At 38.6% G+C, this 288358-nt stretch overlaps 2 protein-coding genes and 1 pseudogene across 5 annotated transcripts; 2 read left to right on the top strand and 1 right to left on the bottom strand.

Moving 5' to 3' along the window:
- Positions 1-92223: 92223 nt before the first annotated feature.
- GJA1 (gap junction protein alpha 1) lies at positions 92224-105205 on the bottom strand. Its single transcript, XM_070417586.1, has 2 exons — positions 104997-105205; positions 92224-95146 (listed from the first exon to the last, which is right to left on the bottom strand). Exon 2 carries the CDS (start codon positions 95128-95130, stop codon positions 93982-93984), a length of 1149 nt encoding a protein of 382 aa, XP_070273687.1. The 5' UTR covers positions 95131-95146; positions 104997-105205; the 3' UTR covers positions 92224-93981.
- An 8869-nt stretch (positions 105206-114074) lies between these two features.
- On the top strand, positions 114075-116451 carry LOC139013032 (cullin-1 pseudogene; annotated as a pseudogene).
- A 34508-nt stretch (positions 116452-150959) lies between these two features.
- Positions 150960-280833, top strand: TBC1D32 (TBC1 domain family member 32). 4 transcript variants are annotated; one of them, XM_070417583.1, is made up of 34 exons: positions 150960-151136; positions 155398-155559; positions 159557-159734; positions 160398-160466; positions 163433-163558; positions 166373-166451; positions 166596-166699; positions 166798-166859; positions 168019-168163; positions 170222-170281; positions 175802-175892; positions 179588-179728; positions 182629-182721; positions 185250-185392; positions 188494-188621; positions 189183-189384; positions 190092-190174; positions 193056-193194; positions 197547-197634; positions 201041-201159; positions 204490-204606; positions 214635-214723; positions 222982-223104; positions 225693-225801; positions 226835-226928; positions 235366-235491; positions 236418-236501; positions 245139-245208; positions 247072-247187; positions 247988-248142; positions 251866-252006; positions 257230-257418; positions 264501-264524; positions 279529-280833. In XM_070417583.1, exons 1-34 carry the CDS (start codon positions 150982-150984, stop codon positions 279616-279618), a joined length of 3894 nt encoding a protein of 1297 aa, XP_070273684.1. In that variant the 5' UTR covers positions 150960-150981; the 3' UTR covers positions 279619-280833. The 4 variants fall into 4 exon arrangements, with proteins under 4 accessions (XP_070273684.1, XP_070273682.1, XP_070273686.1 ...); XM_070417581.1 differs by lacking the exon at positions 279529-280833 and having other exon boundaries at positions 264501-266358; XM_070417584.1 differs by lacking the exon at positions 279529-280833 and having other exon boundaries at positions 151135-151187; positions 264501-266358.
- The last annotated feature ends 7525 nt before the right edge of the window (positions 280834-288358 follow it).

Raw genomic sequence — 288358 nt, 5'->3', positions numbered from 1 at the left:
TGCTGGATTATGTGGCAGCTTTATTTTTAATTTTTTGAGGAGTCTTTGTACTGTTTTCCATGTTGTCTCACTAATTTACATTCCCACCAACAGTGTACAATGGTTTCATTTTCTCCGCATCCTCACTAGCACTTGTTGTTTGTTGACTTTTTAATGATAGTCATTCTGACAGGTATGAGGTGATATCTCATTGTGATATCAATTTGCATTTTCCTGACAATTAAAAATATTGAGCAGCTTTTTTTTAAATACAGTTTTATTGATTTCAGAGAGGAAAGGAGAGGGAGAGAGAGAGACAGAGAGAGAGAAACATCAATGATGAGAGAGAACCATTGATCGGCTGCCTCCTGCACGCCTTCACTGGGGATTGAGCCTGAAACATGAGCATGTGCCCTGACCAGAAATCCAACCGTGACCTCCTGATTCAGAGGTTGATGCTCAACCAGTGAGCCACACTGGCTGGACTTGAGCAGATTTTTATATGTCTGTTGGCCACCTGTGTCCACTTTGGAGAAATGTCTTTTCAAGTTCTCTGTCCATTTTTTAAATTGGTGTTTTGCTTATTTGGTGTTAAGTTATATGAGTTCCTTATATAATTTGACTATTAACCCTTTATCAGATGTATCATTTGGGAATATATTGTCCACTGTACTGTAGCCCTTTAAAGGGCTATGAACCATTGTAATAGCTAAGACATCCCAACCCCTCAATTCTCAAGAACCAATTTTTGCCTCCTTGAGATCAATATCATCACCCTTGTGGAGAATGCATGGTTAAGGGTAAGGTTTCTCAACCTCAGTACTAATGACATTTTCATCCAGATAATTCTTTGCTATGGGGTGTTGTCTTGTACACGTTGAAATATTTAGCAGCATACCTTGTCTCTACTCAATAGATACAGTAGCAATTGACTATAAGCAAGCAAATTAAAAAATATATGAGTTTAAAATAGAGAAAATATTAAGAAGCAAAAATAAGCTAAGGGAAATGGACTTAAGATAAGGGACAAATATTGCAGGTAGAGAAAGTCTGGCACATAGATAGCAGGAGTCTCTAGATAGGCAAACCAAAGCAAGAAAATAAGAAGATAAATATAATAATTTAATAAAACTTTCCTGGGAAAAAAAAATAAAACACCTAGTTTAAAGAATATTTTTCATACCTAAGAATATCTATCTACCAAGAGTGAGATATAACCTAGCAAAATTAGTGGAGTTGAAAAACTTTTGGACATCGAGAAAAAGAAGCAAGTGATTAATGAAGGAAAGAACATTAGATGCTTATCAGACTTTTTAGCAGACTTTAATGCTAGGGGGGTGGAAATGGAGTACGTATCCCAAATACTCATGGGAAACAAATGTGAATTTAGTATTTTATATCCAATGAAACTGACTTCCAAGTATGAAGGACCCACACAAGCTACTGTCAACATGCAAGATCTCAGAGAGTAGTGTTTTCATGGCCTTTCCTGAGGAATCCATTGGAGAAAAAGTTTCAAGCAACCAAGTGTTCAGAGGGACATTGACACTTTAGGACTAAATAAGGGATAAAAGGGGACAAATAAACCTAGTAATGGCTTATGTATGCTAACAATGTAGGTGTACCACATATATTTTTTAAAAATATGGTAGGGGTAGGAGAATTCAAAAACAACAGGATGTGATAGAAATTCTAGCAAATCTCTGATTTGAATTTTCCCTGATTGCTATTTATTTAGGATGCCAAAAATATAGGAAAATGTTTCATTCTTTATGAAAATTAATAGAGATTCTCAGGCATGTGATATGTTGCTATTCCTTTACACATGAAGTTTCCCAAACATTCCAGCTCTGGTTCCTGGTCAAGCTAACATAAGAGGTCTGCATTAAAAATCATGGAATCGTTGATTTTGCCTGAAATTATTGAAGAGAATGTTTTTCATTAAAATGCGGGCTTCTAAAAAAGGCTTAAATTAAATTTTAATAAGCATCAAAGATTGTTTTATGTCAATACATAATTCAATAAAAGTTTTGAAGAACGTTTTCATGAAGCAGCCCTTTGTCCTGTTTGCAATATTGACAAAGAGCTGCTCAAATTGTTGGCATACTGAACATGTATTTCTTCGTTTTATTACGGCTGTTAATTTCCTTACTAATGCATTATAGTAGTCCCCAGTGTACATACAACAAATGAATTAGACTCTCTCCCAACACTGTTCCGTAATCTTCTCTGAGTCAGTCTGAGGAAAAACTGGCCCACGAGGATTTTGGTTGGTGTGTGCACTGAGACACGTTCACAGCTCTGAGGATTTTAGTTGGTGTGTGCACTGAGACACGTTCACAGCTCCGAGGATTTTTTAGTTGGTGTGTGCATTGAGACATGTTCACAGCTCCGTTGGAGTTACTCAGAGGGCATGATTCACAAATATTTAAATCTTATGGATCTTTAAATCTTGTTGAGCTTGTTTTTTGTCGAGCCCACATTTCCCCTCCCACGTAGGCAGTAAATTCGTAGGAGGTAGGGCTTTTGCCCAGTATGGCATTTGATTGAAATTCTGAGCCAACTGTGCATTGTTCTGACTTCCAACATCAATGATTTCAGCCAACCAACTTCCTATTCCTCACACCCCAATTTGACAGTCATCTACAGCTATTTTTTAAATATATTTTTATTGATTTCAGAGAGGAAGAAAGAGGGAGAGAGAGATTGAAACATCAATGATGAGAGAGAATCAGTAATCAGCTGCCTCTTGCATGCCCCACACTGGGGATGGAGCCCACAACCTGGGTGGGTATGTACCCTGACCGGGAATCAAACCCTGACCTGGTTCATAGGTGAATGCTCAACCACTGAACTTTGCCAGCCAGGCATCTACAGCTATTTTTAAATGACCTCAAGAAAGAATTTAAAATTTCTCTAGTATTGATCCATTTTAGAGGATCTCTGCCCCCTGCATAAGGGGATGGCCCCCCACAAGGGATTTGCTCTTCACCAGGCTGCTTCTTGTGCTAAGTATTTGAATAATTATATTACATGTAAGGATAGCGGGTTGCTAGTCTGAAGACTGCCTCCTACATATTTTTCTTGGGGTATGAAAAGTGCTATTCATTAAAGACAGAATTTATATTTGTGCAATATTCCTAAGACTATTGGAAATTTGTGTTGACAATTCACAAGTAGTTATTGAACCCACCCTAACTGGCTAGGAAATGAAGAAGGGAGATAAATGTGTTCAGAGTCATGACAGGCACATTTCTCATCACAACCTTATATGATCAAAATACAGGAAATGGAAATCTATATAAAAAGAAAACAGTAAGAAATGAACTAAACATTAAAAATGCAAGACATGTACATAATGAAAAGACTCCTCTTGAGAAAGCTGGAACTGGAACAGGTGATGCATTGTAACTAAGTTATAGAAATGCTCTTCCTTGAATAATGTAAAACAGAAGTATTTAATGTCAAATGATGCAAAAGCTTAGGAAAAAAGGGCACTTTCTTTTTAATCCATTTAAAGGAATATAAAAACAGGTCCTTACAGGTTAAATATATTTATAGAGGCAAGGTAAGATTTTAGCTCACATAGCAATTTAACTTACTCTTCTCTCTCTCAATGTTATAATTTTCAGTAGTTATAAGCCAAAAAAAGCTTTTCTATTTTTAGTGTTAGTGTTCCACATGAAAGTATTTTCTGTGTTTTGCAGAAGAATTTGGACCTGATATTACGATCACCTGCAAATTGACTTTTGAGAAACAGGGAAAATAAATCTCCAAGCTAAAGGAAAAGCATACCTATAATATGTTACTCCAGAATTCATGAGAGAGTGGCAGCATTTTTAGTGTTTACTACAAATGTTTCTTCTAACTGAGAATAAGAAGGTTTGTGTAAATTTTAAAAGATGACACCACGTTTCCAATTTTAGAAACTGTTACAAAATCAGATTTCATTTGAACATATTACTTGTGTTTGGGCATTTTGTGTGGGCCAGATTTTAAGGGAAAACATTACCTCCTCCATGACACGTCTGAATGGCCACTCCCAAGTAATTCCAGCTTCCCCAAACTGCAGACTTTCAGCCCCAGACAGCAACTGGATTTCATTCACTGATTTTATTCACAGTTATGACTGCTTAAAAAACTGACAGTCATAACGATAACTAACAGAGCTGTGTTTTGCCAGGTTTTTTTCTTCTTTTCTTTTTTCTTCTTTTTAAAATGTGGGGGTTGAGTTGTGGCTAAGAGAATAATTCAGAGCCAAGACATAAATTATAAGAGATTAGGAAGTCATAGAGGTAGAAGCGAGCCCTAGAAAAAAATGGGCTCAGGAAACAAGTTACAGCAGAAGAAGAAGGAGAGAGAGAGAGAGAGAGAGAGAGAGAGAGAGAGAGAGAGAGAGAAACGCCCTGGAGGTAGAAGGGGGTAGGGAAAGGTGGGACCATGCCCCATAAAGAGAGCGCCTTGCCAAGATTTTAAAAACAGGACTGCATAGTTCTTTTAAAGTGCACATTAGTGAAGAAAATCAGTACCTACCATTTAAAGGATCTCTCATGATGGTCTTTATAATGGGTATTCTAAGAAAAAGCTTCACAGAAGTTCCATTTGCTGGTTCAGTTTAAATGGAAATTAAATTTATCAGCATGAAAGTTTGAAACAAGGGCATCGAAAATGTCACAATTTAAAAATAAATATGAATTTAAAATAGATTCTATTTGTTGTTAGTGCAAATATATTTCATCTGTATCTCTACATATTGGACCTCAAATCTCTCCCCATCTTACCCACACTCCAATAATACAAGAGTTTTCTTTAAGAAATGGGATTTTCCTAAAGTATGCTGGGGAAGAGAGATGGAAAAAGGCAGAAAGGAGAGTTCCATGATTATATACATTTAGAAAACAGTAGGCTTGTTTAATGCAGTTTTTTTCTGAGTCTTGAATCTGTTAATATTTACAGTGAATCTCCGAGAGGGTAACGGAAAATGCAGCATGTCCCACATTTGTTTAGTCACAAATCCTAATTTGTGGGATTAGTAGTCCTTTAAATCCGGAAGCAATTTTTCAAATTGTTATTCAAAAATAAAGAATAAATCTTCTCAAATGCTACAGTCCCATTTCCTACTGAATGAAGCCTGGACTCCTTAGCCTGCCACGGTATTATAATATGTCCCAATCTATTTTTCATGAATCGTTGGCCAAATTGTCCTACTTTTTCTGTGCCGTTATTATCCTGAACCATTTAAAAGTCTCTTGTAGCTTCACATTTCTCTGCCCTTTATCACAGTGTCCCCTCCAGCCCCAAATGTTATTTTTGACACTTTTTGTTCAGATTTTAAAGTCTTACATTTGTTTTATTCCCTTTGTAATCCCTGCTACTCTCTCCACACTTCCCAGGACGCTCCTATAACACCTTATTCTCACCTCTCCTATAGACTTAAAAAAGGCTGTTACCATGGAGTTATATGTATGTCTCCTACTTCCTCTAAAGTGTGAAGGTCACCTGAGAGCAGACATATTTATATTTGTACTACCAACACCAAGTACAATGATGCCTGAAATATGGTAACATGGTACCATATTTAATATGGTACTTATTAAATCACTGCTAAGAAAACAGATTATCCTATATAATAAAACCCTAATATGCAAATTGATCAAACAGTGGAACGACCGGCAGAATGACCGGTCACTATGAAACGCACTGACCACCATGGGGCAGACACTCAATGCAGGAGCTGCCCCCAACCAGAGCTGCCTCCTGCATTGAGCGTCGGCCCCCCTAGAGGGAGGCAACCGGCAGCAGCGAACAGGGGGAGGGCTGGTCAGTGGGCGGCACCAAGCCACCAGCCAAGGTGGGTGCCAGCAGGGGCCCCCCAATCGCCTGCTTGCCAGTCACCCCACAGATGGCCCTAATCGCCAGCCAGGCCTAGGGACCCTACCCTATATATTGAGAACAGTCTCTTAGATTTAAAAATTAAACCTGGCAAGGCTACTCTAACACTGAAAAAACAGGATGATGCATCGATGACATGCATGAACTCTGGCTTGCACATTTTGTGGTCAGCCCTGATTCTGACATTTATAACTGTGTGACAAAACCAATTACTTAACTTCTCTCTGCTTCAGTTTTTCCACCTGTAAGATGAGGAAAATGGTACTACTGCTTCAGAAGGATCATGTTATGTACTACTTTTTATAATCAGGGCAAAAAAATGTAGCTGCCCATACCTTTCACCTGTATGAAATGTATGGTCACTGCTGCATGCAGCATCCCAGATTGCAAGATGGATGTCCGACTGCCAGTTTAGGCCCAACATCCCCCAAGGGGTTCCAGACTGCAAGAGGACGCAGACTGGACTGAGCACCCCCCTCACCGCCCATGCACGAATTTCGTGCACTGAGCCTTTAGTTTGTATATATAAAACCCTAATGTGCAAATAGACCAAACGGCAGAACAACCAGTTGCTATGACGTGTGCTGACCACCAGGGAGGCGCGCAGAACATGGCATGCATCCGCAGCAGGTGGCAGAGTGCAGAACATGGCGGGCATAGGCTGCAGTGAGATGGTGGAGCAGGTGAGCAGGGGCGCCAGACCATGGCAGGGCACTGGTCGCTGTCATCGGGGCGAGCCTCTGGTAGTTACTGAAATGTCTTTGCTCCTGCGTGCTGTGGTCCTATCCAGCACTCACACCTGCTGCTGGCACCTGCCCTGCTCACCCACTGCCGGCACTGAAGCCACTGCTTGCACCTGCTCCTGGCACCTGGTGCCAGCCCCGATCGCTTGGCACCATCAGCGGGTGCAAGTGGTAGCTGCTGGCCCTGATCGCCCCTCAGGGCTTCTCCACCTCCCCCTGCTCCTGAGGGATGATCGGGGCTGGCAGCCACCTCTCCCACCTGCTGCCAGTGATGGCCCGCTTGCATCCGCAGCCAACACCGGAGCCACTGCCGGCACCCGGCGCCAGTCCCGATCTCTCAGCACCATCAGCAGGTGCGAGTGGTGTCTGCCGGCCCCTATTGCCCCTGAGGGCTTCTCTAGTTCCCTTTGCTCCTGAGGGGTTATTGAGGCAGCAACTGCTGCTCACATCCGCTGACATAGCCGGCCCCACTTGCACCCGGGGCTGGTGCCAGCTCAAATTGCTCTGAGCCCTCAGTGGGGATGAGTGGAGCTGGTGCAGTCAGCACCTGGGAGTGGCAGTGGCAGGAGCGGGGATTCTGGCAGACAGGGGACTGGGGGCTGTGGCAGGAGGAGCCAGGCGAGGGCGCAGAGGATGGGCCGAGACCCACCCCTGTGCCCACCGCAGTCTTGCTGCCCACAGTTCCTTTCAAGGTGCACAAATTTGTGCACTGGGCCACTAGTTAATATATAAAAGGCTAATATGCTAGGTGTCCTTCCACTGGTCCAACCAGTCACTATGACGTGCACTGACCACCAGGGGGCAGGCATTCAACGCAGGAGCTGCCGAGCTGCGGTGACTTGGCAGTGGAGGTTTTTGGGTGACGTACCCCAAAACCAGAGAAGAGGGAGCCCGATTCCTCGCAGGGCCACAAGATTCCACCTTTGGCCTGGGTTATGTTGTTGCTGGGGCACTGTCGGCCCTGAATCTGGTTTACTGTGTACTTGCATTTGCGTTCCACACCCTGTACAACAGCAACTTTGCCAAGTGCCCTCTTGCACTCTGGGATCCCTCAGGGGATGTCAGAAAGCCAGTTTCAACCTGATCCCTGTAGGCCAGGCTGAGGGACCCCACCTGCCGGAGGGACCCTGCTCACTCCACAGACGCCAGGGAGGGAGCGCAGGAAGTTGGCTCCAGGGTGTGTCCAGCCCGACTCTCCTAGCCCCGCCCTGCCAGCAACCTTCTAATTAATTTCCTTTCAATGTGCACGAATCCATGCACTGGGGCACTAGTTATTAATAAGGACTCTAGTACTTTTGCACTCAGTAAAAATGAAGAGAAGAATTAAGCCCATTTTTTATGCAATTAAAGTCTAAATACACACTTCCTAATGATCAGATACTTTAGATTTGATAGTATAAATTCAGTCTGAAATGGATAGTAGTATGAATCCAGCTTTGAGTTGTAGTCATGCCCAAACACAAATTAAGATTCTTTAATTGCTAAAGTTATCATAACTACCATCAAAAACAAGTTTACATTATGGAAGAAAATATTTCCAATAAGGCTTTAACTTATAACACAAAAATTCATGGCTTCGTTAATTTTTTGAAACACATTATGGTTTGAAGAAGATTAAGTGGCATGATGTGATCCAGGTGAAGCAATCACGTTCATTCTTTTTAAAAAGTTAGACAAAGAACTTTCTAAAACAAGGTTGCCGTATACATCCAAGAGCACTGCAATTCTTTAATTGAGAAGTTACCTCATCTCCTGGCCACCCACCCACGATACCTCTGAGGATAGTGTAATAACATGCCAGGCTAATGAGGATATTCTACTAATGAGGACAAAGTAGGGAAACTTAGCCTGATAAAAATAACTAGTGCCGTCATGACTTAAACACAAATTTTGTTTGTGTTTGTTTCCCTTTGGACATAAATTAATCCTTATTTAATAGACCACAGATGTGTCAACTGCCTCTTTTCTCAAAATTTACTTTCTGTTTTGAATTGGTCAAGTCAGTGGAAAGTGCCACGATATTAAAATGCTTGGTGTTAAAATGATTTGATTTTATGTATCTGAATCTGCATAGAACTTGGTTTAGGGTCTTATTTATCCTGTGTTTATAAAGGACATTTTCAAAAGGTTATTTTGGTAGATGAAGTGATATAATTGTCTGCTAACTATGCCATACCCTGAGCTAGCCGAAGCGAAACCTCAAAGACTCAGATGTGAGCTGAGCTGAATCAAAACCTACTCTTTAGAAATGGTGGACAGAATGCAAAGTTTCACGTCTCCTGAAATCTCTTCTTCTCTGAATTCTAAGCTCTATTTATTTGAATTGCGTCAGAAATGGTTTTAGAAAAGTTGAGATTGTTTCAACAATATCCTTATTAAAACTGTCAGTGAGAGAGGGGAGAAATCAGTTGAAAGTTTAGCCAGGATGTGAGTAAACTCAGGATATCACATAACAGCAATGGGAAACAGTGGGCAAAGACAAGTTTTCTTCAAATAGAAAAGAAATATAGAACTTTAAAAACAGGGAACTATTGGGGGAAAAGAGCTGTGTAGTTCTTATATCTGTGAGCCTACACATATGATCATCATGGCACACATCCATTTTTTTTTATGTCAGTCAATCAACCTATTCAGCGGAATCTATCAATGATTTTCTTGCTTATGATATTACTAGAGGCCCAATGCATGAAGATTCGTGCAAGAATGGGCCTTCCTTCCCCTGGCTGCCAGCACCGCCTTCACTCTGGCCCGGAGCTGCCTTTCTGCCTTCCCATGCTGCCCAGAGGCCCAGAGCGGCTGGGGGCAGTGTAGAACACCTGTGTCATCACCATGGCCCCTGACCACTCAGCACCTGCATATGCAAATTGGCCAGCCATCTTTGTTGGGTTAATTTGCATACTCACTCCTGATTGGCTGGTGGGCATTGTGAAGGTATGGTCAATTTGCATCTTCCTTTCTTATTAGTGTAGATACCCATTACAGTGGGTATTACTCATTTATTAAAAATGACCACAGGGGAAAAAGGCCAGAGAACCTACCAAAAAAGTGAAATATTGCCAACAAGTAGAAACAGGTTTGCATATATATTTTATTCCATATATTTCATGCTTTTAAATTCCATGCCAGAGAAATTTACTGGGTATTTTTTTGATATATAACCAGAAAAAAACTAAACAAGATAAAATGACTAGATTGGAACAGTGGATTATTAACTGGGTGAATCATTGCCAGTTGCTTATTCTCTGGCTTTAAACACATTTTAGAAATAATGAGCATTCAATTGACATTGCTGGATTATACCTTACGTAATGATGAACATCATTATCTACTGTCAGTTTATTATGATAATGGCACTACTTACGTGGTTGCAATATGTGAAACAATAAATTTTTAAAATACATGCACATACACACATTTACCTGGGAAGTAATAATAATCACATTAAAAAAATAACTTCTAGCCCTAGCCAATTTGGCTCAGTGGATAGAGCATCGGCCTGCAAACTGAAAGGTCCCAGGTTCGATTCTGGTCAAGGGCACATGCCCAGGTTGTGGCCTTAATCCCCAGTAGGGGTCTTGTAGGAGGCAGCCGATCCATGATTCTCTCTCATCATGGATGTTTCTATCTCTCTCTCCCTCTTCCTTCCTCTCTGAGATCAATAAAAATATATTTTAAAAAAATAATAACTTCTACGCCCTGGCCATGTGGCTCAGTTGGTTGGACTGTTATCCCATACACCAGAAAGGTTGTGGTTCAATCCTCGGTCTGGGCACATCTGGGTGGCAACCAATCAATGTTTCTCTCTCACGTTGATGCTCCCTTTCTCTCCCTCCCCCACTTCCTTTCTTTTCTCTCTAAAGTTAATTTAAAAAAACATAGCCTCGATTTAGAATGAATAATAATAATAATAGGAAGAAGAAGGAGGAGGAGGAGGAGGAGGAGGAGGAGGAGGAGAAGAAGAAGAAGAAGAAGAAGAAGAAGAAGAAGAAGAAGAAGAAGAAGGGGAAGAAGAAAGGAGGAGGAGAAGGAGAAGGAGAAGAAGGAGAAGAAGGAGAAGAAGAAGAAGAAGAAGAAGAAGAAGAAGAAGAAGAAGAAGGAGAAGAAGAAGAAGAAGAAGGAGGAGGAGGAGGAGGAGGAGGAGGAGGAGGAGGAGAAGAAGAAGAAGAAGAAGAAGAAGAAGAAGAAGAAGAAGAAGAAGAAGAAGAAAGGAGGAGGAGAAGGAGAAGAAGGAGAAGAAGGAGAAGAAGAAGAAGAAGAAGAAGAAGAAGAAGAAGAAGAAGAAGAAGAAGAAGAAGGAAGAAGAAGAAGAAGAAGAAGGAGGAGGAGGAGGAGGAGGAGGAGGAGGAGGAGGAAGAAAAACTGCTGCTACTAAATAATATCTTCTCTCAAAGTCATGGCAGTTACACAAAGCACTTCCAGAGTCAGAATCTCCAGAAAAATAAAGCCAGTTATTTTCTTAATACAAATCCTCCTTCATTTAAGTGCCTTTCCTAAAGATGGGGCCAAAAGAAGATAAAAACTTCAGAATACATTATAATAGTCACTTTTCTAGGTCTCTTTTTTCCTACAAACTAATCATGCCAATCTTTGTCATACAACATATTAAAGGCCACGTTGAATTTACAGTCCAAAGATATAGTTTGTTTTTTTTTCTCAGATCTGCCACTAACAACTAAAAGTTTATTCATAAATAAGTAAAGACTTTGGACTACCTGATCTATAACATACCTTCTAATTTTAAAATTATGTGCTACAATTATCATCACATGTGTCTTCTTTGCAACTGACACCTCCTGGTATCTAATCTCACAGTGAATCCATGAATAAACAACACAGCCACAATTTAAAATAGGTCATTGCTGCTTTCAATTTGTACAAATACAACCGGTTTCTTATGATTTTTAGCAGCCATATCCCAAATGTCCACAATAGAGAGATAATTAAAATGTTTAATTGTTAAAACATACACAATATGACAATACACACAATAGTACAATATTCAAAAGGAACAAAAAGTTATGCAAAGAAAAGTATGTCTCTTTTTCACACTGTCACTCAGCTCCCCTCCCAAAGTACCAATCATTTTAACCAGTGTGTGTGTGTGTGTGTGTATGCATGTGTATTCTTTTTAAGATAATCTATGTGTTTACAGGTAAAGAGATACAGACAAATATTAGGAAGATGTATAAAGAGAAAAAGATGGCGGCCAGTGTAGCTCAGTGGTTGAGTGTAGACCTATAAATCAGAAAGTCACAATTGGATTCCTGGTCAGGGCACATGCCCAGGTTGCAGGCTTGATCCCCATTGTGGGGTGTGTAGGAGGCAGCCGATCACTGATTCTCTCTCATCATTGATGTTTCTCTCTCTCTCTCCCTCTCCCTTCCTCTCTGAAATCAATAAAAACAAAAAACAGGTAAAAGGGAATGTGGAAAACTTAACTGATGATGCTGTTGTAACAGAAGACAAAACAATAAAGACTGTTAACCTTGATTCTATGCAAGCCGAGCAAAAGCCTTAGGAGAAAGCTGCTTCGCCTTTGCAGTGTGCTGTAGTGGGCATGACACTGACCTCATTGTCAGACAGATTTGGATTTGGATTTAGCTATATGACCTTGGGCAAAATAATCAGTTCTCTGGGCCCATTTCCAACTTGAAGTGTGATAATAAATCGCAGCTCATAATTTAGTCCTGGGGGTTATATAAGATAGTGATTATCAGATTTGCATATAGAATTCTGTTGTTCACTGCTTTGAAGAACATAGACTTAAAACATCTTCTATGTCCCTTTTTAAGAAAATATAGATGAATAATACAACAGCAACAAAATAAAGTAGATAGAATAAAACTGCATGATGACATTCCCTTGCAGTCACACAAAATCCCATAGAAAAGGCACTTGGGAATCATCTCCCAGACTCCCAGAACTCACAGCCAAGAGGCCAGATATGCAGGCCCACTGCTGTCACTCCATCCATCAGTCTTGTACTTACCCGACTCTCACTTTCTCTGATTGATTTCTTTAACCTCACTTATTAGCAATCTGGTGGGGTTCTCCTATGTAAGAAAATTTTAAGATAAATTTTCTCCTATAAATAGAATAATTATCTCCTATCTATAATAATAAAAGCATAATATGCTAATTAGACCAGATGTCCTTCTGGACGTCCTTCCTTCCAGACGAAGCCATGGCAGATGGGTCCCGAGGCAGAGGCCCACAGCCACCGCGGCTGTGGTGGCAGCAGCAGAGCCCCTTACACGAATTTTGTGCATCGGGTCTCTAGTCTTCAATAAAAGATTAAATTGCCTTCAATCTACTCTATGTACCAAAGCTGATGCAGTTTAAATATATTTTAGAACCATGATGTTTTGAAACAAAACTTTCCAATGGCTAACTTTGAACTATCCAGAAGAATCAACTCTCTAGAATAATAGCATATCCCATTTACCAGATAACTACAGGCTTATGGAACACGTAAGGACACCCAACCGGGCTGTTTGTGGACATGTGTATCTAAGTTAGCCTTGAGTTAATCAATTTTTTGACCTAGAGGCACTCTGGGCTAGCTCAAGGGCCCACACCCTCATTCATCATCTACTCCAATAATCTTATCTCATTGAAATGTATTGCGTCATTCCCCTGATACTGATTTTTCATAGATATTTAATTGTCTCAACATAAAATCATCAAAGCAAAAAGAAATGGAAGTCCACTAAATAACAAAAACAATTTTGCTGTCACAGATAACAAGAATTTATCAAAAGTTCTCTTTTCTTTCTCACTTGTATCCCCAGAAGAAATGCACGAAGGGACCAGTCACAAGCCCAGGCCTTGGACTAGGTTGTGTACACTCTACCAGAAACCCTTGAACTAAGTACAAATGTGAGTGATACTGGCAGGGACATCAGTTAGATAACTGTTTTTCATAAATTCCACAGATGTGTGGTGGTCACAACACTAATGTAGATACAAGGACAAAGTATCATTTTTATGAAACTATTTGTGTTAAGTGTTATAAACAGATGCTATAAACAAGGTCATGATAAGCTGTGCTTAATCAGAGTTAAACATGTAGGTCTGGTTCAGGGTCAAGAAGCAAAAGCATTCTGCAAAACATAGTCTGTCATTTTTGTGAATCTGTTCATTGCTAGGAACACACCCTTGAACCACCCCTGATATGTACCTACTTAGAAATTCAAAGGAAACTTATGGAAACCTATAGAGAATTCTTAAGAGTTTGAGCCAAAACTGGTGACAGGGCTGTAAATAAGATCTCACAAAAGCTCTGGAGAATCAGTTTGCAGTTTCTTTTCTACATTCGAAATTAAGAAGGAAACATAAGGAAGATTATATGAAAGTGAGAATAGGGGCAATTGGATTATGAGCTCTCTCTCTTTTTAAAAAAAAAAATATTGTTTTACTGATTTCAGAGAGTAAGGGAGATGGAGCGAGAGAAAGAGAGAGAGAGAGAGAGAGAGGAACATCAATGATGAGAGAGAATCATTGGTTGGCTACATCCCTCCTGGGGATCGAGCCCACAACCCGGGCATGTGCCCTGACCAGGAATTGAACCATGACTTCCTGGCTGATAGGTCCACGCTCAACCACTGAACCACACCAGCCGGTGGATTATGTGTTCTCTTGAGGGTGGTTATGCCTCTGAGGGGTATTACTTCTGGTGTTTCAAAGGTGTGTTAATCTAGGTGCACAAGAACAATGGACAGGCCTGGTTTGAAAACCATGTATCCCCATACATTTCATTGTTCTTTCACTAAAGAACTTGTAGGCCTGGGACATGACTATCCACTGTGACCTGCCCAGTTAGGAATTTATGATTTATTACAACACTCCTTTTTCATCCACAAAACAAACTTTAAAATGTTGAATAATTATTCATACATAAGTGTGTCTCTATGGTGGTTAATAATTTTCAGAATAATTTATACGAGCACAGGGCCCTATAAAGGATTAATAACAAAGATAGCACTCATTAAAAGCTTCTGCTCATCACTACCCCTTGCTTCTTGTCTCCATCATATGCTTTCTCTGCTTTTCCTTTCCCTTCTGTTCTTTTATCTTCGACAGTTTCTACTGCCCTTCTTGGCTTTTAAGCCACAAATGTAATATTTTGTGAGCTTCAGCAGCTTGCCATAGTAAATATTACTTTTTCATGAATGAAGCATGTGGGAAGAAATTTTTATTTAAGCTTTCTACTTTTTGCATACATTTCATTGTTTTAGGGACTTGGGGGAAAATTCTTGCTCTCAAAGGTTTTTGTTGTACTTTCATTTGAGATCATAGCCATTCTGATATGATGAGTTTGAGTTTTAATTTTAGCAACTTAGCCAAATGGGTATATTTCCCAGAATTTCTTTCCCTGCATATTCTTGGTTAGCATGGTCCACAGGAAACATTTGCACAGGGAACCAGAAGAGAAAGACTGACCTTATTCCTTTACATCGGGAGGCCAGTGCAGGGCCTCGGGCACTGCTCTCTCTCAGGCACATCTGTGCTTGCCTGCTGGTTTGTAGGTTGGCAGAGGGCAGCAACCAAGCAGATAGCTCTGGGGCTCCTGCTGGATCTCTTGCCAGAGCTTCTCTGAATCTTAGACCGGGGGCATGTCGAAGGGCCCTAGCTTCTCCTGCAGAATGTCCCGTTGAGGGAAGCTGAAAGCTTGGAGGTAGTGACAGAATCAGTGGTGTAGCTTCTGTATCCTAACTCAGGGCTACATAAACTTCTCAGGCACATGTCAGGGACTTTGATCGCCTGCCATTTCGCACTGGTCTATTACACTGATGGTGCCATACTGACTAGATCGAGTAAACAGGACGTGGTGATACACCCAGATGCATGGGTGAGACAATTGTGTGTGCCAGCAGGTAAGAAATAAATCCTATGAAAATTCAGTAAAATTTCTGGGAATCAGTCATCTGGGTCATATCCCTTCCAAAATCAACTACAAGTTGCTCTCTCTGGCTCCTCCTACTACTAAGAAAAATACGTAGTGCCACTAGACCTCTTTGGATTGTAAAGGCACCATACACCTCATTTGAGAGTGCCACTACAGCCAATTTATAGAACGACTTGAAAAGCTCATCATTTTTAATGGTGCCGGAACAGAAGAAGGCTTTGCACCAGGCTGCCATGTAAGCCACAAGGCTATTTGGACTGTATAACCCTATGGATCTGAATGAAGGTGCTTAAAGGATTGATGGTGGACAGGGATGTGGAATGGGTTCTTTGACAGCCCCCTATAGGTGAATTACAGCACCAACCACCAGGATTTGGGGACAAAGCGATGCTTTTTTCAGTAGAAAACTACTACTACTTGTCCTTTGGAAAATCAAATTCCTACTAGCTACTGAACTTCAATAAAGTCTGAACCCTTGACACAGGCCAGCAAGTTTCTATGAGACCTGCGTGCTTATTATGGTTTTGTGTCTTACTAAGCCATAAACTTTGGCACGCAAAGCAGTACTCCATCATTATGTGAAAGTGGTATTAACAAGATCCGACTTGATCAGAACCTGAAAATACAAAGAATTGCATGAGTAAGTAGGACAGATGCTCATGACCCATATTCCTGCCAGATAGCCTCCTCCCTCTCACCTACACCTGTGAGCTTAAGGGGAATTTCTTGTGCATAGCTACTTGGAGCAGGAAATATTGGGGCCTGGGTGGCAAGTGGTTCTGCACAATGGGCTGGTTTTACCTGGAAGTGGACACCCACAGCATTATAGCTCCAATCTGAGGTACCTGGAAAGACAGTAGTGAAGAAAAATCAAGTGGGTTAAATACATCTTCTTGTTTACTTTACTTGAAAATTAAATATGAATCTACTGCCCTGTGGGCAGCAGCTAATAATCTGGCTGAATTGTCAGGTAACTGGAAAGAACACATTTGAAAAACTGGTAGTATGGAGGCGTTGGAAAGAGATATGTGTTTAGACCTCGCTGGGCATGCTCAGGATGTGAAGATACATATGTGCATGCTCACCAAAGAGAAACCTCAGTGGAGGAAGACCTTAATTACCAGTAGAAAAGATGATCCATTATGTGTACTACTATCCATCTCTTTCCCCAGCCATTTCTGGACTTGACCAATGAGTTCATCCAAAAGGACTCTGGCAGCAGGGATGGAAGTTATTCACGGGCTCAGCAACATGGATTTCCACTCACTAACTCTGATCTGACTACAGCCACGGCTGATGGCCAATTTGACAGCAGCAGAGACCAACACTGAGTCCCAATATGGTGCAGGGAACAAGGCACTGTGGCATCTCACACACATTACTGCTTATCTGCTGATTTGCATGGTTGGCAGGAGGCAACAGCTGGGCCCTCAACACTTCCAGCTCCTGCTGGATCTTCTGATTCAGCTTCTCTCACTTCTGGGTCAAGTGCATAATTAGTTTCCTAAAGTTTGGAGGCAGAGAGAGACTGACAAGAGTTCCAGTCCTTCCTTCAGGTTTCTGGCTTAGCTTCATAGGTTCCAGCTTTTTTTTTTTCCTCTCATTGTGTTCATCCACCCCTCCCAACTGTTTGCCATGGCAACTTCAGATGCAAGACCAGACACAGAAATAGCAGCTCCCCCAATTATTTTATGTGATCAAATCTCTACGATAATCTTTGTGTATTTATGTTTCCTAGTAGCCCTACTTCTCTGATTGATGCCCTTAAGTGTCAAGAGCCTGGTTGCCAGGTAATCAGGGTGTTTCCTTAAGAGCACAGAACTCTGAGAGGCTTTAGAAAAGATAGATGGAAATGGGAGACAAGTTCCTTGCTTTCAAAGATCTGACAAATTAATTTAAAGACAAGGTTTTTGTAATGATTCTTGATTTTAAACTAGGCATCTTGCCAAATAGCAATAATCTCCTGCAGTAATTTTAATCCAGTTTTCTCAGTTGAAGGAGGTGGGTTGGAACTGCGAGTGGCCCAACAATATGCCTTGGAAATTACTTTTTCAAGAACATCCACCATCGGAGACTGTATTGTCATTATGTGCTTTTTCCCTTTAAATATTGCATAGAAAAATAAAGTTAGCAATTTTAGGAAGCTAGGAATTTGATTTATAGTAATTGAGAGCGTGTTCATCTCATGATGTATTTGTTAGCCTATTCCAGAAATGGAACTCTTGAGAGTAATCAAAGGATGTTTGGAAATTAAACCTCAAGCTATGTTAAGGCTGATTAAGACAAGTTGGCAAAAATTAGGCAACAGTTCTACAGGAAGAAGACTATTTCTTCAGAAAAACATGTCTCTCCATGTCTACAATGACAGCTCCTATTTTCATGTGTGTTTGAAGAGCGCTTCCCACACTTTTTCATCATACATGACTCTACTGACTATTGTGCTGGTTATGTTTCATCCAGAGAAAACTGCGTCAAAGACCATTCATCGTATTTGATAGTTCTGCATGTCGTTTAGCTAATTATCATTTTTAATTCTTAAAATAAAAAAATCCAAATGAATTCGGTGTTCAGCTTCCTCATTGTGTGTATATATCTGCCAAACTTGAATATAATTAAAATTCAGCACGCATTACCTGTAGTATAATGTCAACCTGCACCAAAAAATTAAAGTAGATCAACATCCCAATTCAAATTTTCACCAAAAGCAAAGACTTAACGGTTTTAAATTATTGTAAAATCATCATAAAAATACCAACTACCCTAGTTTTAGTTCTTAAAAATAAAGGCAAAATTAATGCAGATTTACCTCCCATGTTTTTATTTTTCTTCATGTTGGAATAAAATGTTATACACCATAGGTTATATAGCTCTGGTTATTGCAATCTGTTTTCTCTGCTTTCAAGGCTTATTTGAATAACTTCAGATTATGCAAAGATGCTGTTTCCATGTGTGCTCAGCACAGTCATGGTTCCTGATACTTGTGCTGAAGGTTCTATATGCAAAAACCGTGGTACGGCTGGCAGTTCAGAGTGAGAAGTGAACTATGTGCTGTTCCAGAGCCCATTCTCCTCAGGAACGTGCCTTACCATCAGGCGGGTTGTTCTAACTACTATAACAGAATAGCATAGACTGAGTGGCTTATAAGGAAGAGAAATTTGTTTCTCACAGTTCTAGAGACTGGGAAGTCCAAGATCAAAGTGCCAACAGATTCAGTATCTGGTCAGCAGTACAGGAAGGGAGCTTTCTGGGGTTTCTTTTAGGTATAAAGACCCTAACCCCATTCAGAGGAATCCATCCTTCCCACCTAATCACCCTCACTGGCCCTAACTTCTAATACCATTACATTAGGCTTCAACAGGTGGATTTGGAGGGGACACAAATGGAGAGCACAGGTAGCAGGTGGGTTAAAAGAAGAAGAATGCATCTAGAGTTACAGTGTGGCTGAGGCCTAGGAAAGAGTAAAGAAACTACAATGCCATAGACTTCTATTTACCTCTTGTTTTTCCCAACTGAAGGTCATGATCATTTATCATAGTCCATCTTCACAATAACACACTCCCACTAAGTATGTAAACACTATGTGAACCCATTCCTAAGAAATACTCAGAAGAAAACACTTCTCAATCTCCCACATATCCAGTTACTTTCTGACTATTTATGAGAAGCTTTTCCCAAACCAGGAGTTGCACATATTTCCATAAACTTCTCTCTGTCCAACAAGTTCTTAAAAACTATAGACTCCCTAAATATTTTTTTAAATAGTTTTTTTATATTGATTTCAGAGATGAAGGGGGAGGGAAATACAGAAACATCAATGATGAGAGAGAATCATTGACCAGCTGCCTCCTGCCTGCTCCCCATTAGGGAGCGGCCCCCAAACCGGGACACGTGCCCTGCCAGGAATTGAACCGTGACCTCCTGGTTCATAGGTCGATGCTCAACCACTGAACCAGGCCAATCAGGCTAAAGTCTTAAATAAAGTGCTTCTGCCTGTGTTCAGTATTCATGTGTCATTATTAAAACTGTACAGTAAAGTTTATAAATTGTATGTACATCATCTTCTTTAGTAAATTCGAGGATCCTTTATTGTAGTCAGAATAGATTTATGTTTTCCCTGTTTCTAAATGCACAAACTAGCTACAAGTAAAGTCATAATTAAAACATAGCCAGATCTAATGCCTATTCCAATATTCCTCCTGATAGAAACCATGTTGGCCTTAACAGGAGAGATCTCTTAAACTGCCTTCCATCGGTGACATTCAAACTGAAGTGTTCATGGCACAGAACAGAGACCGACTGTGGTGTGAACCTGCAGCACCAGGGAATGATCACAACCTTTTCAAACTCAGGGCCTCTACGTGTTTCACAAACAATAAATTCATAAGCTTCTCTGAGACAGGAATTTCACTGTATTTCTATTATTTTGGAAAAAAAATAAGCCAAAGTTTAAAATAGTGTAGTAAGTTCCAGGAAATCAAATAGTAAAGAAATAAGACTATCCGAAACCTATATAATTTTATTAACCAATATATCCCCAATAAAAAGAAAAGAAAAAAGAAAGGAGCCCAATAGTTCTTTTTCACCCGGGACTAGATAAGGGTTAATCAAGATGCAGAACCCCCTCGGATGTATGTGAAAACTACCAGTTATTGGGGCCCAACACAGATCTAGGGAATCAATATAGGTGCCCTGGAATCTGCATTTTGACACACTGTTCAGGCTATTCTTATGTTCACTACTGTTTGAGAATCACTGGACTGACTAGGTTTTACTCCCATGAGACGAAAAAGCCACTACTAAAGAGATGCCAAAACTATGAGAGATTCAGAGATCTGTTCAGAAATACATTCTAGTAACTCTAAGGATATCGTGTGAACTACAGACACCTGAAATGAGGTCAGCCAGAAACAAAGTAGTTAGCTTAAGCCACTGAATTAGTTGTGTTCACATGGTACCATTTGCTTTGGTAGGATCTCTTATTCATCTATAAAATGCAAATGATACGTGAGGGCTCTTGAAATGTGAGGATTAACTCAGAGACAGGAATATATGTGTTGGTAAATGCAACAAGAGGGTAATAAAAGGAAAGATTATAGGGAAAGGCTCATGAATATCACTTCCCATCCCTGAGAATGTTGTTGCCTATACTTCAATTAATAGTGCTTATTCAAACAGAGAAATAAGAGCGCTGACTCTCAAAACTGGCAGCAGTGGGAATAACTCAGCATATTTGATGATAAATAGGTCACAGTGTCTACAGAACTCTTCACTTTGGTTGGGAATCCTGCAACGGGAGCTGCGGCAACCTGCCTGGTCCTGTAAGTCTCTGTCCCGATGATGAGATAATTAGCGAGAACGTCGCAACTTTGTGGGAACTACAGTTTCACCAGCTGATCTTAGCAGAGGGAAACATATATTATTACCTGCCTTTTAATAACAGCTGTGATTAACCATCATAAAATATATGACTAGTAATTTCAACAGCACATGAATCCCTGAAATTATTCCTTGCTGGGACTAAAAGGATTTTACAGTAAGAGCTCTTAATTCAAACTTGTAATTTGGGTTTCAACTATTCATTATAAAAATCAAGCCAAAGTGGAGAGAAGTTATCCAGGGTCTAAAACAGATCCCTCTTTCATGATCAAACTCTTTTTTTCTCTCTCTCTCTCTCAAGTGAAAAACCACGGGAGTCCCTACTCTTTCTTTTTTTTACTTTCTGTTTCCAGATCGAGGAAAACAAACACCTCTGCATTGCCCCTGACAGTCATTTCGGAAAGCAGCTGTGTTTTGTGAGATACATACTGAACAGACAGTAAGAACTTTTTGAAGTTGAAAAATGCCTTTTGAAAAGAGCGAAGTTATTTTACTTTTTTTTTTTTCTGTATGTCATTACATTGAATTGTGAGGAGTCAAATTACCCTTTTAGATAAGGACACATATGTAATGCCTTAATCAATTAAGAAAAAAAATTACCCTTTTAAAGTGTTTATGTTATCTGAACTCTAACAGAGAGTTCTTTTTATCCAACACTAGAGATCTAAGCTGAGAAATCCATTAGCATAGGACAAGCCCTCTGTTTTGCTGACCCCTCTAGAATTCTAGTTGCTGCATGAAAGGGAGATAACACTGGAGTTTGGCTTTGTATTTTTGTGGTTGTTGTTAATCCTCACCCTAGGATGTTTTTCCATTGATTATTTTTAGAGAGAGTGGAAGGGAGGGGGAAAGACAGAGAGAGAGAAACATCCAATGTGGGTTGCCTCTCGCACACACCTCAACCAGGGCTGGGGAGGGAGCCCTTGACCGGAATCGATCTCAGGACCCTTCAGTCTGCAGGCTGATGCTCTATCCACTGGGCCAAACCAGCTAAGGCTGGCTTTGGGTTTTGACTTCTAATCTGGTGAGTTGGCTTGCTACAAAGGAGCAGACATCCGTTATTCTAGCTGAACGTGTGATGAGAAGCACGTGCTGTTGGAATCTACAGTTAGAAAGATACTGGGCAATCGACTCCTCTGAAGCCAGTCACTCTACCTGCTCATCCTCCTCTGAATAAAGAGAAACACTATTAGGCTATCAATGCCTATCTTTGAGGGAGAGAAGATCTGAGATTCCATAACCTGTTATTTTCTATAGTGTTGTGAAATATATAGTAGTGAGCATGCATAGTGTAAACCTTATCCTTTTTTTTTCTTCTTATGTTATGGTAACATCATAAACAGTGCGAGAAAAAAGAAGTTGCAGTGGATATAAATGGAACCTGGCATAGATGCAGGTTTTTTAAAAAGCACATGAACTACCTGGATGATCTGATGAATCAAGAAACCCTGTTTGTTGGGTATTTCAAGCAAGGGCTTGAACCAAAAGAGCTCTGATACTAGGGACCTTTTTGACAACAGCCATGAATCACTGATAGAAAAGCATGAGAACAGTCGGCAAACTTAATTATATATCATTACCCAAGATAATGGCACCACTTGAGGTATGAATTAAACCTTCAGTGGTGAGACTTGCATCATTCCGGAATGTTAGTCAATCCAGTGATTTAAAAAATCCATACACAAAACATTCAAGATTCATTGTCCATTTGGGAGGAATAGCAGAGTTTCTTTGTACTCACTTTTCATGGCTTTGGGGGAAGGAACGGGTAATTCTTTTTTGAAGGGAGAAGAGAAGCTTTTTTAAGGAAGAAAAGGATATTTATAACGACGCAATAAAATGCATCACCAGCAATGGCTCAGAATCACACAATCATAGCCTGCAATGAGACCCCCTCCCCAGAGCCATTTAATCCAACCTTGTGACTACAGTCAAGACTTTCTCCAGGAATTTTTCTAAGGTAGGACCCAATTTTTCCCCAAATTGCTCACCTTCCCCACAGGATTTATGCTCAGAGCCACCTGTGCCAGAAAACCAGCTTAGCTCCAGGAAAGCTGGTACTGAACCTCTCTTACCTTTTTCCCCAGGAGAGTTTAATCGTGAGAGGGGAAATCTGGTGCTAATGACTTGCAAAGATATAGAAAATTTTAGAAGAATTGCTGATTGTGGAAGCATATCTGCAAGGCCCTGTGAAAGGCCATGTACTCAATCCTTCTTCTAAACGGAAATGAATCTGAAGCAGAGACCACAAACCAGACCTGGCCCCAGCAAACAGCTTTAATTTGGCCTACACTGTGTCCTTATTTTCATTTGGAATTTTTTTAAATCCAAATTTTAAATAATTCAGATTTCCAGGCTTTAGGTTCCAGGTTCCTGGGCCAGTATTCCTTCAGGGCCCCAAACCCAGGTGCTGAGTGGTGCCCATTCGTCTCCGTAAGATGGGGCAGGGGCTCTCCAGGGAGCCACTGTCTTAGGCCCAGCCCTGCTTAGAGCATTGGCATCCAGTCAGGCTCCCGTCATGTGTATGTCATTTGTCTGAGGACCAGTTTAAACCATCTTTGGTAGATTTTTCTTTTCTTTTAATCTTGATGTTTCTTGGAAAATGGGTTTACATTATCTCTTATAAATTCATTCTCACAATCCTTAAACATAGGAAGTTCTCACCTTAGGTTAACAAAACCTTGATCTATAGACGGTACATCCTATCTCTTGATGTGTGGAAAATGGCTACCCATTACCAAACTATTTCCTTTTTTATAAATCTAGAAAACTTTTATTGAGTCAATTTTCAGTAAGGACCCATCCTGTTTTGAGACCTGCTGCTTTCTCAACATAAACCAGGCTAATCCCTTGCTATTGGGAAAACAGCCAATGAAGAATAAAAAGAACTTAGTAATAGCAAGACCAACCCATGCTCCTATTCAACCACAGCCTCCCTAGTTTTCCCCATCCCTCCCAGGTCTGGTATAAGCAGAGGAACCATGTGGACAGAGTTATAACTTCATCATCACTGAGACTCATTGAATATCTCACAATAGCTCAAAGGAAACTGCTCTCCTCACTCTCAACTCACATGTTTCTGTCATTGAAGAAGATATGGAACCTGGAATGGTTAAGTCCTTCTGTCTAAATGAGATACATCTGGATTCAGTATAGAACTGTTTTATAATCATTTATATTATTTAAGGTTGTAATTGGCAGGGAGGAAGGGACAGGGAGGAAGGGACCAGCTGTCTTCTGGTCTCCTTAGTCATGAGAAACAAAGTGTACCTTTCTCTCCACCAGATGAAACAGTGTTGTTATTTCAGACTTTTCTCCCAGGACTATTTCTCAACTGTAATTATTCTTATCGTGCTTCTCCTATCACTCTCAGCTCTCACTCTCCAAACACTCGTTCTAATGATTAGCATAAACTTCTGCACCCATCAAAAAGATTTCTTCTCTGCTCCAATTATAGTCAAGAGAACTAATTGTTACTTTCTACAAGTTTTTATACACTTTAAAATTACAGTATTCATTCTACTAGTCCCTTCTCCAGAAAAAAATAATTGCAATTTATATAAGCCTTCCTGACCAAATAGATTTTCTCATATGAATGTACCTATAATTTTTTTAACTTTATATCTCATTCAAATTCTCCAAATCTCAGTTAAGTTGTTAGATCCAAAACTGAACTATAATAAATGTATAATAAAGACCTTACCTACACTGTATGGATGAAGACTTTATTCCCACAGAAGAATAAATAGAAATACTATTTATATTCCTGAACCATAATTTTTTTTTTGCCATCATACTATATTTTTATCTAATGCTTGGTTTGTTACACAACACACTATAGCTTTTAGATTTTTATAATATACTAGAGGCCCGGAGCATGAAATTCTTGCACTCAGGGGGGTCCCTCAGCCTGGCCTGCACCATCTCACAGTCTGGGAGCCCTCGGGGGATGTTTGACTGATGGCTTTAGGCCCACTCCCCTTAGTGCTACCGCTCCGCTGGCAATCTGACATCCTTAGCGCTGCCATGGAGGCAGGAGATGTTTCTACCACCGCAGCTGCGCTCGGCAGCCATGAGCCCTGCTTCTGTCTGAGCGGTGCTCCCTCTGTGGGAGTGCACTGACCACCAGGGGGCAGCTCCTGTGTTGAGCATCTGCCCCCTGGTGGTCAGTGCATGTCATAGCAACCGGTCATTCCACCATTCAGTTAATTTGCATATTAGTCTTTTATTATATAGGATAATTTCCCTCCTTTCACTTTGACAATATAATATTGATTAGGTCTCAACTGTGCATTTATCTTTTTTATCATCATTATTTTATTTATTTGTTTGTTTGTTTATTATGTTGTTGTTGTTACTACTCACCCAAGGATATTTTTCCATTGATCTTTTTAGAGAGAGTGGAAGAGAGAGGAAAGACAGAGAGAAACATGTGAGAGAAACACATCCACTGGTTGCCTCCTACTGTGTCCCAACCAGGGCCTGGGCCAGGGAGGAGCCTGCAACCAAGGCACGTGCCCTTGACCAGAATCAAACCTGGGACCCTTTGGTCTGCAAGCTGACACTCTATCCACTGAGCCAAACCAGCTAGAGCTATTTATGCATGTATAAGTTGTCAATTTGCTTTGTGTCTCCAACAACTCTCTTTATTAATATTGTGTGTAGCCCTAGCTGGTTTGGCTCAGTGGAAAGACTGTCAGACTGCGAATGAAGGGTCCCAGATTTGATTCCGGTCAAGGGCACATGCCTGGGTTGTGGGATCAATCCTCAGTGTGGGGCATGCAGGAGGAAGCCTATCAACAATTCTCTCTCATCATTAATATTTCTATCTTTCTCCCTCTCCCTTCCTCTCTGAAATCAATAAAAAAAATTATTTTTTAAAATTCTTGAGAATTGTTTTTATCCTGAGATACTATCTCTGTCTCACATGTATTTGTTTAAAAGAAGAGAAACACAAATGCATTAGGAAGAAAAACTGAAAGTGAAATTGAGAGTGATAGGGGCCAATGGAAGGAAAAGGACATTGTGGTGATAATGATGTTTATAATTCCACCAAGTTTTGGAAACCATTTCATGAGAAAAAACAAAAAGGAAAATGTATTTACAATTATATATGGGCAAACAACTATTCAAACAAAAACTGTTTGGAAAAAAAAGAAAGAAAGTCTGTTCGTAGACTAAAGCAATCTCTTGAACCAGGATTGTGCTCTCACCACGTGAAATAGTCCTGTACCCTTCTCAGCGTATTGATAACTGTGCCATGAAGAGTCCATTGCAACTATCCACTACTCTTCTTGTTCTATTTCTTTCATTAAGGAAACAATTTGTCCTGAAATGTTGTATGGTTGCAAACTCATATTATTTGCTGCTTATTACTTTGTTTTGAGTGATTGCAAATTAAGGAAATGTTGTACTACAGATTATCCTGCTTTGCTAAAATATAATTTTACAAAACAGGTATCTCAAAAGGTGATTCTTTACAAGAGCACTGAATGCATTATTCCTCCTCACATCATTCTTTGAAAATATTTAAATTTCGATTTTGGTTACAAAATGGAAGACTTATTACACTGTTCAGTAACAAGTGTCTAGGGGACTTGGCATTTTTATCTCTTTATTTTATCCCTGACGAAGGGGCTTCAGGGTTTCTAATAAATTCCGAAAGACTGACTCATTTTATGACAAACTTTCAGAGAGCACCACAAATTTGATTGGATGTCTAAAACTTACTTATAGTTATATGCTACTGTTCCTTTAAATGGGACCATTTACTTTTCTAGATGGAGACTGAGAAGCAAGCCTGAACTGCTCTCTTTCTTTCAAGATAGTGAATCAGGTGGAGACAATCTAAATCAGATGCACGTGTAAGTGTAAACTGTGCGAGGTGGAATTGGAAATAGGCTGCAGAAGAAGTTGCTCATAAAATGGCTCCTATATACCCAGGAGCATTAAATCAGCTTTATAACAAAGATATGTAAAGTGATCGCTCTTTTGTGCTGAGGTTCTGTTTTATTAATTTTCAGATTTATGTAGCCACTGTTGGGTATAAATGTCCAATGAAGCTAACAATAAAATAATAATGTTTGAATAAAGAACTAATTCTTAGTAGACACTTGGCAGTTCCCTGCGTCTCCCCAAATATGCGTTTATAAAATCTCCCATTCATAAGCATCAGGGTGTTAACTGCAAGCCATTAAAAATATTATAGGATTGGGATTGGCCAGCAAAGAGAGGACGTTGCAAAGATGAGATGCTGCTCTGGCTCCAAGGTGTTAGAAACACTTGCTAGTGATGAGATAAGCTTAGGCCGATTAGGTTTCAAGGAGCAACTTGATAAACTTTGATGTTGTTTTTTTTTTAAATTTAGTAATAGCACCTAGCCTCAGGAGTTTACTTCTCATCTAAATTTGATGATTATGACTCATGGGAAGGGGGAAAAGGCATTAAATCACCTTAGAATGAACAACAATTTAAAGGTACTTTAGATAGACTCCAGAAATGTTACTCGAGGTCTTGCCCACTATGAGCCTTGCTTTATAAAATATTCCTTCGTATCTGCCAAACCTTAGAATAACCCTTGTAGACACCATAAATATGGTGCAGATAAACAGTGGCAGCCTTACATAATGAGGCGCCCTTGCCAAATGGGAGCAGAAGAAGACAAGAAGCCTGCCTCCCACTAAGCAACATGTTCCAGGCCTCGGGAGCCTGAAACGCCATCCTTCACGGAGGAGCCAGGCTCCTGGCTGAAGCTCAGGCTCTCTCTGGGCTACTGGAGCGAGGAGCCCTGCAGCCCATCAGGGCAGAGGGGCGGCCATCTATCTTGTTTCCTGGCACTCGTAGCATCTATTAATAAGTGCTCACAGCGAGGGCAGGGATCCTGTGGTCACATCCATGCTTATCGCAGTGCATCGGATCAATTAGGTGCTTGATAAATGCCTGTGCAGTTGAATTACTTTTTAGTCTCCAGGTGAGATTATTAAGAAGTTATGTGTTCCATGAACAGGATAGACACTGCACAGTGCAAGTTACACAGAAATACACTTTCTCCGAGGAAGGCTCGGGCTGACGCAGTTGATATATAACCGCAAAAGACAAAGAACAAAGTACTTGGACCAAAAGTTAAGAGAAAAGTATTAATAGCAAATGTATTTTTGTGGGCTAACAGGAGCGTGTAAGTGCTTGAGTGGCGAGACAGCGTAATGAATTGCAGAGACCATCAGCTTCTGTTAAGCACTCTTCTTGAAGGAGGTGATGCCTCGATAGGACAAAGCACAGTTACTAATGATGCCTCTTCCCAGCTCCATTCTTCATGGGGTGTGGAACCTGGGCTATATTATGTAATCTCTCTAGGCCTCAATTTCGTCTAAAATTGAGATAATAATAATACTATCTATCTTGTAAGGTTGCTCTAGATATTGAGTTAATTTTGTTATGTGCCTAGAACAGTGCCTGGCACTCATATGACACACTATAGTGTTTGTTTAATAATTAAACAAAATAAATAAAGCCCTAAACCCAGGAACAAAACAGATTGCTATTAGGAGCAATCAAAACACATTGGTTCTCTCGTGGTTGGTATTTAGGTCTATGGTGTTGATCATTTTGATGAAAGTCTCCATTGGAATGATTTTCAGAGCTCTTCCATTTCTAGGCTTAACATTTTAGCCTCCATCTTTCTACATCAATGAAAAGGTGAAAAATTATACCCTCTTTCAATGCAGTGGGGTTTTTTTCTTTTCTTTTCCTTTTTTTAAGTTTCAGTGCAATGTTTCTGGCACAAATAAACCCCGTCTCCAGAAAATGGATAGCTCAATCCCTTATAATCCATTGTAAATGTGCCACTTCCGCTACATCTGGACATCAGTAACTCTGGGAAAAACCAGGAAATGCTGTGTCTCATGTTCCATCCTTTCCTTCCCCTCATCTCTGTCACTCTGGGAGCATCGTTTTTGTTTCCTTCTTGCACAGCCTCATTTTTCATTGTCACACAAATTCCTCCCCCACTCCTCATAGCAATGTGTATTTTAGGTGCCTTCAAGAAACACTAAAATAAATCTCTGATTTGGGGTTAATATTGGAAATATTCGTCAGCGAGTGCTTTCTGGCGTCCTTCAATGAACACAGGCTAACATTTCTTGAGACCAGTTATCGGTGGAAGCACGACTTCCATTCCCTGTGGGTTTGTTTCCCTCCCTTTCTCTCTTATAGCTTCACTATTCACCTACACAGAATAGTTGCAGCCACCAAGGGGCATAGTCTGTGGCCAAGGCAACAGCAGCTTTTTTGGTTTTTGCTTTTTTAAAATATTTTTATCGATTTCAGAGAGGAAGGGAGAAGGAGAGAGAGAGAAACATCAATGATGAGAGAGAATCATTGATTGGTTGCCTCCTGCACACTCCCTACAGGGGATCAAGCTCGCAATCCAGGCATGTGCTCTTGACCAGAATCGAACCCAGGACCCTTCAGTCTGCAGGCCAAGGCTCTATCCATTGAGCCAAACCAGCTGGGGCAATAGCAGCCTCTTTTAAAGTCAACAATGTTCACTGCTCACTGCCCTTCACAGATTAGACTTCCTCAGCAAGGCCTACTTCTGGGGGAGATCCTAGTCAGACTCTAGTAAGCGTCTCTAAATGCAAAGGTAGGAACACAAGCCTCAAAGCCTAACATTAGCTAACGAGGGAAAATAGTGAGAAACAACTCTTATAAGCAGAAATCGTTCTCAGATGTTTCGTAAATATTTTCTCACCTTCCTTTTATCGACTTCTCTAACTAATAACTAAAAGGGGGAGCTTAAGAAACCTCCTTGGAGAAGGCGTGCTGACATGGGGTGGGTAGTTTGGGAGAGAAGATCATGACAAGACAAGTCCGTTCCCTGTATTTCATAGCAGGACCATACTGGTTCGGGCCTGCCTCCTTCTGACATCCTCATGGTTGTTAATTTAGGAAAATATTACAGATTACAAGGGAACACTCCCCTTGCCTCTTACAGTAACCTCAGTCATCTTTCTTCTGGAGACCAGCAAATTAAAAAAAAAAATCATCGTTAGATATTGCAGCAAGGGAAATATTACCAGTGTCTGCGATTTACTTCATGGATAATTTTACTTTCTGCAGTCTAGGCAAATGACATTTACGTGAGATCTGGTCTATGTGGCTTTGAAAAAATACCTTATTCCGAAGGAAGCCAAGCAAAATGTTCAACTTTTTCAGACTCTGGAGGAAAATCTTCCTGTTGTTTCTGATGGAAATGTAATTTATTTCACATCCGTGTGTGAACAGTGGGGCTGCAGAGGAAGAGAGGCCAAAAGGTGTATTTGGCTCAGACCACGTGGCCTTGTGCCCTTTGTGTGTCTGTGGTGACAGAAATTTTCACAAAAATATCTCTGTGGCCAAACAGCTACAAACTGTCTAGTCTATTTAAAAAACAAAAAAAACAAACAACAACAAAAAAGAAAACCATGAATTTATAAAACAAAGTTTTTCTTAAACTAGAATGTGTATGGAGTTCCCAAGGCCGTTTTACTTCCACGTTGCTGAATTTCTGCTGTCTGGTGCGTTACCCAAACTGAACCAGCAACCCCTGCACTCCGAGACAGTTCCAGGCTTGCTTGCTTCCATGTGGCAGCCAGATTGCCAGCTCTCTTGATGACTCATCTGGACCGGTTTGCGAGATCCAGGGAGAGACGTGCCCCGTGAAGAAGGGCAGAGGACTCTCTCTTTAATCCCAGCTTTGTCCAAGCTCCTCTGGAGCCCAAGAGAGGCCATTAGAGTTCCACATCAGTTTCTTTATCAGCAAAATAAGAACAACCCTGGTGTTGTGGTGTTTAATTTTGTTTTCTTTTATGAAGTGCTTTGAAGATGAGAACAGTTGCATTTACTAGTATTTGCTTAGCGATTTAAATGAATGGGTCAGAAATATGACACATCCTGAGCTTCCTGGCACTTCCTGGGTTGTCTGTCTCCGCCTCTTCATTTGCTTACACATTCAAATTCATCCCACCTTCTCATTGCTGACTCTCTCCAGTGGAACTTACTTTTGCTGTTTTACCTCAAATTTTTATTATTGAAATAAAGAAGACAGACATTAGGAACTTTGTTCTAGTCATCTGCCACTAGGTAGATTTTCATTTCAATCCTTCAGGAAAGCTGATGGCATGCCTAATAAGTCCATCCAACTATTATAAATCAAATAAGAAAGCTTAGGAAAGAAGCAATTTTGAACATCAGAGAATCAAAAGAGCAAAGCAAACTTTTTAGGTATTATTTAGAAGAGTTATTAGAGTACAGCTAATCCTAGGTTGCTTCATCTTTTGTGAAAGATTGGGATGATATCATGCTAGCCAATGAAGTAAAGTATAAAAGTGCTCCCTCTTATTCCCAATAGTCACTTAAATTTTGTTTTAGATACAATCACATATCATATATATTGACAGATGTATGTGTTATATTTACTTCAAAATGTTTATTTTGAATGCGATGAACATATGAAATGAAAGTTGTATGTTTTATCTTCACATATTTTTATTAGGTTCAAAATATTTAGGACAAAACATTTTAGCAACAAAATGTGCTAAAAGAAAATATGTAAAAAAAAATATCACAAGCAGCATCAAAGACAAGTTTAAGAGATTCAAAAACAGAGTTCAAAGGAGGGGAGAAGAGTTTGATCTGTGCTAATCTCTTGGATTGAATCTTACAATCTTCTCAAAACATTGGTCAATGCCCTATTCTTTTTTAATGAATTAACATTCACAATTATATTTTCTTCATTTTCTTTTTGTAAACTATATTTTATTAAAATGTAAAGCCTAGCCCAGCCGGTGTGGCTCAATGGTTGAGTGTCAACCCATGCACCAAGAGGTCACTGGTTCGATTTCCGGTTAAGGCACATGCCTGGCTTTTGGGCTCGATTCCTAGTAGGGGCATGCAGGAGGCAGCCAATCAATAATGTTTCTCTCCTATCAATGTTTCTATCTATCCTTCTCCCTTCCTCTCTCTCTCTCTAAAAAATCAATTTAGAAAACATATTTAAAAAATTTAAAGCCTGAATATTCTTTCAGTTTTATAAGTGGATATCCCACTGTGCTAGTTAATTTTATGTGTCAGGTTGGCGAGGCTGTGGCATCCATGTTTGATCAAACATCAGTCTAGATGTTTCTTTAAAGGTTACATTTCAGATGTGATTAACATTTAACTCGATAGACTTAGAGTAAAGAAGATTATCTTCCAAATTATGGTGGGCCTCCTTCAATCAGTTGAGGCCTTAAGAGAAAAAGACTGAGGTTCCTCCCAAAAGAGGAAATAATGTCTTCCGACGACCTTTGGACTCATGCCAGTCACATCAACTCTTCCCTGGGTCCCACACTTGCCCTGCAGGCTTAGTAGCTCACACAATGGCATGAGCCAATTTCTTAAAATAAGTTTCTCTCTTTCTCTCTGTACATATACAGGTTGCTGGTTCTGTAATTCTTGAGAACTCTGACTAACACACCTATTTATTATTATTATCATTAATGTTATTATTATTTTAGCTTGAAAAATTTTTTTGGCCTTTACTTTGTTAATCTCCCTATACACCATCTTAGGTGATGCTGATGAGCTTCATCAGTAGTCAAGGAATGCAGACAGGAGAATGAAGGAATAGCAAAACAAAGAGTTGAGGAAATGAAGTAGAACTGTGCTCATGCCTGGCTGTGTTTACACAAGGGCATTCCATGCATCACCATCCAAAAAGGAAAGGAAAAAGTGAATTTGACATACTCAGGCAGTGAGGTCTGTGCAATTAAGTTGAGTTGAATGCTGAGAAGGAACCATTGGAATGATGTCTTTTTAAAATGTTGTTAGTCATCAACTTTATTAAAATTACAATATTATTCTGAATCACAAACATCATTTATTTCCTGATCAGCCAATGCCAAATGAACTTTGAGCCTCCTTGCAGGAAGGTTTATATACCAGCAGTCTCCCTAGCTGGCACCATAGCTTTGTCAGCTTGACATGGGCCAATTCCTGTTGCACTAACAATGCCTCTTTCTGGATAATTGATGTAAAAATTGTCTAAAAGTATCAGGAGGCCAGAGACTCACTGTTGATTTTAGTGAAAAACTGTCCCTACTTCACAAACATTCTTTTGCGGTTACGCTTTGAACAGCCACACTAAGAGACTTAATTGTACAGAAAGCCACACAGGACCAGCGATAAACTGGAGACTGGAGATCAAAGACCTAAAAGTTTATAGCTTTTAGCCCTGGTGGGCGTGGCTCAGTTGGGTGAGCATCATCCCATGCATCCAAAGGTCCCCAGTTGTGATTTCAATCCTTGGTTGAGGTAAAAGTTTACAACTTTTACAATTCCAAGAGTAGCCCAGGGAATATTGAGTGAACATTGTGTTTTGACATTGCAAACATTCCCTTCATTACCCAGCTTATTTGAACCTCCTACAGCAGATCAACTAAGGGTCAGCCAGTGCCATCTAAATTAAATACCAAAGTTTGTCTAAGCGAACAGCTTTACATGCATGCACACATTTGTGTAAACTTTGACAGGAAACCCAGTTCTCCTTTTTGGCATGAGAGAAGTCTGATACTTAGCTTGGGCTTGATGTAGAGTGCTGGAGAAAGGGCCAATGATCTCTTCCCAGGCATCTTCAATGTTCATTTTGAAAACACATTTGAACACATAGAAAAGAATCTTTAATTCATGCTACCAAATTTTCATGCAGAGTTGCCATATGTGAGTCTCCATGAATGTCAAAATGAAGGACTTGGCCCTCTGGAGAATCCAGAATGAAAACATAATAAAGCCTACATCATCCTAAGAGGAAAACATGAGATAGGTACCCGTATATCTGAATAAATACTACATATCAGACATTTTTCCATTATCTGTTTACTCACACAGTGTTTTGTTGAGTTGGTGTTATCTACATTTTATGGGTGACCAATTTGAAGCCCAGAGAAATTTGCCTCCTCCACACAGTTCACAAATTGACAGCTATTGCTCTTTTCTATAAATCCAAAAAGAAAAAGAGGATAAAATATTTCTTTTGCATCTTGGATTTATTAATACATTATTTATATATCATTGGTATATCACAGATTGGCTCACAATAAGCAAAACATGTTGACTTCAATTGAATATTTTTTCTGCCAGCAAAAATAAAATATAGTCTTACATATTATGAATAAAATTGAAATGAGCATGACAGTTTTTAGTTTGGATGAAATATAACATATTCTTTAAAGAGTGCACATTTGTTCCAAATGTTTTCTGAGAGCTGTTGTACTGTTAACTGATGCCTATGATGACAGAAGCAGCGTTTGGAGGAAATGATTTATTAGCACAATGTTGTCATATGTATGTATGAACATTTCATCCATCGGAATCTGACCCACTGTCAGCAGCATGAGAGTTTTGAGCTGTTTCTTCAGAAATGGAGATGTGGTTTCCTTTAACCAACAAAATGTTCACTCAGTTCCTTTGTGATCAATAGAAAATACTTCAAATATGCTTGGGTAGGATTTTCTCTAACCAACACCAAGAATTTGCCTCCTATTATAAACAGTATTTATAATGATAATAATGAAATGGTGATAGTAATAGCTATGTAGCAAGGATTATGAAGTTAGTTAAATGGTAGAAAGTTCTGGCATGACTCAACTTGTCATGCCAGAATCTAGGCTCTTGATGACCAGTACACTTCAGACTCATAAATTCATACTTTTAAAATTTAATATGCAAGTTTCTTAATTAAGAATCTTGCTATGTACCTATGTACAGAACAGGTAAGTCTGAAAACAGCACATATGTGAGCGAGGGTGACAATGTAACTTACCATATTCTATCAATTAAAATAAGAGACTTTTTTTCAGATGTTAATATCGCTGAAATCAAGATGTATTTTAACTTTGTGTCCTACTTTAACTGACAATAACTTTTTCTTTTATTGTGGTACAAAACATATTGGTGTGACTTACAATTTATGGCATCTTAGATTTTATTAAATATAGTATAGTAAAACCCAATTGTGCTTATTTCACAGATTATAAGACTAATATGTTTATCATATTTTATCACTTCTAAAAATTTTTATGACATATATGATAATGTATAGTCAAAAGCACATTAGTGTATATTACCAGGTGTATTCTAATATATAAATATATATCTCCACATAAAAATATCCTGTAATTTAATCAATGCTGACATTATTGTTACCCCTCTTACACAAATGAGGAAACTGGAAGTCAGAGAGGCTAAGTGTATGGCCTAAGGTTTTATAATTGCAGCAACCCCCTTATTTAAGACCCCCAGTAGTTGCCTGAAACTGCAGGTAGAACCAAACCCTATGTATACTATGTGGGAGGTTTTTAAATCTTTTTTATTTTTATTGATTTCAGAGATGAAGGGAGAGGAAGAGAGAGATAGACACATCAATGATGAAAGAGAATCATTGATTGGCTGCCTCCCGCATGTCCCCGACAGGGGATCGTGCCCACAACCCAGGCATGTGCCCTTGACTGGAATTCAATCGGGGATCCTTCAGTCTGCAAGCCAATACTCTATATCCATTGAGCCAAACCAGCCAGGGCTGTATACTATGTTTTTCCCTGTACATACATAACTATGATAAAGTTGAATTTATAAACTAGGCACAGTAAGATTAACAACAATAACTATAATGAAATAGAACAATTATAATAATATACTGTAATTAAAGTATGTGAATGCTTTTGGAGCTATTATTAAATAAGATAAGGGTTATTTGAACCCAGACTCTGTGATACCTTGACAGTGAATCTGATAACTGAGATGGTCTTGGAGGACAGTCTTGTGGGACTGAGCCTTTTACCTGTAGAACTGGATTCTGTCTCCAGATAGACGGTCCCAGAATGGGGTAGAATTCTTGGACACTGCTGGCATCTGAAAATTGCTTGTTGGTGTGGGAAAACCTACACACACAATGGAATTGGGTCCAGGAATCCTTTCAGTAAGAATCAAAGCAAATCTTTGACTCCAAACTCAGTGGTGCTTTTCACAAATGACCCATTGTGTGTTTATAATTTTGTAGACTATTTCAACCTTACAAATTCAGAAAAACTTTTTAAGAGAATTGACAGGGTCCATATATTAAACTCCAAGCTTCCCCAAGCCATTGTTATACTCTTAAAGAGAAGTACAATGGCCTTGGCCCAGTTAGAAGCGAGGCTGGGAATTGTTACCAGGAAGCAGGGAGATTTATAATTTCTGAAATATAAATCAAAGGTGAAGGATTTTGTATAAAGAAAGTATTTTAAAAGTCTTATTTTCATCTGTCTAGTTTACTGAAATTGGTCACTAATAATGCTGATTTTCTTCCTGTATTGGTTGATTGGGTCTGGCTGCTGTGATTAGAAAGTTAGGAAAAGAAGTTGTGGAAACTAATTGAGAGAAGCCTGGATTCTTACCTTGACTTCATGGCCAATTTAGTTTTGAACTTAAGAATCAAAATCACTTTCTTCATTTGTATTTATAAACATGAAAGAAATCATATTTGCCTGCTTTCACCCACCCTAACATTTTTGAGGGGAAATGAAATGACATATAGCAAAGACTTTTAGATACTCTGGATGTTACAAAAGTAAATCGATCCCCTAATTCTCTACAACTTTCCAGAAAGAACCTAGTAATATTTTCCAAATGCCATTCAATGTAAACACATTATTCCTTATTTGCCCCCAGAAAATACACACCCCAGATTGTCCGTGGTATTATTTCATCAATACTTTTTTTGCCTTGTGGGTTATCACTTCCCATCCACTAGAGCTTGCTCTTTTATGTTCTCAAAACCAAGCTCTGCTGGACAGTTTAGAAAGATGACATTGTGTCTGAGGTTTGTTACAGCTTGAAAACTAAGTCTCAATGAAATTATTTTAGTTTAACCAAGAGTCAAATTTATACTATATAATAAAAGTCTAATATGCAAATTGTCCCCTCGGCAGTCGTTCGACAGAGAGTTCGACCAGAGTTTGACCTCTCACTATGATGTGCACGGGCCACCAGGGGGTGGAGCAGAACATGGCAGGTGTTGGAAATGAGGTGCTGGCAGCGGGCAGCAATGGAAGTGCTGCCAGCCCCGATGGGCCCCAACAAGAGTGAGACCAAGGTGGGAAGGTGGAGCAGGTGAGTGGGTGGCACCAGGCCAAGGCAGGTGCGAGTGGGGCCCAATCGCCCCACCAATTGCCCCACCAATTGCCCTGCAGACAGCAGCCAGAGGCGGAGGCAGGGGGCGGGGCCGCCACCCAGCTCCCAGATGCTGAGGGAGCCAGGCGGGGGGGCCCCAGCTCCAATTGATCACCCCACAGGCAGGATGGTGGAGCAGGTGAGGGGGTGGCACCAGGCTAAGGCAGGGTGCTAGGAGGGGCTGTGGGGCTGCGAGGGTGGGGGCACAAGCTGGGGCCCGCCACAGGCCACCCCGAGGGACCCCACCCGTGCATGGATTCGTGCACTGGGCCTCTAGTATCAGAATAAAGAAGACAGAGCCCAGGCCACCATTCTGGCACATTTTCATAAACTTACACAGAGAAGTTGCATCAATAATACAAATAGTTGTATTTGATGTCATACCTAAAGTCATTCTTTTTCTTTATAACAATTTATTTGAGCTAAACTGATGACATGCCAGAGAGCAAGATCTCAAATGCTCCCCTAAAGCCATTATTTTATACAACAAAAGAAACATTATTTTAAGATGGCAAGGTATTGTTGTAGGTGGTGGGAATGACCCCATGTGTCTGACTGGTGGGGTCAGACCAAACCTGGGTTCAGTAACCTCGGTACTTGGGTTCTGGCTAGGAAAGAATTCAGAGCCAAGACCCAAACTGTAAGAGAACATTTATTTGGTAAACTACAGGAGTAGAAGAAGTAATTCCTAGAAGAAAGGGGTTTAGGAAACAAGTTATGGAGGTAAAGGAAGGGCCCTTGGAGCTTGGAAGTGAAGAAGCTAATGATAATGTGCCAGGGAGAGGGGGGAGGGGAAGGAAGAAAGGGAAAGGCAGTCCTGGAGGGAGAGGCACTGGGTCCTCCATCCTAAGGGTTTTAAGGGTGGAGACTTTAGGGGAGGTCCCAAGGGAAGATCTTAGAATATTCAGTAGCTTTCCAGGGGTGTCCTTTTAGGGCTGTGGTCTTCACTGATTGATTGGCCTGCACCAGAGCAGGTGGACATTATTCTGTGCAGCTGGTCCTGAGGTCAGCCATGGCTGGTTTTGTTGCTAATCTGGGCCTGGAGCTGAAATACAACTGAGGCCTAGATCTTATCTCTAGGGAGGAAAGGTCAGGGGGTGAAGAGTCACCCTGGGAGCTAGGCTCCACCCTACAATTGATTGCCCTTTGTTTGGCACCTGGGGCTTTCCAAGTTGATGATCTTCTGTACCTGGCCCATTGTCGTTGGTCTACTCACATCTGTCTTCAGCATCCTGGAAATGGGTGAAGTGACCTAAAAATTCAGGCTATGTATGTGTAACATACATTTACTACATATAGTTGTCAATAATATTACCATAGCTAATACCTTTAGCAAATTAGCCTTTTCATCATTCCCAAGTGAGCTTTTATTTGTTTTGGTTTGGTGGGATTAAGCATTCACACTTTTAACTGGAGCCTTGGTGCTCAGACAAGACACTCCAGTTTCAGGTTTTCCTAACTCATTTAACTGAGTCTGTCTAATTCAGCCATTTTACTCTCTGACCGTGGAGGACTGAATCTCATTTGTAGGTCCTTATTTCATTTTACTTATTTTCTGAATAATTAATTGACTACTTTTAGTACCATTTTAGATTTACAAAATTGGGCAGATAATTCAGAGTTACATACACCTACCCTCTACCCCTTCCCCAGGCACAGAGTTTTTGCCCTATTTTTTAAAAATTTATCTTTATTGTTGAAAATATTATAGATGTCCTCTCCACGCCCCCCCCCCCCCCCCAATCATTGACATTTGCTATAACTAATGAGCCAATAGTGATACATTATTATTGAAACAGGAATTTGGGGGGGAACATAGGCAGGCTTAGGGAATTTTCAGAATTGGGATCCATGGAAAAAAACACAGGGTTACAGACTGGGAGAAGATACATTTCCATAAGACAAGGAAGCCAGGTGCAGTGACATTTTCATAAGACAAGGGAACTGGAAGTAGCCAAAAAAGGTCTATATTTACAAATAAAGAAGAGGGTAAAAAGCCCAGAAGAAATGGAAGGACAAGGAGGGAGAAGGGCCTCAGGAATTACTATAGCAATCAATTCAAAAGGGAATATTGGCCAATCAGAGGGGATATCAGGACACAGGAACTGCAGCCTCTATAAACCATGGAAAAAGGAAGTCGGTGGGACCCTTTCCCCCTCCACATGTGGGAGTCCATTTTGTGGGACTTTTTCCCTCTCCCCACATGGGAGTCTGTACTTGTTCTTCAATAAATCTCCACCTTTGCTTTACTACCTTCTGTCCGTGGAGTCATTCTTCAACTCCGGTGGACAAAGAATCTGGGTTCCAGTCCAAAAATTCTGTTTCATTATTAACTAAAACCTATAGTTATTTATTATTATTATTATTATAGTTTATCAATTATGTTCAGTTTGTTGAACTTTTTTTTTCTTCTCCTTATTTACTCTATTATGGTAAATGCTGAGAATAAAATGATAATAAAGACAGCCCTCTGTCCCTTAGAGGCTAGCAGGGGAGATAGACATTATTTAAATAAAAGTATAACTAGCATACCTGGTAGCACAGCTAGCGTTGCTCAGTGGTTGAGCATTGACCTACAAACCAGGAGGTTATAGTTCAATTCTCGGTCAGGGCACATGCCCGGGTTTACGGGCTTGATCCCCAGTGCAGGGCATGCTAGAGAAAGCTGATCAATGATTCTCTCTCATCATTGATGTTTCTATCTCTCTCCCTCTCCCTTCCTCTCTGAAATCAATAAAAAAAATTTTTTTTTAAATGTATAACTAGTATTTATTGAGGGCCAGGCCCAGTCCTAAGCACTCAATGCCAACTCATTTTGTCCTCACACTATCCTTATTTCACAGGTGCTTTGGTTATCCTGGTATGTTTTTTAATTAAGAAACCAAGGCACAGTCCTGGCCGGGTGGCTCCATTGGTTGTAGTGTCATCCCGTACACAAAAAAAACCAAGGCACAGAAAGGTTAAGCAACTTGAGCAAGGTCACACACAACTAGAAAGGAGCTGAGTCATAATTCGAACCCAGATCTCTAGAAGACATGCTCTCAATCATTTCCCAATGCTGTGGAGTAATAATTCTACAGATGAGATATATCAGCATGTATGAGAGCATAAACAACAGTCATTGAGCTTTTTTAACTCATGTTATAATGATTTGATTTGTAGCAACATGATAAGAAATCACTATTATAGCAAAGTATGTGGACCATCAAAAAACATCTAAAAGTGCCCTAGCTGGTTTGGCTCAGTGGCTAGAGCATTGGCTTGCTGACTGTGCTGACTGAAGGGTCCCAGGTTCCATTCCAGTTAAGGGCATATGCCCGGGTTGCGGGCTCGATCTCCAGTTGGAAAACTGATATTTGAATTGGTCAATTTTATTTCTACTTTGGGTTTTGTTTGAAGCCCTCAGGGATTTCAGTTGCTATTGGACTGTCACTTTTTACCTCCACCTAAAGGAGTTGATATTCAGAAAACAGCCAGCCCTGAATGTATACTCAGGACTCAAGACCCAGTGAAAGGTTCTCAGATTCAAAATATGGACCTGACCATTTGCTATGCAACACATGTAATGGGGGATGCCTACAACCATATCTGCTGCCTGTAGTCATCTTCCCTGGAGAGACTGCTGTCATTCCTCTACGCAGTGTGTAGCTGAAGTAATCATTTCATTTGGTGCTAGTTAAGCCACAAAGAATCTTTCTTTATCAAACTCACTATTGCAAAGATAAGTACAATGGATGACCTTTTCTATGCTATCTCCAAAGTAGATAAAAATTCCTTCACTGTGTAAGCTTTCATGCTATGCCACTAAATTTTTTTTATTGTTGACTCTATTACAGATGTCTCCCATTTCCCTGGACCTCTGCCTCCCTCCACCCTGCCCCTGCCCCCAACTAGGCTTTCACTACATCATTGTCTGTGTCCATGGGCTATACATGTATGCATATATATTCTTTGGTTGATTTTTGCCCGTCCTCCCCAACCTCCCTGTTTTCCCCAAGAAAAATGATAAAGCCTCTTGATTTAAGCCATTCAAATATTGGCTAGACAAAACAATTTATAGCACATTGTGAGAAAGGAGCAAGATGTTTTAACTGTTTATGTCTCTACTTTCTCTAACCTGCAAAGCTAAGAAAATCATTTGGGGGTAAGTCATGGAACAGTCTTCACCCTGACTAATTCTAGAATAAGGGTGGGGTGTAATCTTAGATGAATCAGCCCATAAAAATACTTTCCACACTGGCTAATTTGCATATGTATTTCCTCACTACAGTAATAACTCAAAAGAAAACTTGTAAGCATATCAAAACAGGGCAACTGTCACAGAGTCGCACTGCTATGGTATCAATAAAATGCTCCTTTACTAGACCTTTTAAAGCAGTGGTTCTCAACCTTCCTAATGCCGCAACCCTTTAATACAGTTCCTCATGTTGTGGTGACCCCCAATTATAAAATTATTTTCGTTGCTACTTCATAACTGTAATTTTGCTACTGTTATGAATCGTAATGTAAATATCTGATATGCAGGATGTATTTTCATTGTTAGAAATTGAACATAATTAAAGCATAGTGATTAATCACAAAAACAATATGTAGTTATATATGTGTTTTCCGATGGTCTTAGGCGACCCCTGTGAAAGGGTCGTTCGACCCCCAAAGGGGTCGTGACCCACAGGTTGAGAACCGCTGTTTTAAAGCAAATCTTTAGAACATCTTTCCCCCTTTCCTTCCTCATTCTTTACAGATGCTCTTTTGGAAAAACTAACTTCAGTCTGTCTCCTGGTGTCTCCTTTACTATTCACACAGCACACTTCACTTCTGACACTTCTGGTCACCAAGTGTGTGGAGGGTTTTCCCCACACCAAGCCATTCTCTGAGACACCTTCTGGGTGTCCCACAATTTAATTCAGTTCAGACACTATTGCTGACATAAGAATGTCCAGCCCTGTAGAGAATTTTTATAAGGCATTAGTTGAGTCAAACAGAGATTATGCCTAGAAGCAAGATCTCAACTGACAGAAAAAAAAATGCTTTGGAGAATAATAATAGTTTGCAGTTGCTTTTATGCATTGGAGATTAAGGAGGGAACGTAAGGCGGATTACATGAAGGTGGGAGATAGCAAGGCAGAAATGAGATTACAGAATAGTTATGATTATGTGCTCTCTTGAGGGTGGTCATGTATTAGGAGGGCTCAGACAGGGGGCATTTCCGAGGTGTGTTATCCTAGGTCAGTGGTCAGCAAACTCATTAGTCAACAGAGCCAAATATCAACAGTACAACGATTGAAATTTCTTTTGAGAGCCAAATTTTTTAAACTTAAACTATATAGGTAGGTACATTGTTATTAACTTAATTAGGGTACTCCTAAGCTGGCCTTTGCTAAAAACATCCTCAATCTGATTGAGGTACATTCACTGAGATCGACCCCTTCCAACTCTCCCATCCACACTCATCTTGTACACTTGTTTCGTCTATCTCCTTTCGTTCATCCTCTCTATATGTCCAAACCATCTCAACATACCTTTCTCAATCCTCGACACTACATCTTCTTTCATTCCACAACGTTCCCTAAAATTAACTTAATAAACTTTACTTAAAGTTTTAAGTCAACTTCGCACTGTATGTGTGCACCCGCACATGGTATTTTGTGGAAGAGCCACACTCAAGGGGCCAAAGAGGCGCATGTGGCTCGCGAGCTGCGGTTTGCCGACCACTGTCCTAGATGTACACAAACAATGGACAGGCTTGCTTAAGGCAAAGATAAGCCTTTTACTAAAAATGTTATAAGCTTGGAACGTGACTAGCCACCATGACCTGCCCTGTTTGAAATTTCTTTTTCTTTTTTTAAGATATTTGTATTAATTTCAGAGAGGAAGGGAGAGGAAGAGATAGAAAAATCAATGATGAGAGAGAAGAGAGAATCTTTGATCTGATGCCTCCTACAGGCCCCCTACTGGGGATCCAGCCCGAAACCCAGGCATGTGCCCTTGACTGGAATCGAACCCAGGACTCTTCAGTTCACAGGCTGAAGCTCTATCCACTGAGTCAAACCAGCTAAGGCTAGAAATTTATTTTCCACAGAATCTCTGTTTCATCCACATTACCTATCTTGAAATTATATCATATCCTGCAGGTTAAGTGCTCAATCCTACAAGACGTCCCCCACAACACACACACACACACACACACACACACACACACACACACTCTTGACATACCAGTCAAGCCTATATTATCACCTGTGCCTCTGACCAACTAGCTACAGATCAAAAGTTCTAAGGGACCCCCTCTTCTGGTTGGATTACCTCCCTTGAACTGCTCACAGGACTCAGGGAAACATTTATGTTTTCCAGTTTATTAAAGGATATGCTAAACGATACCTAAGAACAGCCAGATTAAGAGATACATAGGGCGAGGTCTGGGAGACCCCAAGACCAATAGCTTCTGTCCCTGTGGAGCTGGGATGTATTACCCTCCCAGTGTGGATGCGTTAGCCAACCCGGAAGCTCTCCAAACCCTGTACTTCTGGGATTTTATGGAGACTTCTGCATGTAGGCACGATAAATTATTAACTCTGTTTTGCCCCTCTCCCTTCTCTGGAGAATGGGGGAGTGGGACTGAAAATTCCAAGCTTCTAATCATGACTTGGTCTTTCCGGTGACCAGCCCCCATCTAGGAGCCATCCAGGGGCCCACCCAGAGTCACCTCAATAGAACAAAAGATGCTCCTAGTGCTCTTATCACCAAGGGAATTACAAGGGTTTCAGGAGCCCCTGTCAGGAATGGGGAGGAGAGGGCAAAGGTAAATACGTTTTTTGTGGGTGTTTTGATCCCATAGATTCCTGTTGTTACTGAGCAAATGTTTAGAAATTGTCAACTCTAAACAAATAGCGTTTTTGTCTATCACTTAGTTGGTGTCAGGTACCAAGCAGATCCTTTCTCTTTAACCTCACAAAGAAAAACAAACAAACACATCTTACTGTATAGAAAAGGAAGTCAATGCTTAGAACAGCAAAACACTTTGTCCAGTAAATGATATGAACAGTATTTGAACTCAGATCTCCTAACATTCCATCCTATCTGTCCTAAGATTTCTGCTCTCCCTCAGATGCCTCAGTAACTTGGTATTAATTGGTCTAGAAAAGTAAGAGGATCAAAACTGTAGAAAAACAAGCAAAAAAGAATTTCTGTGGAAATCAGGGAATTTCAAATAGAAACATCTGTCCCAGGATCACTTCAGGCCAGCAACCTCTGGTCTCACTTCTTCCTTTTCTTTGCTCTCATTGTCACCTGCACTGTTCCTTCGAGTTCCTCTATCTCTAATCACAACTATGGAGGGAAACCATACTGCTGATCACCACCTTGGGTCCAGTAGGAACAGCTGCCTTCAAAGACGAGCATAATACAGATGATGTATCATAGAATTGTACACTAAAAACCTATATGTCTTATTAATCAATGTCACTCCAATGAATTTAACAATAGAATATTAAAAAGACGAGCACAAATTCCTTTTTTATTTAAAAGTGTAATTGTTGATCACTGTGGGAAAATTAAAACAAGATTTGAGCATTGGGAGTTTACAAAGTTTATAACCTCCTAGCAAGACTGACTCCTGGCTTTTATAGACTCACTTGAGGTGGAAATTGGTTTTATTGATAGTGGAGCTTCCTTAGCACTTCCCTGCCTTTAAGAAGGAACGCCCTGTAGATATTTTCCCTATGGAATGAATGAAAAAATTTAAGATAGAAAATGTAATCAAAGCAAATCTGCAGACATATTCTAATTCCAGATAAAAAAAAAATTATCTTTAAGAACCTTCAATTAGTTATGTTTGGAAGGCCTATGTCCTGCCCAATGATGATTGTCTATGGTTATCTCCTCACAATTCAATAAAGAAGAAGAAAACTGAACATCACAGACTATAGGAAGTAAATTCACTTCTATTCAATAAGCAGAAAACATTCCTTGCATGCAGAGAAATAAATTTTCTTTTCATCCACTTAAAAAAAAAGTTCAGCCTGGCTCAGTGGTTGAAAGTCAACCTACAAATCAGGAGGTCACGGTTAGATTCCCGGTCAGGGCACATGCCTGGGTTGCAGCTTCAATCCCCAGTAGGGGAGGCATGCACGAGGCAGCTGATCAATGATGCTCTCTCATCATTATGTTTCTATCTATCTCTCCTTCTCCCTTCCTCTCTGAAATCAATAAAAAATATATATATTTTTTTAAAGTTCAATTTTTCTTTAGGAAGCTAACTCTTATTGAGCTAACAGGTTCACTTCTGAACACAAATAGGAAAAAAAATACAAAGAATACTCCAAAATAAAATATGTAAACCTTTTTGCCGAAAGCAATAAAGGCTAGTTTAGTGGGTTTATGTTTACAAATTATGACTAGTTTAACTAGCAAAAAATTCAAGACCACATTGTTGTCTCTATAATTATCTTCATAAAAGGTCAACCACAGATTATGTCCTGACTTTTGCTGGTAGTGATTTTTGGTCACTACATGAAAAGACACCCAGTAAATCTATGAGAACTCTATGGAGCAATAAATAACTAGAGTTCATTTCTATGGCTTATCCCTCAGAGGTCTCCCACATAGCTCATTTAATTATACTGTTGCCCTTCATCTTTATCAAGTTTCAAAGTCCTCTAGTATATAATAAAAGAAAATGCTAAAGAGAGTGTAGAAGTGTAGGGTATGTGGCAATGCAAAACTGTGTAATGTATCCCTTAAAAGCTGAAGTAAATAATGCTTGACACAGTAGGTGAAGAATTCATTTAAAAGGTATAAACTGGTCCTCAATGTTGTCAACTATGAAAATTGAGGGTTGGACCGATGATCAATAATGTATTCTGTGCTATAACCCCTTCATTTGATGGTGATTTGATTCGATTCTTTGATTTAAAGCTGGGTGTGAATAAAAGACTGTGGAGGAGATTCCTGGAGCACTCTGCTAAGCTGATCAAGAAGACTGCACCCCTGGACTCCACAGGACTCCTTAATGTATAGAAACAAACCCAAATAGGCAGCCCTAATGGGTAGACAAAGAAACAGGCCTCAAACGAAAGGACAGGAGAAATCTCCAGAATGAGAGCTAAATGAAATGGAGTCAAGCAGTTGATCACCAATGTGCCAGTCAACACTGCGGCTCTGATCATTAGTGTGACTCAGAGCCTCCCAGACCACTTCAGGAAAGTGTTCCTCTCTCCAGAGTTGGCTGCTGAGGTATGTCACCCCTCCTGGCAGGCACACCTCTTCAAGGCCTCTGCAATTCAATTAGACCCCACTCCTGAGATACATTCAAAAATAATCACTTTTATATATGAAGTCAACTTTATTGTTCTGTCCTTTCAGACTAGCTTGTAAGGTCAATTTTCTCTTTAAGACATTTCTACTTCAGTTCATTCCTGTTTTTATCTCTCACCTGTATAAACCCCCCTTTACAAGAGAAGCCAAGAATATTTAATATTGTTTATAAACCACTTGATCTTAACTTTTATGATTATTTTTCAAATACTATTACGCATCTTAGAATTACTTCTTCTTATAACTTCCATTATTTTGCTACCAATACAAGTTTATATTAAAAGGCAGTTAACTTGGGCAGGTAATCCCAGCAAACAAATGTATCATTCTTGTGTTATTAATCAACACACATTAAACCAAAAGGAATTATCTCATAGTATCAAGGAATATACTGTATATGATAGTATCATTTTTCAATATACTTAACTCCCAATTGCAAACTATTGACGGTTAGTAATTTTATAGTTCTGATCCAGTCCATTGTCTTATCTGTTTCTGTGGCCCAATGCTTCCTCTCTGGACTTGAACTAATGAGAAGTTGCTCTTCACCTTCCATCCTAGAGCAGGACCACTGAATCATTCTAGCCACCTTCTTCCTCTCCTTACCGTTTGCTCTGATTCTAAAAGTCTTATGCCTCGGAATATTTCTTTATGCCTTCTTTACCTTTTTCACTTTTGTTAATGTGGTAATGACTATGTGTCATTTCAAAAAACATTCTTTTTTTTTTTTTTTTGCTTACATGGTTGTTCTTTTCCTCGTGTGGAAGTGTGCATAGTGAGCTGGGCCAACTGTATTGTTCACTGTTTCCACGTGCCTGCTCCAAGATCAAGTCACTGGAAAACAGCTGCTCTAGAATGGGAAGGGCTATCCCTGAGAGCGTAAGGTCAAATGCTGCCCAGCCCTAGCCGCGTTGGCTCAGTGGATAGGGCATCAGCCGTGGACCGCAGGGTCCCAGGTTCGGCCTGTGAACCGACGGGTCCTGGGTTTGGTTCCCATCAAGGACACATACCTTGGCTACAAGCTCCTCCCAGGCCGTGCCCTGGTTGGGGCACATGCAGGAGGAGGCAACCAATCGATGTGTTTCTCTCACATTGATATTGATCTCTGTCTTTCCTTCTCTCTTCCACTCTCTCTAAAAATCAATGGAAAAATATCCTCAGGTGAGGATTTAAAAAAAAAAAAAAGCTGCCCATTCTTGCAAACTACCATAACATTTAAAATACATTTTTATTGATTTCAGAGAGGAAGGGAGAGGGAGAGAGAGAGAGAGATAGAAGCATCAATGATGAAAGAGAATCATTGATCGGCTGCCTCCTGCACGCCCCCTACTGGGGATCCAGCCTGCAACTGGGCATGTGCCCTTGACTGAAATCGAACCCAGGACCCTTCAGTTCACAGTCCGACCCTCTATCCACTGAGCCAAACCAGCTAGGGCTACCATAACATTTAAAGGATAATTATTTAGATGGGTCCAGTCCTGTTGTCTTTGAAATGAATGTGGTTTGATAGTTCAGTCAACATTTTTTTAAAGGAACATTTATACAATGGGCTACTCAGGAATAATTGAAATGATATTTATTTCAAAATTTTAATGCTATTGGAACATCTTTATGCTATAATGTTAAACAAAAAATAAAAGACATATTAAGTGAGGCAGGATAGTAAGAAGTAGGTCAATTCCTTGGCTGGCAAGTGGAATGGGGAAACTGAGACACATAGCTGAACAAAATGGCCCAACAATTTACAACCAGATACAGAAGGTCACCAGGGTGCTAGCAATGGTCAAAACCAGTGCCAGGCCCGGCCGGCATGGCTCAGTGGTTGAGCATCGACCTATGAACCAGGAGGTCAATGGTTCGATTCCCAGGCAGGGCACATGCCTGGGTTTTGGCTCAATTCCCAGTGTGAGCTGTGCAGGAGGCAGCCAGTCGAAGGTTCTCTTTCATCATTGACATTTCTCTCTCTCTCCCTCTCCCTTCCTCTCTGAAATCAATAAACATATATTTCAAAATAAAACAAAACAAAACAAAACAAAAAAACAACAGTGCCGGACCTTGGCTCCAGGTTTTCCCTGGCTTTTTACTGATCATTCAGGTCAGACCCTCCCTGACCTTTCTTCCCCAGAGATAACATGGAGGCCTCAGTTGTATTTCAGCTCCAGGCCCAGAAAAGCAGCAAAACCAGAGGGACATCGCCAGGACCAGCTGCAATAACTAATGACCGCTGCCTGGCGCTGACCAATCAGTGGAGAGCAGGACCCTGAAAGGGCACACCTGGAAAAGCTGATGAATATTCTATTGAGACCCTCCCCTGAGATTTCTCCTAAACCCCCAGCCCTTAAAAACCCTCAAAGCAAAGGTCCCAGTGCACATGCTCCTTCCTGGGAGCACGCCCTCACCTTTCTCTTCCCCTCCCCTTCCCTCACAGGAGTGCATCTCCTAACTTGCAACCAGGAGAGCAATGGGCAGCAGCAGAAGCTCATCCCGAGCTAAACCCTGAACCTGTCTCCAAGGCCCCCTTCTCTCTGACTCTCCAGTGAGCTGACAGCAGCCCCGCCTTGGCTCACTTCTTTCCCATAACGTTTCAAGAAAGCTAAAGTGTCCCCCTTAGTCCTGTGGCTTCTTCTACCCTAAGCCCTTCCTTGTTTCCCTGTCCCCCACCTTTAATAAAAGTACTCTCAAAATCACCTGGACTGGTGGTGTGAACTCTTTCCTGCATGAAGTCAGCAACTCACACACTATAGGCTGGTCGGAGGCAGACCTACTTTGGGCCTGGACCCTTTCTGATAGCATTATGTATGATCTTAACTGGGTAAAGAAAAAAGTTCATTAAAAAAAAAAAAAAAGACAGGATACAAATCTGTCAAAATGTTATCCTCTTAGTATGGTGAACAGTTTCTTTTCCTGCTTCTTTAGACTTCCATGGATATTACCAGCCTTCTATAATGAGCATGTATTCTATGATTATGAGATAAAGACATTGTTAAAAAATTAGCTATAAATAATGAAAATTAATGTTCATCATAATACTACTTGGCCATATTTTAAATACTTATGTGTCATTCAATTTGCCTGTATCATCATGGATCTTTATAACGTATATTGCAAGGGAAGCATCATCTCCATTTTACAGAAGGTAAAACAGATCAGAGAGATTAAATAACATTTCCAAGGCATCACTGAAGAAACCAGCAAAACTAAGATTCAGATACAAGTTTGTCCCTTTTTAAAGGCTGTTCTGTTTCCATTATACTATTGAGGGCTGAAATAAGCCCTGTAGTTTCCACCTTCCCGATACCTTTTGAAGAAATACAGAGGAAGGAAAATAGGAATCAGTCAGTTTAAGGATGAAAGGGGTTAGCACGGGTCAGTTTGGAATGGATCCAAAGCCTCATGGGACAATATGCAATAAGAAACTTGATTCTGAAAAAAAAAAAAAAATCCTTTAGGATTTTCCTTAGGCAAACCATGATTAATTATTAGAATTACTTTTTTTTAACTATAAAGAAATGAACATGAACCTTACTAGTATTTTTAAAAACTCATTATTCTGCAAGAACTGATTTAGCCTATCACTACAGAGAGAACTATTTATTTCAAAAGAGTTTCCTCTGACAGTTCCAGGATCAAGTCATTTCTGGGAAAAGTCAAGTCTATTCCTTCAAATGAAGAAAATATACTTTGTCGGGGACTGAAGAGAGAAACTTATTTGTCATTGATTTGTAATGTTCTGAATAAATATCAGCCTCAAGTTATTACTCTTTCTAAAGTAGTCTGGTCTTTATCAGTGGTTTGAGGCTTCCCAGATATAAGGCTGTACTAGTTTTGCAAGTAACTGGTCTTTCTTCTACCCTGTTATTTTAGTATTACTAAGGCAGTGTGTGCATAATGATGTCTTTTTTAAATATCAACTTATATTTCTTTTATATTAATTAGGGTGTTTTGGGGTTTAAACTGGATGTATCCAAAGCAATCGAAAGAATAGTGGGTAAAAAAGAGAGAGTTGCCAAAAGTATTGAGCTTGTACATGAACAAGCATGAAATGAAAGCGAGCACAGAATTTAATGTATTTTCTTAAAGCTGACCAGATTTCAGTATATAGGACCACTGGGGGGAAAGCAGGAAAATTTGAGAGAAGCAATTTTTTTGTAGACCCAATCTCATCTGTAAGTGTTTTGTTTCTAGTCTTCAAAATAAGAGATTTATTTATTCAGAATACTTATTCAGTCATTCATTGACACATCTTACTGAACACCTATTATGTCCTAGCAAAGGCACAAAGCCCCATAGTCAAAAGGGTTCTGCACTTGTTTTTCATGTTCTGCTCTTGTTGTCTTGAAATTCTTAATAATTTTTGAACAAGGGATCTCATAGTTTGATTTTGCCCTAGGCCTTACAAATTTTGTGCTAGATACCGGGCTATAGCAGGAAACAACAAAGACATAGTTTGCTTCCTCACATCTTTCATAGAAGTAATAAAAGCATTATACAATTAACAAAACTTTATTAGCTGTATAATAGGAAAGTATAGAGAAATATTGTGAATATTGACAGTGTTTGGAAGAGCTATTATGTTGTTTAGAAAAGCAGTGAAACAAAATCCACTATCAAAATGATAATGGACATATACACTTTCTATTTTTTCCATTGCTTCAGTCTTGCTCTGATGAGAGTTGAAACCCAGTAATTTTGTGGTCTATCCCCTCAATTCTGCTGACCGTTATCTTGCAATAGTTAATATACTTAAGGGAAATCTAGGACGTCACAAGCCAGAACCACATTTGTGGCTTTTTCTGTCTTTGCCTTAGCAATTCTTATTCACAGTGCTTGATCTTGCGGTAAAATAAGGTTGTAATCTGGGGTTGCAGTTTTGGTAATGTTCAAAAGATGAGTCAAGAGAGAGTGCTATCATTAGTTCTTGTCATGTGAAGTTAAAAAGTGCCTTGTCCTGCCATAGTTCAGGAGAAACTCTGAGTATATCTGCATTCAGCTTTTTAAGCAATTAGCTATTTCATAGTATGTTGGATTTTTTCAGGTTGTTAAGGGAAAAAAGATACTCAACTTAACATAGGTCATGGCTGTTTGCTAGAGGAATAAACAAGAAAAGAAGCAAAGGAAATCTAAGGTTTTTTTTTAAATAAGATTTTTAGAAAGGGTTTTGTAAAATCTCTTGGCTTCCTGGTACCTTGGATTAGTACTGAAGACACAGTACCCCTTCCAGAGAATGCTGACCTAGTGATTCAACTCTTTTTTTCTTTCTAAAGCTGCTCGACTAGCCAGGCCTCTGTTGCTCAGTGGTTAGAGCATCACCTATGCATCAAAGGGTCTCAGGTTTGATTTCTGATCAGGGCACATACCCAGGTTTGGGGTTTGACCCTTCATCAGGGTGCATACATGAGGCAATCTATCCTATGTTTCTCCTTCACATTGATGTTTCGCTCTCTTTCCCTCTCTCCCTCTCCCTTCCTTTTTCTCTAAAATCAATAAAAACATGTTCTCACTCTAGCTGGTTTGGCTCAGTGGATAGAACATCAGCCTGCGGACTGAAGGATCCTGGGTTTGATTCCTGTCAAGGGAGTCCTACATGAGATATTTAACGCTTCACCATCAGTCCTTTATAGATATTCCCTGGCCTCTGACTTCTGTGCCCCTCCACACACACACACAGTTCCATCTGTGCGTGTGTTTTTTTTATTTGAATATTTTCTTTTTTCCATGACCATTTATCCCTCAAGCCTTCTTCCACCTCCACCCACTACCCACCCCGACCCCGCAATCACCACACTGTTGTCCATGTCTGAGTTCCCTTTTTTTACTCAGTCCCTCAGCTCACCCAACACACCCCACCCCCACCAGAGCTGTCGCCTGCTCTCTGTCTATGAGTCTGCTTTTCAATAGGCTTTCTTTCCATTGCACTAACACTGCCTTAGATGCTTAGCTTTCATTCCTCCCCATGATTCAGAAACCAGATGTAACCAGATGAAGTAGGAGGAAGAAATGTCTGTCTGACACGGTGACACATTTGGCTTTTCCAAACCAACTGTTGGGGCTTATCTCAGAAGGCCAGGTGCACCTGCAGTGTCAGCTTAGGGGTCATGGTAAGGACGCAGGATCGGGAGAGGGCGGAAGCCAGAGAAGCCATGAGAAACCTGCCATGATAAAGACAGGTTTCTGGCTCTCTGAATTGTTGGAGATAGTAAATCCACGGAGAATCCGAGACATTTTTTAAAAGGAGCCCAAACTTACCATCAATGGGGAATATCAGAAATTTGCTCTATGTCTTGAAAGACAGGTCTAAATGACACCACCTTAACTAGCCCCCAAAAAGTTGCAAGCCATTGAGCATGTAGGTACAAACAATGGATTTAATTTGAATCTTTGAACTTCTACAGTGACAAAATTACTTAGCCTCTCTGAGCTGTGTTTTCTTCACTTAAAAGATGTTTTGAACTAGAAATCAAACTTCCTTTCAGGCCAATGAGATGTCTTAATTCTAGTACAGGATTTACTTTCAAGCAAGATTCATTCAGGAAGTTTCTAGGAGCCAACTGTAATTCCCTGATTATCTTTGTGAACTTTTGTAGTTTCCGGTTGGAAATCCCAATTTCATTCTTAGAAATAGAGTCAGTAAGTGCCTCATATTCATTAGTGATACTAGGAAGAGCAAGTAAAGCATATACTGGAAGTTAGACGTCTGAACTCCACAAGGCTATCTGCTAAGACATGACCTAAACCATTGTATTTACATGTTCTCTTAAGCAGCCCTATCACCACTTCCTCTGCCTCCACCCCATTCTGTGAATCATTTCCAAGGGAATAGGCCAGCTCTGTGTTTAGCAATCAAACATCCTCAGTTCTGGAAGCAGACTTTTCACGAGAGAAGAGACAAAAAGGTAAAGTGGTTTGTCTCCATGCTTTTTATAAAGTCTGAAGAATGTAAATAAAGGAAGAACATTTTTAATTCAGTGGAAGGAAAATGAAATATCACTTACATATCTGAGCAAAAGTTAAGGATGTTATATAAGTGGATCCATACATAATAAGCTATAAAGCTATAAAATGAAGGCAATATCTGAACCGCTCAGGTTACCAGTTTCATTTTTTTCCCCTCAAAGCACATTGCTTACAAAAAGGAGATTTTATTTCTGAACTGTCCTGAACCTTAGTGCTCTGCTCTCCTCACCTCACCGGGTGTTTGTAACCTTCACTCTTGGTTCTCTCCGAGCCTGTTTTATTTCTTCCCAACAAGATCATCATCAAAGTTTGAAAGACAAACTTCCTGGCAAACAGCCTGAAGTTTTAGCCACACAGACAGCATTTCCACCCCAACCATAACTTGATCAGTTATATTAAAATATGGTGACAATTCTGTTTAAATAAAAGCTCCAGATTTGTCTCAAATGTCAACAAATCCAACATCAGTCAGGGCGATATCCTGTCATCAGGTTTTGTCTCTGTTAGATAAACCAAGACTCTTCAGCTTGTCCATGGAACAGTGGGTTTATTAAACAGCTGATGGGGAAGAAATGCAGCCTACGTGGAAGAACATATTCTTCATTCAGCCTGATCTTCCAGGCTTTGGAGATCACCAGCAATCACCCATGCATTTTCTCTACTGCCTACTCATTCCCTACTGTCTCATGCCATTAACTCTTCAATTCTCTCCAAAGTACCCATACACCCTTGCATGGGGGGGATAGCATTGAGCAGGCTTGGAAAGTTGGTCTTCTTTCTGATGTAGGGTTGTGATTAGGAGCAGGCAAAATGCCTGGCTTCTGCTGCACACACCCAGACACAGCTGGGACTTTGGGATGTCCTCGGTTGACAGTTTCCTGGGTGGAATTGAATATACTTCATAGCCATTGTTAGCTCATGGGGAGGGAGGCTGCTGATTGTGAATCAGAAATTTTCCACTTGAGCTGGGTATAATCTTAGCAAAAGCCAAATTCTAGAAATGAGTTGGAATATGAGGAGTATTTTCTACATTTACACAAATGTCATTGGAAATGACAACTTGTGTGTTAAATTGTAAGTATACAACAAGAATTTACATGTGGCTAGTAGAATTCACTTTAGCCCTACCCAGTTTGGCTCAGTGGTTGGAGCATCAATCCTCGGACTGAAGAGTCCTGAGTTCAATTCCTATGCTGCATGCCTGGCCCCAGTCGAGGTGCGTGTGGGAGGCAACCAATCCATGTGTCTCTCTCACATCATTGTTTGTCTCTTTCGGTTTCTCCCCTCCCTTTCCACTCTGTCTAAAAATCAATGGATAAACAATAAAGAATTTTTTTTTAAAAAAAAGAAATAGGCAAATAAAAAATAAATAAAAATAAATGGGAAAAATATCCTCAGGTAAGGATTAACAAAAAAAGAAAGAAATTCACTTTATTTTTAATGATCCATATATTTATGTTTTAAGCTAATGATCTATATGTTTATTTCCTTATTATTTAAAATTCAATAGGCCAAAAAGATAAAAGGTCTTTCTCTCTCACTTATACCTTATCCACCCAGTTCTCTAACTTCCCCTATTCCCTTCTCCCACCAACAACCAAAGCCATATTACTCTTGCCAGTCCTTTCCTAGGTCAGTAATGCAAGTCCACTCATTCATTATTTTCTTTCTTCTCATTGAATAAATGATGGTACCCTATATAAGCTATTCTGCCCCCTGCCCTTTTTTTTCACTTAACATAGCTGAGAAAAAAATTAAAAATCAGTTCATAGAGATCTTTAATTTTTTTTTATGGTTACATAGCATTTCATTGCAGGAAAATATTATAATGTATTTAATCAATTCTGTTTTAAACATTTAGATTATTTCCAATCTTTTGCTGCTTTGTTGAATCATATGAAATACTACAATTTATAACCTTGTATGTGTCATCATGTCACTAAAGTACAAGTATATCTATAGGATAAACAACTAGAAGTTGAATTGATAGGCCAAGGAATATATGTATTTGTAATTTTGAAAGATCTTGGTAATTTATACCATGACCAGCCTGGCCAACTATGTCTTTAAATTTATTGATTTCTGAAAATCTTATAAGAAAAAATATATATGTTAATATATATGAATATGAATATATATATATATATATATATATATATATATTAGATGCCCGATGCACAAAATTTGTGCAAGGGGCTCGGGCCTCACAGCCCTCGCAGCCCTCGCAGCCCCTCGCAGTCTTGGCTGGCCCTTGTAGCCCCTCGCAGCCCCGGCTTTGTCCAGAAGGTCATCCAGATGGTCATTCTGCTGTTCAGTCTAATTAGCATATTAGCTCTTTATTATATAGAATATATACATATTTTTTTCAGCATAATTTTATCTGTATTTATCTTATTATAACTGAATTTGAGCATCTTTTCTTATGTACCAGACACATTTTTATTTCTTTTTTTGTTTGTTTGTTCCTGGTATGACTATTTATAGAGTGTCCACATTTTAGAATAGCTTTGTGTTTCCTAAATGAGATTTCTTACAAAGGGTTCATCAAGATCTAGAGTGTTTAATTTAATTATGTAGCCACTACCTCAAGAGAACTTGACAATAAGATTTTCCTTTAAGTAGGTGAAGAAAGATTTAAGAAATGGTCATATTCTCTGTCATATTATGGTTTTTATCATACATGATGGAAATTAAGTTAACAAATTTCTAGAAGTCTACATTAATAATTTTTCTAATCATAAATTCTATAATAGTAAAATGTTTTTAAATTTATCTCCCCAATTTTATTTCTTCTACTAAATAATAATGCTCCATTTTCATTGCTATAGTATTTCTTTATTTGCTAGAAAGATTGCATACAATTATCCAATTTATCTGAAAACTACAAGGAATATATTTTCTGTTTCTGAGCAGTCTTTAGTCCCCAAGTTATATATAATACACTTAGAGGATACCCAGGAACTTTTTGGACCTGAAATAAAGTTATTGTTCAATGAGTTAGATAAAATAAAAGGAGATTTGCAAAGTTCTAAGGGGATCATTCTGCCATTGTTGAGTAGATTAGAGCAATTTTAACTTTTCTGGCAGTGAAGTTTCAGGCTTATTGAAAGAAAGTGTAGGAGGGTGTGGAGCTTGGGCGTATGGGTTAAAAGTAATTGGCAGAATGGGGCCAAAAAAGGGGAATGAGGAAAGGAATCTGGGTGGTTTTTTCCACTAAGCCATGTTCATGGTAGTTAATTTGTGTGGCAAAATCAATATTCCTATAAATGTCAACTTGCTGAATGGCACTGAGTGTGTTGTACTTTGCCATTCCTACTTTTACTTTTGTTCTAAAAGAAATCATCAGTGTGACTTGTTAATAAAGTCATTGGTAAAGTTAACTCAATTATAAGCAAATACTTTTTAAGGGCTCACCATGGCAGACTTCGCTCTAGGCTCTGGACATACAGCATCAAATAAGAGAGAGAAATCTCCAGCCCTCTAGAAATGTACTTTCTTGTGGGACCAGACAGATAATGAAAACAAAAGGTACAGAATATAAGAGAAATAAAGACAAAAAAACAGGACTTGTAGTTAATAATTGACTAAACAATGCAACCTATGTTTAGTCTTGTGTTCCTAAGGCTTATTGAACTTATTTTTGAAACAACCTATGTATCCCACATGAGTTAACTAATTATGATGTTAATAAAATAAATCACTCAATTGGAAACAGCTACAAAATACAGTCTACTAAATTTCTAATCCTCTGCGATATATTAACAATTTGCTGGAGTTCAAGTCTAACATATATTTCTAAGAATGTAATAAAATGCGTATGAAAATGTTTGACAAGAACCCTTCCTGGGACAAGAAAAAGATTAAATGATCTGGTGAAAAAAAAAATGCTTTTGCTAACTGGAACAGTGGTCCAAATTAGACCAATGGGGGAAGGAAATGTAAAATAGAAACCTCAAAAAAGAACAAAAATGAAATTTAAATAATTGTAAGATGAGAGCAGTAAAGGAGAAAAGGCTTAGAGAAACTTCCAAGGGCATGAATTTGGCAATGCTTTAATTGTAAAATATGATTAATGAATATGACAGAATTTGGAGAACTTAAAAGTACAAATTGTTTACAATCCTAGTGCAGGCATAACTGCTGGCTAAATCTGTAGCTGTTGAAGATTTCTCCACTGTTTTCTTACTTAATCTTCAGCCAAGTACCCATTTCCTTTGCTCTTAAAGCCAGATTAATGACATTTTAATTTTTACATGATCTCTTTTTGCTCCTACCTATCATTTTACAGCAGTTTTTTCTAGCCAACAAATTAAAATTAAAAGCAGTCCAGGGAAAAAGCGATAAACCAAGGAGGAACGTTCTGAATGTTACTTCAGATGCACAGAGCGTGCTAAGTGTCTAAAACACTTGCTCATCCGTACATCACTTATTTCTTCTCTTCCTCCCCACTAGAATACAAGCTACCTGAGGACACTGCCCTTGCCTACTTTCTTCAGCACCTCCTCCCCCAGTACCTTTCAGAGTACCGATCATACAGTAAGTGTTCCTGGAATATTGATTTTACAAACAAATCCAAAAACAAAATGTCATTTTAAAAATAGACAAAGTCTAACTTAAATTCCTTCTCTGCTACAGCTTAAAATTATTTTCTCATGTTTCACCTCTATTTGATAAAGAAACATTAGTTTACCATAATAAGAGAAATGATTCCTTAATATTTTGATGATGGACTTCAAAATGAATCGGTGCGTGTCTGGTGACATGCATGGAGGTAAGGCTATTAACTCAATCTGGAGATCCTTGATGACCAAATCTTTTTTGAGGATCTTATAGGTCACAATAGACAGATGTCCTGATTTATTTTGTTATATGTTTTAGTCACATGCACCTCCACGTGTTTTGAAAAGATTTCAGTCAACTTCATGGGTCCACCGATGTGTTGGTTGCTATTACTGCTATTAAATTCTCAAATTACCTTACCCACAGTTAGGCACATACAAGATCCCCAATACATCCATGAGATTAGACTACTTACTCAGCAGAATTTCTAACCTGATTAATGACACACAGAAAATAATGAACACAAGATCTTGGGTTTAGTTTTCTCCTAGGGTGCTTATACTGACTTTGCACTTCCCAAACCCCCTCACACGCGCATGTCAGTGTCACCTGTCTGTGGGGTCCTGTCCTACTTATGGCTTAATCCTGGCTAACGCCAGAAGCTGGGCTCACAGCTGGCGAGTACAGCAGAGGTGGTGGGAACCTCTGCAGCCACACTAAGGAGCAGCGAGCCCGAGCGGTAGGGAGCAGCAAGCAGGTGGGAGGTAAGGAGCGAGGAGGCATATTCATCCTTCTAAATGCCGCATTGGCTCTAAAGCTCTAAAACAGACATTACATTTTGTGAAGCACAAACTGAGGGAATGACTTGGCCATTTTGAGCTCACCAAGTTCCTCGTATCTACAATTTGAAGTTACATTGTTTGAGAAAACAGACCTTACATTCAGGAGCTTTAACCAGTCTCCCATTGTCTATGTTGCAGTTTTGCCTGGGCTCTTTACCTTCAGCAACTTACAAACAAATATTATATTTATTATGAAGATACATGGAAATCAATATGACCTTTAGCTACACAGACCAGCCCTTAGGTGACAATCTGCAAAAATGATAATGGGTTTAGGGCATTATAGAAAGTACTAATTCTAAAATAGACACGCATGTGGCCGTTACAAAAAAGAACCAGGGACTTTTCCAATCCAGTGCCTGTATTTTTAAGATGTAGACAGCCAGGGTATCAAAACAAACCATTCGTGTTATGTCTCCTGTGTCTATTCAGAATGAGAAGTTCAAGAAAATTTGCCAGGTATTTTAAATAAACATTGCTGTTTAATGTCCCTATGCCAGAACAAGCAAAATCTTAAGAGACTCTATTTCTGGTGGGTAGAAAATGCTTTTTATATCCAAAAAAGTAAACTCTCATACATAAATTATAAATTTTCTCACTAAAATACTTTTCTTTTGCCCGGTTGGCATGGCTCAGTGGTTGAGCATCAACCTATGAAACAAGAGATCATGGTTTGATTCCCGGTCAGGGCACATGCCCAGGTTGCAGGCTTGATCCCGGATGGGAGATGTGCAGGAGGCAGCCGACCGATGATTCTCTCTCATCATTGATGTTTCTATCCCTCTTCCCCTCCCTTCCTCTCTCTGAAATTAAAACAAAACAAAACAAAAAAAAACCTTTTCTTTAAAAATAGAAAAACCTCAAACAGTACGATATATGTGGCCTCTCCTCTTCTGGAATTTGAAGTCCGTAAGGGCAAGTTCTGCATCTATTTATTTCCATCGCCCCATACAACTGACAGCCTTGTGCCTCTTGAAAACCATACTCACTGACCGCTTAAATGAACGGATAGAATCTATTGATCTCAAGTCCCTTAAGAGTTTGCTAAATCCAAAAGCAGACCAAGGTTACATTTTGCTAAATAACTCCATATTACAGTCTTTAAAATTAAGCAAATTAATTAGCTGTTCAAGAGCAGCAAAACAATTTTTTAAAAAAGGACAAGTGACACATGTACACACACACACACACACACACACACACACACACACCCTGAAAGGAAACTTTTCCTTTTGATAAAAATGGAATGTTTCTATTTGGTTGCTAATTTCATAGCATTATTTTGCCTAAAAGGTACAATTTAAGGCTCCTTGGGGAATAATACAATATTTTGGTAGCTCTGTAGCTCTGTAGCTAAATGTGCAAAGCTGTACTTCGTTCCTAGTTAGTTTCTAGTCAGGAACAAACCATGAGACAAACTGGCAATTTTGTTCATCAGAGATGAACGCTGCCACTCCTGGCTGTTAAGCCAGAGGTCTCTTTTGAAATGGCCATTCTCCTTCAGGAGGAGAACACCTTCTAAAATTGAAATCAGCGTTTCCTAAGTGTGGCCCTCGTCATTACAGGCGCACTTAACAAAACAGGGCGATGCTTGGGCTCCTCCTCGGGCCTGGTGAATCAGAATCCTCTGAGGCTGTGCTCAGAAATCTGTGTGTTTGAAAAACTTCCCTCAGGAAAATTTGAGAACCACCTTCGACTGACCTGACCAAGTCCCCTCCTCCCACCAATTCCTCTGTTCCCTGGGGTCTGCACGCTCCAAGCTGCTGCAGAGGGTCTCAACGTTAACAACCTAAATGAAGTCTCAAATTACAGCAGAAAAGTTGGCTTTCCAGTGACTGCAGGCTGCTGTTGTTTCCACTGGAATGTGGGAATCCACGGAGCAAGTTAGTTCTATCTCCAGATACTTGAGTGAAATTCTTACGGAATAACTTTTCCCGAACACTGTCTCTGGAACCTGGTACAAGCCTTACCAACTTCTCCCTTATCACACCCTTCATACGGCCTACATTCTCAGCCTGTATGAGCCCCAAACCGAAGCTGCTGGGCACCCCTCCCCAGCCCCCATTCTGTTTTTCACTGGTACTCTGAGTCACCAAATCATCCTGACATCATGATACTATTTCTTGTCCACTAACCTCGTTGCTAATGTCCATTCCATTGGTGTTTTATTCATAGTTCCCTCCAGCTCCCGTTGTACCTTCACTGAAATATTTCATCCCTCATGACCTCTCACCTACTGGGAGCAGAGGCAGCTCATTTAGCACACCACACTTCTGCAAAGTCTACAGATCGTGTCAGCCTCACGGCTCTGTCTCTTGAGGTTCATGTTATCTAGCTCATGAATATTTTCCCCCTCAAATGCCTCTTGACAAATAAGTGTCTTCATTTATAACCATCCATTTATTTTTCCCTTTTTCAAATATATTTTTATTTATTCAGAGAGGAAGAGAGAGATAGAAACATCAATGATGAGAATCATTGATTGGCTGCCTCCTGCGTGCCCCCTATGGAGAATTGAGCCTGCAACCCCAGCATGTGCCCTGACCAGGAATTGAACCATGACCTCCTGGTTCATTGGTCAACACTCAACCACTGAGCAACACCAGCCGAGTGAATCATTCATTTATTAAATAAAGTTTATTGAATGTTTAATATGTGCCCAGTGCAGGGAATAAAACATATGTGAAAGAACAGTAAGGGAAACAGAGTGTAAGTCAATGATCATATTGTATTATAATTATCATATTATAATAATATATTACCTGATATTTGAAGAAATTATTGCATTCATATGTTCAACTGGCACAATAGAACTCCAAATCTTACTTCCAAATCAGTTGGCTCTTCTGACTTTTTTACAATGGTTGCCAAATTTTATGAAACATTTGAAGCGAAAGTTGCCGATATTTTCCCCTAAGCTACTTCTTCTGGCTCTCCTTTCCCTCATTATCATTAGCCATGCAGGTCACTCAATTAGAAACCATAATACATGGGTAGAAAACTCAAAATGGTTACAGAGGAGAAATAAAACCCATAAGTGAGTGATTAAGACAGCGGTAAACAACTGGGAATGGTGAAAACTGTGGCAAACTGAAAACCAAGACCTTAGTTATAGGAGATAGTCACTGGTCCATTCCTAACAATTATTATAGCTCAGGGATACTGGCCCAATGTTGCCACATCTTTCAATTTTTTTACAAGAACCTGGGAATCCAGATTTTTTAGGAGCAATTTCCTAATTTTTCTAACATTGTGCAGCCAGTTAAGGATCACTAAGGTATGCAAAAAGCAATGCATGAAAGGTTGTTTGTTAGGGAGCGATATAGACATAGCATGTTAGTTATTGAGTACAAAAAGGAAAAAACATTACAATGAGAAGTCTGGTGTAGACCACCTTGAGCATGCGATCAAACTTCACATCACGAATAACAATAATAAGACAAACTGACTTATGTGCCCCTGCTATGATTCAATGGAAAGTACTGCCCAGGCAGCATGGCTCAGTGGTTGAGCGTGGAGCTAAGAACCAGGAGGTCACGGTTTGATTCCTGGTCAGGGCACATGCCCGGGTTGTCAGCTAGATCCCCAGTAGGGGGCATGCAGGAGGCAGTCGATCAATGATTCTCTCTCATCGTTAATGTTTCTATCTCTCTTTCCCTCTCCCTTCCTCTCTGTAAAAATCAATAAAAAAATATATTGTTAAAAAAATGTCACAAAAGATTTTCTTCCCCTTATTAGTCTAGGATTCAAAACCCCAGTCACATTCAGTAGTCAAGGGCATGTACTTTGGTTGTAGGCTTGATCCCCAGTAGGGGGCATGCAGAAGGCAGCTGATCGATGTTTCTCATCAATGTTTCTAACTCTCTATCCCTTTCCCTTCCTCTCTGTAAAAATCAATAAAAAATGTATTTAAAAAAACCCAACCCAGTCCCAAGTCAACTTCCATAAGTTTCAACGCGCTCCTCTGAAAGCATGAGGGTACTCTTCCCGTGTTTCCACCTACATGTCTATTGTACTCTGGCCTCTGCTGCGTGTCTGTCTCCCCTTCAAATTGTATTTTCCTTGAGAGGAGAAACCCAGGCCGAGAATGACAGCTAGTGCTTGGGAAACCTAAATAAACATGTAATGAAACAACTGACTTTTAAAAATTGCTTTATTCAGCCTGTTTCTCTTTTAATACTTTCTCTGCAAAAGCTTAACTGTGCAGGAAAGGTACAAGATGGGTGCCCTGGGAAAGGGAACTAAGCATTCGAAGGAAGGTAACAGAAAACAAACTGACAAAGGGCTGTGGAGAATCGCTCGCTTCAAAAGCAGAATCGAGTCTCTGGGCCTGTCTCCGATGAGGAGAAAATAAATCCCAGAGCCAAGGCCTTCAAAGCAGGACAAGAAGAGTTTTGTTGCTGTGAGGTGTGAAAGGCTTAACTTCTCCGCTTCCAAGTGTCTGTACTCGCAAGACCTCCTTCTGTCCCTTGGGAAATTCTAAACACGTTGCCGTGGCCTTTTCAATGCAAGGGTCTGTTTCCTGTAACTCCGTGCCTCCTTTCAATTAAGATCAAATGGAATCTAACATTAGGACTCTTCCGTAAGTTAACGTTAATTATAACTTTCGTGGATGCGTTGCAGCTTGTTCTCAACTATCTGATTTTATGAACAGGCAGGGGCAAAGCTTCAAGGAGCCTGAGTATTCTGCCTCTATGATTGTCCTGTTTGCCTGGAATCACACATAGGAATTTTTTTCTTCCCAGAAAAACCTTTATGTATTTCTTATACTGAAAACATCAATCTTTCCTAAAAACTAAAAGATAAAATTGTCTTTTTTATTCATTCTTGCTGTCTTTTTTTTTTTTTAAAGGAAATGTTTATTGATTTTTTTAGAGAGAGAGAGAGAGGAAGGGAGAAGAGAGAAACATTGATGTGAAAGCAGAACATCGGTGGGCTGCCTCCTGCATGCCCCCTACTGGGGGTCGAGCCCACAACCCAGACATGTGCCCTGACCAGGAATCAAACCAGCTAACCTCTCAGAGCAGGTGACAATGCCCAACAAACTGAGCCACACTGGCCAGGGTCACTTTTGCTATATTCTTGAGGTAATTAACAAATTCTCAGATACTTTGTTCTTACATATTTAATGTGAAATTTGCTACCTCAGAAAATATATTCACATAATCTACTGTAGTGTGATAGGAGGACAGTCACCTCTGAACCAGTCTTCAGAATAATACATGATATCCTAAGTCAGTGATGGCGAACCTTTTGAGCTCGGCGTGTCAGCATTTTGAAAAACCCTAACTTAACTCTGGTGCCATGTCACATATAGAAATTTTTTGATATTTGCAACCATAGTAAAACAAAGATTTATATTTTTGATATTTATTTTATATATTTAAATGCCATTTAACAAAGAAAAATCAACCAAAAAATGAGTTCGCGTGTCACCTCTGACATGCGTGTCATAGGTTCACCATCACTGTCCTAAGTGAAGGTCACTGACAAACCTTCAAGGTGGGTACACATCACAAGAGTCAACATACCTACTGTTCCTTTAAACTAGAGTTTACAGAGTGGTGGGTGACATAGGTAGGTTTGCTAGTTAAAATACAGATAAGCAGATACGTTCAAATTTAACTGGAAGTCCTGTATTTTTATTTGCTATACCTGGCAAGTCTTCTTGTAGGCTGGGTATACTTAGTAAATGTACTGTTTTTTTATAATCCATATTTTTTTTAATAGAAAGGTCTGGCAGCATAGGGCTCACATGTTTTTATTACATGAGCTGGAACTCAATATACACTTCCCATTTTTTAAAATATATTTTTAATGCATTTTATTCTTAAATGCAGTCACCACCTGGCCCCTTCTTGATTCCTGGATTCTTGCAGGCATGAGTTTGCAAACTTGCTCTGATCCACTTGCTTTATTTACAAACAATGTAGTTGCATACACCCACCAGCTGTGTCGCCTGCACCTTGACCATGGCCAAATTGCACTTGAGAAGCAGGCAATTTTGTTATGATGGTGCACATGGGTACTGTCAATGTAGGAAATGTCCAAACCTGTGGAGAATTTTTATGAGTTTATTTGAGCTAAAACTGATGACAGTTACCGGGAAGCAAATCCCAAATGCTCCAGAGAACAGTAGTTTGCAATTTCTTTTATATATTTGAAATTATGAAGAGAATTTAAGGAAGATTGCATGAAGGTGGGAGAAAGCAACATGGGAATTAAAATACAAGATAGTTAAGGTCATGTGCTCTCTTGAGGGTGGTATTCTGGCATTCCAGCAGTGCATTAACCGAGATGCACAAGAACAATAGGCAAAGTTGGCTTAAAAACCTTTCACTAAAGAAGTTATAGGTCTGAGGTGTAACTACCCACTATGACCTACCCAGTTAGGAATGTATATTTATTATAGCACCCCCCCTTTTTTTGACCACAGTACTTACTGATTATACATTGTTGTATCCCATCATATATACCTCAAAAATACAAGTTTTTTTATGTAGTTTATTTCTCCAGCCCACCAGTTAGTTCAATCTCAGCTCTCAGCATTTTAGATGAGATGCCATGCCATAGTGGGAAAAGTAGTGGATTTTCAGTAAGAATGGGGAACATTTTAGTCCCTGGTTTAATACCCAAAATAATCATGTGACTTTGGGAGGTTATTTAGTTTCCCAACATCTCAGTTTTTCCATCTGAAAAATGTAGATGTTTGATAAAATGGCTATGGCTTTACATTTATTGTTGTTAAAAAATGACTCTATACAGTTAATTTATAGTCAAGGCTTTCTGAAACTCTACAATCAGAACATCAACTCCTGAGGCAAATAGTTTAGTAGCTTTCCTGTATTACTGTAAAGTTTTATGACATTGGAAAACATTTATCTGTTGTCAGACTTGCATAGCATCACTGCAGATTGCTAGGAGACAGTAAATGTTTTTACAAGCAAAAAGCCTTTGCTTTTTTCTACTGCTATCTATTGCAAAAAAAAAAAAAAAAAAAAAGGTTGCACAGCTACTGATTCCAACATCCTCCTTTAATTGACTCAGAGCTATAGATATGCCTTTTAAATATCTAAGTGGGAGAAAAGGGAAAAGCTGCTTATTTTCATTTGATCCCCTTAGCAGCTCAATGAAAGGAGGGAAAGGTCTGTGTAGACAAACCCGAAAACAATGTCCTTGAAGAACAATCCCAAACAGAGCTTTGGTTCATTTAGATCTACCAGACACAGTGGGTTTTAAAAAGCAGGGATGACAAACTGTCTTCCAGGCTGCAGAGACAAGACCACACCTGAATACTCCCACTCTCCCTGAAAGTATTAAGCACCTACCTCATTATTAAAACCTCCCTTTATGCAAACTAGCCAGATTGCCTCAACCTTAAATGTACACAATTAACACTTTCTCAGTAGATGCTCTTATCTTTCCTCACAGTTTTTTTTAATGTTTCTGTAATTAAAGATCATTACTTCTCAAAAAGGCCAACATCAATCCTTCTCTCATTCTCACAATTAACTTCCAAATTTAAATTATTCTGTTGTAAAACTATGAGCCAGACAAACGGTATCCTGGAGAGAGAATTGGTTAGCCATAGGCCCAGAAAAATTATTCTAAAGTTTATTAAAGTTCTATCTTTAAAAAAAAAAAAAATAATGGTTCTGATCAGTGTGCTCAGTAGTTATAGCATTGGCCCGTGTTACAGGTTCGATCCCCAGCTACGTACAGGGTTGGGAGGGGACAACTAATCCATGTGTCTTTCACATCAATGTTTCTCTCTCTCTCTCTCTCTCTCTCTCCTTCTCCCTCCCTTCCACTCTCTTTAAAAATCAATGGAAAAAATATCCTTGGGTAAGATTAACAACAACCCCAAAAATTATATTAAGCCATTGTTATAACTAGTAATTATATTGAATTAAAATGAACCAAAGTAGCCCAGCCAGTGTGGCTCAGTGGTTGAGCATTAACCTATGAACCAGGAGGTCACAGTTTGATTCCCAGTCAGGCCACATGCCTGGGTTTCGGGCTGGATCCCCAATAGGGGGTGTGCAGGAGGCAGCCCGTTAATGATTCTCTCTTATCATTGATGTTTCTATTCTCCCTTCCTCTCTGAAATCAATAAAAATATATTTATAAATAAAATGAAACAAAGTAAAGTAAAATGAGAGAGCACAATAAAAGATGTGATCAAAATTTACAGAAAAAAATCAAAATTTTTGTAATGACTCTATTCTGCCTATTATTTAGGTTTTTTTAAAAATGTAGCAGAAAACATAACATTTAATTGTTAGGCTCTGAATATAGATTATATGTGCAACATTATGTATTACCCATATCTCTAGAAGTTGCACAGAAAAAATTCAGTCATGTTCTTGTGGTAGGCAGAGATAGACATGAGCAGAGCAAGGTCAATGGGCTGGTACAGAAGGTCGCCGGGTAGAAAGTCCCAGGTGCCTAGCAAAGGGCAGTTGTATGATGGGACCTTGTCCACAGGGTGACCTTTCCTCCCCTAGTAAATGAGGTTTGGACCCCCTGACCTTTTCTCCCTAGAGATAACATCTAGGCCAGTGGTTCTCAACCTTCCTAATGCCGAGACCCTTTAATACAGTTCCTCATGTTGTGGTGACCCCCAATTTCATTGTTACAAATTGAACATAATTAAAGCATAGTGATTAATCACAAAAACAATATGTAATTATATATGTGTTTTCTGATGGTCTTAGGTGACCCCTGTGAAAGGGTCGTTCGATCCCCAAAGAGGTCACAACCCACAGGTTGAGAACTGCTGATCTAGGCCTTCAAGGGAGAACAGCCTCTCCTTCCTCCTCCCCCTTCCCCCTCCCTCACTCCCCAGGCGCATTACCTTTAGCCTCCTCACTCCCAAGCTCCAAGGGCCCTTCCTTTGCCTCCATAACTTGTTTCCTCAGCCCATTTCTTCTACGAATTACTTCTTCTACCTCTGTGATTTAGTAAATAAATCTTCTCTTATAGTTTGAGTCTTGGCTGTGAATTCTTTCCTAGCCAGAACCCAAGTACCAAGGTTGCTGCACTGGGGCCTGGTCTGACCCCACCTGTCTAACACCTCGTGCCCCTCCCACCGCTGCCAACAATACTATTTTGAAATTAATAAAAGAAAGGCATTAATACAGATATGTTACTGCAAATAGTATAACATTATCCCCCAGAGAGTAAGCATTCTAAATGTAACCTCAAACTACCTCATCTCTATTTAATGTGTTTGACCTCTCAACAATGAAGTATAGTAAGAAAGAAAGAAAAAAGATAATCTCAATAAAATAAAGATGCCATGTCAGTGTGCTGCCATTTCATGTTTAGTGTATAAACAAGTCAGTAGATGTTAACAATATATTACACTTATAACTGATAGTAGGCCCAGAAATGCCTTAGAAAGAGAACAAAATTACTAATTGATGAAGATTAGGAAAAAATGTTGGAGCAGTTTAGAGCAACCCAATTAAAAGGATATTTTAACAAGGGTGCTAGAAGTTCTATATACCATGTATGCTATGGCGGCATAGAGCCTCAGTATACAAAAGGCAGTACTAATGAAAATGGTTTTAAATGATGCTCAGAAAACCTTTCTGAGCCTCCCCCCTTCCCCTTTTTTAAAGAAAAAATTAAGAATAAGACTGTGGTTATTTTGTGGTTAAATATATACAATTACATATATAAAACAAACCTCATAGAACAGTGCTTAACACAGATGAAAAATTTTAAAATACTACCAGTAGCTATTCCAATTTTGGTTTGTGGGAGGACATAGCAGGAGCAAAAAGGCAGATGAGAAAATTCTTTTTCTATGAAAACCTCTTCTGTAAAAGCGCACAAAACATGTTCTACATTACTTGGAAATAACATTGTCTTTTGGACTATGTAACTAAAAGTTTGAATTCTGGCCCTTTAAAATTTTGATGGAGAAAATAAGAGATGTGGAACTACTAGTGTACATGAAGGTGGATGTACAAACACAGCGAGAAATATAAAATGGCTAAGTTTTTAGCTTTTAAGGGATTTTATAACCCTTCTTCATAGGACAATGACACATACACCCACACTATTTTTTAAAATATATTTTTATTAATTTCAGAGAGGAAAGGAAAGAAAGAAAAACATCAATGGTGAGAGAGAACCACTGATTGGCTGCCTCCTGCATGCCCCCTACTGGTAGTCAAGCCTGCAATCTGGGCATGTGCCCTGACAGGGAATGGAACTGTAACCTCCTGGTTCATAGGTCGACACTCAACCACAGAGCCATGCCAGCTGTGCCACCCACACTATTTTTTAATTGTTAAGTGTAAGAGTTAAAAAATTAAAAAAATACAAATATACTTAATAGTGGGGCTCATTCTTATAAGATTGATTAGACAATTTCTAACACATTTCAAGTCACATAATTACACACTTCAAATATGTGTAGAAAGTAAAATATATAGCTTCATCAACTGTTCTTTATTCCTATGAGAAAGCTAGGGGCCCAGCATGCAAAATCACGTGAGACCCAGGACCCAGAGTCCCGTGGCTCAGCGGGACCCAGAAAGAGTTCTGTGACTGCTGCCACCACTGCTGCCACCGCCGCGGGAGGAAGGACCCAGAAATGCACCTGCACCTCCAGTCAAGTCCTCCAGAGTCAAGTCCCCGCCCACCCGTGCACATGCAGCCTCCTGCTGATTGGTCATTAGGCATGATGGCGTGATGACCACAGGCTTTTTATATAATAGATGAAGGCTTTTATTCATTACTGAAAAAATACTTACCATTGGGTCCCACTTTGTTTTAAATAATGTGCAAGGCACTGAAAATGCAAAGATATACACAGTGTTTGTCCTCAACTCAATCCCTTAATTTATGGAGAGCAAAACTATCTTTACATGCCAAAGAGCAGCACAGAAATATCATATTCAACAACCAGGGTAACATTTTTCACTGGAGTGTTGGTAATCACTTGGAAGAAAAGACAAAAGGAAAAATATTTAGAAGTTAAATTAAAACTAGAGAGAAAAAATAGGAAAGGAAAAAGTATATAAATTCGATCTAAGTGGTATGTTGAGAGTTGATAATATAAAAAGAAGAGTGGTATTGACAGTAATGTTTATTTAAGGTTAATATGTTTAAAAAGAATAATTTTAATCTCAATTTTCTTACTTTGGAAAATCAGTGATGAGAAATACAAGATGCAATGTTCAAAAAAGTCAAGCGATTACAATTAGACCAAAGGATGTGTACTGAAAAGATATGTTTAGGCTTCATTCTCACCCTGTAATTCATGTTGAGTGGTGGAATAGAATGAGATCATCTTGGTGATTCACAATGGTTCATTGGGGGGAAGAACTGGCATAGTGCCCTTATGAGTAATAAATGCTAAGTGTATGACTATAATTAACAGTAATATAGTAAGAAAATTTTAAAGTTTAAAACTAATATATTACACATGAAAGGTACAGTTACAGAAGTGCAAAGGGAAAGTCAATTAAGTAACATTTTATTGAATATATTTGTTTCTAGAGTTTAAGCAGTGAAACACTGCTCAAAATATGATCAATTGCACAAACATATAAGGATTTCCCAAGTAAAATTGTTCTCCCTGCAAGGAGGTAGCATTACTTTAATGAGACCTTCATGTTATAGATTATGACTCTAGAATTCATGAATAAACTTGAAATGGAGAAGTCATAGATGACTGAATTTGGGTTATCTAACCCAAAAAAGACTGGGGTATAATTGCAAGGCCAATGTATGTGTATTATATTTACTGATATTTTGCAGCAACCACTAAGTAGAAGTGGCATAGCTATATTCTTTTCATGTAGGCTGGTCTCGATGGAAAGTCAACTTATGATTGGATAGTTGAGCAGGAAAGGGAAATCAGTTGTGTGATTGAATATTTAATGGCACTAGGCACCACAGGGATGAGATACCTACCTCAAAACTTTTATTATACACATGTAAATTTCTGGCTCATTGCGACCTTTTTTTAATGTTTTCTAGCTAAATATTTCTTTTCAGTTTGAGCTTTTTATACATTTTACATTTCATTAGGCTTGAGTTGCTAAAATGATATTTTACCCAGCATGCTTTGTTAGAGTTTTGGGTGTTTCTAAGGTCTTTAGTTAGAAATTTCAACCATCTTTCTGGTTATTCCCACAGGTAACTGATCATACTGAATAGCTGTAGATTGCACTAGTTTAATTCTCAGAAGCCATCTTCTTTCAATAATTTGCAAGTGGTTGGAATAATACACATTCTTTTCCAGTTCAGCTTATAAACTTTATTTTTGGTCATATAGCAACCTCTCAAGTGAAATTGGGGCGGGGGGAGAAATATACATTTTTTATCTCATTTAGTTAATAAAATATGCTATTTTTTTTGCATTCCACTCTACAAGATATCCTTATATCCCCAAAACCAATATATCTACATATTGTGAAATAGTAAAAATGTAATTTTTTTTTTTTTTTTTGCTGCAAAAAGCTTTATTGTTTTATTTGGTCCAATGCATGGAGAGGGCTCCAGGGTGGTTAAAAGAATGGCTAGTAGTTTCAGGAAGAGGCTCAGGTAAAAGCCAGAGACGCCAGGGGGATGCAGGGGGGAGGAGGGGGTGGCTCTGAAAGGCCTCTGGGCTCCAAAGGCTCCTCGTGGTGCTTGAGGGTGAGCCTTTCGAAGAGACACTCGCCCAGCCCAGCCTGGGGGCCGGCAGCCTATGGAGGTGAGGCAGGTGTTGCCCATCTTCTTGATGAGTTTCACCTCCTCATCCAGGAAATGGTTCTGCAGGAAGTCCCAGAGCTGGGGGTCTGCGCGGGCAGAACCCAGGGCCTGCAGCTCCACAAGGGCCTGGTTCCGGTTCTTCTCCAAGAACAGGGCGGCTTCCATGGCGTCCTGAGTTTTGCCCCAGTCATTCTGGGAAGGTTTCTGCACGTCTTGGGAGAGAATGCGGCCACCATGCTGGTTTTGCAACTTTAAGATGCTCAGCGCCCTCGGCTTCTTCTCCGCCAACTCTCAGAAGAAACGGCCCCCACCCTGGAGAGCCACATCACCGTTGGTGGGAATAGAAGCCCAGAGAGAGGTAGGTGTGGGGCCCGCAGAGGCAGGCTGGCCAGGCGGGTGACCGCAGCCTCCCCCTCGGTGGAATAATTCTGACGAATTTGGGAACTCATGGTTGTTCAGCAATAAGGACTTAAGGTAGCAAAGAACCCGGTGTGCTGGCTGGTCCCGGAGGTGGTTCTGAAGGTGGTGACTGGATAAGACGCAGGAGAGAGGCCGGAGGCTGGGAGAAGGGGCGTCCCTGGGTCTGTTCCATCCAAACACTGTTGACGCACGAGACAGATCCGGGACCTCCGAGTGCGCTGCCAAGAATGTAAATATTAATGACTAAAATTAAATTATATCCATCCATGAAATAGATAGTAGTACTATTCATACCTTCAGAATTCCAGCTACCATGCAGATTTGAGGACACAAGATTAATTTTATCTTGAACAAGTTATGTTTGTATTCCTTTGAGTGTTTTTCCAGAAGACAGTTAATAGTGACATATGCATTTTAAGGATAAAGAAAGGGTAGAGTCCTGGCTTCAGTTGGTTGAGTGTCGTCCCATGCACCAAGAGGTCGCAAGTTGGATTCCTGGTCAGGACATATGCTGGGATTGCAGGCTCCATCCCCAGTAGGAAGCATGTAGGAGGCAACTGATTGATGTTTTCTCTCTTTCCCGTTCCCTTCTTCTCTTTCTCTAAAAATGTATTTTTAAAAGGAAAGAAAGGATAGACAACTATGCCTTGGTTACGACAATTTATGCCATTGACAATTATATGAGAATGATTTATCTTGAACATGAAGCAGAAACCAGATTTCAGTGGGTGGGAAAGTATATGAGACATGTTTAAACAGAGTATAGAGGAGATTATTTTAAGAAGCTTGACTGTGAAGGAGAGAAAAAGGAGAACCAGGTTGTTGCCAGGCAGAGCCTGAGGTGAGAGAGGTTACTTTGTTTGCTTTGTGTTTTTATGGGAGAGATTTAGGCATGTTTAAATGCTGAATGAAAACCCAAACAAAATAAGAGGTAGAAGATACTGCAGATGGTATCTTACAGTATTAACATTACAAATATTTGCACAGAGATTAAGCAAACTGATGTCATTTTAGGCATTATCCAAATATTAAAAAAAAAAAAAAATCATGCCCTAGCTGGTTTGGCTCAGTGGATAGAGTGTCGGTTTGTGGACTGAAGGGTCCCGGGTTCAGTTTCAGTCAAGGGCACATGCTCAGGTTGCAGACTAGATCCCCAGTAGGGGGTGTGTAGGAGGCAGCCTACCAATGATTCGCTCTCATCATTGATGTTTCTATCTCTCTCTCCCTCTCCCTCTCTTCAATCAATAAATGAATAAAAATATATTGAAAAAACACTGAGTGATGAAAGTGATAAACTTAGAAGGGTGGTAGGCAGGCTGGAAGTGTCACGGTTACAATTGGATTTTTTTTACATGATTAAGGTATTATATATGTGTCCAATTGGGGTTGTTTTATTGTGCTAGGAGCTAGTCGTAGCAGGTGCCTTGGTGCTTCTGACCGTATGTGGGGTCCACTGAGTGCCCAGGGAGTCAGCAGCAGAACCCTTCGCTGGCTGTAACAGACCACTGCACTTTCCTCTCGGTTTGCTGTATGTACCAGGATACTTCCATCTGCCTTGGCTAGTCCCCCCCACCCCAAAACCTTTGACTTCATATCTTCAATTTTCTAAAGAACAAGCTACCCATATTTAAAGCTTGGACCCTAGATAAATGAAATTTCTTTAAAAAAATATTTTTTTATTGATTTCAGAGAGGAAGGGGGAGGGAGGGAGAGATAGAAACATCAACAATAAAAGAGAATCATTAACCAGCTGCCTCCTGCTCACCCCCAATTGGGGATCTAGCCTGAAATCCAGGCATGTGCTCTGACCTGGAATTGAACTGTGACCTCCTGGTTCATGGGTCCACACTCAACCACAGAGCCACACTGACTGGATTAAGAATTCTTAAAAGGAACAGATTTAAAGAACAACTCCATATCAAATTATAACTTTGGAAAAAGAAATAAGGCAAAAAGTTTAAAAAGAAAGTGTTAATTCTGCGTGAAAAACTTTAGAAAGTAGTGTTTCTGACTCTAGGTTATTTTTTTTTAAGATTTCATTTACAATCAGCAGCTTTGCCTATTACGAACCATCCTTAGCTTTTAAGAAGTATGATTGATATGCCAAGAGAAGAAATACAGTGGAATCATATGAAATGCTTACCTAATACCAGAGAAGGCAGCAAAAAGAATAAAACACATAAAAGAACAAGGCCACGAATAGAAAACAGTTACAAATTTGGTAGATATTTATCTCCAATGTGCTCAGAAACAGAACTGTCTGCTACTGTGATGGTGACAGTTGCCACCTCTTCTGCTTAGATCACTTTGCACAGCAGCCAGCACAGGTTCTGATACTTAGAAGCCATCCCTGCCGATGCTGGAGATCAGGAGAGTGGACGGAATCTTTTACACAGCAGTTCCCCCCTTATTCATGGCTTCGCTTTCCATGATTTCAGTTATCCATGGCCAACCGCAGTCCGAAAATATTAGAGGGAAAATTCTAGAAATAAAGAATTCCTCAGTTTTAAATTGCATGCCATTCTGAGTAGTGTGATGAAATCTGACACCAGCCCGGTCTGTCCCACCCTGGACATGAATCATCCCTTTGTGCAGCGTATCCCCGCTGCATATGCTTAGTCACTTAGTGGCCATCTGGGTTGTCAGATTGACTGCCGTGGCACTGCAGTGCGTGTGTTCAAGTAACCTTTCAAAGTGACCCTATAGCTCAAGAGGTTCGATGCTGGCTACTCGAATACGCCAAAGAGAAGGCTGCAAAGTGCTTTCTCTCGGTGAAAAGGCACGTGTATAGGAAAACCCATAGGATTTAGTAGTATCTGTAGTTTCAAACATCCACTGGGGTGTGTGTGTGTGTGTGTGTGTGTGTGTGTGTGTGTGTGTCATAGAATGTATCCGCTGCAGAAAAGGGGGGACTACCGTATTCAGTTATAAACCTTACAGCGATGCTGCCATGAGTTCCACGTATCTTCTAGAAGTTTTAGTGAAACACGCCTCTCAGTTTCATTCCTCAGTCCTTTCTCTAGGACTAAATCATGAATCCATGTAAACTGGGCCCAACAACTGTCTGAACAGCTGCCACATCCTTTTCCTCAGAATCACTGTTCGTTCCTTCTCTTCCTGAGGTAATGTTCTTAAATCAAACTGTATTCACTTATTCTAAGGAGGTATTATATGGTGGGAGGCACTGGTGACGAAGAGTGACTAGAACCCAGTTCCTTCCCTCAATAAGTTCACATTCTAATAGAAAAGGTAGAGAACAAAATAGATGATTACAATATAGTCTGAAAGTGCTATGACAGAGAAAAGAATATAAATATAGAAGCACAGGGTAGAAGTACTTAACCCAGACAGAAGGACTATCTACAAACAATATCACAACAAAGATATGTTTTGAAAGATGGGAAACAGTTAACTAGGTGAAGAAATATGTTGCAAACAATGTTTCAGACCATGTAAACAGCATGCACAGAAACACGGAGCGAGAGCCCTGCGTTTTCAGGGCTATGATAGCACTCTTAGGGTAATTTCCCTTCCAGAAGAAGTCTCCTTGGTCCTTGGTTCTTTATATGATGTGAAAAGAACTGTCTGGGCCTGCACCTCAATCCACCAGATGTCCAGGGACATTTCTTAAATCAAGGGCTAACGTTAAAGTGCAAAGTGGAATCATGTCTCAGTAAACATGTGCTTTGCACATTAAAAAGAGAATAGACTAGGAGAGGTAAAATAAGGAGAAAGAGAGACAACATCTAACTCCACGCCCCTCCTGGAAGTCAGGAGATATCACATTTCCTGTGCTCCTTAGTTCTGGGCCGACAAATGGCCTGGGGAGGTGGTGTCCTCCCAGTCATGTCATACAGAAGATATTTGCACTAGCATGTTTGTGACCTGAGAGGTGCCAATACCAGGCTGGTAAAACTATGAGAAAACGCAAGCCCTTGTCGGCAACTGACTGAAATGGCCGATGCTAGCTTTCCTAATATGACCCTAACCAGTGCGTTCTCATCATTTGCTGCAAAAACAACTCCAGAAATTATCTGATGAGCTGATGCCCTGTACTAGTCATGGTCATTTGACTTCCCTAACATGTAAGATGTTTGCCAGTAAGAGGCAGGGCAGTTATGTTTTTGAAGCCCATATGTTAGGGTCTCACATTTCAGTATCCACAGAAAATCTAGCTAATTTGTTTGTTTGCTTGTTTTTAATCTTTATTTTGAAAGTATTACATAGGTCCCCCTTTTCCCAACCATTGACTCCCTCCAGCCTGCCCCCGCCCTCCTTCCCCCAGCCTTCACCACCCTATTGTCTGTGTCCATGGGCCATGCATATATGCATGCAAGGTCTTTGGTTGAATACCTCCCACCCTCCCCCGCCTTCCATCTGAGATTCCACACTTTGTTCCATGCTTCCAATCTAGCTAATTTGTCTTTAATTTTCTTTTCACCTTAATACACAGTGTACTACCTAGAGTTGAGAAATCAGCCAATTATCCCTAAGCAGCCTTAGATGTCGATCAATAAATTAACAAACAACAAGTGTTAGTGAGGATGTGAAGAAAAGGGAACCCTCGTGCACTGTTGGGAATGCAGACTGGTGCAGCCACTGTGGAAAGCAGTATAGAGTTACCTCAAAATATTAAAAATGGAACTGTCTTATGACCCAGCGATTCCACTTCTGGGAATATGTCAGAAGAAACCCAAAATACTAATTCAAAAGAATATATGCACCCCTATGTTCATTGCAGCATTATTGACAATAGCCAAGATCTGGAAGTAGCCCAAGTGCCCATCAGTAGATGAGTGGATACAAAAGCTGTGGTACACTTACATAATAAAAAAAAGAAGGAAATCTTACCTTTTGCGACAGCATGAATGGCCCTGAAGAGTATTATGCTAAGTTAAATAATACTCGGAGAAAGACAAATACTATATGATTTCACTTATATGTGAAATCTAATGAACAAAATAAACTAACAAACATAATAGAAACTAACTTACAGATACAGAGAAAAAACTGACAGCTGTCAGAGGGGAGGAGGGTTGTGAGTGAAAAAGGTGAAGAGCTTAAGCAAAGAAAAAAAAAACTCATAGACACAGACAATAGTATGGTGATTACCAGGAAGAAAGTGGGGTGGAGGGAGGTAGAAGAGGGTCAAGGGGTAATGGAAGGAGACTTGACTTGGGGTGGTGAACACACAATACAATATACAGATGATGTATTACAGAATTATGCACCTGAAACATATCATTTTATTAACCAATACAAATAAATTTAATAAAAATACTACAAATATATTAGACTTCATATTACAAACAAGTTAAGCAAACTGCAAAGCTTGAAATGTAATTCTCACAATATGTACACATAGCAATAAATTGTGAACTTAGTATGTTAGTTAGAGCATAAAACCAAAATAATTAGTCATCTAAAGTTCTTTCTGAGAGTATCATGCTAAGTGCACTAAGTCAGTCAGAGAAAGACAAGTACTTCATGATCTCACTCATATGTGGAATCTAAGTAACAAAATAAACTGATCCAGAGACATGGAAGCATGGAACAGAGTGCAGAATCTTGGAGGAAAGCGTGGGTGGGTGGGAGGTAATCAACCAGGGACCTTATCTATATATATAAAAGCCTAAGTGACCATTATAACTGGAACTACCGGTCGACCAGTTGCTATGACATGCACTGACCACCGGGGGCAGACACTCAATGCAGGAGCTGCCCCCTGATGGTCAGTGCACTCCCACAGCCAACCTCCCATGGTCGGCCAACCTCCCACGTTCCCTCCCCCTAGGCCAGTCCCTCCCTCCATCCCTCCCCCATCTGGCAGGCCCCAGCCAGCAGTGCCAGCAGGCCCCACCTAGCAGCCAGCAGGCCCTGATCATCCGGTCCCAATCGGGACTGGGTGAGATGGCCCCCGATCGGCCCTGATCACTGGCCAGGCCTAGGGACCCCACCCGTGCACAAATTTCATGCACCGGGCCTCTAGTATGCATATATGCATGGCCCATGGACACAGATGAGGCCATGTATATATGGGATGGTGAGGGCCTGGGGCAGGGGGGGAGGGCTGGAGGGCATCAGTGAGGGGAAAAAAGGGGGACATATGTAATACTTTCAACAATAAAGAATTATTAAAAATAAATAAATAAATAAAATAAAGTTCTCTCTGACATGGCCCTGGATTGCAAAGGAAAGAATATTTCAGAGCAGGAATAAAAATACATAAGCTTAACTCCTTGCCTGTCCTTCCTCTTCTGTTCCTTCTTGATCAAGATTACTAACTGAATAAAGTATTTTTGACCTTTTACTGTGATTTCACAACCCTATTATCTCTAGCTTCCCATCTTCTCACTTTTCCCCTGGATGCAATTCACAACAAGCAGAGAAAAATATTCTCATCTGTTGCTCAAACCACAACCAGCCCACTCCTCTTTCATGGCATTTCTTTCCTTCGCATTATGACCAGGTTGTTTACTGGAAAACAATTTATTTTCTCAAATTAACTTTTGAACTAAATGAAGGTTTTGTGTAGATTTGGTTTCTACATTTGTTTTCAGAAAAATTTTATGTGCAGAAGAATTGAAAATAATACATTACTGCAGAAATTATTGGTTTATGTAAGTCTTTTAGGTCTGGTAAGAGCCTGTGACTCAAACCTTTGGATTTCAAAACACCTTTAGAGAGTTAAAAGCGTTTAAAGTAGCATCTGGAAAAATAGATAGATTAGAACATTTAATAAAAATAGATTTCAGAATAGTAGACTGAGCTCTAAAATGCCCTTCTAGGTAATAAAATCTATTCTGAAATAAAAAATTAACTTTTATGAGGCCATTATAACATAAACTAGACACAGATTTGATGGACCAGAACTGACTTTATAATATATAAATTATAATGTAATATAGGAAGCATCACAAATCAATGAGAAACAGATTGGGAATTCAAAAAACTGCATTGGCCAAAAACTTTAATGTCATAGTAAGGGTAGGAAGAGACTGTAATGACTTAGCAGACACAACAGAATGTAACATATGGACTTTGTTCAATCTCTGATGCAAAAATGTAAAAAAATACCTCTGAACTATCAGGAAAATCTGAATATGGACTGAGTATTAGTTGGTATTAAGGAATCATTATTAATTTTGTTACATGGGACAAAGAAATGGTAATTATATATATTTTTTAATGGAGGTGTCTTTCTCAGAGAAACAAACTAGATTACTTAAAGGTGAAATGACTGGATGTCTAAGATTTGTTTTAAAGTATTCGAGATTTAAAAAACCACACAAAGCCCTAACCAATTTGGGTAGGCGGAGAGAGCGGCAACCTGCGGACTGAAGGGTCCCGAGTTCGATTCCAGTCAAGGGCATATGCCAGCTTGTGGGATCGATCCCCAGTAGAGGGCCAGGAGGCAGCTAATCAATAATTCTCTTTTATTATTGTTGTTTCTCTCTCTCCTTTCCCTTTGTCTCTTAAATAATAATAAAAAAAGAAAAAGTGGAGGAGAGAGGGGAAATAAAAAAGACAAATAGTCATTGGTGAAGTCTGGGAATTCATTATGTTATTCTTACTATTTTTGTGTACTGTTGAAAATTTCTACAATGGAAAGCTATTTTAAAAAACAGCAATCAATCTGCCGGCGTGGTTCAGTAGTTGAGTGTTGACCTATGAACCAGGAGGTCACAGTTTAATTCCTGGTCAGGGCACATGCCTGGGTTGTGGGCTCAATCCCCAGTGTAGGGTGTGCAGGAGGCAGCCAATCAATGATTCTCTCTCATTATTGATGTTTCTATCTCTCTCTCCCTCTCTAAAATCAATAAGAAATATATATATATATATGATTTTTATTTTATTTTTTTTAAAAAACCAGCAATCATTTATTCAAATGAAATCTCACATGGAACACGAGAAAACAGGCAAAGCGTTTTTCTGGAGGAAGAGAGAGGAGAGGGCTGCAAGCTCCTCCTACTACTTCACCCTTTCCCGGGAGAGCCCCGGAAAGGTCTCCACGGAACAAGATTCGAAAACTGCTGCATCTGGTTCAACTCCCTAAGATAGCAGAGGCTTTCTTGAAGCACCCTTGGATTTTGGCTAATTTTAAAATTCTTTTCAAATGTTCTGTAATAAATATTCATTACTTTTATAATTTTGTTAAATATCGTCTGGAAATATACGCATTTCACTCGCAGTGTTTATCATTAGTGTTTCTTGGGAAAGAATGGCATAGAAGTCAAGCAGTCTGAATCACTCCCTGATCTTCAGAGTGATACACTATGTCATAGTGAGACTTATTGGTCCTTTAATTACAGGCCTTTGAGTCACGCAGCTAGGTAGGTAGAAAGTGAAAAGGAATGGCTGAGTCCAGATGAAACAGAGGTCTCTGGTAGAGCTCTCAAACTTCCCTTAGCAAAATGCTCAGAGATTATGAAAGATAATGCCTCATATCATTCTGAACCAATACTTTTTCTACCATGAGCCAAACATACTGTCAATCATATTAAGAACCATGTGCTGATTAAGGAGCATGATGAAATATTTGAGATATGTCACTTAGGGGGAAAAAAGGGCATTCTACTGACTGAATTTTTTTCTTTTAAATTTAAATACACTGCTAGGATATGTGTAAAAGTATTGCAATACTATTTGTTATAATGCCATATTGGAGGAGGGGGGGACTGAAAGCCCAATAAAAGAGGAATAATTAAATATAGTACAGTATTTTATTTTGTGAAATGTTATATAGTAATTAAAATGAGGTAGATCCATATGTTTTGACATGAAAATTTGTTGTTAAGAATAAATCAAATAAAAGGAGACTTGTGTAATTCTTTAAACAATAAAGAATTTAAATTAAAGAAATAAATCAAACAATTCACAAACTGTATTTTTACCAATGTATAATTTGGTTACCTTTTGGAAGTAGGTTGGAAGGGGCCTTCACTTTTTTACGTGCTTTTCTGTCTTTGTTTGCATTTTTGTGATGAGAAGATGCTGCTTTCTTTTTAAGTATATTTTTATTGATTTCAGAGAGGAAAGGAGAGGTAGCAATATCAATGATGAGAGAGAATCATTGATAGAAACATCAGTGATGAGAGAGAATCATTGATCGGCTGCCTCCTGCATGCCCCCCTCTGGGGACTGAGCCCGCAACCTGGGCATGTGCCCCGACCAAGAGCTAGAATAAAACTGTGACGCCCTTGTTCATGGCTTGATGATCAACTACTGAGCCACACCAGCTGGGAAGAAGATGTTGCTTTTATAACTAAAGGAGGAAGAGTAGGAAAATAAGAAGAGGAGGAAGAGAAGAAAGAAACAATAGTAACAGTACCACCAGAGCAGTAGAGCAAGAATTTAAGAAAAGGGGGCGGGGGAGGGTTGCAGCTGCTCCATCAAATGGACATAAGACCATTATCTCAAGTTGGCCTTGACTATCCAGAGAGGGTGTTATACCACAGCATTATCTTAGTGAAATCAAAGTAGGCCAGAGTACAGTTCTAAATTTTTGCCCCTCAAATGTTGGTTTGCCAAGAGCTGATTTATTTCTGATCTACCTATTAGGTAGGCCTAAAGTTTTTTTCCAAATATGATGCAGATTAAAAAAAACAGGGCATTGGAAACTAAAGATAAAATAAACAAATGGGACTACATCAAAATAAAAAGCTTCTGCCCAGCAAAAGAAACCATCAACAAAACAACAAGAAAGTCTACTGCAGGGGGGAACATATTTGCCAATGTTATCACTGATAAGGGTTTAATCTCCAACATTTATAGGGAACTCATACAACTTAACAAAAGAAAGATAAACAATCCAATCAAAAAATGGGCAAAGGACCTAAATAGACACCTTTCAAAAGAGGACATTCAGAAAGCCAAGAGACATATGAAAACATGCTCAAAGTCACTAATCATCCGAGAGATGCAAATCAAAACAACAATGAGGTACCATCTCACACCTGTCAGAATTGCTATCATCAACAAATCCACAAACGACAAGTGCTAGAGAGGATGTGGAGAAAAAGGAACACTCGAGCACTGCTGGTGGGAATGCAGACTGGTGTAGCCACTATGGAAGACAGTATGGAGTTTCCTCAAAAAACTAAAAATGGAACTCCCATTTGACCCTGTGATCCCACTTCTAGGAATATATCCCAAGAAGCTAGAAACAACAGTCAGAAAGGACATATGCACCCCTATGTTCATAGCAGCACAATTCACCATAGCTAAGATCTGGAAACAGCCTAAGTGCCCATCAGTAGATGAATGGATTAGGAAACTGTGGTACATCTCCACGATGGAATACTATGCTGCTGTAAAAAAGAAGGAACTCTTACCATTTGCAATGGCATGGATGGAACTGGAGAGCATTATGCTAAGTGAAATAAGCCAGTCAATGAAGGAAAAACACCACATGATCTCACTCACTCATGGATAATAAAGACCATTATAAACTTATGAACAAAAATAGATACAGAGGCAGAGCTCCTCGAACAGACTGTCAAACTACAGCGGGAAAGCTGGGGAGGATTTAGGGGCGGGGGGGGGGGGGTTGGGGGGGAAGAGGGGTGGGTAAGAGATCAACCGAAGGACTTGTATGCATCCATATAAGCATAAACAATAGACATAAGACACTGGAGGGTAGGGGAGGCCATGGGATTGTCAAGGGCAGGGAAAAAAAGGAGACATATGTAATACTCTTTGTAATACTTTAAGCAATAAAACAATAATAAAAAAAAAAACCTGGGAAACCACTGCATACATTTACAGTTAGAAACAGCTATAAATGTTGGACCAGAGACTCACATTCTCTGATGAGTTTAGTCCCCTTTCCATCAAGGCCATTTGGGAGAGCAGAGTAGTTAAGAGCATGCAAACATGGTTTCAGATCTTGACTGGGCCACTTACAGTACAGTACTGACTTTTGTCAAGTTACTTAACCACGGTTTACTAATCTGTAAAGTGAAGATATGATAGGCAGACAGACAAGAGCATAGCCAGATGATGGGCCAGGTACAGAAGGCCACCAGGGTGGAGAGCCCTGGGTGCCCAACAGTGGAACTTTTCCCCCCCTAGCATATCGCTGGTCAATTGATTTGGACCCCCAGACCTTTCCTTTCTAGAGATAACATCTAGGTCTCAGTTGTACTTCAGCTCTGGGCCCAGATAAGCAACAAAAGCAGCCATGGCTGAGACAGGACCAGCTGCACTGAATAATGACCCCCTGCCCTGGTGTCAGCCAATTAATCAGTAAAAAGCACAACCCTGAAAGGACACATGTGGAAAGCTGCTGCATCTTCTATTAAGAACTTCCCTTTTCTTTTGCCTCTGTAACTTGTTTCCTGAGTCTATTTCTTCAACCACTCACTTCTACCTTTGTGACTTTCTAAATAATTTTTCTCTTATACAGTAGTTAAAAAAAAAAGATCTTCCCCTGGGACCCCCCTAAAATCTCCATCCTTAAAACCCTTAGGATAGAGGACTCTGCACTCTCCCTCTCCTGGAGCATGCCCTTCCCTTATCCTTTCCTTTCCTTCCCCTTTCTCTCTCCCCCTCCCTGCCTCAGGCACATTACCATTAACTTCCTCACTCCCAAGCTCCAAGGACCCACCCTTTACCTCTAAAACTTGTTTCCTAAGCCCATTTCTTCTAGGAATTACTTCTACCTGTGTGATTTACCAAATAAATGTTCTCTTACAGTTTGGGTCTTGGCTCTGAATTCTTTCCTAGCCAGAACCCAAGTACCGAGGTTGCTGAACCCAGGTTTGATCTAACTCCACCTGTCTAACACCTGGTGTGGTTCCTGCCACCTACACCAAAGACACTAGCAATTATTTCTCAGGTTTGTTGTGCAGAAAAGGACATATTAATATACTGAGGAGCTCATTTGATTAGCACAGAAAAATGAGGGGGAAATTTGATATGAAAGACTAGTTTAAACTTATATACCTACCTGCCTAGTGGGGATATAGTTGACATAGAAGCAGAGAGTTATACCTGCTACAATTGCACTCATTAATTAGCGGTCAGAAATTGTTAGTATTTTTGTTATTACTATGCTAGACAATACAGCAGAGAAAAAGACAGAAAAGGCTCCTGTTTGCACAGTGAGTACGTAGATTAAGGAAGTCAGATTGAACCATGCAGTCCTTGTTGGGATAAGAAGAGAGAAAGTGTTATGGGAGTATAGCATGGGCAGCTCCAGGAGGTCAGAGAAAGGTTCTGGAAGAAAGCAAGGTTTCAGCTAAGGATTAAAGGATGAGTAGGAGTGAGCCAGGTGAAAGAGAAGAAAGAATGTGACCCAAACGGGAAATTGTTCCTGCAAGGAACATGGGTGGGAAGAAACTGAGAGCTTTGGAGATGGAGTCTAGAACTAGTATGGCTCAGAGAGCTATGAAGAGCAGTGAGATAGCAAGATCCAGCTGATGTGCTATTTTAGAGGCATGCTGAGAGACTGTGGTCATTATTTCCACAAAGATAAAGGGAGCCATTAAAGATTTCTAAACTGGCCCTACCTCAGTGGTTGAGCATTGACCTATGACCTCCAGGTCATGGTTCCATTCCTGGTCAGGGCACAGTGCCTGGGTTGTGGGCTTGATTCCTAGTAGGGGGCCTGTAGGAGGCAGTTGATCAATGATGTTTCAATCTCTCTCTCCCTTTCCCTTTCTCTCTGAAATCAATAAAATATATTTTTTAAAAAGATTTCTAAATTGGAAATGTATTCAGTCTACCTCCTCTATTCTTTTCCTTGATAAGCTCATTTATTATGTGTGCCTATCTACTGTAGAAATTGAATTTATTAAAGTGCTTGTTCACCTTTTCTCTTCATATTTATACTATTCTTGTTTTCTAGTCCTCACAACAGTGAATGTGATGTAAGGAACTAAGGTTTGTTGTTCAATGGCCTTATGATTATACAAACTGACATATCATTGTTTTACTTATTACAATATTTATAGAATTACAGGTAATGTTTTGGTACTCAGAATTTGACCATACTGGATTTCTTTCCCCTCCCCTGGGCAGGCCTAACTTTTCCTTTGTTAATTTCCCTTGAGAGAAATTGCAACCATCGGTTAATACCTCCTATTTACCAAGGAGTTAGAACATATCCTACGCACTTTGCTCATATCTCCTTTAACCATCACAATCACCTTGCAGGAATGAATTTCCATTTTTGTTTATAGTTGGGAGACTGAGGCTCAGAGGTTATACAGGTCTCCCCTGCTATTTGAAAGTAGGGCATTCCTAACTCAAAATGACGTAAAAGCCAAGAAGCAATTACCATCGGACACATCTTGCTAACGAACGCACAAAATAAATGGAGATAAAACACAGATGCTCACCACACAGTTCAAAGCTATGGCAGCCTGATGCCCAGATGCTGACTGTAGCTCCCCGGGAAGGAGCTGGGTGGGTCACTTTCTGCTCAGGATGTTCACTGACTTGATAACAGGTCAGCTTTTTTTTTGTTTTTAATCAAAGCAAAAATCCTCTTTGTATTTCTCCCACTTAGTGAAAACAGCTACTAGTATAAATCTTCTGTGAAAACGAAACTTTCAAAAGCATGGGATACCTGAGTATCTTGCTGAAGGTTAATACATGACAGACACAACTCAAAGTAGTCAGCTTCAGCTTAGCTGTGTTTCTACCAGCTCCAAAAATTCCTAGAACCATAAATTGGGGGGGAATAAATAAAAGTATTCCTAGAAAGATGCAAAAAAAAATTACATTTGAAATTATTGGTATTGAAAGTGTGAGAGGAAAAGTATTCTACTCCTCAAACTTCTCGCCCACAAACAACTAAGAATATGCAAAATCTGATCATTGATGAAAAAAATACATGTTACTTGCTATACATGGAAATGAATAGTAGAAGTAAAAGTAAGTACACCGTGTTCAAACCATCACTACAGCTTTGCCCTGACATATGGTTTTATTTATGGTTTGGGAAGATACTAAAAATAACAAGAAAGGACACAAGACTTGTTAAAGCACCATCTTTTAAAAATGTGTAGTGTATAAGGATGAACATAAGACCAAGTCTTATTTAATGTGGCAAGAATTTTTTCAGACACCCTTTTGCAAATTTCTCATCAAATTCCAATTACATAATTTTTTGCTTGACATAGAATTTCACCACAGAGCACATGTGCATTGATTATCCAAATTTTCTGAACACTTTTCAAGAGGCAACAGAGTTTCTGTTCAACAAATATTGGAAATTCCCCAGAAGTCCCTGGACTTTTGGAAAATCTTAAGACATTCATGTTTCTAATTCTTGAAAACATTCGCAGCTTTAGTGTGATGTGGCTTTTAAAAACAGTGCCTGGTTTTTAAAGGTCATCCTGCACTTAGCCACAAATTGAGCTGTTAAAAAATATTTTTCAAATGAAAAGGAAAATCCTGTCTAAATACCTGAACCAATGATCAGGTTATCTTTGTTACCATCAACTCTGGGCTTAGCCCTGTGTTAGACCGATCCATGGCAAATTTTAAAAGTGGATTATTTTTGTTGTTGTTTTAATAATTTATTTCCAAAGCTATGGCGCTGCCAATATACAAACAGAAACCTGTAAATTCCTTTGTTAACCAGATAATTACACTTTTTCCTATCGTGACTACACTTTTTTTTTCCTTACAAGGTTAGAGTACTTTTACATGAACAGTTCTTCACACTGAAAATTTTCTCTTACTTAATGTAACCTGTAATACATTAGTGCTTCTTTAGCTTTTTATTTTTTTCTGTCACACAGAATAGCTAATTCTCATGTGCAATCATCAGTTTAAAGGCAGAGCTTGATGATAATGCTGACTAAACGTGGTCACATGCCAATGGGCACCCTGGCTCCCACAGGTGCCCCCTCTGGAGTCTTAGATAACCAGCACCTACAGTTCCTGTTACCTTCCATTACCCAGCGCAGCAAGTCCTCCAGACAAGTGAGGACCAGAGTAAAGATGAAAAGTAAATGAATTTTTTGATGGTTTCCACTGATTATAAATATTAAACATCTGCTACATTATTCCAGAGTCATTCTTGAAATGTTTAACTTGGCAATTATTTGTTAAAAGTAAATATTCAGGGGAGCCAGGTGTAAGTTATATGACAAAAAGAAGTGTTTGGTACTACAAATTAATACACAAAGTGTAGCAACAAAACTGTTTTGTGTGTGTAAAAAAAAAAAGGAGGGTTTGATGGAAGTTTTCTGTCATTTAATCCATTTGAACTTGAACTGCAGATTCAGAGTAGGAAACAAATCACAGAATTGAAAGTTCAGCTGAGAACAAAACCTGAAAAAATAACATATATGTGTGTGTGTGTGTGTGTGAGAATGGGTATATATATTTATAGCTATCACAAATCAGAAAATTCTGGTGAGAGGTTAGACTGGAGAAACTAAAAATGTGAAAATAGAGAAGAAATATGATTTAAAGTTAACCTTAATCACATTATAATTTATTATACCTGCTGTCATTTTTATTTTTAAATTATAAAATTTTAAATGATAAGCTACTTTATACAGAAAACAGCCCGGCTGAGGTGGTCCCAGTGTTGACTCAGGAACCAAGTTGTCACTGGCTTAATTCCTGGTCAGGGCACATGCCTGGGTTTCAGGCTCGATCCCAGGTAGGGGGTGTGCAGGAGGCAGACAATTAATGATGTTTCTCTCAGTGTTTCTATATCTCTATCCCTCTTTCTCTCTCTCTCAAAATCAATAAAAGCATTAATATACATACGTATACATATATGCAGAAAATAATGTAGCAGACAAATCTCTGTTATAATTCTAACTTACATTGAATTATAGATGATAAGAAGCTGGATGTAGTTACATTTAATTCCCAAATTACTTCAGTCTCACTGAATTTTGAATGTAAAGTGGTTCCTCCAAATATTTAAAAATTACCTGCCCACAAAAAGGCAGTCATTAACAAGCTTAGCCAAAATATGTAAAGTTGTCTCAGAATTAATGTTTTCTTCAACTAGTTCTCCACTTGTGTCTATCTTTGAATAGTGAGTAGCTTGGATGATTAGAAATTAATATGCTAGAAAATTATAAAGGTCAATTCAATTCCACTTGCTTCAGCCACATTCACATTAAGTCTTCAAAGGCAAAAGCCAATTCACACTCTGGGATTCGGCCAGCAGTTGAGGTTTGCCACCCAGTTTTAACCAATCTCAGCATTTTACCGTTTATCCTTTAGAATGATTTGCATTCAGTTCAATTGTGTCATTTCTCAGAGCTTCATCTTAAGGTTAGTTTTAATTTTCAGAGGGAGGGGTTTCTAAATTAGGCAGCTGTGTTCAGAATTAATAAATGTACCTGCATATATGAAACATCTAACTCTGAATCAAGTTTTTTGAAGCAGAAAGCAATTCTACACTTCTGTTTGCTGTTCAAATAAATTCACCCTCATGGTTTCTGCTAACAAAGCAACTAAAAACTATCTTTCTATCTATACTAATTCTTTTTTTAAATACATTTTTTATTGTTGATAGTATTACAGATATCTCTCATTTTCCCTCCTTCCCCCCCCCCCCCCCCCCCCCCCCCCCAGTGTCTATACGAATTCTGATGCATGGCTTTGTAAAGAGCAACTGACTGCCAAGAGATTCTAGCACAAATGCCAGGCTCCGTTTCATTCCATATTGCGCAGGGGCAGATGGCTCGTTGCAGCAACTAAGGTTTGGGCCTCGGGTTTGCTTTCTAAAGTAGGTGCCTCTCGAGACAGTTTTTATAATTAACAGGGAAGTGTGTGGGCACTGAAATTACTCTACACGTCATAGCCCAAATAAGCAGTTGGTTGTTTGAAAGAAACATCCGGAGCCCAGAAAAAATAATCTGACTTAAAATTTCAACATTTTTGAAGACGAAGAAACAAATGTAAATTCCCCCCCGCCCCCGACCCCATCCAAATTGGCTTTCTTCCTTACAGAATACTCTTCTTATTCTATTCTTCTTGAAGCATTGTTTCTATGGTATTGTTCCACGTCTGCTCTTGAGTTCTGAAAATTGCCAGCTGCAAATTCTGACACGCCAAGGGCTCAGCTATATTTGCCCAACCAAGAAAAGGTAAAAACAGAATCCTGGAGCCAGTAGATTATAAACATGTTTCTACCCCGTTGGTGTGCTGTTTATAAAAAGAACTCACTTTAAGACTTTAATAAGCCCCCAAAGTTCATTATTTTGCTCTCCCTCCACGTATAAAGCACACAGATGTTTTGGCGTGTTGGTATTTGAAGTTTGGAATTTTTAGGAGAGGCCATGTGTGGGCAGGGAACTAGCACCCTGGGCACGTTGAGGTTCAGCAGTTTTTTTCAAAATAAGGTAAAAGAACAGCCTATGGCGTGAGAGCTTAACAAAGACCCACAGGGGCTGGGATGTTAGTACACTGAACCAAGTACAGGCACTGGACTTCTTCCCAATATTTGAAGACATTAGACAATCCTGCCACTTGCTTTTTTTTTTTTTCTGGACAAGAGGCTTTATTTGGAAAAAAAATCATGCTACACCAACTTAAATTCTTTAAAATGAGATTTCAATATGATGTTGTGTATCAGGGCACTTTGCAACTTTCTGGGAAATATTAAAACACGAAGAAGAAGGGATGCTTTCTGTAACAAGGTGGGTAGGAGGTAATTTAAAAAGAGCACACCTATAAGAAGAAGAAATCCTAATCGCCAGAATACACGGCCTTGTTTTTATGGTACCAATATGTAAACGTTTAAAGTTGTCAAGGTATGTCAGAAGCTTGCAGACAATCCTACCACTTTCAAAAATAGGCAGCATAAGTTGGTGTATAAAACTCTGAAGTAAAACAACGGCAATATAAAACATGTGATTAAAGCAGAAGCTTTACGTAAAGTAAGAGTCTGCTATTGTTTACAGAGTAAGAAATACTGTTATGATTATAAAAAGGACCTTTATCTTCCCTATTCCCATTTCTAACATACTATCCTCTCTTCAATTTCCACCCAATATTAAACTCCCCTTCCCCCCCACTCCAACAGGCTCTAGAACTTCACTGCCCAATACCATAACCACTAGCCACATGTGGCTAAATAAAAGGAAATTCTTTTTTTTTCTTTTTTTATTTTCCCTTTATTGATTAAGTTATTACAAATGTGTCCTTATCCCCCCAATGTCCTCTCATCCCCCCAATCCTGCCCTCACCCTCACCCGCTGTTGCCCACATCCATCACTTATGCTTATATGCGTGCATACAAGTCCTTTGGTTGATCTTTCCCCCTCACCCCCACCCTCACCTACCTTCCCTCTGAGTTTTGAGCATCTGATCGATGCTTCTCTGTCTCTACGTCTGTTTTTGTTCATCGGTTTATGTTGCTCATTATAATCCACAAATGAGTGAGAGCATGTGATACTTATCTTTCTCTGACTTATTTCACTTAGCATAATGCTCTCCAGCTCCATCCATGCTGTTGCAAATGGTAGAAATTCCTTTTTACAGCAGCATAGTATTCCATTGTGTAGATGTGCCAGTTTTTTAATCCATTCATCTGCTGATGGGCACTTAGGCTGATTCCAAATCTTAGCTATTGTAAATTGTGCTGCTATGGACATAGGGATGCATATATCCTAAAAGGAAATTCATTTTTTTCACTCATTAGTCACATTTCAAGTGCTCAAAGCTGTGTGCGACTTGTGGCTACCATAGTGTACAGAATAAAACATGTCCACCATCACAAAGTTCTACTAGTTCTAGAAGATTCAAAATTTTCTGATTTTTAAACATAAAATTTTATGCAAAAAAAAAACCAAAAAACCCAAAACTAGTTGTAGAATGAGACTGCATAATTTTCTCATCATTTTAGTTGTGGAAAGCAGACGGCCAATTGAGATAAGTAAGATGAGTGAAGCAGCATTTTTTTTCAAACTTATGTAAGTCTTCCCATCCTAAGCTTCGTGGGGCAGGGACTGTGAGGTCATTCTAAGAACCACCACTACTTAGGGTGGAGTCTGCAACTTTTAACAGGAATTCCTTTTGGGAATTAAAACTTCTCTGATGTGTATGGTGGAGAATGCAGAGAGGTGAGAGGTTTGATTTCCTATTTCATATGCTTTTGTAGTTTAAGATTGCATATTTATCACATGTTTAAATGCTTTTTTGCAGTGAAAAGCATTCAAGTTGGGAAATGTTTAGGATGTACTATGACTACTTCTCAAAGATGTAGCTTGCCCTCCCACCTCATCCCACCAGAGCCCCATTTTTAATTCCACCTTACTACTCAAACATTCAGTAGTATGAACCACTTGTCCATCCACACACAGCGACCCTGCTTGTGCAGGATAGACAAACACATATGATACCTGAATTGCTGCCACTATTAATTATGTTAATTGACTGGGAAGCTGTTTATTAAATAATTCTTTGATTTTAAGAAAATCTCAACTTTTGTTAATCAAAATAGAAAAGCAACTGAAATGGACTACATTATTTCAAAATTAGCATTTTTATGTTCCAGTGATCTAAGTTAGCTTTGTGCTAATACTTATATAAACAACCCTAATAGGTTAAAAAACTTTCTGGAAATGTGACTAAAACTGTCAATATACTTATTATCAATTGCCCAGAATTGTTCTAATTCCTCTAAATAATTTGGTTTTCTTTGGGCATTAAGAATTTTTTTAGGGTGGATGGACCTGGAGAGTATTATGCTAAGTGAAATAAGCTAGTCAGAGATAAGTATCACATGATCTCACTCATATGTGTAATCTAATGAACAAAATACACTGGTAACAAAATAGATCCAGAGACATAGAAGCATGAAACAGACTGATGAATTTTCAGAGGGAAGGTGGGGGTTAAGGAGTGGGTGAGGACCGGGGAACTTATATGCATAGCCCATGGACACAGATAATAGAGTGGTGAAGGCCTGGGAGGGGTAGAGGGGTCATTGGGAAAACAAACAAATAAACAAACGGGACATCAGCAATATTTTCAACAAGAAAGATAAATTTTAAAAAATATTTTTCAAAATCTTATTTTCTGTATTTTCAGTATGTTGAAATAATAAAATCATAAATATATTTCATTTTTTTGTCCCAGCAATCTCAGCACTTGGACATATTCCAAATTTAACTTCTATACTTTTTTCTTCTCAGTTGAATATCCAAAAATGTTAACACTGTTGCACTAAACCCAGCCAATGATAAGTATTGTCCTTTCAAAGATTTCTGAAACTTGTGATCCTTATTTGCCCAAATCCTCATAACCAATGGGGATGTCTTTGATGATTGTGAATAGATACAATAAGTTTTAGAAATCACACAGGATGTAGAGGCTATTATTACACTAAATTAAAACTTTATTGAATAAAGAACACTCTCCAGAACACATGATCCGATGGACTAGGCCTACATTACATGCAATGAAGTTGAACTTGACAGTAGTTTAACATGGAATGTCAAACAAATTAGTATTTCTCATTGTACAAAACTGTTCATGTAGATGGCATGCAAGAAGAAAGGTGTAATACTCTGCATTTTCACTAATCATCGGTGATGAGTTTCAAAAAGGCATCTGAAGAAACTGGAAGATTTCTTTAACATATATTTCAAATAAATTAGTTACAGGTGTACTACTGAACTGCCTTCAATCTCTCTTGCATACCAAATAAAATCTTAGTGCAAACATCAAAGTTGCTGGTCACTCCAAAAGACTGTCAAACTCATTAACAGAATACAAGTTCTGAATTAATGTGCATTAAGTAGGACAAAATCAAAAATACCAGTTACTGCAAAATTCATTTAGGCACACTTAATAGTCCATTCTAAGCACTTCTTCTAAGTCTCTCACATTAATTACTAAAGCCTGTTTACAGTACTACTATCATTCAAGCATCAATGATTACATTTCAGAAAAAAAAATCATTCATTTCAGCAATAGCATTATTGCTATATTCTAAAAAAAAGAAAAAAAAAGGAAAAATAAAAAAGAATCATAGTTAACAAAACCAGTATCCACAATAGGATACACAGGGAAAAACATTTTAGGAAAAAAGTGTGCTTTACTTGCACAGCAGGAATTATAATGTAAACACCATTATTGGCCCACATCACAAAATCCATGAGAAAGGTTCAAATTTGAACACTGTGGGTACATTATTTTCAATTCTGTTTGTGAGTTTCTTCTGTATCTGTTTGTACCAATACATGACAAATAAAACACACTCTTTCACACACGTACACATAAAAGTGATTGTTAAATATTGAGCATGGCTTGCTTCCCTGACTCAACTCAAAAAAATGTTAAGTGACATACCAACTGTTTTTAAAAAATGTTTATAGAAATCATCAAATGAATGTGAATAGTAGTTGAGGAATGATGAAAAAGTGGCGGCAATACAATGTGAGTGGATGTAAGAAAGAATGCACATGGAACTTGGCTGAGATTTGCAAATGCATGGGCAGTCTTTTCCTGTGGGCCTTGTCTGAACTTAACTAATACCAATAAAACATATAGCAACACAAGTCCCCTGACACCTGGAGGGTCACGCCTAGAAAGCTTACCTTCAAAGTGCAAATTTTAACAATGGAATGTTTTAGCAGGGATATAAGGACAATCCTCTGTCTTTTTCTTGATTTAAAAAAAAAAGAAAGAAAGAAAGATGATGTTCAGAAAGTATTTTTTTTCCTGGATACAGCTATTTCAGTTTCTTGGTAAAACAAAATGTATTTAGCCAAAATATCACCCACTCTTTCACATACACAGAACTACCCTTAGGGGTCTGGGGGAGAGAAAAAGCCCTTACCTATGAAACACCTAATGCGACTTGTATTAGAACGGAAGTCCTCTGAATCAACTACATTAAATACCAACATGTACCTCCCTTACCCCCGCCCTCTCCACCCGCCTATCCCAAGCACCCCCAATGAACCCAGGTATTCTAACATCTTTGTGTTTCCTAAGCCTCATGACGAAGGCTGTTGAGTACCACCTTCACTGGAACAAAATGAACACCTAAGGTGCACTTTCTACAGCACCTTTTTCTTCTCCACAACTGAGTGGAATCTTGATGCTCGCAAGCCCGGATCTAGATCTCCAGGTCATCCGGCCGAGGTCGGCTGCTGGCGCGGCTGCTGGCTCTGCTGGCAGGCCGCTGGTCCACAATGGCTAGTGGCTGTAGTTCGTGTCCAGCAGCCAGCTTTTTAGAATTCTGGTTGTCATCGGGGAAGTCAAAAGGCTGTGCGTGGGAGTTGGAGATGGTGCTTCCTGCCTGCCCCATTCGATTTTGTTCTGCACTGTAATTAGCCCAGTTTTGCTCACTGGCTTGCTTGTTGTAATTGCGACAGGAAGAATTGTTTCTGTCTCCAGTAACCAGCTTGTACCCGGGAGGAGACATGGGCGAGAGGGGAGCAGTTGGCGAGGAGCAGCCATTGAAATAAGTGTATTTTGGAGATCCGCACTCTTTGGAGGGGCTCAGCGGGCCGGTGTTGGCGTGGTAAGGATCGCTCTTCCCCTTCACACGGTCCTTCACACCCTTGAAGAAGACATAGAAGAGTTCGATGATGTTCAAGGCAAGAGACACCAAGGACACGACCAGCATGAAGATGATGAAGATGGTTTTCTCCGTGGGACGCGAGAGGAAGCAGTCCACCTGATGGGGGCAGGGATCTCTTTTGCAAGTGTAGACGGCGCTCAGGGTGAATCCATAGATGTACCACTGGATCAGCAAGAAGGCCACCTCGAAGACGGACTTGAAGAGGATGCTGATGATGTAGGTGCGCAGCAAGCCCCCGCGCATTTTCACCTTGCCGTGCTCCTCGATGCCATACTTGAACTTCTTTATTTCGATCTGCTTCAGGTGCATGTCCACATTCATACCATCGGTCTGGGCAACTTTGAGTTCCTCCTCCTTCTTGTTCAGCTTCTCTTCCTTGCGCATCACGTAGAACACGTGAGCCAGGTACAAGAGTGTGGGAACGGACACAAAGATGATCTGCAGGACCCAGAAGCGCACGTGAGAGATGGGGAAGGACTTGTCATAGCAGACGTTCTCACAACCAGGCTGCTGGGTGTTACAACGAAAGGCAGACTGCTCATCCCCCCAGGCTGACTCAACCGCTGTTCCCAGCAGCAAGATTCGGAAGATGAACAGCACCGACAGCCACACCTTCCCTCCGGCAGTGGAATAGGCTTGAACCTTGTCAAGGAGTTTGCCCAAGGCACTCCAGTCACCCATGTTGCCTGGGCGCCCTCTGAAAGGAAACAAAAATACAACTGAGTGATCATAGACTGCAAATTATTAGTTTAATATAGTTTCTTTCAGCAAAGTATTGCAAAAGGTCTCAGATCTTTCTAGCAATCTTACAAAAAGAAAACCCACCAAAAGTAAACCCTTCCTGGCCCATTTCCCTTGCCACTGCCCCCACCCCTGTAAAAAGGTGTTAGCAGTTTCTTGATACAGTAAGACACAGAAGCAACAGAACCTATGTGCCAATTAAACATCAGTCTTAACCTGGGAAGCTGTAGTGGTTGCTCTTGCTCAACCACTGCCTCTGCACGTGGCTTCTGGAGCTGTCTGTCTGCTAAGTGCCTCTTATTTTATCCCTCGGATAAATGACAGTTCTGGCCTGGTAGGCCTGTATCTGGATGCCTGCCTAATGCTGATGTGTGTTATTCATAAAGCCTGGTATCGCCTGGCTGGTGTGGCTCAGTGATTGAGTGTTGACTTATAAACCAGGAGGTCACGGTCCGATTCCGGGTCAGGACATAAGCCCAGGTTGCGGGCTCAGATCCCCACAGTGTGGGGCATGTAGGACACAGCCCATCAATGATTCTCTCTCATCGTTGATGTTTCTATCTCTCTCTCCCTCCCTCAATCTTGTTATATAGCATTTTTTTCCTAATTGTATTCTGAAATGTTTCTCTTTGGTATTTCAAGTGCAATCTGTGCATTCTATATAGTATGGTCATTTATATTTCTGTTTCATCCTAAGCAGTGACTTAATGTGGTTCAGAATTCTTTCTTCTGCCCAAATAAAATATGTTGTACTGAAATACACCATTTTGACACAATGTGTCATTATATGCAGAAACCTACTTTCAAAAACAAAAACTAAATGCCCATTACATTTCAAGTAAAAGTTCAACTTGTCTCCTTTCTAATTGTACCCTGGAAAAATAAGAGACCACTTTCAAGTTTACCTCTAGCAAAAACAATTGGTTTTCATTTTTTTTATTGCTCTATACTTACTTCAAGTTTCCTTACTGGGTTTTGGGCCTCTCAGCCTAAAATGTCTCCATATTGGAGATGAGAAAAAGGCCCAAGTCTGTAGACATGGCAGATATCCCAAAAGTTGTTTATTTCACTTTATATGTCTAATTGCCAATAACTCATTTAACTGATGAAAAATTGAGGTCTTAAGGGTACAGGAAATATTTAGCTATCAGTAGAGGCAGAAAAAGAGTTATGATCCCATGTTCAAGGCTTTCCAATGCATCACACTGGTTATAAAATTATAGTAAAGCTGGCTTACGGCTAGAAATGTTTCCATGCTTTGATATATACAATCTTGTTGAGGGCCAAAACTTGGGAAGAAATAACTAACATCACATGTGGCACGCAGAGAGTATATCGTCTAATTTTCAGCAGAGAATAGTAATGGGAGGATTTAGAAAAGGATGAAGTAGTCAAAAGATTATTTAATAATTAAAAACAAGTGAAGCAAAGACTTTCCAGGAGCTTAGCAATAAATTTTAAATAGTGTAACTAAAAGTAGGATTATACAGGCTTTTTAGAATTATGCTCGTTATTTGAATATAGAGTTTTCTCATCTGGTATTGAACCACGAGCTGTTTCTCCTTGGAGGAAGTAAATGAAATCCTTCTTCCCCACCATGCAACATTACGTTCCTATTAATGCTTGCATTTCCTGGCTATGGAGCCAGAAAAAAAAAATGAAATGGAAATCTTTTCCGTAATTTCCTGAATGAAGCGAAGAGATGGCTGATCCATAAAGTGAAACTAAGCACCAGCTATCTAAATGAACAGATGATGGGTATCTTCGAGGACAGCCTCGAGACTGGTGCCAAAGAATGATGGGGTAGGTGTGGGAGGTGACGGGGCAGGTCACAGAAATAATGCTCTCCCAGTGGTCATAAAACAGGGAGCATCCCTTCTCCTTTTAGGAAGGACCATTTTAGATCCCGTGGTCACAAGTTGGACAGTAAAATTGATGTGTGAAAAGAACAGTCAAACAAGAACAAAGGATTATAGGGTTGACAAAGAGGGTTAAAGCACCTCGGAAAGGCTTGAAGTGTGAGAGAGTAATTTAGCTTTGATGGACAGTTTGAAGGTGAGAGAATGTAAAAGGAAAAAAACAAAAACGAAAAACCTACAACGTAGCAGAAAATACTACATGGAGAATGAAGAAGAACAGCCCACAAAGGTCAAACAAACAACAGAATTTTTGGAGCTATATCAATAGACAGTTTCTATGTGATGATGTGTAAATTGGCCCTAATTCTGTTTGTAGAGAATTACAATATTTTGCCAGTGTCATCTGCTTTTGCTCAGATATCCCAATTGTGGTGAGGGGTGGAAGTAGGGAACTACAGAAACAGATAGAATGGTTAATTGTTTGCATACATATCACATTTACACAATGATCGCGTCCATGACAAACTTAACATATTTAGACATGTGACCAGGCACATCGAGAAGTTGTCATTTCGGTCAATGTTTGATTATTATTTGAAGTAAAATAGGATTGTATAGATGCTTGTGGCAATTAACTACTACATTTTTTTTTTTTTACCGTCTATTCAAAGTAAAACTTGACTTTCGTGTGATTTTGAGATGCCACAGCAACACCCCATCCTTCCACAGTGCGTGAATTAGGTCATTGGGCAAATCTCTAGGGGGTAGTCCTTCATTAATACACCAACAACTTAATTGCAAAGTTGTCTTTCCTTTAAGCACCCACGCAGTTTTCATTTGCATTAATGAGGTATACTCTTTCATCTAAATAAGAGGAATTATCCAATTGGACACGTAGAATCCTGTAACATGTAGATACCTGTCATTACCACTATCATAGAGATCATCAGATTATGTTTAATGTGATGGCTTTATGTTAGTGATTCTCAAGGAGAGGTAACAAAAAGAGTAGGAACCTTCTTTGGTAGTTGTTCACTTTGTTGTGAACCAAAAGTTCTGTCAAAGGATTGCCTCCCCCCATTAATATTTTCATTTTTTTTCAAGTTTTAGTTGAAAAATTAATGTACTTTTATGAGGGCATGATTACGTGTATAGAATCCCTGGCATTGATTTATAGACTATATGCCTCATTCATATTCACCAAGATACAGGTATATTCCTTGTTTGACATGTGGGAATACCTCAGCAGCTAATCGAATATGATGTGAGTTTAAGCCTTCACCTCCAGGTTCCAAAGTTGGAACTTCTTATGTAGGTGAAGGTCTAGGTTAAGGAGTTGTGCAAAGTTCTCATTGGGAGCCAGTGCTTGCCAGCAGCTGGACCGGCCTTCCCCTTCATGTGCCTTCTCTGTACCATGTTAGAGCACACTCCCTGTGTGATCTAGACTACAGGCCAAAAGTCACAGGCACCCAGGGGCGAACTGCCCAAGGACCCCGCTGGTCCCTTTACAGTGTGGTGTTTGTACTAATTACAATCACTTGGCAGCATTTGTTAAAAGCATACATTCCTGGCACTCACCAGTCTGAATGAATCTGATTTTGGGGAGGTGCGAGGGACTGGGAAATCAGTTTTTTGTTTCTTTTCTTTTCTTTTTAATATATTTTTATTGATTTCAGAGAGGAAGGGAGAGATAGAAACATCAATTACGAGAGAGAATCATTGATTGCCTAACTCCTGCACGCCCCGCACTGGAGATTGAACCTGCAACCCGGGCATGTGCCCTGACCAGGAATCGAACCGTGACCTCCTGGCCCATTGGTCGATGCTCAACCACTAAGCCATGCTGGCTGGACTTTTGTTTCTTTTCTTAAACAAACAAACAAACAAACACACTAGGTGATTCTGAAGTAAGGTTTGAGGCTAGGAAACAAATAATGGTTCAAAATATCCAGGAGAGCAGAGGGATAGACAGTGTCTAAGAAGGTTGGGGGGGTGGGGGGGTAGGGGCACAGCAGAGGAGCAGGGGCTCTCTGGACACCTGGGAACTGAGCTCACGCACCCTTTACCGCCCCCACCTCCGCGTCAGTGTCACCACCAACACCTGCTGCTCCCCAAGAGCACAAGGACTGAAATACTTTATTAAAAATGAAATTAAAGCTTCAATTTAAATTACTTTCGACCATCTCGTTTTGCCAGAACCTTAAACAAATCACTGTGCCAAGGCTGCAGTCCAGTCGCTTCGCCTCACTAATGTCCTAATAATTACTAGAATTAGAAAATATCTTCCTTTCAATTTTAAAGATTTTCCCAAGAAGAGACAACTGTAGTGAACTGAGAGTGGGGACTTAAACACTTAGGGGAGATGAAGGCCATTAATATTTGAAAGAATAAAATCATGAAATCTAAAAATGCATAAGGAAATGTCTATGAAAGTTCCTGGCAAAATCATTTAATGGATTTCTTGGTCCGGGGGTGGGGGGTTGGGGGGTGGTGGTGGTGGTGGCATGTGTGTGTTTTTAATGCACCCAAAACCAAAAAGTTTCAAGCCCCAAAGCTTAAATGCAAACCCCTGTACTTTGCAGTCAATGTCTGAGTGGGCTCAGTTTTGACCATTCCTCCACAGTTACAACATCCAGATGTTCTTTTGGTAATATTCATAACCACACACAATCACCATTACCCATTTTCAACCCATCAGCAAATACTACAGATTTATCTTCCCCACCAAAACCCAGACTAGGACTGTCACCACCACTCCTGCTCTTAGCAGGTCAACTTGCCAACCTGTTCTCCTCAAACAGTCAATCTTGAAAAAATAAACAAAGGCGCGGATCTGCCTCCATCAGCTCTAACCCATCTGCATGGCTCACTTGAGGTCTCGGCTCTGGTTACACCTCAGCAGCCATCAATCCAGCCCTGTCACTTCCTATTCCCCTTGTCCGGCTTTTTTTTCTTAATGGCCTTTAGCTCTATTTGACATGGTATGTATTTACCTGTTCCTTGTTTGTCTCCCTCCGTTACAAGGTTTTACTATCTGTTTTTCTCCACTACAATATGAACTCCATGAGGGAGTTTGTTTCGTCTAGTATATCCAGTGCTTAAAAGAATAAGAGTAATAGATAAATAAATATCTGTTGAATGAGTTAAATGGGGCCTGTATCCAAAAAACAAAGAAAAAAAAACACCAAAACCCCCCAAAAAACAGGTATCACCAGGTTTGTTTGTTTTTATATCCTTGGGATTTTCTTAATTGTATATATCCCAAATTTCTTAAGTTTCAAAAAGGGAACTTTCACAGTAAAAAAAAAAAAAGTATTGTAAGCATCTCATATTAGGCAGACTATTAAATATCCAAGTGCCAATTGCTGAAACAGAACTGTCTGTTGAAACGTGTTTCCAATACTTCGTGAGCAGGCAATAGGACTGAGCCAGGGTCCCTGTGACCTGGGATGCCTGCAGAACTGCAACATGTATCCCAGATGTTTATTCGGTTTCGCTGTTGGTTGTTGCAGGTTAAGATCTAAAAATAACAACAAAACCATGTTGTTGTCCCCCACTTCCATAGTATTCTAAGTCTGGTTGTACCACATGATTTTATTGTCACTGAGAACGCAACTGCAAGAAGAAACAGCCTGCTTATACTTGTGTTGATTTCAAGATGACAAATCTTGGGCGAAGGTTGGAGTCGGAAGAGGAAGAGGAACAAGACCTGATGTCCACCCTTGTGAATATAAAACATCACTACATAGTCTCAGTCTATGCAGGAGGCTGCCTCATGTGTCAGGTGCCATGGAAAATATTCCCAGTTTGTCAGAAAATACACAACCTTTGCTTCCTTCTATCTGGACAGTGAGCCTAACTTTGTAGTGTATCAGATTCCATGTAGTAAACATCTATTCAATTAAAAATCCTGCCTCTGGCTCCCTGATTCTCCTTAAATGTTCTTTGTAACATTTCCACAGGTATTTGTGCATGGCTTTGAACTGCATAAAATTTTTTGTGGGGGGTGAAAAACATACCAACAGGAGCCTCTTTCCTTGGTTCTCACTCCTCTTTACTGCACAGTCAACCTACATGGGCCTCCACAGAGCAATGAGATGGGGGTTAAGGGGTGAGGACCTCCATCCAAAGGGCAGGTGATGGCCGCCAAACAGGGACAATTCAGTCCCCTGCAACAGCTCTCACCCAGCTCCCCCATGAACACAAGTTTCTCTCCCACTTCAGGGGTGCCGGACAGGTTAAAGGCCGCGTTCTTCTATTATAGCGTCAGATTTAAAAACACTTTTCTCAGCTCTTGATGTTTCCCCCCGACCCTCACCTCCAAATTTTTACTGAAAAGCCTGATTATTTTATCTTCATATAAACATACCCCACTAAGACTCTTACAGTGTATTAAGACCAATCTATTTTCTTCAGTGAACACTGAATGAGATACCTCATGCAAATGAAGCTCTTAATAAGAACTCAGTAGAGTTAAGCTATTACTCTTTAGATGTAAATACAGCTCATTTGTTTTCTAATTTGGCATCTTTTCTTTAACAAAATAACAACTAAGAAATGATCAACATTTTCCTAATGGTAATCAAAATTAACTAGTTTTCAAGGTGCTCTTGTAATGAGTAGAATGTTGCTATTTTAGCAATTCTTTTATGAGAATTTGCTCTTTATCAATTGATAGGGAGAAAGGCCATAAGAGTATCTGCCTTCCTTGTGTTTCTTTTTTTTAAATATATTTTTATTGATTTCAGAAAGGAAGGGAGAAGGATAGAAACATCAATGAAGAGAATCACTGATCGGCTGCCTCTTGCACACCCCCTACTGGGGATCAAGCCTGCAACAGGGGCCATGTGCCCTTGATCGGAATCAAACCCAGGATCCTTCAGTCCAGGCCAAGGCTCTATCCACTAAGCAAAACCGGCTAGGGCCCTTGGAACTTTTTTAAAGCTGAAGTCATTTAGCTTAACCTCCCTGGAGGAGAAGCTCTGAAGAATTGTTTTTAACAAGACTTATCTATACTGAGTATTGACATAATAACACAAGATAACTGCTGTTCTTTCCAGAGCTGATTGGTAAGCGTGGACAAGCTCCCACAATCTGTTCAAACAGCTGAGAATCTTGAGGGGAAGTCGGAACAACAGGAAAGGTGGAGTAGAAGGTATTAATCACTGGTCACTTTCCTATTATTTCCTCCCCCGCCCCTCAACACATGTAACATATATAAAGTCCCTGAGGCTCATACCCAGGGACACCTCTGGATGTGAAACCGAGGAATGCACGGTTATCCTGAGTTTTCCATCCTTCTCTATGCAGGAATTGGAAACATTCAAGTAACAAGGCAACTAACTGTCGGTATCTGAAAACACACCCTTTTAGATCCTTGCTGCTAAGTATCTCTGGAACCCAGTTTCCCAGGGAGAGCCAGCAAGCAGACCCCACATGGTAAAGGGCGAGGGGCTGAGTGTGTGGAGGTCTGAGCTGATTGACCTTAAACTCCCCTTCCCAACCTCCCTCACACGTAAGGGCATTAGGAAAACCTGGAGTGTTTACACAGGGAGGAGAGCAAGAGCAAAGCACTACGGCTGCATTTTCCAGGTGAGAAATACACCCCGACTTTGGGAACTACAAGGCATCTCGTGTTGGGGGAACATGCTTCCGTGGTACAGGATTCAGCACATGCCGGACAGAAGATGCTTCCTGCCCTTGGAGTCACTTCCCCTCACTTGGGCCTACCCAGAGGATTCATTCCTCTTCCCTGAGGTGTTTCCTATCTTAACCGGCTTCTTTCTCTGGGGATGGGAGTTAATTTAATGAGATCTCCGCATGAGGACAGGCTTTTATCCTCAGTAGTCCTTATACAAAAGATGAGGCTTCTCTAAAAATATACAAATTTTTTTTAAAATCTCATAATCTCTTTTTTTTTTTTTCACTTGCTAGGGGGGGCCACTTTTGACTGAGTTCAAGTTTGCCCGCTTTTCCAGAAGGTGAAATTAAGCATCTCCTCATGACTAACCAGGTTTGGGAAGCAAAGGGAATTGAACCCACCTCCAAATAAAGCCATGCCTGCATTGCCCAGCGTATGGCTCCCTCTCCCCACCCCTTCTCTGCCGGCCAGAGGAGCACAGGGGCGCCTTACGTGTGAGGGGGCTGGGAGGGGAGTTTAAGGATAACTTTGTCAGAGATGCTCAGTGAACATGTGGATGGCTAAGGAGGGGCACCGTGTGGGCGCCCCGCTGCTCGGAACTCGAGGGTTGATTTCCGAATCCTGTACCCATCAGTGTTTGGACACGTCATTAGCTCTTACCTAATTTCACGATGCCGCCCCCCTCCCCCCGCCCCCCCTCGCTTCCGTGCCCTACCCAACATTCTTGGGAAGCTCTGAGGACTTCCAGGAGAGTTACAAGTGCAATTTTAAGCACGGCCATCCCCAAGGCACTCCGATTTCCTGACCCACGCGTAGACGGTAGGAATTCACAGGAGGAAAAACAAAAACCCAAATCCACGGCGGATGCAGGACAGAGGTTAGCTGGACTCGCTTCGTTACACTGATCACTTGCTCTTCCTTTACAACTTGGCCCGCAGTTCCATCCCCGATCCCCCCGCCTTTCCTCTCCGGTGGCGGAACTCGGACCCGCGCTGGGTTTGACGTGTAAGGAAGGATCCGAGGGCGATGGCTCACCCAGCCTCTCCCCATCCCGGGGCTGCGGCCTCCGCTCCGCTTCCATGTCTATGGCTTTTCAGCATTCTCGGTGCAAGCGGCTCAAACTGCGAGGTCACACCGAACCATTTTGGATTGCGGAGTTAGACAACATCCTCGGCGAGCAGGCCAACAGAGCTTGCTGCCCATCAGAGCTTTTGAGAGATCGAACCCCCTTTCATGACAAACCAGCACATTCATCTTGGCCTCCCGGCAGCTCCCACTCCAAACTGTTGCCCAGGTCCCTGAGGTCTGCCACAGGTTCGCACAGGCGGCGGGTGGGGGGGTGGGAGGGGGAGGGTCGGGCGGGGGGCAGCTAGCTCCCTCTAAGGCGCTGTTTAAGAAATTTCGATTCATATTCTTTCTAGGAGAATCTGGTTTTAGGAGACGGTTTTGGAAAAGCACCCTGGAATACACTCTTTTCTGAACATCTGCCCCGTCCCACCCCCCACCCCCACCCCCGTCCCCCGCTTTGTAAGTAACCACCCACCACCCATTCAAGGGATTTCATCTCCTCAATTGCCAACCTGGTTAGGTCCAAAGTGACTCTCCTGAGGGTCTCAAAGTTTTCCACGGTGGTTGCGAAAACAAAAAAGTCACTGTTGCTTTAAAAACCTCAATATTTCAACACTGACTCTGATACCTTTTTGTTTACCGGGGGAAATTCTAGGAAGGGACCACGTGGAAGTCAAGGAACCGCAAGGTCTTAACAAAGCACTTTGTTAAGAAGCTTACTTTGCAAGGCTATAGGAACAGCGCTCAAGATTTCCATCTGAAAAAAGCAAGGCGTGTAGGATTCCCCAGCGAGCGCGCCGAGCAAATTTGCACTTTGATTCCGGTGACATTGTCAGTCAAATTCCCACCCCAGGCCCCCAGCTAATCCCCCCACCTCCACCCCTGTTACAAAGCAGCGAGGCTGTTACAGATTGCGGAAAAAGTAAAAGTATATTCTAAAATGAAGAACCAACTATCCCGTAAAGCAGTGCTGTCTTCTCATCAGAAAGATCTGAACCTTATTTTACCTGTTGCATTGTTAATACTTTTTTTTTAACCGCCCCAAAAATAAACACCTAGCGTTCCGTTTAAACTTCCAAACTCCAGAAACACTCAAGTTCATCATTGCAATTACAGTCTCATGGCAAAGGTACATTTATATAAAGACACTTAAAAACTAGAGAGAGGTTTTACTTGTAGAAAAAGAAACGAGTAGGTAGAAATTTAAAAAACACACACACACAAAACAACAAACTTACTCTTTCTCTTAAAAGAAGTGAAGTAGGCACGGCAACTGATCCAACTCCTTAGAGGGTGAAGTAAAATGAAAAGGCAGGTCCAGGCACTCAGACCTGCCTGTTCTTAAAAGTTTTAAAAGTCTGCTGCTGTTTGGTCCTTTCCTCACTCCTTCCCCCTAATGAAAGAAAAGTGCTGGTACCTCGTAAAAGCTTTTTTCTAACTTGGAGCACAGAGCTTTTAAAAGTTTCAAGCCACTGACTCAAGAGAGGAGGGGCTAGCAGGGAGGGGCGGGGAAGAGGAAAGGCGGGGAGAAGGGAGGGGAGCAGGCCCGGGAACGTGCGGGAGGGGGAGGGGGAGGGGGAGGGGGGGCGCGTGAAGAGGCGACGGGGCGAGTAGCCAGGTCCAGTTGATCAAGCTGTAGTTTAAACTTGCTGATGAGAGGTATGAAAGCGTGAGCGACGTGAGTGCTGCTACTTGTTGTTACTCTCTCTACAGATAGCAATTACTGGTTTTAGTTAGTGCCTGCTTTACCAAAAGTCCGGGGAAAATAAAAAGTTGTATATTTTATAATACTACTACAAACTTTTCTAAAGTAAAAAAATATACATATATGTATATTAAGTAAATAAAAATGATGGAAAAGATTATAGCAGTACAAATTTGTTTCACATTGGCCAAGGTGTGTGACGTTAAAGGTAGGTGTGAGTTATTTGATCATCTAAGTCCTTTTCTCTTATTTTAACTAAGGACAATTAGCAAAGGAAATGGAGGGGATGGGAGAGAGAAAGGAGAGAGAAAATGGACAAAGGTGGTGGTGTTCCCACCCCAAAGCCACCTTCCAACCCCTGGACTGCTGTGAATTTTTACTCTTTCCTTGTATGTATAACTTTATACATAATATATTTTGATCTGATATACCTCTATCGGATCTCCAGGGAACTGAAAGTTTAAACTACCTCAGTCCCACTCATGCCAATGCACTAGACACTGAATCTGCTTTGTAGTGAAATGTCATAGTTTTGATGAAATCCTGATGTGATAAGTTGGCATTAAGTGGGTCTCAGAACCATCAAACCTTGAGACCCTCTCTAGCTCCTGCTGGAGAGTGCTCCGCCCAGTGACAGTGGAGCTGGGCAGATCATTTTTAGCCCCTTTCCACGGTGTCCATGTCTCTTCCTAGTCAGCACCCTGTGTTAGGGTGTCCTGAGTCATGTGGCCTCTTTCCTGGAGTGGGCAGCCCCCTGAGGACTCCCCAGACACCACACCCAAGGGCAGTCTTAGGACAACTCCCCATAAACAGGCTTCCGTGATGCTCCCCAGGATGGGCAGGGAAATCTCTGGCTATTATTCTTGGAAAGAAAGCAAATTCACCCAGGCTGACTATTCCTCATCCTTTTCTCGCTGATACAAATATCAGCGAGAAAAAAGGAGCAGGGCAAATGTTTTCTGGGAGATACCTTTCTCTAGATATAATTTCACTGAAATGATTAATAAAACACCTTTTGGAATGTTACAGTTTTACTACATGAGTTTGCTCTCTCCTGTGTTGGCTATCCTGTTTTCAAGATTATTTTCTCTTTAAGTTAGGGAAGAAAAAAAAAAGTAGAAATTGTAACCTGACTTTCAAGTTCAGTAACCCATAAGTATCATTTTGGTCTTGTATTTATATAGTTTACTTTCAAATGTTTTGTCCTAACTAAAAATTATTTCATTTGATTCAGAATACATTTCATGAAAATATGATTTATTCTTTTTAAGAAAACTTGCTTCTCCCTTTCTTTTTTTAAAAAGAACTCTATGCTTCATTTAATTTACATAATTACTTGGTATATTTTTGTAAAATTATTCAAGTACAATTATTACTGAAATTACCGATTTTATTAAAAGGGTCTCCTAAAATATGAATTCAGAATTAGTTGCACGAAAGAAAAGTTGCAACTGACTATTATATGGCAGGGTTATTAAAGCAAAAAATTGTGTTTATTTCCAGTTATGTTTTGTTAAGGTCTATCAAAGGACTTTGATATCTAAGGATTTCTTTTTAGTCTATTGCTTGTGTGACAAATTGGAAATAAAACCTAAGAACTTCTTTATACCAAATTAAGTTACTCATGGATATCACCTGAACCATCTCCTCAGCTAAGTCATAGCACGAGCCACTAATTGCATGGTTCTCTCAACATGTGCGATGTACTTACTATATCTTACATTTCTAAAATGATTTTCCCACGATCTTTCGTAAAAGATGAAGACATTCAAGTGATTTTCTCTCCTTTTGTAAAAATGGCACCCAAATATGGCCCAATGAATAATAATGCTCAAGAGAAACAGGGTTACTGTGAATGGCTTCCCAGTCTTCCCTGTTGGAACATTAACAGCACAGTTTTCTCTCGTGGACACTTAGCAGCTTCTCCAAATGCCGAGTGGTAACTCCGATTAGACCTCCTACGCTAGCGTCAATGCCATTTCATTACCATCAACACTGACTTCCCCAAACGGTATCATCTCCGATTGGCAGGCCTCTTCTATGCAGAAGAAATGGGTGCAGCCTGATTTGCTAGTCAGGCAGCCCTGCTCAAGGGGGATGAGAGACAGTCACAGTTCGTATCTGCAGGGTTTCATTATCATGACCCTGGCCAGGCCTTGGACTCTTATTCCTGTTGCTGTGTGTCTTGAGGAATGCGCATTGTTGGCCCAGCGGAGAGTGAGCTCTATTTCAGAATTGTGAAAAGTATTTCTTAATCTGAGAACCAGCTGCATTTTTGAAGTTTTACCTGTGTTTCCAAATATCAATTTCTGGAATTATAAGAGATGGATGGATTACATTTTAAAGACTTTCAATGCCTATCTCACACAAATTCTGGTGAATCACTCTCACTTTGATGAGTAGCATAAATATTCAAAAATATTTGGGGGCTATAGATTGGAGATTATTAAGGAGAATATTGTAATGACTGGACGAAAAAGGGGTGCTGTAATAAATCATGAGTCTCTAACCGGGAAGGCATATAACTTTAGTAAAAGGTTTATCTTTTCCTTAAGCCCTGTCCATTGTTTCTTGTATCTAGATTAACACACCTCTTTAATCACCCTATCAGGCTCCTTCTTCTAAGATGTAATTACCCTCAAAGAGCAAATCATCTGAACTACCCTGTAATCCAATCCCCACCTTCCGATCTCCCACCTCCATGTAATCTTTCTTATGTCTCTTCCTTAATTTCAAATTCGTAAAAGAAACTGTGAAACTGTTAGGGTGGTTGAGGGACTGGGTGAAAAGGTGAAGGGATTAAGAAGTACAATTTAGTAGTTGGGAAATAGTCACGGGGTTATAAAGTACAGCATAGGAAATACAGTCAATAATTTTGTAATTAAAAAAAAAGAAAAGAAATAATTATGCTGTAATACTATGTATGGTGTCAGGTGGGTACTGGAATATCAGGGGAAGCACTTTGTGAAGTATATGATCATCTGACCACTATGCTGCACAACTGAAACTAATACAAAACAATATTGAATGTAAACTGTAATTTTAAAAAAACCTACAAAGAAAACTTAAAAAAAAAACTATTATTCTCTGGAGCATTTGAGATCTTGCTCCCAGGATATGTCATCAATTTGGCTTAGATAAACTTTTGTTAAAATTCTCTATAGATTTGGATGTTTCTTACACCGACATGGTAGGGGAGTGAGTTATAAGAACCCAAACTGGCGTACTAGCAGTAAAAAAGGAGAGGAAGGTAGAATTATCAGAAACTGATGGCAGATTGAGTGGGAGGACATGGGAGAGAGGTGTGGAAGCGGATCGTGGAGTTTTGATTAGGAAAAAGTTAGTAACACCAAAAAGGAAGTCCAGAGGAAGAACTGATTGGCTGAGATTTAACGATCTCAATTTGGAATATTTTGGTCTGAAGAACTGAAATAGCTAGGTAAAGATATATGACTGGCAACGTAAAAAAAGGACTGTGGGGTTTAGATTAAAATTGTTATAAGATTTCGGATTATGTTCATAGAATTGGTATTTGAAACCACAGGTACAGATGAGATTACTGAGAGGCTGAAGTAGTATGCAAAAACAAAACAAAACAAAAACACAAACCAAAAAACAAAAAACATACACAAAAAAATAAACAGTGCACAGCTTGGTGGATTCCCTCATTTAATGCAAGTGAAAAAAATGAAAAAAAGAGGCAAAGTAGACTCTGGAAAAGGGAAGGGCATTTAAAATGGCTACAGGTGGGCTTGCTGTTAGGAAAATATCCACTGGGCACTGTGAGGAGTTTCAACTTTGAAAAACATGACAGTTATTCCTTTGAAACGAGAGAGAATGCAGACTACAAAGGAAAACAATTGTTTTGAGGTGGAGAGTATGGACATTGGGAAGCTAGGATTAAAGGCGGCCTCTCAAAGAAGGTGGGGTTATCAGCTGACTGAGGTAAGAGCAAACTGAGCAGAGTTGAAAAGTTTGCAGTACCTCTGGGGGAAGAAGGCAATGTAGAATAAATGGGTTATCCAAGACCGGGAGGGTCTAGGTCTAACTTTATTGTAATGGAATAAGACTGCATTGTCTTATGGAGTGCCTTTCATTAGCATCAGTATATTCCTTTCTATGCACCAAATTTCCATTTTATCTAATATTACACAGTGAGGAAGGAGAAAAAGGTCATTGGGACCTCAATAGTATGCAGGTTTAGAAATACTCCACCCACTTTGGTAAAACCAGACAGAAATGGGTTCTTTTTTTTTTTTAATTTTTTTTAATTTTAATTTTAATTTTTTATTTTTATTTTTTCGCTTAAAGTATTACAAAGGGTATTACATAAGTGTCCTTTTTTCCCCCCTGCCCTTGACAAGCCCCTGCCCTCCCTTACCCCCCAGTGTCTTATGTCCATTAGTTATGGTTATATGGGTGCATACAAGTCCTTCGGTTGATCTCTTACTCCCCTCCCTCCTGTCCCCCAACCCTCCCTGGCCTTCCCACTGCAGTCCGACAATCAGTTTGAGGCAGCTCTGCCACTGTATTTATTATTGTTCAAAAGTTTGTAATGCTGATTAACCATATTTCCTTTAGAGCAGTGAAGGTTTCCCATCATATTACTGACTTGTGCTGGAATCCTTTTTCAGTAGATTTATTTCTGGGATCTGACAATTTATTTTATAACTCCCAAGTATTCCCTTAACTCAGCGGTCCTCAACCTGTGGGTCGCGACTCCTTTGGGGGTCGAACGACCCTTTCACAGGGGTTGCCCAAGACCATCAGAAAACACATATATAATTACATATTGTTTTTGTGATTAATCACTATGCCTTAATTATGTTCAATTTGTAACAATGAAAATACATCCTGCATATCCGATATTTGCATTACGATTCGTAACAGTAGCAAAATTACAGTTAGGAGGTAGCAACGAAAATAATTTTATGGTTGGGGGTCACCACAACATGAGGAACTGTATTAAAGGGTCGAGGCATTAGGAAGGTTGAGAACCACTCCCTTAAATGAAACTTCTTTCCCATTTATTTAGCATTCTATCATCCTTGAGAGAGATTTAAGGATCAAAGTTTGTCTCAAGCTAAGTAATGTCTGTAGCCCACATCTATTTCCAATTAATCTTACTGTAAGCCTACGCACAGAAGAAGTTTTTTGTCTAGGGAAGAGTTTTTGTTTTGTTTAATAGGAAAGAATTCCAGTCAGTGGATACATATGTCTTTGGCACCACCTTCTGTACAGAGTGAAAATTAACATCATAAGGAAGTAACTGGTAATCCATTTAATTCTTTCTCTTAAAAATGTCACCTTTTTATTACATTTGATTGATTTTTATGATCATCTGTGAATATTTACATTTATTAATTCAGCAAATATTTATTACGTCTCAGGAGCCATGCTACTGAGAATTTTTTAGTTATCCTTTGAAGACCAAATAGTATTAGGTTGTACTTCATTTAGCTTTGGGCTTTGAGTATTTTAAACTGAATGTTTAAAACGTAAGCCAATAATGATAAGAAAAATAATACTCGCTTGTTTTTTAAGGAACATGTTGTCTATAATTCCACAGGTGATTTCTATTTCTAAACATCCTATTAATGGTGTGCCCACTTAAAAAAAATTATCAGGCCCTAACCAGCTTGGCTCAGTGGATAGAGCATCGGCCTGGGGACTGAAAGGTCCCAGGTTCGATTCCGGTCAAGGGCATGTACCTTGGTAGCGGGCACATCCCCAGTAGGGGGTGTGCAGGAGGCAGCTGATCGGTGTTTCTCTCTCATCAATGTTTCTAACTTTCTATCCCTCTCCCTTCTTCTCTGTAAAAAATAAATAAGATATATTTTTAAAACAAATTATCAGAAGCAAATATAGAAATTTTTCAGTCAAATGCTCTACCCCTGAGCTATACCCCCAGTGCTAAACATTTTGGATCTGAAACTCTTTATTTTGCACATATAAGGAGAGGAAATAAGGCATTTGTATGGATTGACAGCTGTTGCTTTAACAATTTAAGTCAGCTGAACATCAGCTAAGAAATGAGAAAATATAATATTTTAGGACAAAACAATGAAAATTACTTAAAAATTATTCAGCAAAGTAATTACCTTGTCAGTATAATATTTACCATCATTTTGTGTTTGGCAGCGGAAATTTGGAGAACATAGAAAACATTTCATAAGTACATTGATTCCTTTATGTGCAAAAATGTTTGTAAACACTTAAGAACAAGAACATAGTTATAAGAGCAAATACATAAACACAATTATTTACATGTTTGTTGGATGGATGCCAAAGAAAAAGAAAAGACTTAGCATTGCTTCAGAAGTCAGTAGAGATAAAAATTCCCAAATGAAATATTTATATGCTTGGTTATAGTACCACTTACTAAAGTCGTTAAAATGCCTTTCTGTTGTATGTCTAAGTCTGCTTTGGTGCACAGGGCCGGGTACCTATGGACAGCTATATACAGTGCATGTCCTTTATGGACACCCCTAAATTGATAGAGCTTTCATTTAGGATAGTGTGAAAACAATTATCTCTAAGAAATCATGCATCCTAGTAACTTTACATTCTATATGTATTAAAAATACTACAACCTTCATGGTTGTACGGATGACAAAATTAAAGGCCCCATGAGACTTTTAAGAGAGCCTCCAGTTTTCTTATTATTCATTCACTACTGGAAATGAATAGTACTTTAGTGTCTGTTTGTTGGGATATAAAAACAACATCTGAAACTGTTGTAGCAGACTTAATATCTTCGGAAGATTTAGTTGTGTTTTAAACTATTGCAAATTCATGTGGTCACCTATATATAACAAAACACTAGAGTCCGTGGCCAGCCAAGTATAAAGTTAGAACACTATCACCCAATGAAAGATAGCTTTAAGGGCATCCAAAGCCTTTCAATCCAAAACCATCTCACTACTTGATCTCTATGGAGACGAGATTTTCCACTACAAAAGTTCCACCTTTGGGTTAAGACATTGGGGTCTTTAAGAAGGCAAAAGTGGAAATGAAAGTATATTCTTGGTAAATGTAAAACAATATTAACAAAATGAGTTTACCATTGTGACTTACAAAAAGAGCTTTAAAAGACTGGAGATATAAATACTTATGGAAATAAACAGAAATAAGTCAAGGGGTTTGTGAACTGACCAACGTTAATTTGGTTGTGCACAATTTTTAAGTGTTTTTTCCCCTGCGTCTATTCATGGCCATCACAAAAGATTGAGGTGTATTAAGGCTCTTTCCCCATTACATTAGTACCGGCTTAAAGTAAAACAAGCCTTAGAACCAAGTTTGACTTCACATTTAGATACCGATTCAATAAGCACTTATTAGAAAACAGGTACTAGCCCAGCTGGTGTGGCTTAGTGGTTGAGTGGTGACCCAGGAACCAGGAGGTCATGGTTCAATTCCAGTCAGGCATGTGCTCGGGTTGCAGGCTCCATCCCCAGTGGGTGGCATGCAGGAGGCAGCCGATCGATAATACTTTTCTCTTATTGATGTTTCTATCCCTCTATCCTTCTCTCTTCCTCTCTCTCTAAAAATCAATAAAAGCATATTTTTTTAAAAAAAAAAAAGAGAGAGAAAGCAGGTACTAAGCCTTTCATACAACATGTTTTGTATTCTCTGTGAAGCCCCAACTCTCTGTTCTCTTTTGGCGCAGAGACCACCATCTTGCATAAAAAGTTCTTTTAAGGCAGAAGTGACGATATTCCAGAAACACCATCATATTGTAATAGAAAGACACAGCCACCAGATCTCCTCCAAACCAATGATGGGACACAAGGCCATCTTTGGGTCAAGTCACTGGTATTTGAATATATATATGTTGGATACCACTATTTTCACCAAGGAGAGCCTTTTCTAACATTCATTCTGCTAATCAGCAAAGCAGTAACCTAGCCAGTGAAAATCCATATGGGACATGCAGGATGCTAATTAGCAAATGTCTGGTGTGTTTCAAAGACTTGGATACAGAAGCACTCGTAGTCATCTTTGAGGTGGCCTTTCTGATGTATATTTGCCACCCATCCCTAGACCAGCATATGTTTCAAGGACCTGTTCTTAATATGTTTGCTCCCCTTAGCGCTATGTGTTTTAACCAAGGTCACCTCTCCGAGAAAGGTTGTTTCCCCAGGTGGGGATTTTCCCCTGAAGTTAGGGAGGGGATAAAACCCCTTAACTAAGTGCCAGGGGCGTAGTTAATCACTTTAACTACAAACAATCACACTTAAGCTACATAATCTTTACTCCCTGGAATGGAGATAAGAAACGCCCTAACTTTTGCAATAGAAATTGACAGGATTAAAATCAACTGGTATAAATACAGATGTAACAAGACAGTAAACACCAGAACTTCGCTGGAGATCCTGACCAGAACTTGGCTGGAGATCGTGGCTAGAGATCCTGGCTAGGCTGCTGATCAACTGAACACTGTCATCGTGTCATTCCTTCTTCGCCGACTCTGTCCACACCTTTGAGGACCCCTGGACCTGCTGGGGTTGGGCCCCAACATCCAAGTACCCACCAGTAGACCCCGAAACCTGAACCACACGGTACGTGGAGGGAAAATACATCAACAATAGGGGAATTTTTCCGTCTTTGAATAAGGATTGCTGCACTGGACAACTTCAGAATATTACTCACAATGTCATCGAACAGGAGTCAGAATCCCCATGGACTGAAGCAGATTGGCCTTGACCAGATCTGGGATGACCTCAGAGCCGGAATCCAGCAGGTATACACCAGACAGAGTATGGCAAAATCCAGATACATGGAGCTCTACACTCATGTTTATAGCTACTGCACGAGTGTTCAGCAGTCAAACCAAACTGGAGGGGCTGGTGTCCCTCCTTCTAAATCTAAAAATGGGCAAACGCCTGGGGGAGCGCAATTTGTAGGCTTGGAATTATACCAACGACTTAAAGAATTTTTGAAGGATTACTTGACAAATCTTCTTAAGGATGGAGAAGACTTGATGGATGAGAGTGTACTGAAGTTCTACACCCAGCAGTGGGAAGATTACCGGTTTTCCAGCAAAGTTCTGAATGGAGTTTGTGCCTACCTCAATAGACGTTGGGTTCGCCGTGAATGTGATGAAGGGCGAAAAGGAATTTATGAAATTTATTCTCTCGCATTGGTGACTTGGAGAGATTGTCTATTCAGGCCCTTGAACAAACAGGTAACCAATACTGTTTTAAAACTGATTGAAAAGGAAAGAAATGGTGAAACCATCAATACAAGACTGATTAGTGGAGTTATACAGTCTTATGTGGAATTGGGGCTGAATGAAGATGATGCATTTGGGAAGAGTCCTACGTTAACAGTGTATAATGAATCTTTTGAGTCTCAGTTTTTGGCTGATACAGAGAGATTTTATACCAGAGAGAGTACTGAATTCCTGCAGCAGAGCCCAGTTACTGAATACATGAAAAAGGCAGAGGCCCGTCTGCTCGAGGAACAACGGAGAGTGCAGGTCTACCTCCACGAAAGCACTCAGGACGAGCTAGCGAGGAAGTGCGAGCAAGTGCTCATCGAGAAGCACCTGGAGATTTTTCACACAGAGTTTCAGAACTTGCTGGATGCTGATAAAAACGAAGATTTGGGTCGCATGTATAATCTTGTATCTCGAATCCAGGATGGCCTAGGAGAACTGAACAAACTTTTGGAGACACATATTCATAATCAGGGTCTTGCAGCAATTGAAAAGTGTGGCGAAGCTGCTTTAAATGATCCCAAAATGTACGTGCAGACAGTGCTGGATGTTCATAAAAAGTACAACGCCCTGGTCATGTCAGCATTCAATAACAACATGGGTTTCGTGGCCGCCCTGGACAAGGCTTGTGGGCGCTTCATAAACAGCAATGCTGTCACCAAGATGGCTCAGTCGTCCAGTAAGTCCCCCGAATTGCTGGCTCGATACTCTGACTCCTTGTTGAAGAAGAGTTCCAAGAACCCAGAAGAAGCAGAACTAGAAGATACACTCAATCAAGCGATGGTTGTCTTCAAGTACATAGAGGACAAGGATGTGTTCCAGAAGTTCTATGCAAAGACGCTGGCCAAAAGACTCATGCACCAGAACAGTGCGAGTGATGATGCCGAAGCAAGCATGATCTCCAAATTAAAGCAAGCATGTGGGTACGAGTATACCTCCAAACTTCAGCGGATGTTTCAGGACATTGGCGTGAGCAAAGATTTAAACGAACAGTTCAAAAAGCACCTGACAAGTTCAGAGCCACTGGACTTGGACTTCAGTGTCCAGGTGCCGAGCTCCGGCTCGTGGCCCTTCCAGCAGTCCTGCACATTCGCCTTGCCGTCAGAGCTGGAACGTAGCTACCAGCGATTCACTGCTTTCTACGCTAGTCGTCATAGCGGCAGGAAGCTGACGTGGTTGTACCAACTCTCCAAAGGAGAGCTGGTCACAAACTGCTTCAAGAACAGATACACTTTGCAGGCATCTACATTCCAGATGGCAATCCTGCTTCAATACAACACGGAAGATGTTTACGCGGTGCAGCAGCTGACGGACAGCACTCAAATCAAAATGGACATTTTGGCACAAGTCCTACAGATTTTATTGAAGGCGAAGTTATTGGTCTTGGAAGATGAAAATGCAAATGTTGATGAGGTGGAATTGAAGCCAGATACCTTGATAAAATTATATCTTGGTTATAAAAATAAGAAATTAAGGGTTAACATCAATGTGCCAATGAAAACCGAACAGAAGCAGGAACAAGAAACTACACACAAAAATATTGAAGAGGACCGGAAACTGCTGATCCAGGCTGGGATTGTGAGGATCATGAAGATGCGGAAGGTCCTGAAGCACCAGCAGCTGCTTGGGGAGGTGCTCACTCAGCTGTCCTCAAGGTTCAAGCCACGGGTCCCGGTCATCAAGAAATGCATTGATATTCTGATCGAGAAAGAATATTTGGAGCGAGTTGATGGTGAAAAGGACACCTACAGTTACTTGGCTTAACCCTTGTAGATAGAGGGTCTGACTGTGCCACCGCGGCCAATGTTCCTGGTGGGCAGGATGACGACCAGTTCCTAGCAGCTGTCTGCACCACTGGCCTCCCTTTTAAAACTGAGACCAAGACTCCCAGCAGCCGGTCTCAGATGTACATCAGAACTGCTCAGGATCGATACATTTCAAGTCTGTAAATATGGACACCGACGCCATTTAACCTAATTTAAGAACAGAGGAGAACGAACTGTCACACTGAGGGCTGCATGCTACTGCATCTAGATCAATACATCGGCTACGTGCTAACAGCTGCCTCCGTCTCGGCAGCACTGAGTGTCGGCCACACTTTGAGAGGAGTCTGAATGGACCCGCGTGTAATCTGCTCTGAAAACCATTTGTATAGTGTGTTTCATTTTTTTAAAAATTAAATCTTTATTGTTCAAATTACTACATTTGTTCCTCTTTTTTCCCCACCATAACTCTCCTCCACCCAGTTCCCACTCCACCCTCCGCCCTCACTCCCCACCCACTGTCCTCATCCATAGGTGCACGATTTTTGTCCAGTCTCTTCCAACATCCCCCACACCCCTTCCCCCCCAAGAATAGTCAGTCCATTCCCCTTCTATGTCCCTGATTCTATTATAATCACCAGTTCATTCTGTTCATCAGATTATTTATTCACTTGATTTTTAGATTCACTTGTTGATAGATGTGTATTTGGTGTTCATAATTTGTATCTTTACCTTTTTCTTCTTCTTCCTCTTCTTAAAGGATACCTTTCAGAATTTCATATAATACTGGTTTGGTGGTGATGAACTCCTTTAGCTTTTTCTTATCTGTGAAGCTCTTTATCTGACCTTCAATTCTGAATGATAGCTTTGCTGGATAAAGTAATCTTGGTTATAGGTTCTTGGCATTCATCACTTTGAATATTTCTTGCCACTCCCTTCTGGCCTGCAAAGTTTCTGTTGAGAAAACAGCTGACAGTCGTATGGGTATTCCCTTGTAGGTAACTGAGTTTCTTTCTCTTGCTGCTTTTAAGATTCTCTCTTTGTCTTTTGCTCTTGGCATTTTAATTATGATGTGTCTTGGTGTGGTCCTCTTTGGATTCCTTTTGTTTGGGGTTCTCTGTGCTTCCTGGACTTGGAAGTCTATTTCTTTCACCAGGTAGGGGAAGTTTTCTGTCATTATTTCTTCAAATAGGTTTTCAATATCTTGCTCTCTCTCTTCTTCTGGCACCCATATAATTCTGATGTTGGTACTCTTGAAGCTGTCCCAGAGGCTCCTTACACTATCTTCGTATTTTCGGATTCTTTTTTCATTTTGCTTTTCTGGTTGGGTGTTTTTTGCTTCTTTGCATTTCAAATCTTTGACTTGATTCTTGCGCTCCTCTGGTCTGCTGTTGGGAGTCTGTATAATATTCTTTATTTCAGTCCATGTATGCTTAATTTCTAGTTGGTTCTGTATCACAACATCGAGGGTCTAATTAGATTTCTTGAGGATCTCACTATATTTATCGGCGGTCTCACCAGTCTTTTCGAGGGCCTTACTAAATTTATCGGTGGCTTCTAGACAGTTCTTGAGAGACCTTAAAAGTGTGGTTTTGAACTCTATATCCTCCATTTCTGACATTTGTGTCCTGTTTCTTTGTCTTCGCATTTTTTATGCTTTCTTGGTGCACCCCCTAGTGGTCTTTGTGCGTAATCTTGTTGTAGTTAAGCCTTGATTGTTGTAGGTAATAGTGGGAGGGATTTGACCTCCAGGCCAACTGGCTGTGAGAAGCAGCTGTGTCTGCAGTGGGAGAACTTCTGTCCTCTAGGGAGGTGCTAATCTAGCCTTTGCCTGAGGCTATCGGGCAAATGCCTCTGTGAAGGGCTTGGGCGAGGCGGGTCCCACAGGATCAACAGGGCGGGGCTAGCAGTTATGGCTGCTCTCAGTCCCACCCCCATGGGCTCTGCCTCTCAGAGTCCCAGCAACCGCTGCAAACCTCGGAGAGAAAGCTGCCTTTGAGTTCCGACCGAAGTCAGACAGTCCCGCTTCTCCCGTATGAATCTGGGTCCCTAGAGACTTGCCCAGAACTGGAGCTCAGAGCCTGAGACTCCCTCCCGATTGCAAAAGACAACCTCGCCCTCAGCCGCCAGCCCGCTCCGCACGCACCTCCGCACCTTAGTATTTTACTTCCGCACTGTGCCTCCTCTGAGTCTCGGTGTGCTTTTCTCTTTACTTCTAGTTGTAGAACTTCCACTCAGCCAGCCTTCCTGTGGTTCTGGATGATGTCCGTTCAGTCTTTTAGTTGTATTTTTGAAGTGGTTGTTCGAGGCAGCAAACTCCGGCGTTAACCTATGCCGCCATCTTGGTTTCTCCTGGTAATACAGTATTTAAGATTTTTTTAAAGCATTAACAGAGTCAGTGATATAATTCTTGTTTCATGCGTTTCTATGTAAAGAGTTTTAGTAACTTGCTTGGCTTTTTACTAGTATAAAACAGCTTATTTACCCAGTGGGGGAAAAACTCCAGAACTGTGAATCAGACCTCTTCATTACACCCTTCCATAAACAGACAGCATATTATTGTGTGTTTAGATTAAATTCTAAAATATAGCCAGCTTTAACAGACATTTAAAATGAATTGACCAGTAAACCAGATAGGACATAAAATCAATCTTTATTTTAGACCTTAATGAGGCAATGAAAACTGCAATTTTGGATTCAGATGCAACCAACAGTTATGGAAAGCCTATTATTTCTTTAGTATTTCTGTGGTTTTATGTGCAAGCAATTTTGATGTCAGATTCATTTGCAGGAGATTCCAATATCCTTAAAAATGAAGACATGGCAAAGCCCGATTATAAAATGCGTGGTATACTTTAATAGCTAAATTAACTAATTAACTATTTTAATGAAAACCCCCAGAAAGCTATATAAGTTTGCAATTCATATATCATATGTTACAAGACTTATTACATAAAATTGCCTAATAATTCATCATGAGGCAGAATGAGGCCCATCCTGTTTAAAGGTTTTTAATGAACATATTCTTCTTTTCAAGTTGTTAGTTTATCTCCTAATTATATATGTAATCTTATTTGGAAATTATATCAAACCTCCACATTTGAGGCCCTTCATGAATAGAAGGCCCAGGCCAAATGGTTCTTCTGATAGTGGCCTTTCTATGAACAGATCTGCATTCCAGGCTACAAGTTATATCTCTGCCTTAACCAATGACTGGCTAGTAGTCACTTTTGCTTTGGGTAATTCCCTCTCTGTCCCTTTTTTCTCTTATACCAACTTTTGAAGAGTAACACATCTGCAGAGAGAGAACATTTCATAAATGCATAGTTTGAAGAAAATTTTTGCAAATCAAGTACACCTTTTTAATTCATAGCTTATCAAGAAATGGGAAGTGACATCAATGGCATCCTGCATCTTTCCTTGAAGCCCCTTCCTTCCATTACTTCTCCCACAGCGATTATCCCTATTTAGTCTTTCCTGTTTTGCCCCTCTTTTTAATTAAATGGAATCTTCAAAAATGTACTTTTTTGTATCTGGCTGTTTTCTCTTTCATCCATATTATTTGTTGCAGGCGGTCACAGATCATTCATTATATTACCGATGTGTAATATATCCTTGTATAAATATACCACGCTTTATCTTTCCTACTATTAACAGACTTTTGGGTAATTTCCATTTGGGGGATTTTACAATTAAAAATTCTCTGGACATTTTAGTACAGATCTTTTGAGTTTTCTGACACTTGTTGATTTGTAGGAGTTCTTTATTCTGTCTATGACTCCTTTGTCTGATGAGTATGTTGTGAATATTGTTTTTCCCTTCTGGGTTGATTTTTACTTTCTTAATCATTCCTTTTGATAAAGAAATTGGTATATTTAATACAATCTAAATTATAATTTAAAAATAACTAGCACTTTTTAGAATCTTTTAAAGAAATATTTGCCTAATTCAATCAAAATCAAGAAGATATTCTCTCATGTTTCCTTCTAAAAGTTGTATTGTTTCACATTTATAACTACAATATCCATGAAATTGATTTTGTGTATGGTATAAAGTAGAGGTCAAAATACATTTTGTCAATATAAAAATTCAGTTAATTCAGTATCATTTATTAAAAAGACTATCCTTTCCCCATTATACCACAGTGTTATCTTGGGTGTTAATCATGTGACCACATATGTCATGGTCTATTTCTGAACTCTCTCTTCTGTTCTATTGGTCAGTTTGTTTATCTTTGCACCAATAACATATTCTCTCAATTATGATACTTTTCTGATCCATCTTAATATAGGATAGTATAAGTACCCCAGCTTTTTTTTTCTTCAGATTGTGTTGGCTGTACTTGGACATCCATTTCTATATAATTTTAAAAAATTATCTTCTCAATTTTCACACACATACAAAGTAGGAAAAAAAAAGAAAAGAAAAACCTGTTTGGATTTTTATTATGATGGCATTAGGATGACTCTATAGATTTTGATTCTTTATTTTGCTTTGTTTTGAAGAATTTGTTAATTATTATTCTCTGATATGTTAGGTGTTATTTTCTGTTGCTGCTCTCAAGATTTGCTTTTTTATCTTTGTTTTTTAATATTGTAACTAAAATTTCTGTCTTTCATCAAATATGGGAAATTTTGGTCATTATATTTTCAATTAAAAACATGTTTTTTTCTATTACATTCTCATTCTCATGTCAAATTTCCTTCCATCACCATTTATCCCCCCTTTATCATCACCTACCTCCCTGCACCTTAGCACCCACTGATTTTTTTAAAAAAAAACATATTATATATTTTTTGGTTCTGGAATTTCTATTTGGTTTTCTTTTTATTATTTTTATTTCACTACTGAGATTTTTCTTTTTCCCCATTGTAAACATATTTTGTTTTTCTTCATTGAGGTTAATATAGCCACTTTAAAACCCTTAACTTCTAATACCTAAACTTGGGTCATATCTGGCTTGCTCTTGGTTAATTTTCTTTTCTATTGGCAGTGCATTCCATTTATCTGGTTTTTCATATGTTTGGCAATTTTTAATTGTATCCTAGAAATTATAAATGTTAAGTCCTTGAGATTCTGTTATTTTCCCCTGATGTGTGCTATTTCTTTTGTTTTAGCAGCCAATTGTTTTTTTGGAATTTGTGTAGGATAACATTATTTTGGATTAGGACAGCTCTATGATTATCTCCAGGGACACCTGGAAGTCTGAGACCTAATCTTGGCCAAGGAAAGGTCAGTCAGCTAACTAATGATTTACAATACGCTGTTTTAAGCTTAAAACTCCCCTGGAGAGACCCAAGACTAGCTTGTCTATTGATGAATTACATCTGTAAATAAAGATTTATTTTACTTTATCTTGGAATGCAGTCATGACCATTGTGTATGTATTGTCAATGACTGCTTTTGTGCTACAATGGCAAAGGTGAGTAGTTGTAGCCAATACAATATGGCCCCCAAACTTAATGTTCATTTTCTCACTTTTTTTTCTTTCCATATATTTTTGTTGATTTTAGAGAGGGATTGATAGAAACATCAATGATGAGAGAGAATCATAGATCGGCTGCCTCCTGCATGCCCCTTACTGGGGATCAAGCCTGCAACCCAGGCACATGCCCTTGGCCGGAATCGAACCTGGGACCCTTCAGTCCGCAGGCCGACGCTCTATCCACTGAGCCAAACCGGTTTCGGCCATTTTCTCACTTTTTATAGAAAAAAATTTGCCAACCCTTACTCTTAAAATATCCTTGAGATTCTCTAATTTTTTTCTGTCCCACTCTTCACATCCAGGGAGGCCTAGTAAATATATCTATGACTAGAGCCCAGATCTCTTCTCAATTTAGCACTTAGAAGTAAGTCTTTTTTTAAAAGGCTCATGTTTATAGAAAGAGATGGGTCTCTGAGTGGATTTTGTTCCAGTATTTCTCTAAATTACCTCCCACATGATGAATTAGGTTTATAAGCTAGAAAATTATTTCCTTTAAGTTCACAAACATGAAATCAAATTGCAGAACAACCTGTGTTAAAAGGCTACGTTTTTACCCAGATACACACAGTTTGGCGGCTATCATTTAGCAAACCAATGTCAATGGGTGGAAATAGTTTGTTCACTTTACACCTGCTTTCCCTAAATTACCTAACCTTTATATTTACTGAAATTTTCAGGTGTGTAATTGGTTATCATTCTAGTTTCCAAAGCTTTAAGAATGATAGTAAAACATTTCAGGAAGTGAACAGTCATGTATATAAGAAGAAAAATACTGCCACAGCAGGTGTCAGTCTAATGTATTATGTGCATAAATTTGCCCGTTATGTTTCTAAGGTGTAAGGTTTAATTCTTAACATTGATTCTTTCTAAAAATCAAATCTGGATATGGGCAGAAGACTTCAAGCCTAGTTTTATTTGTGTATATAAGCTAAGCCCTCCACCCATAGGCACGGATGATGATGGGATGGCAGACTGTGTGGCACAGTGAAAAGCATTTTTACCATTAAAATGTTGTTAAGCCCAGCCGGTGTGGCTCAGTGGTTGACCTATCAAATTAGGAGGTCATGGTTCGATACCTAGTAGGGCACAATCCTGGGTTGCAGACTCGATCTCCAGTGTGGATGTGCAGGAGACAGGCAATCAATGATTCTCTCTCATCATTGATGTTTCTCTCTCTCTCTCCCCCTCCCTTCCTCTCTGAAATCAATAAAAATATATTTAAAAATAAATAAATAAAATATTGTCCAGACAATATTCACAAAGGCTTTTACTTAAATCATTGGAACCTCTCTAATGCTTTAGTAGGCTGTGGAATAATGATGCCAAATTTGCAGAAATGATATTTAATTGGTGAACTTATTTTAAATCTGGATGGCTGGGATCCACCAGAGGCATACTAAATCTGATTCTTGGGGTGGGAGCAGTTAGGGACCTTTAATTTTAAAAAGATCCCCTAGCTGCTTCTGAAACACACTGACGTCCCTCTGGCAATAAGGAAATTGTTTTCATCTGACAATCTGGAAAACTGTGTTCCCATACTGGCTTTCTTGTTACATTGCAGTGTGGCCCTGAGCAAGTCACTTAAGCAAAATAAAACAAACAAATATCAAAGGTTAAAACAGGGAGGAAGGGCTCCTATTGAAAGTATCTGCTTTTCTCTATTTCTTTAGTTTTCTCATCTGTAAAATGAGAATAATAGTATCCACCTCAGAATTAGTGTAAGAATTAAGATCATGCAGATAAAGTGTTTAATATGGTGCCTAGCACATAAGAAAAACTCAGTAAAGGTTAATTGATTATATTTTATCATAATGTTTATTAGTACTGATAGCAACATGACATAGAACTGTAATTCAGTATAATATACATACTATTTACCCGTACAAAATCAAGAAAGAGCTGGCCTTATTTATTTGCTCATTTATCCCTCCATTTATTATAACAGGGTAACCATTGTGTCCTGCCGGGTTCTAGGCACTGCACTGCACTGAGGATTCAGTGCTGAATGCTGTGGGTCTCTGAGCTCAAGAAACGTACTTCCCAGTGGAAGATAAAGACAAAACAAACAAATAAACAAACAAAAAATCCAACTTAATATTCCTACAGTTTTCCCTTTGAAGTACAATCACTTCAGTAAGAAAGTAAACTGGTGCTATGAGGCACTTCTGGGATCTTGTTCTTCTGTAATGAAACGCACAGGGCATTGTTCACACTCAAATACTCAGCAAGGGAGAGAAATAATGGCTCCCTCCCACAATTTGCAGTATCATATTCGCATCATCATAGAATTTATATCCGCCTTTCAAAAGACATAGTTGAGCATCAAGCTGCTGTTTTTCTAAAGAAGGCCATGAGCATGTGGTGAAAAGCCATTTCATCCACTTCCACAAGCACCATAATAATTTCCATTCGATAGCTTTCTCTCTCTTTTTGAGTCATGTGACATACACATATTAGACAAATTTGCATTTTTGGAAAACTTGTTGCTGTAAGAATATTTTAGATAAAATGAGCTAAAAGAATCCAATTAAGCTCCCCACAGTCTGATGGCATTTGCTGTCTTTGACTTTTAGAAGAGGTTTTATAATCTTAGTTGCTATAATTTAAAGACTTAATAAAATTGGTGTTAATAGCCTTTTCAGCATTTAAACTATCCTTCTTTGAGACTTCCAGAATTGCTTCTGATAAATATATCATGAAAGAGAATGGGGTATTGGGCAGCAGGATGGGAAATGGTTAGATGATCAGAACATGCATAATATCAAAGTTTACTTTATCAGAAATAGCACTAAGGCTGATTTTTAAAAAGCCAGTCAAGAGATAACATGAGACCGATCATCAGGAGAAAATGATCACATTAATTGATATACATATGGAGTTCCTTAAGACTATGGGGTCCCAAGGACAGGTCAACAGATCAGTTAGTGAAGGTTTATATGCATGCCAACTTCCGGTCAGGAGAAGGCGGGGAGGCGGTGGGGAGTGGGGGGCAGATCAGTTAGTGAAGGCTTATATGCATGCCAACTTCCAGTCAGGAGAAGGGGGCGGGGGCGGGCGGGGGAGTGTGGTTTGGGACTTCAAAGGGGAGGAAGCTAATTCACAGGGAGTTAGAAGAGCAAATGTTTTTGTAAATAAATGTTTGCTGGGCCATCGTTAACAATAGGATACAGAGAGGACTTGGAGCAAAGGGACTTGCTAGGTTCCTTCCCTGTCTATCACTCCGAGTGCATATTAAACTACACTTATCCATGATGATAGCTCTGTTCCTGGAGCTGGGCCTCTATTTAAATTCTTTTACTCAGGAAAAAGGTCAAAGGCTCTCTCGGAACCTTTTGGTTCTTAAAAAAAAAAAACCAGCTGAAAATAATCAATATCCCTAAAGTCATATTTTGGCAAGGCAAACTCGGCTTCCACTCAACTTGCTTAGGTCAAAAAGGAAATTATTATATCCTAGTTTCAGGATGGAATATGCTACTAAAATTATCTTATTAGGAATCTGCCTTAAAAAAAAAATTCTAGCTTCTTTCTTCCCTCCATGTTAGCTTCATAGGAAGGCCGGCTTTCTGTAGTGGCCACTAGAAAATTGGGCTTATATCATAGCAGGTTAGCAATCCCTAATGAAAGGGAATGACTTTTCCACTGTAATTTGCAGAAAAAAAACCCAGGACTGAATCTAATTGCCTGAGTTGTCTCTCACTCTCAGTCCTAAAACGGTCACTGCAGCCAGGAGGGGCCAATGTCCTCCATCCCCACACATGCACCTTGGAGGCAGGGATGGAGTCGGCTTTACCCAAGCCTCCTGAGGTACAGGGCGAGCATCCAAAGTGATGTGCTGTCATCAAAAGAAGGGGAAATGAAGGACAGTCAGACATAATTAATAAATATTTACTATACAATTTCACCCTTAACAGGCCTGTGAATCAATGTTAAGCAATGATAGATGCAGCCCTGGCCTGTTTGGCTCAGTGGATAGAGCGTCGGCCTTCAGACCAAAGGGTCCCAGGTTCGATTCCGGTGAAGGGCGCATGCCTGGGGTTGCAGGCTTGATCCCCAGTGGGGGGTGTGCAGGAGGCAGCCAGTCAATGGTTCTCTCTCATTATTGATGTTTCTATCTTTCTCTCCCTTCCTCTCTGAAACCAATAAAAAAAATATATTTTTAAAAAATAATAGATGCAGATATATATTAATGTTTATAATAGCTTTAGTTATAATGCTGAAAAACAGAAAACAAAAAATCTTGACTTATGCTATTGCCCAACAACAGGAGAATTGTGAATTAAGGAATATAAAATGCTTTAGGGATGCATTAAAATTATATATTTGAATGGTTTTTAGTGCTTATGAGGAAAGAACACTTCATAATATAAAGCCATAAAGACAGAATATATAAGGTAATGTATACAGTGTGACCTCACCTCTGTTAAAAAAGCACATGGAAAGAAACAGGAAAATCTATTAAAATAATAATTAGCTCCAAGAACTGTTGGAATGAATTTATTCATAAAACAAATATTTTTGGAATGCTTAGTTTTGGTAAGATTTTTTTATTCTGAATATTATTGTCTCTATAATTTTCACATTTTTGCATACGTTACAATAAGCAATTAAGAAGTGCACTGCATTTAGATTGAGATCTTAGCAACCTTACTTAAATCCTTATCATGTTCCAAACTTCATTCTAAGGTGTTTTCAGTTACACTGTCTCATTCGATGTGTCTCTTATGAAATCAGTTATCAGTTCTATTTGCTTCTTGAGAGTATTTTTTCTCTAAAGGAGCCATAAGTAAAATCTGTGGAGTGACAGAGTGATTCATTTGTTCATTCATCCAAACATCTATGAATTGTTGAAGGGTTAAAAAATTAACCTTTAAGGGAATTTCCTGAAATTGGAAAGGTAAGAAAGATTTTAAATTATCATGGGGCAGTAAATAGGTTTTTATAGTAATTAGAATATGTTCATTATTCTTTGCTTTAAGTAAATAAAGAGCTAAATGAATGTTAGCAATTTTGTCAAAGCCATTGTGTGTTAAGAGGTTCTGCTCATGTACAGTAGATCAGTTGCAATCATAAAAATAATTTACATAAATGGTCTTTCTGTGAAATTTTGGAATTATTGTATCCTGTTATTAATGTTCAAATATGTTATGAATGTTAACTATACGATCTAAACATTAAATATATTCAGAGTTAGTTTATTTTCTACATTTTCATGTATAGTAATTTTCATTCCATCTGCTGATCAGATGGAGTGAAAGATTACAAAATTTTCAGGCCAAAGGATCTTCAGGCAAGTTTGTGGCCCCCTGCAACCTCAGCTCACCAGAGAACATTCTTTGGGAAAGTCGTGCCTCCAAGTCTCAGATGTGGACAACTTACACAAGAAAGAGATATAGGCAGAGATTTCCAGGTCAAATTATGCCAGTAGAGATGGAAAAATGGCCTCCAGGGCCAGCAGGAGACAGTAATTTTTTAAAAGTATATTTTTATTGATTTCAGAGAGGAAGGGAGAGGGAGAGAGAGGTAGATACATCAATGTTGAGAATCATTGATCAGCTGCCTCCTGCACGCCCCCTACTGGGGATCGAGCCCGAAATCCGGGCATGTGCCCTTGACTAAATCGAACCTGGGACCCTTCAGTCTGCAAGCCGATGCTCTATCCACAGAGCCAAACCAGCTAGGGTGAGACAATAATTTTTTTAAAATATATTTTTATTGATTTCAGAGAGGAAGGGAGAGGGAGAGAAAGATAGAAACATCAATGATGAGAGAGAATCATTGATTGGCTGCTTCCTGCACACCTTCTACTGGGGAGTGAGCCCACTACCTGGGCATGTGTCCTCTTGGGAATCAGACTGTGAGCTCATGGTTCATTGGTTGACACTCAACCACTGAGCCACGTCAGCTGGGCTGTAATTTTTTAAAAATATACTTTTATTAATTTCAGAGAGGAAGGGAGAGAGAGAGATAAAAACATTATTGCTGAGAATCATTGATTGGCTACCTCCTGCAACCCAGGTATGTACCTTGACCTGGAATTGGACTGGTGACCTCCTGGTTCATAGGTTGATGCTCAACTACTGAACTATGCCAGCCAGGTTGACATAGCCAGCCTTGACTATATAAGGCTGACTGAGCCAATATACACAGGTATTTATTGGGCAATGGTAAAAAGAGCCAACAGACACTTGAGAAATTTTCTTTCATTTTTATTATAATTCTCCCCTTTTTTTTATTATGACTTAGAATTTTTGTTTTAGATTCATTGAAATAATTGTTTTAGATTTTGTATCATATATCACTCTCACAATTCTCTATGTTAAGAGAATATAATGAGCTCCCCAGAAGCCCATTATGCCCTCTCCTTTTTTCCTTACAGTAACCACAATCTGTTTTTATGATACTAATTTCCTTGCTTTTTTGTATAGTTTTACCAAGTACATTTGCATCTACAAACAGAGAAATCCACCTTCCCACCCACTTTTGTATCACAGTGGTCTCTGAATTAGACCAAAGTGCCTGGACCCCACCCCCTTGAGCGATAAGGAAAGAGGAGGGAAAGTCACGGGTAGATTGTATTGCATATGGTCGCAGTGAAGTCAAGCACCTTTGGAGTTGCTGGGGCATTTATAGTTCCTTCCAGGTCATTGATTTATGGTATGAGCTCTTCCTAGACTTGAGATAAAGAGCTGGTCAGTCAACTCCTGATTGGAAGCCAGAACTACACAGTGGAATAGGCCACTAATTTGGCTTCTGATGGGGTTGCCAATAGTAACTGTGGAAGACTGTTTCTATGGAGGGTCACAAGGCAGGCAGCTTTGTGCTGCCATGCCCTGTGGTAGTTTTGAAAAGGCCAGAGGAGAAGCACTGCACACTTCTTACTCTCCCCACCTAATGCAAAGCAAGAAGATGACAGGTGTTGCCTGTCTAAACCCAGAACTTACTGTGTCCAGAAAACTTAAAAATTATTATATCTGCCATTTACTGAATGCCAAACACCATTACAATTCTGTTATTTTTCAAAAATATGTTTGCTATTGGAAGTTGAGAGGATAGAGGATAGTCTGTTAGTTCTGCAATTCTCAATATCACCCTCCTATTGATGCCAGGGAACTGGGAATTCTGTTCTCACAGCTGCATTTGCAATGCTTACCACTAGAGGGAGAGAGCAGACCATGGAGAGCAGCAGCAGGTAGGCTAAGGAACTCCTTAGCCACTTCAAGCTCTTCATTGGCAGCTGGAAATAGACTGAGCATGAAACTGGGGAGCCCATCTATAATAATAAAAGCATAGTATGTTAATTAGACCGGACGTCCTTCCGAAGCTGGGGCTGCAAGGGAAGCCTGGGTCCCGGTGCCGGCAGCTGGGGGAAGGAAGGCCTACTCTTGCACAAATTTCGTGCATCGGGCCTCTAATTGTTAATAAAAACAGATGTCTTGTTACCTAGGAGAGATTATTTCACAATCTCAGTAAAGAGAAGAGTCAAGTTGTGGAAGGTTGAAGTGAGAAAGGCTCACATTCTTATAGTAACTCTAGATTTGAATTTCACCTCCATTGACATTTTAGACCATATGATTCATTGTTCCCGGGTATGGTGCTGTGCATTGTAAGATATTTAGCAGCATGCCTGGAGGAATAACCTAGTAGATACCAGTAGCGCTTTCCAGAAAAAATAGTGTATGGAACCATCCCACCCAGGGATGAACTTGGTCTTGAGGGTTTTTATCTGGAGTTCTCAGGTGTTGATCTCAATAGAATATTAACCAGCTACCCGGGTATGTTCCCTCTAATGATTGGTGGGCCCCAGAGCAAGGGGGTCATTAGTTATCACAGCTGACCCTGATGTCAGCCATGGGGTCACTCTCTCCTGCCCTGCTGCTTTTCTGGACCTGGAGCTGAAATACAACTGAGCCCTAGATAATATCTCTAGGGCTTAATGCAAGGGTGAGTATGGGGGTTGTACAGGCTATTCTTCGGCCCCCTTGGTTCCTCCTCTACTGCATGGCTGGGGACACACCTGGGGAGGAAAGGTCACGGGAGGGTCCGAACCACATGACCATCTGTATGAAAGGTCAGGGGTTTACACTGCATGACCAGCGATATGCTCGGGGAAGAAGGGTCACCCTGAGGGCGAGGTCCCGCCCTACAATTGTCTGCTAGGCACCCAGGGCTTTCTGCGCTGCCGACCTTCAGTACCTGGCCCATTGTTCCTCCTCTGCTCATACCTAGCTGCCTACTATAGCAGCATCATGCCAAAGGCTTCATAACAGGCTCTGAAATTAAAGAAGGGAAAGAGGAGGAAAAACCTGCAGTTTGTATCTTCATCTCCTTTCTTGGACACTAATGAAGAGAAGTAAGACACAAAATTGGGAGATAAACCTGTAGCTTCAGCCCGGCCGGCCTGGCTCAGTGGTTGAGTGGCAACCTTGTTAGGTACATTCCTGCACTTCATTATGCCCTGCTGGGGGCTCTTGCTCCCCCCAGCGATTTTCCTATTATTCTCATTGTAGGTTTTATGATTAACGGCCTTTAGTTTCCAGTGAACCGCCTACACCTGGCCCCCACCTGCACCTGGTCCCACTGGTTACTCTGACCTTTATAAGAGACCTAAATATCTCACTTTCCCTACTCTGCCCTGATGATGCCATTTTGGCCTTCACTTTTCTGCTAGCATATGTAACAATCTATAATAATAAAAGCGTAATATGCTAATTAGAGTGGACGTCCTTCTGGACAACCTTCTGGACGAAGCCAGGCCTGCAAGGGAAGCCCGGGTCCCAGGTACCGGAGGGAAGCCAGTGCCGACAGCCAGAGGAAGGAAGGCCTACTCTTACACAAATTGCATGCATCGGGCTTCTAGTAAATTTATAATTCTTTATCCCTTTTGGTCTCATGCGTTCCTCCTTCGGCGATCCTAACAGACCTATGAACCAGGAGATCACAGTTCAATTCCTGGTCAGGACACATGCCTGGGTTGCAGGCTTGATCCCCAGTGTGGTGCATGCAGGAGTCAGCTGATCAATTATTCTCACTCAACATTAATGTTTCAATCTCCCTCTCCCTCTCCCTTCCTCTCTGAAATCAATAAAAATATATTTTAAAAAACCCAAAAAACTGTAGCTTCAACAAAAAGATTAAACTGTCAACCCTAAATGAATGAAGAAAAGAAAATAATATATTGAGCATCTCCATGAGTACATAGTTGTAATTATATCAAGTATAAAGATAAGAAACCTTAGGAACAAGAATTCAGTCACGTGGCCAAGGTCACACAACTACCTGTCTAGACAGTTCTGTGTGTGCAACAGACTTCGCAGGAAACGCTAACTGTGAACACAGGGGGCTAGACAGGAGTACAGCATCTGAAAATAACTGAGAAAAAAAAAAAGGAAGAGAGGCAGGCATGATTGAGAATTAGAGATAAGAGAGAACATGAGAAAGGAGCAATAAAGATATGCTTTAAAAGCACTGGGTTGATTATAAATTATTCTTTCCACTGAGATACTTAAATGTACAAGTGTTATATCTCTCAATATATAATGGAAAAAAACTCCCAGGAAAACATTAGTAGCTTAAAATTTTATGTATACACACTGTTAACCTAAAAATAAAAAAGCCAAAGTGAGAGGCAACAGCTTTTTTTTTTTTTTTTTGATTCAAAAAAATAGCTATTAGAAAGCACTGTTTTAGGCAGAGACCAAAATAGTGTCCAGATTAGGAGGTCAAGGCAAGGGGTATTTCTGAGAAACGGACGGGGAATAATGACGTGAACAGAAGGAAGGACAGTCTATGGGTGTTAATAAGCTAAGAAAGGATTTTCTATAGGTGCAGATAAGCTAACGCAGTGATGCTAATTCTAAAGAATGTCGTACATTTTCAGTCAGGTAGTCATAATGTCTGCTTTCCCGGGAGCTTTGCAAACAGTTTTTGAGATACAGTGCTGCTTTAGGCCCAGTCTAATGGTATTTTGCCCGGTTTTACTATTACAAAGGTTTGAGGAGTAAATCTTGCAAGGCAGTTCCTCTGGGATGGCAGCTCCAACTGCATTTCAAAGTGACCCCATTGATTATTGTTTTTATAACACATATGTGGATATATATATATATATATATATATATATATCTTTGTTTTACATAGGCTTACATTATGAAGTAAAATTCAACCAAAAGAAGACTTTGAAAAGAATAGTCATAACACTTCATAACAATGTAAATGCCTTTTAAAAATTTAGCATCTAAAATGCTTTAAAGAATATTCCCAATAAAATATTTACATTTCAAGTCTAATAAAATCCTTTATTTTTCTTAACATAATACATGTTTTTGAATTATTTTTGAAATGCTCTCATCCATATGTATAATAATGATAAATAATTGATTTCCTAAAACACATTTTCCCACTGTGGGTTAGCATTGCTAAATTAGACTTGGCTCTGAAATGCAATGGGAGCTATTGCATTTCAGACACTCAGAGGAAATTTTCTGCCCATGCGTGGTGGATAAACATACATTATGCTATTTGCACATATTGTATTTCTTCTCTCTCCCCCTTGGGAAAACAAAGCCTATAAATTATATTTATGCTGTTAGCAATGGAGTCTTTGTGTAGTGAACCTTATAGAGCATCAGGTGTTTTTCTTCTTGGGTCCTTAAACCGAACCTTAATTGTCCCATGTCACATCTGCTCACATCAATCACGTTACATTATTTTCTTTGCAATGTGTTCTTTGAGGTGATATGATTGATGTGACTAAATGTGATGGATCAAAAAGTTCTGTCAGGAATTTCAAAATCCTGGGCCCACAGGCCAAGGAATCTCTATCTATGTGTAATTTGGCATGGAGTTGAATTGAGAAGGGCCATACAGTTCACCAGATTAAGAATATTTGACAGTGATTTTTGACACCCTATTTTTCGATGATAAAGAAAAACTGTGAGTAATTTGCTAGGGCAGGCTTAAGGTTAGGGAGTCATTGCCCTGTTGTAAATCAGAAGGAATCCATGTGGAAAGGGATTTGCAATCGGAAAACTTGGTTTTGAATACCAGCTCCTCATGTTCCAGTTGCAGGACCTTGGAGAATCACTTTAATTCTCTGAACCACAGTTTCTCATCCTGTATCATCTATCACACAGAGTATTGTGAGAATGACAGGAAAAAAATATATCTGACAGAGGGTTATAAATTGCAAAGTATTATAGCAAGACCCCACAGTCTTGTTGAGGGCCTGCACTGAATATGAATCAAATTATTTTAAAAGACACAGAAAGAGTAATGGTTAAATAATTCGTTTTTTATAAAAATATATATATATATATTTCTATTGATTTCAGAGGGGAAGGGAGAGGGAGAGAAATAGAAACATCAATGATGAGAGAGAATCATTGATCAGCTGCCTCCTGCGTGCCCCACACTGGGGATTGGGTCCGCAACCTGAGCATGTGCCCTGACTGGAAATCAAACTGCGACCTCCTAGTTCATAGGTCAACACTCAACCCCTGAGCCATGCTGGCGGGGCAAACAGGAAACATCAATATGGTTAAAGAAGCTGCTCAAGATAGGGAAGGAAGAAAATAAATACTCCAATTTCCCTCCCTTTCTCTCCTCTAAATTGTCAGCAGTGGCGATAATCATAATTTGCTGCTATGGTCCAAATGTTTCTGTTCCCCCATCAATCCTACGTTGAAATCCAAATGCCCCATGTGGTGGGATTAGGAGGTGTGGGGCCTCTGAGAGTGGAGCCCTTATGAATGAGATGAATGCCCGTATAAAAGAGGTCAGAGAGAGCGCCCTTGTCCCTGCTGCTACGTCAGGATGGCAAGAAGCCTCTGACCAGAAGAGGACCCGCATCCCGACCAGGCTGGCACACTGACCTCGGACTTTCAGCCTCTAGAACTCTGAGGCATAAATTTCTTTTTGTTTATAAGCCACCCAGGGTGTGGTATCTTGCTATAGCAGCCTGAACCAACTAAGACACATGCTAACTAGAAGCCTGGGAAAGTCAGTTTTCAGGGGCCAGCCTTCCTGAAACACAGAGGAGACTGGCAGAGAAGAGCAAGCAGGACGAGGACTGACACAAAACATTTCTCTAAAATTCCTCTCGGGATTTTCAGGTGCACCAGGAGCTCCATTTCATCTCTTGGAAGCAAGCTCCCCTGGAGAGTTCTTAGGCCTCTGGTCGGCTCTACCGAAATTAAATACCCACTGGCTCTGGGGCCCTGGCATCACACTTCACCTGAGGATTCCCCTTCTCTCTCTCCTGGGCTGGATTTTCTATTTCCCATGACCTGCATATTTGTCTTTCCAGTGTTATTGTTGAAATATACTGTTCAGTAGTTTCCTGAGAAATGGTCCCTATATTTTGAAGCCTTTTATGGTAGAAATATCTAAATATCTTTATTCTATTCTTATGTCTGCTCAATAGTTTGACTACGCATGGAATGCTAGGTAATAATTCTATATCTACCATATTACATGACAAGTAATAGTTTTTCTTAATTTTGAAGGCATTATTCCAATGCCTCTATCTCCAACTGACTATCAAGAAGTTTAAAGCCATTCTTTTTCTCACGTCTCTCTCTTTCTGTGTTTTTATTTTATTTTTTAATTTTGGTCTTTGAAATAGGTAATACATATGTGGTAAAAAATTTAGAAGCAATCAAATGCTGAAAAAATCTTCCTCACATTCATCTCCTTCCACCCTCTAATGGTTTTCCATCCTCAGAGTTGCAGGCACTATTACTAGCTTCTTATAATGAGACAGCCCAGGGACCTGGGTCTAGGACCCCAAGGATACTGGATAAGAAAAACCAGAGTTGGTGCCACCCATCTATTCCTGTTTATTTCTTCAGAGAATATATCCCCAGTTATCCCCACAGTGTACCTGGGATCATTTCTATATCTGAGTATTCAGGCAATTCTGTTAGTTAAATCAGGTTCCCCCACTTGGCTCTTAGCTTCCCCCTTTGCTACTTTAAGATTAATTTTACTCAGGTCTGCTGAGTCATTTCTGGCTTATCTATTTGTTTTCTAGCCTATAAAATTTTATAGCTGTTATCTTTGCATCTAATCTCCCTTTTGTGAGTTCATGTTCTTAAAAATCCTTTATTATCAACTTAGTGTGGTTTCAAGAGGGAACTTAAATAGATGCTTGTGTGCAATGTTTCATCTATGACAGGGAGTCCACACAAATTTATCTATTTGAGAATAAAAGTAATTAGACTGAAAAATTCACATGGTCCATGGTGGGAGTATTCAAATAGAAAGTGGCTTGAGCACATATCCTGGATTTTTTCTTATTCCCTACTTTGCCTATGGAATAAAAAAGAAAAAGAAGATGAATACTGTGATGAAAAATAGAAGAGGCTAAGAGGTTACAGGAATGGGTTTTGCTACTTTACATAGAATGAATGGAGAAGGCCTTTCTGGGAGGTCATATTTCATCAGAAACCTGAGAAATGTAGGAGAAGTGGGAAGAGAGTTCCAGATAGACAGATCAGGGCTATAGGACAAGAGGCGGTTAAATGAGTCCATTCAGGTAAATGACATTGTGAAGTTGGGATGGGACTATTGGTGGATTTGAGTGGGGAGGTTTCTTTTTTTAATATATTTTTATTGATTTCAGAGAGGAAGGGAGAGGGAGAAAGAGATAGAAACATCAATGATGAGAGAGAATCATTGGTCAGCTGCCTCCTGCATGCCCCCTTTGGGGGATCTAGTCCACAACCTGGGCATCCATCTGGGACCCTTCAGTCCTCAGGCCAAAGCTCTATCCATGAAGCCAAACCAGCTAGGGCTGGGGAGGTTTCTTAACGGGATTACTGCCAGTCTGGTCAGCTCCTTCTTGAAGAGGGCTGTGCTTCCCAAGGGCCTATGGACCAAGAAGCAAACAAGCTGAAACCAGCAAATGAACTGCAGGGCTGATTTTTTTCATTGTCTCTGTGGTTGGAAGAGGGATATTGTTTGCATTTGTTGAGACCAGAGAGCAAAGATGCTCTTTCTTCTGATTCAAAAGAAAGGTAATGTCAAAACAAGACAAAACAAAAACCTGGCTCACCCGAGAAGACAACAAACCAACCAACTGCTGTACCTTCTATCCCTTGCTAGCTTGTCCCTGTTTGAAGGAGCCTAAAGACTGACTGAACAGAGGGAGATCAAACACAAGCAAAGAGGAAGTGCTAATCACTTGAGAAGATTCAGGAACCAGAAAGGAGAAGAGCAAGGTAAAACCTGATGGCTAAATGGACTAAAAGTGGTGGAAGAAGCAGAATGAACCTTTAAAAAGAAAGCAATGAAACTTTGAGGGATAAAATTTTAGCACAAAATACTTTCCAGAATTAGGATTTTTAAAAAAATATCTCATTAGATTAACTGAAAAAAGAGACCCCTTCTGAGAAATCAATTAATAGTTTGGAAAGGTAAGTGAAAAAAGTTAAGTCAAAAGAGAAACAAAATAAAACACAAAGAGATCTGGAAATTAGGAGGAAAAGAGAAGAGACTTAGAGGATAGTTTTCACGAGTCAGAAACTAGTAAAATTGTAGTTTCAGAAAGAGAAAAAAGAATAAACAGAGAAGTAACAAACAGAAAATAAACTTTCCTCTGCTGACAAAGACTACAGATTTACAGGGCTCACTGTGTCTCCGACAGGATTCATTTGAAAGAGGATGACATGGTAATATTTCTGCAACGCAAGGATAAAGGAAGCTCTTTCCAGAAAGAAAAAGGAGATTAACAACCAGTATCAGACTTCTCATCTGTAATATCAGAAACAAGCGTGCAGCAAAATAATGACAACAGTCTACTGAGAGGAAAGGGTTGTCAGAGAAGAAATCACTCTTCAGAATAGCCCTTTACCCATGGGGGCAAATGAAGGGCATTTTGAGTTTGTAAGGATTCAGAAAGGATGACAATTATATATCCTGTCTAACAAAAGCATTTTAGGAAGAATTCTAGCAAATTATAATTGAATTATAAGAGAGATTTCAGATTAGGAAAAAATATATTACAATAGTGGTATATCCATTAATGGATAAAGGGTTATTTAGAATTTAATAAATCATGTTAATGGCTGTCCACAATGGGTTATCCCCATTGTGGATAAAAACAAAACAAAAATAAAAAACAGTACTTTCCTCTCATCCCATATATCAAACCAAACCCAAGATTGATTAAAGATCTAAATGTTAAGACAAAGACAATAGAAATATTAGACAAAATTATAGGAGACAATTTATATAAAATGACTATTAGGACCTTTAAAAGTAAGATACAAAGGAAAAGTAGGCAGATTTGTCTACTCATAATTAAAAGCATGTTTTATAGCAAATTATCTCCCAAATGAGTTCCAAAGGTAAATGCTTTTGGGGGAACTAGTAGACATAATTAAAATAGTAAGTATCATTTAACAAGCACTTGCCAAGAACCAGGCACTGTTCTAAGTGCTTTACATATATCAAATAATTTAATTCTCACAATAAGTATTTGCAGTAGTCATATTATTAACGCTGTGCTATTGTTGGCATAGTGGGATAATCTTCCTAATTAAGAATATCTCCAAACTTGTTAAGAAAAACAACAACAACCAGACAATCCAATAGAAAAAGAAAGCAATGGACACAGACTGAATAGGAAAACAAATGAAAGAACATCCAAATGATAAATAAATACTTCATTCTATTAGTCAAGGAAATGGAAAGTAAAACAATAATGAGATGTCATTTTTATTCATCTAATTGGTAAAACTCTAAAAGAGAGACATCTAGTTCGGTGAGGATATGCATTGTTAATTAGAATACTAATTTCCTAGTTTTTGGAAAGTAAACTTGGAAAACCTATTTAAATTAAAATGCTCATATACTACAAGGAATCTACTTTATAAAAATAAAAGCACAAATGTAGCAGGATATCTTTAAGAGGTATTTACTAAATTAAAGAGAAGGTAAAATCTGGAAACCTTAATAGGATCCATAAAGTTATGGTTAGATAAAAACTCTAGTAGTACCATAATATGGAATTTTATGATGTTATATAGAGAGTTGACACAATATATTTTTTTCTGAAAGGATGTTCATGAGTGATGCAACATGAAGTGATAAATTAAAATCCCTAGTAATGTATATAATTCATTAAAAAACTTTATATATATGTGTATATGTTTTTGTGACATGATGAATAGTCTGAAGTAATACAGGGCTATTAGTAATACAGGACAAAGGAGCAAGGTATAACTTTATATTTATATATCTCTGTGTTTGTTCACCAGTCACCTAGAACATGTAATTCTTTTGTCAATGATTCATATATTGCCTGGCTGGTGTAGCTCAGAGGTCGACCTGTGAACCAGGAGGTCATAATTCAATTCCCAGTCAGGGCACATGCCTGGGTTGCAGGTTTGATCCCCAGTGTGGGGCGTGCAGAAGGAGCCAATCAATGATTCTCTCTAATCATTGATGTTTCTCTCTATCTCCCTATCCCTTCCTCTCGGAAATCAATAAAAATATATTTTTTAAAAGATTCATATAGTATATTAAACATTAGAGGCCTGGTGCATGAACTTCATGCACGAGTAGGGTTCCTAGGCCTCACTGGCTATCAGGGCCAATCAGGTCCCCCCACCTCCCTGCTTCCCCACCTCCCTGTTTCCCCGCCTCCTCCTTCCCTTGCTCCCTCAGCACCCCACCACTGCTGCTAGTCGCCCGCCATGTTCTGTGCTGCTTCCTGGTGGTCAGCGCAAGTCATAGCGAGCGATCGAACTTCCGGTCTTCCAGTGGAACTCCTGAAGGGACAATTTACATATTAGCTTTTATTATATAGGATTATTTAAAATTTTAAATTGATCTTTTGGTAAAAACACTTTAAAAATACTTTAAATCAGAGAAGGCTGCCTGTGCTTGCAAAAAGACCATAAATTCAACTGGACACACACTGAGATGTGTCCTTTTTTTCTAATGCATTTTATTTTTTAGAAAAGTTTTAGAGTTACAGAAAAATTGAAATAATTGTATAGAGGACTACCAGATATTCCCAAGTTTCCCCTATTATTAACATCTTACTTAAGTGTAGTACTTTTATTACATTTAAGGAACCAATATTGATACATTACTATATTAACCAAAGTCTATAGAAATACGTAAAGATTTCATTTACATTTTCTTTCTTTTTACCAAATGTCCTTCTATTATTCCAGGGTCTCATTCAGGATACCACATTATATTTAGTTATCACATTTCCCTAAGCTTTTCTTGGTGGTGACACATTCTCAGACTTGTTTTTGATGGCCCTGACAGTTTTGAAGAGTATTGGTTAGGTATTTTGTAGAATGTCCCTCAATTATGGTTTTCCTGATATTTTTCTCACTATTAGAATGGCTTTGTGAGTTCTGAGAGGAAGGCTAAGAGGTAAAATGCTCTTTTCACACCATGGTATCAAAGATACATGCTGTCAACATGACTTAAACTATTGATGTTGAACTTGGTTACCTGGCTGAGGTAGTGTTTGCCAGGTTTCTCCACGGTAAAATTATCTTTTCTTTCTCTCTTTCCATACCCATATGGTAATTTTGGAAGGAAGTCGTTGCACTTAGCTCACCTGTAAGGAGTGGGAGTTATGCTCTAACTGAAGGGCTGAGTTTCTACATAAATTACAGATGTTCTTCGATTTATGGTTGGCATTAAGTCCTGATAAACCCAATCATAAGTTGAAAATATTGTAAGTAACAATATGCTATAGAGTCTTGGTTGTTACCTTCGTGATCATGTGGCTGACTGGGAGCTGAGGCTTGCTGTTCCTGCTCAGTATCACTAGAGAGTATCCTGCCACATATCCCTAACCTGGGAAAATATCAAAATTCTAAATTCTGAATTCTAAATATGGTTTCTACTGAATGTGTATTGCTTTCTCTTCATCGTAAACTTGAAAAGTCTTATGTAAAACCATCATAAGTCAAGGACCTTCTGTATTTGGAATTCTTCTTTGTGATAGATTATCTCTTCTCCCTCATTTATTTTATCATTAATTTATATTAGTACAAACTCATAGGGATTAATTTTATGCCTGGTTGTAGGTCAATACTACTTTATTTTATTTTTAAAAAAAATATATTTTATTGATTTTTCACACAGAGGGAGAGGGATAGAGAGTTAGAAATATGGATGAGAGAGAAACATCAATCAGCTGCCTCCTGCACACCCCCCACTGGGGATGTGCCCGCAACCAAGGGACATGCCCTTGACCAGAATCGAACCCGGGACCCTTCAGTCCGCAGGCCAACGCTCTATCCACTGAGCCAAACCAGTCTGGGCGGTCAATACTACTTTAAATTGTGACATATTTAGTCATTGGGAGCTATCTGGGTTCGCTTTCTTGTCCCTTTGACATATCTCCATCATTATAAGGCTTTGTTTTATTTTGAGCACTTCCTACCTTTCTGATACTACAAGATGATCCAGGCATGTCATATATTGCCTAGGCCAGTCCTAGAATTAGCCATTTATCCAAGGATCACTTGTTCCTTTTACTGGAGAATGATCTTAGAAGCCAGATTTGAATACTAGGTATGCTCTGTACTTTTGGGGTTTCATTGTCTTTAGGCCCTCTCCACTGATACAACAAGAAAATACATATGTGTATACTAATCCATGTTAGTATTCTTATATGTAACCGTCTGTATCTATATTAAGCTAAACCTGAAATCATACTGACGTCTCCAACTTTAATCCATAACCACATGAATCATTCTAGCCTGCTCTACTTGTTTATCTGTAAAACTCACTCTAACACTGAGACACCTGGCTCCACCATCTACTCACTTAGTTTATGAATTCCAACATACCTGGATACCTGTTGACCTCGACTGCAGTGGAACAAAACTTAACTCACTATAGTGCTTATATATAGTTTCATTTGCTCTAGTCTTACAGACGGCACATACTTCTTACTTACTATTATGTCAGCATATTTTTCCCATATCCTGTACACTTCACTTTTAATTTGTTAATATTTGTTTCTTTGTTTATTACATTATTTCAGATATGCACTACATGGGGTCAATATTTGGAGAATTTCAGTCAAAAGTTAGGTGGTTTCTATATAGTTCTAGTACTTGTCAAAAAGAGACACTTCCCCATATCCTGTACACTTCACTTTTAATTTGTTAATATTTGTTTCTTTGTTTATTACATTATTTCAGATATGCACTACATGGGGTCAATATTTGGAGAATTTCAGTCAAAAGTTAGGTGGTTTCTATATAGTTCTAGTACTTGTCAAAAAGAGACACTTCCCCACTTGGGGTTAGTCTACTTGTTGAAATTGTTGTATCACAAAGAGGAAGATAATAAGTCTTCAAGACAGAGGCATCAGCCAAAACCCTTTCATTGTCCCTTTATTCGATCTCATGGGTGATAAGCAATGTCCAGATACCACCTGCACTCTTCTTGCCCTCTGCTTGAAGACGAGCTCCTTTAATTTTCCAAATGGTTTGGAGTTCCAGAGATGGGAGTAATGACAAAGCTTGCTCAACACCTACAGCGGAGCTTCTATCAACAGGACTGGGCTAATGTCAGAAGGGGTGAAAGTGCCCCAACCTCTTTTATTACTCTCTTCAAGGAAGAAGTTGTGGGCCCATGGTAAGACCCACTCATAATCCTCAGGCCTCTTCTGGGGCACTGAGGACGAGTTTCTCCTTATCCTTCATACGAACAGAAAAAACAAGACTGATGCCTGAACACAATTGCTTTGAGCTGAGGTTTACACACGGCAAGAAACTCTCTTCTCCAGCAGAGGTAGCTGCTTATTTTCTAGGACAGAGCCATGGGTCCTGGCAGTTCTTTGAGTAGGAACCGCATACAAAAATTATAGTCTGTTAATCTCACCTAATTTCCATGAAGAGAAAAAGACATTATTACATGGTGTGGCAGAAATGTCAAGTTTCCCAAATGAGATCTTCCTGGGGGGTCTCTCTTAGGATATTCATTTCTTCGCAATAGAAAGATCACTCACAAAACAGCACAAAATATGTTCAGAGTCAACTAAACAGCTTTGCAGATGAACTCATCTACAAATTAAGAAGGTTTTAGGTTTTAAATTCCACATTTAGGGAGTCCTGTGGAACAGCACAATAGGATGGTTTGGAAATCAGCCTAGTCTAGGTGATTCTGGGAATCCTTCTTAGAATGTTACTAAGGCTCTCACCATTCTCAAAATAGTCCCTTAAGTACTGTTTTTCCACGAGAACGTCATTTTCTAGACAATTCCCTATAAAAGTGGCAATTTTATTTCAATAACTACAGAGATGATCGGTAAAGCCTCAGTATAGTTCATCCTCAGAGAACTATCTTTTGAGATGGTGAAGAAAAGGTCACTCCACAGCTATCACGAGTGTTACCATGGTGATCACTGGATATGTTTGTCCATAGATTGACCCTTTTGGTGCTTTGCTAGGACCATTTCCACATTTCTGTTACATGCATTGCTCTCTAAAGTGACCGTGAATTTTAACTGATATCTGTGTCCTCAGGTTCACACCCATCAGCTCTATTATGCCCCAAAAGCAACAATGGGGAAATCTGATATAACTTTCTCAGGAAGCAACCCACATTCAACAATAGGGTTTATATCTATTAGTTTTGCCAAATATAGACATACCATTTCCCCCCCTCACTTAAGAAAAAAAGTGCAGAAAAAAAGTGACTTGCTATTTTTTCTCCAATAGGTCACACCAAGATCTTTGTGTGCATTACTCAGTAGTGGTGACAATGGCAGCTCTAGCTGGAAAGCAAAGTGAGTAGATGAATTGGAGTAAATGAAATGCAGTTAAAAGTATATTATTTGTATCATTGAGAGTAGGACTGTTTTGAAATTCACATTAAGAAATTTTATTTCCTTATATATGCTTTGCTATTAATTATGAAATGCCTTTGCATTCCAATATTTTTTGTATTTGGGCAAGTACCAGTAATAAAATGTTTTATAGTTTATAAATTAGTTATAAGCTTTGTTTGAAGGATAGTATAATGCAGAAGTTAAGAAGGCACCTTTTAAACCAGACTGCCTGATATTGTTCTTTTTAAAAAATGTATTGTTTTACATTTAAAAAAATATATTTTTATTGATTTCAGAGAGGAAGGGGGAGGGAGATAGAAACATGAACGATGAGAGAGAATTATTGATCAGCTGCCTCCTGCAGGCCCCCCCCTGGGGATCGAGCCTGCAACCCGGGCATGCGCTCTTGACTGGAGTCAAACCCGAAACTCTTCAGTCCGCTGATGCTCTATCCACTGAGCCAAACCAGCTAGCACCAGACTATTTGGTTTTGAATACAGTGCCACTATCTACCAGCTGGGTTGTGTGACCTTGAACATTTTATTTATCTTTTTCCTGCCTCTGTGTATTTTTCAGTGTACAGATTTTTCATCTCCTTGGTTAACTTTATTCCTAAGTATCTTATTGTTTTCGATGCTACAACTTTACTAAATGTATTTATTAGTTTTAACAGGGTTTTTTTTTTTTTTTTTTTTTTTTTTTTTTTTTTTTTTTTTTTGGAGGGGGGTGTGGAGTCTTTAGGATTTTATCTTAATAAGAACATATAATCTGCAAACAAAGATAATTTACTTCTTCCTTTCCAGTTTGAGTGCCTTCTATTGTTTTCCTGCCTGGCTGCTCTGGCTAGGATTTCCAGCACGATGTTGAATAGGAGAGGTGAGAGTAAGCATGAGAGACCATTAGTACAAGCCAGTGACAGAAGTCAGGGCCTGTTCCACACCCACAAACAGAGGCGAGGGCGCTGGCTGTCAGCCTACGTCTGAGCAGGAAAATCCTCACACAAAGTCTCCACACTTGAACAGACCAAATTCTGTTATCTCCTCTCAACATTCTCTTTGTCCTTGAGGGTTTATATCTTTTGTATTTCTTTATCATCATTTTAGTGGAGTTTCTGTACAGAGTAGAAATAAATGCATATGTTCAAGTTGCCATATTTAACAGGCCAAATAAATTTTACATCATAAAAATCCAGTAATAGAGACAGACTCATAGATAAGAGAGCAGGCTGACAGCTGGGCAGGGTGGGGGGGGCTGAAGGGATTGAGCAAAAAAGAAAAAAAAAAGGAGAAAGAACTCATAGACACAGACAATAGTATGGTGATTGAGGTGAGGAGGGGATGGGTGCTGGAAGAGGAGGAAGGTATAGAGGGAATAAATAGGGGTGAAAAAAATAAAGTGGTGAAAAAATTCAATAAGATGCTTCTTGTCGTGTGTTTCTGGTTATAACAAAGATATATTATACAGGTGACCTTGCTTAATGGCAAAATAAGTCTTTTGAAATGGTAAGTGCTTTAAAAATTACTCAGATCTTACGGTTGGTAGTCTAACAGTACTTCTGACATTTTACTAGAATTTTATAATTCACTAGAATATTTTATAATTCACTAGGATGGGCTATGTTAGTAATTTTTTTTATCTGTATTAGGAAAAAATTTACAGAAAAGATTAATCACCAAATTCTATTAAATATATTTCTTTTTCCAATTCAAAGTGTATTTTAGTGCCTTTCTATCTTCAAAATGCATTATCCTAGCGTTCATGGTTAGTACCAACAGGAAAAGTATCTGGAAAAGAAAAGAATTATGAACAGTTTTACTGTTGTGAAACTTAATATCAATACATTTGAAAACTGCAACTAAAAATATTGAATATCATAAGATATTTTAAACTTACCTATGAAAACACTGTCCTGAAAAACAGATTTCAAAAGTAACATAGGGATACGGGCAGCTGAAGAATTTAAGTTACACAATTACAACTTTGCTTAGATAATATAAACATATATGCCAAGATTAAAAGTAAAAGAAAAGTTTTTATATGGATATATAATTGATGAACTGAAAGATCTCCACAGCACAGGTTCTTAGAACTAGAGGGAATCATTCAAAATGATATGTAGCACCCTGTCTAATTATTTGTATACATGTCTCCTTTACATGTGACATGTTTCTCCCACCAGACTGTGAGCTATTGAGGACAGCAGTCTTGTCTTACCTATCTTATTGTTCGCTGGGCCTAGCATGTCATGTAGCAAAGTGTCTAGCACATAACATATGTTTGATATATGTTTGATTAGTAGATGGCTAGAGAGAGATTTTGTAGAGATGATCAGTGACTCTAGAAGAGGAAACAGAATACATCTGCTTCCACTCCTTTCCTTTTGAGGTTTAACTTCAGCCTCGTGGTACAGCATGCATGCATTCCATTCTGCTCTCCGCCTGCCACTGTGTGGGGAGCCTGCTGTTTTACAGCTATGCTATAGGGTGAGTAAAGGCCAATTTAGCGGTGAAATATTAGCAGGCCTGTTGTGCTCGATACATAACTCACATTCTTCAATTAAACTTTTAATGAAGTAGATATTTTATCTCCAGCTGTCTGACTTCTTTGTTTACCTCTCGGTTACTTCTGACCTTGAGTGAGAAAGAGGAGTGCTATTTATTGGTCTCCCATGTACTCCCAGCTTTTAAAAGGGCATTGTTTATAAAATGAAAGTACAAATATATGTTCATGAAAATCAAGTAGTGCAGTAGAGCGTATTACAAAAAGCAAGAGCCTCATTGATGCCCCAACCCCATCGCAATTTCAAGTTCTCAGAAGAAATCATATTCAAATGTTTGTTTTTGCTTTCTTGTTAGTTTTCTTAGTAAGTCAGTATATTACAACTATGCCATTATTTACCAATCTATCAACTTTAGATGTAATCCATTGGCTTTCTTTTATAGTGAGTGAGAGCTTAGTGTACTTATATTATCCCTGCACTAAGATTTTTTAAGGTCCAGAATTATATATACTAATATTGCAATTATGGTAGAAGAAATTTTCACTTATAGCTGTCTTATGTATGTGTGTGTGTGTGTGTGTGTGTGTGTGTATTGCCTAATACACGATCATGCATTGCACATTATAGAAATTCGATAAGTACATATTGAGTGAATCTATATAATCTACATTCAAATCTTTCTATTTAAAATGTGAATATTTCTCCTATGAATGCTGTTAAAAATTCACAGGAAACATTTTTTAAAATGGCTGACATTAATAGCATATGGCTGTATTATAATTTATTTAACCTTCAGCACATTATGAAATATTTAGGAGGTTTTCCAATTTTTTAAAGTTACAAATAACTTGTCTGTAAACATTCTTAAAATAAATCCATCAACTGCATCTCTGAACCTTGGAGTAGATTCCTAGAAATAGAATTACTGAGTCAAAAGTTCTTGATAACATATTGCCGATTTCCTTTCCAGGAAGACTTTGCTTATTTGTACTCCTAAAAACTCTGTAAAAGAGTAATTATTTCATTAACTATTATTCAACCCAAAATATATTTATGCTCGAAAACTTGGCTAATTTTGTACAGTTAAAATGGTTACAATGTTTTATTTTTTATTATTTTTTATATATTTTTTATTGATTTCAGAGAAGAAGGGAGAGGGAGAGATAGAAACATCAATGCTGAGAGAGAATTATTGATTAGCTGCCTCCTGCACACCCCCTACTGGGGATTGAGCCTGCAACCTGGGCATGTGCCCAGATAGGGAATCAAACCGGGGACCTCTTGGTACAAGGTTTGGCACTCAACCACTGAGCCACACCAGCTGGGCACATATTGCTGTCACCTTGAGGTGAGATGGTTTTTATAAATTAGAAGGTCTGTGGCAACGTTCATTATACTTATACTAGAGGCCCGATGCATGAAATTTGTGCAAGTGGCCTGGCCCTCGAAACCCTGCCTGCCCCCGCCTGCCCTTGTAGCCCTGGCTTCATCTGAAAGGTCATCTGGAAGGATGTCCGGAAGGTCGTTCAGCTGCCCAGTCTAATTAGCATAGTACACTTTTATTATTATAGATATTTGATGCTTTATGATTATGTTTTAATCTTGTTCTTTCTTTCCTGTAGTTTATCCCACTTACTTTTTTGCTATTTGACTGCTGTGGTGTGTGATTTGTGTGTTTTGTGTGATTAAAAAAAATCCCTGTAGTGGCCTATGATTAGGAGAAGTAAGCAGAGAAGATAGCAAGTTTTTTTCATTGGATTACCAACAAAGAAAGTTAACCGTGGTAGCAGTAGCAGCTCATTGACTCAAGCTGGGTCGCTTGCTTGTACCTGCTGGCCCGGAGTTTAGAGAAGGAGAATCTTTCTAATGTGGCTCCAGAAATAAGAGACACAATCAATATTTCCCCAAAATTTGCAACAGGGTAGGATCTGGTGCAGAGTATTGATTGCATAATCTTGATAAATAATGGAGCCCCTGCCTGCAGGATAAAGTTTTATTCCTTTCTTACAATGTATAATCTTGGTCTCTAATAATCTAGATGACCATGTTTCTGAGAATCAATGACACAAAGACTCTTTAAACCTGTTTCCCAACTGAACACTAATGTACTTTGGCTAATCAAGGAATGCATGAGCTTTGAAATTTATTACTAGTGTCAAGCTGGACACAAATTGATATGGTTTTGTAACTATTCTGGTTTGAGTTTCAGTTAAACTACATAAATACACCAACTAAGTGTTGAAATTATTTCAAATAATGTTTAGTATATTAAAAAGCACCTTAGCACTTCAAAATTACTGGATGTAGAACTATAAATAATGCTGTGAAGTAATAAGTTGCATTTTGTTTGGTTTTTATTATTTCTTTCTCATAGGATTGTATGTTTATCTCAAAGAAATACTTTTATTACCAGAGTGGTACCTTTACAGCAGAACTGGCTGACCTTGTTTTCATTCTATTAGTTCAATATTTCTTGATTTTAATCATGTCTATAAATATGAAATTATATACTGACCACCACAACTAAATAAAAGCAATGTTATGAGTAACCTATGAATTATATAATTTTCTGTGTGTTTACCATACCCTAAAATAAATTTTAAAAATAGTTAGTTATAGGTACATACAAGAGATGGGAAACCAAAGTCAAAGGTGAAAGGCTATGACTTATATATAGAGTCTTGCTAGTTGAATGAGTACAAAAATATTCAGTCAGTCAGTTAGTTGTGGGAGTTAAATTGAATTCTTGCTCAGCTGTGTCCATGGATGATCAAGTTTTTTTTTCTAGATTTTATGGTGCTCTTTGCCACAGTGGTGATTACTACAAATTGACTCTTTCACCTCCAAACCCACACTCCTACTGTGGCTTTCTGTTCTGCAAAGGTTGTGGCACTATCAATGACAATTTTAGACTCCCTTGCAGCTAGTGTTCTGGACCTGAATTAGGTTTTGGAAATTAAATACACTTGCATACTTTGGAAGGTAAATGTTTTATGCCTTTTCTTGGCTGTGTATGAGCTGGAAAACATGGTCATTGAAATGGGACATTTTCTGGAGCAGCATTCTATACACTTGTCTGCAGCTTCTATGTGTTTGGAACAATTTCAATGGAGATGGTGGCCATATTTCAGTGCCCAATAAACAGCTCTGTGAGATTTTATGGGCATTTGTGCTGATCATAGAGACTTCCAACTTAGGCTTTTATCCCTGAATTTGACTATTGCCTTGTGTTCACGCATGCTATAGTTCTATGGTGGCTTACAAGTAGTATTTCTACTCCCTTATTAGAATACTAGAGGCCCGATGCACAAAAGCGTGCATGGGTAGGGTCCCTAGGGCTGGCTGGCGGTCAGGGCCGATCTGTGGGGTGGTCAGTGGGGTCATTGGGGAGGCCCTCGCTGGTACCCGTCTTGGCTGGCCTGGCACTGCCTGTTTGCTGGCCCCACCCCCCGCTGCTGCAGGTCGCCTTCCTCTGCAGGGCGACCTGTGGGGCAATGGGGGGGGGGGGGGGGCTGCTGGCATCTGCCTTGGCTGGCCTGGGGCCTCTGGGCTGGGGCCAGCTCCTGCATTGGGCGTCTGCCCCCTGGTGGTCAGTGCGCATTATACTGACAGGTGGTTCCACCGGTCATTCTGCCGTTCGGTCGATTTGAATATTAGGTTTTTATTATATAGGATATGTCAGACCTGGGCAAGTTCTGTGAAAATATTCAATTCAAAGTTATAGAAATGGGCAAACATGATAATCATATCCAATAATTTTTAAACATTTCCCCCAAATTCAAGGCCTTTACTGCCCTTGTAAATGTGCTATCTCATTGCAAATCCATGAGTCCTAAGCATCTATGCCAACAGCCTAGTTTTTGTTTCTGATTAAAACAAACACATAAAAAACAACAACCATGTTTTCGGCAACTGACACTTCTACTGTGTTTATACAGTATATGTTTAAAACAAAAACCAGCACCTTGGCAAAAGTCTACTATGCACAGAACAGATATAAAGAAAACCAGCAGGTTAAGCCATCATAACAAATGCATCCTATTAGAAACATCAGGTATTGGATAATATCTAATTGACACAATCAGATTTTTTAAGCATTTTTTTTCTTTTCTTTTCTTTTTTTTTTTTTTTTTTTACCAAGAAACATGCTGCTAGGGCCGGCAATGACATACATTTTTGTCCCTGGAAGTAATAGCATGGGCATCAGAGTCCATTGATCCTGGCCAACATGTGGAGTCTACCAGATGTTCTTGGAGGGGGAGTGAAATGTAAGACTGGATAAGAGAATTTATTGACACTGAGCCACTTTCCAGGAGCTTGGGATTGAGTTGGCTGTTGTAGCTTGGACATGACTATGATCTGGGGATTTATCTAGATTGAAAACTGGAGGAGGAAACGTGATTACCCACCGCAGCTTCCTGCACAGTGAGCTTTCCATGGAACGGCTTATGGTGTCACTCGGAAACCCAATGGTGCCCTAATGCTTACAGGATACATCTCTGATGCCCTAAACCCGCCCAATACGACTCTTTCCGAGGTGGGCCCCTTACTTCTCTAGCCTCCTCACTCCCTCTCTTTGACAACTAACTCCGGTACCAGAATATGCTACGCCTTCCCAGGTCCCCATCCTCAGCATGTCCAGATGTTTTCCTTTTTCCCCCCTGCAACTCTTCCATCGGATGACAAGGTGACTCTGGGTTTCCGCAGCACCGGCACGTTTCTTGGGCCTAACTCTCCACTGCACCGAGTTGTCTTCTGTCCTTTCTCTCTGTGCCTGTTAGGTTTTGAGGGACTACTCTTCCTACTTCTCAGCAAGTCCTGCAGTGGTTCTCAACCTTCCTAATGTGGCGATCCTTTAATACAGTTCCTCATGTTGAGGTGACCCCCCCCAACCATAAAATTATTTTCGTTGCTACTTCATAACTGTAATTTTGCTACTGTTATGAATCCTAATGTAAATATCTGATATGCAGGATGTATTTCCAATGTTACAAATTGAACAAAATTAAAGCATAGTGATTAATCACAAAAACAATATGTAATTATATATGTGTTTTCCGTTGGTCTTAGGCGACCCCTGTGAAAGGGTTGTTTGACCCCCAAAGGGGTCGCGACCCACAGGTTGAGAACCGCTGCCTTAGAGGATTAGCTGTTAAAGGAAAACAGCACTGCGACGTTTCAAGACCGCTCTCTCTTCAATGGACACTTTACGGGCAACTTTCAGTTTCACTTCTACTGTCTTTCTTCTATTGATCCTTTTCCCTCGCACTCTTTCCCCTCCCCCACCTACAATCCCGAAGGAAAGGAAAGCGAGCAGGGCCAGTTCTCCCGGAACTCTGCCGGCCGTCCACCAGCACTGCCCCCTCCCTCCCTCCCGGGGAGCCACGCTGACGTGCTGACGTCACGCGCAGCGCCGCCGTCCCGCCGTCAGGCCACCCGTCAGCGCCTCCCGCGGTTTTTTTTTTTTGTGGTTATGTACGGGGCACCTTGAGCGCTGTTGGTACCGAAGACCAGCAGCAACGAGTACCAAAGGCGGGGCCTCGCGGACCCCCGCTTCCCCAAAGCCAGGTGACGGGTTTCCCCAAGCGACGCGCGGGCAGCCAAGGGCCCGCCCCAACGCGTTTCGCGGTCTCCCGGGAAACGGCGCGGCGCGCAGGCCGGGCTGGTGCGGGCGCGCGTGCGCAGTGCGCCGCGTTTGCGCGGACCCGGGGTGATGGGCGTTGGATGACGACAGGATGGCCCATTTCTCCGGCGAGGACCAGGCGACGCTGCAGGTGATGCTGAGGCAGCTGTTCCAGAGCGTGAAGGAGAAAATCACGGGTGCTCCCTCCCTCGAGTGCGCCGAGGAGATCCTCTTACATCTGGAGGAAACTGATGAGAATTTCCACAAGTAAAATTGCTTTTGTTGTCTTTAAGCAAACAAAACAGCTGACCCAGAAAAGTAAAAATGTAGTTGGATTTTAAAAAAAAAAGTGCATTTGGTTATTGTTAAAATAGCACCCCAGTTGGAGGTTCATTATTTCATTTACCCAAATACCGAAATTATTTATTTATTCTTTCCTTATTTTCCAAAACATCTGCTTGCTGTGTTTTTACTGCCGCACCAACATATCCTGATTCTCCATTATTTTCCTCCTCGGCAACACAGTAATTAATGATAAATTGTTCGTGTTCTTTTAGGAGTAATTCTATTATTTCAGAGTATTCCTGTCACTATAACAAAAAAACACTGAGTTCCAAAGATTCTCGTTCCTTTGCTAATCTGATATCTCAGTGGCGGCACCAATGATCCATTCTGAGGTCTGCGGGAATACTGAAGTGAGGTTGTTAATGTCCTATATTCCTATGACATAGCTTAAGTTTCTGTAAAGGGATGAAGCCCATACGCAGATATCGGTTGTGCAGGTGAGGAATGTGAGTGTAGTAGAAGAAGTACGAGTGCTTTGGGTCGGGAAGGAGTAGGGGTAGGAAGTTTAGTGAGACAGCTACTATCAGGTGAATCTTGTAGGATATTGCTTCTTTATTTTTTAAAAATATATTTTATTGATTTTTTTTACAGAGAGGAAGGGAGAGGGATAGAGAGTTAGAAACATTGATGAGAGAGAAACACTGATCAGCTGCCTCCTGCACACTCCCCACTGGGGATGTGCCCGCAACCCAGGTACATGCCCTTGACCGGAATCGAACCTGGGACCTTTCAGTCCACAGGCTGACGCTCTATCCACTGAGCCAAACCGGTCAGGTCAGGATATTGCTTCTTCAGCGACCTGTGTTTTTCTTTTGATTTGAATCATATAATTTAAATTAAGGCATTGAATCGTATACTGCTGGTGTCTCACTTTATCAGTGGTGTTTTTACTTTAGTGTTTTGCATTTTATTTTGATCTTACACAGGTGACATTTTAATTGTTTCTTGGGTGTCCTGAAGTTGTCCTTCTTTGAAACTCCTACTCATTTCATATACATGGGCATCAGGGAGCCTGGAGCCCTTTATTTAATATTTTGTGCAACAGTTTGTGTTTGCTTGCAGTTTAATGGGGGAAGCATATACGTTTTCACCAGATTCTCAAAGGAGTTTTTAAAAGTGTGGAAAGAGTTTTTGTTAATGTAGAGTTTCTAATTTCATTAGTGTTTCTGGTTATACATGCGGTTGTTTTTTGTATTTTCATGATTTTCTTGTTTATTTCTTCATCAAAGTCACTACTAATAGCTGTTATTGGTTGTTAATTTCTGCTCTTTGTATTTTTTCTTTGAGAGAAACTTTTAAAACTTTTGTAATCAGTGCTTAGCTCATTAACTTGCAGCTTTCTTTCTTTTGTTTAAAATGTAAGCATTTAAGGCTACACAATTGCCTATAAGTATTGCTTTAGCTGTCAATTTTAAGATGCCTTTTTTTTTTCAAGCTAAAGATGGATCATTGTGGTTCTTCTCAGCAGGCTAACAACTGTTATAATAGTGTAATTTCTCTTCTTCAGCAAGATTAAATGAGATAATTAAATGCCTGCAGATTAACTTGCATAATTAATGTTTACTATTTACTGAAGATATTTACTTGAGGCCTACCCAAATTAATTTAGACACACTCAGATTAAAAGTAAGATTTATAATCCTAACAGTAGTTGAGTAGTTTGTAGTGTTAAAAGTATAGATGGTAAAATTCATGTGTTACATGCACTAACCTGAGATCTGTGCGTTAGGAGGAAGGAATCTCTATGTAGGAGAGGAAAGGGGCAGGAGATACTTGTCTTTGGTATTTTCATAGACTCTTACAGTCTCAGAGTTGGAAGAGATTCTAAAGGTCAGTTAGTTCAGGTGCTCATACTTTCATTTGTCTCTTTTTTCACTGACTTAACTCTCTTTGAGCATTAGATGTTCTTGAGTCACTTAGCAATGCATTGCTTCCCAAAGTGTTTCATGCTTCAGAGTATCTGTTCTCCCATCTCCACTATCAGAACATTGCTTTCTTAAATCCACCTGCTGTTGTCATGGTATTAGCAAGAAAAATAATCTTTATTAAACAGGCCTACAGGGGAAGCTGGTGTCTCTAGGCCTTTGGCATTTTTGTAAGAAAATGATTGCTAAGATAATTGAGTCCTGCCCAGGCAGTGGTTGAACCAGAGGTCATGGTTTGATTCCTGGTCAGGGCACATGCCCCATTTAGGGCTAGATTTTCAGTAGGGGGGCGTGCAGGAAGCAGCCCATCAATGATTCTCTCTCATCGTTGACATTTTTATCGTCTCTCCCCCCTCTCTCCCTCCCTCTCTGGGGAAAAAAAAAAAAGAATTGAGTCTGTAAGTGATGGAATTTCAGGCAGTGTAATAGAGTGGGAGAAACGTCGTCATTTGGAGAGAAACCACAGGAGAGCCCTATCTGGTGATTTGCCCCAGAGGGCAGTTGCCCTCAACTATCTCTGCTTTCCATAGCCTCTTCCATTTTTCTACTGTAAACTCGTCACAGTTTCTAAAAAGTCCAAGTTTCCCCCCTTTCTCTGAAAGTGGCAGAAAGGATTTGAGGCCTGTGGGTGGTGAGAGAGGTAGGGAAGAGGACATTGCTTTCATTATGTGTGCATGTGTTGTGTAAATTTTTATGCTTGGACTGGCTCCCTATAAAACAGACAGCCCTGGTTTTAGTCAGTTGAAGGCTGTTTGAAAAAATACTGATGAATCAAAATATCCTGGGGTCTGGCAGAGGAGGAGTGGCAGAGGCTGGGCCTTGGTGTTTTTGAAAAGCTCTCTAGGTGATTCTGATGTGCAGCCATGAAATACTTGCATTTCACTGATTATTGTATTACAGCCGTCCCCCCTTATCCCAGGACGATACATTTTAAGACCCCCCAGTGGGTTCCTGAAACCTAGGATAGTACCAAACCCTACACATACACTATGTTTTTTCCTATTCATACAAACCTTTTCGCTTAAAGGAAGCACTTTACGGCTTCTCTTTGGCATATCCAAATTGCCAGCATCACTATTCTTACCTTTATGAAGTAAAATAAGGTTTACTTGAACCCAAGTACTGCGATACCTCCACAGCTAATCTGATAACTGAGATGGCTAAGTGAGTCATGAGCAGGGAGCCTATACAGTGTGCATATGCTGGACAAAGGGATGATTAGAGAGGAATGGAGCAGGAAGGCAAGCAATTTCATCATGCCTCAATTTAAAGCTTATTGGTTCTTATTTATTTCTTGTTTACTTATGGAATTTTTTATTTAATATTTTTAGACAACAGTTGACCGTGGGTAATTGACATGGTGGAAGGAGAAACCTCAGATAAGGGAGAACTACTGTGTAATTTTACTTAAAAAAATATACTTAACCAAATCTAATGATTGTAACCCTGTACCTGATATTTTTGGTTTGATATGGAAGGAACACAGTAATATTTGTTGAATTGGGTTTATTCTTTTTTTTACAGAAGAACCTACCAGTGAATTTAAATTAGTGAACTCTAGTGTGTTTAAGTTAAATTATCTTTGTCATTTGAGAGACCACAAAACTCTCACCTTTTAAAATCATGATATCAATTATAATCATTGCTCTTTATTTTCAGTAAACATGTTTCATAAAATAATTACCCACTTTTGGAATTCTTAACCTCTTACGTTTGCTGAATTGTCTGTTTGCAAACTGAATTTAATGTTAGCATGAACCGAACAATATGAAGGAAATATATTAGAGCGTCTGAGATAGTTCTCTCTGTAAACAGAAAAGAGCTGATAGGTGGAATTTAGGTCAGTTACCACTTTCAAAATGTACAGAAACCTCCTCTAATGATTGGAGCTTAACCTTTTCCTATTTATTCCCTCACAATTGCTGTTACTCTAGCTTGGTTTTCCTCATCAGTTTGAATAATTGTAAAAATCCTTAACAACTCCTTTCCCTCTCCTTTAATGTGCAGTACACATTAAAGATGGGAGCATTCCAAAGGTGTGAAAAGACTCCTAACCCACTAAGGGTGGGATTGGTCCCGAAATTTGCTCTTCCCTTACCTCCCAGTGTGTTGTTCAATGATTTGGGAGAGTAATTTAATTCTACTTTAAAGTAAGAAATCTGAATATGTCACAGATCTTTCTGTGCTGACACTTTTTCTGGATGTGGTTACTGAGTTCGTGATATTTACTGCACTTATTTTTAAAATATTTGTTTCAGCTATGAATTTGTGAAATACCTCAGACAGCATATATGTAACACTTTGGGGTCTATGATTGAAGAAGAAATGGAAAAATGGACATCTGATCAGAATCAGGGTGAGGAATCTGGCTATGACACAGTTGTGCAGCATGTTACTAAAAGAACTCAGGAATCTAAAGAGTGAGTATGCCTACAATAATATTTTAAAGTAATTTTTCTCTCAACAGGGCTCCCTGAAAGCACTCCTAACCAATGCCCCTCCCCCAGTCTATTTCCCTCATAGCAGCCAGAAGATTCCTTGGAACAGTGAATCAGATGGTGCCACTCTTCCTCATAACACTTTTCAAAGGGTTCTCATCTCCTTCATAGTCAAATCCAGTTTCTTCTGTAGCCTACAAGGCCCACCGTGAGCCTTCTGCTCCCTCTCCCACCTCATTTCTTATCATATCTCCTTTGACATTGCTCTAGCAACACTGGCCTTGTTCTTACTCAAACAAGTGAAGGGATTTGTATTCGTCCTTTTCCTAATTGTGTGACGTGCTCCTTCACTTTTCTTTAATAGACTTTATTTTTTAGAGTTGCTTTAGGTTCATAGCAAAATTGAGCAGAAGGTACATATTTCTTTCCCCTATACCCCCGGCTCTTATACATGCATAGACTTTCCCCACGAGAGTGGTACGTTTGTTTTAATTGAGAACCTACATTGATGTATCATTATTACTCATAGTTTGTAGATTGCATTAGCATTTTCTCTTGGTATTGTGCATTCTATGGGGTTTGGACAAATTTATAATGATATATATTTACCATGATAGCATCTTACAGAGTAGTTTCACTGCTCTAAAAATCCTCTGTACTCCACCTAAAACCCCCTCCTCCTCACAACCTCTGGCACCCACTGGTCCTTTTACAGTCTCCATACTTTTGCCTTTTCCACAATTTCAGGTAGTTGAAACCACCATACAGTATGGGGCCTTTCAGTTTGGCTTCTTTCAATTAATAATATGCATTTAAGTTTCTGTGTCTTTTCATGGTTTGATAACTCATTTCTTTTTAGCACTGAGTAATATTCCATTGTCTGGATGTACCAGTATGACATGTGACACATGTCATGCTGGGGATTAAAAAATATATACATGCATAATGTGTATTATATTAATTTGTTTATAATTACATATTATGTAAGTCACATATCTATATATATAAAAGCCTAGGCGACCGGCCGACTGGCCAACTGTTCGACCAATAGCTATGACACGCACTGACCACCAGGGAGCAGACACTCAATGCAGGAGTTGCCAACCTGTGGTGACTTGTCAGCTGTGGTTCTTGGGTGAAACACCCGGAACCAGAGAGGAGGGAGCCTGATTCCGGGTGTGTCACCTGAGAACTTCCCTCTCACAATCCAGGATCCCTCGGGGCATGTCCGAGAGCTAGTTTCAGCCGATCCCCGCAGGCCAGGCCCAGGGACCCTACTGGTGCACAAATTGACTGGAAGACAGTTGCTATGATGCACACTGACCACCAAGGGGCTGACGCTCAATGCAGGGGCTGCCCCCTGGTGCTCAGTGTGCTCCCACAGCCAACCTCCTGCGGCCAGTGGCCAGCCAACCTTCCGTGGCCTTCCCTCCCACTGGTCCCTCCCCTCGGCTAAGGCTCTGGGCACTGGAGAACCTGGGTCTGGGAAGCCTGTAGGAGGAGAGTGACCCTGATGCAAATTGAGATGGAGTAGCTGCTCGGAGGGGGCAGAAGCGGCAAGCCAGCAACTACAAAGAGGTAAAGTAAGCAGCACCGCCTTCTTACCTCTGCCACCGCACCACCGCTCGCCCTTCTGTCCCTGTCAACCACTTCTAGCTTGGCCCGGCGCCTTTCCGGGCTCCCAACTGCTAATTGGCTAGCGCTCCTACGGCAGTGTGCCACCATTGGCCAAAGTCAGCTACCTATCATGACTGGGGGTGGAGTCCCGAGAAAATGTGCGGCTGAGGTAGTAGAGACGACCTCTCTGTCAGCAACTCCGCCCTGGGGAGAGTGAGGTGGCCTGAGTGCGGGCAGCGAAGTAGAGCTGTATTTCCACCTCAGAGCATAGCTGGTGTTCAGGCCGTCTTGGGGTGCCCTTTCTGTGGTCTTTGCTTGCCGCTACCTCAGCACATCTACACAACTAGATCAGGGCCTGTGGGCCAACCTCCTATGGTTCACACCCCGCCCCCCCCCCCCCCCCCCCCCCACCACACACACACACAAATTTTTGCACCAGGCCTCTAGTTGTCCAATAAAAGGACTAAACACATAAGAATATATCTTAAATTATATATAGAAATTACATATATATATATATATATATATATATAATAACATATCATTTATATCATTTAAACTATATTTTAAAACCTTTAAACTTGAAAATCTCAGTCTGCTATTTCTATCCAAATCCCCCATCATGGTTTTATTGCTTTTATGAGAGAGAGAGTACCTTACCTGTCTTCCTTTGATTATGCATTTACAATGACCTATTAACCAGAAATATAAAAAAGGAAAGTTTCTGTGCTTATTTTCCTAATTTATTACCATTATTATAGTGATAACAAATATTTGTATTGTGCTTTATATTTGTAAAGAATTTTGACATACATATTCTCAATTATTTCTTGCTATAGCCATGTGAAATAGCTAAGCTAGATTGTGTTTTTCTTAATCTCATTAGTACTTGAGGAAAAAGAGACTAATTTATGATGACAGAGCTGGTAGGTAGTCAGGATTCTAATTCAGGTTTTCTGACTCCAAATTTAGTATTTTACTCACTATGTTTATTTAAATACTAGAGGCCCGGTGCATGGACTCGTGCACTGGTGGGGTTCCTCGGTCTAGCCTGTGAGGATCAGGCAAAACCAGCTCTCCAACATCCCCCGAGAGATCCCGGATTGTGAGAAGATGCAGGCCAGGCCAAGGGACCCCATCAGTGCATGGATCCGTGCACTGGGCCTCTAGTATGTATACAAGATCTTTGTTTAATCTCTTCCCATCCTCCCTCTTCTGCTCTTCCCTCTGAGATTCATTAGTCTATTCCATGTTTCCATGCCTGTGCATTGAGTGTCTGCCCCCTGGTGGTCATTGCGCATCACAGCTACTGGTCAAATGGTCGCTTAGGCTTTTATATATATAGATGTATGAAATTTAGAAATTTAAATGGTTCAGGTCAAATATTCCTCATTTGTAAAATAAAGGGGTGGACTAGATTATTTTATGGTCCCATTTAGCCCTAAAATTTTATTTCTAGTGTATTGCAGATCACAGTCTAATATAAATATGGATGCTTGAGATTTTGCACTTAATAAATGGGGAAATTTATTATAAGTTCTTTTTGAGAGTTTTAGATCCACAGTGGTGGATGGGATCTTAGAAGTTATCCAGTTCAAACTCCTACTAATTCCAGGAATCCCTTTTTCTTTCTTTTTTAAAAAAAAAAATATTTTACTGATTTCAGAGAAAGGAAGGGAGAGGGAGATAGAAACATCAATGATGGGAAAGAGTCACTGATCGGTTGCCTCCTGCATGACCCCCACTGGGGATCGAGCCCCCAACCTGGACATGTGCCCTTGACCAGAATCGAACCCAGGATCCTTCAGTCTGCAGGCCAACGCTCTGTCCACTGAGCCAAACCAGCTAGGGCAGGAATCCCTTTTCTAACATCCCCGACAGTGGGTTTTAACCTTTACTGAAAAGAGCCACTAACAGCTTAATTCTTATTTAGGTCTAAATTGTGGTTACAGGTGCTTATAGATAGAAATAATAGGCATGGGATAAGGAAGGAAAGAAAATAGAGGTGGGGATAGAGAAAGAGAGAAATAAAACATCGAAGTGTAGAATAGGCTGTGTTTTGGTAGTGTGATATTAACAGATGAGTTGCTAATTACTGGAATTCATCTTGCCTTAGATTTCTGTCCAAGTAACCAGATGAAAAACTTCAAAATACTTGTTTTTTGGGTCCCTATTAACTTTTATTACTGTCATGTAAATTCTGTTGTACCAGTAGTTCTTTAAGGAAAACTGACTTAGATTTTTTTCTCTTTAGAATTGTGTTCTTAAAGGGATATTACAGAAAAAATAGGTAGTTTAATTTAGTTGAATGTTTTAATTTTGGTAATAATCTTTTTCTTACTGACACTGCTTTGAATTTAAGATACAAAGAAATGATGCATTCCCTGAAGAACAGCATGATGGTAGTGGTGGAATCTATGATTGACAAGTTTGAAGAAGATGAGATGCGAAGTCGAGAGAGGCAGAGAAAAATCCAAAAGGAGAAAGGCAGTAGTTACTGCACAGACAATTGCTCTGACAGTGACTCCTCATCCAATCAGGTGTGTGGTTTAGTTTTGCATTTATGTCTTGAGATGGTGTTTAATAAACACGAGCTTCAGTGCATGCTTTGTTAGCCAGGTTATTTTCCTGCTTTCTAATTTTAAGATGCAGAAGAAAAAGAAACAATAAAGTAATCTAATAGTAAAGATTTAGTTCATGAAATAACATCTTCTGGCATTACTTGTTCACTGAGTGATTACAGTCTATCTGAGGCAGGGAGAAAGGCTAAGGAAAAGTACAGGAAAGAAAAGGACCAAAAGTTCAGGCAGCATCATGGTTATGCCTAGGGCACTATTAGTGCCTTCTTGTTTATGTTGTTTTATCTTTCAGTATTACTCATCTCACATTTCTGAGTACAAAACATTTTGGCTTTATGTCTTCTGAGTCTTATTATGTTCTACACATTGCAGTTGCTCAGCAAATAATAATAGTTTTCATTTGCACGAAGGTACACTGTTCTGGGACATTCAGCTCCCATTTAAATGCCCTGGGAAACAAAAATTCTCTATTTGCTGCCAAATCAAAATAGATCATCCCTTTCTCTTGTTCTGAATGCCTTTTTTTTTTTTTTCGTTTTGCTTGGAAGTATATTTAAAAATCATTTATAGAAGTGCTTCTGAAAGTCTACTAAATAAATGACTGTTCTGTCAATTGTGTTACAGAGTTACAAATTTTTTCAAGGAAAATTACAATCGATTTTAGACCAGTTGGATCCGGGGCAACCCAAAGAGGTACGTTTAAAGGATAACTGTCAAGTTCATCTGTATGTGTTTGTATATATGATTAGAATCGGAAGCAGCTGGGCTGTTTCTTTTGAAGATTGTCTTTATTGTTATGACAATACTAGACAACACTGGACTGATCGGCCTGCTAAACTTCTCAGTCTGGAAATGAAAGGTCAGAGGAAGGGACGCTCTCCTAAGAGAGTAGTCATGGCTTGGAAGAGGAAATTTTTATTTGTAACTTTAATTTTGAAGAGATGACGTTATGAGCAGTTTTCCCCCAAACAGTTCCTTCACTGTTGCTTTGTATATGATATTTTAGAAAAAAACTCATTTAATATTCTCTCTACTTCTGAAAAATGTGAGCAACTTTGACAAATATTCATTTATTAGAAAAAGGATTTTAAAAGCAATTCTATTGAATTGTATCTGTTTATATTTTAAAAGTTTGTATAAATTACTGTTTATGAAGTATTATTTCATTTGAAAGTCAGACTGAACTAGAAAATATGATAGGATTGTGAAGTGCCTAAGACTCTTGTGTATTTCTTGCCATTTGGTCTCCACGAATGAATAGTCACAATTTACTCCCACTGATTTTCTAAAAAGTCACAGAATAATCTTTTTCCTCTCAGCATTTTGCATTCTGATTTATTTTTTAGTTTCTCAGTAAATACTATGTATCAAAAGATATTGAAATGGGATTTGAGTTTTATATGATAATAATCTTATTGTGTTTAGTTTAAGTGATTATTTGAAAATCTATACATGTTCAGAAACCTTATTCTATTTTTGGAAGTAGGAAATTCCCTCCCTCCCTCCCTCCCTCCCTCCCTCCCTCCCTCCCTCTCTCCCTCCCTTCCTTTTTAATCCTCACCTGAGGAGTGAGGATAATTTTCCCATTGATTTTTAGAAAGTGCAAGGGAGAGAGAGAGAGAGAGAAAAAAAAATCAATGTGAGAGAGACATACCAATTGGTTGCCTCCTGCTCCTGCCCTGACCGGGCCTGGGGATTGAGCCTGCAACCGAGGTACATGCCCTTGACCAGGAATCAACCCCAGGACCCTTTGTCCCTGGGCTGACACTAACTACTGAGAAAAGCTGGCCTGGGGAAATACTTTTTATTTTTTATTTTTATTGATTTTAGAGAGAGGGAGGGAGGGTGAATGGGGGGGGGAAGAGAGTGAGAGAGAGAGAGAGGGAGAGAGAGAGAGAGAGAGAGGTAAAAGAGAGACATTGATGTGCTGCCTCTTTTACCTGCTCTGTCTTGGGTTGGAACCTGAAACCTGAACCTGGGTATATGCCCTGAACAGGAATCGAACCTGTGACCCTTGGGTGCTTGGGACGACTCTCCAACCAACTGAGCCACACTGGCCAGGGTGCAAGTAGCAACTTCTTAATGATATTTTAAAAGTTAGCTGAAAAAGAGAAATGTTTTTGGAAACTCTTCATAGTCCTCCCTAAACCATATCACAAATAAAGTTGTATTGAGGAATTCTTCTTTCTAAAACACATGTGTATTCTGCCTTTTTTACCTAAAACCTGACTCCCTGATTCAGAGTGCCTGGTTTCCTGAGGTCTCAGCTCTTGTCTCTGATTTATCACTTTTTTTTTTTTAAATCTCTAGGCATTGTTTTTTTCAGCTGGGAAATAACCAGGTTTTGAGGGACAGGCTGGAATCAGTGTGTTATACTCACTACTTGGAGAGTGAGTGGGGGAGAAGCTTTGCCACCTTTCATAATTGGAGTAGAGCTATTATTCTCCACTGCTGTCCCTTGGGTCACACACTCTGAGTGAATTCTGATTGGATTTTGAGAAAAATGATTAAGAAGTAAGCTTTCTGTGAAAATACAGAAATTCAATTTTGCATCATGCTGCTGAATGACTTTTTTTTCTACCTCAGTGGTTAGAAGGTCAGAAAATCTGGTGTAGCAGCAAAAACAAGTATAGATTGTTTGGGGAGAATTTCATATTTCCTGGAATGGGAATGCTTCACCATGAAAGTCTTCAAGCTGTAGGACCAGCCACTCCCATGGGGCAGCCTCTGGGACCAGCCACTGGAAAACCTTGCCCTGGTGATCCAGTTCTGCCATCACCCTTCCTCCTCTCCCGCTAGGAGACTCCAGGTCACAGGTCTAACACACTTGGTGTTTTTATTTTCGCTTTACATAAAATAACCCATTTCTTTCTTGGTTTAAAAACATGTAGTTTTAAAAATGAGTTCTTAAGAATATATAATAATAAAAGAGTAATATGCTAATTAGACCGGATGTCCTTCCGGACAACCTTCCGGGTGAAGCTGGGGCTGTGAGGGACGACTAGGTCCCAAGGGCCAGAGGGAAGCCGGTGCTGACAGCCGGGGGAAAGGAAGGCCTACTCTTTTTCTTTTTTTTTTTTTAAATATATTTTATTGATTTTTTACAGAGAGGAAGGGAGAGAGATAGATAGTTAGAAACATCGATGAGAGAGAAACATTGATCAGCTGCCTCCTGCACATCTCCCACTGGGGATGTGCCCGCAACCCAGGTACATGCCCTTGACCGGAATCGAACCTGGGACCTTTCAGTCCGCAGGCCGGCCCTCTATCCACTGAGCCAAACCGGTTTCGGCAGGAAGGCCTACTCTTGCATGAATTTTGTGCATCAGGTCTCTAGTCCTATATAATAAAAGGCCAGTATGCAAATTGTCCCCTTGACTGGGAGTTCGACCAGGGGGTGGGGCCAGCCCACCAACTGCCCGCGGCCCCTCCCCCTAGCTGGCTCGATCTGCCCAATTGGGGCAGGCCGGCCAGACCCCACCCGTGCACGAATTTGTGCACCTGGCCTCTAGTTGTTTTATAAAAGGACATCTGATTCTTTTCAGTAGCCTCTTTAAAACAATCATTCAGACTTTGCCTTTCAATATTTGTTAAACATTTGGAGAATTGGTCTTTTTCTAGCAGCTGAGTATTAATAAAACTCTTTTAAAAAATTACAGGTCAGATATGAAGCCTTGCATATGCTGTGTTCAGCTCCACCATCTGATGTGCTGAACTGTGAGAACTGGACCACTCTCTGTGAGAAACTGACAGCGTCTCTCTCAGATCCGGATCCTGTGTTTAGTGTAAGGAAACGCTCGTAGAAATATTAAAAATAATTTATTTTCCCTGCCCAGAAGCAAATGGAATATGATCATTTTCTTTAACAGTAGTTCAAATGCTCATGAAATTTCAGTTCCAGCTTTTGAATTGTTAAGAGTTTTTAAAGGAATTAACTTACTATTTCATGATTAGATTCAAAGTATGGTCAATATCACCCTACATTGACAAATTATAGTAAACTGGTTTACCTGGTCCATTTTATTTTATCTTGTAAAGGGATATCCAAGTATGTATCACTGTTTTTGAATTAAGAAAGTGCTTTTAAAAGAATTTTAAAGTGTTTTTGAAAGAATTTGTGGTTTATCAAAATTTGAACTAAAATGATTATTTAGAATTTATTCCAAAGGATTCTTAAGGATACTTACGCATTTAAGTGTTATTTAGAAATTGCTTAACTGCTTAAAAAGAGAAGTTAGAAAAGTATAAAGCTAAGAGTTAGAAGATAATTGAGGTGAATCAGAATGCAAATACAGAAAATTCCCCAAATTCTATGAAGTCCATAGAGATAAGTGATTGTAAAAATGATTTGTAAGTTCTCAAGAATACTTAGTGTATGATTAAAAATAAGATGATTTGAAAAGTGCAGTAGTTCTTGGCTATATTTAGTATTTGAATTAAATAAAAATCCTGACTATATCCTAGCATCACATTTGAATACAAATTGGGTCTTTTTAGAGAGTCTTTTTCTTCATAATTGTTATGTCAGTGAAGAAAAATTTGGCTTTAAAATAGATACAGCATGTTTTTACAGAATTTTTGAGGCATTAGTGCCAAGTTAAATATTTTTAACTGTTTAATCAATATGTGTTGAATACTTACAGTGTACATCACTTTAGTGTAGGTGCTGGGAACACACTGTGTCTGACTTCATAGAACTTACGTTCTCATAGAGAAGACAGTAAACAAGCAGTTATAAGAAAAATCTCAGTACATTTGAGCCAGGTTGTGGGCCTCAATTCCCAGTAGGGGGCGTGCAGGAGGCAACCAATCAATGATTCTCACTCATCATTGATGTTTCTCTCTCTCTCTCTCTCTCCCTTCCTCTCTGAAATCAATAAAAAAGCCAATCAATGATTCTCACTCATCATTAATGTTTCTATCTCTTTCTCTTTCCCTCCCTCTCTGATATCAATAAAAATACATTTAAAAAAATCACTCTTCCATCAATGAAGATATAATGTAGGTTGTAAACAATTGGTTTGTTATTTTTATAAGGGGGAGAAAGGTGTTTAATTACTTAATACCTGGGTACAGTTTACCCTTACTAACACCAGAAGGTGATGCAGACTTCTGTAAAACGAAAACAAAAACAAACACAAAAAACTCCAAACTCAATGATCCAGGAACTTCAACAGGGAAAAAGGTATTTTAGAGTCACCTTTAATATTTCAAGACTCTCTAACAGGAAATATAATTGTAAATTTTCCTGTGTTTTTCTTTTACTTAACAAGGATAGGTTTCCTATAATTATTTAAAAAATTATATGACAATTTTATAAACACAGTAAGGATCCTAATGGGTCAGTATAAATGGTTTTATTTGGCCATTATAGATCACTAGAGGCCCGATGCACGAAATTCGTGAAAGAGAAGGCCTTCCTTCCCCTGGCTGCAGCACCACTTTCCTCTGGCACCCAGGACCCCGGCTTCCCTTACAGCCCTGGCTTTGCCTAGAAGATTGTCTGGTCTAATTAGCATATTATGCTTTTATTATTATAGATTACTCAGTAAGAGTCAGTGTCAAGAGCTAAGTTAATAAAATTGGAAGAAGTTGTTAAAGAAGGGAAATGGTAGTAGAATAAATCTTTTCGGGGTACAAAACAAGACATGGTATTTTTTTCATTTGGAATTTATGTTTGATCCTAATTCATTTTTGAGTTTGATTCTATTCATTTCCTGCTCTAAAGGATTCTTAAGGTGTAACTGACTGAAGTGTATAGTATTTGAAGTGTGTGATACCCATCAATAGCTTCAACTATAAAAATAGACTTCCCAAAGAATTTAATATCCTGTGTTTAGCAGGAATCTTTTGGAATTATTAGAAAATATTTTAGTAAGTTGGGTAACCATTTTCTGTAAGCATATTATGCTAATATTTAATATAGGTAAGGTGATTATTTTTTCCCCCAGAGTAGAACATTTGAGGCAATTTTATGTTTTTATTTAGTTGGAAGTTGAATTCCACTAACAGGGTTAATCAGATCTTAATATTAAAGTTGGTATAATTCAGATGATAGTAATACTATCATTTTTAAGTACCTACTAGTGCCAGGTACTGTTCTAACTATACCTATTATCTCATTTAATTAATTTACCTTGTGCTAGTTTCTACTTTAAGTTTTAATAATACAAAGTTCTGAAAATACATTAATACATAATACTTTTTCTTGGGAATAGGCAATATTATTAGAGTCCTACATATGTGAGCAATTAAATAAAAGGCAACAAATGTTGGATTCAGAAACAGGTTTTTTTTTGTTTGTTTCTTTGACAACATTACATTGTACCTTCCTCTGTCAAACCTCACCAACCAGCCCATGACTGTATCTACTATTACCAGATTTTACAACAATATCCTGCTGCTTTAGATTTACTATTAGTTTAGTCAGTTTTACTTCTTACTGACCAACACAAGAATGTGTCTTTTTTTATAGGTACATTCCTACACAAGTTTCTGCATGATTTATTTTCTAAGTTTTTTACTGTGTGAAAAATGATTAATCTCTAATTTAGTTCTGTAAGAATTTTGGATGCAAATCTTTTGTTTTATTTCCATAGGACCGGATTTTAAAATTCTATGCACAGACATTTACACTTTCACCATTCCATATGACCAAGGAAATTTATACAAGCTTAGGTATGTTTGTTACATCGTTTAAAAATGTTTTTTTCTTTGATTTGTATTTAAGAAAAATGGATCAGAACTAACTTTTCTTTTCAGAAAGCACTATAATTCAATGGTATACTACTCATATATATATATTTTACTTTTTCTTTTCAGCTAAATATTTGGAGTTATACTTTCTTTCTAGAGAAAATCATATTCCTACTGTTTCAACTGGCATAGATGTAACTAATCCTAATGTGATCCGCTTACTTAGAAAGGTATTCATTTGCTATACTATGCTTTTTTTTTGGAAATTCAAATAGTTCTATATTTAAGAATTCTAATTTCTTGAGAACTGTTTTACACTGCTTTATAGGTTTGTCTTCTAAATGAATATCAGAAAGAGGCTCCATCTTTCTGGATTCGTCACCCTAAGAAGTAAGTCCTCTAATTTATGCCCACATAAAATATAGGAGTGTTACTATCTCACATACATTTCACAGAGAAAGAATAGAGAGTGTCTTAATTTATTTATGTAATTGGGAAAGAATTCATAAAGTTTTATTTTTTAGCTTTTTATTTTTTTTAAAATATATTTTTTATTGTTGATAGTGTTACAGATATCTCCCATTCTCCCTCTTTACTCCCTCCTCCCAGCCCCTACAGACCCCCAGGTCTTCACTATCCTATTGCCCATGTCCATGGGTTATACCTATAAGTATATAAGTTCTTTGGTTTATCTCTTCTCATTCCCCCAACCCCATATTGAGGTATGTCAGTCTGCTCCATGGCTTTTCATGTTTTGTACTTAGCTTTGTGAATGGCTCTATGCAGGTATCATTTACCATCATTTTACACAAGATAAAAAGAGGTGTTGTGGTTTTTGGTTCTTTCATTATTGGTCTCTGCTACTTTGGATAAGTTCCTTATGTGTTCTTTAAATTTTTCCTTTTAATTTAAACATTTTTAATATGGCTATAAGAGCAACTGTGAGTCTTGAAAAGTTAAATTTGGAGAGACAGTGTTGAAATAGAAAGAATATAAGTTTCTAAAGCAAAAAAGCCACTTATTGAAATATAAAAAAAAGGTTGTTTCTAAAGGTTACTTAACACTATCGTTTCATAAATATAAAGTGTATCACCAGTTTTTATATATATATTAGAGGCCCGGTGCATGAATTCATACATGGATGGGGTCCCTCGTCCTGGCCAGTGATCGGGGCCAATTGGGGGGCGGGGGCTTGCAGGAGGTTGGCCGCCCCCCCCCCCATCAGGGTCAGTGGGGGGCTGGCCAGCCAGGGGGAGGGACCTTAGGAGGTTGGCCGGCCCCCAAATTGGGGCCAATTGGGGGTGCCAGCCAGCACAGAAGGTTGGCCGGCTGTGGGAGGTTGGCTGTGGGAGCACACTGACCACCAGAAGGCAGCTCCTGTATTGAGCGTCTGCCCCCTGGTGGTCAGTGTACATCATAGCAACCGGTCAACTGGTTGTTAGGTCATTTGGTTGTTCAGTTGTTTGGTCACTTAGGCTTTTATATATATAGATGTGTAAGTGTATGTATATATATAGTAACATTTGTTTTTTCTTTCCCAATCTTTAAGGTACATGGAAGAAATTGTGGAGAGTACTTTGTCCTTATTATCAGTTAAACGTGATCAAAGTCATCTTGCCTCACAAAAGATTTTGCATCCCATCTACTTTCTTGTATTGGTTGATGCCAGGGCTGTTTGGTTCAAAAAGTGGATGGTGAGAAAAAAATGAATTAAGTTTTAATACCTTTCAGTGCATAGCTATATTTCAAAGAATAGGTAATGTTTGATGTTTGTTGTGTACTAAAAGTTATAATTGTGTTTATATGTGTTAACTTATTTACTTTTTATAACAATATATGAGATAGGTAGTATTATTATTCCATTTTACAGATGCAGCAACTGAGATATAGAGAAGTTAAATGACTTGTTCAAGCTCTTTATCTAGTAAAGATTGTTTATCTTGTAAGCAACAGAGCTAGAATAGTTTTGTTTTTTAAAAATATATTTTTATTGATTTCAGAGAGAGGAAGGGACAGGGAGATAGAAACATCCATGAGAGAGAGAGAGAGACCTCAATTGGCTGCCTCCTGCATGCCCATACTGGAGCCTGTAACCTGGGCATATGCCCTCATCTGGAATCAATCAGGTGACTTCCTGGTGCATGGAATGACGCTCAACCAACTGAGCCATACAGGCCAGGCCAGAATAAGGTTTTGAATTCATTTGAACTTATTAAGCTGAATGACCTATCCAAATTTGGTCATCTTTAGTATAAAAACATCAAATTTTTAAAGCAGGTATGGTAGAACATAAAGATTCACTGTGCATTTTTCTCTGACTTAGGCGATATGTCTGAAAACATTCCATGATTTGCCTCCTGCTAAACCTGTAGTTGGGAAATGTGTTTAAAGCCTGAATGATGGTGATTTCCTATGGAGCTTACCATTGTCCTTGAACTGAAACTAATATTAAGAGTAAAGAGGTCCTTATATTGTTACCTCTTCCATCTGCTGTTGAATAAGAGTGGTCTGTGTCTGGCAGTAGTAGCAGCAGTGTGGGCTTATGTTCTCAGATATTTGTCTCTTTCAACCTGTCTACTGAATATTGTATATTTGTGGGGAAAGGAAGGGCTGGCCCCAGGACTTGCCGTGCAAAACAGCACATGTTCATTTATTACTCAGCAAAATAGTTTACTTGTAGGTCAACATATTTCTCTTACTAAACCTGAAAAGGATAAATGGTTTCGAAAATGTTTTCAGCTATGAGGTTAAAGCACACAGGCTTTGCTTAATCCTCAATTAACTAAACCCCCATTTAATTAAACTCTATTCTCCAGAATTCTGATAGATTTTACTTAATAGTATTATTTACTAATTTTTATTCTCAAGTAAAATGAAGAAACCACATTAAACACTAATGATATCTAATATAATTTAGGGAAGTAATACTTATGTGTATTTTCCCCTTGCTTCGTGCAATGCAAATGAAGCATGTTTTAATCACATCCATATTTAGCTCTAAGGAGAGAATGAAAGATCTTTTGGCACTTTGAATCTTTTAAAAAATATGATTGGCAGAGCATGATTAAGATACTGCCCCTTCAGAGCATTTCAACATTGTCAAATTTCTGCATATGTAGATAGTATGGTATCTTCTATAGTGTAAGGGTTGTGCTTTTCAACCCCCATGCCCACTTTTGTATTTTTCCTTTAGGCTGTGTCATACACTGGTAGTCAGATTTGTTTTTTGGTGGTGGTGATTTTATAAATAGCTTAGTATGTCCTGGCGAGTGTTGCTCAGTGGTTGAGCATTGACCTATGAACCAGGAGGTCATGGTTCAATTCCTGGTCTCAGGGCACAGGCCTGGGTTGTGGGCTCGATTCCCAGTAGAGGGGCGTGCAGGAGGCAGCTGATCAATGATTATTTCTCATCATTGATGTTTTTATCTCTCCCTCTCCCTTCATCTCTCCAAAATTAATAAAAACATATTTAATATAGCTTAGCATGGAGACTGGTCACAATTGAGGGATAGAAAGTTTTTCTACTGGTCTGTCAGTAAACCCATAGTTTTTGATATAATTTGGATTCTTGTCATTGCTGTGCTCATAATCCATTATACATAGAAAAAACTGTTTGGCACTGATTATAATAATTTGAAACTAAGTTATTATGTAATATATGATATTATTGGAAATTATGTAAGAAAAATACATTTTGAATGGTATAGCTTGAATATTAAATTAAATGCCATTTTTTTCTCTCCTAATTTTAGCATGGATATTGTAGCAGAACTGTCGTACTAAGACTTCTTGAAAAGAAATATAAATCTCTGGTATGTCTATATTTCTGTTTTTATGTTGAGACATAATATAAAAAAATATATGATGTAATAACTTAAATGTGCAAAGTTGAGAGATAATTAGTATTGAATAATGAAGGAGTCCCCCTTTTATGTGATTTTAAACTACCATTGTGTGAAAGATAAAAGAATAAAAGTAGAGACTTAAAATGCAGTCAAGATAACAATTAGGAAGTACATAACTGCATAGTAGCTTGGTTGCTAAACAAGCTAGTTTGAGATATAAGCCATTTTTTGAAAGTATTATGTAATTTAATTCATATCAAGTACTTATGAAGGAGTGAGTTCTATAAAGTATATCCGTGGTTTTGACTAAAAGTTGAATGAAAAACCTCAGAATGATATATGCTTTTACATTTGCAAAAACTGATCTAAGTTACACCAAATATAAACCAATACTATAAAATTATTTTAGCAAAAATGTTTAATATTTATTGCTGTTTAGTAGAAATATATGCAAGGGCAGTGAAAGAAATTGAAAAGAAGTCAGCAATTCAGGTAATTGTGACAAACATGAAAAATTTATTAAACTATTTAATAAATTATGCTAATGTGACTTTGATATGATAAATATGGTTTATGTGGTTAGAATCTTGAGTTTAGAAGTCAGGTGAAGGGAAAGATTCATGAAATTGTGAGTTTTTGGGTGAAGGCAGTAGAGCATAAAATGAAAGAAAGAGAACAGTAATTGTTTTGTGTTTGAGAATCAAAGGAATTGAGCTTCAGAAATGAGAAGAGGGATACTGAATAAAAGGAATGGAATTTATTTGTAGAGGTAATAAGTACTTCAAAATCTTTAGACAAACTGAATTGAAATAAAGTCTTTCCACATCTCATTTCTTTCCCATTCCCATTTTAAGTGAAAATTTGATGTTACCATATGATCATAGACTGATCTTGTTAGAATAGAGAAAGGAGAAAAAACAAAGAATGGAATGATTATTTTACCCCTATGGTTTGGCATACAAATAACTCACTGTTGCTAACACAGAGGCGCTGATGGGAGTATTTCAAATATGTTTTTTATATATTAAGTTTTTAATCTGTTTATTGCTTGAAAAGTTAATTATGCCATCACCAATTTTTAGCCTGCAAATAGTTTATTATAAACAAATTTACTATTTTATCGACTTGGTCAAATATTTTATTTCCTATACATAATGGGTCAAACTTGCATGAGATTTCAACTTAAACTTTATTTCTCTTAAAAAACTTTTCTAAATTTATAAAATATAAAAGTATTTTGTATATATATATTAAAGAGAACTTGGCCCAACTTTTGTAAAAAACATTGGGAAAAATGGATGCAAGATCTATTTGTTCCCATTTTCCTTTCAGAATTGATCAGATTTTGTGCATCTACAGTGGAAACTTTGGACCACTCCATGGATTTGTCTTTTGTTCTATAAGAGTTCCTGTCATAAGGACTTTAGTCATAGCAGCCTATTTAGCCTGGTTACCTGCTACAGCCTTTATTTTGGCTTCTCTTCAGTGCTTCCTGATAACATTTTCTGCAACAATAGAATGTCTGCATTGTCTAATAGGAGAGCCACTAGCTAGGGAAACTGAGAAACTGAGTTTTTAATTTTCTTTCATTTCATTTTATAACTAATATCTGGTTTGTGGCTACTCTGTGTGATCCTATTTGTTATAGTTATGACATTTTTAGTTGGTAGCATTAGACAATAAATAATTTATGTGTATGTGCGGTCATTTTAAAAAAATATATTTTTATTGATTTTAGAGAGGAAGGGAGAGGAAGAGAGATATAGAAACATCAATGGTGAGAGAGAATCATTGATCTGCTGCCTCCTGCTCGCCCCACACTGGGGATTGAGCCTGCAATCAGGCATGGGCCCTGACTAGAATCCAAAGGTGACCTCCTGGTTCATAGGTCCATGCTCAGCCACTGATCATGCTGGCCAGGCTGTGTTGTCATTTTTTAAAGGAGATATCTGAGGAAATTGAGGGCTTTATTTCCATTGCAAAGTTATGAAATATTTGAAAAGCATTTGGCTATCAGCATAAACATTTAACCTTTTATTTTTAACAACTTGAATCTTTGTCCACCCACCCTTAAGCGAATGACTTCTGAAATGGCTTTCTTTAGTGCATTTCCTATTTTTCTTGTCCTCTCAAAGTCATTAAAAAATATTGACAACTAGGTTATTTAAATTCTCTTTGTTTTTCCTATCATAGTATATTTTCCTACCATAGTACACACAACACACTCTCCTCTTGTCTTGGTATATATTGATTGTGCAGTAGAATGAGTATCAAATTAGATCCTGAATTTTACAGCAAATTTCTATCTATTTTCCTGAGGTTTAGGAAAATAATTCTTTATACTTTTAACTGGACTCTGTAGGCTAGTTTTAAATTTACTGACTCTAGATCTGCTTTCTGCTCCTGTAATTTAAAGGGGGTATTATACGATGTGTTTGTTTCTCTGCTGAGATTGTACCTTTTCCTGTGATTGTTACCTTTTCTCAAATAAAATATGGCACACTTAAGAAGTGAGGAAAGGAGTAGTAGGAACAGAAGTGGGTATAAGTGGGTTGTAAAGGTGAAGCTGGGTAGAGATGGGTGCAAGGAGGTGGGTTTCTGAAGGTTTGAATGGAAATGAACTACAGAGTCTTTGAGAGGTTATTTTGGAGATGGTGTTTCAAGTTCACAGTTAAGGGAGCTGACTGTTCTTTGCTCTTTTGTGTCCTTATTCTTTAGGACTTCTGTTAAGTGTATTTATTTTTCCATAACGGCACTTGTCACTCTAAGCCATATTTGTTGTTACTGCTTTTTACCAAGGTATGACTAAGAAGTAGGCTTGCAGGAGCAAGTTTATCTAGAAAGAGGGAGTTCTATCAGGAGAAGGTTTCAGCTTTGACTTACAGAAACTCATGACAAACATAAACAGGTCACTGAATTTTTGGGGCAATAGTGTGTGCTTATAAATTTATCTTGGGTTCTGACCAAGCAGAAGCTAGAAAGGGGTGATACGGTCATTGATATGACGATCATTGACTGCCCTCTTTCATGAATTGACAAGTCAGGCAATGTACTAATAAAATTTTTGTAGGAGTTCAAGGCAGTTCGACCAGTTGCCTTTGCACTGTATTTTTGCTGTTAGCTGGTAATCTCAGAGTCGGCTTGCATTGATTGATTGGATTGGACTATGCCTCCTGTTCACTATGGGATACTCAGTAGATGTAGGACAAACCAGAATAAAACAGTAGTTAAGACTGTACAGATAGCAAAGCAAAACAAGCCAAGAATAAGCAGGTTAGTAGCACAAATTTTTACCCAATGGTGCCTCTCCAGAACAAAAAGTTACTTTGTACAAATATTATTACAAATCGTAGGATAACAAATTTTGCAATGAATGCCCATGAAGCAAGTTGGAGCTCAGGTTATTGTGGACACAGACTCACATGATGGCAGATCTGAAGGGCTTTGAGAGTTTGGGATTCAAGGGGGCTCAGTGAACAACTCTCTGAAGTTCTCACTGAATGTTGCCAAGTCAGAGTCTTCAAGGTAATTTTAATGGAAGTTCCAGGATTAAGAACTTTGTTCAGTCTGAAACAGTGCATAAAGCTGAATGTATTGCCTACTTAAGTTAGGCAAAGCAGATTCATCGGATAGGATTTGGAGAAAAACTTGGAACTCAGGGAGTGATGGGCTTTCGGAGAGGAGAATGAGTTCAGCCAATTGTAGAAGAGATCTCAGGTGAGATTGTTGCTGACTGACTGGCTTTTACAAATGTGTTTCCTGGAGTGTGTCTGTTTTTGGCTGATTTTCAGAAGCAAGGGGCTAACACTAATTGCTCGGCTTTCAGAAGTACGTTCATTGAGATCTTTTGACTTATATTGATTTACAAAATTTTAAACTTGGTCTGCTGGATACCTGTTACCATGGTTATATAGTTTTATCATTGATTTATTAATTAGATTGAAGTCATCTATAAAACAAATTACACTTTTTCTGAGGATGTGAGGAATTTTTTATTCTTAATGAATAGGTATTATCCTGGAAAAGTGAGGGGGGTGCTTTTGGTAGTGGTGGGAAAATATTTCAGGGCAATGTGGTAGCATGTGTAAAGGCTTAGGATTTGGAAAACACGTAGTACGTATGGAAACTGCATATATTTTATATAACTGGACATACATTGCTAAGAGAAATGTGAATTGGTATTAGGAAAATTTCTTGAAAATCAGTTCTCTGAAAGTTAATATTAAGTGGGTAAAGGTGTTTAAAACGTTCTTGGATGCTTTAAGTTGGGTATGTATCAATTAACTTCAGTTTATTTCACACATGCATAGGGCAGAGCATAATTCCATAAAAATAGAAAAGACATTGTTAAAGGAAATCTTCAGCTCCTTCCCTTTTGCAAATGACAGTGTTGAGTTTAATGTAAACGTCAGGTTTGAGTGTGTTTCAAATCTAATTGGCTGTTTTGATTGGTGAAATTTCCCAGTGAATTTGCTTTTGATGAATTAGTTATTTGGTTGTTGAATTGGCTTTTGGTGACTGATTTTTGCACAGGTAGATGTACTTCTGTATTTGTGAAAGCATGTGATTAGGACGGGGATATCTGGAGGATAAGAGGTATAAGACTGTCAGGTCATGAAGAGTTTTTGTATAATGTCAACTTTAGGATATTGGCATTTATTCTGAAGGTGTGGTGAGCCACTGGTAGGTTTTTAAGTACTGAAGTAACATCATAGTAAGGCCTTGGAATATTTGGAAAATGGGTTTAAGGTGCTAAGTGGAGATAGGGGAGAAGTGTTAAGCAAAAAGATTAAGAAGATCTTCTCAGTAATCCAAGCAAAAAATGATAAAAACATGAGTTAGGGCTCTTAACAGAGTGAATTGGGATGGATGGATGGATGGACTCAGGAGTACCATATTTAGAATGCAGGATTTAAAGAACTTGGCTTTTTGAACGGGGGGTGAGTGAAGACTTAATTGAATGACTAATGTCATTCATGGAGATAAGTAACAAAGTAAGAGAAAAATAGGGGAATTGGAAAGATTTTAGATTTGATCATACCTAATTTGAAATTCAGATTTTTAGGAGGCAGTTTTATATTATTGATCTGAATCTCTAAAGTTTGATTTAGAGGAGATAGATAAATATGGGAAGGGATCCCCATGACCACCCCCAGATTTGATGATTTTCTGGGAAGACTCATAGGACTCAGCATATAGTCATAATCTCAGCTATGACTTATGACAGAAAGAGGATACAAAGCAAAATTGGCATAGGGAAAAGGCTCATTTGGTGAAGCCTGGAGGATACCAAGCATAAGCTTCCATGTCCTTTTCCCAGTACCAAATTGTGACAGCTCATATGAAATGTTGTCTACCAAAGAAACTCATTAAAGACTCCGCCCATTTTTTAAAACTGGGGTTGGTTACGTTGGCACCCTCTGCCTAGCACATACCAGGACTTGTAGGCTGCACATTTCTATAATTAATAAGTTATTATTTTGTTAGGTAACTGCAGCAGTTCAGCAGTGTGTTCAGTACTTTGAGTTATGTGAGACTATGAAAACCGATGAGATTGTGGGACAGTCAAAGCATTGTGGTAAGTATAGTTTTCTTTGTTCTGTACTTTAAAAAAATGGTACAGTTTAAAATAGCTTAGTAGTAACTCTTATTTTTTTTTAACAGTTGTTAGTAGCATGGTAAAATTCGATCACTTTTGCTAATGTAAAAATTTTCACAAATTTAAAATATATACATAATGATGGTTTTTTATAACCTATCTACATTTGAAATTAATGTATCATCATGCTGTTTCTTACCAAAGGCAGTTCTTCAATTTATACTAGAGTTTATGTCCTAATATGTTATACTGCAATAATATACTGCTCATTTTTTCTCTAGTGTATCAGTCATTTAATTGTCACTTACACATTTTAGTAGGAAGAAAATTCTATAAAATATTGTTTTATTATTAGACAACTCACCCCACCCTGTGATTCTTCTCTGATTATCCTCAGACTGAGCTATTATAGCCTAGATGATTTATAATCTGGCCCTAATTTCTCTATCTAAATTTTAGCTCTAATTAGTGATTGAAATGAATCTTCTTTCACAGTCAGATTCTTTTTTATTTTATTTTATTTTGTTAATCCTCGCCAGAGGATATTTTTTTATTGATTTGTACGGAGAGTGGAAGAGAAACATTGATGTGAGAAAAACATCGATTGGTTGCCTCCTGCATGAACCCTGACCAGAGCCCAGGCCAAAAGGAGCCTGAAAGCAAGGTACATTCCCTTCACCGGAATCGAAACTGGAGCCCTTTGGTCTGCAGGCTGACGCTCCATCCACTGAGCCAAACCGGCTAGGGGCACAGTCAGATTCTTCTGCATATCAGTGCTTATATAGCTTTGCTATTCCTACTCCTACTGTCCCTATCCACATCCTTTACACGAGTATATATCTTATTTATTGTGAAAGAATAAACTTTATTTTAAAATTTTCACAAAAGATTATCTTCCTAATTTGGATTTTTATTGCTCTTTTGCTTACATCACACAACCTGCCATGTGAATTAGGTATTTCTCATTCTGTTATTTTATTTTGTCAGTTCTCTAAGTAAAGAGTAAGTTCTTTGATTATATGAAGATACATTTTTTTTATCCCTGGATAAATTCTTCATCTAACTCAAGCAAGAAAAATGGTTAAACACCAATAATTAATGGGCTTCAAAAGCCAGTGTTTCATAGCGGAGGAGAAAATACAGAAGCCAGAGTTTATTATTCAAGAGGAAGAAAAGGATAAAAAAGAAAAGGGTAGATAAGTTTATGTAAATATCTCATTTATAAATTTATAGATTTTTCTAATTTCTTGATATTAAAATGTTTTTATCCAGTGCTTTACTCCCCCCCCCCCCCCCCCCCCCCACCATTCTACCAGCCCTTAGTGGCTTTTCTTTCCTTTTTCCAAGGGTGCTTCACTGCTTTCTTCTGCCATTTCTTTCAAAATTTTTGCTCTTTATATTCTTTCAGAGTTTCCTGCCTCCAGTTTCCCAACTTTAGATCAGTCCAAGCTTCCATCTTCTCTGGTCCTTAGGAAATTGAGCAGAGAGCATTTGTGTTTAAATTGATAGTGCGCATATATTTTTCTAACCACAGCTGCTCTCTTCGTGTTACTTGGGATCCTTTCTTCATTGTTTCATGATAGCTATTGCGAGCCTTCACCCGTCTCATCAAGCCCTGTGCCTTGCCCCTGCCCTCTTTTCTCTCAAGAGAAGACCTTGCATCCTACTTCACTAAGAAAAATTGAACTTTGCAAATATGAATTCCCCACGTATCCTGCTTCTACGCATGCAAACACATGTTTGTATGCCCTTATCAATATCTCCTTTCTCTAGGCTACAATGGAGGGTATCCTTCTGTTCCAGATTGGTCTCCATCTGTTCTTGACTTTGTTCCTGTTCTTTGCTTTCGGTTTAAAACCAGGACATTGTTTTCCTTGTTACCGTGTCTCCCTGTGCATTGGCTCCTTCCCCTGCATCCAGTAGACCTCCTTGTAGGTCTTTCACATAAAAAACTGAGCCAGTTCACATATACCTTATCTCTGCTTCCCTTCAGAGAAAACTCTTTATTCTTTATACACCCAGGCCACATTTCTTTACCTCTTATTCACCTTTTTTTTTCCTTATTCACTTTTTAGCCACAAAAATGAGGCTTCTATTTCTGCCACCCCATGACCTTCCCATCATCAATTCCCCCTCTTACCTGTCCTCATTTTACAGCATTGGTCTCTGTTGATCCCTTCCCTTCTCTTCCTGGTACCATTCTTTTTTGGATTTTCTCATTCTTACCCAACAAATTCTTAGTCACTTGAAAGGCTCTTTTCTTTTCTTTATATGTTTGTACTCACAAAAGTTTTGCCCTTTGTTCTTTTCTCACCTTAGTCTGCCTGTTCTCTCTTGGGAGAGCCATTCACTCTCGTGGCTTCAAATATTATATATTTATATTGTAATGACCTGGATGCTCCATTGGCTTCCAATATTAAAATATTGAGGACTGAAATAACTTTTTTCTCTTTTTAGACCTGTTTTTATTCTCCCCCTTTAGAATTACTTAAGTAGAAGACAAATTCACCACGTACACAGATATTTGAGTTAGGAACTTGAACATTTTTTTATTCTTTAATATTTCACATACAGTCCGCTCTAAGGCATATTGATTTTCTTTTCTTAAACATTTATTCTTATCTACCTGCTCTTCTCCATTCTTCTTGCTGATGCCTTTGTTCATGGTTTTTTTTGCATGAATCTTATTTCAAGCCTTGACCTTCTTCTATTTACCTTTTATGTTGCCATCAGAGTCAGTTTTTCACATGAATATTTGATACTTTTCTGCTTAAAACCCTTTCGTATCATCCCAGTTGCCTCTCAATAAGGCCTCTGTTGCTTCTGCAGTTAAATCTTCTGTGCTTTGCCCTGATACCTGCTATCCTCTTGTCTTTCCCACTTGTCCTCCTTATTCTCTGGCTATTCCAGACTACTTGCTGTACTCTGAATTGGAAGCCCAGTTTAATGCTTCTTAATGGTTTTTGACACCAGCAAATAGTTCAAGATCTTGTATAAAACAGTACTCAGTAGATCTTGAGTGTATGGGTGAACGAATAATAAATATATTAGAGGGTTTCTGTATTTCAGAGACTCGTTTCATTTGCTAGCAAGGTTATAATAGGAACTTCTGTAGCATTGACTATTAATTGGTAGAATTAAACAATAACTGATTTTTCTATTGATTTCCTCCCTCCTTTAACTTATTCTTGAAGTCTTTCTTGATGACATAAGTCTGACAAACTTAGGCTTTTTTTCTTTCTTTGTTTTAGAATGAACGCTCTATGTATATTGTACTTTTCTGAGTCTGTTAAGTTTTATAGGAATGCTTTTCTCCAGAGATTTAGGTGGCAAGGGATCTTAAGAAACAGCAAGAAAATGATTTTTTACAACCAAAGGACTTGTTTGCATGCAGATATGCATAACCGATGAATACAGACAGTAGTAGGGGAGGGCATTTGTTGGGGGGGGGGGGCGGCCAGGGAGAGGTCAATGGGGGAAAAAGGAGACATATGTAATACTTTCAACAATAAAGAATTTAAATGAAGAAAGAAAAGAAAGTGATTTTTTAAAATTTATACCAAGTGTCTACATTATAGACTGCAAACTTGTTTAATGTTTAGAAGGGAATGATGACAGATACTATAAAACATAATGTCATTAAAATAAATGTAATTGTTTGCTTCTCTCTTAAGGGAACAAACAGAAAACTTTCTACTACTCAGGGCAAGAATTACAATATATTTATTTCATCCACTCATTGTGCCTTTTGGGAAGATTATTGATCTATACACAAGGCAGAAAGCTGTTTCCCATAAAGCTGAGGAATAGAAAAGGTATGTACAATCAGGATAAATGAGTATGCCCATATATGGTAAGGTTAATGTACCGTGGATCATTAGAACTTGGAGATGGCATATGGTCTCTTCTATGGTACTTAGCAGCATACCTTTTATATTTCTGTTCTTTTCCAGTATGTACTTTTTCTTTCATGTGTAGGTTTTTTTTTCTTTGTTTTTGTTTCTATTCATCCTTTCATGCTTACCTTATTTCTTCCTGTCTTTCAAAATCCTTCACATACTAAGTGTGCTACCCAGTTCTGAATTTAGAATTAGAAGATGAATTTAGAACTAATCTACATTATCATTTTAAGTTCTGGTTCCCTAGAAACTGGCGGTGATCTTTTGGGCTAATCACTTAACTGTAGTTTCATTTTCTTTATTGGGAATAATTGAATAATGATGTCCGTGTGGCTGGGCTCACAGAATTTTTGTGATAACAAACGTGAGGTTTGAGAGCACTGTTTTATAAACTGCAAAGCCTTGCATCATTTGATATTTTACTATGTTATTGTTTCCCTAATTCCCATTTTTAACGTTTTCCCCATCAAACTTCAGCACATGCTATTCATTATCTTCTGTACCTCCCTTAAAACTTTAAGTCTGTACTAGGAATATAGTATAAAGATCAGCAAACTTTTTCTGTAACATACCAGATAGTAAATTGCCACAGTCTTTCTGCTGCAAGGGTTCAGGGATCTGGAGAAGGGCTGAATATGAATGAATAAACTAGACAAGAAATATAAATTTGAAAGGCATTTTGGGGGAGCCAGGGGACACTCAGCTCTAGTGACTGAACTCTCTGAATCTCTGGACCCATATCCTTTTTATTTACTGGAAAACACATTGGCCCTTTAGGAATGCAAACAGGCATATCACAGATAAGATTTGATAAACAGGAAAAGATGATCAGGTTGGGGGAAATGCCTTCCAGCAGCAGATAAACAGGAAAAGATGATCAGGTTGGGGGAAATGCCTTTGGCTGTTCCAGCAGCAGGTAACAATATGCAGATTTTCAGCCCTGCTGAATATGTCCATTCAACCTTTTGAGGACCTCTTGCATTTATTATGACCCACTGGACTTAGCCTCCAGCAGTAAATATTTTAGGTTTTGTGGGCCACATATTGTCTGTGTTGTGTATTCTGTGTGTGTGTGCGTGTGCGTGTGCGTGTGTGTGTATATACACATAGCTGGCTCAAGATTGCTATCCTTAGAAAAACCTCTTGCAAGGTTGGACCTTGACTGGCAACTGGGAACTTGGAAATCTCACTATTCCCAGAACTGGTTCACTGTTTGTGTACACAATGTGGTTTATGCTGAATATCTGCCTTCCTTCTGGGTGTCTGGAGCCCTGGGATGTACTAACTAGGCAGAGGATGCTGGGTGATTAACTCCCAATAAACACCTTGGGCCCTGAGTCTCTAATAAGCTTCCCTGGTGAACAGCATTTTATGGGTGTGGTCACACTGCTTGCTGTAAGAATTGAGTGTACTCTGTGGATTTCACCGGGAGAGGTCCCTTCGACCCTTGTACCTGGTTTCTTCCGGACTCACCTTATGCACGTTTTCTCTTTTGATTTTGCTTTGTATCCTTTTGTTGTAAAAAATCATAGCTAGGAATACAGTTATATTTTGAATCTTGTGACTCCCCCTAGTAAATAATTTAATCTGGCCATGGTTTTGGGGACATCTGACACATTTTACATATCTTTAAAAATTAAAAAAAAACCACTTCTAGCTTTTAAGAAAATTAGACCATAGTGGTTAGAGTTTGCCAATCTTGTTAGTGTATCTTCATTTTGAACATATTTTTGTACTGTTTCCTTGTTTTACTTACCTAAATCTTTTTAGGCTGATTGTGACCTCCTTGAAAGAACAATTTTACACATTGCTCTTTTATTTCCTGTGGTAGTATAATTCTAGGCATAATGGGCACTCAGTAGAGAACTGACTTTGAAGAGAAGAGCTGCCATTTAATGGGATATTGTTAAACTATAAAAATAGAAAGATTAATATATACTTGTGATGTTATTACAGATATTTAACTGAAGTTTATGTCTATCATCTGTTATTTATTTAGCACTTTATTGACTTTTAACATCTACATGTTGGCCTATCAGGTATCATAGGTCTTCTATAAACTCAGTTTTGAGAAATCTGTTTTACTGTATTAGCCATAGGTCAACATTTACTTTTAAGTTTCACCATAATTTTTTTAGGTGAAGATTCTGTAGCAGTGGTTGGTAAACTATAGCAATTGGGCCAAAACTGGTACATCGTTTTATATGGCTTGTGAGCCAAGAATGGTTTCTGTGTTCTTAAGTTATTGCAAAAAGTAAACAGAATATTTTGTGACATGAGAAAAATATGTAAATACCAAATTGTGGTATACATAAAGTCTTATTGGAAAATGGCCACAATTGTTCACTTACATATTGTCAAGATCAGAATTATTTATGAGAGATACTATTAGACCACAAAGTCTAAAATAGTCACTATCTGTTTCAAAAAATGTTTTCTGACCTCCATTCTACAGTGTTATTTAGATAAGTTAGCTGGACCAACACATTGAGCTGAATTCTATTGCTCCTAATTGAATAAAATAAAACAGTCCTATCAGATTTGGTAGATCTTCCTATGGTACGTTTATGTTAACTGATTTGGCCAACATAAATAGCAAAACTTCACTGTCACAGAAGAAACTACTGCATTACTTGCCGTCTTTTAATTGACTATGTTTAATTTGTTCTTCTGGAGTCTTCTTTCTTGGATTATAGCCCCCTTCTCCCTGATTATACCACAGGCTCTGTGAAAACTCAGAATAGGAAGCTCAGTTAAATTTTTTTTAAGTTGTAAGTCTGTGCTACAAAATAATTATTTTCTGTTTCTTTTTGAAGATTCAGTATCCCTTACAGATCTTCTGGTTCTGTTCATCCAACTTATCTATTACTCACCAAGTTGTCCAAAGATGATATCAGCTGCACATTTAGGTAACTGTGCTTCTATTTTAAAATATTAAAATATTTACATCTAAGAAATATGTAAATATTCTATTGTCTAGATATTTTGAGTGATTGGCCTACTTCAGTTGAGAGGTTTCCTAAGATGCAGTATTATTCATAATAAGTTACATTGGTCCTGGAAGTAAACCATGAAATTTAAATTTTTTCATTGATGTTTTAAGATGTTTCTAATCTGCCTTTTTATTTAAAATCAATTTTGCTGGGAATTTTAATGTTGTTTATTAAGATTAAGATGTTTTTAAATGCTATTAAGGGACGATTCATTGATAGGTACTGATACATATATGTATATTTTATTTATTTAAATTTTTTATTCTTTATATATTCCTAGATGTTTTGATTATCTTGCTTGTTTTAGCTCACACCTAAACTTCAGGATCTTTTCTTCTTACTAGAGAATAAAGCCAAACAACCCCAACATCACACCTTTTTGTTTTTTAGTAAAATAGTAAAATGCCTGTTAGTGTTTAATATTTAAAAAGCATTTTAAATATTAACATTTAAAAAATAACATGATTTTTCCTTTTAATATCAATGAAAGTTTCCAATACTTTATCTGAACACCCTCATAATCCATAGGCTCATAGTGTCCTAAACCTGGAATTTACTCTAGAAATTCTGGCACAGATTCTGAGAGGAACTCAACTGAATCATAGAAAAAATGGTTTGGACCATATATAATTGATAGATGTAGTATATATGTGCAGTTATAGTAGCTTGTTAGTCCTAACAATGGTTCTCAGACTTCATTCTGCCTTTACAGCATTTACATCTATAAAGTACTAGGCTAGGTTGCCCTGCTCTATGCTCCTACAACATACTGTGCTTCCTTTATGATAAAAATTTTCTTCTTTGTTATAACAGTTGTTACTGTCTTGGTGTACCATTTAGTTGACTTTTACAAAATATTTTTATTTCTTTTTAGAGAGCAAGGAAGAAAGAGGGAGAGAGAGAGAGAGAGAGAAATCAATGATGAGAGAGAATCATTGATGGGCTGTCTCCTCCTGCAGGCCTTGAAATCAAGTTGTAATCTAGGCATGTGCCCTAACTGGGACTCAAACCTCTGACCTCTTGGTGCATGGGACGACACCCCACCAACTGAGCCACACTGGCCAGGGCATAGTGAACTGTTTTTAATCTTATTTACTCCTGTCTACAGTGTTTAGCATAGTGTCTGGCATACAATAGACACTAAAAAATAATAGATAATTGGATGGATGAATGATGGCCATATGTGCATCAATAATCGCTCTCATCGCAAACAGCCTTTCTCATCTGGAGATGGTTGGAAAAAATTACTTCACTTTCCTTTTACATTTTCTTTTTGTTAAGTATTAACTTGAAGTCTTAGTGTGTTCAGGGAGTATTGAATATTATAACAAATTTAGAACATTGGTATTATTTCAATACTAGAGGCCCGGTGCACGACATTTGTGCACTGTGGGGGATGGAGTCCCTCAGCCCGGCCTGAGCCCTCTCACAGTCCAGGACCCCTGGGGAGATGTCCGCCTGCCTGTTAGGCCCATTCCGCATGGTCCTTAGCGCTGCCTTGGAGGTGGGAGAGGCTCTCTCCACCGCTGCTGCGCTCACCAGCTGTGAGCCTAGCTTCTGGGTGAGCGGTGCTCCCCCTGTGGGAGCGCACTGACCACCAGGGGGCAGCTCCTGTGTTGAGCAACTGCCCCCTGGTGGTCAGTGCGCATTATAGAGACTGGTCGTTTCACCATTCGGTCAATTTGTATATTTGGGTTTTATTATATAGGATTGTATTTTTCTAGGACAATTGTGCACTGATAACTTTGGTTCCTTAGTTTCTTCATGTAAAACACTATTTTTGTAGTAGATTAGTTCAAATAATAAGAAAATTCTTTAGTTTATGAAACTAAAAATATCACATTTATTTTAATGACCATTTCTCATGTTACATTCATGTGTACTGTATTTTAAAAGAAAAATTTAAAAAATGCTCATTTATTTCACTGGTTTTATGGTACCACAAGAATATACTAGTCTACAGGAAGGTTTCTCCTCTCTGCACCCTTCTTTTTGGCCATTATTTTGTCTTAATGACTAATTTTCTACCAGAATCAACTCCTGAATACATGTAATATTATATATAATAATAAAAGAGAAAGTAAGTATTTGCCAGGAGGAGAAAAGCTCTAAATTTGCTTCTAACCCCATCCTTGCTGTCAAGCAATGATTTAATGTCAAACAGCGAGTGATCTTATATTGTTGTCTTTTGGCATTCATATTTTGTAATTTATTCACTTTTTATTAACTTGAAGATATGTTAAGCTAGATGATATCTCCTTAAGTTTTAGGTTACAATTTAGTATTACATCATCCTTTGGGCACTGAGTTGTGTGATTTTTTTCAAACTGTTTAATCTTGATGTTGAACTTTTTTGGAATAGTAATAGCTAACCCATAACTAAAAGATATATTAAGCATTTAATGTCTCAAGGTTTAATTTAAAAAATACTTCTTCCATTACAGAGAATTACTCTCCTGCAGGAATGGTGACTGAAGTTCTACAGATACTCTGTGACCAAAAAGAATGTGCAATCGAATGCTTATGTAACAAACCTGTGGTTGAGGCACTTCTTCAGCCTATTCATAATTTAATGAAAGGAACTAAGGTTGGTATTATTTACTAAAGAGAAAAAGTCTCTTAGTTGGGTATGAGTGACTATTCAATGGGGTTTTATGTCTAAATTTGATATATTTAAAAATTATTTTATTACACAATTTTTCCACATATGAATGTATTTTATGCCAAGAGATTTTTATTTATTGTTAAATTATAGTTTATGCAGTCAATTGATTTATTAGTTATGACAATATGGGAGAAAAATACATATAACATCTTAAATTTTTTTTTCTAGTTAGGTTTAGAGCTGATGGTTGTAAGGACGAAGATAAGTTGTTCTATTAAAAAGCTATTTGTGTTTTAAATCTAATAAATCTTGTGAATGTTTTATTATTTGTTTTAATGGCAATTTTATAGCCTTTGGAAATGTGATTGTTTTTCTGAAGAGCCAGCTCTGTTTTATATGAAGAACTAATGTTACTTGAGGAAAAAAGCTTATAAACATCCTGGTTCCTAACATTTGTATGTCTCTCTACAATTTGTACAGTATATTTCTTCACATTATGTAATGTAGTCCTCACGATTGAGGCTCAAAGGAGGAGTGACTTGTTAAAAGTCATATTTAACAGGTGGCAGAACTGGTACCACTACTAGTACTGCTGTCTGTAATATATTCCTCCACTTCTGTGACTTCCGCTTCTGGGGAATGACTCAAAGTTTACCAATGAGCTTATCAATAAAGTTAAAAGTTGCCTGGCCAGTATGGCTCAGATTGAGCATTGACCCATGAACAAGAGATCACCACTTTGATTCCTGATCAGGGCACATACCTGGGTTTTGGGCTTAATCCCCAGTAGGGGGTGTGTAGGAGGCAGCTGATTGATGTTTCTCTCTCAATGATGTTTCTGTCTCTCCTCCCTTCTCTATAAAAATCAATAAAAAACATATTCAGAAATGAAGAAGAGACACCATAGAGTGTATGCTCTCTGTCTCTTTCTCTGAAAAACAAAACAAAAAACAAACAAACAAACAAAAAAATAAATTAAGCTAAATGTTTTTATCTTTCCATGTCTGTGTTATGTAGTGTTTTTATTGGTTTCATCTCTCTCAATGGACTGGGCAGTTGCTCACCCATCCATGTATTCATTATTCATTGCTTATTCAGAAAACATTAAGCATTTATGTGAATGCGGTGCAAAGTATGGAATTCTGGGAAATTAAGAGGATATAATGATAAATTATTTTGATGGTCTTACAGTTAACCTTCGGAAAACAAAATAGAGAAGAAACAAATAGAATACCTAATACAGCTTAATTTAATAAAATGCCATAATATAAGTAATGTTGTAAATATAAACCATATACCAGACCTGAGAAATGTGTTCTTGAATCTTAAACCATATAAATTGTTTGTGTCTTTAACATCTTTAACTTATTTTCTTTTGACATCGATTGGTTGCCTCTGCAAACTTTGTGTTTTTATGAGAGAAGGAAAGTATTTTAGGCAGAGAAGTCTCTCTAAGAAAGATATCTAGTATGAAATAGACTAACAGAGTGGTCGGCAAACTGCGGCTCGTGAACCACATGCGGCTCTTTGGCCCCTTGAGTGTGGCCACAAAGTTTCAATTGCACTGTACGTGCACGCCCGCACATGGTATTTTGTGGAAGAGCCACACTCAAGGGGCCGCAGTTTGCCGACCACTGGACTAACATAATGTCTGATATAATTAGGAATTCTTCAAGTGAATATACCTGACTCATTAGTTAAGCCACTGAATTTATTGGAATTGGAATATATTAGTTGCAATGTATATTCAGGTTTACTATAGAGAATATGAATGTTGTCATCCATGCAGGTACAGGCAAATAAGTAGGTCCCAGAAAGAATAGGAACTTTAGTAGACTTTGGCACGTTGATGGGTTTTAGCATTAATACGACTCTCTAGTTTTCAGTATTTGCTTTGTACTAATTTGCTATACGCTGGAAAATATTTTTTAATACATTCATTTAAAATAAAAAATGAGGAAATATGATTGGTCCAGCCTATGTTTTCTCTTTCCGGGACATCATTGGCTATTGGCCAGCTTAGGAAAGGATGCTATCCCCTAAAACGGATGGTAGTGTGTTAAAGACTCTGTGTAATAAAATTAGATTGGATATACAGGTAAACCTTATTTTATTCTGCTTAGATTTATTGCACTTTACAGATGTTACGTTTTTACAAATTGGAGGCAAGACCCTCCACCAGCCAAAAGATTACACCCCTTTATTGCCATGTCTGGGACTGAATCTAAATGTCTCCAAGGTATGCCTGTACAGGAAACTAGTGAATGGGAAGTAAAGGGCTGAGTGGAAATAGAGAAGCTACTGCATTTGTCCACAAGAATCTATATAGATAAAGAGCCAGGGTCCGTCACATCCAAAACGACTGAAGGCTCGATCTAACGCCCAGGCTGTGCGAGCAACAGGCTCTGGTGGGTGGGGACTTGTGGCCCCCGGGGCGGGGGGAGGTGGGGCCAGCACTCTCACTCACTCACAACCGCACACACGCACAGACACACACAGCGCCCAGCAGCTCTCAGCCTTTTCTCCCTTTCTTCCCCCCCCTCCCAGCTGGCTCTTGGAGCCTCCCTCAGAATGAGGCCCCAGAGTGGGCAGAGGGTGGAGCTGCCCCCACTGGCCCTGCCCCTTTCCAGCTGGGAAAGAGGAAGAGGGAGAGAGGGAGGCCTGGAGGACTGCTGAGAAAAACAGAGAGAGACAGAGACTGGGAGAGACTGGGATGGAGAGATGGAAACAAAATAGCAATATTAAAATATTTCCTCTAATTCCCTTTTATTGTGCACAAATTTCGTGCACCGGGCCACTAGTTACATATAAAATTGTCATAGCAGCAGTTCTCTCAATTGTCTTAATAAACAATAACTGATTTGCATAAAAAGTCTGTATGAATTTTCATCAGCTATGCTGGTAAGAGACTCTAATCTAATGTTACTTTTAATTCAGACATATTATTTCACCGCCAGACGATCATAACTTTCTTTTTGTTGCGGCAGTATAACTTTATTAGATTACACTCCTGCCCTTGAATTTTAGTCTGGGATATGTCAGCATGTCATCAAATATGTGACTGTTCTCTTTTTAATGTACAGGCTGCTCCACATTGCTCTGAAGCAGCTTTAATTTGCATAGCTGATATTTTGGCAAGAATTGCGTCTGTAGAAGAAGGGCTTACCTTACTTCTTTATGGAGAAAATATGAACTCTTCGGAAGAAAAAAGGTATGTGTCTGTGTTTCAAATAATTTGTGGAATTAGTAGCATATTTTGTAAATCTGACTCAAAATTTCCAAGATGCTATGTTATATGTTAATGAAAATATGGATAACTATTTTCGGTATAGTTAGTTTCCTGACCAGCCACTAATAACATATTAGATCATCAGAAAGTTGAAGGAGTAACCAGGATTATGGACTATGCAGAGGAAAGAAGAGAATTCTGGGAATAGATGACAATAGCTAACTAACTACTGGGCTCAGAGAGATTTGGAAAGATATCACAGCCGTTAAGCAAAAAACATGACCAGCATAGCCAATTACTCATGACGGATTAAACCACACACTTTTTCTATTACATTTTCCCTCAGTTCTATTGAAAATGCTCTCATTACTAGACATCTGCGCATGGGTGGGAACAAGAATATTGATACGTCAGAGAAAAGGTTAGAGGAGAACTAAAAGCAAGCCAAGCAGATGAGGAATTTGTGACAAAGCTAGCCTTTGGTAGTGTTTTATAAATTCATGATTTGTAATCTTGGAATCACCTTTAGGTATCATCTGTTAGTTCTACAGGTGCTCATAAAATAGCCCAGTTTTTGAAAAAACTTCTTGATGAAGATATTTCTATTTTTTCTGGATCGGAAATGTTGCCCATGGTGAAAGGAGCTTTTATTTCCACATGTTGTCAAATATACGGTACATGTGAAGGCTTGCAAGTGTTAATTCCTTATGGTCTGCATGAATCTCTAGCTAATGCACGGAAGAAGGTAAGTATTTTCAAGTTTTTTCTCCCTCCCTGCAAATCTTTATTTCAGATATAATTATTCTAGTGTCATATTGCAGTTAAAATAGTATTTTATGGGAGCAAACGGGACTTCTTTAGCATCACAGTTCTCTGGAGGGCGTAATGCTTTTTAATTTGGCACAGGATGACTTTCGTATCTCCTCTCCCTAGAACACAGTTCTAGGACCTAACGGTACTACAGAGTCTTTTCTTCTGCCAAGAGAAGCTGAGATAAATTATCTTTGCATAACTGACATTCCTCTTTGGAAGTTATTTCTGTGCAGTTTTTACAGACGCTGGATTTTTGTTATGGACACTGTAGATTATAATGTAGCAATAGTCACATATAATATATATCAATAGACTGTCTTTTTTTCCCCACATTCATATGCTTTATTTATGAAGTACTTTAAAAATTTATCTTAATTAATGAAGTATTACAGATGTCCCATTCCCCCCCTCCCACCCCCATTAACCTCCTCCATCCCACTCCTGCACCCTATCCAGCCCTTCACTGCACTATTGTCTGTGTCCATGGGTTATACGTATATACATATAAGGAAATACTTTAAATGATATTTAATTAAGAACCAAATTTAACTTTTGAAGGTAATTTTAAAAAAAGTGTAGCATGAGGAATGTAATGCTACCAGTGAAAAAAAGAGTGCAAATTAATCTGTTATGTTTTAGACAAGTTTGGTATCAGAAAGAATTCCTACTCCAGTAGAGGGTTCAGAGTCTGTCTCTTCGGTAAGCCAGGAATCCCAAAACATGTAAGTATACTTGATTAAATAAATTAAAAGCATATTTACTGAAATATTTTTAAAAATAAGAATGTAACAGACTACTATAGCAAAAACATTTTATGGGAAGGTAAGTTATATATAGGACCAAGGAAAATTATACCTGGAAATTTAGAGATCAGATTTATAACTTTAAAAAATCTAGCAATATTTATTATACTTGCTTCATTCTGTATTTACATTTTGGGTTAGGAAACTTGACATGTGGAGTTGTTTCCAGAAAATTTGGAGAATTACCAAATACTAACATTGGAAACCTAACTAGGGAGTTCAGTAGAAGGAAAGTATTTTCGAATGCCAATGAAGTCCATGTATATTTAAATTATGATTTTTCAAAATATGTGAGAATGTGTTTTAATAAGACTTTGGAAGGGGAAATAATTTACATCAGTATTTATACTCATTTTAAATTTAGAAGTATCGATGTTTCTTCATAGATATCAATAAGACATGGAGTCAGATTAATTGGGGAAATCTGATTTATTTATCTATTTATCTATCTATCTATCTATCTATCTATCATTCTATCTATTTATTTGTGAGAACATTTATTGGGTAAATTACCGAGGTAGAAGAAGTAATTCCTAGAATAAATGGGCTTAGGAAATGAGTTATGGAGGTAAAGAAAGGGCCCTTGGAGCTTGGGAGTGAGGAGAGTAATGGTAATGTGCCTGCGAAAGGAATGACGGGGAGAGAGAAGGAAAAAGGAAAGGCCAAGGACTACTCCTGGGAGCAAGAGTGCACTAGGTCCTCCATCCTAAGGGTTTTAAGGGTGGAGACTTTGAGGGAGTCCCAGGGAAAGATCTCAACAGAATATTCAGTAGTTTTCCAGGTGTGTCCTCTCAGGGTTGTGGTCTCCACTGATTGATAGTGGCACCAGGGCAGGAGGTCAGCTGGTCCTGACGTCAGCCATGACTGGTTTGTTGCTTATCTCGGCCTGGAGTTTCTTGGCTGCAAACTTCTGTTGGTGCCTTAATGGGCTTTGAGGTGCACAGGTAAATGGACCACTTCAGTCCAACAGCAAAAGCTGATCGTCCCTCGGCGATCCTGGATGAGCCCCAAAGATGAGACAGCAGTGTGAGCTGTTGGGTTCATTGTCTCAAGAAGTTGACAGATGAATCGAAATACATTATTTTTTTTAATTAAGATGTGGTGACATATGTTCCTGGATTCTATTCTTGAGTGCTGGCAGAGTCTAAACAGATCATAATTAGAGAAGAATCTTGAAGGATTCTCTGAAGAGAAACCCCAAAACTAACATTTGTTTTTGGGTAGGTCAAAGCAAACCAACCAGTCAATCAAAAAACCTTTTGCATCTTTTAAACAGTGTAATAGTTAAAAAAAAAATCATAGCTAGTTTTTAGAGAATTAACTTTATATGATATAGTTGTCATAAACTTAAATCAACCGGCATTTTTTTCTGTGGTGAAGGAGTGAGGGAAAAAACATTTCTGCAAATCATTTTTGAGGTAAATTTTAGATCTGTAATTTTGGAATTCTTTTCATTTTTATCTCTGTGCATTCATTTTGTACTCATTCCTTCAACTATTTATTGGACTGATTATTTTGCTGAGTTCTGAGGATAACTATATACTTTAGAGCGCTTATTTAGTAGTGTAGAATACAAATAAATAAATACAACATAGCAATATGGTGTGTTCAATTTATATGATAAGGGTCATGCAAGGTACACTGGGAATGAACTCTTTTAATCTCTACTGTTTCTTTCCAGACAATTAGGAATATCCAGTAGGTAATATGTTGTCTCTTAATTCTGGTATTTCAAAATGAAATTCTCATATCCCCTTCTGTATTTCCAGATTTCTCTTTCATTCTCCTATAAAAGTATGTCTTGTGACTGTTTCAGGTTTTTTCTCTGGAGAATGTTACTAGCTTTCCTTTTAGAACTGTTCTGAGGAAAAAAAAGTCATTCTTTAAAAGCATAATAAAAACTTATGGAAGTAAATATAATATGTCTGGTATGCTTTAGAAAATCAGAAAACAGATACTCTGTAATGAAAAGGAAGTAAATTTCAAAATAATGGAGAGGTTGGGCTCGGGAAATCCAGGCACAGCAGAATTATAATAGGAAGGCAATTTAAGCATTTGTAAGAGAATCTACCATAGATATAATAAAAATGCGGACATGTGCAGTGAATATTTGATTCATTCAGTGAAGGAAAATTATTGGGATAGAAGATGTAAGAAATAAAAGAATTATTGCCCTAGATGGTTTGGCTCAGCGGCTAGAACATTGGCCCACAGACTGAAGGGTTGTGGGTTCAATTCCAGTGAAGGACACATACCTCGGTTGCAGGCTTGATTCCTGGCCCTGGTCAGGTGGTGTTTGGGAGGCAACCAATTGATGTGTCTCTCTCACATTGATATTTCTATTTCTCCTCCCCTCCCCTCCCCTCCCCTCCACTCCCCTCCCCTCCCCTCCACTCCACTCCCCTCCCCTCTCTCCCCTCCCTTCCACTTTCTCTAAAAATCAATGCAAAGATGTCCTATTGCCTGACTGACGTGACTCATACCATGCACTGAAAGGTTGTTGGATCGATTTCCAGTGAGGACACATGCCTGGGTTGCGGACTTGATCCCTGGATGTTTTGCTCTCACATTGATGTTTCTCTCTCTCCCACTCTCCCTTCCTCTCTTCTAAAAATAAATAAAAGTAAAAAGAGTTCACTATTGAGGAAACTATGCTTTTTGTCATATTTTTAAAAATTTACTGAATACTTTGCAACCAATGTGTACTCTGTAAATTTAATTATCAGTACTATTAAGCTAAAATATTTTGTTTCATTTGAGTATAATGAAGAACCTCATACCTTTTCTTCACCTGTTTCAGTATGGCTTGGGAAGAGAATTTGTTAGATGGTTTACTAAATTTTGCTGCTACCCCTAAAGGACTACTACTTCTTCAAAGAACAGGTGCCATCAGTGAATGTGTGACATTTATGTTCAACCGATATGCAAAAAAATTACAGGTACGAATTACCATCTGCCACAGTCAAAAGGAATTTTTGTTGCTTTAAAAGCCATTAAGAATATATTATCCTGTTTTCTGTGCTTGAAGAGGTTATTAAACCTGAGTTTAAAAACCATACAGCACTGTAATGTTTAACTTGATTTTGTTTTTTAGGAAAGCATTAGAGAGTTGATGTTGGTATTTATGGCTGTATTTACAGGATAGCAAACAAGCCTATGCAATTGAAAAATTCAGTTAATTATCCAGGTGTTTTGCAAAGGTGCTATCAAACATCTGGATATACTAAAACTGGGTGGAACCTCAGGAGAAAAACCTGTTGGGGTTAAATGTATGTGTCCGTGGCAATGTAGGCATCACATTTGAAAAGAAACACATATTTGAAGAGGGATTTTATTATTGCTACTGTTAAATAAAATTTATAATATAATACAGCCTTTTCTCAGAAGTCATAGAGGTATATTCAGTTTTTGCTGTCACGGTGAATATCCCTAGACCTCTGAGCTTTTTAGGATCATAGGTAGTATGCCTTTATTCTCTGTCTCTGGCAGCTGTTGTTTTTTGATGTGATTAGGTTGCCTGCTTATAAATATCACTGGAGGCCCAGTGCATGGATTCGTGCATGAATTTGTGTGGGGATCGGGCCTAAACCGGCATTCAGACATTCCCCGAGGGATGTAGTAGTACGCCAAGCAGCAGGTGGCCAGGGAGGAGCCCGAGCCGGGGCGAGGTGCTGTGCTGCTTGTGCTCATCCTGGCCTGCTGCACCTGTCGCCGCCGCTCGCTGCTTGCGGAATCAAGAGAGGCTCCCGCCGCCGCAGCTGCTCTTGCCAGCTGTGAGCTTGGCTTCTGGCCGAGCTGCGCTCCCCCTGTGGGAGCGCACTGACCACCAGGGGGAAGCTCCTGCATTGAGTGTCTGCTCCCTGTTGGCCAGTGCATGTAATAGCGACTGGTCGACCGGTCGTTCTGGTTGTTTGGTCGTACCGTTGCTTAGGCTTTTATATATATATATATATATATATAGATTGTATTTGTTCTTCCTTAGTTGTCATTGTAATTTCCTGCTTTTATTTAAGCCTATAAAAAACAAATAGTTAACTTTTTAGGATTGCTTTTGCCAATGTAGATTAAGTAGTTCCTGAGGGCGGGGCCAGAACATCTCTTTATAAATAAAACATATGAACATCTGTTTATTATACTAGGTTGGTATGTGCAGATGTGTTTTTATTTGTTTAAATGGACCTCAAGTATGGAGAATTTAGTTGTTTACATGTTTCATTTCATTGCATAATGTCCCCATCTGTCCATGCAAGATTTCTCTCTTGATTAAATTTATTCTCCTATCAGTCCTGATTTACTCTGCATATATCCCCCTTCTCCAGGCTTCATACCAGTGTGCTTGCTATGTGTAATATTTTTGAATGTGCATATTTCTTGTATAATATTGTCTTAGTCTATTCAGGCTGCTATTACAAAATACTACAGTCTGGGTGACTTATAAGTAGCAGGTTTATTGCTCACAGTTCCAGAGGCTGGAAGTCCAAGATGTGGATGCTAGCATGGTCAGGTGAAGGCCCTCACATGGCAGGAGCTAGGGAGCTCTCAGCAATCTTTTTTTATAAGAGCACTAATCCCATTCATAAGGACACTCCTTCTTCATGACCTAATCACCTCCTAAAGGCCCTGGATTTTAACATGAATTTTTTGGGGACGTACATTCAGACTATATCAAATATAGTTTACATAAATGAAATTGTGTTGTTTTAATTTGAGTTTATCTGATGGTGAATTTGAATCTCTTTCAGTACTAGTTGACCATTTGAGTTTTCATTTTTGTTTTTACATTTTTGAAAATATTCAAGCCGTTCAAATACATTTTTTAGCATCATTCAGATGCATGAAACCATGCAAACCACTTTTACTCTTGTGATAATACACCTATGACTAGATACCATTTTTCACATTCACAAATTTTAAGACAACCTTGTCTTCCTTTGTACCACACTGGTGGTTATAATAGAAGTCATTGTTTCCCAGATCTCAGAAACTTATAATCTTAGAAATTATTACAGTACTCAAATGGTGCTCTATGCTATTCACAACACTTTTTGAAAATGTAGATCCTCCCTTACCTGGTAAGAAAACCATTAGGCCATTTCCTTAATTGTGCTGAAGAGAAAGTGGAGACCCAGGCTGGTTAAATGTTCTGCTTATGCTCTAGTGACTGACAGAAGTAAGACTAGAACTCAGATTTGTATTTAACAGTGTCCACGAAATCTGAGTCTTGTTAGCAAAGCATCTCTAACTTCTCTGTGGTTTTCTTCTGCTCCTTCCTTTCAGTACTTATTGTGAATCTGCGAAGCCCCAAGGCTTCTCATGTTTGGTTCAGCAGGATCAGTGGGGGTGATTGAATAAGGTGTTTTTGCAGTTGTTATGGAGTAAGGCAAGTGGGAAAAGGATAGACATTTATCTTCTATGTCATCTAATTGCAGAACTATTGGATGGAAAATTAAGGAAAAGAGAAATATGAGTAATAAAAATAGAAAAAGGAAGACAAATGATAAAGACACAAATAGCAGAAAATTGAAGAAATTAACCTAACTTCCATGATCCTTCAGGTTTTTTGCCCTTAAAACTGACTGTATAGCTTATATTTTAAACATTTTATTGAAATAGATTTTTTAAATGAAATGTTGAAAAAATATAAATTCCTAAGTGGTTACCTCTGTTTAGAAGTCAAACATTTTATAAGCCAATCTGATCTTAGCCAAAGTCTGAGAAGGAAGAACATTATATAATGTCTTTGTTATTTCCTTATTCTGATTTCTGCTAAGAGTGATACTCATTTTTGTACTTTACCATGAATACATGTATAATATTCTCTGGGTGAAATAAATTGTTTAAGGTTTTCTACAACACTCTTTAGAAATCTGTACATTAATGCTGAACATTTTTGCTGGAGAGTATTTTATATGTAAAACTAGAGGCCTGGTGCATGGATTTGGGCACTGGTGGGATCCCTTGGCCTGGCCTGCAGGGATAGGGCCCAAACCGGCCCGGTGTATGGATTTGTGCACCGGTGGGGTCCGTCAGCCTGGCCAGTGGGGATTGGCTGAAACCTGCTTTCCGACATCCCCTGAGGGGTCCTGGATTGTGAGACCCCTCCTGCAGGCCCAGCCCCCAAGACCTGGGTGCCCACCGCCTCCCTCCTGCCTCTTCTCTGGGTCTGAGTGCGGGTGAAGCAGATTTGGGGCCAGCAGTGCCCCAGCAACAACCTAACCCACAGCCTATTCCGTGAGGAATTGGGCTCCCTCCACTACTGGTTGGAGTGTCTGCCCCCTGGTGATCATTGCTCGTCATAGCTACTGAGCGAATGGTGGAACAGTTGGATAGTTGCTTAGGCATATATATATATTCCCTCCCTTAGGAAAAACAAATCATATTGCCTTTAAAAGTAATTATAACTTTTTGCCCTAGCTGGCTTGGCTCAGTGGATAGAGTGTCAGCCTGTGGACTGAAGGGTCCCAGGTTCGATTCCGGCCTAGGGCACATGCCTGGGTTGCGGGCTCGATCCCCCGTAGGAGGGTGTGCAGGAGGCAGCCAATCAATGATTCTCTGTCATCATTGATGTTTCTCTCTTTCCTTTCCCTTCCTCTCTGAAATCAATAAAGAAATATATATATTTTTAAAAAGTAATTATAATTTTTAAGAAGATACCATTGTACTTTTTAAAGTTGTTTGATTACTTAAAAACCCAGTTAAAAAACTGGCAGTCAATACAGTTTTATTGATGAGAAAATTTATCCTTGAAGAACTAATCTAACAAATTAAGTAATAAGATAATAGAATTTGGAGTTGGAAGGAATCTTACTTTACATCTTGTCTTGTTCATTGGTTATGCTCATATGCATGCATACAAATCCTTTGGTTGATCTCTTACCCCTTCACCCCACTGCCTTCCCTCATAGGTTGGACAGTCTGTTCAGTGCTTCTGTGTCTCTGGTTCTATTTTTGTTCATCAGTTTATTATATTATGTATGAAGAGTTAGACCTAGAGAGAGAAGTGACTTGTTCAAGGTCAAAAAGCTACTTAGTTACATGGCTGGGACAAGAACCTAGATCTGAAATTAAGTTGTTAAAAATATTACATTAGTATTAACTCAATTATGATAGTTTCTGAGTTTGTTTTTGCCACTCTTATCTTTACTTGAAATAATCTCTGGGTTTTGTTTGTTTTTTTTTTGTCTGGTATTTTAATATAAAAAATTAGTAACTCTACATGTAACATGTAAGTAAATATTAGCATGCTATGTTTTCCTGCCTCTCATGGTTGTTCCTTATTTATGCTGTTTAGATCAGCAGGCATAAAAAGTTTGACTATGGAGTTTTGGTTACCCAAGTGGCATCAACAGCAGCAGGTACAATAGCACTACAAAGTTCAGGTACGTTTTTTCTTTTAATCCTATATAATAAAGAGCTAATATACTAATTAGACCAGATGGCGGAATGACCTTCCAGAACCACCTTCTGGAACGACCAGTGGGCGGGGGGCGGGGCTGCAAGGGCACAAGGCAGCCAGAGCCGCCAGCCAGCCGGGGCTGTGAGGACCGAGCCCCTTGCATGAATTTCGTGCATCGGGCTTCTAGTTAGAATTATAATCATTTAAATATAATGAGTAAGCCAATGGAAAATTTAATGGGCATTGTCAAGTATCAGCATACTACTCTAAAGTTATTTTTCCCATATTAGGCCTTAAAAGTTACAGGGTTTCTTTTTTTTTTTTTTAATTTAAATTCTTTATTGTTTAAAGTATTACATGAGTCTCCCTTTTCCACCACTGACCTCTCCCCGGCCACCCGCACCCCCAGCACATGCCCTCACCCCCCTACTGTCTGTGTTCATTGGTTATGCTCATATGCATGCATACAAATCCTTTGGTTGATCTCTTACCCCTTCACCCCACTGCCTTCCCTCATAGGTTGGACAGTCTGTTCAGTGCTTCTGTGTCTCTGGTTCTATTTTTGTTCATCAGTTTATTATATTCCACAAATGAGTGAGATCATGTGATATTTATCTTTCTCTCACTGGCTTATTTCACTTAGCTTAATGCTCTTCAGTTCCATCCATGCTGTTGGAATGGTAAGAATTCCTTCTTTTTTATAGCAGCGTAGTATTCCTTTGTATAGATGTACCACAGTTTTCTAATCCACTCATCAGCTGATGGGCATTTAGGCTGTTTCCAAATCTTAGCTGTTGTAAATTGTGCTGCTATGAACATAAGTGTGCATATATCCTTTCTGATTGGTGTTTCTGGTTTCTTGGGATATATTCCTAGAAGTGGGATCGCAGGGTCAAATGGGAGTTCCATTTCCAGTTTTTTGAGGAAACTCCATACTGTCTTCCATAGTGGCTAAACCAGTCTGCATTTCCACCAGCAGTGCAAGAGGGTTCCTTTTTCTCCACATCCTCTCCAGCACTTGTCATTTGTTGATTTGTTGAGGATGGCTATTCTGAAGCTGTGAGACGGTACCTTATTGTTGGTTTGATTTGCATCTCTCAGATGATTAGTGACTTTGAGCATGTTTTCATATGTCTCTTGGCTTCTGTACGTCCTCTTTCGAAAAGTGTCTGTTTAGGTCCTTTGCGCATTTTTTGATTGGATTGTTTATCTTCCTTTTGTTAAGTTGTATGAGTTCCCTATAAATGTTGGAGATTAAACCCTTATCAGAGATAACATTGGCAAATATGTTCTCCAATGCAGTGGGCTTTCTTATTGTTTTGTTAATGGCTTCTTTTGCTGTGCAGAAGCTTTTTATTTTGATGTAGTCCCATTTGTTTATTTTCTCCTTAGTTTCCATTGCCCTATGAGTTGTATCGGTAAAGATATTGCAACGACATATGTCTGATATTTTGCTGTTTGGATTTCTCTAAGATTTTTATAGTTTCCCTTCTTATGTTTATCTTTTATCCATTTTGAGTTTATTTTTGTGTATGGTGTAAGTTGGTGGTCTAGTTTCATTTTTTTGCATCTATATTTCCAATTTTCCGAACATCATTTATTGAAGAGACTGTCTTGACTCCATTATATGCTTTTTCCTCCTTTGTCAAATATTAATTGAGCCTAATGACTTGGATCGATTTCTGGGTTCTCTGTTCTGTTCCGTTGTTCTATATGTCTGTTATTGTGCCAGTACCAGGTAGTTTTGAGAACAGTGGCTTCGTAATATAGTTTGATAACTGGTATTGTGATCCCTCCAACATTGTTCTTCTTTCTCAAGATTGCTGCAGCTATTCAGGGTCTTTTTTTATTCCAGATAAGTTTTTGGAGAATTTGTACTAGGTCTTTGAAGTATGCCATTGCTATTTTAATGGGGATTGCATTGAATCTATAGATTCCTTTGGGTAGTAAGGACATTTTAATGATGTTGATTCTACCAATCCATGAACAAGGTTTAGGAAAAGGAAATCCCACTGGGATTTTCTTTTCCTGTGAAATATATACAAAATTGTTCTCTTTCCTCAGAACAATGGCACATCATAAACTAAACTGAAAAATATTTGATGCTTTAAGAAGTTGCCCTCATCTTCTGCCAGCTGCCAGCCAGGGCCCCCCTTCCCCGGCTGCCAGCTCCTGGCCGGGTCCTCCCTTCCCTGGCTGCCAGCTGCAGGCTGAGGCCTTCCTTTCTTCTGCGCCTCCCCCTGGTGGTCAACGCACATCATAACAAGCAATCGGTCTCTTGGTCGAACTCCCCCGGGGACAGTTTGCATAGTAGGCTTTTATATATATAGATATAATTTCCTCACTCCCCTTTTCCTCTTCCTTTCTTGAAAGCTTCCCTGTCACCACTTAACTTTCACTACTGTCTTTGCCAGTTTGTAGCTGGCAGGTATTATCCACTGTGGATTGGATTTCTAAAAAGTTCAAATATTGGGAATTTAAGATACTGTATCTTAAAATTATCTGAACCCTGAACTGGAGACAAGATGTAATCTCTACTAGAGATGCTATGATTATATTTTTCAAGGCTTAGAGTTGGATCATAACATCAGTGATCACTGTTGATTCTCTTATTAAATATTTTTCTATAGCATATTTTAAATGTTTTTTGACTGAACTATTTTGAACTTATTTTAGTATGAAACATGTTTCCTGGTAAAAGTTGTACTAAGCTGAATCACTTACTCTTCTATCTAGAATAAAATCCAATTTATTCAGTCCTCAGGGCACATTAATGAAAGCATTTGAAGACTAGATTTATCTCAGATTTCCTTGTTGGTTAAGTCATTAAACTTCTGAGCCTCATAATATCAAAACTTTTCATGAGAGGGTTAAATGTAATTTTTCACAGGATAAAGGAAGGAAGACCAACAGCTTGAGTTCCTAAGATGACCTAGGTACTATATTAGGAACTCTGTAGCTATCCCATTTATACTTCATGGCAACCCTTGGAGTTTTCTAAAGTCATACACCAATAAGCTGTCAGCTTTGTAGTTTAACTGTGATATTCTCAATTTCAGAGCCTATATTTTTTCTTTTATACCTAGGGGACACTTTCTCCTTGAATGCCATTCCTATAAAATTTCTGATTTGATGATTTGATGTTCTGTTTTACACATTTCCATATGATTCAGTTCTATAGAAAAATTATCTTTCAGAATTTAAACATAGTTTTATGTTAATGAGGTATAAAGGTATATTAACAATAGCAAATATAATTTCCACCAAGGTTAGAGGTTATGTATCTTTTGTCAATGTGAATCAATCTAGTTAGAGGGATAATTGTGTCTTTCCTCCATAATCCAAAGAAATAGCATACTATAAATATGATGGAAAACAATTCTTTTTAGGGTTCATTAATGCACTTATAACTGAATTATGGACCAATCTGGAATGTGGAAAAGATGATGTTAGAGTAACCCATCCCAGAGCCACTCCAGTGGATCCTATTGACCAAAGCTGTCAAAAGGTAAGAGATGATTTGATTCATCTAATAATGTACAGATTTTAAGTGTATCTCCCAGAAATTAATTTATCCAGACTTTATCTTTATTCATTTACAATCAGAAGCCTTTCCTAATTTTTTTTCTTTCTTTTTTTTCATTTCTAAATTGAAAAAAAAAAATCACAATGGATTTCGTAAATGGTAGAAATACTACCATTCTCTGTGAATTATTTTTGGAAGGATTTTTTTCATAATATTTTTATTATACATTTTCTTCCTTAATAAAGAGTAATAAACACCAGAGCATGTTACAAAACAAGAAAATACACAAAAACCCCTGACGCAAAAACCAACCGATCAAAATAAAAGAAGACAGTTTTTTGCTCTTAAACTCAAATCTAATAGAAAATTTCCAGTGCCCTAGCTGGTTTTGCTCAGTGGATAGAGCGTTGGCTTGTGGATCAAAGGATCCCAGGTTTGATTCTGGTCAAGGGCACGTACCTCGGTTGCAGGCTCCTCCCCGGCCTGGGCCCTGGTTGGGGCTTGTGCAGGAGGCAACCGATTGATGTGTTTCTCTCACATTGATGTTTCTTTCTGTCTTTCCCTCTCTCTTCCACTCTTTCTAAAAATCAATGGAAAAATATTCTCAGGTGAAGATTAAAAAAAAGAAAAGAAAATTGTTAAGATTATTTGAAGAAGGGATAGGCAGAGAGAAGATGCTATCATTTAGAATAATGTGGCAAAAATACCTCAAACTCTTAAGCATCTCCACAATGTTCTATTATAATTCAACTATTATAATTCAACTGTAATTCAAATGAAATTTTTCAAGAGTAGGCTTTCCTTCCCCCAGCTGCCAGCACCGGCTTCCCTCTGGTCACCTGCAGGCACCCAGGACCTGGGCTTCCGTCGCAGCCCTGGCTTTGTCCGGAAGGATGGAAGGACATCCGGAAGGATGTTCGGTCTAATTAGCATATTACACTTTTATTATTATGGATGGCTTTTACATATCTAACATGTTCACATAGTTTTACTAAAATGAAATGATGATTCCTGACTTTGACTTTGTGATAGCCTGAGAAAATTTCATTCAAATGGTATCATAAAATCATCAAAATTAAAAGAAAAAAAGTCTGCTTTCTGTAGTGGTAGACTAGTCCCCTCCAGTAGAAAACACAACTCAGGAAAAATAACTTAAAAATAAGTTGATTTTTTTGGAATGGCAATAAACAGACAAGAAATGGAGGGGAGTCAACACAGATGAAGAGAATCGTACTGCTTGAGATTCTAGATTTAACAGATATATTTGCCCAAGGACAGGAATCAGTTGGTGCTCCACTGAAGATTGGGCAGATATTAAAGAACAATAATGGAATAGTATGATCAGTTTTATGTTATGAATTCAACTAAGATAAAATTGGCAGACTTCTTAAAAATATGCTTTCCAAAATGGACCTAATATAAAACAGAAAATCTAAATTGCTACATATTAGTTAAAGAAATTGAATTTGTTACCAAAACCTCTGGCTAAGAAAACCAGATAGTTTCACCAGTGAATTCTATGAAATTTTATAGGAGATAGAGTCCCAATCACACACATATTCTTTCAGAAAACAAAGGCAGAGAAATCAGTTTCTAACTTGTGTCATGAGACCAGCATAACCCCGACCTGGAAATGAGACAAATGTTACCAAAAAAGAAAAGTGCAGACTAATATTTCTGATGAATATAGACTTAAAAATATTTAACAAAAGATTATCAAATTATATCTCGCAATATCTAAAATGATCATTTATTATGATCAAGTGGTGTTTATCCCAGCCATTCAAAGTTCGGTTAGCATTCTAAAATGAAACTCTAATTCACCATATTAACAGAATAAAGAGAAATCTCATCCAATGATTTCAATAGAAGTGGAAAGAGCATTTGAGAAAATTTAATACCCATTTATAAAACTCATCAGATTTAATCCTCAATCTGATAATGCTATCTTTGAAAAACATAAATCTTTAACTTTTCATGGAAAAATATTGTACCTAAAATTTGTTTACTCAATTTGTCTGATTCTTAAATTTTCTGAGTTTAGTAAAAAATTTAAAAAATGACAAGCAGGAAATTTAATAGTTACAAATTAGTACAGTTGATACAATACAAACTAACATGAAAGTATTGGCAAAATATAGGGCTTCTAGAGGTAGATAGAGTTAATTGGAAAGCCTTCTAGAAAAAAAGGATATGAAAGCTCATGAAGTGCAATAATGAGTATGTGGGAAGGAAGGAGGAGCATGTTCCTGGATAAGAAAAGTTTGTTTACATGGCAATCACTTGAAAAAGACCACAGGGCCCTAGCTGGTTTGGCTTAGTGGAAAGAGCATCCGCTTACAGACTGAAGGGTCCTGGGTTCGATTCCAGTTGTGGTTCTAACCCCAGTGGAGGACGAGCAGGAGGCAGCCAGTCAATGATTCTCTCTCACCATTGATGTTTTCTCTCTCTCTCCCTCTCCCTTCCTCTCTGAAATCAATAACAATATATTAAAAAAGAAAAGACCACAGGCAGATTCGATTGACTGAGGTGGTGACTTCATGCTGAGGAATAATGGGCTTTTGAGACTGAGAGAAGAGGGTCAATTAGTAAAGTGCCTTGAAAGTCATGGAAGGGAGTTTAGATTTGATGTTTAGTGATGGGCAACCACTGCATGCTTTTGCACAGGGGATCCAAAGAATGAAACGTGCCTGAGAAAAAACATTCAGGTTGTCTTGAATGAGGCAAAATGAGATTGGGAGCTTAAAAACTTCATGGAGAGATTAACTTGGGAAGATTGCACCAGAAAATGAGCTGATTTTGATAGGAAAAGCCATGGCTTTAAAAAATTAATTACAATTAGGGTAATTGGATTTCCAGTGAATGTAGTTCAAGGATAAAGATGGCTTTGTGACCTAAGTGAAGGATATATAGAATTTATTTTCTTGCTCCAGAGACCCTAAGTAGTATTCTCTGGTATTTTCTTACACATCAGATATAACAAATGCAAAGAATGAGATATATGGATCATTTAATATTTTTTCTCAGAACCACACTTTTTAAGAGATACATGATATTTTAAAGTATTTTCCAACTCTCAAGGTTGTTCTATTACAATCGTTCTTACGCATTATCAACACAGATTATTGTTAATGTTAACTATTTTGTTCTTATCATATATGTATGTATTTCACTTATGTGGATTAATTTGGCTTATTTAAAAAATTCTTGCAGTCATACTGCTATAAAACTTTACACTAATGATTCTCCTGTGGATGTGGTTGAAAAAAGTGAGCCATTTAAATGACTTTTCCTTCTCCCCCAATCCCCCAGTCTTTTCTAGGGCTGGTGACCTTGTTATCTTATCCTGCTATTTATGAGCTGGTAGGCAATCAAGATCTTCCTAATAAAGCAGAATATTCTCTTCGTGAAGTTCCCACATGTATTATTGTAAGTAATTTTCTTTTAACTTTTTCCTTTTATAGATGATATTTTGGAGATTTGTAGTGAAAAAGCAATTTGACAGAAAAAAAAATGACACAGAAAAAAAGGAACACTATTTAATGGCATTTAAAGATTGATTTACTTACTCATGGAATATCAGTTTCTGAATTATCTGCCAATGGAATCTTTGATCCAGGCCACCTAACAGTTGCAACACCTATCAGAGTGAATACAATGTTAATACTCCCCAAGGAAAGAGATTTGGCACAAATAACATATGTGTACGAATGATTTTTAGATGACTTATCATGTTATTAGTCACACCAGTGCTGCTCTCTTATTGGCTGGGATAATTAGGAATAAGTTGTATTTGAGGAGTGCAATATGTTTTCTCCTTATATTTTAATGAACTACATATTAACTGCCCCATGAGGGCAGTATATACATATTTATTTAATTTGAGATTTATTTCATAATCTTGCTCCCAGATGGGCTTGTTTTAATCATCCAGAGATATTCAGTTCCTCATCTTTGGGTAAGTTTTTGGATTAACACACATAAATATGTATATATTCATTAGTAAAGAATTATTTGGTTAATACTGAAATTCCATTATTCATCTTTACTTTTTATTTTTCTGGTCACTTGTCCTGTGTGGTGGTGTTTTTTTACACAGTTTTGCTCTTATAAATACTTTTAATTCTTGTTAACTCTAAACACTTTAATTTTTTTAAACTTTCTCTACTTTGGGAAATTTTTGATAATTTATATGAATAAAATATAAAAATAGGTACTTCTTTCATTCAACTTTTATTTTATATTCTCTGTTCCTTGAAGTGTGTCCATTTTGACTTGTGCTTACTTGCGTGATTGTGTTTCTAAAGTAGTTTTATAATTAGCCATTTATGTGCCCGTCTTTCCTTGAACTTAATTTACCACCTTGCGGTATTTGGCACAGTTGATCCAGTCCTTGTTGTCACTCTCCTCTGTGATTGTGGTACTGCTTCTGGTTCCCTTCAGACTTCTCTGGTCTCTCCTGCGTGGTCTCCTTTCGTGGACTTCTCTTCCCCTCTGTCTTGTGTTCTCCATTGTGGCTGTATTGGAAGGCATTACATAGTGTAGTTGTTACAAGTTTGTTTTCTGAAGCCAGACTGCTTGGATTAGATTTCTGGTTCTGCCCCTTAAAAGCTCTGTGACCTTGGACAAGTTAGACCTTAGTTTTTTCCTGTTAAAAGTGAGCAATAACATTCCTATTTGAGGGTTGTTGTGACAATTACATGAATTAAGTGAAACGTAAAATGTTAAATCACTGCCTGGCAGGTAACTGCTAAATAACTGTTTGCTGTAATTATCATTAATAAGCTCTTCTTCTCCAGATGGCATTCTCAATGGGAGAGGACATGGGACTACCTGTTACTATCTCCCCTTGTATTAATTTCCTAGAGATTTCATAACAAATTACCACAAACCAGGTGGCTTAGAACAGCAGAAATGTCTTCTCTCACAGTCTGGATGCCACAAGTCCGAAAGCAAGAGGTCAGCAGGGCCACATTCCCTCCAAAGGCTCCAGGGCAGACGCCTTCCTTGCCTCTTCCAGCTTCTGGGTGTTGCAGCATTTTGTGGCTTGTTGCTGCATAGCTCTACTCTCTGCTTCTATTTTCACAAGGCCTTCTCCTCCTCTGCCTTAAATCTCTCCTTGTCTTTCTTGTATAACTCAGGATGGTCCTAATTTAATTTACTTACCTCTGCAAAGACCCTTCTTCCAAACAGGGTAACAATCATAGGTTCTGGGAATGAGGACATAGACACATCTTTTTCGGGGGTGGGAACAATATCAGGATTTAACTCACTAACCCTCCAAACAAAAGAGGGGCATTTTCCTCCACTGCTCTGCTGTAGACTGAATATTCATTCTGGTGGTGCTGTTTGGAGGTGGGGCCTTTAGGAGGTGATTAGTGCTTTATAAAAAGAGACCCCAGAGGAATCCCTTGCCCCTTCTTTTTTTTTTCTTCCATAATTACAATTTTATTTGCTAAAACTGAGGTCTCTTCATGCACAATCATGCTCACTTCTGCGTTAGGCCCCTTGCCCGTTCTTCCATGTTAAAACATAACTGTCTATGAACCAGAAAGTAGGCCCTCATCAGACACAGAATCTTCTGGCACCTGGATCTTGGACTTCCCTGCCTCCAGAACTGTGAGAAATAAGATTTCTATTGTTTATAAGGTACCCGGTCTGTGGGATTCTGTTCTAACAGCCAGAGTGGACAGAGAAACTCCCTGCTTTGAATAATTTCAAGGAAGCACCTTCCTTAACAGACCAAGTTTGTTTATGGATGTTCAGGGACTAACCAGTCACAGGCCACTCCTAATAGTGCAGGTGCAGGGATATTGGCGTTATGATTGACCACTCTCACCCTTCACTTGGCCCTTTCTTTTTCTTTTTTTTTAAAACATATTTTATTGATTTTTTACAGAGAGGAAGGGAGAGGGATAGAGAGAAACATCGATGAGAGAGAAACCAATCAGCTGCCTCCTGCACACCCCCTACTGGGAATATGCCCGCAACCAAGGTACATGCCCTTGACCGGAATCGAACCTGGGACCCTTCAGTCCGCAGGCCGACGCTCTATCCACTGAGCCAAACTGGTTAGGGCCACTTGGCCCTTTCTTAAGTGAAAAGGGTCAGATAGTACACACATGGTCATTGAGACAAGTGTACACAGAGTAGGCACTCAAGTGTATTATTTATATAGAAGAGATATTCCTCTTTGTTTTTCTAGTCATGGTCTCATTTCAGCCTAAGGCTTATTGAATATATTCTCAAGCTGGATAATATCCTTTAAAAAAGACAGTTTCAGACTATTTTTGTGAATCCCAAGCCTTTCTTGTACTCGCTTGTTGCTGGGAAGCTGCTGGGGGAGGAGGCTGCCTCCCTGACACGTGCTGCAGTGCTTAGAAACTGAAGTTCTCCAGAAGGCAGGCTCCCGGGAGTTGTGTTCTGTTCCCTAAGTGGTGATCCATCAATGCAACCCCCTTTGAAGAAGAAATTATTTACTGTAGCATTTGTTTTCTGAAAATACAGCCATCTATCAGTAATCTTTTCTTCCATTAGCTTGTTGGTAATACATTCTATATTTCTTTATTCTTACAGTATCCAGTACTTAGATTCAAAGCTAGAACTTTGGAGTCACTAGGTATCATTGACTATCAAATAGTCTGAATTTAGTAATCAGATGACTGTTCCAGTTTCAGTCACTTGGACCAGTACCCTATGAATAAAGAGAATCTATAATAATCCTTTCAGAAACCGTTATGCACAGGACTAATTGGAAGTCTCCCTCCTCTCAGGCAAAAGAAAGCTAGTGATACATGATGAATTCCAGATCACTCTGTGAAGATTTACTATGGAAAAAAGTGATAGTAGATCATTTCTTAAATTTTATAATATTAAGCACTAAAAGTGTGTACCTATTTGAACAAATACTATTTAAAGTACTACATAGCATACAAGTTTCTCCATGTGTCTACTGCAATGATTACTTACTTGGTAGTATCCAGGTGCCTGGGCAAAGTCAAGGAGATCTCTGCAGCTTTGTCACCAGAGCTATACCAGGGCTGTCAGAGTGCGGAAGTTAGTAAAGATAGTGAGAAAGCAGTGGGGCAGGAAATGAGAATATAAATACGAAGCTGGGAATATGAATGAATTGTATTCTGTCACAATGTTGGAAACAAGGAATGTCCAGCTAAAGCAGCAGACAATAATGACAGATTATATTAAGATCTCAGTCTTTTTTATTCTTGACTAGAGGCCTGGTGCACCAAATTTGTGAATTTGGGTGTGTGTGTGGGGGGCATCCTTCAGCCCAGCCTGTGCCCTCTCACAGTCCGGGAGCCCCGCAATTGATTGCCCCGCAGAGGGAGGCCCTGCCCACCACCGCTGGCCAGGTAGCCTGGGCCTCCCTCTGCAGGGTGATCGCGGAGCCCCCCAGCCAGTGTCTGGGCCTCCCTCTGCGGGGCGATTGTGGGACGATGGCAAGGCCCCCCGACCAATCACATCGCACCCGCCTTGGCGGCGGCAGTCAGTGCTGGGTCGCTGCGGCGCCCGTGACCCAGGAGGGACCGAGAGGTCAGCAGTTCAGCCCACTTGCCAGTCCTGCCCACCTGAGCCTGCTGCGTGCAGCCTGGCGTTCGGTCATCCGTTTGGTCGTTTTGGACGTTACAGACCCTGGCTCTTTATATATTAGGATTATTAGGCATTTATTTAATATTTGATGATTGTAAGTTCTTGTGCTAATATTATTTACGCATTTTTTACAAGATATCTGTAGAATGGTAAATGCATTCCTAAGTGTTAGGTATAAACTTTTACTAGGTAAGTTTACATACAATCTGGTTTTTACTATGTTTTGATCAGTATTTTTAAAATGTGATTTTGAACTATTATATCCTCCTAACAAACTCATTCCCTGGCCTATTGTTTATTTGGTAACATTTGTTCTGTCACCCACATAGACATCAGTATATATTATGTGACTTTACTCCCTAGCAAAACCTTCCTTCTTTGCCCTATTGGTCACAGAATTATCTTGATTTTAAACACACTGGAGGGAAGCAATTTTTTTGGTGAGGAAAATGAGAAATTTGAGAAACAAGTGTTTGTCTATGAATAAATTTCTTGGGCCTGAACCCAAAGATATATACAAAAGGAGGGCATTATAGGAAGAAAGGCATTTATAGAGTGCTCAGAATTGTGTGGTAGGCTGAAATTGTCAATGTTTGGGACAACTGGTGGCACGCAGTCATCAGGTTTTCCCTACATGTGCATCAGTGGTGTTATGCCTGGCTACCCATTGCAACAACTTGGAGAGCTTTTAAGAGAATTTTAATGCCAGAATCATACCCCAACTGATAATAACTTAGTTGTTCTAGGATAGAGCCTGGATATACTATCTATCTATCTATCTATCTATCTATCATCATCATCTATCTATCATCTGTCATCTATCTATCATCTGGTTCCCTAGGTGATTCCAATGTTTAAACAGTGTTGGAAACCACTGATTTACATAGACAGAGATTATACATTAACAAAATCTCAAATAGTTATTAGATAAAACTATTCAAATCTGTTCATGCTTTGCATTTGAAGATTTCATATTTGTTTTTCAAAGTAATTTACATTTTTAGCAGTTTAATCAGTATTTAACTAGCTTCATAAGCTAGAATCTATAATAGTAAAAGTGTAATATGCTAATTAGACTGGACGTCTGGATGACCTTCTGGGCAAAGGGGGGGCTGCGAGGGAAGCCCGGGTCCCAGGTACCAGAGGAAGCCAGTGCTGGCAGCCGGGGGAAGGAAGGCCTACTCTTGCACAAATTTCATGCATCGGACCTCTAGTGGAATATAAATTAGTATTTCTTCACTTTGGTTAAACATTAGATAATTTATTTCAGGAGCTTTTACAAATCTTAATGTCCAGATTATACCCAAACCAGTTAATTCAGAATCTTTAGGAATGAGACTTGGGTATTTTTTTTAACAGCTCCCTAGGTGATTAAAATGTAAAGCCTAATTTGAGAACCACAAATCTAAATAAATATTTGTTTTTTTTTTTTGTTTTTTTTTTTTGTTTTTTTTTTTAATAATTTTTATTTCTTAAAGTATTACAAAGAGTATTACATATGTCTCCTATTTCCCCCCCATGACATTCCCCCGGCCCCTACCCCCCGCCCCCCCCGCCCCGTGTCTTGTGTCCATTGGTTAATCTTATATGCATGCATATAAGTCCTTCAGTTGGTCTCTTAATCCCCCCCCAACCCTCCCCAGGCTCCCCATTGTAGTTTAACCTTCTGTTCAATGTTGCTCTGCTTCTGTATCTACACCTGTTCATCAGTCCATACTGGTCCCCTTTATTTGTCCCAACCTCACTGGAGTAGTCTCAACCTCACCAGGGCCGTCTGAGCCTCACCAGGGCCGTTTCAACCTCACCGGGGTCGTCCCTACCTCACGGGGGCCGTTTCAACCTCACCGGGGTCGTCCCTACCACACCAGGGCCGTTTCAACCTGACTGGGGTTGTCGCTACCACACCGGGGCTGTTTCAACCTGACCGGGGTTGTCCCTACCACACCGGGGCCGTTTCGACCTGACTGGGGTCGTCCCTACCTCACGGGGGCCGTTTCAACCTCACCGGGGTTGTCCCTACCACACCGGGGCTGTTTCAACCTGACCGGAGTTGTCCCTACCACACCGGGGCCGTTTCGACCTGACTGGGGTCGTCCCTACCTCACGGGGGCCGTTTCAACCTGACCGGGGTTGTCCCTACCACGCCGGGGCCGTTTCGACCTGACTGGGGTCGTCCCTACCTCACGGGGGCCGTTTCAACCTCACCGGGGTCGTCCCTACCTCACGGGGGCCATTTCAACCTGACCGGGGTTGTCCCTACCACGCCGGGGCCGTTTCGACCTGACTGGGGTCGTCCCTACCTCACGGGGGCTGTTTCAACCTCACCGGGGTCGTCCCTACCTCACGGGGGCCGTTTCAACCTGACCGGGGTTGTCCCTACCACGCCGGGGCCGTTTCGACCTGACTGGGGTCGTCCCTACCTCACGGGGGCCGTTTCAACCTCACCGGGGTTGTCCCTACCACACCGGGGCTGTTTCAACCTGACCGGAGTTGTCCCTACCACACCGGGGCCGTTTCGACCTGACTGGGGTCGTCCCTACCTCACGGGGGCCGTTTCAACCTCACCGGGGTTGTCCCTACCACACCGGGGCTGTTTCAACCTGACCGGAGTTGTCCCTACCACACCGGGGCCGTTTCAACCTGACCGGGGTTGTCCCTACCACGCCGGGGCCGTTTCGACCTGACTGGGGTCGTCCCTACCTCACGGGGGCTGTTTCAACCTCACCGGGGTCGTCCCTACCACACCGGGGCCGTTTCGACCTGACTGGGGTCGTCCCTACCTCACGGGGGCCGTTTCAACCTCACCGGGGTCGTCCCTACCTCACGGGGGCCGTTTCGACCTGACCGGGGTTGTCCCTACCACGCCGGGGCCGTTTCGACCTGACTGGGGTCGTCCCTACCTCACGGGGGCTGTTTCAACCTCACCGGGGTCGTCCCTACCACACCGGGGCCGTTTCGACCTGACTGGGGTCGTCCCGACCTCACGGGGGCTGTTTCAACCTCACCGGGGTCGTCCCTACCACACCGGGGCCGTTTCAACCTGACCGGGGTTGTCCCTACCACGCCGGGGCCGTTTCGACCTGACTGGGGTCGTCCCTACCTCACGGGGGCCGTTTCAACCTCACCGGGGTCGTCCCTACCTCACGGGGGCCGTTTCAACCTGACCGGGGTTGTCCCTACCACGCCGGGGCCGTTTCGACCTGACTGGGGTCGTCCCTACCTCACGGGGGCTGTTTCAACCTCACCGGGGTCGTCCCTACCACACCGGGGCCGTTTCGACCTGACTGGGGTCGTCCCTACCTCACGGGGGCCGTTTCAACCTCACCGGGGTCGTCCCTACCTCACGGGGGCCGTTTCGACCTGACCGGGGTTGTCCCTACCACGCCGGGGCCGTTTCGACCTGACTGGGGTCGTCCCTACCTCACGGGGGCTGTTTCAACCTCACCGGGGTCGTCCCTACCACACCGGGGCCGTTTCGACCTGACTGGGGTCGTCCCGACCTCACGGGGGCTGTTTCAACCTCACCGGGGTCGTCCCTACCACACCGGGGCCGTTTCAACCTGACCGGGGTTGTCCCTACCACGCCGGGGCCGTTTCGACCTGACTGGGGTCGTCCCTACCTCACGGGGGCCGTTTCAACCTCACCGGGGTCGTCCCTACCTCACGGGGGCCGTTTCAACCTGACCGGGGTTGTCCCTACCACGCCGGGGCCGTTTTGACCTGACTGGGGTCGTCCCTACCTCACGGGGGCTGTTTCAACCTCACCGGGGTCGTCCCTACCACACCGGGGCCGTTTCGACCTGACTGGGGTCGTCCCTACCTCACGGGGGCCGTTTCAACCTCACCGGGGTTGTCCCTACCACACCGGGGCTGTTTCGACCTGACTGGGGTCATCCCTACCTCACGGGGGCTGTTTCAACCTCGCCGGGGTCGTCCCTACCACACCGGGGCCGTTTCGACCTGACCGGGGTCGTCCCTACCACACCGGGACCGTTTCAACCTCACCGGGGCCATCCCAGCCTTACCTGGGAAACAGGAAGTTTGGCCCTCTGTCCCCTGCCGGCGGCTCCCCACTCGACAAAATCTCCAGGCATTCCTGGTGGTTGCACATCCAGCGCTCCTGCCCTCCACCAAGTGCACAGACTGCCTGTCTGCTGTCCCGCAGCGCCCCACCAGAGACTGGGACCAGTGGGCATGTTTGTGCGCTTGCTGGTACAGCAGTTCCACAGTGCCGGCCGAATCAGGCCCAGCCCTGGCCGGCCCCGGCCCGACTCTGCCCCCCGATTGCGTCCCTCCCAGATGCAAGGAGCTGAAATCTGCAGCCTGCTGGGATGGGCTCTGTACTTGGTGCTTCAGCACATCCTACTCAGTCTCTATGCGCTTCTTTCTATGCGAGGAGTTGAAATCTGCAGTTTGTTGGGTTGGGCTCTGTACTTGGTGTCACATCCTACTCAGTCTCAATGTTCTTTCTCTCCTTCCAGTTGTAGAGCTTCCACTGGGCCAAGTTTCCCATGGTTCTGTATGATAGGTGTTTGTCTGATATTTGGTAGTTTCGATGTTGTTGTGCGAGGTAGCACGCACAGGTCTCTTCCTTATGCCGCCATCCTGGTTCTCCTGGGTCTGCTTCTTGAGTGTGTCTCTCATGGCTGCGAGCAGTTGAAGTCTGCAATTTGTTGGGATAGGCTGCAAAAGCGCAGGTGGGTCTTTTTGTGCACCTGGCACAGCTTGGATGGGGATGTAAATTGATTAAGGCTGAGACTCAGGGAGTCGCCATGGCGGAGCAAATAGCACTGGCTGAGTCTCCGTGGCCCCTTGACTCTCTGCCAGGGCTTTGTGTCCCCCAGTGCCGGCGAGCAGCTGTGCAACAGAGTCTCCCTCGCTTTCTGATGGCTGCAAGGCCGTGCTGCCTCTCCCCGTAGGGTCTGGTGCTTCATGATCCCGCCTGAACCAGCTCAGTGGATTTGAAAGTTTGCCGAAGAAAAGGCGCTTCTACTTGTGGGTCTGGCACAGCCCAGATGGGAATGTAAATTGCGTAGGGCGGGATCACAGGGAGTCGCCGGGGCGGAGACTCAGTGGCCCCTTGCCTATCCAGGACACCAGGACTTTGCGTCCCCCAGTGCCGGCGAGCAGCCGAGCGCCAGAGCCTCCCTCGCTTCCTGACCGCTGGAAGGCCGTGCCGTCTCTCGCCTTGTGGCCTGGGGCCTCAGAGACCCGCCCGAACCAGCTCAGTGGATTTGAGAGTTTGTAAAAGCACAGTCATTCCCTCTTGTGCCTCTGGCACAGCCCTGAGGGTAGGGCGGGGTCACAGGGAGTCACCAGCGTGGAGGAAATAGCGATGGCGGCGTCTCCGCGCCCCTCGCCTCCCCGGGACACCAGGATTTCTTGTCCCTCGGTGCCGGCGAGCAGCCGCGTATCAGAGCTTCCCTCGCTCTCCGACCACTGCAAGGCCGTGGCCGCCTCTCCCTGTGGGATCTGGGGCCTCAGAGACCCGCCCCGAGCGAGCCCAGAGGATTCGAGGGTTCGTAAAAAACCGAGAATCCATTTGCAGCCCGCGTGGCGTGTGACTGCGTACCTCTGGTTTTGGTGCCTCCGTAGCTCCCACTCAGTCTCACTGCGCTTCTTTCTTTTCCTCCAGTTGTAGATCTCCCACTGGGCCATCTTCCCCATGGTTCTGAGTGGCGGTTGTTTACTTCATAGTTGATAGTTTCAATGATGCTGTGAGAGAGCAGCACACACAGGTCCGCTCCCTACGCCGCCATCTTGGTTCCCCTAAATAAATATTTGTTGATTTGATTTTCTTTAAATGGTTTCAGTCAAGCACAGTCTCACTCAAAGGCTTTCTTTTTCAGGATATTATTGATAGACTTATAATTTTGAATTCTGAAGCTAAGATCCGTTCTTTATTCAACTATGAACAATCACACATCTTTGGCCTAAGGTAAGGTGCTAAATTTTACTTGAGAAATATTTCAGTGTTGCAAAAGCATGCAAAAAATATGTTCTATATACTTTCAAAAATATTTAAAATAAACTACTTTAAAGCATATCTAAAGGTAATTTATCTTCCTGTAATATTACACATGAAGTAGATTATAGCCATTAGGTTTTATGTTAAGGCCATTGTCCACGTTTAGCTTCTATATTATTACAGTGTCTTTCACTTTTGTTAGATTTACTAGAGACCTTTTGAAGACTATTCAGTTTACTCAGGAGTCAACTGGGGCTTCCTGGGTTGGTCTTAGATTGGACTCCTGCCATAATATAGTCTTAAAAGAGGCTCAGAAATACCCTATTTATCTTGAGGCCCACATTCTGCTCTTTTATGTTAATCATATTATTTAATTTCAGTGTCCCAAGTTTTAAATCTTTCTGGTAGAGTATATGTTTCTTAAGATGTTATTTAGCATGTTCAAATGGCTGGGGTAAGAGGGGGAGTAGAAGTGTTTGTTTGGACTATAGAGACGCATAAATTCTTACTCTTTTGATCATATTTAGACATATAACTTGCTTTCTTATCTACTAATTACTACCTTGAAAAGCAGCTGAATTAAAGAAATTTTCCTAGGTTTGTGATTTTTTTCTTCTTTCTACTAGCAAAATAAATTTTTTGGGCATGAGAGAGTGGGTCAGGGAGAATGCTCTAAGAAATAAAGCAATTTTCTAAAATGAGAGTTCTCTGATAGTAGTATATATTATAGATCTTGTACTGAAACATATATATTATAGATCTTGTTCTGAAACTTTTCATTAATAGCTGTGCTTCATTAAACCATTCATTAATAGTTCAAAGGAGATAGAAAAAAAGCTGCAGCTGTTATAATTCATTGGATCATGTGCACTTTATCTCTAAATTAATTTCACATTAAATTTTAACTTTCTGTGTAGGACATCAGATATATCATATAGCAACCTGTGATGAGGAATATTAGGAAAAATCCATTCAGTAGAACCTCCTTTTGCATAACAAGTATGTGCCTGAGTTTTGTAATGGTAGAACATAGATTTTGGCCTCTTGTTATTGATATATTGAATGAATTTCTTCCCTTTTCTGCATTTTTTTGATAGAATAGTATTTTTATTATTCTTCTGGCAAAAACTCTAACAATAGGATATTAAGTCATGTACAAAGCAATCCAAGAAGTAAAATGCTCCTGGGAATAAAATACATTAATTTTCATAGTGTGCGCTTTCTCATAATATCCAAATGGAGTCAATCTATCCTACACTAGAAAGTTTGCCATTCCATTGTTGATACATATACTAGTAGTTGAGTCATGCATTATTGTATTAACGAGGACTGTGGCGTCAGACTGCCTGCTGGCATTATCAGGTTCAAGTGCCACAATCTCTGATTTGAAATACTGAAGTTCAGAAAAAGTTTTAAGAAATTAAATTTTTTTTTATAATGTATTTTTCTATTTGTAACTAATCTTACCTAAAATGATGTAAAATTTTATAGTTTTTATTTAACCTGACAGATTTAAATATAAACATCTTTTTCCAAAGAAATATTAATGTGCTTGATTATGAGGTATCGATCCAGAGTCCACATGTACTATATTTTGTTGCTGAATGCTAAAAATTCTAAATTCTTTGTCCTAAGGTTTAAAGATATGGAATTATCAACCTTTAAATCATGACCTTGCAATTTTTAAATCACTTAGGAGTAAGGAGTTGGAGAGCGGGGGAGGGGAAAGATAAATAAATTATACTATGTGTTGTATTTCAAAATCTAGCTTTGCAGTGATATAAAATGCCCGTTTCCAGACTAGATTGGGAGGTGCCCTTTGCATCTGAGGCAGAACAATGTCTGTATCTTCCTGTTGATATCAGGGCCTCAGGCTCAACTGCAGAACTCTTGGCATCATGGCTCACTTAGGGCACGGTGGGCTCTCCTCCAGTCAGCAGTGACAGCAGGGAACCTATCGAGGGCTCACAAACATGGTTGTGTGAGCTGGTGCACCTCATATCCTGACCAATTGATAATAGAACAATCTAGCCCAGGACTGTTCTTTTGCTTATAACTAGATTATGCTAGTTATGCTTGTTGGTGCATATTCAAAGATACATTGATGTCTGCTGGGAAGCATCAACAATTTATGCAGCTGTCTGTGGTGCTACAGTGATAAATTGGATGTTTGTAAATTATTTGGGGTTATACAATGAAACATCTTAGGAGCATTTTTGCAGTGCATAAGAAGCTCATTAAGAGTATATACTAGTAGGGTCAGCTTAAGTTAATATTAATGTTATATTCTTAACATGCATATATTATCTTTTAAGAGCAGTGAGCAATTTGAGTCTTAATGTTTAGCACAAAATCCTGCAACCTTGGCACATCCGGAAGATGCTCTAATGAACTGAACTATCCAGCCAGGGATAAAGTTAATCTATTTTTTTTATTAATCCTCACTGGAGGGTATTTCTTCTATTGATTTTAGAGAGGGGGAAGGGAGAGGGGAAAGGGAGAGATGAGAGAGAAACATCGATGAGAGAGAGCCACATCAATTGATTGCCTCCCGCATGTACCCCAACTGGGGTGGGGAACCTGCAGCCCAGGTACATGGCCTTGACCAGAATTGATTTGGGACCCTTTAGTTCTTGGGCCGATGCTCTAACCACTGAGCAGTGCCTCTCAGGACAAAGTTAATCTATTTTTAATTGTATCCTGACAAAGACACACACACACATACACACAAATACTTCTGAAATTTGCCTGTGTAACTGTTGATATCTTTACATAAATGTAGTTTAAATTATTTTTAATACTTTATCTCTGTCCATAAAAGAACAAAAATATACCATTAAAATTTTATCTAGTTTATCCATGAATTTGGATTGACCTCAGATAATTGTTTACTTTCTTTGGAATACTTCTTGATATGAACAGCTTGCTTTATGTGAGAAGTAAGGAGCAGAATCTTTTTTCATAACTTGGGGAAATTTGGTTTGGGACTAACAAAAATTGAACTTTATAATTTATTGCTTATAAGCCTCAGTAATTTGTAAATTTCGAGACATTTTTTCTAGATTAGTGTATATAAAATAATCTGTTCACTTTGTAAACCTAGCCTTAATATTATGGTTAGGGTAAAGAAATAAAATTATCTTATAGTTACTTTTCTTTTCATGTTTACACTAGCTGCTAGCTTATACAAATATGCTGGTATAATTAATGAGTCATTAAGATCTGTTTATTACACAGTTGCATAATTTAATGTTAAATGGCATTAGTTGTTATCAGGTCTTACAAGAATCTTTATGCATAATCTAATATCAAAGTATGCATTCTGAATTTGTTCATTTGTTTAATACACATGGATACTTCTTTTGGGTATAGTGATATATCTTTCCCCATTACCTACCTTAGTATAACACTTAATTTTTAAATGAAATATTGAAAATGTAAATCTTGCATAAAATAAACATACAGCTTAACAATTTGTTGTAAAATAAATGTCCACTTAATCCCAACCAAGTAAATAAAGAGAACAAGCACTATGCATTTGTTTGATCATGACTCCCTCCCATGTCCCCAGTAATAACCACAATTTTGACTTTTGTGGTATTTACATTATATTTTTTTATTTACTTTATATTTTTACTACCTAGTTATGTATTCCTGAACAATATATATTTTATTTTTGTTTTTTACTTTATATTATTGGTACCATTGACTATATATCCTGTCATATTTGACCTTTTCTCTGTTGCCTTATGTTTTCTAAGGTTAATGTTACATACATTTTAATGGATTTATTTTGATTGCTGTATAATATTTCATGGTACAAATATACTGTCTTTGTTGATGTATTATGCTGTTAATGGACATTTGAGTTATGTCTGGTTTTCCAGTTTTTAAAAATATCTTGGCTACTTTTAGTCCTTTTCTCTCCACATAAATTTTAGGAGCAGCTTCTCACACAAACTAGCCCACTGAGGTTTTAATTATCGTTGGATTGAATTTATAGAACATTAGTGAATGAATTGACATCTTTATAATACTGAGCTTTCCAATCTGTAAACATGGCAAATGTCTCCATTTAAATTGTGTTCTTTAATTACTGTCATTAAAATGTTCTTCTTTCCATAGAGGTCTTTGTCTTTTGTAGCTGTATGTTACGTTCCCCAGTATGTGGCAGCATCACCCAGTGGTTAAGAGCATGGATTCTGCAACCACATTGCCAGAGTGATGTTAGGCAAGATTCTGAACCTCTCCCTCCCTCTACTTCCTCATATAGGAAATGGAGTGTAACTCTACCTTTCCCACAGAGTTATTGTGAGACTAAATATGTTTTATATCTCCCCAGTTTAGAATATGGTAAGTACCTCGTATTTTGCATCTTTAAGAGATGCTCAGAGCCCTCGCGCTTCTCCGCCAACTCTTGGAATAGGTGGCCATGCCCTTGAGCGCTACATTGTCGAGGTGGCAATAGAATCCCAGAGAGAGGCAAGTGTGGGAGGCCTGCAGATGCAGACTGGTCAGGCAGTTGACCGCAGCCTCTACCTCGGTGGAATAATTCTGATGCATTTGGGAGCTCATGGTTGTTCAGCAATAAGGAGTTAAGGTGTGTTGGCTGATCTAGGAGGTGGTTCTGAAGGTGGTGACTGGATAAGACGCTGGAGGGTAGTCGGAGGCTGGAAGAAGGGGCATCTCTGGGTCTGTTCTGTCCAAATACTGTTGAAGCAGGAGACAGATCCGGGACCACGGAGGACACTATCTTCATTTATTTTATTATTCTCTCTTAAAGAGTTATTTTAGGTTATCAGTGGAGGAATTTTGTTGTTCTCTATAAAAACCTTACATTTTTAAGTTATTACATAATGTGCATTTAAATTCATAACTGAATTGGAAAATAATGTATATCTTTATAATATTTAATATTCTCATCCTGGTAGGTGCTGTCTTTCTATTGAATTTTTTTTACATTCTCCAATGATAAATTGTAGTTCTCTTCATATAGGTTCTGTGTATTTCTTATTATCTTTTATCTTTTTTGCTATTTTAATATATTTCTCCATGGTCATATTTTAATTAGTTATTACTGATATAAATAAGTTATTTTTTGTTACTGGTCACCCTACATAATTCTTGTTCATATATATAATTAGGGAAGGTTCTATTTCCAAACTCGCAGATTGTTGGAATTACTTCCTCATGGCTTTAAGACTAAGGGTCTCGTTTTCTTGCTGCCCAGTGGTAAGAAGTCCTTGTCGGTTGTCAGTCGAAGGCTGTCTCAACTCCTAGGAGCCACCTGTTGTCCTTGCCGTGTCGTTTTCTTAACACAGCTGCTTGCTTCTTCAAAGCCAGCAGAAGGTGTGATCACATCATCCTGTCACCTTAACATACTGTGACCAGAGGAAAGTCACAAGTCCTGCCTGTATTCAAGAGGGAACCTCACAAGGGCATGAGTACCAGGAGTGTGGGGATTCCACCACAGAGCCATTCTTTTAATTAACAGATCATCTACTGACAATACCTGGTGTTAAACCACTATGTTATCTAAAATTTTACTATCGCCTTTTTGTTTGTTTTAAACTGGTTTCTCTACCTCTGTCCCAGCCAGAGTGAACCTAGTAAAATACAAATCAGATCACCTCAATCCTATTCATTTCATAGAATAAAGCCATACTCCGCTGTTTCTCGTGCCATCAAAGAAAAGCTTCAGTGACCATACAGAGTCCTGGGTGATCTGGACCTCTAACATTACTTTGGCCTCACCTCCTCATACTTCTTTGTTATTTATTCTCCTTCAGCTATGTGGCCCCCCTTACTGTTCTTCACACCTGCCAGATGTACTCTCCCCTTAGGTCCTTTGCTCAGGCTGCTTGCTGTGCCTGGAACCCTTTTTCCCCCACATCACTTCCTGGTTTGCTTCCTCATTCCCTTTAGGTCTTCACTGAAGTGTCACCTTGGTGAGGACTTTCCTAACCATCCTATTTAAAACTGCATGCAGGTATTCATCCACACTGCCCCCTTGTTGGAACTTTATGTTCACGTTTCCAGCTTTTGTTTTAGCTTTATCTTTTTATTTTGTTCATTGTCTGTGCCCCTCCTCTAGTATTTTGCATTCCATACAGACTTGGATTTTTGTGCATGTGTGTTCAGTGATGTACTTAAAACAGTGGTAGATACTTAGTAGGTATTTTGCCAATATTTCTTAAAATTAAGTAAATTTAATTTTATGTCATGGACGAAGTAGTTTCCAAATAAACAGTTTTATCATTCTGTAGTAATGAATATCATTATCTCCTTTCAGAAAGCATGCCTTTCTATTTTTTCTTCTCCCATCTTCTTTGCATTGGCTTAAACTTTTAGAACGCACTGTTAAATAATAATGGACGACTTTGCCTTCTTCATGACCTTAGTGGGAATGCTTTTCCTGTTTATGCTTTTAGCTCTTGCCTTGAGATAGATTTGTTTTGTAAATCAAATGAAAGAAGTAACCTTTCTTTAATTTACTTAGCATTTTTTGGAGGACAGGGACCAGAGAGTAGATGTTGAATCTTAAATCAAGTAGCTTTTAAGCATCTGGTCAGATGACTATGTGGTTCTTTTCTGTTACATATTGATGCCATGAATTACATTAGGAAACATTTTCGTATTAGACTACCCTTTCCTTCCTGGAATGAACTGTACTTGGTCGCAGTATGCTATTCTTTTAATTTACTGCTGGATCAAATTTGCTAAGCTTTACATTATTCCCAATACTTGTAAGATCTTAAAAGTCTTATCATTTGTTCAAGTTTCAGTTTACTCTTTCTGTAATGAAGAAAATTCAACTCAGATATTTATTTGCTTTCTGAATTTCTCCCAGTTCATCTTGAATCATCTCATTGTCCTTCTAGATCAAACATGTCAAACTCATGGTCCGTGGGCTGCATGCCTCATTTATTTGGCCCGTGTTAGCCTTTGAGTTTGACATGCTTGTTCTAGAGCCTATAGAAGCCTTCTTTCAAATCATAAACTAGAGGACATTGAGGGTCATTTTCATTATGTGTTCACTGAATTAGTAGCCTAAAGAAAAGAGAAAGGGTCTAGCTGGCATGGCTCAGTGGTTGAGTACCGACCCATGAACCAGGAGGTCATGGTTTGATTCCCAGTATCAGGGCACATGCTTGGGTTGTGGGCTCGATCCCCAGTAGGGGGCGTGCAGGAGGCAGCCAGTCAATGATTCTCTCATCACTGATGTTTCTATCCCTCTCTCACTCTCCATTCCTCTCTCTTAAATAAAGAAAAACATATTTAAAAAAAAAAGTAAAACAGAAAGGTCACTAGGTTCTCCCTAAACCTTCATGTTGAAGAGAAGTTAGAGTGTTATGTTTTCAGTTAGCTGACATTTTTCTATATACACAAGTTTTTGTGTGTGTGTTTGTCCCTTTATGAGCTGTCCCCGCTGACCTTACCATGGAGGAAGTCAATTTTATTTATTAACAATTGGTCTCTATAGCCAATAACCAGTAATTAATAATTGGTTTGTCTGTAACTACTGGTTCTGCCTTGTTTCCTTCTACTACTAAGAACTATAGTAAAACTGCGGATCCGCCTGCGGCTGTGCTGTATTTCCACTGGTGCAAGAGAGGGTTAGGCTTTCCATCTGAGCATCCTCCTGGGGTTGATTAGTTTCAGGTACCGTTTTCTTGGCAAGAGTATTTCATGGATCTTCTTGTATGGCAATAGGAGCCACATGACTTCTGTTTACCCCTCTTTTATTTAATGTTAAGATAGAGCAGTGTATTTAGGTGTTCTCAGATTGACCTGAAAATTATAAAGTTATCCATTGACATTTCACCTCATAAACAGTCCCGGGATTGTAGCAAAATGATTCTGTTATTTCTTTTATAACTAATTGTGGGGAAAGAAGTGGTGGCAATTTGCTGTTTTTATGAATTTGCTGATGTTCGCTAATTAACTTTTAAATTAACTAGAAGTTGAGGAAAAAAACCTTACTATTTATAGATTTAAATTTTTTTAAAAACTTGAGTAGAAGTTACCCATGGTTTTTAAATAATATTTTCATAAGAAAAACTTTTGAAGTCAATTGCTATTCAAATTAATTAAAATATATCTGAGATAACTATTTGATCTTTCTTAAAATTTGTAATTTTATGAATAGATATTCAAGACATCAAGAAAGTCTAAATCTTTAGGATATATTTTATAAAATCTACTTTTTATTATTTCTTTTTACATAGGTTATTAAGTGTGGTATGCTGTAATCTAGACACCCTTCTTCTGTTAGAGGCTCAGTATCAAGTGTCTGAAATCTTACTAAATGCTCAAGAAGAAAATATCTCAGAGACCTCTGAGAGCCACAGGTAAAATAAAAGGAAATAAAGTCTGTTATGACATGATAATAACAACAGTTTTCCTTGCAGATGCTCTGTTTTGAGAGTGATTTTCTGTATAGTATGTTTAATGTTTCTGGACTATCTGAATTCAACAGATTTAAATAACAGTAATAAAGCAATTAAAGCATAAATGTCACGTCACAGAAAGATTGGGATAGATATTCTTGGAGGTGGCTTGCAGAGTACTACTTTCAGAGTTTTTATTTAACTTATTTTTTTTTTATATTAGTTTAGTGCTAACTTTCTTTGTTGTTGTTGCAAATCTTTTATGTCTTTATTTTTATTGTCTAAAGTTTTACATATGTCTCCTTTTCCCCCAATTGCCCCAGCGATTCCCACCCCGGGCAAGCCCCTATCGCCCTAGTGTCTGTGTCCATTGGTTATGCTAATATGCATGCATACAAGTCCTTTGGTTGCTCTCTAACCCACCACGAGTGCTAACTTTTTTAATGGCTCCATGAAGTTTATCGCTTTTAAATTCAGTTTGCATGTAGAAGATGACCCATTAAGCAAGACATTTTATTTTGTGCTCCTTGTAGAGGAACTCTTTTCTCCATTCTCTTAGTTATGTTAGTTCATAGTCAATAAATTCTGATTATTACAAAATGAGGTTATGACCATATCTTGATATTTTTGTTGTTGTTAATCCTCACCCAAGGATATTTTTCCATTGATTTTTAGAGAGTGGAAGGGCGGGAGAAAGAAACATTGATGTGAGAGAAAAACATTTATTGGTTGCCTCCTGCACACACCCTGACCAGAGCCAGGGATTGAGCCTGTAACCAAGGTACGTGCCCAAGGAATCCAACCTGGGACCCCTCAGTCTGCGGGCTGACTCTCTATCCCCTGAGCCAAACTGGCTAGAGCCTTGGTAAATTTTTCTATTAATATATCACACTTGGCATTACCTCAATTTGGCTGACATTTATTGAATGCACATTCAATAGTTGGCATTATTTTTGGGTCTGTAATTTTCAAAAAAAGTGTGCCTCCACCTTAGGTAGGTCTTAGAAAATTATAGAAGAGCAGGCACATTCCTGGGTGCTCTAGTTGGCACAGAAGGATAGTATTGACAACTGCAGGAAGTGTGGAGGCTGACCAAAAGCAACATTCAGATTTTCAATTTAAGGCCCTGGGTCTAGATCTTAAGGAAACCTTGACTAAAAATGTGATAAAATCATTGTGAAAATAACATTTTAATCCCATTTCTTTAAATGCAGTAATATTTGTCAAGGAAATATTCTTTTATTAATCTCATTCCTTTCCTGATATCAATTATATCTCCCTCAATTCTTTGCTTTCTAGCAAAGACAGAAGATAAAGAGTGAGTTTAGCTTTTTTTAAGGGATACATTGATAATCTTAGAGATATATTCAAACAAGCACAATGGCCTACATACAAGGATACTTACTCTGGAATGGCCATAAAAGCATACAAAATTTTTTTAATGTCCATCCATAGCCGGGAGTTTAAATGTTTGGGGTACATTTGGACAGTTGTATACTATGCAGATACTAGAACAGAGCAGCTATATATGTTTTGATAAAGAATTATCTCTAAGATAAAGTTAAGTGAGAAAGGAGAGGCACCAACATTGCATACAGTGGTATCATTTGAGTAAATATAAAGAAACCTTTGGATGTATACATAAACACACACTTGTTTTTATACAGACCCTCCAAGGACAAAAAAGAAACTTGTAAGAATTGTTAGCTCTGTAGGGGTTGGAGGAGAATCTGAGAGACTGGAAGAAAACATACTTCTCACTGTATATCTTTTATAGTTTTTGAATTTGCATGTTTTAGCTACTTACTAGCTTTTATAAATAGAAACATTTTGGTGGATGCTTTTAAGAGTCAAAAATACCAATTCAATATCATTCCCCAGAACCTGACAAAAATAGCTAAATGCATATAAAACTAAAAGAAAATCTATTGTCATCAATTTAGAGAAATATTCCAGACTTAGTTTATTTTGCTAGATACAGTGAAATGGAACCAAAACAAAGCAATGCTTAGACCTCTAGTTTAAATATGGTAGTGTAAGTTAATATTTCCCCTCTCATCTTAGAAGTAACTTCGAGGATTGAGTGAGAGTGGAGGGATAGCATATCATCAAAATTTTTAGCCATAAATGAGTTTTGAAGGTCAGCCAAAGGCAGTCAAAATAGGGCAAATACTACTAAGGCAGCTGAGGAACTTGAGAAAGGATATCATGGCTGCCATTAATGTGAAAAACAGCAAACTACGATTCTCAGGGGGAAAAAAGGAAAAAGAAAAAAGAAAGTGAATATATAGGGTGGGTCAAAAGTAGTTTTTCAGTTCATATGGAAAATAATACAGTAATAAATAATAATACAAATAAAAGCTGTGTTTTGTGTACTCACAAGTATAAACCCACTTTTGCCCATCTGTATTTCTAAGTAAAAACAACAGTCTATTTTCCAGACTTTTCAATAGAATTTTATCTGCCCTTTTTCTTTACATTCTAGTGACTTGATTTTAAAACTAAATTATATTCCATTAGATAACAAAATTGCTATGTTGATTTTTCAGGGATTTTATAATCGATGGCTTATCAGTAGAGAGAAATCATGTTCTTGTTAGAATAAACCTTATTGGTGGGCCAATGGAACGAATATTGCCTCCGAGGATACTACAGAAGGTGAGTGGGTAAGAGGAAGGGCAAATGTTTTCCTGACATATTTTGAAGCAACTTAGCCAACTCAGATGGCACTAAACAGCAACTATCAAATGTCTACATCACAGAGTTGAACTCTTATTAGTAGAAAAACTTTAGGATGAAAGCAAATACTTTAAAACAAAAGTACTATTTTTCATGGCAGGGTCAAGAGTACTAGTTTGTGTTGCTGAGTAGGGCATTATGTTATTTAAAAGTTGTCATCTTCCTTTTGTGTTTTTGAATTTTTTAGTTTTGATTTCTTTCCCTTTCATGACACTTAATTTTTGTTAGATTTCTATATTCTTTTGTATTTAATTGGCAGTATTGTGTACCTCTCTATCAATAATAATAGTTTGGTTTTCTCGAAGTTTTTTAAAAATTTTTATTTATTTATTTGAGAGAGGGAGGGGAAGAAAGGGAGGGAAAGAAGGAGGGAGGGAGGAAGGGATCAATTTTTGTTCCACTTATTTATGCAGTCATTGGTTGATTATTATATGTGCCCTGAACAGAAATTGAATTTACAACCTTGGCATATTGGGATGACACTAACCATCTGAGCTACCTGGCTAGGGCAAGGGTTGGATTTTTTATTGTTATTGTTATTAAGTACATTTTACTTTGGCTGTCACTCTGGGACACATGAGGTAGGAACAATTGACAGTACAAAAGAAACAGTTTTGTGAGCAATATAGGAAATGCAGGTTTCTTTTGAAGACCATAATTTTCCTTTCATGACAGAAATACTAAAGCCATCATTCTCAGTCCTACTTGCTAGAACAAGGTACCATATATTTGTCTTTATTGCTTATTTAATGTTGTTTCTAAGATATTTCATTTTAGTCATTATTCATTAGAGCATTGAATTATAATGTCAAATAGCTTTTGATTATTTGGACCACAACTCTAAAATTTTTATGAAACAAAGCCAATTTCTATGAATAATATTTCAGAAGGCCTTAAAATTCAATGCTATCTTAAACTGTTTTCGAAAGTGATCTGTCTTGCTTCATTTTAGGGTGATGATCCATATCCTTGGCCAATGTTTTCATCATATCCTTTACCAAACTGCTATCTGTCAGAAGGTACAAGAAATACTGATCAAAAGCAAGGTAAAATATTTGCTATCAAATGTCATGTTATTTTAGTGCTTTTGTTACAATTTCAAAAAAGAAAATATTGGAAAGGGAGATTAAAACTATTTTCATTCTGTTTGTGAATGTGGATATAGATACCTATTTCTTTGTACATTTTCACTTTTTCAAGTTTCTTATGAAATTAACATTAATATGATGCCAAATAATTTTTGTCAGAACATTTTTTTGGTTTAAAAAAGTAACTAATGATTTTTTATTAATTTATTCTATTTATATAGAACTTTATTCAACAGAGTAATATTTTTAGTATATGTGTGCTCAAGACTTGAAATATAAGTATATAAATTGTATAAATGTAATAAAATAAAAACTCAGATAACCACTTTAGAGTAGTTCATGAAATTTTAGAGACTATATTCAAGTAATCAGGTAATTGGATGGTAATATAGTGTGATGGGAGTTAAATAGACAATAAGAACATTATGTTTAAAGCGAGGAATAAAGTATAAATATGTTTTCTGGTTTATAGAAGATAATTTTTGACAGAAAAAATGACAGGTTAGAAGGAGCAAATTCAAAGAACTAGGAGTAGGTGAAGGATGAGATTTGTAATGTGAGGGTAAGAGTCACCAGAGATAAGATGAGACAGGGAAGCTAAGGTCAGACATGAGGCCAGTGTAGCTCAAGTTCAGGTGCTTAGACGTTTTCATAAGAACAATGAAAATTCAGACAGTTTTTAGACTGGAGAATTATAAGGAAAAATATAAACATATACAAACAAACTGTTCATTAATTTGAGAAGTTTAATCTTAAATCAACATGAATTCCTTTATAATACCATCAAACTTACATTGGAAAGAAATAATATAAGATTGATTTCACATAGGTTAGATTCTATGGAGTGATTGTTGAAAAACAGGATTTTTCTTCTTTGTGAGACTTTATATGCCATTTACCTTTCCCTACATTTATTTGCTTTAAAAGAGTCAATAGAAGCCATCAATCAGTATACATTATTTTTATTTCTATCCAGTGTTTGAGATATACCTTATATATTTCACAATTGCATAGAAACAAAAATTCTATTTTTTTCTATTTACTTAGAGGTTAGGGAAAGAACATGAGGGAGCTTTTAAAGTTTTTAATATTTGTCTTTATAGCTCACTTTACAAATTTTGTCCTTGTGTTTTCCTCTTGTGTGACCTAATCTATTGCTTTCAGAGATGTGGGAGTGATATTAAGTATTTTTCAAGAAGACACTCTTGAGAGAGTATCATTTGGACTCTTTTCCTACTTGGCTCATATCTTTCCATGAACCCAAACTGTTCTCAGTGTTACTCTCGTTTTCAATCTTGCTTTTAGTTTTTTAGTAAGTCCTTATATTTTGTCATCCTGTTTTAGGTTTCATCAGTCATTCTTCCACTCATTCCTTTTATTTGACATGTTCTAGGAGCGGTGATTATCGGGTGCTTCCCTACACGTTGGAGATAGATGATGTGTGGGACTTGGTCCATTCTCAGTGCCTCAACTCCTCTCCTGATCTCTTTTCCTTATTGTGATATAACATCGTGATCTCTGCTAAGTTTCTCTTGGGAACAAATAGTTATTTTTTTTTACCAGTTTTATTAACAATAAATTCATGATTAGTTTTACTGAGTGACTACCACATTTGATGATTTTTTTCCAAAACAGTTTGGTAAAAAAAAATTGACTTATTTTATATTGAACAAGCCAGACAGAAATAAAAAAGCAAAGTAAATGGACACTTACCTAGAATAGGAAAAACTGTTATCAATTCCTGGAAATCAGTGGTGAGAGGAGTATAATTTTACTCCCTGCTCTACTCTTGTACGTGATTTAGAAAAGGGAGTAATAACAAGTCTCTGTCGGGTGTAGAATAGAGCTGCTGAATGGTTAACCTCAGGGGCCCAGGGTGCTGCCAGGCATCATGCCGTGTGCCCAGGTCCATTTACTCACCTCGTCTCCTGGAGGACTATTTCACATCTGTCATCAAACCGTCTTCACCTCTTCCCCATCCGTGCTGTCGGATGATAACTTTGCTATTTTACTGATGAAAAAGAAACAGTCAAAAAAAGTTTCCATGTGCTCCTGATACATAGGAACTCAGCGGCATCTGTGCCCATTTTGGTTTTTATTACTATTCATATACTCCTTATGTTATTTGCAGAAGCCGGCTTCTCTCTTTGTGCATTGCATTCCTTTCTTTTTCTTATAAAAAATATTGCATCAGTTCTCTCCTCTCCTCCTCCTCCTCCTCCTCCTCCTCCTCATTATTATTATTATTATTATTATTTTAGAGAACCAGGGAGAGTCTTCACTGTAGCTTCTTCATAAACCAACAAGAATGGGGTTAATTCTTCCATATTTCAAATATCTTATTTTGAACTCATTTCCCCCCCTCACTACAATCCCATTTCTGTCCCTTTACTGCAAAATTCTTTGCAGAAATGGTCTAATCTTGGTATTCCAGCTACTCTCTTTCCATTCTGTCTTGAAGCCACTTGAAAGCTAATCAGGCTCTCAGCCCATCACTCCACCATAATAAAATCTCCTGGGCAGACCTCAGTCCTTGTCCTACTCGACCTAGCATTGTCACTGAGCATTTCTGGTGCCTTCCTCTTTTTAGAAGCACTGTATTCCCTTGCCTTTCAGGAACATACATTATGTAATTTTCCTCCTGCATTTTTGCACATCCTGTTTCCTCCTTTGTTGGATCGTGCACCTCTCGCCAACCTCTAAACTTTGGAGTACTCCAGGCCTCATTTCTCAGTTGTCTTTTTTTCAAGCTGTACTTTATTCTTGGGAGGATCGCCTCTAGTCATATGACTAAAATATTGTCCACCATGCTGATTGCTCTCAGGTTTGTATTTCTAACCCCCATCTCTACCCTGAGCCTTGTACTCATATCTCACTGTCTACTTGATACCTCTGCTAGGTATCAAGCATATCAAACTGAAGTCTGGGATAAATTTCTGATACTCCCTCCAGATATATTCCTTTGGTGTGCTTGCTCATTTCAGAATGGCACCTTTGTGTTCCAGGTTCTTTAGGCAATAAACCTGAAGGCATTCTACTCTTCTCTGTCTTCAGACCTTACATCTAATGTGTCAGCATTTGCTCTTGACTGGACTCATCTGGAATGAACCACTTTCACCCGTCCACTACCAGTCATCTCTCCCTTGTAGTAACCTGCTAAGTGTTCAGTGTGTTCTCAACATAGCAGCCAGTGTAATGCTGTTGAAATGTGGTTTGGATCATATTGCTCCTCAAACCCTCCAATGGCTTCCCTGTAGCCTATAATGGTCAACATATTTGTGACTTTCTTTCTGTCATATGCTCTGTTTTATGCTAATTAGAAACCTCTTTAATTCCATGTTTCCCCAACTTCTATTGCCTTTCTGTTTGTCCTTAAAACATGTTTGCATGAGACAATTTTTTTCTCAATTTAACAGCAGTACCTGATAATTCCTCATAATAATAGTGGTCCTGCGTCTACTATGATTATCATTAAGGAGGAGAAAATGATCTAGGCCAGGGGTGGGCAACCCCTGGCACGCGTGCCAAACATGGCACACCAGTAACTTTTGCTGGCACGCGAAACCCTCTCTTATAATCTTCCATTTACAATTTTTTTCTTAATATCGACTTTTTTATTTTTCAGATAAATTCAGTGTAGGTGCATCTTAGATAAATAAATAATTTTATTTATTTATTCATAACAAGTTATCTTAAAGCCCATAGACATGGATTGACGAGAGAGGGGAAGAGCAATTTCTATGCCTCTGCCTTAACTCTCCCTGCCTTCCTAGATCCGACCAGTGTTTTGGTTTCATCCACATACACTTGTGAATCTTTGTTCTCAGTGATGAATTTTGTTAAGTCTCCTAATAGGAGTAGCCTGACGGATGAAAGTAGTAGCATATCTCTGAAGGTCACAAAATATAAACCTGTTGTAAAATCTCTGTCATCAGTGATGCAGCAGCAAAAGTCACACTGATAATATCAAACGGAGTCACCAAATTTTCTGTCGGACTATCAGTGTACATGTATACGTTAAAAAATAAATGTATTTTTCATCATATACTGTGTTTTTGTCACTCGAATGAATTTTATTATTTCTTCAAGGTTCTTCACATACGTACACCTTAAGAGATATCAAGTAGGCGTAACATGTGCTCAAAAAATTAGGGTTGGCACGCAGAAGAATTTTGAGTCATAGATTTTGCTGGTTTTGGCATGCACTCACAAAAAGGTAGTGGGCAACCCAGGAGGCACCTCAGGAAGAGATATAACATTTTGAATCAAATATCAATAAAATATATGTCATTCTGATGTTGCTGATGTGTCACTGATCCTGTACTCATAGTAGGATGGCAGAAAATGAGAGGAATCAGAATCATGTCTGGCTTTTCATTGTACCTAAGAGAATACAGTGGTGATGTCTGTATGAACTAAATGAGAAAAGTGGAGCCAAGTGCATTTATAACAGGTATAAAACTAATTTGAAAGTAATGTCTCTGGTTAAATACAGTGCAGAAAATTAAACATTGTGTACTTTAAAAAATTATGGTTAAGCTAGTAGTATTTTAAGACACAAATTGCTGTTTTAAAGGCACGTATTCATATACATTTCATTTTGCTTTTTTATTTGGAAGTTAATGACTCACTGATTCTGTTAGATGTTATTTGTGTTGTCATTTGCAATATCATTTCATTGTTGTGGGAAAAAATCACTCCAGTTGTATGCATATGGTGACATCTTTCTCATTTGTCTCCCAGCTCCTAGGTTTTCCCTCCTTCCTATAGTTAGCCTCTCCTCATCTGTTAAATTGCTTCTTGTTAGCTCATCAGCATCAGTGTTAGCTATTAGATGATTTATCGTCATCTGTAAATAAGAATCTTGAGGTATCATCTGGTTCAGTTATTTTTTTGTGTGTACATTTTAGGGTCACCACATTAAAACGTAAAATCCCTTTGCAAGCTACTGATTTTGTATGTACATTTGTACATATATGTGTACGTATGTATAACTACACACATGCATCTACACTAATAAAAGAGAAACATGGTAATTAGCGTACGACCGCTACCCTTTTCATTGGCTAATCAGTGAGTATATGCAAATTAACTGTCAGCCAAGATGGCGGCCGGCAGCCAGGCACTGAAGCGAGCATGAGGCTTGCTTGCTGCGGACTCCAACGTTCCCCGCCTCAGTTGCCGGCCTCTCAACTGCAAGTCTAAGCAACTATGTACTATGTTGCAAATAAGAAGGTAAACAAAACCCCAGAAATCGGCTTTCATTCAGCCGGGCTTTAGCAACATTGTATCCATGTTTTCAGTGGCGAGGCCTCAGAGCTAAAGCTGGCCCAGAATAAAAAAAAAAAAAGAAAACAAGGAGCGGTTGGAAGCTTCAGTCACTCGCTTCCGGAAAACATCCCTCAGCCCCTCACCCAGACTGGCCAGGCACCCCAGTGGGGACCCCTACCCTGATCCAGGACACCCTTCAGGGCAAACCAGCCAGCCCCTACCCATGCACTAGGCCTCTATCCTATATAGTAAAAGGGTAATATGCCTCCCAGCACTGGGATCAGCGTGACAGGGGGCAGCGCCCAAACCCCCTGATCGCCCTGCGGCTCTGTGTGTTACAGGGGGCGGGGCCACAACCTCCCTATCTGCCCTGGTCTGTGCCTGATGGGGGGAGCTCCCAATCCCCTGATTGCCCTGCGGCTCTGTGTTTGACAGGGTGCAGCGCACCAACCCCCTGATCGGCCCTGCTCTGTGTGTGACAGGGTGTGGCGCCCCAACTCCCCTATTGGCCCTACTCTGTGAGTGACAGCGGGGAGCTCCTCAACCCCCTGATTGGCCCTGCTCTGTGTGTGACAGGGGGCGGTGCCCCAACCCCCCAATCGGCCCTACCCTGAGCGTGACTGGGGCTGGCATTGCAACCACCCGATCCGCCCTGCTCTGTGCATGACAGGGCGGCTCCCCAACTCCCCAATCCGCCCTGCTCTGAGCCCAATCCCTAGGCTGCACCTAGGGATTGGGCCTGCCCTCTGCCACCCAGGAGCAGGCCTAAGCCAGCAGGTCGTTATCTCCCAAGGGGTCCCAGACTGCAAGAGGGTACAGGCCGGGCTGGGGGACCCCGCCCTCGAGTGCACAAATTTTTGTGCACTGGGCCTCTAGTATATATATATGTGCCTATAATGTAACAAGGGGGCATATGAAAATCATCTTATACGTATGAGAAATTTATTTTTTTATATGTTAGAAATAACTTGTCAGAGTACCATCTCTTTTTACGTGAAAGTTTAGATACATAAGAGGAAATGTATTAGTGCAGTAACATTGTTACCTGTACAGAAGATAAGAAAGGCAAGGTGAATGGAGAAAGGAGGGTTGTACAATGGTTTAAGCAAGTATTGGTGGCATGTCGCCATGTGTTAAAGTGAACTACTGAAGATTGGTTCATAACGATTGGTTCCTCCTTGACACAGGAAGGGTGTGAGATGGGTAGCCGTCTGTTTTGTTTCGTTTTTGTGTTCCTAGGCTAAACTTGGCTCTCCTGGGAGTTGTTACACCCATAGCTGGCCAGTCTGCTCCACTGCATTCCACTTGGGTGTGTTCGGGTGGGGATTTCTCTCTCCCAGGAGGAAGGGAAATCCAGGGCTTCCATCCTGAGAACTAAAAATGGCTCGAGGGATTGGATAGCATGCTCTGGTTATTGGTGACTTATCTCAATCATAGGAGACATTTGCTCCTTTTACTTCCCTTTCTGCCATCCTACATTCATTTTATTTATTACCTTTATAATGTGTACGCAGGCTGAATTATAAAATAATCTGTAATCTAGGTTACCCCTGTATCCTATATAATTCACTGCAGATGTCCTTGGATATCTGCGGGGAAGTGGTTCCATGACCCCCAGGGATACCAAAATGTGCAGATGCTCAAGTCTGCCCTCATATCTGTGAGTTCCACATATGTGGAGACAGAGGGCCAACGTACTGTCTTTATCAAGAAACCATTTGGATTTATGTTTACTTGGCTGAGGCTTTATCTTCAAAGTGGAGAGTAGTGGAGAGTAATTTATGTTGTGTGTGTCATTGCCGGTGTGTTTCTATTACTCTTAACAGGCCCAACAGAATAGCAGAAGCATAGCACTGGCTCACAGTCACTGTTGATTGCCTCTCTTTGATCTTAGAAATTCAAATGGCTACTCACTGAAAGCCTCAAACATATTAGTAACTCCTAATGCAAGTGAACTCCGGGATGTTGCTAAGAACTCCTTAGGAGTCACTCTTTACCCATACATTCCTCCAGAGGCCCTTCTTGAAAGTTTACCTCCTTAGGGATTTCTAAGAAGTAAACAGAGTGACAGCTAATGTAAGCCACGTATATAAACAAACGTATTACTTCCCCATTATTTCATTTCCCTTGCCACTTACATCATCTCATGTGCTTTCTGTAATTATCCTACATATTCTGTATCAACCATGTGGGTCTTAATTTGTACTTTTTAAAAACAGCTTTATTGAGACATAATTAACATACCATACACATCACCAATTGAAAGTGCAATTTTATGGTTTTTAATATATTCACAGACATGTGCAGCCATCACCACAGACAATGTTAAAACATTTTATCACCTCAAAAAGAAACCCAGTACCCTCTTTTCTGTCCTTTCCTCACCCATCCCTGAGCAACCACTAATCTATATTCTGTCTCGAGAGATTTTTCTATTCTGGGCTTTCGTAGGAATGGAATGGTATAGTATGTGGTACTTTGTGACTGGCTTATCTTCCTTGGCATAATGTTTTCAAGGTTCATCCATGTTGTAGCATGCATAAGTACTTGCCTTTTTAGGGTCAAATAATATTCTGTTGTACAGCTGCAATATAATTTATTTACACATTGGTCTGCTGATGGACACTTGGATTGTTTCCACTTTTTGGCTATTATAAATAGTGCTGCTATAAATAGTCCTGTACAAGTTTCTGCATGTTTTCATTGATCTAGAGTATATGCCTAGAAGTGGAATAAATGAATTATAGGTAATTCTATGTTTAATAATTTGAGTATAACGTTCATGTTTGTTTAGCGAAATCTTAAGGTCCTCACTGTTTACTAAATCAAATACTAAGTAATGTGTCATGTTGTATAAAAACAAGAATACTCAGGAATTATGGTTATAAGTCAATCAATTTTATGAGCTTTGAATATATCAATAATCCATTTTTATGAGTTTTTAATAAATGTAAATAGCAATTGATAGTATAAGATATGATTACAGAAAGATGTTTTCCTTTGAAAGCCATATATATTCTGTGTTTTTAAAATAGAATTTGTATGTTTACATGCTTAATATTAATACTTATTTTTCAATGTATCTAGCATGTCTTATAATAATACATGCTATATTTCTTATTAGACAATGATCTTGGCAAAATTTTATTACACTTCAAGATGTCTGATAAACAAACTGAGTGGATAGAAAACTGCCGAAAACAATTTTGCAAAATGATGAAGGCCAAACCTGATATAATCAGTGGAGGTGGTAAGTGCACTGTCTAATTTTTCTGTTTGTTTTTTTTGGTATGAAAATTATATTAACAGAAGCTGTGTTTCCTGAAGATTAGTGCCGGCATGTCTAGAATACATAATACTAATTTCAGAAGTCCATTGATTTTTGAAAACTTGTGACCTGGAGAACTAAAATTAAAATCTGAGGTTACTAAGCTTTTTTAGAAAACTGTCTAAGAGGTCTTGGTAGGCAAAACTTAAACACTGTTTTATCTCTGCCCATGTAACAGTTCGCTTGGTTTTACTCACTTTCACCAGCACATAGCATACTGCTTTGGATAGTAATATCCTAGAGTTAGTTTGTTTTTAAAGTTAAGAAGTGTTTCATGACATAAATTAATTTTCTTGAGTTATGGATGATGGAATTTCAGTGCATTGAAGAGCTTCATTGCCCTACAATCCTGTGTGCTGCCTACCCTGGCAAGCTTAGTTTTGGTTCAGTTGCCTTGAACAGATACCATCTGTTGCAAAATATATAAAACAAATAATATGCACTGGTTTTGAAAGAGACGTGAGCTATTCATTGATCTTGGACTTGGAGTTCACATAATTTTTTCTGTATGCGTGAATAATTACGATAAGATATTGTAGTCTAATTAGTGATAATTTTCTTTCTGTATTGAAATCATTTAGCATTCTAAAGTAATCCTTAGAGGATCTAAAGATAACATGATTCTTTCCCAGTTTTACATTCATAGGTTCTCAGTGAAGCTATTAAAATTTAATTTATATCAGAAGCATTGTTAATATTAAAATGCTGTGTGTTTTCAATTGGACCCCCTAAAGGGTGTAACTAAAGATGTTCAGATGACTTTTATGTACTAGTCTGTTATTTAGAGATGCATTATCATGTATTATTCTTGTCCTTTAATATTCTAATTATTCTCTTGTTTATTACAGCTTTAGTAGAATTACTTGAAAAATTTGTGCTTCATCTCTCTGAAAGCCCATCGGAATGCTATTTCCCCTCCGTAGTATATACAGGTACATATTAAACATTTTGAATTTTGAAAAGTATTTAGTGTGCAAATAGATATTTCATAGAGACGTGTAATTAAATTACAGATATGCACAAGATTTCTCATACTAAAAATCATGTACATTCCAGATATCTTTTAATCTCTTCTGTGTAAATGTCTGAATTTCCTTGTAACTTTCTAACTTAAAAAAATATATTTCAGCGAGGAAGGGAGAGGGAGAAGGAGATAGAAACATCAATGATGAGAGAGAATCATTGATTGGCTGCCTCCTGCATGCCCCCCTGGGGACCGAACCCAAAACCCAGACATGTGCCCTGACCAGGAATAGAACTGTGACCTCATTCATAGGTAGACACTCAACCTCTGAGCCACACCGGCTGGGCTCTAACTCCTTTCTGAGCCCTTTTAATCTGTCTGCCCCTTAAAAATTGTTTTTCCTTAAGATGATATCTTCCACTCTGCTCATTTAATCCACTGCTCCCCCCCCCCCCCCCCATGATCTCATCTGCCCATACTGTTTTACATACCTCACATACTGATGATTTCTAAATGTACATCTTCCACTCAGATACCTGCTGCAAGCTTTATTTCCATATTTCCAACTGCTTGATAGGTAAACGTCACCTGGATGTGCTACAGAAACCCTCGATTCTAAATGTCCAGTAGGGACCTTGCCTCATCGTACCTTTTTGATATACATCCTCTTCTTACCTTGTCTATTTTGGTTGGTATTATAGTCATCTGCTGTCCATCTAAGTCAGAAACTAAGGAATGATGAACTCTCTTACGTCCATATTTTCCTCCCAATTACCAAACCATTTTAATTCTGTGTTCTTAATCTATCTCAAATTTATCTACACACACACACACACACACACACACACACAATATATATATATAAAATATATGTATATATACTTTAAATCTTTATTTTTGAAAGTATTACATAGGTGCTCCTTTTCCCCCCATTAACCTCTTCCAGCCTGCTCCCGTCCTCCCCCAACCCCCCCAGGCCCTCACCACCCCATCTACTTATATTGATTTCTACTCTTTTATTTTGTGTTAGTTTAGGCCACCATTACTTTTGTTTAGGGTATTACAACAGCCTCTTTACCTGGGGTCTCTAATTGGAGTTTGATTTTCTTTCAAAGGTATTCTTAATCTGCTTTCAGAGGGATATTTGAAGCCCAGATCTGATCCACTCATCCTCTCCCCCATAGAAGCTCACCATTGACCACTGCATAAAGTATAAGACTCTTACCATGATACCTGAGGCCTCAAATTAGGCTTGCCCTTTGTTCCTCTCTAGAATCATCTCTTTCTCTCCATGCCTTATATTTATTTTTCAGGAACACTAAACTGTTAGCAGCACTGCCAACTTCCTCTTCTCTCCCTCACCACACACACATTCATTTATTCAACAAATAGATATTGTCCTTTGCTATGTGATAGAACTTCTCTAAGTATTCAGACACATTATTGAACAAAAGAGAGAAACAAATTTTGCCCTAATAGAATTGACCTTCTGGTAGGAAGACAGATGATAAATAAGTAAAAGATTCAGTATGTCAGATGGTATGGTGGTAGATGAGAATTTTTCAGCAGGACAGGGAGCTGGGGCGTGCTAGTTGAGGGTAAGGATTACAATATTAAATAGTGTTCAGACCAGCAGAAGTGGGTGCAAGATATATGGGCATTTTCAGGGAAAGAGAATTTCAGCAAGTGACACCAAAGAGGACTAGTATGGGTAAAAAGAAATAAGAGGGAAAAATTGTTTGTGTGGAAGCCATAGAGGAAAGATTTTGAAAATTATTGCAGAGTCTTAAACATAGGATTGACGTGCTCTGATTTACATTGTTAAAAGATCACTGTGGTTGCTATTTTGAGAAAAGAATGAAGTAGGCATAATCATTGCATTTAAAATCAGAAAATTAAGGTAAATAGGAAAGAAAACAGAAATTGTGAAGACACTTTTGAAGAAAAGCATTTGTGAAAAGAATTATAACTTTATAAGTGAACCTAATAATGTACGTGAAAAGAATACAGGGAATAATGGTCAAGTCTATGAGTAAGAGAGAATCAGTAAGCAGTGGTAATCATGGAGATTTGCATGGTCAAGAGTGGGGATCTCTAGTCTGCAGCATAATAATCTCCAATTTCTACAGCTTTCCTTGGCACATTGTTCTGTTAGATTATATTTTCTGTATTATCTAAAATTAACATTATGTTGTATGTGTTATCCAAATATTCAACCTGATTGCTCAGTATACATGTATTTACTGCCCTCTGTTGTACTTCTAAATTATCCTGAGGGAAATCTCTTTGTAGTCTTTTTATTTTATTTTATTTTTTTTATTTTTATTTTTTTTTAAAATATATTTTATTGATTTTCCACAGAGAGGAAGGGAGAGAGATAGAGAGCTAGAAACATCGATGAGAGAGAAACATCGATCAGCTGCCTCCTGCACATCCCTTACTGGGGACGTGCCTGCAACCCAGGTACATGCCCTTGACCGGAATCGAACCTGGGACCCTTCAGTCCGCAGGCCAACGCTCTATCCACTGAGCCAAACCGGTTTCGGCATTTGTAGTCTTTTTTTAATGTAGTATCTAGGCAGAGAAACCCTGAATGTGAATATAAATTTCTTTAAAGGCTCCAGTTGAACAACCATCCACTGGAATTTTAGAGTATAGCCAAAAAGAAAGTGGCTTCCCCTTGGTTAACTGTTGAGTATTTATTACGATATTATAATTTTTATGGGTAGTGTTGTTTTCTTCCCATGGCCTTAGCTATCCTCATCCTTTATCATTTGTTTTTTTGGCTGGTGGAACAATGGTTTGCTATTATGAAATTTCACTTTATTTACTTTAAATATAAAAAAACTGTTTTGATATAAGGATATTTCAAAGCAAATGCTGAATAGATATATTCAGTGCTTTTTTGTGTTTCTGGAAATGAGAAATTGATTGTCTTTTTAAAAATGACAGTTTGCTAAACCCTAAGGTAGCTGAAATTAGAATAACACAGTCATCCATCTGTTGTTAGCTCCCTCAGGATTTCAATCTATTATAAAATTTGCAAATCTGAAAAAATCAAATTAGTTTGGCTGTTTATCCCCTTGAAGAAAAAGGAAAGAACAAACAGAAAGTTCTGCACATTTGCAGATTGTAAATCCATACAGGTATCTTTCCAGATCTTAACAGACAACATTTTGTTGGCCCAATTCCCTGGAACAAGTTGGGGATTTTCTACTACTATAATTGCTTCTTTGAGATGATAAATTAAGTAGTCCTTTTAAGGTAGTAAATATTTTAATGTTACTACTTTTCTCTTTGTGTTGTTAATCAAAAGACTGAAAAAATATTTAAAAAGTTGCAATTCTAGCCCTAGCTGTTTTGGCTCCATGGATTTAGTGTCAGCCTGCAGACCCGAGGGTCCCAGGTTTGATTCCGGTCAAGGGCACATGCCTGGGTTGCGGGCTCTGTCTTACGTGCAGGGGGCAGCCAGTCAATGATTCCCTCTGATCCTTGATGTTTCTATCTCTCTCTTCCTCTCCCTTCCTCTGTGAAATAAATAAAAATATTTTTTTAAAAAGTTGCAATTCTGTCTTTTGACTACTAAAATATTTTTAATCTTAATATATACAGTTAAACACCTTTATACTTTCTTTGGGTATTCAACAAATATGCTCTTTTCTATTACATTTATGGAGCATGTTTGTATGTTCTAATATTGCAAGTAGGTATCTCTCTCTCTATATATATAAAATAGAAAAATATGCTAATTAACTGGGACAGGAAGAGGTTGCGCGGGCCCGCAGCGTTGGGGGCGGGGCAGCAGGGACCTTTGCGCACCTGCTCTGGGGGAGGGCCTGATCAGCAGCGGCCATGGCTGCTTCAAGGGCCAGAGAGGGAGTGGGCGGGGTTGCGCGATTTCGAATCCTGCGCTGGGCTCCTAGTATAATATAAATATCCCTCACCTCAAGGAAGAAAGACAGAGCATGCATCTAAAATGATGAATTAAGTAAATGTGAGCAGATGGTAAGATAGAAAATGAAAAAATGAGGGAAAACTGATCATTTTTAGCTGGCTACTTTGTTTCAGGCAGTCTGCCGGGGCCTTTTAAGTATCTTATTTGCATTGGGTTATTATTAAATTAAGGGTTTTGTTGTGAGTGCCATGGTGTTTAGTGGAAAGGATGATCATTGTTGACTATCCTGGAAGATAAGAGGAGGAAGTGATAATAGAGCAGGACAGATGGCACTAGTACTGCTATTACAGATGAAAGAGATAGGAGAGGAGAAGACTTATGGGTCCAGGGTAATTGCATAAATAAAGACATGGAAAGAGAAGTGCTTTTTAGCAAATAACACTGACTATGCCAGTTAGGAAACAGACTCTTATAGTAGCTTTGTCATCAGGAATTAGATTTTAAGCCATTACGAATTGAATAAAATGGATAGATAAAGCCACATGTTGAAAAAGAAGCAACAGAATCTTCAGACTTGCTTTGGGGAAAGGACATAGGAGGAAGAATACTGACCGGTTAATATCTTTGAGTGATTGAGAGTTCTCTCACTTTATAACCGATACAGCAGGGCTTCAGGAAAGTCAGCAGACAGTCAAGTAGTCACTGATTCTTCAACCATGAATTCATCTTCGAGAAGGTCTTTACTCTTCTGAAAATTTACTTTTTTCCATGCCATTAGCCAAGTGCCAGGCAGAATAGATTTGATTTCTTCTACCACTGCTCTTTTTTCTGGCTCTGCAAACCACAAAATAGAACAGAATGCATGGCCAGAGTGAGTGATATCAGTGAATATTAAGTAAAATTTTTCAACTCATTTTGTTCTGAGACTATTATATTTATAATTAAAATGACTGGTTATTTCAAATAATTGCTTGAATAATAATGCTGAGATTGAATTACACATTGCTAAGTAACTAGGGTAAGTAGGGCGCTTAGGTGTCATTGTTTGGTTGAATTTTTTCAACAACTTATTTTATTAAGCTTTTTATAGACTCCAGGGATTAGGGAGTCATATTATCCATTTGTTAGTTGATTTCAATATACAGAATATATTTTTAAGTCCAAATCTATTTCCATCTCCACCTTGCTTCTAGATTGATATATAAAACACCACTTATTTTGTTGTTCAGTGGATGTTTGTTCATTCATTTATTCATTCATCTACTCATTCATCCAATCAGCATTAGTATTATTACAAGCACACAGATCTGTATATTAATGAAGATAAATATTTTTATGCTTAATAATCCAATTTTATATGTATTAGAATTCTGTTATCTAATTTAACTTAAAATTGTTCTGGCAATAGTTTATAGAAATGAATATTATCATATCACATTATGATAGTTGATAGCAGGTAGGATTATACCATGACTATAGGAATATATAAAGTTGGCATGTTTACCTTATTGAAATTATTTAAATTTTGCAAAATCAGCCAATGTCACCAACACTATAGCACTAAAGTTTTATATATTTAAACTTGGGAAATTAAAATATAATTAATCATAGAATATAGGATCACCAGGAATGGATTCAGGTACTGAAACAAAAAGAACTTCCTGATGTTTACCCAAGTGAATTTCACCTGATTGGATTGTAGTGGACATTGGCAAAAGCTGTGTTTAAATTACGCTGAATTAAAAAAATGCTGTTGTTAAGACTAAGAATTTGAAATTATGGTGAACATATGAATGATGATTAATAGTTTTAAAAATTGGTCCTTATTTTGTGAAAGTGAAAATAATTTGTGATATATATGTTTTTGGTACCAAGTTATGGAAAATAAAAGCAATTTTTTTTTTTTTGTCTAAGAAAATGAGGCAGAATCATTGTTTCCTATAAATGGGGTAAAGGTGTCTTCAGCAATCTTTCTCTTTCCTCTGTCTCTCCCTCTCCTTGTATGTTGCATTTATTCCCCTTGCTAGAGACGCATGGCACTCATAGCCCTGTAATTAATAAGGAGAGAAATCCCTACTTCAGTCCAGTTTGAAAAATCTGAAGAGAAGACACTGAGTATTTCCTTTGCTTAACCTGTTGCTACAAGTGAAAAACGGTATCATTCTCCCCTAGACATAGAAGGTACATCTGTTAGGTACATATGCACCCCTATGTTCATAGCAACACAATTTATAATAGCTAAGATTTGGAAACAGCTTAAGTGCCCATCAGCAGATGAGTGGATTGAAAAACAGTGGTACATCTACACAATGGAATACTACGCCGCTATAAAAAAGAAGGAACTTTTACTATTTGCAACAGTGTGGATGTACCTGGAGAGCATTATGCTAAGTGAAATAAGCCAGTCAGAGAAAGATAAATATTACATGATCTCACTCATATGTGGGATATAATGAACAACATAAATAAAAATATGTTGTTGATGAACAAAAATAGATCCAGAGACTAAGAAACACTGATCAGACCATCCAGCCTCAGAGAGAAGGCGGCGGGGTGGGGGTGGGGGGGGGGGTAAGAAATCAACCAAAGGACTTGTATGCATGCATATTAGCATAACCAATGGCCATGGACACTGAGGCAGTGGGGGCTTGTCCTGGAGGGTGGACATGGCGCGCGGGGTTGAGGGGGGTGGCGGGGTGTCAATCGGGGGGAAAAGGAGACATATGTAATACTTTAGACAATAAAAAAAAATAAAAAAATGGAAATAAAACACTTTAGGTCTGTGAGGAATTCCTGGGCATGAGACTTTCAGTGTTAAAACCATGAAAGTCCTAGGTTAACTAGGAGAAGTAGGTTACCTTAACTCTAAGAGTGCTAAAAGATGAATTATTGCTGGTCCAAAGAGTAGATGTTTGATAACAGTGATGCTTGATTTGTTCTTCCCTATCTCTATAGATCTCAAGTCTACCCATATTTTAAGGTTCAATTTAAATGCCTTGCCTTCCTAATCTCTCCCTCTTATGAATTCACATAACATTTTATCTGTACCATTCTTATTCCTCTTAGCACTTTAAAAAATTAGAGCTATCTATATACAAATTTTATCTCTGACACTACATGGAAAGTTCCTTTAGAACATGATGTATTATTTATCTTTTATCCTCCATAGCTTCTAGCCTGGTGTGCTACACCTACTTTTATCAGAAAGATCTATTACAAGGAATGAATGAGTCCATGAGTTAAGTAGATTATATTGATAGTATGCGATGCACCAATATGTAATGGGAGGGAAAGAAAATTTGTGATATGAGATTCGGAAAACGTAGCCTTTGGTCCTCTCTACCACTAGATAATATGTGATTTTGGACAATTCCCTTAATCTTGTATATTTGTGCATATGCACACTACCATTTCTTCAGCCCCAAACTGAAAGTTTCAACTAGACTTTCAGTGCTATCTAGTGATGCTTTTCAGTGTTCATTGTCAGCTTGGCCATCCAGTGTTCTCAAGGACTAATCTAAACTTTCAACCTCTCTTATAGTTCTCCATCTGAACAACCCCTCCTTCACGTTTTAAAATGTCTTTGTACTTTTATTAATAGTTAAATCTTTCCAGGTGCTTTTTCTTCTTTTTTAATTGAATTTATTGGGGTGACATTAATAAAATTATATAGGTTTCAGGGATACAGTTCTATAATACAACATCTGTATATTGTATTGTGTGTTCTCCACCCCAAGTCAAGTCTTTCATCACCATTTATCCCCGTGTTACCCTCTTCTACGCCCACCCTCCTTTTTCTCTGATAATCACCATACTGTTGTCTATGAGGTTTTTTTGTTTGTTTGTTTTAGCTTAATCCCTTTACCTTTTTCACCCAGCTCCCCCCCCCCCCCCCCCGCTGTTCCCCTCTGACAGTCTATTCTCTGTATATATGAATCAGTTTCTATTTTGTTTGTTAGTTTATTTTGTTAATTATATTCCACATATAAGTGAAATCATATGGTATTTGTCTTTCTCTGACTGGCTTATTTCACCTAACTATCATCATAAATCAGCAAACAAGAAGTGTTGGTGAGAATGTGGAGAAAAGAGAACCCCTTCTTCACTTTTGGTAGAAGATCACAATTCCTACTTCACAGAGAATTCCCCTGCAGGAAGAAACTTGTTCACTCCACCCTCCTACATTGTTGTACATTATAAGTAGAATACTGATTATTCCTTCCTGACACTCATGCTTAAATCTTTAAGAAGTAAATGGATATATGTACATGTATATGTATATACATATACACACACACATATATATACACACATGTATACATATATATACACATGTGTATATATATTAGTAATTCAAAACGTTATATATACTTTGCTTAACGAAAGTGCAATACTCTAGACTGTTTTGGGGTTAATAGCTTTTGTGATCTGAGAACCAAGTGAAAATAGATGATTCAAAACTATGATTAGTTGTTTTGTATTTAATATGCTTTTAAAAATGCTTTTATAGGAGAAAGGTTATTTGTAAAAATTTTCCTGTTAATTCCTTTGAAAATATAATTAACAGTTCTTAAAAGAACAAATTCATCAGTGTTTTCAAAATTCACAGTAAAATATGTAAAAATATTGCTTTCATCAATTTTCAATTAAAATATGATTATTATGCAGACTTTTATACATTTTTATAACCCAATTTTCTATTGTTTTTAGCTACTGATGCAAATGTGAAGAACGAAAGTCTTTCATTGGTACAGCAGCTTGGCATTAAAATGACTGTCAGGTGGGTGAGTGCGAAGAGATCAGCCAAAGAACTTTTATGCCTATAGGCATAACCCATGGACACAGACACTAGGGAGGTGAAGGCCTGGGGTTGGGGGCAGGGGTGGGCTATGAAGGGTCAATGTGAGAAAACGGGACATCTGTAATACTTTTAACAATAAAGATTTTTTTAAAAGTGACTGTCAGGTATATTACAGGGAAATATACCTCCCTTGTGTATATCTAGAATTTTTTTTATCAACCTGATATGTGCTTAATAGTATTTAATTTAACAACCAACTGTTTGGTATAATTTATTTTATTTTGTATATTTTAAATGAAGAATTTATCATTCAGAAAATAATTTTATTTTTAGGATATTGACACATGATTAAATTACCTCTATAGATAAATCAGTTATGACTCATTATTATTTCAGAGTTCAATTTCAGTGTATTTAAGCCTCTGTGACTATCTGGTTTTTTCCCAGAAGTAACTGTAAAAATCAGAACACTGGCAGCACAATTATACCATTTCTAAAATATGATTAGTTTGGATTATCAAGCTATGGTGATGAGTACAAAAGTATCTTAAGGATAGATGCAGAAGTTAAAATGAATAAACCAATTAGAGTAGTTTGAAGTTTTGTACGCAAATTGTAATTTTCAAAGGAGATGGACAAGCTAAACAGCAGTCTGGGAGTTAAGGGCTGAGTCCTGGACCACCTTCACCCTCATTTTTGCTTTTAAATGGGGATCTTGATAGTCTCATTCAGAAGGATCAGAATCACAATCAATTTTTAGAAAGATCCATGTGAAAGATGTTAAAAAGACTGAGTGTTTTTTAGCTTTAGAATGAAAACTATGATACTAATACTAGCTCACCCACCTTTATTACGTGGGACATATAACACATTCAGTTTTGCAACCTTGTTTTTATTTTAAATACCCTATTTCTGTTGTGAAATGGAATCCATAGATAATATAAGTCACATTTTTTAAAAATTTATTATAATGTCTTATTGGTAAGAAATAAATGGAAAATGATTTATAATGAAGTTTTTGTATAAAACTACAGTATAAGACATAGCTGGCACTCATCGTCGTGACTGGCAGCTACAAATAGAGACTTTATTTTGGTGCTTCAAATACTGCAAGGGAGTTGCCACTGGCAAAATGACTTTCCAAAATGGTGAACAATGCTTAGAAAGGCATCAAATAAAGCACTATCTTTCCCTGGTTTGCACATGGTTGCATTCAGAATATGTAAAAAATATAGGAAAACATTTTATATAAAACAATTAGTTTCAGATCATTATATGTATCTTTTTAATCCATGCAAAATAACAGGCGGGGCATTTGCACGTTGTTATCATGCTGTCCCATGTCTAACCTTCTGGCCTTCACTGACTACCATTGGTGCCCCAGTCACTATGACAATAAAAAATGCCCCTATAAGTTTCCAAAGTGGCCCCCCGAGAAGTGCCACTCCCATTTAGAATCCTTGGAACAGATGAATTCAAAAATTGCTTCTTAGATTTAACATTCGACTGTCAATAGTCTGTGTTTTAGATTAAGCTGAGGTAAAAAATACTTACATTCTACTTGTAGAATCTATGGTATGTATGTTTTCTCTCATTATTGTTTTATTTTCCTTTAAAGTTACCAATATTTACCAGATGAATACTGCTAATCCAAATACATCATAATTATTGGTAACATATATAGTCATTTTTCCCCTAAGAAGCTATGCCAAAAGTAGAAATTTGAAAACTTAATACCTTGAGATTTTAAGAGGACTCCACTTGGATAGATTTCTACAAATGAATTTACAATACAGGGCCTGACCTTTATCCTTTTGTATGTTTTGTGGATTTTTAATGTAGGTATGGCAAGTTCCTCAACCTGTTAAAAGATAGTGCAGAAAGTGATCTTACGTGGGTGTTAAAGCACTGTGAGAGATTCCTGACACAGCAGCAAGCTCATGTAAAATCTTCTCTTCATATCCTTTTTGAGTGGATTCACAGTTCAACTTTATTCATACACTTTTCATAAGTTTTTGATGGGATATCTTTTATAGTAAAATAATACTTTAACCTATATTAGTGATTTATTTGTTCTGATATATCTTCATAGCATTTTATTCTGTACTTTAGATATACATTTTATTAAATTGAATAGTGATTAAGTTCATTCTTACTCATTGAATCTGCAACTGAATAATTGAAGTTAATGGAATATATTTTCAGACATATATAAGAAAGTTTTAAAATTGGATTGCAATCTAGAAAATTAATATTCTAGATTTAGTACATCTAGAATAAGAATAAAAATCCATTTATGATTTTATTTGGTTATATTTCAGAAATAGGATTTGACTCGAAGAAAAATATATGCAAACTACTTGCATTACTGAATCTAAAAATGTGTGGATTTTAAAAATACTTGATTGTGCTAGTAATTTAGCAGACAACCTGAACTAGAGAAAGGGTGGTCCTCTGTGTTCATCACTTCAAGAAGTGTATTTCTACAAAGCAGATCGTTTTTCTTCCAGCTGCTAGTGCCATTGGCCTCCACGGGACATTAAAGAAAAGAGTACATTATAATAGTTAATGTGTAATTTTTATTAACAAAATTTAATTTTACATCAATATTTTATAAATTGACTAAAGACAAAATGAGGACTAAGTATCATTAATATATCTTTTCTTATAGAGATCCTGGAAATGAGTATTTATGGAGTTGTTATGTTTCATTTTGTAACATAAACTATTATAACAGTTCCTTAACTGTGCTTTGTAATCTGCCTGCAGGGGAGTTATGCTGGCCATGACTGGTTTGTATCTTCTTTGTTCATGATAATGTTGGGGGACAAAGAGAAAACCTTCCAATTTCTTCAGCAGTTCTCCAGGCTTCTGACCTCTGCTTTCCTTTGGTTGCCAAGACTGCAAGTTTCTGTAAGACTTTTTAGCCTGTTTTTAAAGAAGCATTTTAAATTTTAAGGCAAATCCTATTTAAATTAATTGGGATCTCATTTTCTTTGTAGAGAACTCTGTATTAATTTATATTCATTTTTTGTGTGAATGCTTTTGACTGATTCTCTTTAAAGATACAGATTTGACATTTTCTCAAATATTTGGTATCTTACCTACTGGTATTGGAATAAGTGATTAATGGTAATAGATGCATTGTTAAATATTAAACTTGTCAGTAAATTATAGAATTTTATATATAAAAAGAAAACTACTGAATGAATATTTTTTATTTTGTGAGAAAGAATTTCTTAGTGAAATTACAGCATAAGATAATATTAAGTTGAAGTTCGTTTTTTCTATAGGAATACCTAATCCCAAATAATAATTATAACAAAAGTAACATTCATATATGCCTTCTCTGCTAGTAAAAACATGAAAGGGAGAACTAATTAAAGGAAGTATTTCATATTCATATAAATACAAAACTCCATTGATGAAAAATCAGGCTAAAGTAATACTTGAATGAGCTAGTGTTGTTCAGCAGGAAGGTCAAGGGATGGTAATACACACACACACACACAGTTCTCTGTTACACTTCACAAAATAATAATTATTCAACACAGGATGTTTAGACTTAAAAATTCTAATAGAGTTTAAATACACATTTATATATATATTTTAACTTTTTTGTACAATTCCTGTGCTTTTGGTGTGGTACCACTATCCTTAATGATGCCTTGTGTCCTTTCAGCCAGACAGCCAGTCTGTTTTATCCTCTCCAAAAAATAACATTTTAGACTTCTGCTCAGGTTACATGAGATCAGATGCTCAAAGGTTGATCCAGGCCTTCTCATTTTAGCCCCTTCCTCTTTATCCCCACTTCCAGAGATTCCTGGCCATCCCTTTTTGAGGCTTTGAGGATTCTTCAGGGTAAATTGGGTTGGTTCTCAGCTTCCTCTACTGTTAACTTAGGATTCAGCTTTTTCAGGCCTGCAGTCTTTCTGCTTTCCAGTTTCCAAAGTTGTATTGCTTTTGTCCCCTATACATTTAGATTAAATTTTACAGCAAATTGTAAGTCATGGCACACTTGTAACCCATTTGCAGGTCATTAGCAATAGTAAGTCATGTGACCAGTCATTTGTAGGAAAGAAAACCAGCGTTAAGGCACCTTCCCTGTTTACATATAACTGTAAATCTTATTTATATTTGAAGATTCCATGTTCTCATGTGTCACGGCCCAGGCAGAACTAGATTTTTCTTAGTGTCAGGAATAAAATGACTCATCAGAGCTACCTATACTGGAAGAAAAAAAAAACACACTAAGAAACTTCTTACTGTGTTTCTTTTTTGTTTTTAAGCACATACCTTCTATATTTAATCACTAAAGTAAAATACTGAGTGTTAACTATTTTATAAAGTCCTTGTTTCATATTATGCCACTTTCTAGTATATTTCAAGCCAAAAGTTTTACCGATAATTTTTTCATGATTTTAGCATAGTGTGTATATCAGTTTATATGTTGCTTAGATGATATAGTAAATGCTATTGTTATCCTATATGTGTTCTGCTTAACCTGATGTTCTAGATTTTATTTTGAGTTACCTTTAATAAAAGTTACCATCCTTCTTGAGCATTGTGACTAAGCAAAATACATCAAAACACTAAATGTATAACAAACATAATTTATAATTTGATGATTCAGAATACTCTTTGTTGTATCCATGTGGCTCAGAGCTGTCATTGATCTGGGTTTATGAACGCCATTTACTATAAATTAAAGTTATAAAATGGAAATTAATAGAGCAATTAATAAAATTAGTATAAGTTAAGTTATTGTGATTGTACGCAATTATTAGAATATTTTCTTGTCATTCAGGCAATAATTTGTTGCGAAGCTACTCTATGTAAGGTTTGGTGCTAGAAGCTTGTTTTGGTTACCCAAAAGTATGGCATAATTTCTTCCAATAAGTATAATGTATAAAAGTAGAAGAACTCTTGCCTTATCTTTGGGAATCCATTACATAATAATGGCTTGTTTTCTTTGAGAATGTAATTAATTAAACTATTGCCACCATCTCTTAACAGACCAACTCTAAATATGTTGTTTTTTAATACAACATAGATAATGTATAAGAATTATTTCTTATATATATAATTCTTATACTACTATTATACATATATTCAGAAAAGTATTATCTAAGTTTGTATTGAAAATTAAAATGTTATGTATGTATAAGTTGACTTTTGCTTTTATATATGTTTGTTATATTTATTAATTTTACTCTATAAGTACTCATTAGTGAAACACATTGTGCAGTTCATATTATTTTTATTTACTCAATAGAAAGGTTACTTTTTGGTCTTAGACATTAATCTGCAATTGACTACAGTAAGTCCATTTAATATGCTATGTATGTCTTGTCATCAATATAGAGAGTTAATGTTCTGTGTGTGTGTGTGTGTGTGCCTGTGTGCGTGTGTGCGTACTGTGAGGTATCTTCCTGAGAGCCTATCATAAATATATTTTCCTACAAAATATCTTCCTACAAATATATATTTCTGCATGTGAAATGGTAAATTATTTATGATGATGAATGATAAAACTAGAAAACCACTAATAAATTATTTGACTTATGTAATTTTTTTATGTGAGCGTGGTTTGTTTTAATTTAAAAGTATTAACATTGTTTTATTAAAAAGGTTTAAAAGTAAGAGTTGCCTGGTAAAGGCAAGAACATAAAATGCTTTTCTGAAACTTTCTTAATTATGTATTCTTCAGATCTAATTTGAGTATCAATTTTTATTATAAGTCTATAGGGTATAATTGCTGGTCTAAGAATTTTCTTGACATAAACTTATATCTTCAAGGTTATTCTTTGTTTTTAAAAGAAGCTATTGTGGTTAAATGTTGGATTTATACTAACTCATTAAAACATTATGAACATTCATGATAACAAATCGTATCTAATAGCTAAATTTAAAAAAAATAACCAACTTTATGAAGATATTGCTGTAAAATACAAGTTTGTAAATATTTGTGTTTATATATCTACACATATATATAGTATGTGGACATATAAATAAATATAAATATACATGTAAATATAAATATGTGTATAAAATATATTTATAAAATACTTGCTCTGACAACTTTGATGTGAATGTATTATGTATTATTTCCCCAGTTTTAGAGATGAATTTCTTATGGAGTACCCAATTTCAGTTAGTAGTAACTCAAGTTTGTATTAACTTAGAAAAAGGGGATTAGGCAAATACCTCTAAAAGCTGACAAACAAAAACTTATTAGCATTATGGAATCATTGGCCAAAGCCAAGGAGAGTACATATATTGAAACATCCTAGGTATTAAAAAAGTAAAGCATTTATTACTCCTGAACTCACTCATTTATTCTTTCATACAACACTCACCCTCAAAATTCTACAAAGGATTGAAGTTGTCAAAATTCCAAAGTGTCAACTTCATTCCTGTGTCTCAGAAAGTATATCATACTGTCTTTATTGAAATTTATGCTTTCTACAGAGTTTAACATTCTGACTTTTAAATTTATGTAACTATAATATTTGCATAATTTGTTATGCTACTACATCAATTTTGAAGTAGCAATTCAGAGGAAAAGATTTAGAAGTTTGATTATTTTAAATTAGCTGCATACTCATTAATTCTCAATTTCTCTCTTTTATGCAGAGGTACCTACCTGTTGACACTATAGAATCTGGCATCCATCCCATATATTTTTGCAGCACTCACTATATTGAAATGCTGCTGAAGACAGAGGTGCCACTTGTGTTTTCAGCTTTTCACATGTCTGGTTTTGCTCCATCACAGGTAATTCATAAGGGAGTAGCATTTCTTCAATTCCCAGATTTCAGTGTCTTTAAAGAAAATTACATTCTCATCAGATATAGGAAATACACTTAAATTAATAAAACTATTTTTTGTAAGTATTTATGACTTTGCATTTAAATTCCTAAACTGGCTTCTTCTCCTTGGACCTATTATAACAGATAGGTTTACTTTATAGGAGGTACTAGCCATTCACAGAATTCGAGTTCAAGTTCAGCTATTCAAAGGTATAGACATTCTGAAAGTCTATGACATGCAGGCTTTTTAATGGAAACAATATCTTCATCAGAAGGTTAATTTATGGATTAAGTAACTAAGGGCAATAATTGGTATCAGCACTGAGTATCTGTTATGTGAGATATTGTGTCTTATCTAACAAGAAAGCCTAGAGCTGTGTGTCTGCTGTTGGGATCAGAGAGGTTTTAATGACTTTTCTAGGGCCTGGAATTGTACATGTGGTCACATGACAGTAGCCGCAGATGTTTTATGGTTAAGAATATCTTGATCTTGGACCTTATTTGGCCTGTTTATGTGACATATTCTTAATAGTAAACCATCCTCCATTCCCTTGTATTTGTCCTACTGGAAACACGTTCCTCTTAATTAGATAGTACTTTTCTTAAAATGACATGTGCTTTTATACTTATTTTGAAGAGCCCTTCTGTCATTTTTTTACATTTACTTTTATCCAGTTACTAGTCCTGCTTAGTTTTCAATTTCCTGAAATTAATGAGAAGTCTAAATATAGCAAGGAATTGCATGTAGTAGAAAGAGATACTCTTCCTCAGCCAATTCTAGCTCTTACTGTGTCTGTACCTAAAACACTTCTGGGAATTTTGAATCACAAAGTGTTTAATTCTGGTTGAAAGTAGTTACTTAAATATTTACTATAAGCTCAACAATCGATTCTTTCAATTCTTTTAAAAGTCCCAGTCAGGGAGCAGCAGGTTCTTGAGAATTTCTTTTTGCCATGCTTATCCGGATTAATACAATGCATATTGTCTAATACCTCCAATGATTTCCTGCTTCCTAACATATATCCTAAATTTAAAAATAAACTACCAAAGGCTGTGGGGAAAACTTACAAAACCTCAGGGCCCACTGTATCAATTTGGCATCTATCATTTTGGCATCTGCTTATCAATTTGACTGCTTACATGTAACAAGCAGATTTATCTAATACAAACTACAGCATTATTTCTCAGCAGTAATATTATGTTTCTTAAGTTATCTAATTTAAAAATGCCTTCTTAATGGTTCCCTTTGTGAGCCACTTCAATAATTTTATGTTTAAAGTATATGTCATTGTTTTATTGAAGTATCTGCCATTTTATTGATAATATAGAACATGAAACTACTTTTAAGTAACTAAGTGGGTGTATGTGGTTAAGTAATTATTTGGGTATTAATTTTGTATTTAAAAGCTTATTCATTTTGGTCTAACTAGAAGCAGTGCTTTTTGAAGTTGTTAATTTATAGACAACTAATGGGTTGGGATTGCTTTATTAATGAGAGATTTGTGGGTAGGTTGCTAAATAAAATAACAGCTCTGTAGAGTAAAAATCTCAACTAGAATAAAAAAAATAAATATAGTTAGAATTATATATTTTTTGATGAGTGTCTTTTAAAATTAACTGAGGTGGGAAAGGAAATAAAATATATATTCTTTCCTTTTAAATGAACAGAAAATCACATGTTCCAATTAACTTTTGACCAGTTTTACTTTTGTTAAAAAACTGTCCTCATTGAATTTTTTAAACTTTCCTGGCTGAAGTAGAACATATCTTTAATGATTTATCTCTTGTAATTCCTTTGGAACATCACTTGGCATATCACTGACTATTGCACTGTGCTGTGTCAGCAAGTGGGCTAACATGGAATCCTCAGGGTACACTCTAGAAAACCTCTCCGTTTTTCTCTTTTGCGGGATCTCTGGCACTGCCACCACCATGGAAGAAGAATTATAGAAAACTATTTTATAATTCACATTTTGTGACAGTGCTTTTTAAAAATGTAAAATTATACAAATGAAAAGCAGAATGTCAAGACTGGGAATGCCCCTTGCTCAGAGTCATACTTAAAAATGTGTTCCAGGCTTTGCCTCTTCTCATGTGCGAATGCTGCTACTTGAAACAATACCTTCTCGCTCTCTGTGCCCCATCTTTACTTGTCAGGTTCTTATCCTTGAATGTCTGCCCAAAATGGTGCATTTCTGTCCAGATAGGGTGCATTTCTATACATACTATGAAGTGATTTTTCTTCCTTATGAACCTAAAAAGCTATTTAAATGTTTTAAAGTGTAATTAGGTGTAAAGGACATTGGTTTACTATAAAACAATGCTTGAATGTATGTAAATGCCAGAAAATTGCAATGGCATTAGAAACTGTACAATAAAGAATTAATTACAGATTCTGGGGTGACTTTCTTTTAACCAATTTGGGTAAAGAAAGATGGATACATACCTTTGTACATATATTTTAACTTCAGATCTCTTTGTTGGAACATATAAAGTTGGTAGGTTTAAAGGTTAGACAGAGTTAGTGATTAGCAGTTTCACACCATTCAACCTGTACAAGAGTAAGGCCAACTAGAAAGAAGATGGACAAAACTTGTGACCTCTTTTATCTTTGTCTCCTTGCTAAGCTATCCCTGAAACTTACAACTGAATGAGACCTGTTTTCTCTGGCTACAGGGATTATTGTATTAATTTCCACTCTTCAGTTGTTTCTCCTTCCTTCATCCAGAGACTCTCTTTTTTATTAACAAAGCCTAGTCATAAGTTAATTGGCATTAGTAACTATAGCAAAGAACACAGAGAGAACCCTGGCAACAGTGCTTCAAATGAATTGAAAGTATCTCTTCTAGTCAAAGAATCATTGAATGCTTTAACCTAGGTAGTTAGGTGGGAGCAGGAGGTATTTTTCTACTCAGTCCAGTGGAGCCACAGTATGTGGGTATTTGGTGGACAATGAAAGTTGGTAATGAGCTCTGCATGCCAGCTTACCCTCCTGGCCGAGGTCGGGGAGAAGAATCCTATCAATGTCAAGTGGACAGTGAAGTTGGGACCAAAGAAAATTAACTATAATCTGCCTATTGACAAATATTAGACATTTATAGACATATTCTAATTCAATACTGAGTTGACTCATAAGCTCAATGAAAAGATTTTGGAGCCTAATAGAAGGGAACAATATTTGTAAAGGAAAATTTTATACCTGAGAACAGAATTACAATAAAAAACAGAAGGAAATATTTGATCATATATAGTTGTCATTATCAATAACAAAATAGAAAATATGACCAGAAGATGAGATGAAAAGATATGCCCATAATGGCTGAAATTTAAAGTTTAATGGCTGACATGAATAGTAATATATGGAAAACAAAAATTCAATGACACCATCTGGTATGGGCTGAATTGTATCCCCCTAAATTCATATGTTGAAGTTTTAACCCCCAGTACCTTAGCATGTGACTATTTAGAGATAAGGTCTTTGAAAGTGATAATTACATTATAATGAGGTCATTAGTTTACACCCTTCTCCAGTATGTGTGGTGTCCTTAAAGGAATAGCAGATTTGGACACAGACATGTACAGAGGGAAGACTGTATGAGTATGAAAAGAAGCTGCCATCTATAAACCAAAGAGATTGGCCTGAAGAAACCAACCCTGCCCACACCTTGATTTTGGACTTCTCCAGAATTGTAAGAAGATAACTTTCTGTTGTGTAAGTCACTCAGTCTCCGGTACTTTGTTATGGCAGCCCTAGTAAACTATTATAACATGTAAGGGCAGTTAAAAACGGAATCAGTGTACCAAAATTTGAATCGGAGGTATAAAACAGATTTTAGAAACTATTTTTAAAGGGACAAACTGATAGAGCAAAAGAAATTTGTCTCTCTGTATCTTTCATATCTACAATAAATTGAGATAAGCCACCCTATCTGTTCCCATTTCTTCCTTCTCCCTAAGACAAAACTATAGGAGAAGATAGGTTCAATAAAGGAAATCTTTCCTCAGTGGTAATTTGTTGATCATTATGAAAACTAAAATATTGGAAAGTAATTAATTGCCTTAATTTCCCAAGACTGCAGTATCAAAGTGTTATAAACTGGGCTGCTTAGAACAACAGAAATGTACTGTCTCAGAGATTTGGAGACTGGAAGTCAAAATCAAAGTGTTGTCAAGGCTATGTTCCCTCTGCTCATACCAGGGGGAGAACTGTTAGGTGCTTCCTGCCTAGCTCCTAGTGGCCTTAGATGTTTCTTGGCTTCTAGATACATCAGCCATTTGTCTTCTAGTGTGACATTTTCTATGTGTGGCTTTCCAGCATCTTCCCTCTGTGCATGTCTTTGTCCAAATTTCCCTTTTTTATATGGATGCCAGTCACATTGGAATAGGGTTTACCCTGTGACCGCATTTTATCTTGATTACTTCTTTAAGACCCAGTTTCCAAATAATGTCACATTCATAGGTACTGGGGTTAGGACTTTGACTTACTTTTTAAGGGAATACACAATTTCATCCATAACATTAATGTACCAAAATGTTAGCAATGTTGATCTCTGTGTGATTATTTTTTCTTAAACTTTTCTGTTTGTCCACAACAGACATGTATCTCTTTTATATCAGAACAAATGTTATTCAAAAAGTAAGAGATATGATTTTTTTTAGGAAGACTCATTTTTTAATTATTCCCTTCATTAGCTTTCAGTTTTTGTGTTATATAATTCTGTTTGGTTTAAATTGTTTTCTGATTCAGCGAGAGTCCATTTGCATTAATGTAACATTTGGCAATCTGTTATCTGCATAATTATACATCTGTGATTATAGGTAGAGTAGGAAAAAATTCCACCTCTGAATTAAAATAGTCTCTTGGCATTTGTTATCTTTAGAGAGCAGACTGGTGTTACGGATAAGAGGAGGACAGATGAGTAAAGAGGGCGTTTAGCAATGGGCATTTGTACAGTGTGAACACCATCAGTTGCCCCCAAGTCCCGAGTCCCAAGGCCATGGAAGTTTTCTCATGCATTAAGCAAATAGGCGAAGCATACTTGTAGGCTTATGTGCAGAATGTCTTTCTATTTTGATTAAATGCTAAGCTCTTCATTGGTTTTATGTGAGTTATTGGTTATTGCTTTTTGAAAGTCAAATATGGTCATATAAACTTTCTAAAGAACTGATTTCTTTTTTTTCCCCCCAGATTTGTCTGCAATGGATAACTCAGTGTTTTTGGAATTATTTAGATTGGATAGAAATCTGCCATTATATTGCTACTTGTATTTTCCTTGGTCCTGACTATCAAGTGTATATCTGTATAGCTATCTTCAAACATCTGCAACAAGACATTCTGCAGCACACTCAGACTCAAGATCTGCAGGTCTTCCTAAAAGTAAGTGCTTTCTATCTAAAGGGAAAATAGTTAAGAATTAACACTAGCTAACTTTTATGGGGTGCTTAATGTCATATACTTTTCTAGACTCTCATATAACCCTAAAAACAACCTTTTGAGGTAGGTACTCGTATCATCCCCATTTTAGAGATGAGGAAACTGAAGAACCGAATTAAGTAAATTGCCCCAAATTATACAGGTGGTGATGGACCTGGGATGTGAAGTTAAGCTGTCTGGATCCAAAATTTTGCTTTTAACTAGTGTGCTATGCCAAGAGGCGTGTTGGTTTTATATTTCTATATCTTTCTTAGTCAATTAAAGTTCAAGTTACTTTGTTAATACAGAGGTTTAATACTTTTTAAAAAACATTTGATATATTTTCTTACACCTTCATATTCTATATTTTCTAAACTTCCAGCTATTTTTTTATAAAAGGTTTTATAACACTCTTTAAAAAAAGTCATTTCCATGTATAAGTTAATATTTTAAAACAAGACATAGTTGCTTACTTTCTCATTCACAATAATGTGACTTTTGAAGCTCTGGGCTTTAGGAAATACATGATATATAAATGTGTGCAATTTTTGATGGCAGTCCAACTCTATTTGTTTTAAGTTAAAATCTTCCCTTGAATTTAAAGTATGTTTCCCTCCATCTATTACTTTTGTCATCCCGCAGGCACACATTGACATACATACACCAAAACCAATATTTATCATTTGCTAGTTTTTCTCTAGGTCAGTGACTAATGTCTATGTAAATTAATTTTATTTTTATTCTTTGCCATTACATATTTGTCTGAGCTCTTTTCCATTTAGTGATGATTTCCTGTAAATAAATGTCATTGATCATTTGATTGCCAAACTATCAAGTATTTTATTTCATAAGTACTGAATTAAAAAAGGTCTCAAATTATCATATATCACTAGAATTATGATCTTAGAAACATTCTTAATGAAAAAGGATACCAAGACAGTGGTTGTACATATAGGAGGAAAACTAAGGTAGAAAAGGAAAAAAAGGACCTGCAAGTGGTAATTGGAGTACAGGGATGGTTAAACAAAAGGGAATTATGTTGAGGACCAAATGTGAATTTCTTTTCAGTAAGGAGTGTTTTCATCAGCTACATAGTCAGTTATAGGGGCTTCAGAGTGTGAAAATTTCCCAAACTCATATTTGTGTATTCCCTAATTTTCTATCCTCTTAGCCTACTTTAATTTTTCTTCCAGTGTTTGTAACTAGCTGAAATTATTTTATATATATTTTTGTCAGTCTTCCCCAGTAAAATGAGTAAGCTCCACAAGAACTTTGATTTTGTCTGTATTGTTTACTAATGTGTTTTCAATGCCTGGAACAGTACCTAATACATAGTTGGTGCTCAATAAATACTTGTTGATAGAATAAACAAAAATATAAAATATAAAGGGAAAGATGAATGAACTTAGTTTTATTCACATTGACTATCAAACATTACTAAATTCTTCAAATGATTGTCACTTACCTTCCTTCCTGCCACAAGTGTGTCTTTATATTTTATCATCTCTAAATCTGATTAATGGTGGTGACTATTGCAGTTTTATCTCTTTCTTGACTATTGCCGGGAAAATTGTAATAGAGTTTGCAAATGTTGACCTCATTAAATGTGTCCCAAAACTCTGTTGTTCTCTGCTCATAGTGCTATCAATTTAAAACTAAAGAATTTTTAAATGAGAGGAGAAAATTATCTTTACTAAATCATATTTAAATTACTGAAATTTTAATTGAATTGGTTTAAATCCAAATTAAGGACATGCTGGCAAAGGATTAATTGTTAGTACTTGTCCTGGAACAAACCTTATTTCTTACTCCTGCTGTTTGCAGTCATCTAAGGGATTAGAAAAAATGCCTGTCGGATATTGACTTTACTTTTTTTTTCAGCAGGTAGGTCTCAGCTTCACTGATCTCTTTGGTGGGCAGTTACTTTTCTTTTCTTTTTTTTTAAAAATATATTTTATTGATTTTTTACAAAGAGGAAGGGAGAGAGAGAGAGAGTCAGAAACATCGATGAGAGAGAAACATCGACCAGCTGCCTCCTGCACATCCCCCACTGGGGATGTACCCGCAACCAAGGTACATGCCCTTAACCGGAATCGAACCCGGGACCCTTCAGTCCGCAGGCCGACGCTCTATCCACTGAGCCAAACCGGTTACGGCGGCAGTTACTTTTCTTATGAGATAAATTCCAGTGTAGTTTATTTAAATATGCATTTACTAACCCTTTCATTACTCCATTAAGTCCTGCCTTCTTGTTTGCAAAGTATATAAACTTATGTACACCATTTTTCACTTACTGACATATTAACCAATAATGAAATTTTGATTAATGAAGTGATTTTTTATATATCCCTTGGAAGATCCCTTAAGTCAGGAATAGCTATATTATTCAAAAATTCCTCCTTTAACTATAGTTATAAGGATTAAACCTTGGAAATTATGCTTTATACTTTCTGATCTAAAATCTCAGCCTAGTACTAAGGGAGGAAAAAAAAAAAAAAACCTTAACAATTCTCCATTAGTATTTGTCATAGCCAGGCTAATATTCTTTTAAATTACATGTTATTTTCTCACTCTGCATATTTAGTAATAATTGCTTCTGAGAGGAAAGAAGCTGAAGTAGAATAGGAGACTTTTACTTTTTATATATAGTATATTTGTATGTATTTACATGGGTTTTTTATTTTTAAAGAATGGGCTCAGCCCTAACTAGTTTGGCTCAGTGGATAGAGCGTCAGCCTGCGGACTCGAGGGTCCCAGTTCGATTCCACTCAAGGGCATGTACCTTGGTTGTGGGCACATACCCAGTAGGGAGTGTGCAGGAGGCAGCTGATTGATGTTCCTCTCTCATCAATGTTTCTAACTCTCTATTCCTCTCCCTTCCTCTCTGTAAAATATCAATAAAGTATATTAAAAAATAAAAATAAGTAAAAAAAGAATGGGCTCATACTTTTTTTGTAAAATTTTTTATATTAATCTTTATTGTTGTAAGTATTACAGATGTCTCTCTCTTTTTCCCCCCATTGACCTCCTCCACCCCTCACCTGTCCTCCCAATACTTCTTTTATAATAAACTAATTTTTAAAAGGAAATGGAATCCTACATAATAAAGAGCTAATATGCTAATTAGACTGAACAGCCAAACAACCTTCCAGATGTCCTTCTGGATGACCTTCCAGATGAAGCCGGGGCTGTGAGGGCTGGCCAGGGCTGTGAGGGCCGAGCCCCTTGCACGAATTTCGTGCATTGGGCCTCTAGTCATTATATAAAATAGATGTTTCTCTCTCTCCCTCTCCGTTCCTCTCTGAAATTAATAAAAGATATATTTAAAAAAAAAAGACCGTAGTCCTTGGACATGGGGCCCTGAACATTTTTATCTGTGACAGATGATGGTTTAGAAATTCTGGAGTCCAGACAAAAATATCATCCAACAAAATAAATGTTCTCAAATATCTCAGCCAGTTTGAATATCTAAAGTTTGTGTTGTTGTTGTTAATGCAGTGCCCCTGTCTCTCTGTCTCTCTCTCACACACACGCACACACAGAAGGCACACATACAGACTGGCCTTATTGCGTTCCTCTCAGCATGCCAAGCGGCTGGCAGTGATCTTGATTTTAGTTTGTGAATTCAGCCTGGGGACAAACGTCACTGAAATGCCAGGCCAAGAAAAGATTGCCTTCCAGTGAATATTAGACTGTGAAGGCTCAAAATTCTTAATTAAAATGGTTCAAGTAAATCTTGCATATTCTGGCAAATCAATTTAAAATTACGAAAAAATCAGATTAGTTTCATCCCAATCAGTTAGTGTTCAAGCAGGATTTTGTTTGTGTGTTCCTATTGCAGCTGTAGCTCCAGGACATGTTGGCAGGCTAAGAAATGGAGATCAGACTGAGAAAAACCAATGGAGTGCTAAGCTTTCAGAGACAAAAGTATACATAATATTACAAATAATTCACTATCTGAGGGGATAGGTAAAACATGTTCAGTATCATGTAAACTGTGGTTTATAGATGTTTTCTGCACCATCCTTATATCACTTGAAGTCACCTGAATTAAAATTCTGACTCTGTTGCTAACTGTAACCTCGGGCATGTTGCTTTACTTTTCTATGCTTCAGTTTCTTCATCTGTATAATTGAATGTGAAATAATACCTATTACATAAGGTTTTTGAGGAATGAAATGAGGTGATATCTGTTAAAGTACTTTTAAACATTATCTGGCACATTACAGGTTTTTTTAAAAAAAAAACATGTTTTATTGATTTTTTACAGAGAGGAAGGGAGAGGGATAGAGAGTTAGAAACATCGATGAGAGAGAAACATCGATCAGCTGCTTCCTGCACACCTCCTATTGGGGATGTGCCCGCAACCAAGGTACATGCCCTTGACCGGAATCGAACCTGGGACCTTTCAGTCCGCAGGCCAATGCTCTATCCACTGAGCCAAACTGGTTAGGGCACATTACAGGTTCTTAAAAATAACTTATTTGAGTTTCTACATTCCTGTTCCATGCCGTTCCCATCCCTCTCTTTTCTCGTTTAAGAAAGCGATGTGTAGCCCTGACCGGTTTGGCTCAGTGGATAGAGCGTCGGCCTGCGGACTCAAGGGTCCCGGGTTCGATTCCAGTCAAGGGCATGTACCTTGGTTGCAGGCACATCCCAGTGGGGAGTGCGCAGGAGGCAGCTGATCGATCTCTCTCATCGATGTTTCTAACTCTGTCCCTCTCCCTTCCTCTCTGTAAAAAATCAATAAAATATATTAAAAAAAAAAAAAAAAGAAAGAAAGCGATGTGTAGCGAATACAGCAAAAGAAACTGGGTTTTCTTCTGAGTTAAAATCTAGACTATATACTTCTGTTCCCATTTCCCCCCTTTAGCCCTAAGAGGTCTTAGTATAACATAACATATAGTAATACTTGGCATTGACATAACCTTCAGCTCTATCTCTGGAACATTCATTTACACTGCATCTGATCAAGGTCTGTTTCTTCATGTACCCAGCCAAAATTGAATCATCTCGCTAGTCATTACATCTGCCTTTCAGCTGAATCAAAAATCTTTAAGAACCACATACTCTATTCTAAATGTTTAAGAACCTCATATTCTATCCAAAACCACACTATTTAAACTTCCCTGATCCTAAGAATCACTAGGGTGCTTATCTAAGCTCAGATATCTAGACACTCCCAGACCTTTTAAAACAGAATTTTCATGACAGAGACCTCAGTTGTCAGATTTCAGTACAAATTCTCAAGTAGCTTGAAACTTTTAGACGATGTAAAAATGTCGCTTTGGGACTTGAATCCAGAATGCCAAAATCAGGATTCAAAAGTTCTTGAAATATGATATCCAGGCATTGTTTTGAAATATGTTTTTATTGATTTCAGAGAGGAATGGAGAGGGAGAGAGAGAAACATCAATGATGAGAGAGAATCATTGATCGGCTGCCTCCCTCATGCCCCCCACTGGAGATCGAGCCCATAACTCTGGCATGCAGCCTTGGCTGGAATCGAACCTGGGACCCTTCAGTCCGCAGGCCGATGCTCTAGCCAATGAACCAGCCAGCTAGGGCCATAACCAGGCATTTTTAATTTTACCAAGCATCTTAGGAGTGACCCACCAGAAGAGACATAACTTGTAGGTTGTTTGTGTTTCTACCCCTTTGATCTGGTAAGGTTATTTTTCATACTATAGGTCAGACACAGCATACAAAGGGTCATGTCTACCAAAGGTAAAGAGCAGAGCTGTGTTCACAAAACCCCTTCTCTTATGTGACTGTTGTTATGTAATTTGTTGCTTCTTATGTGACATTTGACATTATTGCAAACTCTTTGTTAAATGATCTCAGTGTAGAGTCATTTCTACACCTTTTGTGGTAAACTTTTATGTCACTTCCTAGTGATGAAAAAAATCAACTCTTTATTCCTATTTAACCCACTCAAACTGACTTACCTTACTTTTTTCCTTTATACTTTTTTCCTTTTTATTGGGTGACATTGGTTAATAAGATTATATAGGTTTCAAGTATATATTTCTATTATACATGATCTGTATTGCATTGTATGCCCACCACTCAAAGTCAGATCATCTTCCATCACCATGTATTTGGCTCCCTTTACTCTTTTTTACACCCCCTCCCTTCCCTATGGTAACCTCCATACTGTGACCAGGAATTTCAGTTTTATATTCCACTTATCAGTGATATATGGTTCTTAGCTTTTTTCTGACTGATTGATTTGGCTTAGCATAAAATTCTGAAGGTCCATCCATGTTGTCACAAATGGCAGTATTTCATCTTTCCTTATGGCTGAATAGTATTCCATAGTATGTATGCACCACATCTTCTTTATCCATTCATCCATCGAAGGACACATTGGTTAAGTGATCTCAGTGTAAATTCTGTGTCTTGGCCATTTTGAATAGTTCCGCAATGAACACAGGGGTGTGTATATCTTTGTGGATAAATGTTTTCAAGTTTTTCTGATAGATGGTTGGGTCAATGGTAGCTCTATTCTTAAGCTTTTGAGGAGGCTCCTTACTGTTTTCCATAGTGGCTGTACCAGTTTACATTCCCATCAGCAGTGAATGAGAGTTCTTTTCTCCACAACCACTTGAATGGCTATTACTAGACTTGTTGATAATAGCCATTCTAGCAGTTGTGAGGTGTTACCTCATTGTAGTTTTGATTAGCATTTCCCTAATAGTGAAGTCGAGCATCTTTCCATGTATCTCTTGGCCATTTGTATGTCTTCTTAAGAAGATTTCATTATCTCTTAGGAAGATTTCATTATCTAAGAGTTTGTTTTATTTTTTGTTAGCTGTAGAGCATTTTTTGGTTTGAAAACAGACAACCTTGTTTTATAGATACATGATTTCTTGCTATCATATACATACACAGCCTACTAAATAAAAAACAGTACGCATTTACTAACAACATGAAATTCCTTGTTTGTAGCTGAAAAAAGTGATACATCAACTATTTAAAGTTTATAAACTTAGAATTGTGTGTCTATCTGAACTAATGAACTGCTCCTTTACATTTTTTGACAGGAAGAAGCACTGCATGGGTTTCGAGTGAGTGATTACTTTGAATACATGGAAATTTTGGAACAAAACTATCGACCAGTATTGCTGAGAGACATGCGGAACATTAGAGTGCAAAGCACATAGATCATGAAACACACAACTTAATTTTATGTTTTGTTTATTTTAAAAGGAAATGAAGGGACACTATTGTTGCCTATCTGCATTCATAACAACATATGCTTTGTGGAATATACATATTATAAATCAATACTGAGTTTATTAATGTAATGTATTCAAGTAGGCATTTGCTCAATTTTTGATATGAAATGAATTCATTTTTATAAGATTGCTTTTTTTGGTATGGTTGTTATAGAATCAGATCTAGCTAACTTAAGGCCCTTCATGTTTCATAGGTATTTCCTACCTAGATCTCCTGTTTCACCAGATGTTTAAAATATCTTTTTAATGAGTTTGGAAAGAAACAGCAATATTGTAAATGATTTCTTTACTAGCCAGAAAGAGTCCATAAAGTCAAGGAAAAGACAATTGTTTTCTTTATTATTTTTTTTTAATTTTTTCTGCACATTTAAGGAAAATAGACAAAACCACAGCTGCTTATTTGACATGAGGAGGAACAAATGATATTTATCATGGCAAGTTGTAGGAAAAATGTCATCCCCAGACATAATTGTTTTTCTAGGAATTGCTTTTGATACCTATATCAATTTATAATTCTCCATATGAAATGTAGTCTCTACATGGTTCATTTAAAAGATAGATTAGTTATTTCATACTGATAAGCATTTCACTCTCATTAGTTATGCATTTTCCTTGGTGATAGATTTGATTTGTACTGAATTGAAAACATTAAGAAGAATAGATTTCTAAATTATTTTAAATTACCAACAATATGTTTTATTTAAATAGAAGTCTCTGCTTCAATGAGATTAATATAATATGTTAGGGTCTATTTTCTTATATTATAACTGCCACATTTAATATATGAAAGATAATACATACAAATATTAAATTGTTAATTTTTCAGTCAGCAATTTCAACAAGTTTTTAAGTCAACCATTAAAACCATTCTGGAGCTCCTCCCCCCGCCCCCTTTTCAACCCAAAATGGCTCCCCCACAAACTCATTTTCCTTTTAGGATGTTGAAACATCTGGTACTGTACAGTTTTCAATTTTGTGGTATGTAAGCTATTGCAATACCAACCTTCCAAAATCAGGTCTTATGTTGTAAATGCCAACAGTAGCTTCTCAGTAATGGTTTTCCTAAAGGGCATTGAAAAAGTTGAGGAAAGAAAACTGAGCAAGTTAATTTGACATATTGCTCACTTTATCTCTGGCTTATGTAAGTAAGAGAGTCCTGGGTGACCCAAAACACCAAGCTTACTAGTAGTGTACTTCAAACTTAATTTTGAAAAGCTGTTCCACAGAACCTGTAATACATGTTTATGGGTTCATTCCTTTCCATTTTGTTCCTGAGTATTGTTATTGGTCCTAAGAAACTTACAGCTTTATTTCTTTTTTAAAATTTCTTACATGGTAATTAGAAATGCTAGTGGAGAAGAAACTGTAACTTAATTTTGTAATATCCATTGGTGATTTTGACTGGAAAGTGAAGTAAGATCTAGATAATAACAATTACAATTTGGAAAAGTGACTTCAGCTGGAGCCAGAAAGCTTTGATTTTCGTTTGATAAATATCTTATGAACAGTGACATAAACAATGAGTAATTTGGTGAATAAATGCCAACAGTAGCTATTAACATGTTAGCTATTGTATTGCTAACACTGAATTATTTTTGCACCTATCTTTATTTTAAGAATACTCTTTAGAATAGAAATAAATACAGCCCTCTCTTGCCTCTCAGTTTTGTTTTCAATTCTTTAAAGTATAAGTCTGTAGGACAAATTTATTTTTAATTTGTGAAGGGACCTCATACATTGTACAGAATTGTAATAAACTATTTTTATTATACAATGTATACAAATTTATGAAAATTTAAGTGCACATATATAAAACTTTGAATATCTGTTTTCAAAATTTAATCTTTAGCCCTAACTGGTTTGGCTCAGTGGATAGAGCGTCAGACTGCAGACTGAAGGGTCCCAGGTTCGATTCCGATCAAGGGCATGTACCTTGGTTACTCCAGTAGGGAGTGTGCAGGAGGCAGCTAAATCGATGTTTCTCTCTCATTGATGTTTCTGACTCTCTATCCCTCTCTCTCTCCCTCTCTGTAAAAAATCAGTAAAATATATTTTTTAAAAAATGTAATCTTTATAGTTATGCCTTCTCATGCCAAAGAATATGGGAAGGTAGAGTAAGTCTCATAAATTCATGTTAACTTCCCAACAGAATTCTACTTGAATTTATGATTATTAAATTATGGGGTGCTCTAATGTGCTCTTCTAGACATTCAGTCAATTATACCTATTTGCCATTGTGTGGCTAGTTGGTGTTAGCATGGCCTGGAACCTTTAAATTCAGTCCTCTTTCAACTCTATTATTGATTTATTCATTTAGTCACTCAATATGCCTTAATTAAATTCCTACTGTGGATCAGGCACTTGGTTACCTATGGTTCTAATCTTTTCCCTCATTCAGATTTTTGTGGGAGTAACAGATTATATTTTCTACTCATGTTTTCCTTGCTAGTTAAATATAACAGAAAAGAAATAAAAGTCCTGAACAATCCAATGTTAGACATATTTTTGTAGTTTGTCCAATTTTTCTTTGTTTTCTTTCTGTTTTAATAGGTTAATTTTTCATATTCTAGATTTAGTGATGTAGACCAGATTGATGTACCATAGGTTATCAGTGCATTTTTAAATTGTTTTCTGTTTTCAAGTGATAAATTAATATTTACTTTTATGTGACATAGAATTTTACTAATGTTCTTTATAACAAAATTGACATCTACTTTTCTTTGGCAGGATAGTAAGAGAGTTATTACTTAAGTCGGTGCCAATATATTTACTTATCAGATGAGTTTAAACAGGGTCAAGGTCGTTAGCTTCATATAAACCTAAATTTTCAGCACTAGCAATATTTTAGCCTTTAAAATCAGTTAATTTCTTTGGCATGTTTCCCACCCCATAATCTTCTATTGGCAATTGGCCATCATGAAATGCTAAGCACCATGGAAATAATTGGACTGTCGTGTTTGCTAATAGAGTGCATTTGAGATACATTGGGGGAGACAGTTATTAAAATGTTGGCTGTTCAAGTTTGATCATCTAATCTAGGATTTAAATGTTGAGTTGCTGTTATCAGGATATGTACCTGGTATTTTTTATTGAATAGCACATTTTTATTTAACCTTTTATAAAAATGCTAAAGTTCATTTCTTATAGAGCACCTCTAAAATATAATCTTTTCTTTTACAACATCAAATATAATTAACTATAGTTTTATTGGAAATCACCAGAAAATGGAAAACAAAATGCTTCATATTGTGTCCATAACTGCCTACATTTTTCTTTTAGTTGCCCTCAAAGCAGAATTTTCAAATTAATATTTTGTTTAATGTCATGAAATTATTTTGACTTAAAAAATGTATTCATTAGAATGGATGATGGGTATGTCAGAGATTGGTAATGTTTACCGGTCAGTTTCCTCTTCCTGGGCTAAGTATACTGCAGAGCTTTTGATCAGCTTAACCAGTGATAATGAGCAAACCACAGCATAAATAGCAGGTGTGCTTTCTCTGTGAGTTTTCTTTTCTCTTTCCTGGTGCCCCTGGAGCCTGGATGCTTGAATTTGCGAAGAGCAAAATCTCTTGCCAACCCACATTGGATTGTGAGCTGAGGAAGAAATTAATCTTGTATTAAGTGATTGAAATAATAAGGTGGTTTATTATTGTATACAGCATTGAATACCCTGTTTGCTTCTTTGAGTTTCCCCATTCCTGTCCCTCTTTTTAATAATTTTTGATGTGTGCCGATGGGCATGTTCTTAATTTCATGGTGTTTTATTAGATTTCATATTGAGAATCTAAGTATATTGTCTAGTAATTACAATTAAGAAAGTTTCTTTGTATCCTTCATTGATATCTTTACCAACTAGCGAAGAGTTCTGTGGACATAATAGATACCATTTTGCTATCGGTGGAAGTGGGGTGTTCCCTGCTGGAAGTGGGGGATCCCTTTTCCCACTGAATATTGAGGGGTTGGGTCCTCATAATATCTTGAGAAAAAGAATTTTCTAAGGTTCATATGGGAGGATGAGTGATCTTTATTTGCATGGAATTACATCCCTGCATTTCTGAAGCCCCATTTCCCTTAAACCAGTCCCGGAAGTGGTGCAGCTAGTGGTTTAGCAGAGCTAGAAGCAAAGCCAGTGCCCAGAGTTTCCGTTCCATGGTGGAGCTGGGTCCAGCACAGCATCAGGCTAGTTCTAGTCCATCAGGCCATTGTGTGGAGTCCTGCAGCCTGGAGCGAGAACCAAGAGGGAGAACTTTGTCTAGGTGCTATGTATCTCAAATCTTCCTGTTTTGCAGTGGTCCTGTTCCCAGGTGTAACTGACAGGAAAATACCTTCCCTATGTCACCCAATCGTGCCTATAATATTTGCCTTCCCTTTGCTCCTTCCCTGATCATTAATAACCCAGGTTGTTTACAACAATATCAGTTAACTAGCAGATATGTGTACTGTCGAGGAAGTCTTGTTTCTGTAGATGAAGGCTAGGACATCTAAAGAGAGCCATTAGGGTAGCAATCTCATCAGTGAACTTAAATTTGATTGCAGTTGTGTATTTTAAACATTATCCTATATGATAATTTTTAGCAAATGTAACCTAATTCTGCTTTCTTCATTTTGTTACTTAGAATCATTTGTATATTGAAAAAATATTCCCAAGTTTGATTGTCTTCAATGAATGTAAAACCACTGCTTACTGGAAAATTGTGAAAAGGCACTGGAGTATGTAAATAGAAGGGTTTTTCAGTTGGGCTCAGGGTTAGCAGGAAGACTAAAATATGCAAGCAGATAAGATAAGGTTAGATTAAGTTCCTGATCTATTTAGCCAAGGATGTAGAAAGTTATCAGGAGCGAGGAGGCCATATTGAACGGGAATAGATGCAGCATATTTAGTGTAGGTTCTTGGCCCCTAAGTCAGTAATTAGGGAAGCTTATCTGCCAGTGAATCTGCAAAGTGTGATATAAGATTAAAATAAGCTCTATTTCTCTTGTTCCCATTATTTTCTGTTTGAGCTTATATCCATACTCGGAAAGAGCTTGCTCAATCTCTTCATGTTCCTCTGGTTGAAAAAATGTTTACGAACTTTGGTCCTACTGGTTCTTGACCCACACTTCACATTGAGTCTATATCCCCTCCTGGGGAAGAAAGCTGAACCAGGCCTCAGGCATACATGAGAAGTGTCTCAGCTTTGGGCTCACCAGGATAGCAGAAAAACCAATTCTCCCTGAAGAGTTAAATGAAAACAAACAAACAAAAAACAAGTCCTGACTGGTACTCAGTGAGCATCAGCCCTCCTGGGTTGCCAGTCACCCCCTGGCCCCAATTGAATGTGTCTCTCTCACATCGATGTTTCTCTCTTTCTCCCTTCCACTCTTTCTGAAAAAGCAATAAAAAATATATCCTTAAGTGAGAATTAAAGAAATACACAAAAACAGGAATTAGAAATGACAGATCTAGCTGATTACATACAACATGCCTAATATCATTATTGAAAAGACAGAATAAGTCCAAGGAAAATATTCTGTATATTGTATAGTGATCTATTGTATTCAAAGTATCTGTATGCGCATCTCCTCTGATGTGCAAAACATCATACAACATGTTTCTCATAATAAAAGGACAATTAAAACATTCAGCAACTTTAGAATAAGAATCTATTCAAGATAGCTAGAATGAACACTGCTAAATTTTTCTAATGAAAAATTAGAAAATTAGTAATTATTTCAAGCTATAATTCCTAAGGAATATTAAGTAATTGAGTTTATGAGACCTTAATGAGAGCAAAGCTAAAATAAAGCCCTGTTCAGAATCTTCCTGACTGTATAAAACAACCATAGAGAGCAGATGAAAGGATGTAAGATCTTCCTGACTGTATAAAACAACCATAGAGAGTAGATGAAAGGATGTAACTTTGAAAGGCCACCATCGGTACTATTTTTACTCTGTGAGAGGGTCTTGACAATAGGATTAATGCTGTTTTAAAATGCTGTGTGTCTACAGCATTGGCCCTGGATAAAGTTGTTGCTCAGGACGTTTACCAGGACCTCTTCTCCATCACCTTCCCGCATCTTTATTTGCATTCATTCTCCTTAGGGGACCAACTGCTTTGATCCTTTCTGATCGCCTTCGAAGACATCCTGTTCTCTATTCCTCAGGCTGGAGCTTTACCTAACTTTAATGTTTTCAAATTATATCATGTCACATACTGCAGTGAAGAATACTTCCTCTCCCCCCTCATCTTCCTCTCCCCCTCATCTTTTTCTTCCCCTCATCTTCCTCCCTCTCTCTCTCTGGAACCGAACCTCAGACCCTTCAGTCTGCAGGCCGGCGCTCAATCCACTGCGCCAAACCAGCACAGCTCTTCAGAAGGAAGATAAAACGGCCTCAAAAAGAATTGTTTTCAATTTTCAGTTGAGGGGTTATTTTAAAGCAAATAGATGAACCTGGTAGAAGGGAGAAAGAGAATGAGGAGGGAGTGTGGGAAAGAGAGGCTTTGTAATGACCCTTTAATACAGTTCCTCATGTGGTGACCCCCAATTTCATTGTTACAAATTGAACATAAAGCTTAGTGATTAATCACAAAAACAATATGTAATTATGTGTTTTCCGATGGTCTTAGGTGACCCCTGTGAAAGGGTCGCGACCCACAGGTTGAGAACCGCTGCAAGAAAGAAAGGAGAAAGGCAGAGGGTTTTGAATCCGTACCAAAAGGATGGATAAAGAACTCTACTTGGACACAGAGCAGTCCCAGTAAGACCCCAGAGGCTTGAAATATGGTACAAGCTGGGGAATTATGATGTGTTCCAAACATAAAGTGAAAGAAAGGATGGAAGGAGATGAGGTTGGAGAACGGGCTCCTAGGCTGTCCTCACATGGAAGTCATTACAAAGCCTCTCTTTCCCTCACTCCCTCTTCACTCTCTTTCTCCCTTTCACCATGTTCACCTACTTGCTTTAAAATAACCCCTCAATTGAAAATTGAAAACAATTCAGGCCTTAGTCAGGATTTTCACCTTTATCCTGAGAACAATAGGAAACCATTTGGCAGACTTAATTAAATGAGTGGTCAGAGTAGGTTTTCTTTTTAAGTTTATTCTCATTGCTGCATTGAGAATGGTCTGAGGAGGAATGGACAAGAAAGATTTGGACAGAGCAGTCAGGTGGTGATAGGTAAGAGAGATCATGGTGAACTGAAGTGGTGGTAGCAATAAGATAGAAGGAGTATTGGACAGGTGTGGAAAGTACTTCTAAAGTAGAATTGATAGGTCTTGCTGATGGGTTGAATGATCTTTTACCCTCTCTGCATCCACCCCCTTGGGCATTTAACTTTGAAGTGTCCTCTGCCTCTGTCTCTAGACTTGACCATGTGCCTGGCTTTGGGTAATAGAATGAAGCAGAAGTGCAAGTATGGTGCTTCTAAGTCTACAACTCAAGAGGCCTTGCTCTTTCTTGTGTTTCTGTCATCTCCATGAGGACAGTCCTGAGGTAGCCTACTGGCATGGAACAGATACGTGACAGAGACTTGAAGTGCCCAGTCAGCCCAGTTCAGACTCGTCTAGATCAGTGGTCGGCAAACTCATTCGTCAACAGGGCCAAATATCAACAGTACAACGATTGAAATTTCTTTTGAGAGCCAAATTTTTAAAACTCTATTAGGGCCCAGCTGAAACAAAGTCAAATGCTTCGTATTCAATCAGAATCTGAACCCTACTTACAACTGACACTTGTACAAGCATGCGCCCATTTCTTTTAGTTATTTTGTCCAATTTCATTATACCCACCATAGGCATTTTAAGATCGAACAGAAAAGCCCAAACTAATGAGTTTTGGTAGAATCGTAAGTCCGTACAATGACCAAATGCTATTGTTATGTTATTTCTCTAGTGGAGCAGACCACTTTTCCTCTGGGAAGTCATTACATGAAATAATTACTGACATTAATGAAGCAAACTCCTGAATTTAATAGAGCTGGGTTTATGTTGTCATTCATCACTGTGCAAACATCTATCTTCTCTACTATTACTAAAAATGTCCTTAAATGGTTCAAGATATTTTAATGACCCAGAAAATTTATTTTAATTATAAGACAACATGAAGCAAAAATTCCACATCTTTGAATTTTATGTATATTATGGTAGCATATATACATATATATAATCTATATGTATATCATATATAATATATATTATAGGGTATATATATATATATATATATATTCACACATATACATATATAGGTTTTTTTTGCCAAGACTTGAGGACAATGGATAAGCTCCACACAACATGTCATCTCAGTTTCTCATGTGTCATTTGACCTTATACTACAATAAATTGTTACTACTTAATAAATACCCTGATTCAATAAATATTTTTTTCTAGTCTTCAAAGGGAGACTTTTACATAGCTTTGTTACATAACTTTGTTCAGAATTGGACTGCCTTTTCTGTTACTCAAGTACAAGCGTGGGCTGGAGAAACTTCTAGCTTCATGGCTCTAGGGCTCCCTCTTCTGTGCATGCTCAGAAGTGTCAAAAATATGACCTTTCTGAGATGTGTTTCCTACCCATTTTTATCTGTACCATCCCTTTTCTTAGCCACTTTGTCCTTGTCTTGCTCAATTTAGATTCAGTGTAAAATCTTCTCTTTGGTAGGGTTTTGCCCTGACAGAGAGCTTTGGTTGGCTACTTTCAAAGTTCCTATGGCCCATATTGCCCCAGCAACACCTGACTGTTGTGTTCCTTGCTCTTACCCATGAGCTCTCACAGATATCTCAGATCCGCCTACTGAGGGGTGAATGAATGCCTGCTGACAATTCAATTTCTGGGCTTCTCAAAGTTCTTTTGCTTTACCTTTGCTACTTGTTGGGCACACTGGTACCACATGTCTTGTTTTATTTTGGAGTTTGTGGTGTTAACATGCCATTTAGTTGTAGCTTTGTTTGGATTTTTTTTTTCTTTGCTATTTTACTTCAAATTTTATAGGGGAGGTGGGGCTTGGGAGTTTATCCAACCGGTCAGCTCACTGTAGCTAATGTTTTAATTAAAAAAAAAAACATTTATTGAACTTCTTAGGCCATTATTTCTTTTGTAAGTTGTTAAATTATATTTTTAAGAAATATATCAATTTTGCCCTGGCTCAGTGGATAGACCGTTGGCCTGTGGACCAATGGGTCCCAGGTTTGATTCCGGTCAAGGGCACCTGCCTGGGTTGTGGGCTCAGTCCAATGTGCAGGAGGAAGGCAAGCAATGATTCCCTCTCATCATTGATGTTTCTATCTCTTTCTTCCTCTTCCTTCCTTTTTAAAATCAATAAAAAAATATATTAAAAAAAGAAAGAAATATATCCATTTTATTAAGTATTTAACTATATTGGCATAAAGTTAGTATTTTTTCTTGTTTCTATAGTTATGTCTTCTTTTGCATTCAAATACTATTTGTGTCTTCTTTCCTCTTTTTTCATGAGATTTTACCAGAAGTTGTCTAGTATATTACTCTTTCCAAAGAACTGAATTTTGACTTTGTTGATTATCCCCATTGTGTCTTTATTTTTTATTTTTAGAAAATTGCTTTTATTATTTCCTTCTTTTTATTATTTCTTTCCTTCTTTTTTATTTAAATTTATTCTATTTTTATTTTATTAAGTTCTAAGTGAAGAACTTAATTTATTAATTTTAAGAATATCTTATGAATATCTTAAAATGAAATGGCTAAAATTTTTCCTTGCAGGTCTGCTGTCACTGCATCTTTAAATATTTGGCATGTTAGTATTTCACTATCACTTACCTTTATGGATTTGTATTTATTTATTTTTTAATTTTTTGTTTGTTTGTTTTTGTTAATCCTGACCTGAGGATATTTTTCCATTGATTTTTTAGAGAGAGGGGGAAAGACAGTGAGAAAGAAACATGTATGTGAGAGAGACACATCAATTGGTTGCCTCCCGCAAGTGCCCGACTGGGGTTGGGGATGGAGCCGGCAACCAACGTAAACGCCTCTGATGGGATTGAACTGCTACTCTTCAGTCCACAGGCTGATGCTCTATCCACTGACCCAAACCAGTTAGGCTACTTCTATGGATTTTAAAGTTTACATTTATGATAGTTTGATTACTTAGTTCTTTTTTTTTCTGATTTTATTTTATTTTATTTTATTTTTTTATTAAATCGTTATTGTTCAGATTATTACATTTGTTCCTCTTTTTCCCCCCCATAACCCCCTTCCTTCCAGTTCCCACCCCACCCTCCGCCCTCAATCCCCACCCACTGTCCTCATCCATAGGTGCATGATTTTTGTCCAGTCTCTTCCCACATCTCCTACACCCCCCCACCCCCCAAAGAATAGTCAGTCCATTCCCTTTCTATGTCCCTGATTCATAATCACCAGTTCATTCTGTTCATCAGATTATTTATTCACTTGATTCTTAGATTCACTTGTTGATAGATGCATATTTGTTGTTCATAATTTGTATCTTTACCTTTTTCTTCTTCTTCCTCTTCTTAAAGGGTACCTTTCAGCATTTCGTATAATACTGGTTTGGTGGTGATGAACTCCTTTAGCTTTTCCTTACCTGTGAAGCTCTTTATCTGACCTTCAATTCTGAATGATAGCTTTGCTGGATAAAGTAATCTTGGTTGTAGGTTCTTGGCATTCATCACTTTGAATATTTCTTGCCATTCCCTTCTGGCCTGCAAAGTTTCTGTTGAGAAATCAGCTGACAGTTGTATGGGTATTCCCTTGTAGGTAATTGAGCCTCTTTCTCTTGCTGCTTTTAAGATTCTCTCTTTGTCTTTTGCTCTTGGCATTTTAATTATGATGTGTCTTGGTGTGGTCCTCTTTGGATTCCTTTTGTTTGGGGTTCTCTGCGCTTCCTGGACTTGGAAGTCCATTTTTTTCACCAGGAAGGGGAAGTTTTCTGTCATTATTTCTTCAAATAGGTTTTCAATATCTTGCTCTCTCTCATCTTCTGGCACCCCTATAATTCTGATGTTTGTACGCTTGAAGCTGTCCCAGAGGCTCCTTACACTATCTTCGTATTTTTGGATCCTTTTTTCATTTTGCTTTTCTGGTTGGGTGTTTTTTGCTTCTTCGCATTTCAAATCTTTGACTTGATTCTTGCGCTCCTCTGGTCTGCTGTTGGGAGTCTGTATAATATTCTTTATTTCAGTCCGTGTATGCTTAATTTCTAGTTGGTTCTTTATCACAACATCGAGGGTCTCATTAGATTTCTTGTAGATCTCAATAAGTTTATCGGTGGCTTCTAGACAGTTCGTGAGGGACCTTAAAAGTGTGGTTCTGAACTCAATATCCTCCATTGACAATTTTGTCCTGTTTCTTTGTCTCCGAATTTTTTATGCTTTCTTGGTGCACCCCCTAGTGGTCTTTGTGCGCAGTCTTGTTGTAGTTAAGCCTTGATTGTTGTAGTTAATACTAGGGGGATTTGACCTCCAGGCCAACTGGCTGTGAGAATCAGCTGTGTCTGCAGTGGGAAAACTTCTGTCCTCTGGGGAGGTGCTAATCTAGCCTTTGCCTGAGGCTATCCGCAAATGGCTCTGCGCAGGGCTTGGGCGGGGCGGGTCCCACGGGATCAACAGGGCGGGCGGAGCAAGCAGTTATGGCTGCTCTCAGTCCCGTCCCCAGAGGCTCTGCAACCTCTCAGAGTCCCAACAACCGCTGCAAACCTCGGAGAGAAAGCTGCCCTCTTGTTTCGACCAATGCCAGACAGTCCCACTTCTCCCGTTTGAGTCTGGGTCCCTAGAGACTCACCCAGAACTGGAGCTCAGAGTCTGAGACTCCCTCCCGATTGAAAAGGACAACCACGCCCTCAGCCACCAGCCCACTCCGCGCGTACCTCCGCACCTTTGTATTTTCCGCACTGCGCCTCCTCTGAGTCTCGGCACGCTGTTCTCCTTCCTTCTAATTGAAGAATTTCCCCTCAGCCAGCCTTCCTGTGGTTCTGGGTGACATCCGTTCCGTCTTCTAGTTGTATTTTTGAAGTGGTTGTTTGCAACAGCTCACTCCGGTGTTTACCTATGCCGCCATCTTGGTTTCTGATTACTTAGTTCTTTAAAAGTGTTTATAATCTTTAAAGTATATGAAGATTTTAAAAATTTAGCTTTTTGTTATTAACTTTCATTTCACTTGTCATTAAGAAATGTAATCTGCACCAGTATTTGTGTATACTAGGTGTACCAGGTAATGCGGATTTTTTTCAATAGATGGAGTTACACATATGTATGCGATTTGATATGTATGCTATTTTGTTGTATTGACAACAAGCTTCAAAACTTCATATATCAAATTTGCTGAAGATATTAACATCATAGATATTTTACGCTTAAAAATGTTGAATTTTGTGCCAAAAAAAAGAGCATTTGTGGGAAGTTTTAATAAATTATTTTGAAGAAACGTGCTGCTGAAAGTTATCATATACTTCGGGAAGCTATGATGAACATGCTCCATATCAAGATACTTGTGAACGCTGGTTTAGATGCTTTAAAGTGATGATTTAGATGTGAAAAAAAAAGAACATCCAGGTCAAATTTAAATCATGCTTTGATTGTAAAATGACCAGAATGGGCTAGAAGACACTGCAAAGTAATTTTGCTCCATGATAACGCATCATCACACACTTCAAAACCAGTTAAAGACACGTTAAAAGATCTTGCCTGGGGAGTATTAACCCACCCGCTGTATTCACCAGACCTTGCTCCTTCAGATTACCATTGTTTCGATCGATGGCACACACACTTTCTGGGCAGCACTTCAAAATGTATGAAGAAGTAGAAAATTGGCTCTCTGAATGGTTTACCTCAAAAGAAGAAAAGTTCTATTGGGACGGTATCCACAAATTACCTGATGGACATTACTTTGAATAAAGCACTTTTGATGTTTCTCTTGAAATTAATTGTTTTCTTTGATTACAAAATCTGCATTATTAACTGGTACACCTAAAATTATGCTTGTTAGTAGTTTATAAATGTATTTTTAATTTCCTTATATATCTTCGATGACATAGCAGTGATTTAGACCTATATTGAAATCACCTAGATTTGTTAGTTTCTTTCTATAATTCAATTTTGCTTTGTATATCTTTTTTTAAAATATATTTTTATTGATTTCAGAGATGAAGGGAGAGAGAGAGAGAGATAAAAACATCAATGATGAGAGAGAACCACTGATCAGCCACCTCTTGCACGCCCCACACTGGGAATCAAGCCCCAACGCGGGCATGTGCCCTGACGGGGAATCTAACCTTGACCTCCTGGTTCATAGTCCGACACGCAACCACTGAGCCATGCTCACTGAGCTTTGCTTTGTATATCTTGGGGGCATTTTATTTTATTTTATGCTTTATGTCTAGAATAGTTTCATCTCTTCTTGTTGAATTAAATATTTTACTGTTATTTAGATACTCCAATGAAGTTTTTAGACTTCAAGTGTTTTATCTGATGTCAGCAGAGCAACATCATGTGGTTTGATATACACTTTTCCATTCCTTAACTTTCAAGCTTTGCATATTCTATGTTTTAACTGTATGTTTTGTGAAGAGCATGTAGCCAGATTTTTTAAATACAGTTTGACAACAGAGCTTTTCAACTTTAAATTAATGTAAATTTATAATTATCATATATTTGCAATTTTTTAATCTCATATTTTAATTTGTCTTCCTGTTTGATTTTCTACTTTCTCACCTATTTAAAAATTGATACTTCTATCTCATTTAACAAAACAATAACTTTAACATTTTCTAAATGTGTCTAGTTCTCACTTATCTTTTCCCAAATACTCATGGATTTATATTAAGTAAGATTTTTCCTTGGGGCTCTATCTCAGCCTTGCGGGTAGTGGTTTTTCTTTATTTTTGGCATTCTTATATTACTTAGAATTTTCTTTGCTTTCTACTAGCTACTCCTTTGCTACCCTAATCCCCTATTATAATAACAATTCTTTATCTTGCTCTATTCAAATTACTAAGTGGTGGATCACAAATATTTTAATCCATAACAGGATGAAGTAAATTTCATGTGAGATGCAAGTGCATCTGAATGGTACAAGAGGAGGGTCTAAGTGAATAATGTCAGTGTTCCACTCAGAGTCCCTCGTATTTGGTGGGTTTTCTTTTCCAACAGCAAGTGCCCACAGCTCTTTTTCAGAGGACTGTGTTAGATACCAGAGGCCATTGGCTGTGGAGAGCCAGAAGAGCTACACATTGTGTCTTTCCTCTCTCTTCTTCCCCCTAAACGTTAGATTATTAAGCTTCTGCTACCTTTTTTCAAGTCAGGAGAACTCAGGTGTGGTAACTTTTTCTCTCCCCCACCCCAATGTTGACATTATTATAGTTGTGCCCCCTCCCCTCTCCCATTCTTCACCAGATTGTTGTCTGTGTCCATGGGTCATGCATATATGCATATGTGCGTATATGTTCTTTGGCTAATCTCTTCTAGTCCCCCTCCCCCCCATAACGCTGCACTCTGAGATCTGTCAGTCTGTTCCTTGTATCCATGCCTCTAGTCCTATTTTGTGAGGTGTGGTAACTTTTATTTTTTATTTTATTTTTTTATATATTTTTATTGATTTCAGAGAGGGAGAGAGAGATAGAAACATCAACGATGAGAGAGAATCGTTGATTGGCTGCCTCCTGCACACCCTCTCCTGGAGATGGAGCCTGCAACCCGGGCAAGTGCCCTGACCAGGAATTGAACCATGACCTCCTGGTTCATAGGTTGGTGCTCACTTAAATGTGGTAACTTTTAAGTGATCAGACTGAAGCTATCTATAATCTACACTTGGCCTGATACCCCACCCTCGTTACTTCTCCAGCTTTTTTTTTTTTTTTTTTTACCAGCTTCTTCTAGGAATCATTTGCATGGGAATCCTCATCTCAGGTTCTGCTTCTGAGGAAGTTGATTTAGTCCATCTGTTCTACTACCACTGAGCCACACCAGCCGGACTGAAGTGGTGTGTTTTAAATGTTTGGATTTTAGTTATGATATAGAAGTTGTACTTCTAAACTTTTGTTTGTTTTTATTTCTACTGAAGATCATATTCTGACACCCTGTCCTCCCCCAACCCCAACCAATCCAACAAAAGAGCCATAATTTTCACCAACATACTGAACACCAGAGACAATCAATGACTCTCGTAAGCAAAACGATTGCTTTCTGGACTTGTCTCCAGCTCTGGAAATAATTTCCAACATGGATCTGACTGGCATTACGTGAACTTACATGAGGGCCCACTCTCTTCATGGCCTTCCGCTGAGCACTCACTTCCTCTGGTGGGCCAGCTGGACCTTGTTCTGCTCCTGGTACAGCCTCTAGAGCAAATGTTGAGGGAACTGAGATGGCAATACTTTACAGAGCTGGCTGGCAGATGTGTAATCAAGAGAAGGTCCAAATGGCCATGAGCAATTCCTTCTTAAGAAGAAATTATTTTCATTCTCCTCTTCTACTCAGCAGAAACCTTTCCAGCAGGTAATAATCTTTGATTTTTTTTTTCCTTTTTAAGGTAATGGTTGGGCAACTCTAAATAGCCCCAAAGTCATTGGGCAGTAATAAGTGGAAGTTAATAGTTTCAAGACTCATGGGGGTTTAAAAATGGCAGCAATCTCAAACCATCTGTCAGCTCTGTGCTATATTGGTAGTACTGGGCCCACACACTTAGTGGCCCAAACTTTTATGGGAAATAGATACCAAAAAAATACAAGAAACTTTTATTGCACATATTTGCTCTCCTCATGCCATGAATATTTAAACAAACTCAAATATTAATTGGAGCAACAAGAACAATCTCATGCAGTTTTGCACTGAGAACAGTGTGTGTGCTTCATTTGATTTTCTACTCAGAATGAATGCAGACTCCTTTCATCTGGTGTTCACCCATTAGTAATCATAGTAGAAATAAAAGGTTAATCAGCTTCTACTGAGAATGGAAATTATATGTGAGAAAAAGACTGTATAGTTAATAGTAATCCAAAGACCAAGTCACGTTCTTTAATTTACTCTTTCCCCCCTCAATATCACTTGAATTTTTCATATATACTTTATACTTAGTTGAGCACTTCCTCTCTGGGTATTTTTATTTTTTAAGATGACGTTTTTGGTATTTTGGTATATATCCACTATCTTGCACTGTACCCAGTATCTAAACACATTATAGAGTTTTAATAAATGTTAAATATGCAAATAAGGAAATGTTTAGCTATGCCATGTTCTATAATATTTAGACTTTTTAAAAAAAGTATTCCTAAGTTTCTAAAAGTTAAATGTACTTTAGGTTGAATATGTTTTTTAAATAGGTTAAAATTATAAACTTCCAATTATTTAAAAATATATTAAACATTATAATCATGAAAGGTTCTTTTGTTTAATGATGGCATGTAATTGGCACCAATTTTTAGAAGTGCATAATAAAATAGTTAAGGGTGAAATGTCATGGTGAATATATTTTTTAATCTTTAGCAAAAACGACATAAATATGGCAAAGTGTAAATAATTGTTAAATCTAAGTTATGGGTATATGGATATTTCTTATATGCCTCTCTACTTTTCTGCATGTTTGTAATCAAAATTAAAAGACAGAAGGAAAGGGGAGAAGAAAGAAAAAACATTAGCATTGTGTAATAGAAAAAGCAAAGAAATAAATATAGACCCATGAAACCAAGATAGGGGTCATAACTTCTAATATATAAGAAATTATTGGAAAGCCACGTAATTCCTCTAAATTTAGTTTTCTCATTTTAAAAATGAGAATAATCTACAATAAAATATTACTATATATCCACCTGATGGTTAAAATTTAAAAGGACAATATGAACAGTGGCAAGAATCTGGAGGATATGAAACATATGTTGTTGCTGGTAGGAGTATAAATTGAATAACCACTTTAAAAAAATGTTTTACATCTTCTATGCATATGTGTAACGTATGGCTAAGTAATGTTACTCCCAGTTACAATAAAGACAAATGAGTACATATGTCAACAAATAGATATGTACAAAATTTTCAAAGTTTTATTAAAAATAACACAAAACTGCAAACAACATCAACAGGAGAAAGGATAAATATTCCATTGGTATATCTATACAATGGAAACTGTGCCACATTGCAAAATTGCCAACTCTGGTACATGTTATAACATGAATGAAATTTATAGATGTTATACTGACCCATAGTAGTCACACACAAAGACATATTTATTTTATGATTCTAGCTGTATCAAGTACAATAATGGGCAGAATTGACATATGATAATAGATGAAGAATAGTGGAAAGCTTATGGGATTCTGGAAATGTTTTATATCTTTATCTTATGTTGGTGTGATTTACTCAGGCCCATATATATGTAAAAAATTATGCTGTACACTTAAGAGTTCTTTATGCACTTTCCTGTATCTCTGCTATCCTTCAATTAAATAGAGTAAAATTAAATATTCTAATCTAAATCCCAGGAGCGAGGAGCAAATAAGATAATATGAACTTGTTTATATTTGTATAGTGTTTATACAACACTATACAAATTTCATATGTTATCATTTTCTAAGCTAAACTCTAATGTTTTTACTAAGAGCAAGGTCTAATTTTAAGTTCTGACCATTAATATTTGCATTAAGTTTGACCCACATTTTCCTTAAATCCAATCCATTTTGGACTAAGCCTTGCCACAACCTAGTTCTTAAGTTAGCATTTTCACTATTTTATTGGCAGTGGAAAAATATATTTCTATTGATTTGCCATTGACAAACATGCATGCAAAGTTAGTTCCATGCCTAATATGTGCCAAACACTTTGCTGGGCACTGGTGATATAAACTTAAATAAGATATGATCTCTTCTCTTTACATCTTCACATTTTAGTCAAAAACTCAATTGTAATACAATTACTTGAGTACCAAAGATCCTGTATTTTTTAAAATGAAAGAAGTCAAAATGATTATTATACATCAAAAGCAAAACACATTTACCAAATATAATTCTCATTTGCATATGAACCAAAGAACTAAATGCATTTATTTTTTTTGTTTCTACTAAGTTTCTAAAAGTTAAGTGTACTTTAGGTTGAATATGTTTTTTAAATAGGTTAAAATTATAAACTTCCAATTATTTAAAAATATATTAAACATTATAATCATGTAAAGGTACTTTTGAAACTGCAAATTACTATGCAGATGGTTTTTTACAATATTAACACCTCCTTAGAAATGTATAAGTTGTGTCTTATTTTATAAATTAGAGGCCCGGTGCACAAAAATTTGTGCACTCGGGGGGCAAGGGGGGGGTCCCTCAGCCCGGCCTGTGCCCTCTCGCAGTCTGGGACCCCTCGGGAGATAACGACTTGCTGGCTTAGGCCTGTTCCTGGGTGGCAGAGGGCAGGCCCAATCCCTAGGTGCAGCCCCTGGTCTGGCTCAGAGCAGGGCTGATTGGGGAGTTGGGGTGCTGCCCTCTGTCATGCACAGAGCAGGGCGGATTGGGAGGTTGCGATGCCACCCTCAATCACGCTCAGGGTAGGGCTGATTGGGGAGTTGGGGCACCGCCCCCTGTCACACTCAAGGCAGGGTCGATGGGGAGGTTGCGGCGCCACCCCCTGTCACGCACAGACCAGGGCCAATCAGGGGTTGGGCGCTGCCCCCTGTCATGCACAGAGCAGGGCCCATCAGGGGGTTGGGGAGCTCCCCCCTGTCACTCACAGAGTAGGGCTGATAGGGGAGTTAGGGCACTGCTCCCTGTCACACACAGAGCAGGGTGGATCAGGGGGTTGGGGCGCCGCCACTGTCACACTCAGGGCAGGGCCGATGGAGAGGTTATGGCTCTACCCTATCACACACAGAACAGGGCCTGTGGGGGGGAGGCGGGGGGGTTTGGGCGCTGCCCCCTGTCACGCTGATCCGGTGCCAGGAGGCCTGGAGGCTCTGCTGATCCCAGTGCTAGGAGGCATATTACCCTTTTACTTTATAGGATAGAGGCCTGGGGGCCGGCTGGTTTGCCCTGAAGGGTGTCCTGGATCAGGGTGAGGGTCCCCACTGGGGTGCCTGGCCAGCCTGGATGAGGGGATGATGGCTGTTGCAGCTGGTCACACACCCTTCAGGGTGGGGGTCCCCACTGGGGTGCCTGGTCAGTCTGGGTGAGGGGCTGAGGGCTGCTTTCAGGCTGGTGGTTGTTGATTGAAGCTCCCAACCGCTCCTTTTTTTCTCTTTTTTTTTATTTTATTCTGGGCCAGCTTTAACTCTGGCTTTAGCTCTGAGGCTTCCGCTGGTTTGTTTGCGTTCTATAATCGAAACAATGTATAACTCCAGCTCTGAGATCCCGGCGGCTATATTTATTACAAAGTTTCAAACTGCCAGCTCAGAGGCCAACAGTGCAGGCAGGGAATGTTGGAGTCCTCCTTCACTGCAGCAAGCAAGCCTCATGTTCACTTCCAGCTGCCTGGCTGCTGGCCGCCATCTTGGCTGACAGTTAATTTGCATATACTCACTGATTAGCCAATGAAAAGGGTAGTGGTCGTATGCTAATTACCATGTTTCTCTTTTATTAGTGTAGATAATTATTTAAAATTTCTGTCTCTGTGCTGTATTTTCTCCTATATAATCTTCCATTTCCTCAGTAGTAATCACTCAGAGAATAAAATATACTTTTATGCCTTTAATATTCTCAGACATATTAGCTTGTTTCTTCAGGTTTGAAGCTTGACTTTTAAATAGAGGATTTTAGTGTTCATACCTTCAGATGTCACTCATTGAAAATACTTGAATATTTTTAATGAGTACCATCTTGAATATAAGTACTCAGCTCCCAACATTCCCATCTTTCCAAGCACTAAGTAGAAATTGGTTTTTCAAGAAGTGTGCAAATGATGCACAATACGCTGAACAGCATGTGATCATTTAAGCGAAACATTTGAAAACAGTGAAATCATCAGGCAGAGAGTCCCCGTTCTGAAAGGTAACATATCTTTCTAAAAACCCAGTTATTCTGCACTCATCTCCCAAGGTTTCATTTCATCAGAAAAAAAAAAAATGTTAGTTGACTTTATAAACAGATGCTGGAAAGCACTCATCCAACTCATGAAAAATTCAGCATAAAGATTTAGGCAAACATAGCAAAATCACTTATTAGGGAAAAATGCATAGTCTGATAGATGACCATGATTATAAAATAAATTATTCATTTCTCTTTACAAAGCAATCACCCAGTGAAGACTCACTCATTATTCACAGGTTGTCAGGGAATAGGGGATGAGGAGTGAAGATGTAGTGTGAGTGAGCAGCATTGATCTGTCAGGTGCAGAGAAATACGGGAATACCTACGCGCTGAATGCAATGTAAGAAGTCCAGTTGAAGCCAGACTAACCAAAGTCTGGGGCCGTAAACTCCCAAAGGAATCACTCACTGTCAAATTAGCGTGTCAGTACTGTAGAGACAAACTAAATCAATGTGGAGTCATCAGAAGCTATTTCCTTCCAGAAACTAAAACATGGATGCATTAGAGATGTCAAGACAACTCTATTTTCAAAATCCCCAAGAACATGAGTAGGTTCCATGTGAAATATTTGTCAGAGACTAAACGTTGAATTGATCATCGTTCCATCTATCAGGTTATATTATATTTCATACTCTGTATTAGAAAATCCTAAATGCTACATCTGAATCAGTTGATACAGCATACAACTTGCTAAGCAATGTATTGATTTCAGTGGGTGATTTGTGGAAAATCATGTGATAGTTATATCTAGTCCAATTGTGCAAGAAAAAAATCTTTCCACTTGATCCAATTACACACCTCTTTCATTCATTCCAATCAGTCAATATTTATAGCCTGCGCTGTTTAGTTGTATTTGAAGTTGCTTTTGAGCATGAGTTGTCAGATGGTCTGTCCTCCTATCTCTACAAATAGTTAGGGAGGGTAATAAGGTAGATGTCACTTCTCTTAACACAGGCATTTTGCCTTCTAGCTAGAAAATAATGTCTTCACCTCTCATCACCCATGATTCAATCCTAGTTTCTCTTAGGGTTTGTCTCTACTACAGCATTATTATGTGCCTTCTGGTTAAGACACCGCAATATGCCAGTTTATTCTGCAAGCAGAGCTCAACTCAACTCTTACCACACGTTTGAAATTGGGTCATAGTTGCAAGTAAGTATGCGTCCCTCACACATAATCCACATTCCAAGAGGTTCCACTGCTGCAGAGATCTAATAACAGATCCAGTAGGAGCCGAAACCGGTTTGGCTCAGTGGATAGAGCGTCGGCCTGCGGACTGAGAGGTCCCAGGTTCGATTCCGGTCAAGGGCATGTACCTGGGTTGCGGGCACATCCCCAGTGGGAGATGTGCAGGAGGCAGCTGATCAATGTTTCTCTCTCATCGATGTTTCTAACTCTCTATCTCTCTCCCTTCCTCTCTGTAAAAAATCAATAAAATATATTAAAAAAACAAAAACAAAAAAATAAAACAGATCCAGTAGGAAATTTACAAAAAACAGATTTGGAAATATAGTTCCATCTCAATAAAAAATGAATTCCCTTTGGGGCAAACTGTAGAATATGACTGCTCAAGTTATGCATAAGATTAAAATAGCAAACCACTACAGAATAATATTCAGTTGTAAGGAAATTGAAGTTCCAGTTCAATCCCCCACCCCCACCCCAATAAAACCCTAAAGACTCAAACTGACAAGTCCAAATCTGCCCTAGAATTATAGAATTAGAGGAGCAGAGCTGTGGGCATCAGAGTTGGCCTGACCTATCTCCCCACCTTGGTATTTGATCACAGTAAAAAGGCCAGGTGAAAACTGGGTGTATAGTAAGTTCACCAAAGAATCCGTTTATTACAAATGAATGCTTACAATTACAAAGGCAAAGGAAAATATACTAAAGATGTTGGATTTGAACTTTTTCTGCTTATCTTTCACTTCCTGCTTTGCATTGCCTTTGGAATATTTTGATGCACAATTAATGGCTTTTTTCTTATTAATGATGATTTTGGATGTGGTTGGCCTTTAAAAAGTCTTAAACTCTTAAAATGACTTCCGTGAGGTGTATTTATTTACACTCTTTGCATTTAAAGTCTCCAAGACTAGACGTGGATTAGCATTTAGGAATTGAACAGTGACTGCAGGGAAGCCTATGGAGTAACACTAAAGTCAGCAGAGAAAGAGCTGTTGGAGACTGGAAAGCAATACCAGCGCTGAATAATTATGAAGGAATACTGAGTAGGAACGAAGGTTTGAGAATGAGTGGCCTAAAGCACATGCAAAAAATCAAACCAGCCTTTTGCATACTGCTGACACTTAGTTAACTCAATAATTCACAGAGGCTTTCTCCATTTTGGCAGTATTTTATTACTTGATCTCATTTTATTACTTGATCTGTTCTACCCTTTCTCTCTGGAAGGTTCCTATCTCTGGGCTCTCTTAGAGATCCTATTAGAGGGTATGAGTTTTCATATTATTGAAAATTTTCAGTTTTTTAGCCCCTCTTTCCTTCCTTTCCCTCTTCCTTTAGTAATTAGCATGGCCTAGGAAAAGGCCATGGTCTATGTGCTGGGGATCTTCAGTGAACAGAACTCCTGCCTCGAGGTTGCTCATACACTAATGTGTGGCCCAGACAAATGCACATATGTGTATTTTTCTCCATATCTACCATTCTAATTAAGTCCTGAAAAAGTGTGAAGTCACCTGTATTAGTAAGCTCAGTTTGCAGTAACAAAATGCCATAGAATGGGCAGTAACAAAATACAATGAAAGAAATGTATTTTCTCACAGTTCTGGAAGCTGTAAGTTTGAGATCAGGGTGCCGGCTTGGTCAGATTCAATTGAGGGTCCTCTTCCTGGCCTGCAGACAAATGCCTTCCCAGCATCTCCTCACTGGGCAGAGACAGTGCTCTGGTTTCTCTTCCACTTCTTATAATGGCATCAGTTCAAATGGATCAGGGCTCCACCTTTATGACCTCATTTAACCTTACTCACATTTGTAATGGCTCTGCCCCTAGTAAAGTCACATGGGAGATCAGGGCTTCAACATGTGAAATTTGGAGGACAAATTTCTCCTAGTTTGAACCCATCTAGGCTTTTGTCAGCCTAGGTCTCTATTCGTCAATTATTGAAAATTATTTTTGTTGTGGTTAATGCTCCCGAGGATACTTTTTTCATTGATTTTTAGAGAGGAAGGGAGGGGGAGAGACAGAGAGAGAAACATCGATGTGAGAGAGACACATCAATTGGTTGCCTCCTGAAAGCTCCCCGACCAAGGTCGGTGATTGAGCCTGCAAACGAGGTATGTGCCCTTGCCCAGAATTGAACCTAGGACCCTTCAGTCCGTGGGCCAATACTCTATCCACTGAGCCAAACCAGCTAGGGCTATTTAATATTTTTAAATTTCCAGTTCAAAAACCTTCAGCCCTCCTTTTGCTGACTTCCTAGCTCAGTGATGGTGAACCTTTTGAGCTCGGTGTGTCAGCATTTTGAAAAAACCTAACTTAACTCTGGTGCTGTGTCACATATAGAATTTTTTTGATATTTGCAGCCATAGTAAAACAAAGACTTATGTTTTTGATATTTATTTTATATATTTAAATGCCATTTAACAAAGAAAAATCAACCAAAAAAATGAGTTCGCGTGTCACCTCTGACACGGGTGTCATAGGTTCGCCATCACTGTCCTAGCTCATAGAATTTGATATGTA

Source organism: Myotis yumanensis, unplaced genomic scaffold, assembly GCF_028538775.1.
Source record: "Myotis yumanensis isolate MYYU_CA2020_CCGP unplaced genomic scaffold, mMyoYum1.0.hap1 SCAF_6, whole genome shotgun sequence".
Classification (NCBI taxonomy): Eukaryota; Metazoa; Chordata; class Mammalia; order Chiroptera; family Vespertilionidae; genus Myotis; species Myotis yumanensis.
This window is presented reverse-complemented; position numbering and strand designations above follow the sequence as displayed.

What these genes read in the sequence shown, in the direction of transcription:
- GJA1 (XM_070417586.1), bottom strand. Translation starts at nt 95,130, where the DNA reads ATGGGTGACTGGAGTGCCTTGGGCAAACTCCTTGACAAGGTTCAAGCC.
- TBC1D32 (XM_070417581.1), top strand. Translation starts at nt 150,982, where the DNA reads ATGGCCCATTTCTCCGGCGAGGACCAGGCGACGCTGCAGGTGATGCTG. An exon ending in TAGCTAATGCACGGAAGAAG is followed by an intron (nt 189,385 to 190,091) that starts GTAAGTATTTTC and finishes GTTATGTTTTAG; the next exon opens with ACAAGTTTGGTATCAGAAAG. An exon ending in AAATACTGATCAAAAGCAAG is followed by an intron (nt 226,929 to 235,365) that starts GTAAAATATTTG and finishes ATTTCTTATTAG; the next exon opens with ACAATGATCTTGGCAAAATT.